Source organism: Juglans regia, chromosome 7 (assembly GCF_001411555.2).
Source record: "Juglans regia cultivar Chandler chromosome 7, Walnut 2.0, whole genome shotgun sequence".
Classification (NCBI taxonomy): domain Eukaryota; kingdom Viridiplantae; phylum Streptophyta; class Magnoliopsida; order Fagales; family Juglandaceae; genus Juglans; species Juglans regia.
This window is the reverse complement of record NC_049907.1, coordinates 4308588-4596023: the sequence shown is the minus strand read 5'-3', so window position 1 is coordinate 4596023 and position 287436 is coordinate 4308588. Positions and strand designations below refer to the sequence as shown.

The 287436-nt window shown below is 35.6% G+C and overlaps 14 protein-coding genes, 1 long non-coding RNA gene and 3 pseudogenes across 16 annotated transcripts; 7 read left to right on the top strand and 11 right to left on the bottom strand.

The window, feature by feature from the left end:
• Positions 1-18971: 18971 nt before the first annotated feature.
• LOC118348862 lies at positions 18972-19583 on the bottom strand. Its single transcript, XM_035691373.1, has one exon. The coding sequence runs from the start codon at positions 19581-19583 to the stop codon at positions 18972-18974; it is 612 nt and encodes a 203-aa protein (XP_035547266.1).
• A 5785-nt stretch (positions 19584-25368) lies between these two features.
• LOC109005513 (DNA-3-methyladenine glycosylase 1-like) lies at positions 25369-26948 on the bottom strand. Its single transcript, XM_018984486.2, has one exon. The coding sequence runs from the start codon at positions 26710-26712 to the stop codon at positions 25666-25668; it is 1047 nt and encodes a 348-aa protein (XP_018840031.1). The 5' UTR covers positions 26713-26948; the 3' UTR covers positions 25369-25665.
• Positions 26949-27095: 147 nt separating this feature from the next.
• On the top strand, positions 27096-32523 carry LOC109015099 (sugar transporter ERD6-like 6). Of its 2 annotated transcripts, XM_018997582.2 has the most exons (18): positions 27097-27651; positions 27761-27823; positions 27914-28003; positions 28124-28183; positions 28283-28348; positions 28431-28496; positions 28581-28656; positions 29013-29077; positions 29189-29281; positions 29361-29441; positions 29549-29633; positions 30103-30149; positions 30259-30321; positions 30416-30475; positions 30614-30679; positions 30768-30827; positions 31885-31999; positions 32091-32523. In XM_018997582.2, the coding sequence occupies exons 1-18, from the start codon at positions 27460-27462 to the stop codon at positions 32201-32203; spliced, it is 1461 nt and encodes a 486-aa protein (XP_018853127.1). In that variant the 5' UTR covers positions 27097-27459; the 3' UTR covers positions 32204-32523. The 2 variants fall into 2 exon arrangements, with proteins under 2 accessions (XP_018840030.1, XP_018853127.1); XM_018984485.2 differs by lacking the exon at positions 28124-28183 and having other exon boundaries at positions 27096-27651.
• Positions 32524-32607: 84 nt separating this feature from the next.
• LOC109005514 (epoxide hydrolase 3-like) lies at positions 32608-37247 on the bottom strand. Its single transcript, XM_018984487.2, has 4 exons — positions 36511-37247; positions 33495-33584; positions 33289-33356; positions 32608-32958 (listed from the first exon to the last, which is right to left on the bottom strand). The coding sequence occupies exons 1-4, from the start codon at positions 37159-37161 to the stop codon at positions 32811-32813; spliced, it is 957 nt and encodes a 318-aa protein (XP_018840032.1). The 5' UTR covers positions 37162-37247; the 3' UTR covers positions 32608-32810.
• A 12318-nt stretch (positions 37248-49565) lies between these two features.
• On the bottom strand, positions 49566-51177 carry LOC109005511 (GATA transcription factor 18-like). Its single transcript, XM_018984483.2, has 2 exons — positions 50254-51177; positions 49566-50104 (listed from the first exon to the last, which is right to left on the bottom strand). The coding sequence occupies exons 1-2, from the start codon at positions 50692-50694 to the stop codon at positions 49799-49801; spliced, it is 747 nt and encodes a 248-aa protein (XP_018840028.1). The 5' UTR covers positions 50695-51177; the 3' UTR covers positions 49566-49798.
• Positions 51178-59821: 8644 nt separating this feature from the next.
• LOC109005517 (ADP-ribosylation factor-like protein 2) lies at positions 59822-62594 on the top strand. Its single transcript, XM_018984492.2, has 5 exons — positions 59822-60066; positions 60175-60285; positions 60936-61098; positions 61589-61669; positions 62266-62594. The coding sequence occupies exons 1-5, from the start codon at positions 60002-60004 to the stop codon at positions 62401-62403; spliced, it is 558 nt and encodes a 185-aa protein (XP_018840037.1). The 5' UTR covers positions 59822-60001; the 3' UTR covers positions 62404-62594.
• A 900-nt stretch (positions 62595-63494) lies between these two features.
• On the bottom strand, positions 63495-64076 carry LOC109005521 (60S ribosomal protein L6, mitochondrial-like). The gene has a single exon (XM_018984496.2). The coding sequence runs from the start codon at positions 64057-64059 to the stop codon at positions 63748-63750; it is 312 nt and encodes a 103-aa protein (XP_018840041.1). The 5' UTR covers positions 64060-64076; the 3' UTR covers positions 63495-63747.
• Positions 64077-65079: 1003 nt separating this feature from the next.
• LOC109005518 lies at positions 65080-70993 on the bottom strand (annotated as a pseudogene).
• A 2022-nt stretch (positions 70994-73015) lies between these two features.
• On the bottom strand, positions 73016-76366 carry LOC109005519 (probable LRR receptor-like serine/threonine-protein kinase At3g47570). The gene is made up of 2 exons (XM_018984494.2): positions 75271-76366; positions 73016-73389 (listed from the first exon to the last, which is right to left on the bottom strand). The coding sequence occupies exons 1-2, from the start codon at positions 76364-76366 to the stop codon at positions 73016-73018; spliced, it is 1470 nt and encodes a 489-aa protein (XP_018840039.2).
• A 579-nt stretch (positions 76367-76945) lies between these two features.
• On the bottom strand, positions 76946-89484 carry LOC118348861 (LRR receptor-like serine/threonine-protein kinase EFR). The gene is made up of 2 exons (XM_035691372.1): positions 89248-89484; positions 76946-78157 (listed from the first exon to the last, which is right to left on the bottom strand). Exons 1-2 carry the CDS (start codon positions 89482-89484, stop codon positions 76946-76948), a joined length of 1449 nt encoding a protein of 482 aa, XP_035547265.1.
• Positions 89485-99900: 10416 nt separating this feature from the next.
• LOC108980279 lies at positions 99901-244852 on the bottom strand (annotated as a pseudogene).
• LOC118349109 lies at positions 220107-220225 on the top strand (annotated as a pseudogene).
• A 2498-nt stretch (positions 244853-247350) lies between the features above and the next one.
• LOC108980275 lies at positions 247351-248190 on the top strand. Its single transcript, XR_001994358.1, has 2 exons — positions 247351-247664; positions 248081-248190. It is a non-coding gene; the product is annotated as an uncharacterized LOC108980275 (long non-coding RNA).
• A 548-nt stretch (positions 248191-248738) lies between these two features.
• On the bottom strand, positions 248739-253176 carry LOC108980271 (receptor kinase-like protein Xa21). Its single transcript, XM_018951131.2, has 2 exons — positions 250185-253176; positions 248739-249212 (listed from the first exon to the last, which is right to left on the bottom strand). Exons 1-2 carry the CDS (start codon positions 253120-253122, stop codon positions 248872-248874), a joined length of 3279 nt encoding a protein of 1092 aa, XP_018806676.1. The 5' UTR covers positions 253123-253176; the 3' UTR covers positions 248739-248871.
• A 16363-nt stretch (positions 253177-269539) lies between these two features.
• On the top strand, positions 269540-272458 carry LOC118348860 (putative pentatricopeptide repeat-containing protein At1g74580). The gene is made up of 2 exons (XM_035691370.1): positions 269540-269728; positions 271835-272458. The coding sequence occupies exons 1-2, from the start codon at positions 269540-269542 to the stop codon at positions 272456-272458; spliced, it is 813 nt and encodes a 270-aa protein (XP_035547263.1).
• Positions 272459-272852: 394 nt separating this feature from the next.
• On the bottom strand, positions 272853-273913 carry LOC118348859 (glutathione S-transferase T3-like). Its single transcript, XM_035691369.1, has 2 exons — positions 273476-273913; positions 272853-273398 (listed from the first exon to the last, which is right to left on the bottom strand). The coding sequence occupies exons 1-2, from the start codon at positions 273911-273913 to the stop codon at positions 272853-272855; spliced, it is 984 nt and encodes a 327-aa protein (XP_035547262.1).
• A 5666-nt stretch (positions 273914-279579) lies between these two features.
• LOC118348858 lies at positions 279580-280518 on the top strand. The gene has a single exon (XM_035691368.1). The coding sequence runs from the start codon at positions 279580-279582 to the stop codon at positions 280516-280518; it is 939 nt and encodes a 312-aa protein (XP_035547261.1).
• Positions 280519-282288: 1770 nt separating this feature from the next.
• On the top strand, positions 282289-286761 carry LOC109005515 (probable LRR receptor-like serine/threonine-protein kinase At3g47570). The gene is made up of 2 exons (XM_018984488.2): positions 282289-285263; positions 286267-286761. Exons 1-2 carry the CDS (start codon positions 282302-282304, stop codon positions 286605-286607), a joined length of 3303 nt encoding a protein of 1100 aa, XP_018840033.1. The 5' UTR covers positions 282289-282301; the 3' UTR covers positions 286608-286761.
• The last annotated feature ends 675 nt before the right edge of the window (positions 286762-287436 follow it).

Sequence of the window (287436 nt, the reverse complement as noted above, 5' to 3'; positions counted from 1 at the left end):
TGATGTTCTTCTTACAGTAGTCTATCTCATTAATCGAATGCCATCTCGTGTCTTGAACTCTATGGCACGGAAGTTCTGTTACCTTCATTGTCTTCTTCCTTGTTTGTTGTGCCTCCAAGAGTGTTTGGTTGTGTTTGTTTTGTTCATGCTCATGCTCATGGGCTTTCTCATGGTAAATTATATCCTTGATCTCTCAAATATGTCTTCTTAGGATATTCTCCAACTCAGAAAAGTTATAAGTGATATCATCCACCATTGCGAAACAGGTTTGTCACTATGGATGTCACTTTCTTTGAAACTTAACCCTATTTTACTTCCCCTCATACTTCTCTTTAGGGGGAGAATGAGAGTGAAGAAGAGAAGTCATCTGTGGATCCATTAGTGACATTTATCCAGGCTGAACTAGAAAACCAACAACAAATTTTACCCTGTGAAAACCAACAGCAAGAGCCAGAGCCAGAGCCAGAGCCAGAGCCAAAGCCAGAGCCAAAGCCATATATTGATAAGCTGGGTGAGCCACCAGGTGCAGAACTGAGAGTCTACTCACGATGCTAGAATAGTAAGACTGACATCTCATCTACATGCCAGTCATCCAACCCAGAATTAGGTAATTCTTTGTCTATCCCAGACTCTTGAACTCCTATTGTTCATGATATAGACTTACCTATTGCACAACGTAAATGGGTTAGATCTTGTACCCAACACCCACTCTCTAACTTTGTCTTTTACCAAAACTTGTCACCTTCATATCATACTTTTATTTCTAATTTGTCGTCTGTGTCCATTCCAAAAAATCTATAGGATGCACTTAGTGACCCAAATTGAAGAAAGGCAATGCCAGAAGAGATGAGAGCCCTTGTTAAGAATGACACTTGGGATTTGGTTCTTTTACATAAGGAAAAAAAAAGTTGTGGGATGTAAGTGGGTTTTTTTACCAAAACTCAAGCCTGATGGATCTATTGATAGACTAAAGGGAAGACTAGTAGCAAAATGATTCACACAAATCTATAGGATAGACTACGAAGAGACATTTTTACCTGTGGCAAAGATGAATTCAGTTTAGATTTTGCTCTTTTTGGTAGCAAATGAGGCTTGGCCACTTTATCAACTTGATGTGAAGAATGTGTTTCTTCATGGAGACTTGGAAGATGAAGTGTATATGGAACTTCCCCCGGGCCTTAAGTTTCCTGAGGCCAAGGGTAAAGTTTGCAAACTAAGAAGAGCTCTATATGGATCGAAGCAGTCTCCAAGAGTATGGTTTGAAAGATTTTCCCAAGCTATGCAAAAATATGGCTATAAGTAGAGTCAAGCAGATCACACATTATTCATCAAGCATACACCATCAGGTAAGATGACTGTACTTATTGTGTATGTTGATGATATTGTGATAATTGAAAATAATGATGAAGAAACTGAAGAAATACTTGGCTAGTGAGTTTGAGATAAAAGACCTTGGAAATCTGAAGTATTTCTTAGGCATTGAAGTTGCACGATCTCAGCATGAGATTTTTATCTCCCAAAGAAAGTATGTCCTTGATCTCCTTGAGGAAACTAGAATGCTTGGATGCAAGGCAGTGGATAATCCAGTAGAACCGAATGCTAAGTTGGGAGAATATGTTGAAGGAAATATGGTAGACAGGGGCATATATCAAAGATTGGTTGATTGGTTAATTTATCTATCCTACACCTCTCCCGATATTGTCTATGCAGTTAGTATGGTGAGTCAATTTATGCATTCACCACGTGAGTCTCACATGAACGCAGTCTATCGAATTCTTAAGTATCTAAAGTCATCGCCAAGAAAAGGCTTGCTGTTTTCTAAGCATAATCACTTCAAGATAGAAGCAAATATAGATGCAGATTGAGTTGGATCAATGGAGGATAGAAGGTCTACTTTAGTTTATTGTTCCTTTGTGGGAGGAAATTTGGTGACATGGCGTAGCAAAAAACAATCAGTGGTTACTAGATCGAGTGCTGAAGCTGAATTTTGAGTTATGGCACATGGAGTATGTGAGTTACTATGGTTGAAGTTATTGTTAAAAGAGTTGGAGGATGACACTACAGAGCCTATGAGGTTGTGCTGTGACAACAAAGCAGCAATCAACATTGCACATAACTCAGTGCAAATAGAACCAAGCATATTGAAATTGATAGGCATTTCATCAAGGAGAAGTTGCGTGCATGACTAATTCGTACCCGTCATATGAAAACAGAGGATCAATTGGCCGACATCTTAACAAAATGAGTTACTAGCAACATGTTTCAAACAACTATTAACAAGCTGGGCATGAGAGATATTTTTGCATCAGCTTGAGGGGGAGTGTTGAGAGTTGTTTATTCCCTTAGTTGTACTATAACATTTACTGTAACATTTACTGTACCACTTATTTAATGTATTTGTCCTCCATGGTATAAATAAGAAGCTGAAGGGAAGGAAATATTATTCTGTGGAAAATCATTTTTCTATTCTATTTTCAACTACATATGTAGATGTATAATCCAATGCTAGTGCTCTCACGAGAGTCTGCAGTAGTCTTCTTAAATAAGAACCCTAGACCGGTATGCCATTTAGCCACTAGTTTAAAAAGAGAGACTGACTTCCATTTGATCTCATTTGGTTAGGCAATTCAGATGAGATGAGATGAAATATTTTGTTGAAAGTTGAATAAAATATTATTATAATATAATTTTTATTTTGAAATTGAAAAAAGTTGAAATGTTTATTATCTCTTGTGTGCAAGTTTGAAAAAGTTTTAATGATTATATAAAATGAAATGAGATAGTTTAGTTTTGTGTAACCAAACTAGCCTTAATCTGTTGCATCTCCTCTGCTTCATTATTATATGTTTGCGTCTAAATAATTGAGGGCTCAAACAATATCTCAGAATATTAATAGTAGTGAATTAAATATTTTATGAATATGAATAAAATAAAATAAATAATTTATGAATAATAGTGAAGAAGTTTAAAAATGTCTTAGAACAATTGTGTTCCCAAACACATCCTAAATTGTCGCCTTAATTTTTTTTTAAAAAAATAGTGATTTTATATAATATTAGAAGTACTAAGTGCTCGTGAGTTTAAATTTTGACTCTATATTTTATCTTATTTGAATAAATATTAACATGTTGGGCTTATTTATTGAAGAGGTTAGCTAGGAGGTTGGAGAGTATTAAAAAATATAAATGATTAAATCTACAAATTTCTGTCCATTTAAACTTCTGGAAAATATAGTGATTTCACAGGTTGAATATTCAATAAGTTGATAGATAAAATGAAAAATATTTGAAAAGAAAAAAATTGAAGAGTATGACTATTTTACAAAAAAAAAAAAAAATGCTATATATAATATTCCTTAATATAAAATTGTGGAAAAAGTTATCTTTCTATCACTACTCAAAATTATTGAGGTTTGCGGACTTTATACTTCAAATTAATTATTTGAACTAATGTATTGTATCAATCTTGATAACAGTTTAGACCTTTAATTTCTATATATGCTAGATCTACCCCTTGTTTTTCCTTACTTTTTCTTTTCCACTTCTATTACCAAATTGCAGCAAAAATACTTTTGTTAAGAAAAAGAAGTCTCATCCTACAAAAGTAATTTTCGTAGTACAGAATTCTAAAAAATAGAAATAACTTTTTTCAAATGAAAAAAATTCGTCTAAAAAAACTTCTCCTAACATATATAATATATAGATGAATAATAATTCTAATTCTGTTCTGCATCAAAACGTTGGTTTTATTAATGGTGGTGCCCTTTTTATAAACAGTACGTTGAAGCTATTTTTAGTAATAGGTGATCATACCATTTTTAATGATATTCGTGGTTAACTAAAATAAAAACATAAAATAGTACAGGAAAAATCCTAAGAAGTTGGGAAACGTCTTAATTTGTTGTTTTCACAAACTATCTCATCTCATTATTATAATTTTTCTAAACTTTCATGTATAAAATATAATAAATAATTTAATTTTTTTCATATCTCAAAATAAAAATTATATTAAAAAATTATCTATTAATAATACTTTATTCGACTTTTAATTTTCATCTCATCAATCTCATCTCATGATCTGTGTAAACAAACAAGGATTGTACTAAGAGGTATTATTAATATTGGAGCCCACTAAATCTTAATCTTCTTAATTAATTAAGTTCTTAATTAGCAGGAATGGAGGGAAATTCTTCTGTTTGCTCTAATCTAAAAAGGAGGAGTAATGTTCATCATTATAATATATATGTGGTATCACAACTTAATTTTGCATAATTAAAATAATTAACATCTTACCAACGAATTAGACTACTCAAGCTGCAATATCTAAGATTAAATTAAGCATGTGTTGCAGTAGTTGCATGCACGTTTTGCCTCTTTCTTCTTACATTAAAGAGTTTATTAATTTGTATAGCAAATAAAGAAACAAGATGCAGTCTACGAAGGCATGCATACATTATTATTTGTTTATTAAAGAATAATTACGATCATCGACTGAGTTCTAAGTACTTATATATATTATATAAATCTCCTGAACTGATCTTTCCAAATGAATTATTAATATTATCTTAAGCCACCACCATATATATATATATATGCTATGTTTTGTGTGTGTGGTTATAGGCAACAATTTCCGATTAATTAATTAAACCATTAAATCATAGGAACAAAGACCAGTCTTAAATTAAACTAATATGAGATTGACAAATTACTTTCCCAACCAATGCATGCACCAGTAGTAATATAATATCAGGGATTCTTGAGACGTGGCGAAAGCCCAGCCAAAGAACACTGCATGCGGCTTTTATCTTCATCATCATCTGCTTTCTCTTTCATATATTTTTGTTCAAGATTGTAGTATTACAGTTGAGATGTTTTCATGATATATATATAAATATATATATATATATATATGATACATTAAATTTATTTTATAATAAAAATAATTTTATAATTTAAACATTATATTAAATTATATTAAATTATATATTTAAGTTTTACACATTCTCTTTGATTAAATCATTTATTTATCTTTTTTCCCTTCCTCCAATCCTTTACAGCCATTACTGTCGATCATGACTGGCGATCCTTCTGTAGTGCATGCGCACAAGAAGTCAAGCTAGGGTTTCGTGGAGTACCCGTGTCGTTCAGTCGTGGTGTGAGAGCTAGCTAGGTATCTCTAGCTAGCTATCTTTCATTTTGACCTAAGACTTTAATTCTAAAGAATTGAGAGTACTTTGGCTAATTATATATATATATATATTCAATAAAATAATTAATTAGATGGGTGTAAAATTTAAATAAAGGAACAAATCTCATTAATTTGTTTACTTTTAATTACCATTATATTGAATGGTTTTTTCGTTAAATGCAAGTTCATTAATTAAATATTCTATTGTTAATATATATATATAAGCCATAATGAACAAGTTGGCTTTGTCCAGTTTGAACATGGAGACTACTTGTGGTATTTTGAGCAAGTTTTCTTCCCCCAAAGCCAGACCAGTGGAGTAGGTTTCAAAATTATACAGACAATGACTGTTGAATAAAAAAACAAATGCTGAGCATATGGACAAATCGAACTGGTGCTCTCATGTGACTGGGACCCTATATTTAAGTCTTCATTTACAAGGCATTTTCCCCCCCACTTTTTGGTAAAGGTAATAACCACAAGTTCAAGTTAAAAGATAAAGATGCCCGTCTGCTCATTTTTGTTTTTAGAAAAAATAAAAATTGATAGATGCCCGTCTGGTTCATCTTTTCACTGCTGTAGAACATAAAGCTAGCGCTTGATCTTTCTTCTTGATTATTTTGAGCCGTTCGTTTTTCTATCACAAGGAATCTTAATTTTAAAAAAAAAATCGAAAGGAATTATGTATAACATCAAACAAGCTAAGAGGCAGCACGTCGAGTGTCACATCTTTGAAATTTTCTCCCAATTGTACTACTTAATTTGATCGCTTGTCAATTTTATTTTTTATTCAGTGATTAAGAAAATAATTTTAAGTATATTAAGATATTTTTTTTAAATATTTAAATATAGAAAAAAATATAAAAAAAACTAAAAAATGAAGAAGCGATAACTTGAACGGATTACTCTGTTGTCCGATATTTTTATTATTATTATTATTATTATTATTATGATTATTATATTTAAGTAAAATATCAGGAAAAAGAAAATATAAGGGAGAGAGGTCTAGTACTGTAAGAATAGTAGTCCTGATCAGGGCCTCAGCCTATTGCAATGCTTACTAAAGATGTACGCAATGGGTGAGAGATTTGGCGAGGATATGGTTTTTATAGCTTGTCATGGTTACCACGTACCAAAGTAAGGCATCTGCCGAGTTTACGAAACTTCAATCATTGGACGAGTTCTTTTCTTTTATTTTTCCTCTCTGCAAATGAGAGGATAGCTAGTTAGATGATGTTTGGATTCTTTGTGATCAGGATCTTCTGCATGCATGAGATCAAGAGGAATGATGCATGGATGGCTACGGTCGATTAACAATAATTGATAATATCCCTCAAAAATCAAAATCATCCAACAGTACCTTAGATCTCTTTAAAATAATCTGTGAAAACTGAAAGCAGAGCTTTGTGGAGCCCTCTAATGGAAGAGATCTAAGATAGGATGTCATGCAATCCGGCCAAGCGTGAAAGATATTAATTGCCCGGGTGATTTCGATAGAAGATCGGAGCAATTGCAACAACATCTTGGTGTGATTAAATGGACATGTCAAAGATGATTTTGTAGACCAAGCGTGTGAGCTGCTGAGAGGCCGATGTGCTTACCGGGGTGTCTTGGTCAGTGAAGTGTATTGGGATTCGAACTTGGGATAGGGACAAAGCTTTTGATACGATTTGAACTGTGAGACGAGATGAAAAAATTTTAAATAAAAATTTTAAATTAAATAAATATTATTTTTTCATATTATTATTGTATATTTTAGAATTTAAAAATATTGAATTATTTATTATATTTTATGTAAAAATTTAAAAAAATCGTAATGATAAAATAAAATAAAATATTTTCACTATCTAAACAGAATATTTGTAAACCAAAGTGTCTTTGGGATTCGAATTTCCAGGACGCCTCATATCCCATGGTGTTTGAGTCGAAAATGGAATGACATGATCTAGACTCGTTCTAGCAGCTTGTAGCTAGTGATATGTTATAACATAGAACATGTTGACTCATTTGTGGGGAACGATTGGAAGATGGTACGAGATTCTTGGAGGAGTTTGGAAGTTTTACTTTTATTCGTATGTGTGTATAATGAAAATATACATTATAAGAAAACTGTTTATCTACGACTATTTATTTCTAGCGAAATAATTATCAATTAAAATAAATTTATTTTTATCACAAATAGTAATTTTCTTTTAAAAAAAAAAATGATCACAAATACTTTTTTTTCTTGTAGGGTGGATGGTCTCAACCAAAATCTCATACCATCACTATGGAAACCTTGGTAAAAAAAAAGAAGGAAAAAAAATGATAAACAAAAATAAATGAATACTTCCAAAATATTAATAGTGTTCAAATACCAACGGATAAATTCACAAAATCAAAGCACAAACTCAAAGCCTCCCCTATTCTACACCCAACAACTACAACAAAATCACCAGTAGAAGATCAACTCAAGCATCCAAATGGAAATTCCATTACATGCAATGGCTAGCACTTTTCTTTATGATCCAATGTGTATAGCTCAGCTATAGGAATTTCCTTGTATAGAATATGTTCGCCAACGACAATGTACACCTTGTAATATTATACCACAATCTATAAATACTAATAATGACTCTAAGTACTCTCACGATCATTGAGAACTTTTATCAAACATTTTTAGTCCCACTTTCTCATGGTACCAAAGCCCGTGTGAGATAAGAGAGTCTTCCTCCCATGGCCATCATAGCCCTAAACGTTTGTACTTTCGTTACCTTGTACCTCAATAATGACAATTACCCACTCTGGCTTGAGCAAATATTGGCCTTGGCTGAGAGCCAAGATCTTGTGAAACACCTCTTGATTGAATCCTTGGCACCTCTAGAATTTGAAACCACCATCAATGGTGCCTTTAGTTTTGGTAAATTGGAACCCTCCACAACCTTCCTCCAGTGGCATAAATCGGATAAATTGCTACGAGGATGGATCATTGGGACTCTTTTGGAAGAAGCCCATGGACTTGTTGTAAGATTAAATTTAACCCACCAAGTCTGTGTTGCATTGAAGGTAGCATAAGCCCACGACTCTCAAGAGTGAGAGTTTAATCTCACCCTGTACTTGAGAAAGGAACTCACCACACCACTAGCCAATCACTTACAAATGTTCAAGGGGCTGTGTGATAGCTTGGCTTCCATTGGACGCCCTATGTAGGACAAGATGAAGGTGTTTTCATTGATGAACAACCTCAGCATCAAATACGAGCCCTTCACCCTGTCGATGCTCAAGCCACCCATGTTGTCCTACGCCGAGCTCATCCCTATCCTCCAAGGGTTTGAAATTCGAACCTCCCTTCATATTCCTCTTCTAACTCATCTTTTGCTTTGTATGGACACAGACATTCAGCTCCAGCGTCCAAGGACTATTGTGGCAACAACCAGTCCCAGCCACGGTCCTTTTTCTCAAGAGGGCGTGGATTTCACCCTACTAGCCACTTGGCCACGACCAAACACCCAAGGCCCTTTAATACCCGTGAGCCTAATGATCGGCCTAATTCCACAACTAAGACCCGTGATCCATCACATGCTGATACTTGTCAGATTTGTGGCAAGAAAGGTCACATGGCACTTAAGTGTTGGAATAAATTTAATCATGCGTATCAACTTGATGATAATCCTCAAGCACGAGTTGCTCTGATACTTGAGAATTTGTCTCATGATACTAAATGGACTGTAGACACTAGAGCATCTGCCCATATGACAGGTAATCCAGGTATGTTGGAAACTCTTTGTCAATATTTTGGACATGATGTTGTCATTATAGGCGATGGTAGTTCTCATGCTCTTACACATGTTGTGACACATATATTGATAATGGCACCACTAGAGTTAAATTACGCGATGTTCTTTTAGTACCTGCCCTGGCAAAAAAAAAAAAAAATTGTCTATTGGGCAACTTATTAATGAATATTTCTATAACTGTGAGTTTTATGGTATTGGTTTTGTTGTTAAGAAACGGGAGACTAATCGCGTCCTGATGACCAGACAACGAAAAGATAATCTTTACACCTTATCCCCTCCTTATGAAGCTCACTTCTCCACTTGTTTTCTCTGAAGAAGTGTTGCACTAGCGTTTGCTGTTTGGAACATCCTCAAGCCTCTTCTCTCCCAGCCCTTAAATCCAAAGGACTTATTCAGGTTCCTGATTCTAATAAAACACATTCTATTTGTGAAAGTTGTCAGTTAAGCAAAATTAGCAAACTTCATTTTTTACCCTCTTTTATTTTTTACCCTCTTTTAGTTTAACTCATGTTGTCTTTTATAAGGTTTATTGTGACTTATAGGGTCTTTTCCTTGTTATTTTTATTGGAAAATTTCATTATTATGCATGTTTAGTTGATGTTTTTTCTAAATACATGTGGTTTATTCTGCTCCAAAAAATATCTGATTTTTTCTCTGCCTTTTTACTTTTTGAAATATATGTTGAATGTCAATTCAATAAAAAAATAAAAACTTTCCAAACTGATGGGGTAGTGAATTTGACAACACTAAGTTTACTTCCCATTTACAACAAAAAGGTATTATTCACCACTTTTCCTATCTCCATCAATATTTTCATTTAAACTCCATTCTGACTGGAATGACCGGTATTTGCCTTGTTGGAATAGTAACCGGCACAGGTTAGTTGCATGTTCCGTTTTGAATAAAATTCCTACCATTTTGATTTGTATTGGTCCATTCCGACCAGATTTTAGTACTTTAGTCGAAATAGGTGTTTTGTACCGTAATCCTATGTGTAGCCTGATTATGATCCATCGATGTGGAACTCCACAACCTCGTCAAGGTTAATGAAGCCGTCACCATCCTTGTCGACCTCAGACATTGATAATCTTTGAGCTAATAGTACAATATCTTCCTGTCGTCATTCTTATCGAACCTGCTGAAGATCTTTTTAACCTCGTACATGGAGTGCGCCTAGAGATGAAGACCTAGACGCTAATAAAAACTAGAGGCATAGAAATAGAGAAAGGGAAATTTTGGGTATACGCAGATGGCAGCCTTGATCATTTGAAGGCTCATTTAGTTGTTAAAGGCTTTCACCAAAAGGATGGTATTAACTGTAATGAAAACTTTTTCCTGGTTATCAAACTGAGAAGCATCTTGATTGTTATCACTCTTGTCTTGATCAACCGATTGGATATTCACTAGTTGAACGTAAAAAATGATTTCCTCTCTGGTGATCTCCACAAATCTGTCTACATGGAACAACCTCTAAGTTTTATCCACCCTACTGACTCTTCTCATGTTTGTAAGTTAAATAAAGCTCTCTATGGTTTAAAATAAGTGCCAAGTGCGTGGTTTGATAAGTTCAGCAGATTTCTTCTTACTTATGCCTTTATTTGTAGTAATGTTGATTCCTATTTATCTATCATTCATCTTGTGGTTATCTTATGTTACTATTGTGCGTTGATGATATTTTACTCACTGGTTCCTCTACTGATTTTCTTCTTGAGTTTATTTTGACTCTTCAAAGTTAATTTTCCATAAAAGAGCTTGGCCCCCTCCAATATTTTCTAGGAATTCAAATCACCCTAACCCCTGATGGCCTTACCTTGTCTCAAACCACATATGCTCTCAACATTGTAAAATGTGCTCAAATGACTGACTATAAGCCCATGGGCACTCCCATGATGACCAAGACTGAGTGGTTTGGATTCAGAGATGAGTTAAAATGGGTTGAAATAGTTTGTGAATAGTAGAATAAAAGTTGAATTATTTATTATATTTTGTGTGAAAATTTGGGAAAGTTGTTTTGAAATTTGAAAAACTTGAATTGTTTATTATATTTTGTGTGGAAATTTCAAAAAGTTGTAATGATGAGATAAGATAAGTTGAGGTGGGTTTTGAATGCAAACAAGGCCTAAAGACCTTACCTCTAAGACACCTCTCATTATCGCAGTCTAGTTGGTGCTCTTCACTACCTTACTCTCATCTAACCTGACTTATCCTATAGTGTCAACTTTGTTTTCCAATTTATGCACTCTCCTACATACACTCATTTTAAAATGGTCAAATGTATTCTTAGATATATTAAAGGTACTGTTGATTTTGGTCTTCATTTTAGTTTCAATTCAATTCTTGATCTTTATGTCTTTTTAGATACAAATTGGGCTGGATGTTTATTTCTCGGTAGCAGCTACATTTCCTGGTCCACAAAAAAGCAACATTTTGTCTCCTGCTCGAGCTCTAAAGCTGAGCGCAGAGCCTTGGCTCAAACTATTGCTGAGCTCACTTGGGTCTCTTTTCTTTGTGACTGTGTCAAGCTACCAAACTCCCCGTTATCACTTTGCGATAATCTCAGTGCCCTTTACATGACAGTTAACCCTGTTTTTCATGCTTGCAGCAAACATATCGAGATTGATTAACACTATGTACGTGAACATGTAGGTCTTGTCCTACTTCATACCCGCCATGTCCCAACGTCTTTGCAACTTGTTGATCTTCTTACCAAACCAGTTTGTCGCCTTGCACTTTTTTATCTCTACAGTAAACTTGACCTCATACCTTGGCCTAGTTTGCAGGGACATATTAACTATATTCAAACACCAACGGATAAATTCAAAAAATCAGAACACTTACCAAATGAAGCCTCCCTTGCTATACACCTAACGACAACAACAAAATCACCGATAGAATATGTAACGCCCCAATGAAAGGCCCAAACCACATGGCCTATACTCTAAAAGGACTAGTCAATGATACAATTAGAGCCCTATTAGAACCTTATAAAGAGCAAGAACTTCTCCTTCCCAAACAATGTGGGATCTCATACACCACCTACCCTTATCCATATCATATGGGGTATCACAATCTACCCCTCTTAAATTCCCGACGTCCTCGTCGGGCCTGTCCATTGTAGGTGGCACGGCTCAAGTCCCACATTTCTGGTTGGGAAACCTAGCTCTGATACCATTTGTAACGTCCCAATGAAAGGCCCAAACCACATAGCCTATACTCTAAAAAGACTAGTCAATGATACAATTAGAGCCCCATTAAAACCTTATAAAGAGCAAGAACTTCTCATTGCCAAGCAATGTGGGATCCTATACACCACCTACCCTTATCCATATCATATGGGGTATCACAGAATATCAACTCAAGCATCCAAATGGAAACTCCATCACATGCAATGACTAGCACTTTCTTTTATGACCTGGTGTGTATATCTTAGCTATAGGAATTTCCTTGTATAGATTATTTTCTCCAAAGACAATATACACCTTGTAATATTGTATCCCACTCTATAAATACTAATAAGAGGACTCTCAGTACTCTCACGGTGACTGAGGACTTTCATTAAATATCTAATCTCACTTTCTTCACTAAAATGTCAAGAAAATGGTCGTTACTAAGATGATTGATTTAGTGGTTTAGAAGTTTATAGACCAACTTAATTTTCCTATAGCAGTTGGCTGGTACAACAATATCAAGAGTGGTTACATTATTGTAGATTATTTTAAGATGATCACGTGAGAATCTCACTTTCTTGGATAAAAGTGACTAAAAGAGTAAATTGACTTCGGTTCTAAAAAAGAGTCGTAGAAAGAAAAGATTTAGATTGACAAACTGATCAAAGTCTTTATCATGTCCAATAAGTATGAAAGATGATACCAACATCTAAAGCTCGCACATAAGGTTATATATGGGCGCTCAGATCTTGAAGATCTAAGATAAACGAAGCTAATAGAGCAATGTGTGTGACATTTGGAGGCTTGAAGATATGCAATGTCGACGCTAAATTGACACATGAGATTCACCCGCCATTAGAAATGATGTGAGAACTATATATATTTGAAGATCAACGTCCCTGAATATATAGTAATGCAGCGCATCCTATTTGAATATGTTTAGAAGGTGATAGATTAGTCATTTTGTATTGTATAAAGAGAAAACATGAAGGGTGGGGACACTACAAGAAAAAAAGGGGTTTTTGCCACAATATTTAATCACTGGAAAATGGCTAAAAATCGCTACAATTGACTTCTCCCAACGATTTTTCATTGCCCCCAAGTTGGTGAAAGATCAGTCTTAATTGAGAAATTGCCACGAGAAAAAAAAAAAAAAAAAAGAGCCGTAAATAATCTAATTTTGCGGCAATTTATTTCGCTGGAAAGTCCCAACGTTTCTTCCACAAGAGTGCTAACCATGGTTAATCGTCAACGGAAATACTTATTTGCAGCGGTTTGTACCCACGAGAAATAATTATATGCGGTGAAAGTTTATCACCTGGTAAAGACTAGGTTGCAAAAAATTATTTTCGGCGAGAAAAACTTGCCGAAAAAGGTCCCTAACAAGATTAAAAAAAATGCACTAAACATGATAAATAAAACTAGAATGGATTCATAAGAATTAAGCATAAATTATTATTTTTATAAGCACAATGTTAAATCCTTCACTTTAATATTTTTTTATAAGTAATAAAAAATTATATTCATAAGAATTTTTTGATAAGTAATAAGGTATACCAATGATGCAAAATAATTACAAACTGCAAAAAATTAAAAGTGATATGTTTACTAGAGGGTTTTATCAACACAATTATCATAGCCAACTATCATAGCCAATAAAAGAACGTGGATTTACAAACAAGTAAGAAAAAAAATATGACTCCAGCCCTGAAACTTGAACACTTTTCTCCAATAATTTATGTCCAAATTAAGCTTGGAAAGACAAATGGAGACTAAGAGAGAGAGAGAGAGACTCATTGGCATGCAAATGAGGCGAGAAGACAGACGGTGTGAGGAGGGACATTGATCTATGGATAAACTGATCTTAAAAGAACTCCTAGTAAAATAAAATATATAAGTCAATATAAAAGTAGAAAAAACATTGATTAGTGAGTAACCTTAACTTAAAAAAAATGCAAAATTGAAAATTATGATTCTTCAATATCACATAGGCTTAATTTACATGGCATACATGATTCTAATGTCACAAAGGTAATATCATATAGGCTTAATCAATAATGATATTTAAAGCACATGAGGCAAAACATCTATCTCACTAATGTTCATCAAAAGTTACAGGAGGCAAAACATCACATTCCAATATATTTGGGTGTGTATAAAATGTATACCTTACTTAACCTTCTTCACCATCAAGAAGAACAAGTGAAGAAAGGTTATACTAACATCACTGATGGCATCTTCAAAATATTGAGCTTCTACTACCACCAAGATATATATAAATATATATATATCATTCAATTCACCAAGAAAAACTAAAGTTCATAATTATGATGCAAGAGCAAGATTTCTTTTAAGATAGGAACAACTACAAAAAGAAATTCAACATCATTCTAACCACACTAACCGAGGTATCTCCAAGTCATTGGGAACCATATTTAAAATATAGAGAAGTATGAGACAAGTTTGGACGCTAACCAAGCTATCCTCTTCTTGTAATAGAACCCATAAACCCTAATTTTTAACCACCTAAAACTTCACCATGAAATAATAAAATGTTATTAGTAATACAATTTTTATATAGAATGCAAGGAAAATCATTATCTTTCACTATTTCTAACTACACTCACCAATTGAGCCAAGAAATACAAGCACAATAAAAAAAATAGTCAAACCCAATAGCATGTAAGAACAAGATGATGAAAGTTTTCATTACAAAATAAACAATAATGAATCAACTATACAACCACGCTACCTTATTAACTTTTTTTGTAATATAATTACTGCACGACCACACACCTACACTAGCTTGTTCTCCCCCCATGCACCTACACAAGAAGCTAAGATAGGTATGATATTATTTAATTGATGTAAAGCCAAAAATAATAGAAAGAACCCAAGAGATCCACCATGATTTTAATTTTTTCTTCAATCAATAGGTGACATGAGCAATGGGAGAAGAATTGCCATGCAATTAATACAACCTACATACCATAAAATATGTACAACTTCCTGTAAAAATCGAGAATAGCTTAAGGAAAACTCAAGTTATCATTTCTATAACAAGCATTGGTGAAGTGAATAATTGCAGAAAGTGGATTATCAAATAAAAAGTTAACAATTGACAGCTTATAAAATGAATTAGTAGTTTAACAACTAATTTGGAATCATCTCAAAATGTAGATATAGTCTGGAGAAGAATTTTATTTGGTGCAACATGTTTTAAGACTCCCATTCCCCTGTTATAAATGTCCACACTCTACAACACTATGACCCCATTACCTTCATAGACCACCAACCTCCAGTTGAAATACAAAACTATCTTATAACAATGTCTTCATATTTCTAGTTGTTAAGGGACAATGAAGAATATATATTCTCCACCACGATGAGAAAGCACATGAAAAAAGTGAGAGCCCAAACCAGAATGCATATTTCTAACATTGCAGTAGGACCCTCCCAACTCTTTATTTATAAAAATAATGTCAGTTAGTACAATAATGATAATCAAGATTAAAGAAGAAAGTGGATTCTCTGTCACCACTGCATAAGTGGCTTGAATCTAAGGCCCCTCCACATAGATATGAGTAAAAACACTATCAAGTGTATATGCTATTTGCTCTGCATATGGGTTATGTACCGAGTATGTAATATAGTTGCAATTGAACTAACAAAGGTGTAAGCCACTCAAAAGTACATAGAGAAAAGAAGCAAATTTTATCATTAAATAACAATACAAATTAGCACTTAATAAAAGAGGTAATGAGCCAACTAGAACATTTTTTTTTCTTTTTTTCATAGAAGAGCCAAGGTTCACCTGTCCATGAGTGACTCTGTCCCAAATTTTATTAATAAACCCCCACTTGTGGCTGAGAAAAATCGTGGTTACAGACCGGCACCTGGGGTTACAAGATAAGCAAGAAAGTTCCTAAACAAGGTGTCAAAATTACTGAAAGCCTCTAACCAAAAGAAAACTACATCAAGACAAGACATAGTAAAATACTAAGCAAGAAAACCATTCCTGTAAAAGAATCACAAATAACGTTAACTCAAAAACATAAAATCATAAAAACTTACCAATCCAACCAAAAAGCCACATAAAACCATAAAACCATTACTGACGCTAACAGAAACGCAAAGATGGCAAACCTAGTATATCCAAACGGATTAATCCTCGAAGCAACCTAGGCACATCCCTGAGAAATCTCCATTCAAAGTTCAATCCAGTTGCACCACTCCGTGCCAACCAATCAGCAATTTTATTTCCCTCCCTATAAATATGTCTAACTATGCACACCATAGAATCCATAAGTGCTAGAATCTCTTCCCAAAAATCTTCCAGGTACCACACCCCACACCTTTGCCTATTCCACCATGAGATAACTACTTGAGAATCTAATTAAATTTCCATAAAATTAATCCCCAGATCCTTACAGGCTTTGAGACCTTGCAGAACAGCTAACAATTCAGCTCTATTATTTGGACCATAACCAATATAAGAATTGAAGGCGTAAACTATATGGCCTCGATCATTTCTAATAATACCACCCACTCCTGAAGAACCTAGGTTACCAAGACTACTACTGTCTGTATTCAACTTAAACTATCCTTGAGCTGGCTTTTGCCAAGCAACTAACTTTAAAAACTTCCTATTAGGAACCAAAGCTGGAATATTCAATATCTGTAAAATCTACAAGTCATGTCTAGAACATTTACTAATCTTTTTCATATTTCGACTTACTAAACGCATCCAACTTCTAATAGAATGCCAGACCGAACTAATAGACTGAATACTACCCTCCATGCGTGCAGTACATCTTCTATGCCAAATGTGCCAAGTAATAATGAAAGGTAGAAGCCCCACTATGAGCCCCACTTGAGATATTGAGGACTCACGTCGAAACCAAATTATTACCGTCTCCCTCCAAGTAAGACCAAGAGGAAGACCAAAGGTAGCTCCATAATAATGCCATAATTCCTTTGCAAACTCACCTTCGAAAAGTACGTGATTTTGGTCTTCATACTTACCTTCGTCACAACAATCACAACTAGAAACTATCGGTATTCCAATGCGTCGAAGACGATCGTCTACGCTTAAAGCCATGTTCCATGCTTTCCACATCAACACCGAAATCTTAAGTGGGAGCAACTTATGCCACATCCAAGGATGCCACTCCATACTAGAACCTTGTATTCGAATGCAATCCCAAGCAGATTTAGTAGAAAAATTCCCACTTTCATGCTTCATCCAAATCAATACATCAGACCCTTCCTTACATACGGCCAAAGCCTCAATAATTTCCTCCAAATTATCCTGTCCCACTATCATACTCAACAGTTCCGCATCCCAACTATTGGACAACTTGCATTCTTTAACTTTAAGCACCAGATTACCCACTATCTGGAACTCATCAATTAACGGACCCCCATCTCTCCATTTATCATACCAAAATAAAATGTTCCCATCTCTAACTCTCCATTTTGCATTATTAAGGACACAATGAATACTTTTAACAATCATTTTTCAAAACCTCATTCCTTTTTTCCTATCAATGAGACACCAAGGAGCAGAGCCCACATATTTTCCTTTAAAGAACCTAGCCCACAGAGACTCTCCTTGAATTAAGTTCTATGCAAACTGCATATGCAATGCTTTTTGCATATCCTCCAAATTACGCAAACTCATTCCACCCTCCTCTATTAGCTTACAAATACTATCCCATGCCACCAACTTTTTCTTTGCTTTACCGTTCACCTCACCCCAAAAAAATGTGCTCATCATGCGATTTAACTCTTTAATAATTGATTGAGGGAACTACAACACCGCAAATATATGTAAAGCCATACTAGAAAGCACATGCCGAAGAAGAATCAACCGTCCTCCCGAAGAAAGGATTTTCATTTTCAAACCATTGATTTTGTTCCAGACTTTGTTAACCATCTCTTCCAGATGCTCATGCTTAAGACACCCCAAGACAATCGGAACCCCTAGATATTTAAAAGGAAACGAGTCTTCTGAGAACCCTGTTAGCCTTTTTAGAGCTCTCTTTCGAACTAACGAAATTTTTGGAGAATAAAATATTGCCGTCTTTTCTTTATTAATTTTCTGTCCTGACCAATCTTCATACTTATCAAACACCCATAACAGTTCCCTCACCGACTTCTTTCCTCCATTAAGAGAAATCACAATGTCATCAGCGTACATAAGAAGTGAAATATGAGGAGTGCCTCTAGCTTGGAAAAATTTTCCAATCTTTTTTGTCATAAAGCTATTTTTTAAAAGTCTAGATAGTACCTCCTAAAGAATAATAAAAAGATAAGGCGATAGGGGAGCAAAAAATTCCATTCCACCCGATCATATGCTTTTGCCATGTCAACTTTAATCATAATATTACCACCATGTGACGTTCTCTTCAATGAATGAACAATTTCCTGAATAAGACTAATATTTTCAAATATACTCCTCCTAGGTATAAAAGCTCATTGCTCAAAAGATACAAATTTGGAAAGAAAACCTGTCAGATGATTCACAATAATTTTCGAGAAAATTTTATAGAAGGCTGAGCAAAGGCTTATCGGCCTAAATTTATCAAACCCCGAAGGCACGTCTACCTTCAGAATAAGCACAATGAAGGAAGCCGAATAAAATTTCGGAAGGCTTTTAGATAGAAAAAATTCCGAAATAGCTTCCAAAACATCCATTTTTACCACCTCCCAGCAGCTCATAAAAAATCCCGCACCAAAACCATCCGACCCTGGAGAACTATTTATAAGAATAGACGAGTGAGCCTCTTTAACTTCATCCAACGAGGGGATACAACTAAGCCGGACATAATCCTCTTCTTCAATAACCGGTGAAATTAAGTTTGTTAAATCCGACAACTCTCTTTGCTGATTTGATCTTTGTAGGAACTAAATATTCAACGGCACCAAGATGAATTTCTTCTAGTGAATTGAACTCTAACCCATCCGTAGTTCTCAACTTATGAATTTTCCTATGCATTTTATTGGATAACCAAACATGAAAGAATTTTGAGTTCCGATCACTTTCCATTCTCCACTTAATTTTAGCCATCTGAGCCAATCTTATATCTTCCCTTCGCCTCCAAGTAGACAACTCAGTAGAGTACCTCACAAGCTCCCTTTCAACCTCATTATCCCAATTACTGTGCAGCAAGTGCTCAACCCCCTCAACCTTCTCTTCAAGAATAGCAATCTGAGTATTGGTCTGTCCAAACACCCTCTTGTTCCATTCACGTAAAGCCACCTTAAGCTTTTTAAGTTTACTAGCTAATTTCACGAGACCCGTACCTACCATTGGTTCAGACCACACCATCTGTACAAAGCTCATAAAATCAGGGTACTCAATCCACATTTGCTGAAACCTAAATGGAGAGGAACCATAAGTAAAAGGATCTTTCATGAATTCTATAAACATGGGACTATGATCCGACATTGACCTTGATAAATACGAACAACGGGTATTCGGAAATGCTATCAACAACTTTGCATCAAGAAGCACTCTATCCAACTTAGCCTAAGCTCTAGCTAGTCCATGCTGACCATTGCACCAGGAAAACTTTCTCCCCTGAGAATTCATTTCAATCAACCCGCCCTGGTGAATCCATCTATTAAATTCATCCATTGCAGCTCTTGTCCTTGGACTACCACCACACATTTCCACATCCGAGCGAATTATATTAAAATATCCAGCAAACAAACAAGGCTCCACACCCATTCTAGCCGAACTCAGCTTCTCCCAAAGCAGCTGCCTTTCACATCTATTACACCTAGCATAGATAAAATTTTCCAAAAAATGTGAAGACACGGGTCTATACATAAAGACAAATACTGTGTTCCCATTCGGACAAATACTGTGTTCCCATTCAGACCAACTGCATGTCCATTTCAGTTTTCCAAAATACCAAGATTTTCCCACCAAACTCCTCATTAGTAATTACCTTATCAAAATGAAACAGCCTCATATACATCTGAATTTTATCAACACGCTGAAACGGTTCCAGTAGCACTATCACCTTCTGTTTGTATTTATTCAGCAGACTCTTTAACTGTCCCTTAGAAGTACCTATTCCCCTTATATTCTAGACTAATATTGACCCTGTCACTGAGATAACTTTTTGGCACAAGTGATCACCATCTTGGAAATCCTAATTTTCTCAAATTGCCTCTTATGGTATTTTCTCTTCCCTACTTCTCCTCTGTTTCTGTGTGATATTCCTTATCCTGCAAAAAGACTTCTGCATGTAACTCTGGTTCCAGATCAGACATTGACCCCTCTTCCAAGAAAACCTCTTCCTCCTGCAATTTATCAACCTCCCTCTCCTCAGTACAAGGAACTACTTCCACCTCCCTCAAATTCGTGTCCAACTCCTTCGACTGAGAAGAACCTTCCAGTCTTACGTCAGTTCTCTCCACCTCCTTATTGTTTATTTCCTCCGCAGGAACCTCAATAATAGGAGACTCACCATGATTTTTTTCTGTTTCCAACTCCTCAATCCAAGGTGTGGAGGAATCACCTATTTTCAAATTTGTCTCAGAATCCTTATTTGCTTCCACTTCTTTTTCCGCAACAATTGGAAGATTTATAGTTTCCTTCGATTCTTCCACAACATGTTCTTCCACAATAGGTCCTTGTTGCCGAACCCATACCTTTCTTCCTGTATTCTTTTTCCTAGCACGACATGTTCTTGCATTATGCCCCTATATTTTGCACTTGGAACAGAACGTCGGCAGAGTTTCATAAATTATCTCTTGTTTGCGGCTAGACCTCAGTCCAGGAGTCCCAATCCAAAAATGAGGTAATGGCTCCTTTGCAGCATTCATCTCCACACAGATACGGGCACCGTCGGTACGAATGGCACAAAGAGTAGGATTATCACGTCTAATAAATCTACCTATTGGAGCAGTAAGAATTTTAAGAAAAGACTCATGATAATAGTTAGGAGGCAAACCTGACAAGACGATCCAAAACGGTACAATAGATGGCTCTTCTTCTTCCTTAAAATCTGGACTCCAGTGGAATGGACGATATGGAATCCCGTCAATATCATTAACTACGTGAAAGGGCCTTCATGCAGTCTTCTTCCGAAGTCATTCTTATAAACACGTTCTGAGGATGCATCATGTTAGAAACAATTGGAATACCATCAAGATTCCAGCGCTTTTGAATAAATGTTCGAATGGCATTCAAGGAAGGACGATTCCGAAGAAATTTCAAGACAATGGAAAATCTAAAAGGTTCTGCCGAGCGATGAATTTCCTCCTTAGAGAACTGAAAGAAAATTTCACCATCCTTGGATTTCGGCACACGGTGCGTCACCGACAATTCTGGAATAGGTTGAGGAACCACTGATACGAGATCCATGAACAGACGTCGACCTACGTTCTCAGTAGCTACCATACAACCTTAGGTAAAAAATAAAAACGAAGTCTCAAGAAGAACTTTCAAGAAGAAAGCAACGTTCTTGGAGTGATTGATTCATTCTTGGAGCAACGTTCTTGGAGCAGCGATTAGTTATAGAGTGAGCATTTTCTTCTAATGAGATGCAATGACTAAAAATTATCTTTCCTTTCTACCATATTCACACCTATTTCTTAACAACTCAATTCCTAGGAAGCTTTCCATAATTTTTTTCAAATCTGATCTGGATAAATTCCAGTACAAGAGCTTAGGAAAATGAAACATTTTCATCAATAAAAAAACATAAAATTTGAATATACAAATGGATTTCAAGTTTTCTCGCATAGATAAACTGTAATACGAGATAAATGGCATACCTTTTTCTTCTCAGAGCCTCGTTTGGTAGTAGATGAGCAAGGTTTGCTAGAGGTTGCAACCCTAGATCTTCTCCTAATCTTCCCAACAGCTGATGAACCCTGCATTTAATCACAAGATAAAAAATAAGACAAGCTTATATGATCAAAATCACAAAATATATAGGAAAACAAGGAGGCTTCCCCCTTCACACCCCTCGAACAAAAAAAAAAAACTTATTCAGTGATGAATGGAATCAGGTTAGGGCTTGGATTTTTTGGAAATGGGGAAGGTTAGGGCAAAGAGGAGATAACGAGAGAGAAAGAGGAACATAGAGGGAAGAAAAAGGTGGGCGGAGGGTTAGAAGCATTCGGGTTAGGGTTTGGGCTTTTTGGTAATGGGTTGTTTTTGTAGCGATTTTATTTTCGGTGATTTCTTATCGCCGCAAAATGTCTTTTTTCACGAAGATTTTTTTGGCCGATGGTAGGTTTCCATCCAAACAGTAAATATGTTTTTGTCACCGAAAATAAAAGTAGTTGCAAAAACTACTTTTTTCTTGTAGTGGGGGTTCGCTCCTCCCTACCCTACAAAGACAACCTAGAACAATGGTAGGGAATAACATATGTAAGGATTCCATGGGGTTTCTTTTTTTTCCCATAGATTTTTTCTTTTTCCACCAGAATAAAGACAAAGGATATCTAAAACTTGATAAAGGGCTGATCGAGGGTTGTCGGTCAAATCAGAAAGTGCACGCGTGTGCGTTTCATGGAATTGGTGGAGTCTGCACTATACATGGATGCTGGATGCAACTCAACTACGAATCTAGAGATCAGGACGCGAAAAGGCCACCCAATTGTGAATTTAGACTTCCAGCATCACTTTCCAGTTTTTTGGGTCGTCTCTTCCTAATTGTGTGGCATTCGAACTCTTTACAATGGCATTTCTTCATGACTTTCATCACTTTTATGCTCTATTTCTCCTCCATTTTTACAATTGTAAGTGCACAAGCGTTGTATAATTATTTTTAAAAAAATAAATAAATATAAGATTCATTTGAAAAAATTATAATTTTTTAATAATAAATCTCATTCTTTTTCAAAATGATTACACGATACTTACATACTCGAATAAAGCATTACTCCGATATTATTGTATGGATTGCAAGGTAGCATCACGTTTATATCATTAATTAAATCAGATTCTTTACGTAATGAGATCTTTATTAGGCTATGGAAAAACAGTACTTTGTCGAGTAGTTTGTCATGACATGTCATGTCATAGTTTATAGTCCTTAATTACGTGGGAACTAAATCATATTCATAGCACGTTTTCTGTGTGCATGGCTAAGTGTGTTGTGCGTGTGCTAATTCTCTCTTGAATATTTTAGGTAAGATTATGAGAAAATCATCCCCCTTTTCCTCTCTAATCAAATCAAGTGGAAGGACAAATGTTGAGTGAAAAGTTCATAAATATGTCAAATATGTACGTCGTTGCCCACTGGGCTTTAAACTTTTGTCCCTCTCCTCTCTCCCCTACTAAAAATAATTATACCAAATGTCTTTTCAAGACATTAAGTTCATTTTTAATAAAATAATTGTGATTTTATAGCTCTATTTTGTATAAATGCTTACATCTAAAATAAAATTGTTAAAAAGTTGTACAAATTGATCGTGGGAATACAATTGTTATTAGGTATTCTCGGATATTTTCAAATTATTTTACTGTTATTCACGAGCTATTTCATTATTATTCATACATATTTTGAGATATTATGTCTTTGTCATTTCCACTCATCTAAACCCAAAATCTTACCTTCTCATTTTTTCTCAATCATCTAAACTTGTTTGTTTGCTGTTCTTATAAGCAATACAATCTATTGATGCCTTTAAACTCGCATGTGCAACAGTGCCAGTGCCAGTGCCAGTGCCATCCATACAACTCCTAAACTGCTAATCGTTTACTCCGTCTCTCACCAATAAGCGTCGGAAACGATCTCTGTGTAAACCTCATGTCGAAAGAGAACTTCCATTGTGCCTGCCTATTCTTATGATCGAGAGATGGGCCAGGTCCAATGTTCACTTTCTCCTTACACCACCAACTACCATCCAACCATCTATACATTTTGTTATCCTCTCTCTCTCTCTCTCTCTCTCTCTCTCTGTTTCTTTTTTATTTCATCTCCACCTATATACTTGATGTTTAACGGCATATAATATACGAGTTGTGCGTGTGAATAATTGCTCAGGGAAAAAAAAATGGAAGAAATAGAGAGAGAAGAAAGCAAGTTGGGTATCTTGGGCCGATTTAGGCGATATACTGGGCCGAAACAAGTTTATGTTAATGTGGGTGGCTACGACCACATTGATGCACACTGTCCCAGATTCCCTGAAGTTTGAACTTTGAGCCACCAACAATTTCTGACCAAATTTAATACTTTCTAAAGGGCCAACAATCATTTCTCTTTATCTATAAAGCCTAATTCAACATATAAAGTACATGAGCAATCTAACACTGAATCCCACTTCCACTAAAGGGAGAGATTGAGAAACATTATTATTAGGAAAAAAAAGAAAAAGAAAAAAAAAGACAAATCTCTTTTGCTTAAGAACATTCAGTACAAGGATGAGTAGTTTTAGATCCTGTCATACCAGGTAGAAATTCATGAAAGATGCTATCTACAATGAGATGGATGACCAAGTCTATAATGCCAAAGTGTGAAACTAGAATTAGTTACAAAGGAAGAAACAGCAATTTTGACAGATGAAAGAAGTACAACTCGAGAATGTGTATTGGCTAATTGACTTCCCTTAAGATGAGTTCTTCAATGAAACAGTAATCAGATAAGAATATGAAACAGCATTGCATCGAAGATGTGAATTTACTAACTGGTAACAAATTGAAAGAAAAAGAAGGTACACACAGACTTCAAAATAAATGCTCTGTTTATATACAAAGAAACTGAGAGAGGAAAGGCAGGAAAGTCCAACTCACTCTTAACTCAGCTTGCTGACTACCTGCCAGCTAATTAGCTGATCAGCTGTACATCTTTGACTTCACAATAACTCAGCAAATGCTTACATAGCTCATGCATTTACAGGAGTGATTCAGTTCCTAATATATACAGCACTAAAGTTGTGTGATATTTGGTTGGAGGTTAAAGTAATAGATGAATATAAGTTAATGACTAACTAAAGTTTTGGCAGACCAAATAAAATTTGCATTAGATCCAATACGATTTAGAGGAAGAAGGGCAAAGAGTTTGATGTATGTGCATTACTGAGCGAGTAATCCAGAACTGACTCTACACAGAGCTTAGTGTACCAGAACAATACCTAGTTACGCAGGTTTATGATGCCCTACGGTGAGTTCTATTCCAGCAGAAACGTCAAAACCCAAACACTGAAAAATGCAGACTTCACCACACTCAGCCATGTGATCAGAGATAGCAATGAGGTGAATCCATGAGTAATTCACATGACACCAACCCATCTAGAATTAATAACAAAAAAGCCTAGTTAATGGATACAATTGGAACCTAACAGCACTACGAAGCCTCACCTATGAAAAATTAGAGTTCTGTTTTCAAACATGTACATTATTTTTTTCACCAACTTACATTCAGTAATAGAACATAACAGACATGAAGTGTATGAAATCAATTATTGCAATGCACAAGAGCTACTGATGAGATCCTTTAATTTTCTTGAGCTCTTCAAATCCTAACCTATGGCCACAGTAAATGAGTCTTTTGGACTTACTGCTGCTACTCCGGTGAAGTAGCATTCACCGTTAACGTTGCTGCCACCTTAGACGTAGCTTTTGCTCCTTTGGCTTCCATACACCTCCACATATACCACGAGCCAACAGACCTATAAGGCTTCCACTTCTCACAAATCTGCTCCATGTCCAGAGGCCGGGGCAATTCCTTTAGCCCATACAAAAGCTGCACGCCTTTCCTCACGCCGAGATCGCCGACCGGTAGAACATCCGGCCTCTGCAGCGAGAATATCATGAACATGTGCACTGACCAAGCCCCTATTCCCTTAACCAAGGTGAGCTTCGTTAGCAGGGACTCGTCGTCCATTTCGAGAATCGAGGAGTCCGATAAAAGCCCACTCTTGAACTTGTCCGCTAAGTCGTGGAGGTAGCTCGCTTTCCGCCCGGAGACTCCGACTTCTCGGAGCTGATTAGGGTTGAGACCGAGGACGGTTTCGGGGACAACCTCCACCTCGCCACCACAAAGCAAGACGAAGCGGTTGTAGATTGATTTGGCGGCGTTGGCCGCGAGTTGCTGGTATAGAATGCTTTTGGCCAGGGTCAAGAATGGAGGTCCGGGAGAATCAAAAGCCGGAGGCTGATACGAATCGATTGGGATCATAAGGAGTGGATCGGCTTTGCGCAAATGATTAAGAGCAGCATCAATTTCGCCTTCAAACGACAATGACTTCACGGTTATGGGCAAGAGGATAGGGAGTTGAGAAGGGTTTGCTTTGCTGGGTTTGGAGGAGTCAGAATCAAGGACCGGTGGCTGCGGGGGTATTCTGGAATTGGACGATAGTTTTCTCACTTTTCTGGGTCGAAATGGGATTTTGGAGGAGGATGAAATGTTTTCGAAAATGTCAACGGAGGTGGGTTCAGGGGAAGTTTGAGATTGGCGAAGCTGAGAAGAACTTGAAAGGATTTTGCTTCGCTTTTGCTTACCCATTGCGACAGAGAGAGGCTGATCGCTAGTTAGGGTTTTAGCAAGGGGAATCTGGGTCCGACTCCCTGCGGCGGTCAGGTTTCTAAGTTCTCTACCCCGAAGTTTCATAACTGTGTGGCGAGATCACAGGCAGAAGATTCAGATAAAATATATACAGCAAGCCCCATCAACAGCAGCCAGTTTTGACGCTGTTGAACCATTTTTCTATTAATTAAACAATGAACGTTTACTGGAATGGCCGAATAGGAGAAGAGAAGTTAGAACCAATCCGCCTAGTTTTGGACTGCGTGTGTGGAGTGCGCTCCAAGCAGGTACTAAAGGCACAAAGTCCAAGGTGCAAGTTGGAGACTTTCCAATATTATAAGGCGAGCCAATTTAACATCAACAACGAGCAAGCCAAGTATATTGACATGAATTGTTTTAATGGTTAGAGTTAAATTTTTCCAATAGAAATTAGTTCCTGTGTAGCTGGCATGGTAAAATCCCTCCCTGTTGCCATGGCTGCGGCAGTAAACAGAGCGAAATGTGGACAAGTCTTGCACCAAACTTACCAATCTGTGTAACTGTATGTCCAAGAGAGACACGTCTACACTCTTTGCCTTGACCTTCTGGCACACGGCCCTTCCTCTCGTAACCCACTCGGTCATCGTTCCATCATCATCAACTATACACACGTTCCCAACAAAATACAATAATTCCAGAACACGAGGTTCTCGGCGTTTGTGATCTCACTGATTTGTTTTGTCGTTTCTTTGAGTGCATTTCAAACGAGGGTATAGAGTTCAGGTTTTTGTCGGGCACTGGTAATCATCGAAGTGGAGACGGTGACTTGCCGAAAGTGTAGAAGACGAAGCAATGAGTTTCAGAGAAGAATCCGAGCCCGAGGACCTCAAGAAGCCGTTCCTCCAAACAGGGAGCTGGTACAGAATGGGTTCGAGGCAGTCCAGCATCATGGGCTCCTCGTCCCAGATCATTCGTGACGGTTCCATTTCCGTCATGCTCTGCGTCCTCATCGTTGCCCTCGGCCCCATCCAATTCGGCTTCACCGTAACTTCACTATTCCTTGTCTAATTGATCTCAATCATCGTTTCCCTTTACATGACTATTTGCTCATTCACATCTGGTGTTTTTTTTTTTAAATATTGTAACAATACAGTGTGGGTATTCTTCCCCTACGCAAGATGAAATAATCGAGGACCTGGGACTTTCAGTCTCGGAGGTGTGATTCTGCATCTAACTTTTCTATTATATATCTATGGTTTAATTTATTTTGTGCTTATGAGTAACATTATTTGTTTTTTGGAAACAGTTCTCTATATTTGGTTCTTTATCAAATGTTGGTGCCATGGTTGGGGCAATCGCGAGTGGTCAGATCGCAGAATACATTGGGCGTAAAGGGGTATTCTGGGTTTCATGGACTTTTATCTTTCTTTTAACTATTTTCAGCACTTGTTTAGCTGATTCGAAATTGTTCCAAATATGAATACCTGGATGCTGCTTTTTTTGTGCTGAATTGCAGTCACTTATGATTGCTGCGATTCCTAATATAATTGGATGGCTTGCAATATCATTTGCCAGAGTGAGGGACCCCTGATAATTGGCTGCTTTTCTTTGTTATGGCTTTCTTTACAAGCTTTTCGAATTGCCATTAGTTGTTTTCTTTTTCTTGCTTTTGTAGGATGCCTCGTTTTTGTACATGGGTAGGTTGTTGGAAGGATTTGGTGTCGGTATTATATCTTACACGGTAAAATCGAATCACAAAGTATCTCATTTCTCTAAAGCCTTGAGCCATCAATGGGTGTTAATTTTTTATGCTTTAAGTTTAGGTACCGGTATATATAGCTGAGATTGCACCTCAAAATATGAGGGGAACCCTTGGGTCTGTTAATCAGGTTGGTTGTATATTCTTGCTTCTTCACTCGGTAATTGTTAGCACTTTTCTCTATAAATAAGTTAATTAATTCCGCTCTTTATAGCTCTCAGTGACAATTGGACTAATGCTGGCTTATCTTTTTGGACTGTTTGTCAACTGGAGAGTGCTTGCAATTTTAGGTAAGCCCTTAGGATACCTTATATTTAGCTTTTCCTCGGGTTAATAGAAATATTGAATGTTATTTGTCCAATGAAATTCTTTCTAACCTTTTGAGAAACTAAAAATGCTGGGGAATTTTATTATTATCATGTGCAAAGAGCTTACCTTTTAAATAGGAAAATCACTATCAAACTCTTAAAGCACCAGTGTATCATCAGAAGTTCATACATGACAAAGTTTCTGGCTCAAATTTTACAGCCTCTATCATCTCTGAGATTAATTACCAATGTTATACTACCTATCAGAAATTACCTTTGTTATACTACCTTGATCAATGCATGGATTTATGTAAGGGATCATATCCAAATCATTGCAGGAATTTTGCCATGTACAATATTGATACCTGGCTTGTTTTTCGTGCCAGAATCTCCCCGATGGTTGGTAAGAATCATGTGAAAATTTTGTAGCAATTGGATTTTGATATCATCTTAGCTTCGCTGATTTTCTCCTGTACATCTTCTTTCCCTTTTTCCTTTGGGGTGGGGATATTAGGCCAAAATGGGGATGACAGAAGATTTTGAAACCTCATTGCAAGTTTTACGAGGTTTTGATACCGACATTTCAGTTGAAGTGAACGAAATCAAGGTATTAATTTTTCTACCATTCAAGTTCTTGACTCTCTTCTTGACATATTCATTGTGTATTGCCGGTGTAATTTCAACAGAGATCTGTAGCATCAGCAGGCAAAAGAGCTACAGTCCGGTTTGCAGATCTCAAGAGAAAGAGATACTGGTTTCCTCTAACGGTAGACTGGTTGGATTTGAAATTGTTAATTCAACTTTTTTAATGTGGTTTTCTATACCCTTGAAACTTTAGAATGCTCTTCTGATAGGTTTCTACCATATGCTGCAGATAGGAATCGGATTACTTGTGCTCCAGCAACTCAGTGGTATCAATGGTGTTTTATTCTATTCAAGTAACATCTTTGAAAAAGCCGGTTAGACCAACATCTCTTTTGGGATTTCAGCTGCTTCTGTATGATTAATTAATCTGATTGATTCCTATCTTCATGAGAAGGATGTTTTTTCTTTTACATGATAGGACATTTCTTTTCGTATGATATATTTCTGAGATAGATCTGATGTTGTACTCTCCAATAAGCATTTTCTATGTGAGGAACGATTTCTCATTCATTAGAGGGTGGTTATAATTGTCTTCATACTTCCTTCTGTGGCATGGACATTTAGAACGTAAGAGAATTACCTGTGTTAAGGTCTCAAGTTTACATACCCAATGTTCTTTTCACACTGGCACACTTAACCAAACCGGATGCATTCTTAGTAGATCAATGGTGGGAATTTTTTCTGGGGGTTTTTCTTATTATAGTCATGGTTACAATATTGAATGTCGTTTGCATTCTTTTATTTCATTTTGATGGCTTAATTAGCTGCCATGAATATAAACAGGGATCTCGGCGAGTAATGTTGCAACTTTTGGAGTTGGAGTTATTCAGGTAAATCATGACCCAATATAGACAAATTGACTCTGCTTCCCGTAGATTTCCAAACATCACAAAAAAATATATGATTGGAGTTTTTAAAATGGACTGTTATTTTCAATAGGTTACGGCTACTGGGGTTACTACTTGGTTGGCGGACAGAGCTGGCCGCAGGCTGCTGCTTATTGTATGTAGGAACGAAATTTGTTATATATGTTATATATGTTATTGTGTACACACCATGAAGACACATTGAACAAAATCTGAAATCAATTGCACAGGTGTCATCGTCTGGAATGACCCTTAGCCTCCTCGTTGTTGCAATTGCATTTTATCTGGAGGTAGATAATCTTTCTAACTGATATATGTAAAATCTTTACATTCCAATCCAGAGCTTATGAATCAAGCATGTTAATTCCCATCATGTTCAAATAGTGCCTTGATGCTATCTTTTCCCTCTTGTTCTCAATTAATACCAGGACATTGTATCAGAAGATTCCAAATTCTATAGCATGTTTGCTATACTGTCACTCATTGGCCTTGTGGTATGGTATATGATGTACATTTTATGCATGGTTTGTACCATATTGTTTTGAAGGATTTCTCAAGTCTGACGAACTTTTTTCCATCCAGGCTTTTGTGATTTCATTCTCTCTGGGACTTGGACCTATTCCTTGGCTGATAATGTCTGAGGTATGCCTCAGTAACTCTATTATATTATGTTGAGAAAATTTTCTTTTCATGTCTGGTCTCTTTCAGTTGGTTACACTTTCACTTGAGCTGGTGATAACTACTAGTCATGTCGGGTCTACTCAAGGCAAAAAAATGACAAAAGTAGGTTCAACAGTTTGGTTAAAAATTCTGACAAGTAACTTCATGACACCATTAAATTGATAAGGAATACTTCCTACTCAGTGTGGAGCTCAAAATTTTTCTCCACCCATGATTATTGCTTTATGTAGAGGTAAAGAAAGCTGGAAACGGAGGGGGACAATGAGCCTTGGGGATCATACTGGGACCATCGTTTTAGCTTTAGCTTGATTAGAAATGTTCTGTATATGTTGGCAGTCAGATACTATGCAAGTTTGATTTAGATTTTATGTTTGTTGATCATTGGCTAATAAATTAAGGGTATGGGTTTGGGAGTGGGACTAAGGCTTTGTTTGGTTGGGTAAGATACCGGAAAAGAACATTGCAGCACTCTCTTAAAGGTCAATGATTCAAAGATCTCCCTTGAGTTATCAGAAATTTCATGTACCTTTCTTGTCAGAGTCAGGTACCTGGAATGATGTAATTCCAGGACAGGGGTTATAATTCTGCAATTGCAAAAGCTTCATTTTTGTACTAGGTTCAAGGGATGGTGAGTCTAGATGATATTCGTCTATTTGAAGAACTTTTGTATTCAGTGATATAGAGGGTGGACAACTGTGAATGAAGCCGAGAGTGTCCCTTTTTAATAGCCAATCTATCTTGGACATCCATGTAGTTTCAGAAGTATTAGGGAGATCCTTATATTTTTGGCCTGGTTAGATTCTCCCTAATTAGCCTATGGATTATTCCACTACAATATTTCAATTTTTCTGCTTTCATATGAGAAAGAACTAAAAAGATTCAAATACGTGTCCAAGAGTTAAGTGGTTGATTGAGTGAGATGATATTAGAAGTTTTCCCGTTTCTCTATTCATGAATCTTTAATAGTAGAAAGCTTTATTTTGATTTTTCTTTGGCATATCCAAATTGCACATTTCAGATACTTCCTGTGAATATCAAAGGCCTTGCTGGCAGCATAGCAACAACGGCAAATTGGCTGACATCATTTGTGATTACAATGACTGCAAACTTGCTGTTGAGTTGGAACAGTGGAGGTATACGTCTGGCTCTCTGTGTGTGGGTGTATTTGCTGCATGTGCACGCGTCTGTTGTGGTCTAACTGACATAGTTCCTTTATTCCAACAGCTACCTTCACAATTTATACCATGGTTGCTGCTTTTACTGTTATCTTTGTGTCACTTTGGGTTCCAGAAACTAAAGGCAGAGCTCTGGAAGAGATTCAGCAGTCATTTAGATGAATTTACTTCCTAAAGCATATATTCATCTTAATCTGGCTTTGAAGTGGATATAATGCCGGAGTCATCGCATGTAGGTTGGGTTACATGGATATTCCTTATTTTATTCTTTTGCAAAACTGCAAGAATTTGAGTTGATCGGATGCCTCCCTAGCAGCTCCATAAACTCCCTGTGTATAACATAGGGGGTGCGAGTCTTCCATCATATTTGCTTTGTGTTAGAGCAATCACAATGGTTTATTCATTTTGCATTTGTTTGTAAAATGGCCAGCAATGGTTTGAAAAATGCTCTAAAAAATTAAATGCAAAATACATTCATGCTATATTGGTTGTCTACATCTGGATATACATGTATGTAATAATTTTTTGTTGCGTCTTTCTCTTTAGTTATGTTTCTTGCAATTACAATATTTTTTGAAAAAGATAAATTAAAATATATTTAAATGATAGAAAAAAGAATAGATAAGTTGATATATAGAGTAGACTTCAATTCCATGAAACAATCTTGGACACACCAATTAGAGGATAGAACTATAGTTCTTCATTCTACATAACATTGCATAGTGCTTCATGAGTACAGATATTATGAGCCCATAATGCACAGACAGAATCATTTCTGGGGATTCTCTGTTGTTTTGTCTGCATGGAAGGAAGCAAGGAACCGCTTCAGATACCTATTGTAAACACAAGGTCGCTCCAGGTGAACCAAGTGACCTGCCTTCTTTATGACCTGAAATGATGCATTTTCTCCCAGTTGCCTGTGATCACATTGTCCAAAATCACTTAGTACAAAATTACTTCTTTTTGCAAATTAACTTACCAACATGTGTACTACTAAACTTCTGTATTGTTCTAGAGAAATCATATAAATAATTAAATTTATTTTTTATTTATTAATTTAAACTTTTAGAACAAGTGGTGATCTAGTGTGTGTATATATATATATATATGTATATGATGCTATTAATTAATATTTTTTTAACCATTATCCTCTATCGTGGCATCAAATGACTGGCAGATAAGTGAAAGGATGATGAGTTACAATTCATCTAAATATATCATTCATAGACAGGCATGATCAGACATACTCTTTCATGTTTTGGGCAATCTCCATGTCGAAAATCCGATCAAACTCACCCCATAAGAGATGTATCATCTGCAAAAATAGAAATAAAAGAAAGTGGTACCACAAAAGCTTATCCTTTCTGGAAATAAACAGTAAACTGGCATAATGTAATCTAGAAGGGAATAGAATAATAGACAACTGGAGTGAGTAATAGAAGGAATAATATACCTGTGGGAAATGGGGAACCGTGGCATCCTTGTTGCAGATTAGTAAAGCTTCTAGCAGTTCACCTCTCTCCTTCCTGTTGTTGAACATTACCTATAATTTCTCCAAGAATCAATCATCCACAATAATTATGAAAAATGCTAACTTTCCATACAAAAATATTATTTCTATTTTTTTTGTTTGGAGACAAAAGATGAGTGCCTTCACTAAAATTAATTAAAAAATCCAAGTCCTATATTTTTTTTTAAAAAAAAATTGTTATTATGACTTTCAAATTAAAGATTAAAAAATTAGGTTATGTTTGGTTGTCAAAGTGAACTCAACTTATATCAAACTAATCATTTATGGGACTTGCTACTTTTCAACTTTCCACAAAAAATTATATTCATCTCAACTGGCATAAATAATAACCTTCTTTCTAAAAAGGTAACTAAATAAACGGAATATATATGCTATTCCACAAAATAAAATAAAATAAATTAGTAATCCTTTTGATCATCACCTTATTCAGCCAACCAAACGCAGCTTTCACATTTCTTTGCTAGTATTTTGTGACGTGATCTACATCTACCACATATGTGACATGGAGTGATCGACACATGAAGTACCGATTATCCTCCTTTTTAAGGAATCTCTATCTATGAAGTGTATCACACCAATAATCCAAGAGATCAACTGCTCCTTTTTTTTTTTTGGCCATTTTTAAAGCTGTAGTAATGAAGGAGTGACTTTCTTCACTAACCTTAATGACGTGCTTAAACGCCACGTCAATCAAGAGCTAAAGTTGAATTTGGGATCAACACCATCTAAGTTTCGTAGGGTATGTAATCGACCGAGTTGAAAACTTCAATCGATCCTTGTTTTCAAACTCAACGGTCAGGTCAAAGTTCATTATTTTTAGGTTGCCTAAAATTTTAATTAAGGTCAGTTTGAAAGTTGAATTAAGTTAACATAAATTGAATTATTTATGAATAATAGTGAGTTGATATGGTAGAGTGAGTTTTGTAAAGCTTACCTAAAATGAGTTTAGATGTGTTTGAATATTAAGATAAATTTAAATGTATTTATGAAAAGTTAAAAAATATTATGAATCTTACGTATAAATATATGCTGAGTTGATAAAAGTTGTGAATATTATGTTTAAAAAGATTTTGAATTGAGATGAATTTATTAATTTAAGAATTAAATATTTGGATGTTAGATTCAACTTAAATTTAGACAGAACTGAGTAATTTAGTCGGCCTCGTTTGTTTTTAAAAAATATCTCATCTCATCTAATTATTATAATTTTCTTAATTTTTAATACAAAATAAAATAAATAATATAAAATTTTCAAATCCCAAATTTTTAAAGTATATTTGAGTTTTCTTCCAATGGGTTCGTTACATCGTGACTTGCATTGCATGGACAGTGGACACACATGGTTAGGTACGAAAAAAAGACTCTCCGCCACGCTGTTTGGGACGTACGTTCCCAAGACTTACGACACTGGTTAGGTGTATTAGTTGGGCGATTTTCAGGCTTTTTTTTTTTTTTTTCAGAAAGAGTAACGATAGTTACAAGTTTCATAAATTTTTTTTATGAATTTTATTAATAAAGAATAATTTTTTTTATATTTTTTTTAAATAAAATTTATTTTTTTATAAAAACTTATATGAACTTGTCTATTTAAAACTTATTCAAATCATTTCTCTTTCAAAACATATCATTTAACATATATTAATTGTATTTCAAATCAAATTGGATACTGATTAATTTAGTTTTTGAGCCTATATATCCTTGAAATTTAACACAAATAAAATCATTAATAGAGAACGTATTTACAACTCAAATAAAATGAAAATTATGTAAAAGTGTTATAAATTAAAATAGAATCCATTCACGCATGAATCAATTTAGAAGTAGGAACATTTACCTTCGGGTTTGGAAGAAAACCGATCAAACCGTAAAAAAAATAAGGACTTTCTGGTATTTTATGATAATTCTACCATTAATAGATTCGGCCAATGGAGATCATTGGAATATATATGCAATCCAATATTTCACGTGGAATCCAAAAATAGAATGATGATGATATGCTTTTTTGCGTGAAAAAGATTTAGAGGATGCTTGGGAATACGAGATAAGAATTTTTATGAATAATAATAAGATGATTTGTAAATAGTAATGAAATAATTTGAGTTAAGTATTTATTAGATTACAAAAAAGAAAATTTCTATTCAGCATCAAATTATATATATTTTTTATCAGTGATATATGTACAACTTTTTATACAATCATATTTTAAAATGGAGATATTTATATAAAGTAATGTTACTTTTATAAATTATTTTATAAAAATACTTCTGATTTAAAATATAGTTATATAAAATGTTGTAAAAGTGACTGTATATATATCATTTTTTTTTTTACAACTTTTCAAAATGTAAATAGCTGATAATTAGTAGAATTTTTCATAAGCATATATACCCGCAGAAATTAGTTAAAGATCAGAACGTAAACTACGTATATGCATAACACTAACCAAGTCAAATTCAACTGTATTTAATTAGTAACGATCAAAACAAAAAACTTCGTACGATATCAAAATTCATTTGGAAATATTAGAAAACACAAATAAAAAAAAAGTCCCATACCCTAATGTAAACCTATTTTTTAATAGATATTTTATAAAAATAAACAGATTATGGTTAAACATAGAGTTTTTCAAAAACTTACCAACTTTATGACTATGCATGGCTTTTAATTTTGTTGGGGCCAAATTTATTTATTTTTCAATTATATATACATTAAATACATGATATAAAAGTATTTTTTTTTCAGTTTTATATATACATTTAAATAATGAAAAAATAAAAAAAAAATAACCAGGGGACTGCCCGCCTCTGGTTCGAACCCAACTGTTTCGTCAAGTTCCATTAATTCAGCCACGCAAAACTACGCGTGATTGCCATATGATGAAGATATTGCAATGAAAAATGTAAAGGAAAAGTGATATAGCATGAGTATTGGCGCAAACCTCAAGGAAGTCTTTGTGAAGCCGATCCGGAAACCACAGCTTTTTGTGAGCAGCAACGGAGAGAAGCGCTTTCATACCTTTGACCGAGGTAGGCAACAGGAGCTCCGACGAAGAAGAAAATCCCATGCTTTTCAGCATTGTTTCATTGATGGTATCGGTCATTGCCACGACCGAGCCAGACGCCACCACGGCCTGAACCAGGTCAGGGTGCCGTTCAGCCATTTTGAACGCCACCATCCCACCATAACTGAACCCAACCAAGGTGCATCTCTCCACCCCGAGCTTCCTCAGCCCTGTAGCCAAGCACTCGGCTTGGAAATCCGGGGAACGGTCGGTTTTATCGGTGATAGAGCCGCCAAAGAAGAGGAGGTCGGGCACGTAAACGGAGTATTTCTTAGTGAGAGCTCCTACCTGGAATTGCCAAGTCACGATACCCTCGGCGGCGAAACCGTGTATCAGCACCACCACGGGCTTGCTAGGTTTAGCCGGGGGCTCAGGATTTTGGCCTTTTTTGGGAGTCTTGAGGGTCTCCACTGGAACCCAGAAGTTCATGGCAGTTCCTGTCTCAATCTCCAACGTGTAGGGTTTAACCCCTGCCATCTTCATTAATCCATGCAGCAACGGCCTCTGTGCTGAAACAAGATTCACCATTGATGTCTAGGTTTCTCTTTCCTTGTCTTGCTTTCAGCTTCCTCAGTTCTCAATCTGTCTTCTTTGGTGCAGCAATCAACGAATCTAAGTAAGATGTCATTTAAGTAAGAAGAATATAGGAATTGAAACACAAAAGGATAAAAAAAAAATAATAAAAAAGAAAATAATTTACCACAAAACAATTATATAAAAATAAACTCATAAACTAATATGAGTTAATGTGATATATCAAATAGTAAAATTATTTTTATCATAAAGTAAATTTAATAGATTCTATAAAATAAAGTCAGTTTATGATTTTTTTTTTTGTGTAAAATGAAGGTAAGGCACAGGGACCAAATAATTGGTTCAAATGTTCATTTTCATTAATTTATTTTGTTTTCCTTCATTCTGGGATGCTATAAGGTCAACAAAGGTTAGCTTTGAATTTATGGAAGTTTATTTATTTATAAATAAATATTTCTTTATAAACTGAGCTGATGGAAATAATCTTGTCCCAAGTTTAAAATTATAATTTTGATCGACCCCTGCTTGCATATATTCTCTACGAGTATTATATTTATACCAAAATCAATACTGGAATTAATGGACCTGCAGCTGGCCGAGGGCATGCATGACGGCCACATGGTAACTGCATGGCCTAAAGGCATTAATTAATGGAGTATATATATATATGTCACGTTCATTAAATAAGAGAGAAAATTAAGTAGGTAAAAGCAGGCTTCTGCAATCTTTCAGTTAATACGGATAGCCACTTATATATATACGTAGACTGCAAGGTATATAATTAATCAATCTGATGATCGGGGTACGTAAGCCATGTTCCATGTCCTATATAAACCACGCACAGTGGTATATATTATTTGTGTCTAGCTATCGTACTACCATGTATACGTATAAACTATCATATAAGAATTTTAAGAATTATTTATTAAATTATTCTATTCTCGAACTGGTGACACTATATATTTAGTATATGATCACTTAAATGGTAAGATTTGATTTGTAAAATTTAAAATTTATCTTTTAAATTAAATTATGTTATATAAACATTTTACTAAGTGTGCTATAAAAATCCGCTTGAAAATATGTATATTGAAGGATTAATAAATGACGTACGATATTGTAGAAGTGGGGTTAATATTAGGTAAGTGAAAGTGAAAGCCAGCACATGAATATAATACGTATGATGTTAATTAGGTGGAGGCTGATTATAGGGTTGCTTGCACGAAAGACACTTTTAACTTTAGGGTTTTTATTTGTTTACTCAAAGTCACATGATTGATCATATATGGTTATGCATATATAGCTTATTCTTGTTGTCATGATCTATAAATGGATGGATGTCCAGAGGTTAGGTTTGGCTTTGATCAACTGCCCATGCCAGCTTCTTACTAATTAATATTTGATCAACCACATCCTACCTACGTCTTTGTGTCAGCTTTGTGGTTTAAAATGACGTGCATATCATATGGAGCCAGCATCATTGCTAGCAACTTGGGGCCGGGATGCATATAATATTTGATTAGACAAGTATAAGATCTTGCCAAACGTGAACTCATAAGATCTTCGAGAAAACTGTAAGAATTTGATCATGAGGATTGAGTAGACGTTGCCTGACCATCCCGGCCAGCAGCGCTCCATAACTTCGTAATTCCCTGTGTATATTAATGTACGGGGTGCGTTTTTCTTCTTAAAAAAGCAGCCTTATTCCTACCGACGAAAAGAACCTTTAGAAGTTCCGTGCTAGCTATAGCTAGTCATGTGTTGTTATGTGATCTAGCTACCATGTGACATGTATTACTCGACACATGATCGTGACAAAGTGCTGATGATCCTCAGTCTTAAAGAAACCTGGCCTCTATCTACGAACTGTATCACACTAATAATCGAAGAGAACATAAAATATGTATATGCATAACATGAGTACTATAACACATGCAATTATCAAATTCCAAGATTTGGGAAGTGTAAATATAAAATCAATCAACATTTAAGATGTCTGAATCCAATTGTATTTATTTAATAATGATCAGAACAAACCAACTTAATAGGATCAAAATTCATTTGAAGATTTTAAGAAACACATGAAATAAACAAACATGCCCGGCCAATACCATACACTGACCTTTTTTTTATACATGGTTTATAAAAAAAAATTCAAAAACTTTACCACCAATATATATATGGCTATTAATTTTGATGGGTCAGATTTAATTTTTTTTTTAATTGTATATATTAAATATGTAATATATGAATGATAAGTCGAATAATTAATCTTTTAGTTTAGAAATAGTAAAATAAAAAATGTAGTGTGGTGTGATGTAGAGATGATGAGTAGAAAGAATTATATATTATATATAACATTTAGATTTGTGAACACCATTCCTTAATAGGTGAGCCCAACCAAGGTGCACCTCTCAACCCCATAGCCAAGCACTCGGCTTGGAAAGCTGAAGAACGATCGGTCTTATCGATGATGGGGCCATCGAAGAAGAGGAGGGATGTTAGATTTGTGGAGCCTAGTTTATTGGTGTGTCAGTCCGATTTGATGACCTGACTCGACAAAAATGTGTTATAGGTTTTTGGTGGATTTTCAAGGAGGCTTGGGCCGATAAGTTTTGGCACTATTTGCACTCAAAAAAAGCGCTAGGCAAAAAGTTCAGTTGACGTTCGCTGACAGATGGCTTGTTCGAAGCTCAAGCAGAGAATTCGCTCGAGTCTCGCTCAATAGGTAGTTCAAGCGAACATCGGGCAGAGATCTTGCTCAAGGTGCGCTCGACATTCCACTTGAGTAAATAATACAGAAAAGTGAAAATTAGGGTTTCTGTTGTGTAACACTATAAATATATATTTGATGAACAGTTTAGTACACCATGAGTGGTTTGAATAGTGAGATTTCTCTCCAAAGTTTATTTGTGATTTCTTAGTATAATAAAACCATCTGCAATTCTATGGATGTAGGCACATTGTCGAACCACGTTAATTTGTGTTGTGTGATTAATCTGATTGTGTTTGGATTGATTTGCTTTGTTTGTCATTCTTTTCACAACATCCTTCACATAAATGGGGTATTTCTGAGTGAGAGCTCCCGCTTGGAATTTGTAACGATGGTGGAGGAACCTTAGGAAAGAAGCTCTGTTGAAGGAAGGGGCTGGAAGTAAGGATGAAGAATTGAGTGCACGTGTGTGAAGTAAGTGTTTGAAGTGAAGTGCAGATGGGTGTGAACGAAAGTGAAGTGTTGAACTGAAGGGGAGTTTTAAGTCAATGGGCGTTATTGAGTCAGTATTCGTTGAGTTAATTTGTAAGGGCTGAACCCATAGTCAATTGTTAAGAGTCCTAGTTGATTAATAGAGTCTTGGGCCATGTGGGCCATTATCCATCATTTTCTAGTTTTATCTTATTTCCTGTTATCAGTCCATTAGTCTAATCTTTATTTGAGCCAGCAGTAGGCCCATGACCTTTTTCAATTTCTGAGTATATGCACGAAATGGTAAATATTGTAAAGCATTTGAAAAGTAATCAAAACCCTAATTTTCCCTTTTCTCTCTATTCTCTTCTCATTTTCTCTATATCTGAAAAAGTAATCAAAAACTGAAAAAGTCTACTTATGCTAGGTTTTCTCATATGGACATCAACTTGGCAACTCTCAAGACACAAAATGAGATAATACAACAATTAGCCATCCTTACGGTAGAAATGTAGAAAAGAAATACAAATAGCAACCATAATAGTGAGGCTTCTGACGGGGGCCCACCAAGGGATGAATCAAGATCCCTATAGTTGCAATAGTAGCAGCATCAGACCTATTCTTAGCCACCATTTCAGCAATCGCAAAAAATCCATCCACATCAACAGCAGCAGCACCTGCACAACATGCACATGGGTGATATTCAACTAAGAACAGTGAGGCTTGACTTTCTACTTTTCAATGGAGATGACCCTGCAAGTTGGATTTACAAGGCTAATCACTTTTTTTTTTTTTTTTTATAACACTGCTCCACAACAAAGGGTACGATTGACCTCTTTTCACATGGAAGGTAGGACATTAATTTGGTTCCAAGATATGAAGGACAGTGGCCAAATTCTAAACTGGGATGCCTTTACGAAGGCTTTGCTTATTAGGTTCAATCCAAATGCTTATGACGACCCCACAGAAGCGCTCACTAGGTTGAGACAGTCAGGTACTGTGGAAGATTACCAAGCCAAGTTTGAAACACTATCAAACATTACATGGGTTGTCTGATGCCCACAAACTTAGTTATGTTTTTAGTGGGTTAAGGGACGAGATTCGCTTAACAATGAGAATGTTTAATCCCACCAATCTTATCTCTGCCTTCAGTTTAGCAAAGATTCAAGAAGAAAAATTAAACATCTCCAAAAAACACCCAAGATCCAACCTAACCTACTCACCAAATCCAGGAATTTTAAAAAATCCACACCAACTAGCCGAGAGTTTCAAACCCAAACCAAACTTTACCATACACAAAATAAACCAAACCCAAAGGAAAGAGAGGTGGACAAAATGCCTATGTTATCATTGTGATGGCAAATGGGTACCGAGACATAAATGTCAAAACCCCAAGCTTTACATATTGGAGGATGTAGTATGGAACAGTGAAAGTAGTGGACAGTTTGAAGAAGATCCATGTGAAACTAAAGAAGAGCCCATTCAACCCTTAGACTTGTGTACTGCTCAACCCAATCCAGACATTTCATTGCATGCCATAACTAGAACCCACAACACTAGGACAATGAGAGTGAAGGGGAGAATTGGCACTCAGTGGGTGACTATACTTATTGATATGGGCTCCACCCATAATTTCTTGGACCCCACCATACTCAAAAGAACCAACTTACAGTTAAAAGACAAGAACGTGGTAAAAGTGAGAGTTGCTAATGGGGAAATTATCCTTAGTGAAAGGAGCTGCAGTGGAGTGAAGGTGGTAATCCAGGGAACTGTTTTTTCCTTAGAATTACAAGTGTTGGTGCTAGCTGGATCTGATAGGGTGCTTGGGATTAAGAGGCTGCGGGTGTTAGAGAATGTGTTCTGGGATTTTGAGAAGTTTACTATGCAATTTTCTTGTGGGGATCAAGAGGTTAAATTACATGGTTTGACAATGGCTAAGATGATTGAGGAAGGAACTCTAAACAAGTTGAATAAACTTGAAAGCAACAGGATAATCTTGCAATTATTGGAAGAAGAGCACCCCACTTGGTGACAAGCTAGAAATGAGATTCTAACCATAATACAAAAATTTTTACAACAGTTTGATGATGTATTTTCTGAACCTAAAAGGCTCCCACCTCCCCGTACCCATGACCACGCTATCAACCTATTACCCGAGTCCAAATCTATCTCTATACGACTTTATTGTTGTTTCTATTACCAAAAGGATGAGATTGAAAAATTTTTCCAAGAACTGCTGAAAATATGGGTAATTAAACAAAGCCAAAGTCCCTACTCTTCCCCGGTGTTGTTAGTTAGAAAGACGGATGGGACGTGATGGCTATGTGTTGATTACATGGGCTTGAACAGTGTCACTATTAAAGATAAATTCCATATTCTGATGGTAGAGGAATTAATGAATGAGTTACAAGGTTCAATCATTTTCTCAAAGCCGGATTTGAGGTCCGGTTATCACTAAATCCTGGTTAAATCCAAGGATGTGTCAAAAACTGCTTTTAAGACTCATGAGGGACATTATGAGTTCCTAGTAATGTCATTTGGGCTTACCAAAGCTCCATCTACCTTCCAAAGTCTCATGAAGGAGGGAGCATGTCGGTCACCTTAGAGTCACTTTGGAGACTCTAAAACAGCACCAGTTGTTTGCAAAAAAATCCAAGTCATGCTTTGGGTGTAAGGAGGTAGCCTATTTAGGCCATGTAATTTCAGAAACGAGGGTCAAAGCGAATCCTGACAAGCTAAAGGCCATGGTTGTGTGGCCCTTACCAAAATTCCTAAAAGCCATGAGGGGCTTTTTGGGGCTAACGAGCTACTACCGTAGATTTATATGGGGTTATGGAAGAATTGCATCCCTTTTGACCAGAATGCTTAAAAACGATGGATTTCAATGGACTGAAGAGTCTAAAGTAGCCTTTGACAAGTTTAAAGAGGTTGTTATCCAACCTCTGGTATTGGCATTACCCGACTTCACTCTACCTTTTATAATTGAGTGTGATGTATTGGGAACAGCAATGGGGGCTATTTTAATGCAAAGGGGGCAGTCAATTGCATTTTTCACCTAAGCTTTAAAGGGAAGAGCACTTTCAATGTCAACCTACTAGAATGAATTGTTTGCTCTTGTTTCAGTAGTCCTAAAATGGCGGCCCTACTTGTTGGGAAGAACCTTTGTAGTCAAGAAGGACTAGCAAAGTCTGAAGCACTTGTTGGACCAAAACGTGGGTATTGTCATGCAACAAAGATGGATTATTGTTGAGTACAAGAGAGGGGATGAAAACTGGGTTGCGAATGCCCTATCAAGGAAGGACAAGTGTGAAGAAGGGACGTTGATGCTAATCCCTTTTCCTATTGTAGAGTGGGTAGATGAGTTGAAAAAGGCATATGAGACTGACGAGCACTTGAAGACCATCCTACAAAGCTGTTTATAGGGAAAGTTGGGCCCCAGTTATGCAGCCAAGGAAGGGTTGCTGTTATACAAGAACGGACTCTACATCCTTAATCATGTAGAGTTTAAAAATAGGTTGTTTGAGCTATTTCACAGCAGCGGGGGGTATCCAAGGATGAGAATGAACCTTTAGTGGCCAAGAATGAAGCGAGACCTCAAATTGTTTGTTAAGGAGTGTGACTTATGCCAAAGAGTCAAGGCCAATAATTGTTTGCCAAATGGCTTGCTATAACCATTACCCATTCCCTCTCAACCATGGACACACATATCCATAGATTTTATTGAGGGCTTACCCAACTCCCAAGGCTACAATAGCTTGAGGGTGGTAGTGGACCGTTTGACTAAGTATGGCCACTTTGTACCCTTGAAACACCCCTATACAGCTAAAACAGTGGTTGATTCTTTTACGAAAAACATTTTTAAGCTACACAATCTGCCCCAATCGATTGTGTCCGACAGGGATACTACTTTTACAAGTTAATTTTGGCAAGAAATTTTGAAGTTGCAAGGGGTCCAGATGAACATGAGCACCTCATACCATCCTCAAACTGATGGTCAATCGAGGCTGTAAACAAGACAGTGGAAAATTACTTGCGGTGCTTTATGGGAGATCGACCTAAGGATTGGTCAGTGTGGATCCCACTGGTTGAGTGGTGGTACAACTCCACTCAACATTTGTCTACCAAAGTTACACCCTATGAAGCTCTCTATGGGTACCCCCCCACCCCATATACTAGACTACATCCCCGGCACCTCAAACACGGAAACAATGGATCACACACTATGAAGCAGATATCAGATATTCAATATTCTTAAACAAAACTTGCAACATGCAAAAAATAGAATGAAAAAGTATGCAGATCTCAATAGAATAGAACAACAATTTGAGGAGGGGGATTGGGTATACCTAAGGTTGCAGCCGTACCGTCAATCCTCAGTGGCCCATCGATGGAACCTCAAATTGGCTCCCACGTATTTCGGGCCATACAAGGTGTTGAAGAAGGTAGGAGTCATGGCCTATACATTGGATTTGCCAACAACATCAAGAATTCATCCCACATTTCATGTATCCCAATTAAAGAAGAAAATAGGATCAAAAGCAGTGGCCATACTGTCGCTGCCTCCTGTTGATGACCATGGAATTCTCCGCCCATAACAAGAGGAAGTGCTCCGTAGAAGGATGGTTAAGGTGGGAAATAGGGCACGGGTGGAATTATTGGTGAAGTGGCACGGCCAAGACAACACCGATGCTACTTGGGAGGGATATTCGAAGCTTAAGGAGACGTTTCCACACCTTGAGGGCAAGGATTTTTAAAAGAGGAAGGTTATGTAACAGGGGTGGCCGAACCCTAGGGGAGAAGCTTTGTTGAAGGAAAGGGTTGGAAGTGAGGATGAAGAAACCGAGTGCACGTGTGTGAAGTAAGTGTTTGAAGTGAAGTGCAGATGGGTGGGAACGAAAGTGAAGTGTTGAACTAAATGGGAGTTTCAAGTCAATGGACTGGGTTATTGAGTCAGCATTCGTTGGATTAATTTGTAAGGGCTAAGCCCAGAGTTAATTGTTGAGAGTCCTAGTTGATTTGTAGAGTCTTGTGTCGTGTGGGCCATTATCCATCATTTTTCAGTTTTATTTGATTTCCTGTTATTAGTCCATTAGTCTAGTCTTTATTTGAGTCCAGCAGTTGGCCCATGACCTTTTTCCATTTCTAAGTTTATGCACAAAATGGAAAATATTGTAAAGTATCTGAAACCCTAATTTTCCTTTTTCTCTCTAGTCTCTTCTCTTCCCCTATATATCTGGAAGTGCTTCCCTCTAAGTGAGCTAGTTTTCTGTGTAAATCCCAATATGTGTGTTATAGAATTGCCAAGTCACGATGCTTTTGGTGGTGAAACTGTGCATCAGGACCACCATGGGCTTGCTAGGTTAGTCAGGGCTTTGGATTTAGGCCTTTTTTGGGTGCCTTGAAGGTCTCCAATGGAACCTAGAAGTTCGTGAAAATTCTTGGTTCGATCTCCAACGTGTAGGGTTTAACCCCTGCAATCTTTATTAATCCATGCAGGAATGGCCTTTGCGGTGAATCTTATCGATGTCTAGCTTTCTCTTTTTGTCTTGCATTCTTCCTCTGTTCCCTTTCTCTCTTTTTTAGTTGAGCAATCAACGAATCTAAGAAAGTTATGTCATTAAAGTACAAGAAGAGTAAAGAAGGTGAAACACAAAAGAATAAGACAAATTAAATAAAAAAAAGAACGAAAGGTTTAATTTGGCTCTGCAGGGAGCTAGGTTATTATAATTATAATTTTGATTTCATTTTTGTTTGCCTTTTCGTAGCAATTCTATAATGTTGTAAGGTTTAATATGTTATGAATATAAGATAAATAATTAAATTATATCTTTAAAATTTTGAGATAAATAATGATTTAATATAATAATAGTGATTTAAACTCAACAGTATATATAACTTTTATGAGTAGAGGAACTAATCTTGTCCCAAGTTTAAAATTTTCTTGACCCAATCTGACCAATGAGTATTTATACTAAGAAAAATTCTACTCATCATCTCTACATCACACATGATTTTTTTTCTCTTATTAAATGTGTGGTGTATAGAGAGATGATGAGTAGAAGAATTCCTTTAGTTTAGTAAGAATATAAAACGACTAATTCTATTTATCATTCCTCACATACCATAAGTATGTGGTGTATGGATGATAAGTAGAACAATTCAATTAGTTTAACAATAATAAAATAAAATAAAAAATAATTTTAAAATATGTAAATTGTGTGGTGTGGGATGATGAGTAACATCACTCATTAAAAAAAATCAAATGTACGTGATGTGTAGTGTATGAATTATAAGTAGAATGACTCTATACCAATTGTCAAAATTATTCTCATTAGCTACTATTTACCACTCTACATCATATGAAAAACATCTTCACATTTTATAAAAAAATTATAAGTGTGAGATATATGACAGAATAATGACAGATTTATGCATTAAATAAGAGAGAGAGGAAAACGAAAATTAAAGTGTGAGATGGGGTTTTGGTCCAGCACTTTGATCTCAAATCATAAATAATTAAGATCATATCTATTACCCTTGATATGGATTCAGTGGTCGATCGGGTGAGAGGCAGGTTGATGACCAATCTGTCTTCCGTACGTACGTTGGCTCAATTGAGGTAATTTGTAGGTCAAAAATTGAAATGGTTGGGCTTGACTCAGGTGAGATGTTTTCTTCTCTTTTGGATTATTCTCTACTCAGCTGATCATGGCCCATGGGCTCTGCTACCCCACTGTCCTCTAAACTTTTTCAGGTATCTCTCTCTCTCTCTCTCTCTCTCTCTCTCTCTCTCTCTCTCTCTCCAATTAGATTGTGTTTCAAGCGAAATGAACTAGAATAATGTTATTAGTTATCTTATATTTTGTTATTTTAATATAATCATGACATGTTTTAACTAAACTTACAGGCTCGACACTTAAATAGACAAATATTTAAAATGTGTAACTTTTATAGATATGATTAGGGTTAAGCAAAAATCTAAAAACTCGACTCTGCACTGACTCCGCTCTGATAAGTCAGAGTCGGAGTCGGAAATAGCGATATACTGACTCTAACTCTGACTCTGATTATCCAACTCCAACTCCGACTCCAATTTTGATATTGTTCATATTTTATAAAAATAGATGTATTTTTGATATATTAATCATATATATTATATAATTATAATTTATATAGTTAGTTAAATTCAATAATATACTAGTATGAGTAAATTATTATAAAATAATATACTTATACTATAATATAAATTGACTAATAATAGTTTAGTATATGTAAACACTATACTATCAACTATTACTATCATCTAACACTAATGTATAATAACAATTAATGTATAAACACTAATATATAATAACATGTAATACTAATTATATAATAACTAATGTTTAATAATATTTAACACTAGCTAATGTATTATGTATAAACACAAATATATAAATTTATAATAGTATATAATACTAATGTATAATAACTAAAGTATAATAACTTGTGCTAGTAATGTATAATACGAATGTGTAATAACATGTATACATTAGTATCAATATGTAATAACATGTAATACTAATGAATAAACATTAATATATAATAACATATAATACGAATGTATAATAATATTAATTTGTACAATGATTTATTTTTTTTATTTTTGGTTATATTTTAATAAAATTGAAATTTGAAAAAATATTTTTTTAAAAAATTGAAATCTGGAAACCCAATCTAATAAGTGAGAGCATAAAAATATCAAGTTGAAATTTCAAATGAGTTAAGAAAAAAAGTCCAATAAAAAAACTCAAATCTAACTCCGACTTAGACTTGATTGAAGTTGGAGTCGGAGGTAGATGGGCACTCCAACTCCGACATTGTCAGTGCTCTTAGATGGTGATTGAAAATAACAAAATATAAAATTATGAAACAAGACATTTATAATTATATTTTAAATGGAGGAAATTACTCATAATTTGCACACGTGATTCAGAAAATTTTCACGGTTGTTGCTGATTAAACACAGAACCCAAGTCATGATATATGGAGCTTAATTCCTTGGAAGGCTAGCTTTTCATATAACACCAAACATATATGAAGTGGCAATGCATGATCGATCTATGTCCTCCAGATCAAGGCTACATATGCAGCTGAATTAATGCACTAACAATTAAGAATTTCATGAATACTTTATTAATGCAAAGAGGATAGAAATTAAACCTTTCATATCAAGCGAAGTACATGCCAAAGTACTATACAGATAGCTTAGATCATATGAATTAATATCCAATTCCATAGTACTTTGATAATTAACATGAGTAGGTTCAAAATTGTAAACCACTGTACGTATCTAAACACAATCATGCTAGCTAGCTGTTTATCCTAAATAATGTATGTACGTGCTTATAAACATGACAGTTCTTAAACTGCCAAACATGAAAAAATGATCTAAGTCCGTAGTTTCATTTTGATCGATTATCACCCAAATAATATATAATGTCAAATTACAGAATATCTGTTAATATATACATGTTAGAATTAATAGTACTAGCTAGTCAGAGCATGATATAATGCTAGAGAATTAAGCTAGAAATTAATTATTTCCACATCTAAAACATATGTATATACAACAGTCAAGGAGAATTGCTAAGAGGTCCCAACATCATGTAACTATATATATATATATATATATATATATATATATTATATATATATATAGAGTACTGAACCAGTTGGACGGTAAGCTTTGACGCTACACCTAAAAGACAAACAGATTTCATTTTCCGGGACCGCACAGTGTCCCCTTCAGAAAGAACACAGCACACAGTGATCGAACATGGGCATTGGACCATCAATATTTGCAACCCAGAATTAAATGTAGAGCACAATCGCCATCTCGCTCAGTTATGAAATCGAGGGAAAGAGATATATGATTAATGCAGTACAAATGTAGGAAGCTACAGATTCATGTAAGCTAAACTTGCAGTTCAGATTTAATTAGTACCAATTATAGGGTTTGTCGGTTTCTTCTTCTTCTTTCTTTTTCCTCGATCGGCAATAGGGTCTGTGTCGTTATCAAACACCAAAATGATCATGGCGATCAGCATATTTATATATATATATATATATATATATATATATATATGATCATCGTGATCAGGTAGTCAGGAAAGTACTAAACCAACAAAAGGTAGCCAGGTATATAGTTTTGAAACTGGGAGAGAGAAAGACGTTATAGAAAGAAACTTAAAGATCAAAAGCAAACAAAGAACATAGAATAAGCCCGTTCTCACTTCATCTATCTAAGAGGGAGAAAAGGAAGCAGCAACCAAGAGATTAAAAAGAAAAGGGAAAAAAAGAATTTGACAAATCTATAAACCATCGCCATCAACATCTTCAACACCATGATCATCGTGATACGTTATGGGTAATAAGAAAGTTGCAGGGTCTTCGCCGTTAATTTATTCATCTAGTGAAGTCATGGACGAGAGTACTCGGCCGATCGGTGACATTGAGATGCCAAGAAAGGAAGGGAATGCCGGTATCGGAATCCCTGTCATTGTCTTCAATGAAAGGGAACTCGTTGCCAATGGCAGCTGGGGCAAAGCACGGCATTTTCTGGGTCTGTGAATGGGCATACCATGAATTGTTGTGGTGGCCGAGGATGTGATTTGGCTCCATTAGTCCTGGGGAACCACCATTGCTGGTGGCCGCAGCAGTGGCTCTCCTCTCTTCCTTCTTGAATCGAATCCCACAAGCATTGCATAGCGACTGCAATTCACAAACAGATATTCCTCAAAAATCAATAAAGTGAAAATTTGAAAATATTGTAAAACCAGTAGACAAAAGTCAAGTAGATGAGCATAATGAAAAAGATTTTTTGTCACAAACAAGAAACAAAGCGATCATGATAAGAGCACCTTTGGGCCTCTTGGACCATTCCTCCAAAGGGGTGTGGAAGTGGTGTCACAGTTAGCACAACGGCGAGCGAGGAGAGAATCATTGACCGAGTTGCTGCTGCTAGCATTACTGCCTCCACGGGAAGTCTTGTAAGTTTGAGGTGCTGATGAAGGTGAATGTTTGTTCTGTAACACGTCCCAGCAAGAGTACTTGGACACTGAGGAACCAGAGCGCCGTCGCTTTTCCTCATCTTCGGTTAGACGAGTAGATGGGGTTCCTAAAGAGAGGGTGCAATCCACTGAAGCAGACGACGAAGTGAAGGAATACATTTCGGAATTCTCATCAGGAATATGGTCGGGCATGGAGAATAGCATGGAGAAGGAATTGCTTTGGCTGTGAAACAGACCACAAGAACAAGGCCCCACCATGTTCCCTTGAGCATCGCTGCAGCGGTGCATCATTTCTTTCTTTTCTTTATCTCAGTATCTGTTAATGGCAAAGGGGACCGATCTTCTTCTCTCTCAAATCCAAAACTATGTAAAGAAATGAAGATCAAATAGATCTTTTAGAACGCAAGCAAAGGTACAAAGAGAAGGGTTGTGAAGAGGAGGAGGAGGCCGTAGAGAAGGGAATGGCAATCACAATGGGGATCGAGACCGAGTTTATAGTAGGAGTTTGAGGAAAGAGTAGTACGAACCAAAAGAGTTACTGTTGATATAGGTAGATGTAATAATATTAAGTTTGAAAAAAACTTAAGATGCGAAAGAGGTTGAATGGTACGAGAGGGGATGAGAAGTGATGATCAGGAAGGGGAGTTGTCCGGTAGCTTTATAAGCTAGCAATAATAAAATGGCGAAATACGAGTCAGCAGCTGCAGTCCAGGGTTGTCGTGAAATGCGAATAGAGGGATATACACACAAGTATACACAAGTATAGAGAGAGAGAGAAGTGTGTGTGTGAGATATAATAAGCCAGAGAGAGAGAGAGATCAGAGGGACCCAATTTGCATGTGTTGTGGAGAGAGAGTGTTAGAGATAGAAAGCGGGGAGTACTACTGAGTTATCTAGTCAGTGGTGATCAGTCAGTGTGGTAGTGGTGGTCGTAGGCATATATATGCAGGCAGCAGATGTATATGAACAAGTGTATGTAAAAATCTAATCTTTAGATCTGTGACAGTGTTTTGTAACTGGCACAAGTTTATCACTTGTTGCGATTCAATTCAATTTATACCCGAGAGGCTCTGTGATCGTTTATATACAAAGATAGAGATGTATTGAAGAGCTCGTAACAATGCTTGTATGAGAGAGAGAGAGGTGATTGGATAGTCAAAAGAGCCCACGTGACTAGGGAGGGAGAGGGAACAGTCTTCCATGGATCTGCCTTCTCCGATCACGAGGACTAATGAGAGTCTCAAACCCAATACATCAAAACCTCTGTCCGTATCCGTATCTCTGCCTCTCTCTCTCTCTCTCTCTCTCTCTCTCTGTTCTGTCACTGCCACCCTCCCAAGGAAAATGGAATAGTCCTCTCCCTCACCCCACCCAGATGTCACATTTGCCCCTGCCCACAGTATATTTGTTCTCATTTTTTTAGTATACTAATTGGAATAATACACAAGGAGATTGTGTTCGTACATAGAGAAGTGGGTCACAAAGACCAGAGAGAGAGAGTTAAAGATGATCCCTTCAATTAGATTACGAGACATAAAATGCAAGGAAATACAACTGTAAACATTTTGGGACTAAAATCCGGGGATCATCTGCATCCACATTTCTATTCCTAATTGGACAAATAAAGTAAAAGAGCGAAGGGGAAAAAAAAAATGGCTGTAGTAAAGTGGTCATTTTGACGCTCTTTTGGACGCTTGTGGAATGGCAATAATTTCATGTGAAAGGCTGAACAACTGAAGTATTTTCTTTCTTTTTATTTTTTTTAAATAAACAGAACGATGGCCACTTATTTATAAAACAGTGTTGAGTACAACCAACAACTCCGTAAGTTGTTATAGGGCGTCAAATCGGTCAAAATCCCAAACAAAAGAACAACAACAGCCAGTTTTGAGCTTACCACAAGCAGTAGCCGTACCGTGGGAATCACGTGAAACCGAGCAAAGCCAATTTGGTCATGATCATCATAATCCCACCCCAATTCCCGATTCCAATACCCCCCATCACAACAAGTTATTCTAGCTTTTTGTGGGTAGTCGCAGCAGTAATAGTGGAAAATCCGAAGATTTTGATCAGAGAGAATTGAAACAAAAAAGATTAGAGAGATAGATAGATAGAGAGAGAAAAAGCATAAAAGGTATCCCAAATGTGATACTCTGCAATCATCAAAGCAACATCTGTTTCTTCCTCTTGGCTTAGCGTGAGAGTGGGAGATCTCTTGGGTCAAAGATACAAACTCAAAAGAGAAAATGGTCAAAAATTTCGTGAACAAAAAAAAAATACAAAAATATTAGCTAAAACCAAAACTAAAAACAGTAAAGAAATTATAAAAAGACGACGACCCCACATTCATCATGGCCAAGTCCGAACAAACTTCTCTGGAATATCGACCCCATTCGATCAAAAGATTCAAAAAAACATCCTGGAAGAGATCAGAGGAGAGAGGAGAGAGGAGAGAATCAGATCGTCTAGAGATTGGTGAGCCATGTACAGTTCGACAAACGGGAACGACCGCCTACCGCTTTCCAAAAGATGCCCCTCCATTTCGCTTTGTAAACAACGAACTAAGCATAAACTACTACGAGTAACCCAAGACACTTGAGAGAATACTTTTATATATAGCCATTTTTCATAATTCACATGCATTTGCTCGCATCCCTACGCGACCTCATTCCACGTTAGTCTAAGTTCCCTTCTTCTCGTTTCGCTCATGCATGGCTGTGTTCGACACGTACACGTACGTACGCTCCTCGATCTCTCGGCCTATATACGCTCTGATGCCAATAAAAATCTCAGTACTTAATGAGAATCTCTGTTTGTACTCTTTTTAATGAAACTCTGGGATTTGATCATGATCATCCGAAGCAACAAGAAGTAATTAAGGTTCTCCGCCTCTTCGATCACGCTCCACTATGGATTTGGACGCACGTTGATTTAGATGGCACTACTTAATCATGATGTTATGTGGCTCGTTGGATTTGGTGGGACCCGTTTGGTTTTGGTAATTCCTAATCCTTCCAACTTTTCCAAGGTATAAGCTGATCGTATCTGCTGCCTAAAGCAGACGAAAACCAATAAATAAACAAAAATAATAATTATGTTATCGCTAATCAAAGCGCCACGTGGGCTTCGTGGGGGGGATATTTTCCTTGCATGCATGCATGCATGCAAATGTGTTTAAATTACTAGAGCCGTAGAGGTATAAACCATATAAAATAATTATTAATATTATTCTTATAATTAATGAGCTTTGGAAGACATAAAAACTACATTCCTCAAAAGCAACGAGATACAACTGGAATGTTTGTCTCTCTAGATCCCTCTCTCATGCATATGTTGTTTTTTCTCTTTTATATTTGGCTAGGTGGTCTGGGATTGGTCTAGTGATCTTGTTGTTGACTGAGATTTGGGGAAAGTAATACTATTTAAGTGCTGTAGAGAAAAGAAAAAGGCGAAAAATGAGAGAGAGCTGGCTAGCTAGCTGTGGACCAGCATTTAGAAAAGGGGTTGTAGGAGAAGAAGCCTCTAATACATAAGCCGCCCTATATATAATATGAAAGATAAGTTCCTGTCAGTGTGATGACCAAAGAAACACTGTACCCCCTAATTGTCTCCTCTAAGGAGGTCTAGCCACTTTAGACCTATAGCCAATGGAAATAACCCCTCTCTCTCTCTCTCTTCTCCCTACTTTTTCATATGGTCAGGAGCTTTGTTTAAATGTTACTGAGTTTAATGTTCTGTGTTTTTTTTTTTAATTATTAAAAAAAAAAAAAAACAAAGTTGTCTGTCCCTTTTTTCATCACCAATCTTCCTTATTTGGCGGGCATACATGTAAGAAACGATACAGTGGAATAGGTACGTGGATATACAATATTGATGATGATCTGGAGTTCAAATATATAGAACGAGGCTCAATAATTACTTTGTGTCAGAACGTATATATATAAATGTACCTTATTACTATTACATGCAGGATCGTATAAATATATATATGTGTGTGTTGATCTCCTCGAGCATGCATTTATGGCACGGCCTATTCGATCGGCCAATATCAGCCAGCTTGCTTTTTCTCTAGTACTACTAATTATTGGCTGAATAGCTAGGAATTGCTTTGGCTCAGCTACTGATGATCTTTAGCCACAATTCCCATGTGCATGCATCTTCTCAAAAGCTACGTCCACGGATATATATTCTATATACCCATCATTTTGTTTCAGCATCTCGAGCATCCATCCATCCATTCATCTTTTTGATTTGGTGGTTTTGGTCTGCAGATCAATTGCGCAGTGATCGATATTGATCAAGGATGTGATATGTGAAACAATTTGATCAAATGAAAGGAAGAAGTAGATTTATACGAAGATCAGTCGTCCTACACCCTATAGACTATCGAGAGTGTAGTTTGACAAATTGTTAATTCGAGAATGTTAAACGTCTTTTTTTTTTATACATTTTTTTATATTTTTAAAAAAATTTACAACATCATTAAATAAAATATTTTTTTAGTCACTAAATAAAAAAAATTATCATAACCTATCATTGAGAGAAGTAGTATTATTTTTTATATGAATGAGTCAAAAAAATATAGACGTTATGTACTTTTGCAAAAAGGCACATAGTACAATGATTTTTATATACAACTTTATTCTAAGAAACAATATTTGAAATGGATTTATCAACAACAAACAATCTAGATGATGATGAATGACCTAACGGCCTATTATGTCAAAGATTATAATTTGAATCAGATACAGAGTTGACACTTAGTAAGAAATTCAAAAAAATTCCTCATTTAATCTCATACGAAACCTGATAATGTATTGACACTGCCGATACTCCAAAAACATGTGTAGCACCACAACTATAGTTTCTATATGCTCCACATGTGCAGTTAGGTATTTAATTGCAATTCAACAATTCATCTAGAAACATTTGAATTTTCAATAGTAAATACTCATTAAGTTTTGATCTTGAGTTAGAGAAGAAAGCTTTTTATGCAATTTTAAGATTGATCTTGGCTCATTTCCTTGGCAGAATTGTTTTCGTAAATCTTCCCATATCTCTTTTGTTGTTTTTGCATAAATGATGGTTTCTCCAATGTCTTTAAATACCAAATTCAAGATCCACGAAAGCACCATGCTATTACAAGGTTCCCACACAACATATTAGGGGTGAAAACCGACATATGCGGTTCAGTTTCGATCCAAAACCAAAACCAAACTGACTAGTTTCATATATGTTTAAAACCGACTGATTAAGTGGGAGAAAACCGACATGCTTGGTTTCGGTGTGATTCTAGTCTGTTCATCGATGTCCCGTCGGTGGCGCAATCATTGGCAGACCCACATTGAAATGTTTTTTGAAATTTCAAAATCCCCCTGCATTTCATTTATAATTCTATAAGTATAGAGAATGCCCACTCCCCACCGCCAAAAAGAAAATTTATAATCACCATATGCTCTCTATAATTTTTTAAAATTGCAATATACCTAGAAATGCATCTCTCCAATTTTTTCTTATAGTACCAAAATTTTGTATAATTTCTATATATTTTCTATTTTCAAGGATGTGGCTTCACTAAGATTCATTTAAACTAAGTTTAGAATAAATAATAAATTTATTAATATGGATCTCAAAATTTTTTTGTAATACAATATTATGCTTATTAATATGGAATCCAAAGTGAAAATACAAGAAAAATCATTTCAAATTGATGATCTATATGAAAAATAGTTGATAGATTTTATCCTCTAGACTTCATTGAGTAAGAAAAAATTTATTTAAGATATCAATTATATTATTATATGTTTAAGGTGACACGAAAATATCTAAATTAAACTTAATAAACTAGATTACACACTAGAATGAAATATTGTCACTTGATAGATTTTATGAAAAAAATAAATTCTACATATTTCATAACAAAAGTAATAATGAATGAATATTATTCCATGAAATATCATCATCATAAATCTGCAACGTATATTAAGTTGTGTTTTAGAGTTTTATTTTTACACGTATGTAGCAAATTATCGAGATTTAATTTTATATACAGTTATGTTTTCTGAATTTTTAATATCTTTTTTATTTTATATAAATGTATCACACGATAGAAAATTTGCCCCCCTCAAAAAAATTATTGGTTCTGCCACTAGGCACGGTGAGAGAGAAAACTGAGAGAATAAAGGTTGAGATGAGAGAGAAAGAGAGAGACATTGGTGGCGTGACATGTGTGTTGCGATGAGAGAGAGAGAGAGATGGGAGGTGCGATGAGAGAGATAGAGAAAGATTGGTGGCACTGTGTGAGAAAGGAGAGAGATTTGTGACAGATGGCGCTGTGTGAGAGATGAGAGAGAGAGTCTGAGAGAAATGAAGAATCGAGAGAAGAAGAGTGAAGGGAGGGGGTATTAAACCCTAAATTCAAACGACGGCGTCGTTTGATTTCAAATTTTCTTTTCTTAAACAGTATGTGTAAAATGACACTGTTTAACTTAAGTGAAACGATATCGTTTTACCTAATATATATATATATATATATATTGTATCAACTGGTTGGGCTGTTTCAACCTAGTTCAAGCTGGGACTGAATCGATCGATATTGGTTTCATCAATTTCCTACTGCAAGTCGATCAGTTCTCTGTTGGTTTTGGCCAGTTCTAGACTTTGGCGGCTGGTTCACATCGATGATGGCCGATTTCATCGATTTCTGTACAGCCCTACAACATATAGGCAGTCTGTATCAATTGACTGAACAATTGCTCCATTGATGAACCTCATCTTATTTTTGGCCTTCAAAACCATCTCCATCGATCTACACCAGCTGTGATAGTTGTCTCCTATAAGCACCTTAGATACTAGCATGGGAATCCCCATTTTGTAAATGGTATGTACTTGAATCTTCAACCTTTAATGAGACAGAGGCCATCGAAGCCATTTAACAACAGACAAAATCGAAACCCTAAGGTATCCGCTATGATACCATAAAAAAATTGAGCAAATCTTGGAAAGACTTAAAAGAGGGAATATGTAATTCTTTTATTCAAACTTAACTTTACAAAGAGAGAGTGTACAATATTTATACAGAAAGAGTAATTAAAGTGAAAATAAAAATAAAGTTAGTAACTAAAATTAGTAACTAAGTAATTACTAACTAGTCCTCTACCAATTATAATGCCAACTCAGATTAATATTTGTGATAATGTGCGTGTATATATATATATATATATATATATATATATATATGTGCGTACCTACGCTTTTATTTTTGAACAAGAAGTTAATAAGTGCATCTTAGGGAACTGATTTCTCAAGGCTTATGGAAGGAAGACGATCAGAGAGGTAGAAAATTTATAAAAATACTCCTTTAATACATTGTTATGAAATGTATTGTATAAAAATATTGTGTAAATCATTTTTAAAAAATTAAAGCATGCACACCGACATGCCATGCAGTTTGTCCAAAAGCAACGCCAGGAGTAGTATAGTACAATAAATACAATCATTGGCTCGAATCTAGCTAGCTTTGCTAGTCTTCTCCTTCTAATATTATTGCCTTTTCTACGTACCGAACCCATGCTTTGTATCCCTTGCCCCCCATTCTTTTCTTGTGTCTTTGGATCTCTTTTGGACCTGACGATCTGAAGGCGATGGACTTCTTTTGTCTGATTTCTTTTAGTTCACGATGTGGGCATTGCAAATTGTGGATAATGTTTTCACAGAATTGATTGTATCGGTGTCATTTATGGTAACTTACAGTCCAAATTAATACCACGGTTAACCGTGGCGCCTACCCTCACGGCCACACACCATCCCCACCTAGGTGGGGTATCAATTTTTGGGCCAAAAACCCCCGACCCCTCCTGACTCATCCACATTAGAGGTGACAATATATAACATAATTCGTTAATTCAATACGAATACGATACAAAATTAGTAAGTTTGAATTTGATATAAATGAGTTCGATTGGGCCAAAACAAATTGACCCGTTAAGACACAATTAATAAATGGTCAACCTACTTAACCCAAAATCAATCTACAATAACCCATTTAAATTTTATTTCAAAATTATAATTTTATTATTATTGGGTTGTAATATTGGTATTTTTCAATATGTTTATATTTTTATTGTTGGGATTGTAATTCTGAACATATGCTCATATTTATTATTGTTAAGTTTACAATATTGATTTTATTATTAGTTAAAATCTGAAAAATATTGATATTTTTTGTTAATAGATAGCCTAATTGTTCATCATTTTTTTTTTGTGTTTGATTTTTTAATTAAAAACATCGTGGTGCATAATTGAAATTGCAATTAAAACACAAAGCCACGCAATAGGGAAAGTGAATCAATTGAGAATTGAGAAATTTTAAGTAGTAATTGATCGCTAAAATAAAAAGGTTGAGGGAGTTATTTGAAAAAAAAAAAAATGCAAGTTGTGCTATGAGGTACGTTTTTCTATTTTCTTGACTTTCTTCAATTTTCTATTTTTATTTGGAATCGTATGATATACCTACAACTCTTTTATAATTAATTTCACAATCAATTAATGCAAGCACCACCTTATGAAAAATTAATTTTAATTTTTGTTTACGAATTTTTTTATCCTGATTAACAATAGTGGTAGTTTTGCGAATATTCATGGGTCCCTTAATTTTCTTTCTCCCTTAAAGAGGAAATAAGATAATTACATGGTACATTATATTTATGTGTACCATAGAACTTTTTCTAATAACTTAAACATTCTATTATCATTTCTAATTGGCTGATTCATTAATGCAACCAATAGAAGATTATAAATGGATCGACTTTTTATTTTTTATTACTGGAGATTGGGAATAGATAGACTTATAAAAATATCATTTATTTAAAATAAAGTAATAAAAAATTGTAAGATTGTTTTAAGTATATAATTTTTTAAGAGAAATTTGCTGTTATGAAACCCATTTAGTTACATGTTTTATGGGCTTGCAGCCCATTCAGTAACTATAATAATAGGTGCAGGAAATGATACTGGGCCTAATAATTTTAATGCCTTTGGGATCTTCCCCCGCCTCCCAGAAGGGGTAACTGATCTAAATTTTAATATTAGTCTCTATATATTAAAAATTGATTGGTATTCTTGGGTAAGGATAATCCATATAGTAAAATTATACGTTGATATATTTCAATGATTTTATATTTGAATTAATAACATAAGTAATGATAATTACAAATTTAGAATTTAAAAATCTGCACAGGTCTTGATAATATAATTACATATATTATAATTAGAGAATTATTACAAATATAAAAAGATTACATAAAAATAAATATATAAATTAATATGATTTTATGATATTCGTTAGATATATTTTATAATAAAAATAACTGTTTGGTTGCGCGGATTAAATGCTTCTTGGCCTGGGGCTGGATGGTGCGATTAAAAGTATTGCAGAAGACTGGCTGGGTCAGGTGGATTTGTGAGATAGTAATATTCTCGGATCTAAACATTTCTCTTTATTTTTTTTTTAAGGAAAGAACGAAAGGAATAGGGAGGTCTCACTGAATCTGGTTTCGCCGGTTTGCTTGATTTGGAGTTGGAGAGCGAGGCCGAAAACATGGGGCTTCTCAGTATAATTCGAAAAATCAAGAGGAAAGAGAAAGAAATGCGTATACTCATGGTGTATGTAAACCACCAATCTCTCTTTCTGACTTTTTTTTTTCCGTCTGTTCTCTCTCTCCCTCTCTGACATACATACACATACACCAAATGTTGAACTCTCCTTCGCAGTGGGCTTGATAATTCCGGTAAGACTACGATTGTGTTGAAGATCAATGGCGAGGATACCAGCGTAATCAGTCCCACACTGGGCTTCAACATCAAGACCCTCACTTACCAAAAGTAAGCCTTTCAAACTGATAAAATTCAGTATATGTATCCGTCTTTCTGCTTATAAATTTTGCCAATGGGGCAATCTATCATACAGGTAGTGGGCATTTCAATATAATGCTTTCTCTGCTGCCCTTCGTTGCTCATAAATCTCTGCAATATACGGAAATGAATTTTAAGAGGGGTTTTATATGATTTTTTTTGTGCATAATGGTGTGGTCATGTCTGAATACCTCGGAAAAGATATGTAATAACAGCAATATTTCTTTAAATTCATGGAAGAGTTAACAAGTTGAGGGATTTATTTTAGAATAATGATAGTATGTTATCTCATTTTGACTGCTAATGTATTTAATTTATTTTTTAATTACTTTTTAAGGACTGACTATTACTGTATTGATATTTTTTTTTAATTTTTTAAAAATGTTTAAAGATGTTAAAAAAAATGTAAAAGGGAAAAAAATAAAAAAGAAGATTTTTGCCTAGGCGGCATGTCCAGCGGTCACTGCTGAGTGGCAGCCTAGCATCACTCTTTATTTTATTGACAGCTGTTCTTGGCCCTTGGTGCTTACTGCTTCATTTGATTAAAACTTGATTCGAGGGGAATTTGGAAATTTTTTGTTTTATTACAATTGAAGTTCCACTTAATATGACTTTGGCAGGTATACTCTTAACATTTGGGATGTTGGCGGCCAAAAAACCATAAGATCTTACTGGAGGAACTACTTCGAGGAAACTGATGGTTTAGTATGGGTGGTTGACAGTTCGGATCTTAGACGGTTAGATGACTGCAAAATGGAACTGGACAATCTTTTGAAAGAAGAGGTTCAAAACCCATATCGATTTTTCTCTGTACTTGTGTGAAATGCAAGTCAGTCACTAGGAGCTGTCACTTATCCATCTTCCATGCTTTTGTTCATTGGCTTGCTCCTCATTTGTTAGTTTTTTTCATCAATCTATCATTAGATTGAATAAAAGAACCGTGTTTCTCTCTTTCTTTCCATCCACTTACTTGGCCACTCAATCTTACTTTTGAGTATGTATGCTCGTGTCTTAATTTGATTGGTTGAACTAGAAGAATGTGCCGCCAAATTTGTTCATGGAAACTCCAAAATTCTCTTCTGTAAATTTTTATTTTCAGTTACATATACTTGAAGGCCCAAGTACACTTTAAAACATTGATTCATAACAATTATTTTGGAATGCTTCATGAAAATTGAAAGTCTTACAAGAATAATGTGGGTTTCTCTGCCCCCCTGGTGTCCCCGTTCCGTTTCAAGTTGTAGTAAAATGCTAACTTGTATACATCTGACAGAGGCTTTCAGGATCATCTTTACTGATACTAGCGAATAAGCAAGATATAAAAGGTGCCCTTACCCCAGAGGAAATTGCTAAGGTAAGGCTGCTAGCTTAAAAAAGGTTCTTGTTCGTGTTATTGAAAAATGGTCCTTGTTAGAATTCAAATGAAGTGTTGGAGACTTGATTTATTTTTTATTTTTTGGTATTCTGTGTTTTGTTGTGTTAGAGCTATGAATTGTCTCCTACTTTGGCACAGGCTTCTGTAGAGATGCTATATCATGGTGAAACTTGTTTTGTAATATCAGTTTCTGTCTTGAAAGATTGACGTGTCAAAATATTGCATGCACTCAGTTTTTCACTCTTTTTAATCGACATCTGACATCTGAGCATGGACTTCATGTATAAATACTTCTATTCTGGACATCTTTATGTCGGTCATGAATTCGAGTCTGTATCAGTTTTCAATATTATCGATCCCCGCCTGTGGTGCATTATACGGTATATAGCTTGTATCAATGCTTTTGTGATCGTTCTTTCAACAGAATGGTATTTGTATCACTCTTTTTCATGTAGAGGTTATTGTTCTATTCAAACGAATGGCATTTATCCAAACATATTTGATTAGTTTATTTTTTCTACGATATTGCTAACGTCTAATATCTTGAAATGGTTATGTTATAATTACTTACACAGGTACTGAACTTGGAAGCCATGGACAAAACCCGGCACTGGAACATTGTGGGATGCAGTGCATACACTGGTGAGGGGCTGCTTGACGGATTTGATTGGTTGGTCCAGGACATAGCCTCTCGAATCTATGTGCTTGACTGATGCCTACGGCAGCTACAATGGACTTGCTTTTAGCAGATTTTCTGTTTAATGAGAGCTTTGTGTATCTGTGTGATGCACTCGTTACCAGAGTCTCCAAACTAGCATTTGGGTTTTTTGAGGGAACATTTGTCAGATCTTCAATTTATAATTGAAAGCCTGCATTTTCCGATGCTTTAGCATCTTTGGTCTCATCTTCAAAATATAGCACACTTTTTGCATTTGTCTCCATTTAAATATGATCTATTTACTCTATATATAATAATAAAATATTATTAATTTAATATTTTTTTTATTTAATTTATTTTTATCATATTTTATAGTTCTATCAATTAAATATTAATAATAATTATATTCTAATTAAATTAATATTAAAAAAATCATATTTTCAAAAGTTATTTAATGCTAATAACAAAAAATATTTAATTAAACTCATCTAAATTTCTTAATTACAAACCAAATAGTATTTTTACTTGGAGTGAGAAACTAGTATTTTAATGTTTAATGAACCAATAATAGTCTTCTATTTTTGGCAAAGCACTGTAGTTGAAATCTAAATTATTTTAGATATATCCAATCTAATGTGAAGTCTTTTTGGCATAAATTATCCAAATTTTGACTATCCTTCTCATTTGGACAAGCCAATGAGGATGCTCTTAGGCACAGTACCAGACCTTTAAACACATGCAAGGGCTAGACTTACTCTGTTTGGATACAGAGTTGATCTCAACTCATCTAATCATTATAAATTTTTTAAATTTTCACATAAAATATAATAAACAATTCAACATTTTCAAATCTCAAAATAATAATAATATTAAATAATATTCTAATAATATTTTATTCAACTTTCATCCCATCTCAACTCATCTCATTTCAAGTCATTATCCAAACCTCACCTTAGAGATTAAAGCTCGTAGATTGCAAATAAATGAATTTCACTTGCACGGGTAAGGGGAGAAAACATCTATAAATTACCGATTTCTCTAGCCTGGAGAGGTTAAAGAGGGTTTGGCTATACCTGCTCATCCAGTTAAAAAAGAGATGTTGGTTCTATACTCTAGATGACAAAAAGATCAAAGATTAGTCTTGCTTTTCTTCGAGAACACTTGCACCGAAACTCATGGAACAATTTAGTATCTTATTATGGTAAAAATCCCAAACTGATTCAGATAAAATTGGATCAGCTATTACATAACTCTCACTACCAGTTTAAAAAGCACCATGCTGCAAGAATTGTCTGATTTGGGGACACAGGCAAACTCATCTTGACAAAACGAGGCTTGGAATGTCCATCCATGAGTTCATCTAAAACATTCTCCAATATATAACTTATCCTGATTGCAATCATTTTGATTTCTTTCCTTGCTTCTTCTTGATTACTTCATCAACATACATAATACCCTTGCCCTTGTACACCTCGGGCGGCTTACAGCTGCAAACGGCAGCAGCAAACTGGTGTACTTTCTGTTTATCAATTCCAGTGCAACAAACTACATTGTTCTTGAAGCAGAAAACATGGACAGCCGGAGGGACAGTTAGTTCAACCTCATGACTGTATCCCAATTTGAGAAACAAGAGGCGTCCTTCAGCTTCAGCTCTAGCTTTGTACCCAACACCAACAATCTTAAGAAAGCGAAAAAATTTGGCTTCCACCATGAATAAACTGATTAATGATCACCTGAATTCTTCACGAGATAAACAAGTGGTGCCAGCAAAAAAGTTTAAACAGAAATAAAAAACCACAGGAACCACAAAATGTAAATTTGAAGTATCGCAGCAGAAACAAAAACAATAAGAAAATACTACAATCACATAAATAACACTAAGATTTAAGTGGTTCGACTTAATGTGAGCCTACGTTCACTGGCGAGGTCGATCGGAATGAATTCACTACCAACGAAGGTGGAGTACAAGAGATCAACAACATAATCCTCACAATCCTAAAGTCCCAATACAATTAATGAATTCTCAGGACCGTTAGCAAAAGGATTCTAACTCTTTCTTTAATATACGACTGCTTTACCCAAAAGTAATATACAAATGAATAACATGTATATATATATAGTTAAATGGCATAGAGCCCTAAAAAAAATATTCGCTCTTGCGAAAGTTGAGCAGCACTAGAGCGAACATTAGGGTTAGTGTCCCGCTCAACATACAATTAGGGTTAGTGTCCCGCTCAAGCTATATGTTGAGTGGGTGTTGAGCAAAGTCTCGGGTTGACATCCCGCTCGAGCTGACTGTTGAGTGAGTGTCGAGTGAATCCAGTTCGAGCTGAATGTCGAGCGGGTGTTGAGCGAACTCATGGGTTAAGACGTCGCTCGAGCAATCAAATTGAAGAGGTATTTTATCAACATGATTCAAGTCACTTCTCAACAGATATAGTCATACATTTTTTTTTTAATGAGTAAGATTAGATAGTCATACATTTCCTGAAGTTAGGCTTAGCCCATAGCCTTGTGAACAGGAAACATAAGACATACTGTGGGTTCAAGTTGAAAGTTCAACTGATTTGGAAAAGAAAAAACAAAGTTGAAAGTTCAACTATAAGTTTAGATTAAAAATTGATGACCAAACAATCTGTAGTTTTGTATCAGAACAGGGTTTGAAGACCACTTTGAAATGCTGGTAGAAAACATTACAGATTCAGCTCCATCCCACGAGGGGTTTTGACAGAGAATCTATGGCCACTACAACTATAGGGCTTCGAGTATGCATTTTTCTGTGAGAGCTTTAGGAAGTCCCATAACGGTATCAGTTTTCCCCACCTGCCAAATATCAAACCAGAGCTTATGTCACAGGAATTGGAGGAAGACAACAACTCCTAGCAAGTGACAAGAAAAATTAATTAATGTATAGTAGCTTTCGCATGTTATAATCGACTCAAGAAGAAATGCAAAGCAGTTTCAGCCCCCTTGATAGACCAAACAAAACCATAATATGGTCCAAATCAACAACATTGGTTAAGAGTTAACATGCCAATGCTTGATAGAGAGAGTGTGGCAGAAGCTCCGTTTGTTAGAACACCAGAAATATAAAGTAGAATTTTAGAACTCTTTGATGAGCATAAGGAAGAAGGTTTTAACTGGGGATGTGGATCACCAGTCAGGTGAGTTCTTTCGAGTGGCTTAAGTGCCAGAAAGACTTGAATACTCTGGGTGCCATCCACAATAGTGTGGTGCCTAAAACTAGCTCCTCCAAAGTGTGGGCATGTGTGTATGTGAGAGACTAATAGAGAGAGAGAGAGACACAGGAAGCTCTGCTGACCATTGCTTCCACAAAAGGCAATGTCATTGGATGTTCCAGCATCAAACCTCTAGCAACATTGAGTGTAAATCCCTTGTTGATCTGAGCGCAGCTCATTCGTCAACAAAGAAGTCAAGGAAGAAGTTAATAAACGGTATTTGCAAAGAAAGATTCCTGGCAAAAAATATCAAATAGCAAAGAGAATATGGATCTTAAGAATTTTACCAGGCTATCAATGACCTCATCAGGTATGCTATAAAAATAAACCTATATCACCATGCAGAAAAATATTAATTCCCAAAGCTAATTTACAAGGTTACTTCTAAAGGGAAGTGAAAAGACATGCTAACATTTAGATCTCCATATGCCAAACATTAACGGAATTTATTACAATAACAAAACCCCAGGTGAATCTGATCGAAATTGAGTAAAGAAAAGGAGATATGATGTAAAACAGCAGCAAATACTCTTTTCATACGTAGATAAATACATTTTTAACATGTCCTGAGATTAGGTGGGCTTAAAATCATGTAATATTCACTCGTCAGGAAGAGCAAATCCAAATAAAAGTGCCAGAAACCATTACCTCGGCTCTATCCCATCCACCTCTTCTTTTTCCAGTCTTAAGAATGGTTACAAGAACAGATCCTACCACCTCTGCTTGACCGCCAGAATATCCTGCAACCCACAGGGATGTGACCATCAATCAAATCCAGCTCAACTTTTGAATGAGAAATGGTAAGAGTGAAGCGCATTAAGAAAACCTTTGATAAATTCCCGCGCTTCTTCCTTGCTGGATGGTTTTTCTCTGATTATCCCTTCATATACCACCACCTCAAAATCAATTGGATGGAGCAGTAAGAAATAACCTTGAATGATCTCTACATGCCAAAAATACTGAAGTGAAAGAGGCTCTATAAATAGTAGGGGGCATCTTCATAATCATAAAAAGCGAAGGATGTAAATGCTGTGAGGAACAAGATGAATATGCCAGCCCAAAACCCAGTAGGTTGTGTGTAAATGCGATAAAAATATGTTCAAAGTGTCAATCTTGCATGGGATCAAGGAAAAATCCATTGCCTGGATTATTATACATTCTTGTAACTTGGAAGCCTTTACTCGATGGACTTGGAGAAGATTGTCCACCAGATAAACTTTATATGGTGATTATAACCCCTTAAAGTTTTAATTGTTTTTGAAAACAAATGGGCAGTTAGAAGTAGGATTTATGATTAAAACTTATCAAGAAGATTATGGATGAAAAACCAATAAAATTTGGCAAGACAAACTGCATGAACAAGACAGGGAGAATAGGCTTGAGACATGCTCACTGCAAGTTCAATTGCATTGCAACTCAAGTATGTAGGTGTCAAAGACCTGGTCCCCATTCGACTCTTAAAAGGAGGTAGATTCATCAATTACTAGAGCTGTCACTTATGGGCAATCCAGGCCCAGAAAAATAAGAAAACCAGTTGCTCAGGTATTACCTGAGAGAGAGTAGAAGGATCTAGTTTATGCTAAAATCAGTTAAATTATCAAAAGGTAGTAGCTAAAGGGGAATCAAGGCATACTCTATCTGCAGTTATCAACAGTGTTGAATGAGCCTCCACATCAAATTGAGCGGTACTTTTGAGCCTGGATACAATGGCATCTGCCTAAGAAGAAAATCAGAATAAGAAGGTTCAATGAAAATTATCATCATCCAAGTATATAACAGAAATAATGTGCCCAAAATCATAGAAAGATGGGGAACAAATGACTTTCCCATGATAAGTTACGGGGGCTATCAGAAAAAGCGCTAGACAGAAAATTCCCTAGACACTCGCTCGACAGGATGCTGCTCGAGTAAAGCGTATAGAGAGAGTTTGCTCGACACGTGCTCGACACGTGCTCAACACTTCGCTCGAGCAAAGCTCAGACAGAGAGTTTGCTCGAAGAGCGCATAATACGCCGCTCGAGCGAATAATGCATAAAAGTAAAAACTAGTGTTCTTGTCGTGTGACACTCTAAATATGTACTTAATGAGAGTTGTGAACAATAAATCGCCAACAGATAAAATATATGCACACAGATGCATAAAATTAAAATTGAGCTCCAATTCCTAGAGGTTCAACAGAGCTAACAATTAAATATACCTTCACTTCAACTAGAGCCATTACCAAATCTGCTGGCTTTTCCCTCCTAATAACTTTCTCATCTATGCCTGCACTCTAATTCACAAGCCCAGTTAATCTTGTGAAGCTCTGTTAAATCAACTCAATTTATCGATTACTTAACTGAATGGAAGGAAGAATAAATTAAGAGACAGGATCAAAACGTAGGAAACTGGTTTGTACCATGCTCATTGCTCAAGTTTACAAGATATGGAAGAATAAATTTATTCAGTTCATTAAATATTCTAACAGGCTCCATCCCAGATAAAGAAAGCTTTTTTTTTCAATAATATGACCATACCTTTATAGTGAACTCATATCCCATCTCCGTTAAAATTTGTCAGCGAGCCATCGAATATGAACCCAAAATTATCTTATAACCCACTAACCCCCGGCCCTCAACAAAAGAAAAAGAAAAAAAAGTAACAGCCTTTAGTCTCTGGCTAATCCGACCATTTTGAAATCAGGAAAACGTTAGCGTAAAGAATAATAATCATCGTAACAAAAGAGTTTGTCGTATCTTTATAGAAGCTACGAATAGACAATATTGTACGACACTTATGCGGAATGTTGTACGGTGCAAGAAATGTACCGTAAATGCGGAACTGTTGGTAAACATCTTCTTGTATCTTCTTTTCTTTCACGCTCCTCTTCAAGAGATGGGGCTTTTGACTTTTGAGTACTCCAAGACTTGGCCGTAGAGAGTGGAAAGGAGCTTCCTTTTTCTTTTGTCCTAGTAGTTTGTACACTTGTCAATTAAACGCTGCTAGAAGGAATGTTTCTATATAAATATTGGGCTTGGGCCTCGAATTGGGCCTTGCCTGTGTTGCGGTGATCTTGACAATTCTCAAAATGAAGGAAAAACGTAATTTATTTGGGAAAAAGAAAGAGATACCAAGTGAGTTTTAAAAAACTGAAAGAGAATAAATACACTAAAACAATGCCATATATTCCCTGAACGTTTTAGTGTTCAGTGTATAGTAGTTAGAGGTGTAAATTTAAATCGAAAAATTGGTAAATCGGTTCGGACCGAACCGAACTGGATTGATTGATCTGGTTTTGAATCGGTCCAATTTGGAACTGGTTCCTATTTTATGAAAACCGGCCAAATCTGGTCCAGTTTCGGTTTTGTAGTTTTCGGGACCGGACCGGACCGGACAGAACCGGACCTGGTTGGAAAAAATATATATAAATTAATTTTATATATTATACAAAATATTTATATATATAATATATAATTATATATTAAATTTATATATATAATATATATAATTATATATCATATATGAAATAATTTCATATTATAATTTATAAATTATAACATAAAATGTTAATCTTAAATATGAACATTTATAATTTGTTAGATCATATGTTATTAATATAATTTAGATAAGATAATGTTGTTATAATTTATCAAATAAAAGTTTAATTTTAAAGATGAAAATTTAATTGATCATATGCTTTAAACATAATATATATATTAAATTATTAATAATATTTTATCATAAGAAGTAACAATTTATTATATTTTTTTTTTACATTTAAAAAAAATCGGAAAACCGGACCGGACTGGACTGGAAACCGGTAAAACCGGAGGTATCGGTTTAGAGGGTAATCGGGGCGTAATCAGTTTTGAAAAATACAAAATTAGTAGATATCGGTTCGGTTCTAGATTTTGTCCAAAACCGAACCGAACCGAACCGGACCGGTTACACCCCTAATAGTAGCTGCACAAAAATGGCTTTTTTGTCTCTCCAGAAGCAAAAGAACCCAGAGGCAGACATCACTAAAATCAAACAATCCCTTATGAGTTTAAGGCCCCATTTGGAACTTAGATAAATTCAGTTCAATATAATTTTAAATCGATTCTAATATCAAAATACTTAACTCTCAACTTACTAAACTCATTTTATTTCAAAATCTCTTTACACGTGGAACTCTCAACATTTTTTAACTTCTCGTAAATACATCTAAAACTCATCTTAATATCCAAATACATGTAAACTCATTTTAGGTGGACCTCACAAACTCACTCCACCATCTCAATTCACTACTATTCACATAGAACTTAACTCATCTCAATTTAGTTCAATATCCAAATGGAGCTTAAACCTTTTCAGTCTTACACTTGAGCATTGGTCAAGCCAAAAATATGGTTCATTTTTTTTTTTTTGTTAAATCTACTGCATTGAATTAGCTAAAGCCACTACTCATGTGAGACAATGAGCTACAATAAATTAGTAGCAAAAGTTATACTTGACGAGTTAATGTTCATCAGACAAAAGCTTATTTTATTGTAAAATAATATCCAAAACTTTTTTTCCTTGAATTTTTTTCGCTGTTATTCATTATTTTATTATTAATTTTCACATATTTTTTATTACTATTTAATATTTTATCAATATTTTTTTATTACCATTCACAGAATATTTAAGAACACCTACTACCCAAACGCAACCACGTGAACATGTGAGATGTCAACCCTATTGTGCTTCAAGGTACTCTTCATATACCAGAATAGAGTAAATTAAGAACCGGAGAATTTTATTGGTTTTTCCTCAAAACGTTATGGAGCCTAAAATTAGTTATAATCATCTTGATTTATTTTATATTGCAGAAAATAGGGTAGAAAAGAATTCGTCCAAGAAAAAAAAATATAGTATGGAAAAGAATACGAGAAGTCATTTTTTAGCCACTATTTTGTTACTACAGATTATATATTCGGTATTCTTTATTTGGGATGAAGGAGGCGCTTGGTTTTACACTTTCATGGTTGTTGTTATAAATGTTTTTAAAAATATTATTATTAAAAAAATAATATTATATTATTATTTTACAAATTCAATATAGGTTATATCTTGAATGGTTTTAGTTTCCGGTAATACATATATTTTTAGCTAAATTTTGGAGTTAATAATAAAGTGTCACAAACTACATAATTAAGTTGCTAAAGTGAATGATTGTTTAACAAAAATATGAATGAAGCACTTAATTATATAGTAAGTTTTAGTTCTTGTATCAATATTAAATTTTGATATTTTACACTTAAAAGGAGTTGTATTGCAGTTAGTTCACACCAAAATTAATATCTCAAAATTTTACTTGAAATTACCCAACTGACACATCAACTCCAAAGAAGGCTCTGGAAACTTACGCAGAACAATAGTGGCTTGAGGGGCAGACGAGGACATGCGGATAGTGGCTTCAAACCATGGCAAGAGATGCAGCACGCGGGATGAACCTAGGCTTGATCAAGCGGCTCAAGAAGATGCACTGCAGAGGCTGGATCGTGGCCTCACTGCGAGCAGCTCGCACAGGCAGACCCACTCACGCGAGCAGGAGCTGGAGACGCGAACTGCAGGACCTGGAACGAGCACACTGCAGAGGGAAACAAAGGGGCAAGACGCGTAAGTGGAGACGTGAAACGCGGAAACTGATGCTGGGCTGAGAAGCAAAACGCACGAGGTGGAATGTAAAACGCAGGGAGAGAGAGGCAAAACGCAGAGTATAAAAAGAAAAGAAATTTTCGTGCATCGTCTCTTTTTTTTTTTTTTTATAATCTTCGTCTGGTTTTTTTTCTTTGCTTCTAGGCTTCAACAAAATTTTGGGTTACATTATTTTTTTTTATTCTGCAATTTTCGTTTAGAGCAGTAGTTAAAGATGTTTGAATTTAATCTTCTTGGGCATTTTGTTAATCTAGATCTGATAGGCTAGATTTTTAGTTTGAGATTCAATGAGTAACCCATAATTATTTGGGGTTGGATTTTCTTTGATATTGAGTGCTTTTGATGATTAACTTGATGGATTATATTTCAATTTGTATCTAGAAAAGATTGGAGTTCTTTGTTCTTGGTTTAGATCAGTTGTAGACGTAAAGGCACAATTGATACTTGAACAAGTAACATGACTTTGATGGTTTTCTTTTACTATTTTATGGTTGTCATATAATTTGTCAAGTAGTTTTATTAGAATAAAAATTGTGGTTCATTGTTATATTATCCGATCATGATTTCTAGGAATGAGAGAATGGTTGAGAGAAGATGAAAAGAGAAGTAAATCCATCACCAAATTAGTGGGTGAAAATTGCATCCCAAGTGTTTGTTTTATTGCTTCTTACAAGTTTAAGTCAACTTCTATACATTTCCTTTAAATCTCTTGATTCTTAGTAATTTTAGAAAAATACATTCAATTTTATTTTCAGCTTTACTCGTGCTTGAACTTCCCAACAATTTCACTTTTAATTCATTCCACACTCCCTTAGTAAATAGCCCCATTTAGGTGTCAATATAGTTATTGGTTAACTTTTGAAAATTATTTTTCATTTCTTATTTTTTTTGTTCATTGCTAGATCATTTAGTTTACTGTTTTCTTATCATTTTAAAATTTTTTGTCACCACAAACGGTAATATGTTGTCTTGCGAATATGAAAAATTTGCTAAATTCTCATTGTCCCTATGAATTCGATCTTAGGATTTACCCTGGTATTACTTTGACAGCTTCTACGCTTGAAAGTCGAAATTAAAAGCTTATCAACTAACTTTGATGAAATCAATGCCAATGGCCCAAAGGTAGATGAATTTTGTAGTGTGGGTGTAGATGCATTAGATTTTGAAAAATTGAGAATCTCATCCCTACGTGTATGTTGGATGCAGAGATATCTTCTTAGCCAAACTGAATCTGGAATAGGTAATGGTTTTACTTTTTTCTCTTCAAATTGTGCATGTAACAACACAATCCCTAACAATCTCCCAATAAAAGTACTTTGATAGACTTTGATACTCTGACTAAAAAGACCATTTTCTCATTCTTCTCAAGTCGGTGTTCTCTCTCTCTCTCTCTCTCTCTCTCTCTATTTTTCGTTCTGTCACTTGGAAATAAGAAATTGATCAATAGTCATTATTCTCATTCAATTTGGATTCCTTTCCTCTCTTATTTTCTCTCGAACTCTTTTCGAATTCAATTCCTTTTCTATGTTTGGTTCTTTGAGAATTTTGGAATTAAGCAAGAAGTAGAAGCTGGTAGCATAAAGATTACCACTTTCAAATTTCAACCCATCTGAGGACAGTACTCCTGGTTAAAGAAGTTTCACAGGCAAATGAATGTTGGTAATTAAGAGTAACAGAAACATAATTTAAAGACACAAACATGTTACATACCACTCATAAGTACTTCACGATATTAAAAAGACATAAAACATGCGAAACAAATTAAGGTTAAATATCATGTCTAGTAACCCTGTTCATGTTCTCAAAAAAAGTTGACTTGATTTTATTAAGCTTGACCAACACGTCTTTGATATCCATTCTTGCATCTGATAATTCTTCAGAACACCTCAAGCCTAAGTCCAAGATTGACGAAAGAATACTTTGCAAGGCAATGGTGTCTCTTTCATCTTCTATTCTTAGTAAACCTTCGTCCACAACTTCCATCATTCTATTTGAAATGGATTCATTTACCAATTGTCTCAAAGTAAAGTCTCCAATGAACATGTCGTCGGTGGGTTTCTTCCTCGTGATCATCTCCAACAATGTTATGCCATAGCTGTAGACATCGGTTTTGATGGATACCTTCCCTTCAAATCCATATTCTAAAAATACTCACAAATTGTCAACAAGGCATTTTAGAAGTTAGCAACCTGTGTCGTAATTAAGTAATAATTCACATGTGCCATCCAAAAACAAAGAGTATAAGCAAGCTCTTTTTCAGTGTATATATACTCATATGCGTATAAATAAATACATATATATATATTTATATATATCTTACGGAAGGCAAACCAAACCAGAACTGCAATATGAAATAGCCATTTTGGTGGCCCCAATAAATAATGGGATTGGACCAATTAATTGTTGCTTCAATAATATTTCCCTAATTATATATATATATATATATATATATATATACACATTTAATATATATCCAAAAAAGAGAATCGTAATTGTTGCTTCAAGAACTATTTCTTTTTTTTTTTTTTTTATGTAAAAGGTACGTGTTGGAAAGAGTTTGCTTTCAAATTGAATAAAAATTTAAGTCATTGTGAGTTGGGTTATGTAGTTGAGAGGAGATGAGATGAGATGTTTTATTGAAAGTTGAATAAAATATTATTATAATATTATTTTTATTTTAAAATTTAAAAAATTACTTGAATTATTTATTATATTTTATGCTATAGTTTGAGAAAATTATAATAATTATATGAGATGAGATGAGATGAGATAATTTAATTTTATATAACCAAACTAGCCTTTATGAATCCCACCACGATTTTTTGAAGGTCTCAAGCATTATATTTTTCGTAAATGCATATTTTTTATGCATGAGAGAACAATTTGTGACATGTTAAGCATAAAAGCTAAGCCGTTTGTTCAACTTATGGTAATTTTGCTCATATAAGTTTATATTGTAAAAAACTAAGTAGTGTATATTCACTATAAGAAAAACGGGTTTTTGTGACTAATTTATTGCAATCAAAAGACTATTCGCAACTAATTTTAATTATAAATAATCATTTCGCTGAAATTAACTAGTCACAAATAAACAGTTTTCTTCTAGTGATTGTCCATAATTTCTCAAGTAAGCAATTTTTGTATCATTAAATTAACTTTTGGTCTATACTAATTTTTTTCTATAGTATTTAATTTTAAGAAAATTATAATTTAATATTATATTATATTATTTTTCTTTTAAAATTTATAGTTAGTTGAATGAAATATATTTAAAGAAAATCTCACGTTTGACTGGATAGCACGCTACACAGTATGTAATTCATGATATGCTACTTAAAACTTTTTAATCTAGTTTATTGTTATATATTATTTAGAAGATCCAAGTTTATCCTCTGCATATAATTTATTTATAATTCATATATAACTCGTTATCAATGTTTAGTCTCTTTTGTTTAATTGCAACATATAAAAAGCTTAAATGTTAAATTTCCAAAATTATTGGAAGCATGAAATTTCAAAATTTATATATTTTTCTTTCTTATATTTCTACTCACTTTATTTCTTTTATTGCATTACCTTTTTAATGGTATTCCTAAAAGTTTTCAATTGAACCATTTATTCTATCATAAAAATATTCGGGCCCTCCAAACTTATAATCCTAACTTCGTTCCTAGCTTCACCTTCTTAATCTTTTCATCATCTTGTCCTTCAAGAGTTAGTGGGTTGACCATTAGAGTGCAAGTGAGTTTATTAAAAGTGTTATTGATCAAGTTCTAATAGATCAAATGAGGTCGTTTGTGAGAGAATCTATAGAAGAATTACAGAGTTCGAGTACTGGGTAAATCACAAGAATTATAATTAATTTGGTGGTTGATCAGTTTGAAATGTTTTATCGACTAAAAGACTAGCTAAAATGAGGAAATTTGCCAAGCAAGTTGTTACCAAAAATTTGTAAGGTCAACATCATGTTATTTATCCTTTTGATAATTAAAAAAGCAAGATAAATTCATGTATGTACGCACCTGGTGCAATGTAGCCAATGGTACCAAGTGTTTTGGTGTGTGTTGCATCTTTATTTTTGAATAAAATCTTTGCAATGCCAAAATCGCCCACATGTGCAACCATGCTCTCATCCAAAAGGATATTTGTAGGCTTCAAATCACAATGCAATATAGATTCCAATTGATCGTTGTGGAGATAGTCTAAGGCTGACGCAACATCAACCAAAATATTTATTCTTTGTAGAAGATCCAAGCAGTAGTTATGAGAGTATAACCATTTTTCAAGGTTGCCATTCGACATGTATTCCATCACCAAAGCTCTAAACTCGGGATTAGTGCATGTAGTTATGACCTTAACAAGATTTCTATGTCGAATTGTACGTAACACCTTGCATTCTGTATCAAAACTTTTAAAAGCACTTGACAATTGCAAATTTAGAACTTTTACTGCAACAATTGTCCTGTCAAAAAGTATTCCTTTGTACACAGAGCCAAAACCTCCAACTCCAAGCAAGTTGCTTTCACAAAAGTTGTTTGTCCCTTGGCAAAGTTCTTGATATGATATCATTCTATGTTCCAATGCAGGAAATGCATTAAGTGAAGTCGGTATCTCCATGTTACTTTTCCGAAGTCTTCTCAACAAATAAACCAACATTACCACAGTAAAAATTGACGCAATCACAGGAAGAATACACTTGATCAAAATATTTTTCATCTTTGATTGTTGGTAGGTAGGAATCATTGGACAAGGTGGAACTCCAAAAATTGGATTCCCACAAAGTCCACTATTTCCTGAAAATGATTTCGCCGTGAAGTTCACAAAAGGACCACCGGATGGAATCTCTCCTACTAGCTTGTTGAAAGATAAATTCAAGTTTTTGAGATATAGAAGTGCCTCAAGGGATATAGGAATTGCACCAGAAAGATTGTTGTAAGAAAGATTTAAGGTATCTAACCCTTTTAAGTGCCCAAAAGATTGCGGAATGCCTCCTTGAAGGGAGTTGTTTGACAAGTCAAGATAACTGAGACTTTCAAATGCTCCAATGATGCTTGGAATTTCTCCGACAATTTCATTTCTTGACAAATCTATATATTCGAGAGTGTCCAATTTTGTCATGTTTGAAGACAAATGTCCACCAAGGAAATTTGATGACAGATCCAAGAACAATAGAGTTTCGAGGCCCCATATATTTAATGGTATTGATGATTCAAGTCTATTGAAACTCAGGTTTAGCTTTAGTAGAAGACTGAGATTTGAAATGCAATTTGGGATTACTCCAGAGATTCTATTGATTGAGAGATCTAGCTCTCCCAAATTCCTTAATTGGCATATCTCATGTGGAATCAATCCTTCAATACTGTTATTGTAAAGATGCAATCTTTGTAATCTTTCTAAACCACCAATTGTGAAAGGGATATTTCCAGTCAAATTGTTACCTCCCAAATGAAGCCATATCAAGCCTTTCAAAAAACTCATTCCCATAGGAATATGACCCCTTATTTGGCAATTTTCTGCAACAAAGATTTGAATAGAAGTCGAAAAGTTTTGAATGGAATCTGGAATTGTTATATCCAATGGATTATAACTTAAGGATAAAAGTGTCAAAAATCTACAATTGGATAAAGCTGAAATGAAATTGGGCTCTTGATCTGTAGCCTCTCGGCCTATTAGCTGATTTTCACCCAAAGAAAGTTGTTAGAGGTAGTTCAAGTTTCCAAGACTTTTGGGAATTGGTCCGGAGAATAAGTTTTCGTCAAAGTCTACTGTGATGAGCTTGGAACAATTCGACAGATAGGATGGGATATGACCACTAAGTTTGTTATTGCCAAGTGCGATTATTTCAAGATTAGGGCAAGATTGCCCCGAATCTAGTGATGGAAGATATCCAGATAGGGAATTTTGCTCGAAGGAGATAAGTTGTAAAGAAGAAAGGTTGAAGACTTTTTGAGGTATTGCCCCTTTGAAGTTATTCATTCCCAAATACAAAACAGTTAACTTCTGAAGTTGCCACAAATCAGTCGGAATGCTTCCTTGGATGTGGTTATCCTCAATTCCGAATACTTGCAACCTTGACAGATTACATATGGTAGAAGGTATGATACCAGTGAAACTGTTACCTCCAAGATATAGGCCTTCAAGTTTTTGTAAACTGCCAATTAGAGCTTTCGAAATACTCCCCTCAAATGTATTATATGCCAAAGATAAAATTACAAGCTCCCCACAATTATTAAATTGTGAATGGAGCTGACCGCCAAATTTGTTATCTGTGAAATAAAGTGTCCTAAGATTAGGACAGTGACTACAAAGATTATTCGGAAGAGCTCCCAAGATGTGATTAAACGAAACAGCAAAATCGTTTAGAGATGATATGTTAAAGATGATTGGAAGAAGTGGACCACTGAGACTATTACGCTGCAAATTCAAGAACTCCAATGTTGACAAATTGCCAAGTGACGATGGAATTGCACCAATAAGATGGTTCGAATCAAAACTTACTTCGCGAAGCTTTTGACAATTTTGAATAGTAGGAGGGATGCTTCCTTCCAATTGGTTGGAAGGCAAGTAGAGCATTCTCAAGCGATGTAGACGACTGATCTCATGCGGAATAAAACCATAGAAACTGTTGTTAGAAAGATCAAGTGAGACTAGAAAGGAGAGGTTACCAATATGAGGAGAAATGGTGCCATGGAGACCCATGTAGGAAAGGTCCAAAGCGGTGACTCTTTGCCTACGTCGACTGCAGGAGACCCCAATCCAATTGCAGATCGAGTTTGGTGCGTTACTGGACCAGTTAGTTGCCAAGAGGGTTTCATTTGGACCAGAATTGATTCGAGATTTAAAGGCAATGAGGGCAGATTGGTCTGTAAAATTGCTAAAAGATTGGATCAATTGAAACGTGTATGAGTGCTGCACAAACAGAAAACCCAATAGCAATAGAGGGAACAGATTTCCTATGAGCACCATGAGTGCAGGAGAGAGAATTAGAGGGCAAGAGAGAGAATTAGGAGAATGTTTATGAAGAAGCATTGAAGATGATAACAGGCCGGTGTTAAGCTACTAATATAAAGGAAGTGAAGTCAACCATTAAGGCTCGTGGAAGTGAATATGGGTCCGGCTATTAATTACCAGTCATTTATCGTTAATTATTTGGTTGGTCCGTCAATGTCGTTATTTAATCCTTTCTTTTAAAATGCGGAACTAAAAACGTTAATTATTCTCCTTTCGTAATGCACAAACCTCGCAATTACATTGAAAAACCTTGTTAAAATTATTTTCTTTTTACCATTTTCTAATTAGAGAGGTGATATATTTATAAAAGAATTTTATAAAAATAAATTTAGAAATTAATATGTCTTGATATAAAAAGAATTTTACAATTCCATGTACTATGACTTAATTAGCCACATCAATTCCGGCCAACTGTTACTTTTAGAATGAAAAGAAAAACAGAGAGCAGTTCACACAAAGGAGATGGAGAATATCATGAATATTCCTCTGATAAGAAAAAGGTGTATTACACTGTACAGTGATCGTCTAAATATCTAAACTTATTCGTAACAAACTAAATGCCATCTACCACAAATGGTAATTTTCTAATAATAGAAAATATCTACTGAAAATTAATGAAATAATAATCAAAGAATAAGAATATATGAAATGTACATAATTAACCCTTCTCATACTTGTGACCTGATGCTAAACGAAATGTGTCTGTTGTGATAATTAAACGACCTGCAGCTGGAGTATTTCCATTGTGTAATACCAACAGGTAGTATTTTCATATGCATAAACATCAATTCACACGGGGTTAGTTCAATATCGGGAAAATGATAGACATAGAATTTTTTTTATATAATTCTATTTTAAATTAAGAATTATTTTTATAAAAATAATATGAATTTATATAAATATGTTTATTTTAAAACATAATTAAAATAAAATTATTAAAAAAAAGTTATCCATGAATTATTACTCATATCCTTATCACTAGATCCAAAAATTTTGCTAAATCAAATCAGGGGATCATTAATTAATTTAGAATTTGAGGCAGGCCTCGTTTTCATTCTAAATCTATTTCAATTCAAATTCATCTTATTTGTTTTATTATAATTTTTTTAAATTTTTATATAAAATATAATAAATAATTTAACTTTTTCAAATTTTAAAATAATTTTTTTTTTAAAATTTTTACATAAAATATAATAAATAATTTAACTTTTATTTTATTATTCACAAATCATTTTAATCTATCTTAACTTATCTTCAAATCTAAACCATTCGGATGGGGCTTTTATACGTGCTTAGCACGAGAAAACATTTAATCAGCAGCTCTACTTGCTTTTCTTCAACAAATGTGTGGTGTAAAATTACTAAATCGAAGATTAGAAAAACTCTTATCTCAAAATTTTGTTAAAAGTCATTCAAATGACACCACAGCTACAGCGCCAAAGACTATATAATGAGATTTTTGGTGATCGATTCCATTTTTAATAAAATAAATTTATTTATCATTTATTTCCTCAACATCATATGAGCTAAAAACTATAAATAAGATTTTTGGTGATCGATTCCATTTTTAATAGAGTAAATTTATTATCTATTTTCTCATTATTATATGATGTGCATTAGATGATAAGTTCACAAATAAAATATAATAAATAATCTCTAATAATCTAATACTACATCATAAAATGATGGAACGATGATAAGAATTAAAATGATGAATAAAATTACTCTTTTTAATATTATCGTGTTATGTATGACGGTTGGTTAGACGCGGCATGTAATTTGAGACATGAGATGAGATTTAAAATTTTCATCGTATCTTATCATTACAACTTTCATAATTTCCCATACAAAATATTATAGACAATTTAATTTTTTAAAATCTCAATCCAATTTTTTCAAATCTCAAAACAATAATAATATTAAAAAATAATATTTTAAATTTTTATCTAAAACAAAAAAATTCTCATTTCCCACCACAAACCTGCCCATATCACTCGAAAAAGAAAATTAGACGAAGCCTCAACATCATCCAGACCAGCATCCGCGAATCACGGCTTAGTCTTTGCACTACTTGAATATGTGTGGAAATAATAATTGGTCGGATACAACGACCAATGGTCATAAGTGATTCATAATAATTTGTCATATTTAACGTTTCCTGAACATACAACTTAGGTTAGATTATTTAGAATCTTTAAACGAAACTTAAGATCTAATTTGGTGATTGTTAAGGTATAATTTAAGTAATTAATTATATCGATAAAGTGGTGATTTAATACAGTAAAATACAAAGTTTGAATTTTGGTTGTACCCGTTATTTATTTATAGTAGTCTACTTCGAGAGGTGTTAAAATATAATATTTAAATAATTAAGTTTATCTTTAACAATCATGAAGACAACGTTATATCAACGTGGATCGAATGCATGGAGATAAGAAGTATATATGTAAGGTTGTTTTAAAATCTGCTAGTCCTGACTATTTTTATTTCAACGAATTTTTATACAATTATATTTAATAAAAAATATTTTTATAACATAAATACACTCCTTTTAAAAATATAAGTTGTGTGTCATTGCATTTTCTATTTAGCCAGGGAAGAATTAACGGTTAAAGGTGAGTACTTCTTCGGTCACCTTCACGTCCGGCCAACGTGTAGTCTGTTTTAACTTTTCATCTACGAAAGTATTTATACGTCCTTAGAACATTAGTATTGGATTGGTCATCATATTCTTCAAATTTTAACTAATATGTAATTTTTTTACTTTTAGCTAATCATTCAAAACTTAAAATCTACATTGAATTAGTCATCACACTCTCTATAATAATAAAATATTATTATTTTTTATTATTTATATTTTTATATAATTTATTTTCATAATCTTCAATAACCTTCAACAATCATATTCATTTTCATTTTCACAATCTAACAATCTACAATATAATAATCTCATATATATATAGATGGTAAAATCTCATATGAATAAAAATCTCATATATATAATATAATAATTTAAAAAAATACTTTTAAATTTGTTATAGTTCTTTCATATTTAAACAGAAGAATGGATTTACTGTAACTTATATTTTGGATGAAAACAATTTAGCTAATTCAATGTGGAGCAAATATGAATGATATTTGTTAAATTTGAAGATGAAAAGACATTTGGCTAATCCAATACTAATGCTCTTAGCACAAGAAAAAATTTAATCAGCAGCTCTACATTCTTTTCTTCGACAAGTGTGTGGTGTAAGAGTATTGATATTGGACTTATTAAATGAGTATCATCTTTAAAATTTGATGAATTTATGTTTAAAATCACTGCATTAGTTTCAGCATAAACTAAAATCTTTAAGTTTGAGTTATAGTACATTTAAGTTTATCTCTAAATTTAAAGACTAGTTATTTACACTCTATAACCATTATTTTATTTACTTAATTATTGTTTTCCATTTTTGAATCACAATATATTTAAGCTGCAGGGAAACAATAATTTAAGTATCAAATTAAATTATAGTTAGTGTAATTGTAAAATATGAGAAAAATAAATTAAAATATTATTATTAAAAAAATAATATTATATTATTATTTTGACTAATCTAGTAGTTAATTCAATGTGGGATCATAGCTAGAGAGATTTTGGAATTATAAAAATATCTTTTATCAAATTTTAGAGATAATTTTGATGAAACCAAATATCAATGCTCTGAAACGAAGAATTTTAAAATTTTGTTGAAAGTCATTCAAAATTAATTTCAAATTATGACTCTATGGTTATCACTACAAGAAAATTGTTTATTTGTGACCATTTAATTCTAGCGAAATGATTATTTACAGTTAAAATAAGTTTGTTTTGGTCACAAATAATCTTTTTGTTACAATTAAATAGCTACAAAAGTTCATTTTTCTTGTAATGTACGGAGCCACTATAAATGAGATTTTTGGCGATCGATTCCATTTTAATATCATCGTGTTATGTGCGGCAATTGGTTAGACGCCAAGTCACTCGAAAAAGCAAATTAGGGGATTAGAATTTGGTTTATATTTGAAAGTCTGATCAACGCTGAAAATTAAAGAATACTGACAGAGTCAAATTAGGAGGAAGCTGTAAAGAATCAAGATACAATACAATAGGAAGCTGCTTGAAATCAAGCCTCAACATCCTCCAGACCAGCATCGGTGAATCATGGCTTGCGTCTATCTAGAGCACTCCCAGTGGATCATTGATCCTATATTTTAAAATATATCATTAAAATCTATTTTTTCTATTTTATATATTAACTTTTACAATATACCATACATTAACTTATCTATTTTTTTTTCATATTATTTAAATATATACTTTTTAATATTTTTTTATTTATTTCAAATATTTTTTCGAACTACCAATGATATCCTCATATTTTTTAATATTTACAATATCTTCCCATATACAATGTCATATAAGTATATTCTATTTTAAATTAATCCAAATTTATAAGCTAAACTAAAATATAAATTAATTCAAAAAATAAAAAGAAGAGATTATATAATAAAAATAATCTCAAAGTATATTATTAGAATAACCATTCTTGATAATTGTAAAAGAATATTTTTTAAAAAATTGAGTCAAAGTCTGGCAAATAACTTTTCTTTAATTTATGCCAAACCTCTTATACATATTTATGAACATTGAAGCTTCAATATGAAGTATGAACATTGGAGATGAGAGGGCCAGACAAAAAATCAGTCTGATACTGCAGAAGGTTGAGAGAGGCGTGCTGGAGATTGAGCTTGAGTGTGTTCCTCTTACTCAAATAACTTTCCTACAGTTTTACATAATGGAACATGACTAAAATTCGAATATGGAATGGAAAAAAGCTCTCATGCTCTGCAATGCTTTTGTCAATGTCTTGTACCATGCACTCGGGAGACTGGGTATCAACTTTCAGTTTCTACAACTTTATGAAAACATTAATTCAGAAAACCATCGTAGCTTGAGAAAAAATGATAAATACCCAAAGATCTAGTACTAAAGCTTTGCTATGAATACAAGTCATAATTCATCATACTCTTCATTTGTTCAGTTGCTATTGTGAGGTTTGATTTGTAGTTAGTATTATTGTTTTTACAAAATGAAATAGATAGTATCAGTAAACCCAAAGCCATCAACGACTTAAATCATTCCATACTTGGTTTGTTGGTTAGTCCAACATTTTAACAAACATAACTTGTGCGGGCGACAATGCCCAATAAGGCACCCAATAGAACTCAAGCTGCCATATCCAACCATCGAAAAGGCTGAACATTCAGCTCAATACCAACTTCATTCACATCTATACACCCTCCACCAACCCCATTCAATTCATTTCATATATATATATATATGATGAAAAGCTGGGAGACAGCAAGAAGAATCTCCTAGTTTTGAAAATTTCTATATGGTAAATAATACAGCAGGCTAAATTGAAAAGAAGCAAAATAAAACACCAAATTTCAGAAAATAAATGAAGCCCAAAAAACACCAAGTTTAAGAAATTCACCCCAAATAAGAATATGCAGGGACCCTTCGATGGATGGCACTTTTAGAGCTTTTACAACATACGAATGGTCAGCATTTACAACATATAAATTGGTTCAACAAATAATAAGAGATTATATAGAGTAAGTCAACCATTTTTGTTAAGACAACCATTTAACTTCAATAAATTTCACTAAGCCAACATTTTTGTTAAGACATTTTGCTGTCTCATCTATATTCTATTCATTTCTCTTAAATAGCATACAACCGAGTAGAAGACTCAAAAGTAATACATAATTAATGATAACTAGAGTTGGTTTTCAACCATCGAAAAGGCTGAACATTCAGCCCAATACCAACTTCATTAACCTTTATACACCCTCTCCACCAACCCCATTCAATTTGAATATACATATATATAGTTATTATATAAGTGGGAATCGGCGAGCTACAGTGCGCCATAGAGCACAATAATTTCACATTCTGTTTTTTACTTTTCTGTGTGTGTTTATTTTGCCTTTTTTAGCTTTCCATTTCAGCCCTTTGTTTCCGTGTATGGAAGACTTTTTTGTCTTTTCCTAGGGTAGATATTTAGGTGGGTTTGTTTGGACGGGTGCTTTTCATTTTTACGTTTTCTCCATTTAGTCTTCTCTCTCTCTTTCTCTCACCTTCTCCTTCTCTGCCGTGGGTTTGTTTGGACGCTTGGGGGGCTTTTATTTTGGCTTCGTCCATTGTATTTGGTCTTCTCTCTTTCTTTCTCTAGGTTTTGTCTTCTCCTTCTTTGTCGTTCTCTCCGTATGGTTCTTTGTGTGGGTTTGTTTGAGACCTTTTGCTTGCTCTCTGTGTGGGTTTGTTTGTTTCAGTGAGGATGTTATTGGGGATTCACAATTGATGTTTTTTTGCTGGTTTGGGTTCAAAGTTGAGGTTTTTATTTTTATTTTTGGTTTTGGAAGAGTTTGAAGGGTTTCAGATTTTTTTGGGTGTGTCTTGTGTGTTTTTTTGGGCGTTTTTGGTGGTGCATTTTGGTTGATTTGAAAGTGTTTGGAACGTTTGCCTTGCTTTTCATTTTGCATTTTCGTTTTCTGCATATGGATCTTGGTGCCGTGTGGGTTTGTTTGTGATGTTTGGGTTTTTTTTTTCATTTTGCCTTTTTGGTGATGCTTGTCGAAGAACAAGGGTTTTGTTTCGAAATTTTTGGTTTTTTACGGGTTGAAAGTTGTGGTTTTTTGTAGGTTCAAATTTGCGGTTTTGTTTTGGTAGGATGTTGTTGTGGGTTCAAAGTTGAGATTTTTTTGGTGGTTTGGGTTCAAAGTTGAATGGTTTCATATTTTTTTTTTGTGTATCTTGTGTGTTTTTTTGGGGTTTTCGGTGGTGCATTTTGATCAGTTTGAATGTGTTTGGAACGTTTACCTTGATTTTCATTTTGCATTTCCATTTTCTACGTATGGCTCTTAGTGCTGTGTTGGTTTGTTTGGGACATTTGAGTTTTTTTTTTTTCATTTTGCCCTTTCGGTGGTGCTTGTCGAAGAGTAAGGGTTTTTTCCGAAAGTTGCTATTTTTTATGGGTTGAAAGTTGTGATTTTTTGTGGGTTGAAAGTTACAGTTTTATTTCTGTGAGGATGTTGCTGCGGGTTCAAAGTTGAGGTTTTTTTGCTGGTTTTGGAAGAGTTTGAAGTTTTTTGCTTTGATCCCATGATCAATGATGCACTTCATTTGGTTTGTTTTAGTTTTAGTAAATTTACATTTTTTGTTATTTTCGGTTTAATTCCATGGTCGATGATGCACTTTCTTTTGGTAACAAGTAGTATATAGAATGCGGATTACCTTTCCATATTCTTCTTATATTTTATCCGACATATTATGTGGTGGTGGTTGAATGTTGTTTGCGGATTTGCTGGATTTGCTTATGGGTCTGAGTATTGATTCCGTGGTCGATGATGTACCTTTTTTTTGCTGGATTTGGCAAGGCCGCATCATATGTAGTGACACCCTGATCCCACAGCTCTTTCAACTTTGCAATCAGGTGTTATAGATATACATCTAATTCGTTCCCTGGTGACCTTGGCCTTGGTATCAATAGAGTCATCATAAAATACGGATCCTTCATACACTTCCAAGGTGGCAAGTTATAGGATATTAATATGACAGACCAGTTGCTATGATGAGAAGTGCTCATATTGTCAAATGGATTAAAACCATTTTTTGCTAAACCAAGACATATATTGTGAGGTTCTTCGATAAACTATGGATACTCGACATCAAATTTCTTCCATTGTAAGGAATCAATAGATGTGAGAGGAACTTTTCATTTTGGACTCTTTCTGTGTGATGCCAAGACATATAGTTCATAGTCAATTTGGACGTAAACAATATTTGAAGTCGAGGAATTAACGAAAAATGTCTTAACACTTTTTGGGATACATTACGCCTATCGGATGTCCATTTTGACTCATGACACACTAGACATGAATCAAATTCTACATATTTCTGCCAGAAGAGAACAAAATCATTTTTACAAGCGTAGATGATATTATAATCAAATCCTAGCCCTTACTTCAATTGCTTCGCTTCATAAAAATTACGTTGTACTACATTATTGTGAGGGAGAGCCTCTTTAAATAATTATAGCAATATGTAGATGACATTTGCAGAAATACGACAAATTGACTTAATATGAAGCAGGCTCACCTTGAAAGACAACTTGATATGAAGGGGGCACCCCTTGTACAACTCTTGTTTTGCATCCTCCCCAAGTCTTCCAAAGTTTCTCCACGACCCTCAAATAATTGTGTAGATGTTCATTCTCCATCTCAAATACTACCAAATTATAAGAACTAAGATTTTTGCAATTCTTGCACGAATATCTTATAAATCCTTTACTGGCAACACTCATGTGAGCAAACTCTATAAAAACCTTCACTCCTTGTGCATACTCCTTATAGTCTCACCAAAGTCTATCTCCCAACGGCATCCAACTCTTCTCCGTTGTATTTCTGTTACTCATCGACTGTCTATCAAAAAAACCTAATTCATGGGATAAACATTTACAAGAGCCTTTTCACATTTACTGCTTTTATTTTGATAAGGTAGTTGGTCCTATCCCATTCGAGAAACTATCATCAATATCACATATATATTCAGTTTAAACACTAATGTAAATAAAAATTTTGTTAGCATTTTCCTATAATTCTTCAACTTGCTAGTCATGATAAGTCATCGACCCTATTCATGGGTTGAAAAACTTACGGACCACATACCAGAAGAATGTAGGGAAACACTTAACCAAAATTTTAATTAATTAACACAAGAGTTTAAACTGAATATATCTGCCATATAAATGATAGAATCACAAATTGTCCAATTTGGACAATTCAAGAGTTGTACCTAAACATCTAATTGGACACAAACATTCTTTAAGAGATATTTGGCCACAACTCTCGAATGGGTCTAATGTTCAATTACATATAAAAATAACTCTGAAATCCATCTAACTCCTAACTAGTAAACTATGCTACTAGTAAACCAACTCCTACAATTATTACATTTGAAATCAAATCACATTCCAAATCATCAATATTATTCTTATTTTATAAGTACATATTTTTATTTAAATATTAATAATTCTTATGTTTAGTATATTTTAAGTTTTAATTTAAATTTAAGTATTATGTATTTTTTTTAATTCTTATGTTTCTTCTTTTTTAAGTAATAATTATAATTTAGTTTCACTAAATTTTTATTATAAATTCTAGTTTTAATTTAATTGGGAGATCATTAATATGTTTCTTCTTTTTTAAGTATTAATTATAATTTATCTCTACTTATTTTTTAATTATACCATACAGCTTTTAACCTAATTATCTTTTAAGTACTAATTCTAATTTAAGTATTAATAAATCTTATGATTTTTATATTTTAATTATTAATTATAATTTAAATTTACTTATTTTTTAATTATACCTTATAGCTTTTAACCTAATTATCTTTTAAGTATTAATTCTAATTTAAGTATTAATAAATCTTATGTTTATTATTTTTTAAGTATTAATTATAATTATAATTTACTTATTTTTTAATTATACCTTATAGCTTTTAATAAATTATCTTTTAAGTATTAAATTTGAGTTTAAGTATTACAACATAAGAGTGCAACCGTTCATTACATAAGATTGTCATAGATTGTTTTCTTGGTTGCGGTCTTGATAGGTTTTTCCATGGGTCATTTTTGTTACCACAGTATTCCTTCATCGTAAGTGAGGGCATAATTAATAAACTTGGGAGGGGGTCACTATTGGACATGTGACTACCTATTATTATTATTATTTTTTTAAATAGGAGTACAATAGTTCGAACACTTCAAATCCTGTTCGAACAGGATAACGCCTTCGCTGGAAATCATTGCGTTTGAATGGTTGCAACCCAGATTCCAAACACGAAATAGAGACAAAACACAATCTTAGATAATACATTCATGGGATAAACACTATCCCATAAGATGCATATTTCACAAACATTGTAAAAACATAAATATATTTTCATATTTGTTCAAAAACACAAATATATTCCCACATCCAAATACAAATATATTTACATGTTTCTCACATCCAAATACAAATATATAATTCTAACCTTAATCTTTTGTTAAAAAACAGAAAGGAAAAGAACTAATTAAATTGAAGAGAACATAAATTTGAATTTTTTAATAAAAAAATTCTTGGTAATAGAATATCAAAGCAAAAGAACTTAGCAAATTGAAGAGAAAGAAAGAGTTGATGTTAGAATGGTCCCTCCCTTTCTCACGCTCATGATCTCTATATCTTAAAAATAAAATTTTTCAAATGTCCAGCACGCTTGTACTTCTGGACGTCTTATTTCTTATTTTCTCGTTCGAACGGAATTTACTAACCGTTTGAACCTGAAAACAGGGAAGCGAGAAACATTTCCTGCCTGGATCAATTCATCTCACACCCATTCGAACGTCAATTATATACATTCGAACTGATAATTGAAAGTGTAATATAGCGCAAATTGATCCCACCACTGCTTATCAATGGCACCAACATATTTTATAAGTTCAAACGCTATAAATTTCCATTCGCACGTAATTAAACCATTTGAACAATAATAATAGGTCATTCGAACGTACAGTATATATATATATATCTAATTATATTTTATATCTAATTTTATAACTATATATATAAAAGTATAGGTATATATAAGTATAATATTTATGTTTTTTTTTAAATGAACCTTTGTATTCATTATTGTAATCAAACAAGATCACTCATTACAAGTTCTCTCTTTCCCAATAATATTCCTAATACAATTTGGTATCTCTTTTATCCAATCAAATCTGTGTCTAAATGTAAAGCTTCCTTAGCTAAAGTGTGTGCTACCTCATTTGCATTTCTGTACACAAACTCAATACTCTAGTCTTTCCACAAGAACAATAAATTCTTAGTTGCTTCAACATTCTCCCATATACCAATCTATCTTTTTCCTGGCTATTCACTGCCTTGACTATCAGTTGAGCATCTCCTTCAAAGATCACTCTTTCCATCTTCAAATCCCTGCATATTTCCTTTGCCTTCCACAAAGCATAGCTTTCAGCAACTTCTGGGTGATCGACATTACTCTGTTGGCCTTCAGCTGCAACCAAAGGTTCCCCCTCTTCATCTCTGATTATAACTCCTATCCCTATCTTCCTTCTTTTTAGGTCCATTGTTGCATCCCAATTGACCTTGACATAGTTCTCTCTTGGACTCTTCCATACTTGATTCCTTCTCTCTGAGTTGTTGCCTTGTCTTTTTAAGTTTTTCTGTTGAGCCATTTGAAACTCATGAAAACCTTCCTTTGCTGTTCTTAGCACTTGACTAGGGCTTTTGAAAGATCCTTTAAAACAGTATTCATTTCTTCTCAGCCATAAACACCTCATTACAGTAGCTATCTCACCCAACTCAGTTTTATCCACCTTTCCCAATAGCTTTTTCCACAGTGACAACAAATCTCCTTCATTTTTTCTCCACTTTTGAACTACATTGCTGAAACCATATCAAACATCACTTGCAGCTGGGCATTGCCATAAAACATGCATAACAGTTTCCTCCTCCTGTTTGCAAATGGGACAAATTGATTCATCAGTAATTTTCCTGAGTAGCAGATTCCTTCTAATGGCTAGTGTCTCATTCCTGCTCTCCACATGAAAAGTTTGACCTTTCCTGGAACCTTCAGATCCCATATACTTCCCCATCTTTTGTCCACTTCACTTTCACCTGAAGCTTCACCTAATAAAGCCCTTTTTCTATCAAACTCTAACAAGTAAGCACTCTTCACTAAGAATTGTCCATTTTCATCATAACTCCAAATCAGCTTATCCTCCACATTCATTTTACCTAAAGGAATACTGCAAATTAATTCAGCTCCTTCCTTGTCAAAAATACTTTCAATTAACTGCTCATTTCACTCTCCACAACCCTTCATAAGATCACAAACTTTTGCCTCATGGTCCTAAACTGAAATTGGAGATTGAATACTGAAAGTAACAGGAGTAGGTAGCCATTTTTGCCCCCAGATCTTGATATCCTTTTCATCACCCACCCTCCTTCTCAGTCCCTCTCTCAACAAGTCCACTACATTCCAAACACTTCTCCAAATATGGGAAGGACTATGACCCAGTTTCACTTCTAGAAATGAGGAATATCTGAAATACTTCTCTCTAAAAATCTTGGCAACCATGCTACTTGGGTTTTGGATAAACCTCCACCTATGTTTGGAAAGTAAGGCCAAATTAAAGCAGTCGAGATCCCTAAAGCCAAGATCCCCTCTATCTTTCTGTTTCCCATGTTCTCCCAGCTGCACCAATGTATACTGCTAGTTTTCTGATTTTTGCCCCACCAAAACTTAGCATGCATCATATTAAGCTCATTACACAGAATTTTAGGATGTTTAAAAACACTCATTGTATAGGTTGGAATGGCTTGAAGTACTGCCTTAAATCAGAATTTCTTTCCCAGCTGTAGGCAAAAAAGTGTTTTTCCAATTGTTGATTTTCTTCCGAACCCTCTCCTTAATGCTTCTAAACGTATTATACTTAGACCTTCCCACAATTGGAGGTAACCCTAAGTACTTTTCATAGCTTCCTCTCATCACTGCCCCTCAATTCCTTAATCCTCCCTTTGACTTCCTCTCTCGAGTTTGAGCTAAAAAACACTGTTGTTTTGTCTTTATTGAGAAACTGTCCAAAGGCCCTTTCATATCTCAGTAATAGATTTTGAATTATAACCCATTCCTCCTCCCTTGCCCTTCCAAACAAAAGGCAGTCATCAGCAAACAACAAGTGATTCACTCAAGTTCCTCCCCTAGCCACTGTCACTCCCCTTATTTCTCCTTTGACATCTGAGCTATTAATAAGAGAACTTAAGCCTTCAGCACAGAGGATGAATAGATAAGGAGACAATGGGTCTCCTTGTCTCAAGCCTCTTTGAGGCAAAATTCTTTTTCCTAGTTTCCCATTGATAAGTGCTGGATAGCTCATTGTTTTGACACATTTCATAACTGACTTACTAAAAAATGAGTAGCACAAAGGCTATCCCAAGTGCAGGAGGATGTCGTATAATAATTAGAAATAAATTCCTAGATCGTCTTCTCAGGAAAAGTTACTTAAAATCAAATTCGTTTAAAATGGTGAAAATATTCACAAAGAAAAAATAAAAATAATGGTATGTGCAATGGATGGAAAGGGTGCAACAAGAATGAAAAGGGCATTAGTCATGGACTAGATTCATATTTTTTGGATTTTTGAGCATTGAAATGAAATGTAAAAAAAAATTAACAATCGTAATTAATCTGAAAATTAAACAATAAAACAGAAATTATTTAAGTTATAATTAAGTTTTAATCGATCTAAAATGCAATGGAACTAAGAGATTAATAAAACTAATCTAAGAATTAAACTAGATTAGAAAGTAATTGATAAAATCAGAATTGAAAATTGAAAAGCCTCAAAATCAAGATTCTAGGGTTCATCCTTGTATTCAAATCATAAATTCTCAAAATTAATCCATAGCAATTGTAATCACTGTTCAATGAAAGCTTTAAAGAAGCTAGAAAAATAAATAACATGAAGTAAATAAACAGCAAATAAAGTGCCCAAAAATCTAAGCCAAATATCTCAAAAATATTCCATAAATTTTAAATTGAAATTAAATAAAAAGTAGGGAATGAAAAGAGCAAGCCCAATAAATAGAGATGGAGTTGGTAGGCAATGGAGGAGGCAGCTGGAGCGGCAATTGGACCCTGGAAGAGTTCTTCAAATGTGCGGCGCTGCTTCTGCCAAAGTTCCCAATTTCATGCTAATGATATGCTTAAATAGGGTATGAAGAAACCCTAATGTCCTCGTATTCCCGCACACAAAATCGCTTAAATTTTATGACTCAACTTGGCAGCCACGTACGTGCTTCAGGAGTTCGAATTTGAAAATTCTTATTAGAGACAACTTTGTAGCCCTGTAAGATAGCTTTGCAACGCATTAAGAATTATATCAATCCGATATTTGAATGGAAAGTTATGATTAAAATACTAAAGTCTGTCTATTCTGTCTCCTAACGCATTTTGGACTCTGATCCGAATTACTCTCAAACCCCATCATTATCCTTATTTGAAGAGCCCTACACTCGTTGAAATTAGAAATAAAATAATAGTAATTAGAAATAAAATAAAATAAAAATAATAGAATATCAAAAATATGTTGTGCATATGAATGAACATTGTTCAATTAAATCACAAGTTATAAAATTAAGCATAAATCATGCTATTAACCAATTTAAATCACAACTCGGATTTATTCATCTTAATCATTTTTCCATCTAAAACCAATAATAATGTAATGAAATAAATAAAATATATTGGTTCTAAATGTATAAAATATGCAATAATTCAACTTAATCAATAACCAAATCAATCCACTTCTTACACAGTCCCAGCTTCATCATCACTTCCTCCAAGTACACCCATTCAATTATATCATAAGCCTGTGACATGTCAAGTTTGATGGTCATACTCCCAATTCTACCCTTCTTCCTAGCCTTCATAGTGTGCAATACCTCATAGGCCACCATTATGTTATCTATGATCAACCTCCCTGGAATAAAGGCACTTTGATTGGGGGAGACCAAGCTCTTCAACACTTTTTTAAGCCTATTAGCTAGGACTTTTGACATAATCTTATGGGTCTAAAGTCACTAGCTAATCTAGGCTCTTTCACTTTAGGGAAGAGAGCAATATAAGTGTAGTTAGCAACATGGTTTAGGGAATTACCATGAAGCCAAGTCAGAATAGTTTTGCACACATCATCTCCAACAATATGCCAATGTTTTTGGTAAAAACATGTTCCAAATCCATCTGGGCCTGGTGATTTCAAAGGTGCCATATGGTTTAAAACTTCCTCAACTTCAGCTCTTGTGAACACCCTCATCAATGTTTCACTCATCTCAGATGACACTCGTGGTTCCATGTCCTTCAAGCATTCTACAATATCTGACTTAGAAGGTCCTGAGGAAGTAAACAACTTCTAAAAATAAGAGTTAAAAGCCCCCTCCACTTCAGTTGGATTCGACATTCTTCTATCCTCCTCATCAAACAACACTTATTGAATTCTTCCTCCTCCTTTGATTAGCACAACTGTGAAAAAACTTTGTATTTCTATTCCCCAACTGGTACCAATTTAGCTTTGCTCTTTGTCTCCATTTTAAATCCTAGCTCTTTCTCAAGCAACCCCCCAATCTCTCTTTGTAACCTTTTGATCTCTTCTATGTTGTGTCTACCCTCATTTTCTTGTAAAAATTACAATTTCTCAGTTTTTTCTCTGATAGACTTCCTCTTTTCCCCACCTAACTTTGTACTCCATCTCAGTAAGGCTCCTTTAGCATCTTCCAGCAAACAATTTATACTTTTAGTAGAATCACCATCTGCTTGACCACTGAGCCATACCCTCTTAATCACCTCCTCACACTCCTCCTCGAGAGCCCATTCTGCTTCATATCTAAACATCCTCTTCACCTTCCATTCTTGAATTGTTGACTGGTTCATATTAAGTAGAATGGGTCTATGATGAGAGCTTCTATCTACTAAAATTTCAACCCTCCCTTCCTTGAAAATCTCCTTCCAAGCTGAATTCATCATGGCTCTATCCAACCTTTCTTTGGTAAAGGTCTCATCCTCATGCTTATTGCTCCATGTGAATTTATCCCCTCTCCAACCTAAATCAAACAAACCACCTCCTTCCAGCACTTCTCTAAATCTTGCCATTTGTTTCTCTGGTCTTTGTCTTCCTCCCCATTTTTCATCTTGGATCAATATTTCGTTGAAATCCCCCACCACACACCAACCACAACTACTAGTTGGTTTCAATGACTCTAATAGCTGCCAAGATTCTTCCCTCTTATGGGTCTCAGGTTGCCCATAAAAGCCTGTTAATAACCATTTGTCCGTATTTCCACCCTAATTTGTAATCCAAGCACTAATGTGTCTTTGGGAATAGTTCGTAATCTCTACATTCATTGAATGGTCCCATAGAAGCATTAAGCCCCCCTTTCTCCCCACGGGTTCAACAACAAAGTAGCCTCCACAATGCAATCTTCTTTTGATCCTATCACTCTCAAAGCCTCCCTTTCTCCCCACTTCTCAATTTGGTCATCATAATAAACACAACATTGGGCCTCTTGTCCTTCACCATGTGGCAAAGGTCTTGAGTTGTCCGAGGGTTCCCAAGCCCTCGACAGTTCCAACTTAAGGTTTTCATGATGATTGGTGGGGCTGCTTAGTAGCCTCCACCTGTAAAGACATCTTTTCAAACACCTCTCCATGTCTGTTAGCTCTAACTTTTTTACAAGACTTCACCACCTTCTCTTCTTCAACTTCCTCTCTCAAAATTCTTTTTGTCAAAACACCCCTCTCTGTCAAGTTACTTACCTTTCCCTTCTCTCTAGCCCTTCTCTTCCTGGCCCCTTTCATAAACCTCCCACTGTGTAGTACCTTCACACCCCCTCCTCCTGCACCTCTCTTCCCACCCCAACAATACTCTCTTCTTCACCCCCACCTCTTGTAACAACCCTCCTTTCTCCCCCTTGCACTTATACTCCCCCCTATTTCTTTCCTTCCCTTTATCACCTCATCATGTCTTTCAGGCTCTTGTACTATTGCCCCTCCCTCTACTATTTCTCCCTATTTTTCTAGTAACACTTGCCTCATTGGGGTTGTTTGACTGTTCTCCCCCCTTCTCCCCTTATAATATCTACATGTTTCTTAATGAATCTGGAATAACTCCTCTCTCCCTCTCTCTTTTTTCCTCTAATAACTGTTCTCATCCAAACACCAAATTGATCCTCGCCCTTTCCCATTCCTGAGCAACATTGTTCCCCATGTAGTATACACCCACATCTGAAGCATATATGAGGTAACTTCTCATACTTAAAATGGGTCCAGTAGCTCTTACCTTTTACAGTGATAGATCTCCCTCTCGCCAAAGGCTTCTCCAGTTCTATTTCTATTAACACCCTCAAATATGGCCCCCAACCACAGCCATCCTCTTGAGTATCCATTTCCTTGACTCTGCCAATGGTACCCCTATAATCTCTCCTCTTTCCTTATTCATGCATGCTAGTGGCAACTCATGTATCTGTATCCATAAACATTCCTTCCTAAAGTTCATTTTCGATGGTGGAGTGAAACCATCAAACAACCTTATTACAAACGTTTGGTTGTCAAAAAACCAAGGTCTCCCCTCCAATACACGTTGCTTGTCTTTATGGTTTGCAAACACCATTACAAAAATATTATCCCCCACCTCCTAAAATGTAGCTTGCTGACTAATCTTCCAGATCTTAGCCATTATTGATTCAACCAAAAACTTGTTTATGTTTCTTTCTGCCCAAACCTTCCTAACTAAACTAAGCTCTTCCTTTCCACTAAGAATTTCCGCACTTTCATCCCCGAAATCAATATTCAGGACTTCTTACTCCTATAATCTTAGCTTTTCCCATTTATTTTCCAGTTCATCCATCTGTTTCACCACCGAAACAACCTCCTCTCTGCCATGCTCTTCAGAGAAAAACACCTCCTTCCTTCCGTGCCAGAGTGCTTAGTGCGACATCCCCATCGTACCACCACCTTAAAAATTCTGTTAGAATCCTAGTAGACCCCACTTCACCTCATTTTTCTCTAGAGAGAAAAATGAGAGAATACTCATGTTGCCACAATATATTATAATATTTATGTTAAGAATATATAAGTTAATAAGTATAATATAAGTTAAGAATATATATATAAGTCTAAATATATAGTAGAAGATAAGGATATTGTAGTGCATTATAAATATATTATATAAGAGTATATTATATAAGTATATTAAATATATAAGTATATTATATATAAGTATACTATATAGTATTGGCATAAGTATATACTATATTTTATGATAGTTATAAATATACAAGTATACTATATATATAAGTATATATAAGTAGTATAAAAGTATTAGTATAAATATAGGTATATAATAATTAAATATAAGTATTATATAAGTAGTATAAGTATATATACTATATTATATAACAGATATAATAATAACTAACACAATATTTTTTTTTTGTTGAAACGATATTCGTAAGATGTTCGAACGGATAAAATATTTATGGAAACCATTCGAATGGCATAAATAGTTGATGAGATACTGTGATGCCTAATGAGATTGATGGCCTCGCTGATCATGAGATTCGCCAGTTGGTTGTGGGTCCAGATACTTCTTCCTATGATGGGAGCAAGAGCATCAAACAGGTGGACTTATCTAAAATTTTCAAGATCACAAACATTATAATAGCCAATAACATCGATCCACGACTGCACAAGACTGAGGTAAGCATGGACTGGACACAATTTATGTTACGGGTCGCTTGTAGGGTGCCTATTGACCTAGCGAGATATATATTCGCTAGGATAATTCAGAGGCACCCTATACTACAATACGTAGAGTTTTATTTTATTCAGTATACTTTTTTTTTTTTAATAAGAGCCGGTAGCCACACACATAGCAGCCCCGTCTCAATTTTATTCATAAATCACCCTCACGTATGGCGGAGGAATACCGTGGTTACATCAATACACTTGGGGGTTTACAAAGATAATCACTAGGAACTAACCCAAAACCAAGTGTCAAAACCAACCAAGAAAACCATAAAGCAACTTCTAACAAGCCTAAGGTAAGGAAAACCAGGACCAAAACCAAGAAAAAGCCCAACTCCTGCAAAAAAGAAATGCAAGCATAATAAAATTTAACCTCAGAGAAAGTAGGAAAAACGTACCAGGGACTACGAGATGCGCAAATATGGGAGGCCAATTTTGTCCATACGAAGAAGACCACGAAGCTGGCTGGTAAGAGCGTCATTAAAAGACCAATCACAATTTAAACCCTTAGCTCCCCGTTTAGCTAAATAGTCAGCCATCGCATTACCTTCACGAAAAACATGGGTCAAACGATACTCCAGACATCCCAAAAAACCCTGCAACTCCTCCCAGAAATCTTCTAAGTACCAAATGTTACAAGTTCTCTTAGTAACCCAGCTGACAATCAAAAGAGAATCCACTTCAATTTCAACCCTCTAAAAACCTAACTGATAGCACCTCCTGACCCCTTCCAGCAAGCTTCTCAGCTCAGCAAAATTATTAGACCCCTGACCCAAGAAGACCGAATAAGCTGCCTGCAGCCTACCAAAATTATCCCGAATAACCCCAGCCTACCAGAAATCTTCTAAGTACCAAAATTTTATTTAGTATACTTGGTTACTCCTTTTGATATATATAATACTTTTACTTATGAAAAAGATTTTATGACAGATATATTGCCTTTTGGAGTCATGCTCACACGATTTCTTTTAGCTAAAGGAGTCAGGACAGATGCATTTGAGCGTGTTCGGGAGCCGATTGGATTGATCAACTCGATGACCTTGTCTCGTAGCACCGGACACTCTAGATTTCATATTTGTGCACCTACTATAGTGGTGATCGACACTCAGGGAGGTGCATAAGGCGTGCTTGGCGAGGCATCTACATAGGGTGCATCACGTAGTGCTATTCGTGAGGAGATTGCAGATATCGTGTTTGCAGAGATGTGCGCACAGACATTAGAGATCATTGATACAGTTCGGGTCACCCTCACAGAGACTGAGTCTAAGCTAATGTCTCGAGGGACTGATATTGAGACATGCCTTGCTGGAGTCGAGGCAGTGCTACACTATTTGACCCAATAGTGTATATCTTTTATTTGCATTAAATGAGCTTTTTTGTATGAACAATCATGACTATTTGTATTTTGTATTAGTAGTTTAAATATTCAAATAGTCATACATTATATTCCCACCATACATTATATTTTTGGGATGCAATTAATGTATGGTTTTTATTTTTAGTGTTTGCTAGCTTGTTTATTGTTAATTATATATTTTTTTCATTTTACTTAACGTTCACGATGATATAAAAAATGACACTATATGTAATATTTATTTAACTAAAAATCTTATTTAACATAAAATAAATCACTAAAATATTTTTACATTAATTACATAAAATTAATTTATGAATTCGTAAATATTTTATGTTCCGTTCGAACAAGGTTAAAAAAAGTCCCCAAAATTTTAATTTAATTTCCCACCAAATGATCCGTTCGAATGCATAAATGTTGTGTTCGAATGCAATATGTGTAGTTCGAAGAATCTTGCAACCTTCCCGCCAAATTTTCATACCAAATTTTTTCCGTTTGAACAAGCCGATTGAGGTTCAAATGGATTTGAACTTTCTCTGGAAAAATAAATTACTTGCCCGCCAAGATTATTATTCGAACAAATTATAAACCTTTCGAACAAACATTAATTCTAGGTTCGAACGTGCTTGACTTTTTGAGATGACGTAATTCGTAATAGAAGATCTTGTACGAACAGATATTTAGCCGTTTGAACGTTTTCATAAAGTCATCCATTTTTTGAGACGTCTCCAATAATTACTTTTAGGGATGAAGTTTAGTTCATCTCTAAATAATTCATCCCAAAAACTAGAATTTGTTGTAGTGAATGTCATTTACATTGTTCTACAGGCGAGCTAGCCAGAATCTAAATGAATTTTTGGTGACTTTCACAACATGATTAGAGTAAAAGAACAAGATCATCAATACGTATATAAAATTGGTTCACCATATTTATTGATTATTTAATGTTCCTTGAGAGACTCACATGACTAACAATAATAAATATTGCAAAACTCACTCTATCCATATGTTTATTTATCTCTACTTTTAAGTAAAAATATACTAATATAAATCTCGAAGAATTAACGCCTTTTGAAATTTACTTGGCCTCAAAAAGTGATTTTTAGCCTCAACTTTTTGTTCGCCAGAAATAAAGGAATGGAAATGTTAAAACTTGAGTTTTGCAGCAAATTAGAATCACCACAAATAAAAATTGTCGCAAATGTATTTTTTGTGTCAATTGTATTGACATTTTGCTACAATTGTATTTGCAGTGTTGAATTTATGTCGGCAAAAGTGTTGTTTTTGCAGCGATTTAGCCACTCGCCGGAACTTGCAACATTAATTATTGATTTTTGCGACAAAATACTAGTCGCCGGAAATAATTTTTGCTGAAAAAAACCTTATTTCTTGTAGTGTTAATGCACTGTCACATGGCTTACTAAAAAAATTAAAAATAAAAACATAAAATAGCAGAGGGAATTTAGGATTTTCGTCCTCATCTTTTTGTGTTTCGAGCGCCATCTTATATTGAATATATATTTTAGAACTTTTTTTAATAAGCTATGTAGTGCCATATCAAATAGGCAAAATGAGTGGTACAAATTAAAAGGCATCATAGCATGATTCTTAATTATTAGGTTAGTCCGTCAACTTCAATGTTTAAACCTATTATTTGGGTTTTGATTTTGTATCCTACAAATATAATCTTCTTCTAAAATGCAGAACTAAATTTATCCATATTTTTTTAGTTTCAGAAATCCACTTACAAAAACGTTAATTATTCTCTTTTCTTGATGCACAAATTTCTAAAATGTGGTTTTTAGCCTCAACTTTTTGTTCGCTGGAAATAAAGGAATGGAAATGTTAAAACTTGAGTTTTTGTGGTAAAATTAGAATCACCACAAATAAAAATTGTCAACTATAAAATTAAATTAAAAATTGATGACCAAACAATCTGTAGTTTTGTATCAGAACAGGGTTTGAAGACCACTTTGAAATGCTGGTTGAAAGCGTTACAGATTCAACTCCATCCCACGAGGGGTTTTGACAGAGAATCTATGGCCACTACAACTATAGGGCTTCGAGTATGTCCCATAACAGTATCAGTTGTCCCCACCTGCCAAATATCAAAACCAGAGCTTATGTCACAGGAATTGGACATAATTTTAGAACACCAGCAAGTGACAAGAAAAATTATTTAATGTCTCGTAGCTTTTGCATGTTATAATCGGCTCAGGAAGAAATGCAAATCAGTTCAGTCCCCTTGATAGACCAAACAAAACCATATTATGGTCCAAATCAACAACATTGGTTAAGAGTTAACATGCCAATGCTTGATAGAGAGAGTGTGGCAGAAGCTCCGTTTGTTAGAACACCAGAAATATAAAGTAGAATTTTAGAACTCTTTGATGGAGCATAAGGAAGAAGGTTTTAACTGGGGATGTGGATCACCAGTCAGGCGAGTTCTTTGGAGTGGCTTAAGTGCTAGAAAGACTTGAATACTCTGGGTGCCATCCACAATAGTGTGGTGCCTAAAACTAGCTCCTCCAAAGTGTGGGCATGTGTGTATGTGAGAGACTAATAGAGAGAGAGAGAGAGAGAGAGAGAGAGAGAGAGAGAGAGAGATAGCTCTGCTGACCACTGCTTCCACAAAAGGCAATGTCATTGGATGTTCCAGCATCAAACCTCCCGCAACATTGAGTGTAAATCCCTCGTTGCTCTGAGGGCAGCTCGTTCGTCAACAAAGAAGTCAAGGAAGAAGTTAATAAACGGGATTTGAAAAGAAAGATTCCTGGCAAAAAATATCAAATAACAAAGAGAATATGGATCTTAAGAATTTTACCAGGCTATCAATGATCTCATTTGGAATGTTATAAAAATAAACCTATATCACCATGCAGAAAAATATTAATTTTCCAAAGCTAATTTACATGGTTACTTCTAAAGGGAAGTGAATAGACATGCTAAAATTTAGATCTCCATATGCAAAACATTAACGGAATTTTTTACAATAACAAAAACCCGGGTGAATCTGACAGAAACTAAGTAAAGAAAAGGAGATATGATGTAAAACAGCAGCAATACCCTTTTCATACGTAGATAAATACATTTTTAACATGTCCTGAGATTAGGTGGGCTTAAAATCATGTAATATTCACTCATCAGGAAGAGAACATCCAAATAAAAGTGCCAGAAACCATTACCTCGGCTCTGTCCCATCCACCTTTTCTTTTTCCCGTCTTAAGATTGGTTACAAGAACAGATCCTACCACCTCTGCTTGACTGCCAGAATATCCTGCAACCCACAGGGATGTGACCATCAAATCCAGCTCAACTTTTGAATGAGAAATGGTGAGAGTGAAGAGCATTAAGCAAACCTTTGATAATTCCCTTACTTCTTCCTTGCTGGATGGTTTTTCTCTGATTATCCCTTCATCACCACCACCTCAAAATCAATTAGATGGAGCAGTAAGAAATAACCTTGAATGATCTCTACATGCCAAAAATACAGAAGACAAAGAGGCTCTATAAATAGTAAGGGGCATCTTCATAATCATAAAAGGCAAAGGATGTATATGTTGTGAGGAATGAGATGAATATGCCAGCCCAAAACCCAGCAGGTTGTGTGTAGATTAGATATGAAAAAATAAGTTCAAAAGAAGTGTCAATCTTGCATGGGATCGAGGAAAAATCCATTGCCTGGATTATTATACATTCTTGTAACTTGGACGCCTTACTCGATGGATTTAGAGAAGATTGTCCACCAGATAAACTTTATAAGGTGATTATAACCCCTTAAAGTTTTAATTGTATTTGAAAAACAATGGGCAGTTAGAAGTAGGATGTATGATTAAAATCTATCAAGAAGATTATTGATGAAAAACCAATAAAATTTGGCAATTTAGACAAACTACATGAACAAGACGGAGAATAGGCTCGAAACATATCTTCTTCCCATACTCATCTTACAAAGCCATCTCATATAATAGGTGTGGTATCAAGTAGTTTATAAAGCATGCTCAGTGCAAGTTCAACTGCATTGCAACTCAAGTATGTAGGTATCAAAAGACCTGGTGCCCATTCGGCTCTTAAAAGGAGATAGATTCATCAATTACTAGAGCTGTCACTTATGGGCAATCAAGGCACAGAAAAATAAGAAAATCAGTTGTTCAGGTATTACCTGAGAGAAAGTAGAAGGATCTAGTTTATGCTAAAATCAGTTAAATTATCAAAAAGGTAGTAACTAAAGGGGAATCAAGGCATACTGTATCTGCAGTTATCAACAGTGTTGAATGAGCCTCCACCTCAAATTGAGCGGTACTTTTGAGCCAGGATACAATGGCATCTGCCTAAGAAGAAAATCATCATACAAGTATATAACACAAATAATGTACCCAAAATCTCAGAAAGATGGGGAACAAATGACGTTCCCATGATAATTTATGGGGGCTAAAAACTTTAATATATGTAAACGAAATTACAGGGAAAGGAGTTCAAATTATACAACCACAGGGTAACTACACACAGATGGATACAATTAACATTGAGCTCCAATTCCTAGGTTCAACAGCTAGAGAGAGCTAACAATTAAATATACCTTCGCTTCAGCTAGAGCCATTACCAAATCTACTGGCTTTTCCCTCCTAATAACTTTCTCATCTATGTCTGCACTCTAATTCACAAGCCCGGTTAATCTTGTGAAGCTCTGTTAAATCAACTCAATTTATCGATTACTTAACTGAATGGAAGGAAGAATAAATTAAGAGACAGGATTAAAACATAGGAAACTGCTTTGTACCATGCTCATTGCTCAAGTTTACAAGATGTGGAAGAATAAATTTATTCAGTTCATTAAATATTCTAACAGGCTCCATACCAGATAAAGAAAACTTTTTTTCACTAATATGACCATACCATTATTGTGAACTCATATCCCATCTCCCTTAAAATTTTTCGGCGAGCCATCGACGATGAACCCAAAATTATCTGTCATAAAACCAAGTGAAAAATAACATTTATAACCATTAACCCCCGGCCCGCAACAAAAGAAAAAAAGTAATAGCCTTTAATCTCTGGCTAATCCGACCATTTTGAAATCAGGAAAACGTTAGCGAAAAGAAGTATAATAATCGTAACAAAAGAGTTTGCTGTATCAGCAACGGTATTTTGAGGCGCAACAACAACAGTATTTTGCGCACTTTTTTTCCTCCCTTTCTTTTCCTATTGTCATGTAGGGAAGACAGAGACAATGAGGTTGGGAAAATGTTGTACGGTGCAAGAAATGTACCCTTATCTTGATTCCTCCCTTTCTTTTCCTATTTTTTTCATTTATCTTGATTCTTTCACGCTCCTCTTTTAGATGCAGCTTTTGGGTACTTGAGGCTATATGGGGCTCGTATAGCCTCAAATAAAAGGATAATTCTAGGATGCACAAAAAATGGGCATTCCAAACGTGTAAATGAGTTTTTTTTTTTTAAACATATTTAATTGTTAAGAAAAATATATATAAATTCACCAATAATCATTTTTTTAACAAAAAAAAAAAAAAAATATCAGCGGACACATTTACTAGACATATTTGAGAGTAGTACTATATTTTCCTTTTTCTAACTAGTAATTATGTTCCGATTTGAAATTTTTTGTTACTTTGGGAGAAAAGGTGGTGAGCTCCATCTATTTTCTAAGTATTCTCAAGTCAGATCCATCGATTTTGATGAATTGAGAATCTCATTCCTGTGATTTTAACAACACAATTCCTAACAATCTCCCAATAAAAGTACTTTGATAGATTTTGATTCTTTGATTAAAAGGACCATTTTCTCATTCTTCAAGTCGGTGCTCTCTCTCTCTCTCTCTCTCTCTCTCTCACTTGAAAATAAGAAATTGATCAATAGTCATTATTCTCATTCAGCTTGGATTCCTTTCCAATTCAGTTCCTTTTCTTTGTTTGGTTCTTTGAGAATTTTGGAATTAAACAAGAAGTAGAAGCTGGTAGAGTAAAGATTACCACTTTCAAGTTTCAACCCATCTGAGGATAGTTCTCCTGGTTAAAGAAGTTTCACAAGCAAATGAATGTTGGTAATTAAGAGTAACAGAAAAATAATTTAAAGACTCAAACATGTTACATACCAGTCATAAGTACTTCACGATATTAAAAAGACATAAAACGTGTGAAACAAATTAAGGTCAGGTATGTCTAGCAGCCTTGTTCTTGTTCTAAAAAAAAGTTGACTTGATTTTACTAAGCTTGACCAACACGTCTTTGATATCCATTCTTGTATCTGGTAATTCTTCAGAACACCTCAAGCCCAAGTCCAAGATTGATGAAAGAATACTTTGCAAGGCAATGGTGTCTCTGCCATCTTCTATTCTTAGTAAACCTTCATCCACAACTTCGATTATTCTATCAGGAATGGATGCATTTACCAACTGCCTCAAAGTAAAGTCTCCAACGAACATGTCGTCAGTGGGTTTCTTTCTCGTGATCATCTCCAACAATGTTATGCCAAAGCTGTAGACATCGGTTTTGATGGATATCTTCCCTTCAAATCCATATTCTAAAAATACTCACAAATTGTCAACAAGGCATTTTATAAATTAGCAACTTGAATCTTAATAAAATGCGTAATTAAGTAATAATTCACATGTGCCATCCCCAAAAACAAAGAGTATATATCCGAACTATAAGCAAGCTCTTGATCAATGTATATATACTCATATACGGATAAATAAATACAAATATATCTTACAAAAGGCAAACCAAACCAAAACTGCAATTTCAAGTCATTGTGAGTTTGGTTACGCAGTTGAGAGGAGATGATATGAGACGTTTTGTTGAAAGTTGAATAAAATATTGTTATAATATTATTTTTGTTTTGAAACTTGAAAAAGTACTTAAATTGTTTATTATATTTTGTATGAGAATTTGAAAAAGTTATAATGATTATATGACATGAGATACTCTAATTTTGTGTAACCAAACCAACTCTTATGAATCCCACCACGATTTTTTGAAGGTCGTCTCAAGCATTATTTTCATAAATGCATATTTTTTTTATGCATGAGAGAACAATTTGTGACATGTTAAGCATAAAAGCTAAGCCTTTTTTTCGAGATATGATAGTTTTGCTTATATAAGTTTATAATATCATGACCAGTCTCTTGTAAAAAACTAAGTGGTGTATATTGTCCATAATTTCTTAAGTGAGCCATTTTTGTATCATTAAATTAGCTTTTGGTCTCTACTAATTTTTTTTCTATAGTATTTAATTTGAAGAAAATTAAAATTTAACATTATGTCATTTTTCTTTTAAAATTTATAGTTAGTTGAATGAAATATATATATTTAATGAAAAAACTCACGTTTGTCTGAATAGCGAGCTACACAGTATGTAATTCATGATACACTACTTAAAAACTTTTTAATCTAGTTTATTGTTATATATTATTTAGAAAACCCAAGACTTAGTTTATTCTTTGCATATAATTATGTTTTATTTATAATTCATATATAACTCGTTACCAATGTTTAGTCTCTTTTGTTTAATTGCAACATATAAAAGCTTAAATGTTAAATTTCCAAAATTATTGGAAGCAGGAAATTTCAAAATTTATATATTTTTCTTTCTTATATTTCTACTCACTTTATTTTTTTTTTAATTGTATTATCTTTTTAATGGTATTCCTAAAAGTTTTCGATTGAACTATTTATTCTAACCTAAAAATATTCGGGCCCTCCAAACTTATAATCCTAACTTCGTCCCTAGCTTCACCTTCTTAATCTTTTCATCATCTTGTCCTTCAAGAGTTATTGAGTTCATTAGTGTGCAAGTGAGTTTATTAATAGTGTTATTGAAGTTCTAATAGATCAAATGAGGTCGTTCGTGAGAGAATCTATAGAAGAATTACAGGGTTCTATACCCATATTAATTTGTAAAAAGAGTTCGAGTACTGGGTAAATCACAAGAATTATAATTAATTTGGTGTTTGATCAGTTTGCAAATGTTTTATCGACTATAAGACTAGCTAAGATGAGGAAAATTGCCAAGCAAGTTGTTACCAAAAATTTGTAAGATTAGCATCATGTTATTTATCCTTTTGATAATTAAAAAAGCAGGGTAAATTCATGTACGTACGTACCTGGTGCGATGTAGCCAATGGTACCAAGAGTTTTGGTGTGTGTTGAGTCTTTGTTTTCGACTAAAATCTTTGCAATACCAAAATCACCCACATGTGCAACCATGCCTTCATCCAAAAGGATATTTGTAGGCTTCAAATCACAATGCAATATAGATTCCGATTGACCGTGGTGGAGATATTCTAAGGCTGACGCAACATCAACCAAAATATTTATTCTCTGTAGAAGATCCAAGCAGTAGTTATGAGAGTATAACCACTTTTCAAGGTTGCCGTTCGACATGTATTCCAGCACCAACGCTCTAAACTCGGGATTAGTGCATGTAGTTATGACCTTCACAAGATTTCTATGTCGAATTGTACGTAACACCTTGCATTCTGCATCAAAACTTTTGAAAGCACCCAACAATTCCAAACTTAGAACTTTTACTGCAACAATTGTTCTGTCAGAAAGTATTCCTTTGTACACAGAGCCAAAACCTCCGACTCCAAGCAAGTTGCTTTCACAAAAGTTGTTTGTCCCTTGGCAAAGCTCTTGGTATGATATCATTCTATGTTCCAATGCAGGAAATGCATTAAGTGATGTCGGTATCTCCATGTTACTTTTTCGAAGTCTTCTCAGCAAATAAACCAACATTACCGCGATTATAATTGATGCAATCATAGGAAGAATACATTTGATCAAAATATTTTTCATCTTTGATTGTTTGTAGGTAGGAATTGTTGGACAAGGTGGAACTCCAAAAATTAGATTCCCACAGAGTGCACTATTTCCTGACAATGATTCCGCCGTGAGATTCACAAAAGGACCACCGGATGGAATCTCTCCTACTAGCTTGTTGAAAGATAAATTCAAGTATTTGAGATATGGAAGTGCCTCAAGGGATTTCGGAATTACACCAGAAAGATTGTTGTAAGAAAGATCTAAGAGATCTAATCCTTTTAAGTTACCAAAAGATTGTGGAATGCCTCCTTGAAAGGAGTTGTTTGAAAAGTCAAGATACCTTAGGCTTTCAAATGCTCCAATGATGCTTGGAATCTCTCCGGCAATTTCATTTCTTGACAAATTCAGATATTCAAGAGTGTCCAATTTTTTCATGTTCGAAGGCAAATGTTCACCAAGGGAATTCAATGACAGATCCAATAAAAATAGATTTTCAAGGCTCCATATATTTAATGGTATTGATGATTCGAGTCTATTAGAACTCAAGTTTAGCTCTACTAGAAGACTGAGGTTTGAAATGCAATTTGGGATGAATCCAGAGATTCTGTTGTTTGCGAGATCCAACTCTCCCAAATTTCTTAATTGGCATAGCTCTTCTAGAATCAATCCTTCAATCTTGTTATTGTAAAGATGCAATCTTTGTAATCTTTCTAAACCACCAATTGTGAAAGGGATATTCCCAGTCAAATTGTTATCTCCCAAATCAAGCCAGTTCAAGCCTTTCAAAAAACCCATTCCCATAGGAATATGACCTCTTATTTGGCAATTGCCTGCAAGAAAGATTTGAAAGGAAGCCGAAAAGTTTTGAATGGAATCTGGAATTATTATATCTAATGGATTATAGGTTACGTCTAAATTTCTCAAAGATCTACAATTGGATAAAGATGAAATGAAATTGGTCTCTTGATCTGTTGCCTCCTGGCCTATTAGCTGATTTGCACCCAAAGAAAGATCCTCGAGGTACTTCAAGTTTCCAAGACTTTTGGGAATTGGTCCGGAGAATAAGTTCATAGAAAAGTCTACTGTGATGAGTTTGGAACAATTCGAAAGATAGGATGGGATATGACCACTAAGTTTGTTGTTACCAAGTACGATTATTTCAAGATTAGGGCAAGATTGCCCCGAATATAGTGATGGAAGATATCCAGATAGAGAATTTTCCTGCAAGACGATAAGTTGTAAAGAAGAAAGGTTGAAGACTTTTTGAGGTACTGACCCTTTGAAGTTATTCATTCCAAGAATCAAAGTAGTTAATTTCGGAAGATTCCACAAATCAGTCGGAATGCTTCCTTGGATATGGTTTTCCTCAATTCTGAGTTCTTGCAACCTCGACAAATTACATATGGTAGAAGGTATGATACCGGTGAAACTATTACCTCCAAGATATAGGATTTCTAGCTTTGCAGGTAAATTGCCAATTAGAGCTTTTGAAATACTCCCCTCAAATGTATTATATGCCAAAGATAAAACAGCAAGCTCCCCACAATTATTAAATTGTGAATGGAGCTTACCGCCAAATTTGTTATACGAGAAATAAAGTTCTCTAAGATTGGGACAGTGGCTACAAAGATCATTCGGAAGAGCTCCCAAGATGTGATTAGACGTAACAGCAAAAACGTTTAGAGAAGATGTGTTAAAGATGACTAAAGGAAGTGGACCAATGAGACTATTGTGCTCCAAATTCAAGAACTCCAACATTGACAAATTGCCAAGGGACGATGGAATTGCACCAATAAGACGGTTCGTATCAAAACTTACCACGCGGAGCTTTATACAATTATGGATAGTAGGAGGGATGCTTCCTTCCAATTGGTTGAATGCCAACAAGAGCTTTCTCAAGCGATGTAAACGACTAATCTCATGTGGAATAAAACCAAAGAAGTTGTTGAAAGAAAGATTAAGTTTGACTAGGAATGAGAGGTTACCAATATGAGGAGAAATATTGCCATGGAGACCCATGAAGGAAAGGTCCAAAGCGGTGACTCTTTGCCAACGTCGACTGCAAGAGACCCCAATCCAATTGCAGATCGAGTTTGGTGCGGTGGACCAGTTAGTAGCCAAGAGGATTTCATTTGGACTAGAACTGATTCGAGATTTAAAGGCAATGAGAGCAGATTGGTCTGTAAAATTGCTAAAAGATTGGATCAATTGAAACATGCATGAGTACTGCACAAACAGAAAACCCAATAGCAATAGAGGGAACAGATTTCCTATGAGCACCATTAGTGCAGGAGAGAGAATTAGAGTGCAGGATAGAGAATTAGGAGAATGTTTGTGAAGAAGCATGAAGTGAAGAAGCACTAATATAAAGGAAGTGAAGTCACCATTAAGGCTCATGGAAGTCAATATGGGTCCGGCTATTACCAGTCATTTGTCGTTAAATTTATCCATATTTCTTTTTCATTTTTGTGGACTCGAAATAAAAAATAAATAAACTTCGAGAATGAGCAAAAATAACAAAAATAACATCACTTAGGTTATATAAATGTCCATATTTTTAAAAAATAATAATAAATGGTTGTGGATATATCATTACAAAAAAGGATTGTGGATATATCATTCCACTCCGGCCAACAGGTAGTATTTTGGTCTGCGTAAACATCTATTGGGGAAATGATAGACATACAATTCTCTTTATAATTTTTTTATATAATTATATTTTAAATTAAGAGTATTTTTATAAAATAATTTATAAAAGTAATATCAATTTATATAAATGTATTCATTTTAAAATATAATTATAGAAAAAATTATCAAAAAAGGTTATACATATATTATTACTCATATCCTTATCACAAGATCCTAAAATTTTGCTAAAAGTCATTCAAATGACCTACTGACTACGGCAAAGACTAATGAAATTTTTGGTGATTCAAATGGCCCAAAACAGACGCAAGTCACTCGACCAATCAGGCATGGAAAGCATGGTAAGACGCTAAGTCACTCGGAAAAGCAAATTAGGGGATTAGAATTTGGATTAGATCATGACTGATGAGGCTTGAAGTGCATGTAATTTGAGATGGATCCATATCAGATTCTATTGTATATTTGAAAGTCTGATCAACGCTGTAAATTAAAGAATATTGACACAGAGTCAAAGGAGCAAGCTGCAAAGAATCGAGATACAGTACAATAGGAAGCTGCTTGAAATCAAGCCTCAACATCCACCAGACCAGCATCCGTGAATCACGGCGTGCGTCTATCTACTTTCTTTAGTCTTTGCACCTGAATATGGGTGGAAATAATACATTGTAATAGACTGGAAGTCAAGGAGCGATATTTAGTGGACCCGAAAATCTGTAATTTTCTTATATATATATATGGTCAACTTTCTTAGTCTTGATTTCTAATCAGCTTGTTTAATCCATGCACTTCTTCCAACAAGCTTTTGAGTATTCAAAAATATTTAAATTAATGCGCCACGTTTGTTTATTAACTAAACAAGATTATGGGCATTTTTATTTTAAATTTTAGATTATTTACGTGGTATTATTTTAAGATTTTTAATTGTTAATTCAATATATTTTCTTGTTATTAATTATTGTTTATTATTTAAATTACTCTTTATTTTAAATTAGTTTATTGTTGGATTTAATTATTTTATTTTTATTTAGTCACTATGTTTAAAATATTTTATTTAATTCGTTGTTTTGAAATTATTTTCATTAGATTAATTTTGTGATTCAAGTTGTGAGAACTGGATCTCATTTCTTTTCCTCACTTTTTCTTTTTCCCTTTTTCTTTTTCTCTTCTATTCCTTTTCTCTTTTCTTCTTCTTTCTTCTTCTTCCTTTTTCTTTCTTCCTCCCTTGCCTCCCCTGCGACCCTCTCCCCTTGTTTCCCTCTCTGTGCGTTTTCCCCCCAGCCCGCCATCATGCGCTGCCTGTTATCGTTACCGCTCCTCCCATTCTCTTCCCCACCAGCCAGCGACCACCCCCCTCTGTTTTCAGCCCCTCCCCCGTCGCCAATCTCCCCCACGAACGGCTTCAAGCCGCAGCTTCATTTAACTCCCGCGCTGCCGTGCCTCCACTGTTTGCCACCATCTTTTCACCACAACACTGGCGGCCACTGTGGCGCCGCCGACCCCTATAAAGAGAAAATACGGGAATCGAGACGCCGGGATGATGACAACACGGTCACACATCCCAACGAAAGTGCCAAGTATGTGTACAAGCAACGGTGTACAAATAAAATATCGCAGCGGATAGTCAACTAAGTACCAGAATTTAAATACAAACTAAACATCAGTAAAGTTTTAAAAACAGTTATACAATCATCCAAAAATAAAGTTAACACATGTCCCAAAAATACAAAAGGGTAAAATAAATAACAAGCTAGTGATCCCAGATCACTCCTCGGGCGGAGCCGTCTCCTCAGGCTCACCCTCCTCCTCCTCATCTGCATCAAAATCTGCGTTACCACAGAATGGTACCGCAGGTAAGTATAACCCAAAAATATCCTCAGGAATAAAAATGCATTAATGCCACCAACATGCATGCATATGAAGAAATATGCATTTTCCTCAAAATATCATTTTCCCCTAAAATGATTAATTTTCCAACACACGCCAAAATCCCATTTGGTCCAAAAATAATCCGTAAAACATTTTCCCAGAAAATGAATTACACAAAATCCAACACACGCTATTTTCCCAGAAAATATTCCATTTTTAATGTATGTACCATGATCTCCCCTATGGGTCATCCGCACACCCTGGCTTCGTAGCGATGCCCACTTTCGCGCCCAACAAGTTAGTGGGAAACATCCACTACACAACGAGCGATGCCCAGTTCCGCGCCCAGCGCATACATGGCCAGACATCCTCTAGTCCCCGCCAGCAGAAGGACCACGGAGTCGGCACGAATCTCTCGTCCGATCCCATTGTCGCCCAGCGACAATCCAGGGGACGTTACTCAGTTTATTCCGCTCCCGAGTAACCAGAGGAGCTCCACCGAGATAATGCCCCATCTCGGCTTGGGGTTCGTGATACACACGCACCCAACAAATCATTCACATGAAAACCCAGTTTTCATAAACACATGAACATGAATGCAATACACGAAAACCCAGTTTTCCTTTACAAACATGAACATGCATGAAATAATGAAATGCACATGAACCAACCAATCCAAAATCCATCAATAACCAATAACCAATAACCAATCCAATCCAATCCAATTAAACCAACAACTCCAATCACAAATCCATCCGACCCCCGTACTCCTGGGACTCAGTCCGGCATGCCAAAAAATACAGTGAAATGGGTTAGTGCAAAAATACATTAAATTCACAAGAATTCTTTGGAGAAATACTTACAGTGCTATATGATAATTTCCGGAGGATCACGAAGCTGAAAAAGGCGACTTCTGAGCAACACCACAGTGTAAAATACACTGTGGCCGTGGGTCACAAATACCAACTTTTCAACGGAGACCAACGGGGCCTAGAGAGGTCGGTGAAGCCAATGGTGGTGGTGGTTTGCCGTGGATGACGACGCAAATTGTGGTTTAAGGCCAAAAATGTACAAATCGGAAATGGACTTGGTGGGGCTTCACCGGTGACGGATCGGAGCCGGGGTTGGGTCCATTGGGTTGCCAAGAGGTCGGGGATGAAGTGGTAGGAAGATGGTGGCCAATGGTGGCGAGACGGCGGCGCGCGAAGGAGGTGAAGGCCGCGGCTTCAAGCCGTGCGTGGAGGCTAACGGTGGCTCGGATGGAAGTGAGGTTGGTAGGGTGAGGTCGCCGGTGGCAAGGGAACCGAATGGAGTGGGCGGTGTCGACCATGGCGGCTCGACGGCGGTGGGCTGGGGGAGTGGACGGACGCACGGGGAGAGAGAGAAAGAGAGATAGCTCGCGCACGGGGGGAAAGCAGCGGGAAAAGAAAGAAAAAGGAAAGAAAAAGAGAAAGAAAAGAAGAAAGAGAGGAAAGAGAAAAATAGAGGGAAAGAAATGAGGTCCAGTCCTCATAACTTGGGTCACGAAAATGATCCAACGGAAACGATTTCAAAACCACAAGTTAAATAAAATAATTTAAACGTAATGGTAAAGTCAAATTGAAATAATTAAATCACCCAGTAATTAATTTAAATATTAAAAGCAATTTAAATGCATAACAATAAATAAATATCAAGAAAGCACATAAAAAATAATTTTCACCAAATTAAAATCATAGAAATAAACTCACTAAAAATCCAACCAATTTTAAAATAAGAGTATAATTTTTTGAATAAATAAAAAAAATCCTTCAGTAAAAATACACTAAAATACGGGGTGTTACAGCCACCCAGTTACCTAACCAACCATTCCTCAGTCCCGATCCACCACCCTTGAAGCCCCTCAATCCCCATTTCTGATTTGGGTATTTTGGCCTCCAACTGCCGCCACACACGGCCAGCGATCACCACCACTAGCCTCAACAACACCTCCAAGCCCTTCCCTAGCCATCCCAAGTCTTCATTTGTCCCCGTTCAAAAGTTGGATTTTTGTGACCCACGACCCTTGTCCAATTTGCACTATTACGTTGTTGTGCTGCCACCTTTTGCACCTCCTTGATCATTCGAAAATAATACTTTAGCATTGTAAGTAATTTTTCAAAGAGTTTTTTGAGATTTAAATATATTTTTGCACTAACAAATCTTCTGCAGTCTAGTTGGTTGTGCCGAACATTGAGTCCGAGGAATATGGGGACCAATTGGATGTGAGGATGGATTGTTTATTTAATTGAATTATGCTTGCGTGCATTTATGTTGTGTTTGGCATCATAGCATTTATTGCATCATGTCATGCATACTCATGTGTTGTAAATGAAACTAGGTTTTTATGTGAGAGATGATTTTGGGTATGTTTGAAATGAATGGATTGAATGGTTTGAGAGAGAGGAAAAAAGGACTATAGGGATGGTGGTAAGTAGGGACGGTGGTAGAGTCCCGCCTGCGATTCCCGCCTACAGTGCGAGCTGTAAGGATGGTGGTAGAGTTCCGCTTGTGATTCCTGCCTATAGTGTTATGATAGGTACCTCTTGTGTGGAAAGAAACTGTAGAGATGGTGGCAAGCAAAGATGGTGGTAGAGTCCTGCTTATGAATCCCGCCTACGGTAAATGCGGTAGGGATGGTGGTAGAGTCTTGCTTATGATTCCCGCCTACAGTGTTAGATAAATGATTATGTTGGGCCGTTTTCCAGGAAAATGGCAATTTATGGTGTAATGGTTACGAGCACCATTTTCTTGAAAAATTATTGGTTTATGTTTGGGTCATTTTCCAGAAAATGGCAGATATTATTCATGGTGTGTTTTGGGTCAAATGAGATTTTTGACGTGCGTTGGAAAATAATCATTTTCAGGGAAAATGAGGGTTTTAGGTCACATTCATGTTTCGCCATCTGCACACATGTTTGTTGGATGCATTATTGTATTTTTATCTCTTGATTTGTTTGGGTGATTACTTACTGAGATTCACATCTCATGTGGTATTCCTTACCCTGCGGTACCGTTCTATGGTATCTCAATTTTGATGCAGATGGTGATATTGAGCCTGAAGATTTGGCTTTGCCAGAGGAGTGATTTGGGATCACTCTCTTGTGTTTGGGAATTGTTTCCCGTTTTGAATTAAGTATTTGGTACTATTATGTTTTTTATGAGATTTGTTTCATTTTTGTCTATGTATTTGGCTTTTTACTTTACTTTCAAGGATAACTGTATAATTTTTGGTAATACTTTTATTTTGGTAGTAATGTATTTAAAATTTTGGTACATAGTTGACTTAATTATTTTATCCGCTGCGTTTTTGTTGTACACTTTCTGCATGTACACACACTTAGCACTTATCGTTGGTATGCGTGACCCGTGTTGTCATCATCCCGACGTCATGAGTTTTGCGTTTCCGTACGTGGGAGTCAGGGCATCACAATGGAACTTATACAAATATCTTTTTGAAATTCATTCACTATCAGTTTTGCTAGACCATTCGCCATCATCCTCACTAGACACTTTAGTTGATTCATGTTTTTTCGATATTTCACCCTCAATTACTTTGGGTTGAACATCTTCTCTACGCAATGGGACCATGTCATATTGGCTTAGATCAACAAATAGATTAATATCTGATTTATTTTCTTGATAGGCTTCTTCATTTGCTGGACTATCAACTTCTCCATGTGGTTCGTCTGCCTCTGGAATGTAATCATATACATTTTTTGGTACAAATTTCTCCATTACCCACCATGGGTTCCTATATCCTGGATCATCTAAACAAAAACCTTGATTCCCTTGGCTAATGAGAACGAAAGGATCGTCCTCATACCATGTGCGAGATGTATTATTCATCGTTACGCACTCCCAACGTAGGATTTGAGACATTCCATTAATTACATTTAAACAACTAGACTATATATCCCCTCACGTCCTTATGGCTTCCTTCGACTACGACCGCACAATTTTGAGTCTTCCTATATCGTTTTGTGTCAGTTGTGTGAAATCTATATCCACGCACCAAACATCTTAAGTATTGGACGGCCCGCCTGGATGGACCACATGCCAGAGCATAATTTTTGGTGAGATTTCTTCTGAATTTTTACCATATTTCGATACAACCTACATCAATAAATATTATTATAGTTATATGAATGTTAGATAGAAAAAAATAGAGTTTAGTGGTATGAAGTTCGTATTATAAGATGGGGCTTTATAGTAATACCGTATGTTCAAACCACGAGGCGAGTTCCTTTTCGTGCATCTTTTCTACGTCAGTTATATCATTCGTGCGAAATAATTATATATGTTCGCTACACATGTTCATGTGAATTATTAATTTTTATTAAGTTATACTATATTGTTATACATGAACTTAAAGATAGTATTGATTTAGAGGATCATCATTAACCTCAAGTATTAATCATTCTCTACATAATTATTCAAGACATGTTATCAAACTCTTTCAAACTTTCGTCCACTGAGGTCATAGCCCCTTATGTGACTATGGGATGTACGCTTTGGGAAAATACGGTAAATGTCAATGAGACTCCCATTTGTTCACCTTCATAATTTCGATCTGGTCTTGTAAATCTAGTATCAACCCCATGGAAATACATTGAACAAAATGTATGCCACTCATTATCATTGTATGACTCTACAATTGGATCTTCCAGACAAGCTTTGTACCCCACAGATCGCTTAAGTTTTTCCAAAAATAGTTCAATAGGATACATCTATCTATACTGAACCAGGCCAGCGACTGAAGCCTTACAAGGTAGCTGCATAGCCAAATGAACCATTACATCAAAGAATGAAGGAGGGTACAAACTCCGATGCTTGTCATTTTCTCTTTCAAACTCTTGCATCTTTACGAAATCCATTTTCTGAAACATCCCCAACTGCACAATAATATCATTCCCAGACAACTCTGGCGATGATGAACTATGTGCAACCCTTCCATCAAATATCGTTCTATTTGAACGACATCTTGTGGTAAATATTGACGATGTCCCATGAAACATAATTTTGTACCATTTATCAACCACCGAGACTGTGTATCTTTATTGCAAATAGGAGAAGCTATTTTACCTTTTGTGCTCCACCAAGACAAGTGTCCATATGCTGGAAAATCATTTATTGTCCACAACACTGTAGCATGCATCTTGAACTCTCGTGATGAGGCTGCATCGTATATACTGACACCCTGATCCCACAATTCTTTCAACTCTGCAATCAATGGTTGCAGATATACATCTAATTCATTCCTTGGTGACCTTGGCCTCGGGATCAATAGAATCATCATAAAATATGGATCCTTCATACACTTTCAAGATGACAAGTTATAGGACATTAATATGGTAGGCCAGTTACTACGAGAATTGCTCATGTTGCCAAATTGATTAAAACCATTCGTTGCTAAACCAAGACATACATCGTGAGGTTCTTCGACAAATCATGGATACTCGACATCAAATTTCTTCCATTGTAAGGAATCAGCAGGAAGCGAGAGGAATTTTCATTTTGGATTCTTTCTGTGTGATGCCAAGACATATCTTTCGCAGTCAATTTGGACGTAAACAATCTTTGAAGTCGAGGAATCAATGAAAAATGTCTTAACACTTTTTGGGATACATTATGCTTATAGGATGTCCATCTTGACTCATGACACACTAACATGTATCAAATTCTACATATTGTTGCCAGAAGAAAACAAAATCATTTTTACAAGTGTGGATGATATTATAATCAAATCCTAGCCCTCGCTTCAATTGCTTCGCGTCATAAAAACTATGCGGTACTACATTATCCTGAGGGAGAGCCTCTTTAAATAATTCTAGCAATATGTCGATGGCCTTTGTTGAAATATGACAAATAGACTTAATATGGAGCAGCCTCATCGTGAAAGACAACTTGCTATGAAGGGTGCACCCTTGGTACAACTCTTGTTTTGCATCCTCCGACAGTCTTCCAAAGTTTCCATGGTCCTCAAATGATTGTGTAGATGTTCTTTCTCCATCTCTTGTCCCAAATATTCCTACACTCAGATCACCTAACATCTCAGTCATATCCTCTCCATTATCATCACTATCATCAGAAGCATCCATATTTATGTCGTTGATGTCGATGTCGTTATTTTCCTCCATTTGATTGGACTGGCTGCTAAATCTAACTCTTTTAGGAAATGATTCACCATGTATGACCCAAAGTGAGTATTGAGGATCGATTCCATTTACAAATAAATGCTTCTCCACTACTATCAAATTATAAGAACTAGGATTTTTGCAATTCTTGCATGAACATCTTTATAAATCCTTGACTGGCAACACTCATGCAAGCAAACTTTATAAAAACCTTCACCCCTTGTGCATACTCCTTATTGTCTCACCAAAGTCTATCTCCTAACAACATCCAACTTTTCTCCATTGTATTTCCATTACTCGTCGTCTGTCTATCAAAAAAATCTAATTCATGGGATAAACATTTACAAGAGTCTTTTCATATTTACTGTTTCTATTTTAATAAGGTAGTTAGTCCTATCCCATTCAGAGACTATCATCAATATCGCATATATACTCAGTTTAAACTCTAATGTTAGTAAAAATTTCGGTAGCATTTCTCTACAATTCTCCAAGTATGCTAGTCATGATAAGTCGTCAACCCTATTCATGGGTTGAGAAACTTACAGACCACATACCCGAAGAATGTAAGGAAACACTAAATCAAAATTTTAATTGATTAACACAAGAATTTAAACTGAATATATCTACCATATAGATTATAGAATCATAAACTGTCCACTTTGAACAATTCAAGAGTTGTACCCAAATATTTTTTAAGAGAATATTTGGCCACCACTCTCGAACGGGTCTAAGGTTCAATTGCATATAAAAATAACCCTAAAATTCATCTAACTCCTAACTAGTAAACCAACTCATACGATTATTACATTTGAAATCAAATCACATTCAAAATCACCAATATTATTCTTATTTTATAAGTACAAATTTTTATTTAAGTATTAATTATTCTTATGTTTAGTATATTTTAAGTTAGTTTAAGTTTTAATTTAAATTTAAGTATTACGTATTTTTTTAAATTCTTATGTTAATTATCTTTTAAATAATAATTACAATTTAATTTCAGTAAATTTTTATTATGCATTATAGTTTTAATTTAAGTGGGAGATCATTCATATGTTTCTTCTTTTTTTTTTTTGTATTAATTATAATTTATCTGTACTTATTTTTTAATTATACCATATAACTATTAACCTAATTATCTTTTTAAGTATTAATTCTAATTTAAGTATTAATAAATCTTATGTTTCTTATTTTTTAAGTATTAATTATAATTTAAATTTACTTATTTTTTAATTATACCTTATAGCTTTTAACCTAATTATCTTTCAAGTATTAATTCTAATTTAAGTATAAATAAATCTTATGTTTCTTATTTTTTATGTATTAGTTATAATTTAAATTTACTTATTTTTTAATTATACCATATAGCTTTTAATAAATTATCTTTTAAGTATTAAATTTGAATTTAAGTATTACAACATAAGAGTACAACCTTTCATTACATAAGATTGAAATTGATTATTTTCTTGGTTGCGGTCTTGATGGGTTTTCCCATGAGCCATTTTTGTTACCACTATATTTCTTCGCAATAAGTAAGGGTATTATTAATAAACATGGGAGGGGGTCACTATTAGACATGTGACTTCCTACTCTTCAAATTTTTTTTTTTTTTAAAATAGGAGTACAACTGTTTGAATACTTCAAATTCTGTTTGAACAGGATAACGCCTTCGCGGGAAATCATTGTGTTCGAATGGTTGCAACTCAGATTCCAAACACGAAACAGAGACAAAACACAATCTCAGATAATACAGTCATATGATAAATACAATCTCATAAGATGCAAATTTCACAAACATTGTAAAAACACAAATATATTTTCATATTTGTTCAAAAACACAAATATATTCACACATCCAAATACAAATATGTTTACATGTTTCTCACATCCAAATAAAAATATGTTTACATGTTTCTCACATCCAAATACAAATATATAATTCTAACCTTAATCTTTTGTTCAAAAACAGAAAGGAAAAGAATCAATTAAATTCAAGAGAACATAAATTTGAGCTTTTTAACCAAAAAATTCTATGGAAATAGATTATTAAAGCAAAAAAACTTAGCAAATTGAAGAGAAAGAAAGAGTTGAGGTTAGCATGGCCTCTCCCTTTCTCACGCTCTTTGTATCTCAAAAACAAAATTTGTCAAATGTCCAACAAGTTTGTGCTTCTGGACTTCTTATTTCTCATTTTCTCGTTCGAACGAAATTTACTAATCGTTCGAACTCGAAAATAGAGAAGCGATAAACATTTCCCGCATGGATCAATTTAGCTCACACTTGTTTGAACGTCAATTATATACATTCGAACTGATAATTGAAAGTGTAATATAGCGCAAATTGATCCCACCACAGCTTATCAATGGCACCAACATATCTTAGAGCATTAGCATTGGTCTATGCATATGTATATGCAAAGTCATATTTGTATAATATGGCCCTAAAATCTTCCACATTGGCTTATGCATATCTAAATATTTAGCTACTTATGAACAATGCTTATCCAAATTTGGATAACCACTATTCACCCTACAAATCATATTTTAATCATTATTTCTCTCTCCTCTCACTCTCTCTCTCACAATCCTTTCATTTTCTCCCTCCTTCAACAACACAACAAGCCTTCACTTGCACATTCATTTTATTATTATAATATATTATATATTTTTTTTCATTTTATTATATTTTTAATATATTATTATTAAAAAATTATATTTTTTATTATTACATTTGTATTATTAATGTCAAATATATGTAGTAGATGTTAATTGCAAAATATATATAAAAAAATTGATTTTAGCAAAAAAGTAATAATAATAAAATAATAATATTTTATTATTATTTTGTCTCAAATATGCATAAGCCAATGTGAGAATTTTGCTTGAATGGCAAAGTGGCTATGCAAAAGAGGTAATTTTGCATATGCATATGCATAAACCAATGCTAATGCTCTAAGTTCAAACGCAATAAATTTTCATTCACACGTAATTAAACAGTTCGAACAGTAATAACAGGCTGTTCGAACGTACAGTATATATATATAAATATATCTAATTTTATAACTATATATTTAAAAGTATAGGTCTATATAAGTATAATATTTATGTTAAGAATATATATAAGTTAATAAGTATAATATAGGTTAAGAATATATATTAGTCTAAATATATAGTAGAAGATAAGGATATTGTAGTGTATTATAAGTATATTATATAAGAGTATATTATATAAGTATATTAAATATATAAGTATATTATATATAAATATACTATATAGATTTAGCATAAGTATATACTATATATAAATATACAAGTATATTATATATATAGTAGTATATAATTATATAGTTGTATATATAAGTATAATTGTAGTATATAAGTATATATTAGTATAAGTATATAAACTATATTATATAACAAATATAGTAATAACAAACACAATATTTGTTTTTTTATTGGAACAGTATTCGTAAGATGTACGAATGGATAAAATATTTATGGAAACCATTAGAATGACATAACTATCTTGATGAGATACTGTGATGCCTGATGAGATCAATAGACTCGCTGATCATGAGGTTTGTTAGTTGGTTGTGGGTCCAGATGCTCATTCCTATGATGGGAGCAAGAGCATCAAATAGGTGGACTTATCTAAATTTTTCTAGATCACGAATATTATAATATCCAACAACATCGATCCGCGACTGCACAAGATTGAGGTGAGCATGGACCGGGCATGATTTATGTTACAGGTCACTCGTAGGGTTCCTATTGACCTAGCAAGATATATATTCGCTAAAATAATTTCAGAGGCCACCTATACTACGACAGGTAGAGTTTTATTTTATTCAGTATACTTGGTTACTCCTTTTAATATATATATATATATATATATATAATACTTTTACTTATGAAAAAGATTTTATGACATATATTGTCGTTTGGAGTCTTGCTCACACGATTTCTTTTAGTGAAAGGAGTCAAGACAGATGCACTTGAGCGTGTTCGGGAGTCGATTGGACCGATAAACTCGACAACCTTGTCTAGTAGCATTGGACACTCCAAATTTCATTTTGTGCACCCACTACAGAGGCGGTCGACACTCAGGTAGGTGCACAGGGCGTGTCTGGCGAGGCATCTACATAGAGTGCATCACGTAGTGCTACTCATGAGGAGATTGTAGATATCATGTGTGTAGAGATGGATGCATAGACATCAGAGATCATTGATGCAGTCCAGGTCGCTCTCGTAGATGCTAAGTCGAAGCTCGTGTCTTGAGTGACTGATATTGAGACTCGCCTTGCTAGAGTCATGGTAGTGCTACACGATCTGGCCCAATAGTGTATATCTTTTATTTGCATTAAATGAGCTTTTTTGTATTGACAATCATGACTATTTGTATTTTGTATCAATAATTTAAATATTCAAATAGTCATACATTATATTCCCACCATACATTATATTTTTAGGCTGCAATTAATGTATGGTTTTTAATTTTAGTGTTTGCTAGCTTGTTTATTGTTAATTATGTTTTTTTTTTTCATTTTACTTAATGTTCACAATAATATAAAAAATGACACTACAAGTAATATTTATTTAACTAAAAATCTTATTTTAGATAAAATAAATCACTAAAATATTTTTACATTAATTACATAAAATTAATTTATGAATTTGTAAATATTTTATGTTTCTTTTGAACAAGGTTTAAAAAAGAACCAAACAATTTTAATTTAATTTCCCACCAAATGATCCATTCAAATGCATAAATGTTGTGCTCGAACATGCATTCAAACGCAATATGTGTAGTTCAAACAATCTTGCAACCTTCTCGCCTAATTTTCCTACCAAATCTTTTCCGTTTGAACAAACCAATTGAGGTTCGAAAGGATTTGAACTTTCCCCGGCAAAATAAATTACTTCCTCATCAAGATTATAAACCATTTTAACAAACATTAATTCTAGGTTCGAACAAATTATAAACCATTTTAACAAACATTAATTCTAGGTTCGAACGGATTGTTTTTCATTCGAACGAGCTTGACTTTTTGAGACGACCTAATTCATCACAGAAGATCTAGTTTGAACGAATATTTAGCCGTTTGAATGTTTTTATAAAGTCATCCATTTTTTGAGACATCTCCAATAATTACTTTTAGGGACGGAATTTAGTTCGTCTCTAAATAATTTCATCCCGAAAACTAAAATTTGTTGTAGTGAATGTTGTTAATATTGTTCTACAGGCAAGCCAGCTAGAATCTGAATGAATTTTTGGTGACTTTCACAGCATGATTAGAGTAAAAGAACAAGATCATCATACATATATAAAATTGGTTCACCATATTTATTGATTATTTAATGTTCCTTGAGAGACTCACGTGACTAACAATAATAAATATTGCAAAACTCACTCGATCCATATGTTTATTTATCCCCACTTTTAAGTAAAAATATATTAATATAAATCTTGGAGAACCAACGCCTTTAGAAATTTACTTGGCCGCAAAAATGGGTCTTTAGCCTCAACTTTTTGTTCGTCGGAAATAAAGGAATAGAAATGTTAAAACTTGAGTTTTGCGGCAAAATTAGAATCACCACAAATAAAACTTGTTGCAAAATGTCTTTTTTGCATCAATTGTATTAACATTTTACAACAATTGTATTTGCGACGCTGAATTTATGCAAGGAAAAGTGCAGTTTTTGCGGCGATTCAGCCACTCGCCTGAAATGAAGCCTTGCAACAGTGATTATTGACTTGTTGCAACAAAATACTAGTCGCTGCAAAAAGTGAACTACGCATGAACATTTTGCGACAGTTCACTAGTGACTTGTATGACATTCCATAAATAGTGCCAGGGATCAAGGGGCAGTTCACTAGTGGATATAGAAATATTTATAAAAATTAATAATCATTACAATTTTTGAGTTCATGTATAATAATATAGTATAACTTAATAAAAATTAATAATTCACATGAACTTGCTTAGCAAACATATACAACTACTTCACGCGAATGGTGTAACTGATGTAGAAAAGACGCACGAAAAGGAACTCGACTCGTGGTTTGAACATACGGTATTACTGTAAAGCCCCTTCTCATAATACGAACTTCATACAACTAAACTCTACTTTTTTTCTATTTAACATTGATATAACTATAATAATATTTATTAATGAGGTTGTATCGAAATATGGTGAAAATTCAGAAGAAATCTCACTAGAACTTATGCTCTGGCATGTGGTCCATCCAGGCGGGCCATCCAATACTTAAGATGTTTGGTGTGTGGATATAGATTTCACACAACTGACACAAAACGATATAGGAAGACTCAAAATTGTGGGGTCATAGTCGAAGGAAGCCATAAGGACATGAGGGGATATATAGTCTAGTTGTTTAGATGTAATTAATGGAATGTCTCAAATCCTAGGTTGGGAGTGCGTAATGATGAATATTTTATGAGTGTCAATACATCTCGCACATGGTATGAGGATGATCCTTTCGTTCTCATTTGCCAAGGGAATCAAGTTTTTTGTTTAGATGATCCAGGAGACAGGACCCATGGTGGGTAGTGGAGAAATTTGTACCAAAAATGTATATGATTACATTCCAGATGCAAACGAACCACGTGAAGAAGTTGATAGTCCAGCAAATGAAGAAGCCTATCAAGAAAATGAATCAGACATTAATCTATTTGTTGATCTAAACCAATATGACATGGTCCCATTGCATAGAGAAGATGGTCAACCCAAAGTAATTGAGGGTGAAATGTCGGAAAAACATGAATCAACTAAAGTGTCTAGTGAGGATGAGGGCAACTGGTCCAGCAAAACTGATAGTGAATGAATTTCAAAAAGATATTTGTATAAATTCCATTGTGATGCCCCGACTCCCACGTACGGAAACGCGAAACTCATGACGACGAGATGATGACAACATGGGTCACGCATCCCAACGATAAGTGCTAAGTGTGCGTACATGCATAAAGTGTACAACAAAAACGCAACGGATAAAATAAATAAGTCAACTAAGTACCAAAATTTTAAATACATGACTACCAAAAATAAAAGTATTGCCAAAAATTATACAGTTATCCTTAAAAATAAAGTAAAAAGCCAAATACATAGACAAAAGGGAAACAAATCCCATAAAAAACATAATAGTACCAAATACATAATTCAAACATGAGCGAGTGATCCCAAATCATTCCTCTAGCGGAGCCAAATCTTCAGGCTCAACATCACCATCTGCATCAAAACTGAGATACCATAAAACGGTACCGAAAGGTAAGGAATACCACATGAGATGTGAATCTCAGTAAGTAATCACCCAAACAAACCAAGAGATAAAAATACAATAATGCATCCAATAAACATGTGTGCACATGACGAAACATGAATGTCACTCAAAACCCCAAATTTCCCCGAAAATGATTATTTTCCAACGCACGTCAAAAATCCCATTTGACCCAAAACACACCACGAATAATATCTGCCATTTTCCTAGAAAATGGTGCTCGTAAGCATTACATCATGAATTGCAATTTTCCTGGAAAATGGCCCAACAAAATCATTTATCTGACACTGTAGGCGGGAATCATAAGCAAAACTCTACCACCATCCCTACCGCATTCATCGTAGGTGAGAATCATAGGTGGGACTATCACCATCCCTATAACTCAAGCTGTAGGCAAGAATCGCAAGCAGGACTACCACCATCCCTACCGTGTGCACCGTAGTCGAGAATCACAAGCAGGACTCTATGACCATCCCAACTTACCATCATCCCTACAGTTCATTTCCACACAAAAGGTACCTATCATAACACTATAGGCAGGAATCACAGGTGGGACTCTACCACTATCTCTACAGCTTGCGCTGTAGGTAGGAATCGAAGGCGGGACTCTACCACTGTCCCTACTTACCACCATCCCTATAGTCCATTTTTCCTCTCCCTCAAACCGTTCAATCCATTCATTTCAAATATACACAAAATCATCTCTCACATGAAAACCTAGTTTTCATTCACAACACATGAGTATGCATGACATGATGCAATAAATGCACCATGGGATAGTGTCATTTTTTAATAACTGGGCTTTATAGTGTCATTTTTTATATTATTAATTTATAAGATGGAGCTTCACAGTTCACTATTTTTTCGGCGCAACAGCAATGGTATTTTGCAAATTCTTTTTTTTGCCTTTCTTTTCCTATTGTCACGTAGGGAAGACAGAGACAAAGAGGTTGGGAAAATCTTGTACGGTGCAAGAAATGTACCATAAATGTAGAACTCTTGGTAGACGTCTTCTTATATCTTCTTTCTTTCACGCTCCTCTTGTAGATTCTTTTGAGTACTCCAAGACTTGGCTATAGAGAAAGGAATGTTCGAGTACTCCAAGACTTTCCTTTTTCTTTTGTTTAGTTTGTACACTTGTCAATTAAACATTGCTAGAATGAATGTTTCTATATAAATATTGGGCTTGGGCCTCAAATTGGGCCTTGCCTATGTCGGGGCGATCAGGACAATTCTCAAAACGAAGGAAACACGTAATTTATTTGAGAAAAAGAAACAAATCCCAATTGAGTTTTAAAACACTGCCAACATTTTGTGCAAAAGAAATTGGCATTGCTGCCAGTAGCAGCATTCTAATGAAGAACATCCTAATCAATGCCATATATTTCCTGAATGTTTTACACACTCTGTAAAGGACTTGTCTCACTTTCTATCTACAGCCGTTCACCTACGTGATGACAAAAAGTTTCAGCGTGATACGCCTGGGAAAACTCCGATGCTTATGTCAGTGAGTGTAGCAAACAATTCAGAATTCAAAAGAGAGATCGATCCCTTACTATCAAGGGTTACCTGATATATATATATATATAGATTCTAACGTGATGCCTATCTAGTGCAGAGTTTATCGGTGTGGATTATTACCCAGTAACCGAACTGATCACGTATCTGCATGAAATCTTATCTTCCCGTGAAAGGTGGCATGTGGCGTGTGAGTGAATTTGCTAGGCCTTGGACTTTTTAATTCCGTTAAAAAAGAGCCTTTTATACTGTGCTTCTTTCATATTGGGCTTTTTTCACTTAATGGGCCCTCAACTAAAATAGGCATTCCAGCTACCTCTCTAATTTTCTTCACCCCATGGCGTAGGGAATTCATGCTTGATAAATCTAGTTGCCTTATAAGTGTCGTGATCCTCATTATGGGTCCCTCTTTGTTTTCAGCCCTAAATCTTTTAATGGCTTACTAGGGGCTTTTGGCATGTGCAAGGCACATGGCGCATAGGAAAGCAAATGGTTGTTGGGGCAAGCCCACCCCATCTATGAACCACTGAGTACCCGCTGGGCTTTCATATTCCTCTTCCTATGCCGTTTCACTTTTTTCAAAAATCCTGGAGCCCCCATGATTTTCCCACTAATGTGGCTAAAGGGGAGGGGGCTTTCGTGTGACGGTTACTTTTTAGCTTCAGTGTCAGGCCATGATGTCTATGGCTGCTGGAGTTCCATATTCACCCTTCTTTAAATACCCCTTCTTTATCTTTCTCATCCTTCTCTCTGCTCATTTTTCCTCTTTATGCCTTTCTTGCCCATGCTTCCTTTCTTTTTCTTGTTTCTTGTCCATTTTGTCTTCTTCGTCTTCTTGCTTCTTTTCCCTTCCAGTTTTCATGGATGAACATGGTGATAGCTCTATACAACCTTTTCAAGTCCCAGAGGGCCCGACCTTTGATGGGCATGGGTGGCGTTCAACCTTCCGAAAGAAGCATCTTCTCGAGATTTGGGAGGAATATCGCATCCCTAAGGAAGCGATGATGGAGGTTCCTCCATTGGGATGCTGTGATGATGAGAGTTTTGCCAGCAAGGTTAATCTGACCACGTCCCTGATGTCCCATGGGTCGAGACTTCCCTTCTGTCACCCTCTTCGTGACATCTTGGACTTACTTGATATAGCGCCTGCTCAACTCCATCCTTTTGAATTGAACGCTTATCTTTGTGCCTGCATTGTTTTCTGCATGGTCTTGGAGCCTCTTGGGGATCTTTACCCTGACCTACTGCATGGGTGTTTCTGGCTTTCTACAACGTGAGGCTAGCCACCAAGAGCAGTGTTGCCAGCTTTCGCAAGAAAGATAAAGGGCGAACTTTGGCTTGATTTGAAACTCGGTATTCTAATGCCAAAGCTTGGACAACCAAGGTTTTCTTTATCTCTAGCCAAGGCTGGGACTTTCCCGCCTAAGAAACACTTTTCCAAGATTTTCCAGTTAGGGCGATCTGGTGCCCTGTTCCTAACGAAAAGAGTTTGTGGGCAACCATGTTGCCATTGTCGCGTTAAGAGCTAGCCCGAATTGAGATTGTCCATTCTTTGGCTGAAGATCTTTGGACTAATTTTTTGCTGTCACCTAATTACATTGACCGATTTCTGGTGTCCCCCAATCGCTCCCACGTTCAAGGGCGTTCATTCATGATTACAGATATAATTTCTGCTCCTTTATGAAAACACTTTGAGCAAAATAAGGAGGATGGCCAATCCGAGCAAGGAAAGAAGGAGAAGAAAAAGAAAAGGTCTGAGAAGAAAGAAAGTGAAGAGAAGAGGGAAGTAGAAGCAAGAAGAAGAACGATGATAAAATTCAGAGAAAAAGAACTCGCTCCGAAGATTCCCCTCCCTTAACGCCTCCACAAAAGAAAACTCTGGCGCCCTCCATTGCCTATGGAGGCTTTGGCACCCTTAAAGGGCTCCTAGATTCAGACGCCTATGCAACCAACTACAGTTGTGCTCCCTGTGTCGCAGTTAGAGGATACTGCCGCACCCTCGGGGGGCTGTCAGGCTCATCCGCCCAACCCACCGGTTACTGCCGCACTTCCAGTACCTTGTGGTTCCTCTGTGCAGCCACGCTCTTCTAGCCCGCGAGATGCTGAAAGATTGGCTAGTATGGCCTTTTTTGATTCGGCTGCCGCTTTCCAGGTTGAGCCCCCTCAACTGGCACGCCCACTAGCAGCCAACCCTATATCTGAATTTCCAGTTGTTGAAGGTCGGGTGAGGGAGGGCAAGTTGGATACTGAGGTCGTGATTGTTCTTAACTTGGATGCTATCATAGGTGCAGGGGTTCGCCCACCCATGGCGAGCAGTCTCATTCCTTCCCCGGCTGGGGATGCTTGAGAAAATTTGGGCGTCAGGGCTGCTGATCAAGGCGTTGTTGGGCATACATCCTCTTACTATGAGGACATCCTAGTTGAGGCGAGGGCAAAGCAACGCGTCCCAGGGACCTCGCCAGTCACTGTCTCTAGGGGGAAGTACCCTTTAGTTGGTTGGTAGTGGCGAAGGCCTTTCTTTTCCTCCCCTTTGTACCCCATCCTTTGGTGGAGACACCGACTCCCTCTTTGAAGAGGAATGGGACAATTTTTTACAAGAAGATACTCACCTAATCGAGGTTGACTTGGCCTATGCCAAGTCCCCCCTTCCACCTATACGCCTCAGGGGTCTGCCAAAGAGGTTGGCAGATTCAATCCTAAGGCTTGCAAAGGCTTCCTCACTCGGGGTTGTTCCTAGCCCTAGGGAGATCATTGGTGGTGACGCTAGTGGCAGTGCCTCCTCTACTTCTACCAATGCCCAAGCTGAAACCATTGCTCAGATGGCTAACCATTTAAAAGACTGGTTTTTTGATGTACCAGTTTTTCTGATGTACCCTTTCTGATGCCCAAGCTCAAAGCTTGTTTTTCTTTTTGTTGTGCATCCACGCAGTTTCTTACTTGGATCATTTCACTTTCTTTTGTAGGGCATCAATGATCTGGCAGTGTGGATTGTGGCAGATTGTGCTCACCTAGAGGAGGAGATCAAGGAGCGACGAAAGTTGTGCTATGTCGCCAAGCGCGCTTCTAAGAAGTGGCAGGCTGATAGGGTTGAGCTGGATGCCCTGGTGGAGAGGAAGAAAGAGCTTGAAGTATTGCATGAGCAGTCGGAGGGTTACTGCCATTCGCTGTAAGGCGACTTGGAGATTTGTGTGGAAGAAGTCCTTCAGTTTCGTGAAGCTATTCGCCTTGCCCAAGAGGCAAAAGTCAGGGATGACTTTGCCCTAAAGCTCCTCCAGTCTGAAAGGGACTAGGCAAGGTCCCAACTTTCTAAGGCTAAAAAAGGCTTTGAAGCCGAGTTGGCCCTCCTTAACTCTGACCTTCTCCCCCATAGCAAGGACTTAGACTAGTCCTGAGAAGAGTTGACTCGTTCGCAGAAGTACGGTCATGAGTTATGCCAGCAACTGGTGGCCTCCCTAGAGAAAGCCCGCGTTATTGCCCTTAATCTTTCTAAGGCGCAGGGGGCTTTGACAGAGACCCAAGAGTGCCATTCGGAGTATAAGGACGACCGTAGGGACTCAGATGAGAACCTTAGGAAGGCAAATTTTGTTCCCGTCGTTAAGGACAAGCAGCTGGCCCAGGAAAAAGACGAGCTTGCTAATGCCCAGGCTGAGATTGAATGCCTGCGTGGCCAGTTAGCTTGCGTCCCTACCACCAGGGATCGTGCCTTTGCTTATGGCTATGGTGCTGGCATCCTAAGGGTCAGGGCCCGCCTCATGATCGATCCTGCTATGGACCTTGCGGCCTTAGATCGTGGCTTATTCTCTCTCGAAGAAAACAACAGTTGTTAGGTCAACATGTTTGGGAGGGATGAGATGCCTGATGCTTTTATAGGCATACCTCCTCTACCGTCGCCTGATGATGCTCCTTAGTTTCTTGGCCCCTCTATTTTTTCCTTGGAATTTTTGTATTTTGCTCTTGCTGTACCTTCATTTTGTTTAATAATGGACTTTGGTTTGTTCTAAAACCTGTGATGATGTATGTCTGTTAATTTCCTTGCTATACGTCTTTGGTTTCAGGCTTTCTACTTTATTTGGGTTGCTTGCTCTTTTGTTGGCATGGTCTGATGACCTCCGCGCCCTTTTGCATGGCACCACAAGCTGCTAATACTTGCTTTTGGTGTTTAGGGGTGGAGTGGTCTAACGACCTCTGTTCCCTTCTGCATGGCACCACAAGTTGCTAAGGCTTGCATTTCGTGTTTAGGGGGCAGTGTGGTCTGATTACCTTCGCGCCCTTTTGCATGGCACCACAAGCTGCTAAGGCTTGCTTTTAGTGTTTAGGGGCGACGTAGTCTGATGACCTCTGGGCCCTTTTTCATGGCACCACAAGCTTTATCAAAAGCTGCTAAGGCTTGCTTTTGTGAGTAGTGACAGGTTAATGCAAATGCTCTCACAATTATGGATATAAATGTAATAATGTGAATTTGGAAAAAATGAAATTAACAGAAATGGAAATACTGTAAATGCTATTGATAAAGTTTCCTTAAGTGCTCTGCTTTCCATGGATGTGGCAATTCCTTGCCTTGGTTGTCTTTCAGTAGGTATGACCCAAGGTTATTGTTGGCTACCACCAGGTAAGGCCCTTCCCATCGAGGCCCTATTTTTCCTTCGTCTTGGGTAGTCACCCCGCTTTTCTTCAAGACTAGGTCTCCAACTTTAAAAGTCCCGGGCCTTACTCTCTTGTTGAAGTATTGCTTGGCTTTAGTTTTTTCTTGCAACATCTTGGCTTTCGCTATTTCCCTTACTTCCTCCAATAAGTCAAGGTACTGCTCCATCTTTTTATTGTTTTGGGCGACTGAGAAGTAACTCGTTCTGTAGCTTGGAAGCCTACTTTGATTGGGGCTACCGCCTCCCAACCATATGCCAATGTGAATGGGAATTCCCCCGTTGGAGTCTTTACCGATGTTCTATACACCCAAAGCACCCCTGACAGCTCCTCTGCCCATTCTCCCTTTTTCTCTGTGACCCTCTTCTTTAGGATCGAGAGTAAGGCCTTGTTTGTTGCTTCTGCTTGCCCGTTCGCTTGTGGGTGGCCTAGTGAGGAGTATTTCACCTTAATCTTCAACTATGTACACTATTCTATGAAATGGTCGGAGTTAAATTGATGCCCATAGTCTGTCATTATGCTCTGCGGGATCCCGAATCTGCAAACAATATTTTTCCGCAAGAACTTTGTCACGGTCTTGCTTGTTACGGACTCCAGCGGTTCTACCTCCGCCCACTTTGTGAAGTAATCCACGGCCACAGTCATGAATTTTACTTCGCCTCTTCTTGGTGGGAAAGGTCCAACCAGATTCATGCCCCATTGGGCAAAAGGCTAGGGTGCTGTCACAGATGTTAACTCGTTTAGAGGGGCATGTGGTATTGGGGCATACGCCTGACATTCGATGCACCTTCTACTGAGTTCTCAAGCATCCCTCAATGCGTTGGGCCAATAGTATCCTGCCCTTACCACCTTTCTGGCCAAAGTTCTTCCACCTGAATGGTTTCCACATATTCCTTTGTGTATTTCTGTCAGGACATACTGCGCCTCTTGCTTGGAAATGCATTGTAGTAGTGGGGCGGAGAAACCCCTTTTATAAAGGACTCCATCAATGAGCAAGAACCTTGCCGCCTTTCTTCTTATCCTCCTCGCCTCCTCCTTTGCTTTTAGTAGATTCCCTTCCTCTAGGTACTCAACCACCTTGCTTGCCCATTCTGGGATGTTGGAATCAGAGTGCCCACTTCTATCCCAATAGCTGGGACCTCGATGAATCTTTGTTCAACTTGCAATGGGAGAGGTGCCTTTTCCATTCCCGATGCTATTCTTGCCAACTTGTCTGCCACTTCGTTGTCCGCCATTGGTATCTGAGTTATATTGAAATACGAGAAGAGGTCACATGCTTCCCAGACTCGTTCTAAATATTTTTTCAATTTTCCCCCTTTGTCGCGTATAGGCCCAAACTTGATTCACAACTATCTGCGAATCTGACTTAGCTTCTATCTTGGTCGCCCCTATCCTGGCGGCTATAGAAAGTCCTTCCATGAGTGCTTCATATTCGACTTTGTTGTTTGTTACTTTGAATGCCAGTGTTGCCATGTAGTATTGCTCTTGGCCGTCGGGGTTCACCAAATGTATTCCCAGGCCTCTGCTCGCCCGGTAGGATGAGTCATCTGCGAAAAGTACCCATGTCTTTCCCACTGGGGCTACCGTGTCTTCTTGGGTGAAACCTGCGAACTCCGCCACAAAGTCTGCCATTGCTTGTCCCTTAACCGCCTTTGTTGGCACGTATTCAAAGTCAAACTCGCTTAGTTCTATCAACCATCCTATCCACCTTCCCGTGCTGTCTGGTTTCCTTAGGATTTTTGCTAACGGGGCTTCCATAAGAACTCTTATTGTGTGGGCTTGAAAGTATGGGCGAAGTTTCCTAGCCGCCGTTATCAAGGCAAAGGTTAGCATCTCAAGCCAAGGGTACCTTACTTCTGCTCCTCTGAGAGCCCGACTTATGTAGCACAAGGGATGCTAGGCAGTCCCCTCCTCTTTTATTAGGATGGCGGACACAACATATGGGGAAACTGCTGAGTTTGCACAAAGCACATCGCCTTTCTTTGGCTACCTTAGGCCAAGTGCTGCTTCAATTTGTCGAAAGCCTCATCACACTCTTCATTCTAGGGATGTATCTTGCGTAGTACTCGGAAAAAAGGGAGGCATTTGTCTGTTGACTGTGCTATGAATCTACCCGGGGCCGCCACTCTGCCTGCTAACCGCTGGGTTTCGTTCATATTTGTTGGCGACTTCATGTTGAGTATGGCTTCTATCTTCTCTGGAGAAGCCTCAATTCCTCTTTCAAACACGATGAATCCCAAGAACTTCCCCGACTCGACCCCAAAAGTACATTGTGCAGGGTTCAACCTCATCTTGTAATGCCGTAAAATCCTTAACGCCACTTTTTATCAACAGGTTGTTCACATAAACCTCCATAGACTTTCCAATCTGCATTTAAACATTCGATTGACCAGCCTTTGGTAGGTTACCCCTACATTCTTCAACCCAAATGGCATGACCTGGTAGCAATACAGCCCACAATCTATTATGAACGAAGTGTTCTTCTCATTTGATGCATGCATCTGTATTTGGTTATATCTTGAATTAAGCATCCATGAAGCTCAACATACAGTGCGCTGCCATTGCATCCACAATAACGACGATGCGTGGTAAAGGGAAACTATCTTTTGGGCAAGATTTATTTAAATTGGTGAAGTCTACGCACATTCTCCACTTTTCGTTCGCATTTTTTACCAAGACCCAGTTGGATAGCCATTTTGGATAATGAGCTTCCTTGATGAAACCAGCGGTGAGCAAACTCTCTACCTCTTCATTAATAGCAACGTACTTCTCTACACTGAACGACCTTCTTATTTGGCATACTACCTTGTACGCGGGATCCACGCCCAATTGGTGTTCAATGATGTCTTTATCTATTACAGGCATTTCCTCGTGGCTCCATGGAAAGACATCCCAATGTTCAATCAACAGCTAACTCAGTGCTTCTCTATCCGCTGGCGGAACTTGTGTCCCAATGTGTGTAGTAGTTCCAGGGCGGTCTAAATGTAGCGTCATGAGCTCCAACAGTTCGTTGACTTTGGCATGTTGCTAACTTTGTTCGTCCCTGACTTCCACATCCTTTTCTAAAGTCACCTCCAAAGATGGAGGAAGAGGGAGTGCTGGTGCCTCGTTTTGTTCTGCTATAACACAAACCTCACTTTGGTCCTGTCTTAATTCTAGCACATAGCACTCCCGTGCCAAAGCTTGCTCACCTCGTGACTCCCCCATCCTGTTATCGGTTGGTAACTTTATCTTGAGGTTGTAAGAAGAGGGAGCTTTCACTACCAAGAAATCAGTCATGGTGGTTGCCGTTCATGCTCCAGACCCGACAGTCACCGGAAGGGTGATAGCTCCAATGGGCTGGATCATGTCACTGGAGAAACCCTTCAATGGTGTCGGGGAGGGCCTTAGTTTACCAGTGTCGATATCCATTTTGACGAACGCCTCCCAAAATAATATATCAGCTAAACTTCCATTGTCGATTAGTACCTGCCTGGTCATATAGTTGGCCATCACAAGGGTGATCACCAAAGCATCATCGTGCGGGTACAGTACTCCTTCCCGATCCGCCTCCTCAAAAGATATTATCATCCGATCACCACCAAGCTTTTGCTGCTTGGGAGCTTTATCTGCCACATATACCTCTTCATATTTCACCTTTTGTGCATATGCCTTTCGGCTAGATGTGGATACGCCGCCTCTTGCAAAACCCCTTGCTATCGTCCTAATTTCTCCTATGGGCACCCTGTTCCTGTCGCCTCTTAGGGGCGCCCTCTTCCCATCGTTTTGGCGACTACTTGCTCGGTGCCGTTGCTCAGGGCTACTACTCCTCTTAATCTGGTGCCTTTTGGGTTTTGAACGTTTTGCAATCATTCGTTCCAATTCTCCCGCTCTTGCTAGCTCAATTACTCTCTTCTTCATAGTCATGTAGTCTTCGGTCCAGTGTGACCATGTTTGGTGATATTTGCAGTAGTGACTGCCTGACTTGAGCTGATGCCGTTCCTCTCTGTCTTTCTCGTCCTCCCGCACGTTCAAATTGTTATGCATCAGCCTAGGATAGTTTGTCCGCTTTTCTCGCTTCTTTTACTGTGGACTTGCCAGCTCCTCTGTTCGGCCTTGCTGTTCGCTTCACTCACTTAAGTCAGTGTGTGTAACAAACAATTCAGAATTCAAAAGAGAGATCGATCCCTTACTATCAAGGCTTACCCAGTATACATAGATTCCAACGTGATGCCTATTTGTTGCAGAGTTTATCGGTGTGGATCATTACCTAGTAACCGAACTCATCATGTATCTGTATGAAATCTCTATCTTCCAGTGAAAGGCGGCGTGTGGCGTGTGTGTGACTTTGCTGGGCCTTGGACTCTCTAATTCTCTTCGATTAACATAGAGCCTTTTATACTGGGCTTCTTTCGTATTGGGTTTTTTTTTCATAGAATGGGCCCTAAACTAAAATAGGCCCTCCACATTCAGTGCATAGTAGCTGCAGAAAAACGGCATTTTTGTCTCTCCAATCAAACAATCCGTTCAGAGTTTAAGAGTATTGGTATTAAAAATGTTTGTATTGAATTATTCAAATGCAAAATTATATTTCTTTTTTTCTAGCTATAGTAACAACCATCTCCAATCATACTTGACTCTTCACTGTTGAAAGGTCAAAACAATAATTTAATCAATAAAACTTGCGTCCAGTGGGATTTTATTTCATTCGAAAATTTCTCTTTCCCAACTTGCTGCTGGAAAATCCATCTTCACCATTTTCGCTCTTCCCCTCTTCCCTTTTCTCTTTCCCTCTTTTCTCCGTCCAGATTTCCACCTCCAAGCGAACGTTGTCTCTTGACCTCTTCATCTCTGCAAGCGAATTTCTTCTTTCTTCAAGAGCAAATCATGCTTCTGACTTCGATGGAAAGAAAATCCTACAAGACCAACTCCCTCATTCACACGAAAGAAACAATAGCAACTAATGAATAGAGATGAATGTTGAGTAACGTAAATACTATTCTGCTGTTGAAGTCTCCTAATTCATCACCCTTTATTTTCCACAAAGAAATTTAATTATAGATGCACGTTTCACTTGGGTCTTTGAGTTGGAATATTGATGTGTCTAAATTGGGTTGCTTAGTTCAGTTCGTCTTTCAGTCTTGCAATTTTTTTTTTATAACAATACATAAATTCGTATTATGTTTATTAATCTCAAAGAGATGTTGTGGATGGCTTAGAGCTGACTGTTGATCTATGAAAAAGGCGGCTTCGGAAACTTTCGTGTGCTCAACCCCATGATCTTTAGAAACCATTAGTCAAATTTTTTTGCTTATGATTTTAGTTTTTTGTTTTTTTAATAAGTATATTGTGGTAAAAGATTTGAGGAGAAAAAAATCATATCTTTTGTTGCTTGGGTAGAAAAAAAGGTGGAAGTTTTGTTTTAGAAGCTAAATCAAATCGTATGAAGCGTCGTTTATATAGAGAATTATGAGTTTTATGCTTACGGATGGTCGGTTTTTGGAAACAATGAAATTTTAGTGTAACGCCCCGGTCCCGCAAGGGTCGGAGAGTTACTTCCTAACACTTAAACTCACCTTTCAACAATATAAAAAAAAAAAAAATTCCAAATTCCCAATATCATATAGAAATTCGATTCAATCTAATTTAGTCAATACAACCAATTTTTCAAAATGACAAGTCATCATAACACAATAAAATTTCTTAATCAAAATCGACAATAGTCATAAAAACTTCATATGCTTTAACCATTATACTTAAATCATCTCACCCAATACCTCATAATCTTAATCTTCAACTGAACCATCAAAATATCTAAAAAATATTGTTGAGATAGGGGGTGAGTTATCAACAACTCAGTAAGCAGAGATCATATACTAGCATGTAAACATGAACATTTATAAAGTTTGGTATGCAGAACAAAACATTTACTTTCAGAATGCAAAACAACATATTTACTTTCAGAATGCATAAACAAAACTTGCTACAAAATATCAGAGCGAATATTTCAAAAAAACAAACTTGTTCCCGAAAAGAAAATCCTTTGGCATATCCAAACTGAAACATTATACTCATATCATCTCAAAACATCACATAGGGACAAATACCATGGTTTACCCCCGTGGTAGGGTTATAAACCACCATTATGACCGTGACTGGGCCATATACGATGTTTCACCCTCGTAGTAGGGTTATAGACCACCATTATACCCGTGGCTAGGCCGTATACCATATTTTACTCTCGTGGTAGGATTATAAACTACCATTATACTCGTGGTAGGACTGTATACCATGTTTCACCCCCGTGGTAGGGTTATAAACCACCATTATACCCATGGCTGAGCCTTAACAGAAATAGAACGGAACAACATAAAAAATAGATCACATTTAGATACAGAATTAAAACTTCATGCGAAGGTTTTCAGATGACACATAATATCAAAACAAAATACTTAATATCTTTAGATCATTTCACATGTTTGAAATAAACAGAATCAAAACATCTTCATTTATTCATAGCAAAAACTTTTAGATTTTCATATTTGCTCTTTTTGCATAATTCAAAAACTTAATCAACAAAATTAACTCATGTCTACACTAGTCATAACAGAAAATACTTTATCTTATAATGAATTTATGCATATGCAGAATAAACATCTGTGGTCGTTTTTAGATTTCTTTTCAAAAAACATACATGCTTATTTTCAAAGTCAACCTCATTTTATTTTTTTATGCAAATCTAGTATATGAATCCCGCTTACCTGGACTTCTTAGCTTTTCAACAATTTTCCTCAATAATGCCGAACAAGAATTACTTTTTACCTATAAAATAATCACGTAATTTTCATAAATTTCCCATCGAACATGTACAATAATTAAGTCTCAGATGCTAAAATAACCTATTTTAATTCCTCAAAACCTATAACCCTGAAATACCATCACTTCTCCAAATCCAACAATAACTACTTAAAATGCTCTGACTAAGCTATTAAATTCTAAGACATTTTCTAAAACTATAAAATAATATTAGTAATAAACTTAACTATGCCACAAAACTCAAATCTGGTTTAAAGATTCATTATAACAAAACTGATTAAAGAAGGAGGGCAAAGATTTCATTTAAAAACTTATACTACAAACCAATCCTATGGACAACAGGTTTATAAAAATAAAACATGTTCAATAAGCACCATTCAAGGGAATTTTGGGAAAGAAAAAGAAAACATAACCTGCATGGCTCTTTGAAAACAAAAACTGGGATTTACAAACACAGTGGCCATGTTTACTGAGGAGGAAGATGGGATGCAATGGCAGGGCTAGGCGGATGTCGCAGGTGGTCCACACAGCGACTAAGCACTGAGAGATGGAGATAGAGATAAAGATAGAGAGTGGTGAGCGAGAGTGAGTGAGTGGTGGGAGAGAGAGGGGGAGATCAGCACCGTGAGAGAGACAGATAGTAAGGGAAAGAGAGAAAGAGGGCCAAACTGACAATGGGCAACTGAAAGGGATGGAGATGCCATGTGATGGTGGCTCGCGACAACATGTGGTTCAGCGTTGTGCAAGGTAGGGGTGTACGGTGAAGCTTTTCCACGGTTAGGTTTACTCCAATAAGGATAGTCTTGCGGCTTTGAGTTGGTTACTGACGGTGGTTGGTGCAAGGCAGTGGGAAAACGTCTCACAGCTGAGCCACGTTGAACGGGTGGCAAGTGCTAGCAACTTGCATCGCTGGTGGCAGAGGTGTAGAGTACAAAACTTGCTCTGTTTTCTAGCTTAAAAATAGAGGCTTCCGAGTTATGGGTGTTGTAACGCCGTGATGTGTACGACATGCAGCGATGGAGTTTTCTTTTGGTAGTTTTCAGCTATTTGAGGAGCGGTGGTGAGAGATGGCAGCGATGAGGAGGATGTTGAGGTGGTTTACGATGGGAAAGAGGGTTACGAGAGGTGGAGTGGAACACGACCCTATGGTGGGGCTGGGTGCCATCAGTGGTGGTGTTAGGAGGTGCAATGGCCTACTGCAGATCCAAGCACTAGAGGCGAGCTAAAGGCTGTAGGTGGCCGTGCGTGGTCCAGGGGAAAGAAACTGAAAGGCTTGGGAGGATACTGTCGTGCCTGGTGGGGTCTTTGGTGGTTGTTGCTGGTGTGGATTTACGGAGGTAAGGGGTGGACGCACAGTGCATGGGTTTCTCTCGATCTCTATACATGTGTGTAGTGACCTGCGGTTTGGGTTGGCGTGGAGGGGGGTGGTTGCAGTACAAATCAACATGATCAGCTAGTGGGGAGGTCGTGTGACGTGGGTGGTTGTGAAACTGAAACCCAAGGTTTTATGAGGGACGAAAAAAAAAATACTTGCATGTTTTTTTTTTTGTTAAACGTGGACTTGAATTTCAAGGCTTGGGTATTACATTCTCCGCTGCTTATAAAAATTTCGTCCATGAAATTTGCTAGTATCCCGATCGGAACTTAGACCATCACATCCAATGCACACCTATTTTAATCCTTGATCATTCTTGTCGAACCTAAATAATTTAAACCCTTTTTCAAAAAGTTTCATCTGGTGCCTTAAATATCTCCTAATCCTTTTGGCGTACTCAATCATGCACCTAGTGTCGATTCTTCATACACCTCAAGATCCAATTCAAGCCTAAAATATAAATCTCAAAAATAGAATTACAAGCCTAATAATAATTCCCTTTAGACTTACATGCTCACGTACATTGTATCGATTATCATATACTTAAGTGTGCAATCCGATTATAAGTATAAACTTCTCCAATGGTTTGATTGAAAGCCTATTAAAATTTTTACCCAACTTCTTAACCTAACTTCATCTGAGATAGTAGATAAAACTATTAACTTGAAATGGGTAGCAATAAGAACTCTCCAAAGTCCGAGTCTGTAATCTCACACTTAATTCACGAAGAAACCCAACTTAGCTCGAGATCCCTAAACAATATCTCATTCTATAAATCCTCAAACTTAAAATCTATAGCCCCGATATTTAAAACCTATATGATCTCGCGTCGCAACTCAATGACCACCAAGTTTACTCTCAAATCATCGTCTTATAAAAGAAAAGAAAATCACGCTTCCGCTACGCACTCTGATGGCTTTGCAAAAAAATATCTAAAACTAGAATCCATAAATATCTCAACACAGAGTTTAATCCATTTCAATACCTACCAAGGTAACTTTTACCACACTTTGATAACGAAATAGATTTCTTACCTACCAAAACCATGCACACTCACTCATACTTTCCTCTCTCATTCTCAACTACAATCAAAAGCCATTAAGTACAAATTTATGTCTGATGACCACACACTAGTACTCATGACATCCTTACCATCCTTTTGTTTTGGAGTGATCCGAGAACGCAAAAATCCATATGCCAAATCAAACCCATGAGGTGGATAGGGTTGGGTAGTCATAACAGAATGATTGAAAACCAAAGATGAAGCGGTGAAGTTGGGACCTTCTCACAATTGGAGAATGAGAAACTAGTCAAATTATTGAAATCAAAATTTAGGCACAAAAGGTATGCCCGACTAAGTGACTATGGAAGGAATTGACTCGCACCTAGAATAGGAGGATCACACAATGTAGTTGGGTTCAAAAATTGATCAAATCATTGAAAAACTCTAACTGTTTCCAAAAGATACAAGAAAAAAAAATCTTTATAAAAAAAAAAATTTTCCAAAAGTACTATGATAAAAATGCTAACTTGAGTTGCCAACAAAAAATTTGTTAGGTTGGACCAAGAGACTTTCCCAAAAATGAATAAAAGAAGAATATTGGCAAAAATATAATATATATATATATATATAATAAAATAAAATAAAAGTGAAGTCCAAAATCTCAAATATTAGAGTCTACAAATGTCAAACCTGACTTCCGATCAAACTTATATACACCTTCAAAATCTAAACCATAAATCTTATCAAAATCATTTCTCAAAGTCCACAAAATAAGCCTACCGGATGTAAAATTCTAAGTCTCATGAAAATCATTTCTTAAATATTGATAAGTCTAAAACCTCAAATTTCATCTAGATCATTTTTAAAGTATGCAGAACCTTTAAAGCTCAGATTTCGTAAGCCACTTTCCATGAGTATGCAAACGTGGAAACCTTAAATATCCTTAAAATCATATCTTGGACCTACAAAATTTCTAAAACCTTAAATATCAATAGAATCATTTCTTGAAGCCAGCAAATGTCTACACCTCAAATATGAAAATTATTTCCTAAAGCCACAGATATCTATGACCTCACATGATATAGTCTACAGAAACTTAAACTTTAGATTTCACCAAACTCGTTATTATAGTATGCAGAATCTTAAACCTCAAAGTTACAAATTCAATTCCTAACATCTGCAAAATCTAAAACCTCAAATCCCAACAAAATCAATCATAAGGTTTTTTAGAAGCTCAAACTCAAATATCCACATGATCATCCTTATAGTCCTCAAGTTCCTATACTGGAATTTTTACATCCTATGAACCCATAGATATCTAAACCTCTAAGGTTTATAGTATGCAGAATCACTAACCTGATTCTGATACCAACTGTAACGCCCCGGTCCCGCAAGGGTCGAAGAGTTACTTCCTAACACTTAAACACACCATTCAACAATATATATATATATAAATAAATAAAAAAACCCCAAATTCCCAATATCACATAGAAAATTAGATTTAATCTAATTTCCTCAATATAACCAATTTTCCAAAATACTAAGTCATCATAAGACAATAAAATTTCTTAATAAAAATCGACAATACTCATAAAAACTTCCTATGCTTTAACCACTATACTTAAATCATCTCACCCAATGCCTCATAATCTTGATCCTCACCTGAACCATCAAAATATCTGAAAAATATTGTGGAGATAAGGGGTGAGTTATCAACAACTCAGTAAGTAGAGAACATATACTAGCATGTAAACATGAGCCTTTATAAAATTCGGTATGCAGAACAAAACATTTACTTTCAGAATGCAAAACAACATATTTACTTTCAGAATGTATAAACAAAACTTGGTACAAAATATTAGAGCTAAATTTTCAGAAAAACAAACTTGTTCCCAAAAAGAAAATCCTTTGGCATATCCAAACTGAAATATTATCTTCATATCATCTTATAGCGTCACATCGGGACAAATACCATGTTTAACCCCCGTGGTAGGGTTATAAACCATTATTATACCCGTAGCAGGGCCATATACCATGTTTCATCCCTGTGGTAGGGTTATAAACTACCATTACACCAGTGGCTGGGCCGTATACCATGTTTCACCCCGTTGTAGGGTTATAAACTACCATTATACTTGTGGCTGTGCTGTATTCCATGTTTCACCCCCGTGGTAGGGTTATAAACCACCATTATACTCGTGGCTGGGTCGTATACCATGTTTCACTCTCGTGGTAGGATTATAAACCAGCATTATATCCGTGGCTGGGCCGTATACCATGTTTCACCCCCAAACCACCATTATACCCGTGGCTAGGCCTTAACAGAAATAGAACGGAACATCATCGGAATCATATCACATTCATATACAGAATCAGAACTTCATGCCATGGTTTTCAGATGACACATCATATCAAAACAAAATGCATATGTTGTTTTTATCTTCATCGCTGGTTTTTTTTTATTTTATTTTATCATAAGGTGTATTTATATATATGCATATATAGACGTATATATATGTAAAGTTTTAACCTAGGTTGGGTACTTACCTTTTAACCTAATATATATATCTGGGAGGTTCCGTTTATGTTTTCGAGTGAGAGGTTTATTTTTGGTTTATGTTTAAATGGGTTTTGTTTTAAGTCTCATTAAACATTATATTTGTATTTTGATGGTATTGTTAATTAAGTAAACCTATTGTTCTTAAGAGATGAGTTTTTCATGACTATTTTATGGAAATTTTAGTAGTCAATGTATTCTTTTTATTTATAAAATGTTGTTGGTATTTTAGATATTTTTAAATATTAATTTTTATTGAGTTCTGTAATTATCTTAATACTTGTTCGATTAAATTTTTTTATTCGGTACAAATTCGATTAAGTGGATATTGATGGTTTTAGAAAGTGATGGTATTTCAGGGTTATAGGTTTTGAAGAATTAAAATAGGTTATTTTAGCATCTTAGGCTTAAATATTGAAATACATGTTCGATAGGAAATTTATGAAAAATTACGTGATTATTTTATAGGTAATGAGTAAGTCTTGTTCGGCATTATTGAGGAAAATTGCTAAAAAGTTAAGAAGTTCAGATAAGCGGGGTTCATATACTAGACTTGAATAAAAGAAAAGTTGTTTGTCATTGCTTTTTCTATATATTTAGCCATGGATGAATGGTTGAAGGTGACTTCTTAGGTCACCTTCCACTTCGGCCAACGCGTAGTCTGTTTTAACTTTTCATCTGCAAAAGTATCGATCCACATGGGGCTATTATACGTCCTTAGCACAAGAAAAAAATTTATTCAGCACCATATCACACACTTGCTTTTTCTCAGCACTATGACTGATGAGGCTTGAAGTGCATGCAATTTGAGATGGATCTAGATCAGATTCTACTGTATATTTGAGAGTCTGATCAACGCTGATCCAGCTGATCAATCGAGCTCCTTAATTGACATATATATCCTAATTTTGAAATCAATGCTTCCATCTTATAATTGTAACCATCAAGATAAGTATTTGTAATCTTTATCTCTCAAATCAAGCCTTTCAAAGAACTGGGCCATTGCCACAGGAATATTTATTAAAGCTTCTTCTAAATGCTTACATTATTTAATACAATCATGCGCTGTCCACTGCATTAACTTTTTCTTTATTTTCTTAATTTCCAAGTGTTAATTATTCCTCGTGCACCCAATCAATGCTGCCAAGGATGAAGCCACAAGATAAAGCCGCACCAAATATTGACACAGAGTCAAAGGAGCAAGCTGTAAAGATACACGGCTTACGTCTATCTACTTTCCTCCAGACCAGCATCCGTGAATCACGGCTTGCGTCTATCTAAAGTTATGATCAGACAGAGTACTGGAAGTCAAGGACCAATATTTGGTGGACCTGAAAATCTGTAATTTTCTTATATATGTATATATGGTCAACTTTCTTAGTCTTGATTTCTAATCTTGTTTAATCCATGCATGACTTCTTCCGACAAGCTTTTGAGTATTCAAAAACATTTAATTCATGCAGTTAAATTATACTTAATACTTAAAAAATAATAATCATAAGAATTATTATTATTTAAATTAAAATTAATAATTAAAAAATTATAATTAATACTTAAATTATAAATAATACTTAAAAAATACTAAACATAATAATAGTAAAAAACAATATTAAAAAAACTCTTAACCTATTTAATTAGAATAGTTAGAATGACAATAGTCTTAAAAAATATTTAATATTTAATATGAAAATAGTATAAAACAATAGTAAAAATACAAAATACTTAAAAATAAGAATACTAGTATAAAAACAAACTGCCGAAAAAATTATAATTAATACTTAAAAAATAAGGCCGCCTAGAAGAATCAATTGTAAAAATATATATTGATAATGAGTGGCATACATTCTGTTCCAAATACTTCCAAGCTGTTGACACGAGGTTTGATCTGCCGGAAAGAAACTTTGATGTTGACCAAACAAGACGACGAAATGGGTTTTCTGTGTTTTTTCAACAAATACGTCCACTTGGTGCAGTGTGTGATTATGATTTGTGTGGAAGAGAGTTTGAGAAAGTTCAGTGGCACATGCTAAACAATTGCCCTGAGATAGAGAGTCACTTGAAGTAAGTTCACATTATTCGTTAATTAATATTGTAATTTACTTTAGAAAATTATACGAATATAACTTTTTTGGTAATGTTTAATTTCAGTGATCATATTAAGTTGCTCAAAGAATTGAGCGTAAATGATATAGACCAGAAACATGAAGAGGAGTTCCCGAAATGGTTTGAACAACGGGTAATGACATTACATATGCGAATTTGCACTAAATTAAAAAATACATTGGACTGTTTATTTTTAGATGTTTATGTTTTATTTAATATGTAGGTTGTACAAATGTATGCGAGTAATCCAAATGATATATTGGATGAACTGTATGCACTAGCGCGTGGCCCCTTGAGACGCGCTGCTTGATATTCTGTATGTATTTCTCGAGAAAGTAGGTATCACACAATGGATCGAGAACACTATAGGAAGACACAAAATAGTGGTGTCCTAGTCGAATGAAGTCATGACGGAGACAACGTTGATTTCTATGGGGTTATTGTCGATATAATTGGAATGAGATATTTATGGGAGCTTGTGGTGTATCTATTTAAGTGTGATTGGTGGGATTTGAGCAATCCTTGAAGGGAAAAATGCCATGATGAATATTTTGTGAGTATTAATACATAAAAAAATAGTATGAAGATGATCTTTCCCAAGCATCTCTAGTGTTCTACTTAGAAGATCCTGAGTTAGGAAATCAATGACTAGTAGTACAAAAGTTTTCTCCAAGAAATATATATGACGTTATCCCATAGGCAGAGAGACAAGATGATGAAGAAGATGATCCCTCTACTCAAGAAGTATACCAAGATAGTCAACCTGTCCTTAACTTATTTTTGGATTTGAGCTAATATGATATGATCCCATTATATAGGGAAGATATTGAAGCTGAAATTGTTGATGCGACAGTTGAGCAAAATGTTAAGTCATCTAAAGTATCTAGAGATGATGAGAGCGAATCTACAAGTGAAACTGATACAGATGATTGACCGGTTTTGTGTTCATATTATACAGTATCTCGAAATTATGTCACCGAAGAGAAAGGAAGTTTGCATCCTATCTCCATCTGTTCCTAGCTCTTCGTCTGATTCACTACTAGAGACTGACTCTATAGAACAAGGTAAATATCTACTCTAATACTCATTTTTTTCAATTAAGATAATTGATAATTGATACAAGTTAAATAACTAAATAATTTATTGAGTTGACAGTACAATCTCGTTAAGGTCGGGATACTACTAGAGGCGTGACGTTGGAGAAATATCGTAAAGTGGGTAAGATTAAAGTTAACTTTCTTGACGAACATACCGGAGGCGAGGGACGACAAGTAGTTTCACGTGCATCGCATGTGGATGCTCTTACACGGACTTGAGTACCATTGGCTACGAGGGTATAAAATACCACAAGATGTGAAAGAGCTTATAAATAACACTATAAGAAAAACGAGCATTTGCGACAGATTATAATATGTGAAATAACATATATTATTAGCTTATAATAGGTTAGTATATAACATTAGTTGTTAATTACATTTTATTAAACTACTTAACAACACTAGACTAATGTATATTGTATCTATTTCTTACTAGTGCACTATGTATTAGTATAATTTATATACTAGTACAAAATGTTATTAGTATAACATATATTATTAGTTTATAATATGTTAGTACATAACATTAGTTGTTAATTAGACTTAATTAAATTAATTAACAATATTAGACTAATATATATAGTATATATAGTATACTAGTGCACTATGTACTAGAATAACTTATATAGTTGTACATAGCAATATTTTGAATACCGTACCGGACGCTGTACCGGTCAAGGCACTAGAACGAAATATTTCGGTACCGGTACCGTTCCAGGATAACGTTTCGGGATAACATTTCGGAATAGTCGATATATAAATAAATTATATTTCAAAATAATAGTCTATATATAAAAATATTATATATAAATACATATATATATATATAAATTATAAATAGTCTAGTCTGAATTGAGGGTTAAAAAATAAACTTATAGTTTGAAAAAAAAAAAAAAAAAACACTGGTCGAAATATTGGCCGGTACGGCCGGTACGAAAAATTTCGACCGTACCGGCCGGTACGGAACGAAATTCAAAACTATGGTACATAGTGTTATTAGTATAACATATATAATTAGCTTATAATATGCTGGACAACAAAGTTAGTTGTTAATTAGACTTAATTAAATTAATTAACAACATTAGACTAATATATATTGTATATATACTATACTAGTGCACTACGTACTAGTATAACTTATATAATACTACATAGTGTTATTAGTATAACATATATTATTAGCTTATAATATACTAGACAACAAAATTAGTTGTTTATTACACTTAATTAAACTAATTAACAACACTAGACTAATATATATACTATATATACAAGTGCATAGTGCCCTATGTACTAGTATAACTTATATACTAGTACATAGTGTTATTAGTATAACATATATTATTAGCTTATAATATGCTAGATAACAAAATTAGTTGTTAATTACACTTTATTAAATTAATTAATACCACTAGACTAATATATATAGTATATATACTAGTGCGTAGAGTATAAGTTTAGTGTATATATAATATATTATTTAGTATCAATTATAAAAAATTTATTGTAGAGACGTTCGAATGTACAAACATAATGTTCATATGTATCCGGCATTTAGAACAAGTGCTCGCACGTACTAAGATAACGTTTGCATATAACAAGAATTAAGTAATAAACATTCGGATGTTATAATTGAAATATTTGGATGTCTTTCTCTCTTATCAATTGACGTTCGCACGTGAACTATTAAATGTTCGAACGTTAAGTGTATAAAAGCTTAAGTCCGAACTCGAAACGGCACAACTCACATTTCTCTCTCACTTAATCCGTAGCCTCCGTCGCATACCACTGCTTGCATAGTTGCCGCCACCATTAAACTCTGTCGCAACCGTCACAAAAGAGGTAGGCTCCCTCTTTAATCTTTGGGTATTTTTTTTTAATATTTAATGGAGGTTTCGGTGGTTCCTGAAACCCATTGGTGGCTGGACCTTCATCTTCATTTTCTGGCCACCACAGATTGCCAATGGCCAAACGGCCACTGTAGAAAACTTTCTTGAAGTTTATACTTCATTTTTACGGTGGCATTTGGCCAATTTCATTGTGTTTGAAGTGTACGGGAATGACTGTGTCGACTCACCCATTTCTGTGTCGTAACGTTCGAACATTATGATATAACGTTTGAACGTTATATCTTCCAACTGAAGAAGACGACATACACATTGGCATGTTAATAATATAACATGCGAATGTTCTACAGTACGTGTAAACATATTTAGTATGCATGCGAATTTAAATTGTACATGCGAACGTACGTTTGTAATATTTGCACGTATGATCGTTCAAATTCTTGAGCGGCACATACGTGCAAACGTTATTTGTAATTCCTGCGAATGTAAAAGCTTTTAGTTGCTATAAACCAAATATATGTTCAAACGTTTTGGTTATGTACGTTCGCACGTATTATTAAATATGTTCAACAGCTTCCTCACGTACGAACGTGATATGTTTTGTACGTTTGAATGTGTATTTTAGCTGTTAGGTTTGAACGTTTGTCATCTTACGTTGGAATGCTTATAATTGATAATCTAACGTGCGAACGTAATAACCAAAACATACGCACATATAAGCTTATCCTCCGAACGTGATATTTTACATTCGAACTTGTAGCAGAAATAATTTAAATTACATTACATAATATGCATCATAATATTAATATTGCTCTTTTTTTTTCCTTCCTTTTAGGATATGGCTCATCTTCTGACAACTAGGAAAACGGGGCGGGAAGGATCAAGTGAGGACACATCTCGAATCGGGGCTTGAACAGTGATACATGAACGAGAAGTCATGATCAACCAGTTCCACGACCTCATATGGGAGCAAAAGAGTATTCGAGACGTGTTCCAGACAGAGGCTGGATGAGTATCTGCACATATACCCCTCAATGGTTCAGGAGTTTTATATACAGATGTGCTCCAAGCCTAAGGATGCATCCTCTCACACCGTGACAGTACGCGGTGTTCAATTCAATATCTCAGCGGATGTCATCGCAGAGCTTCTGGAGATCTGTCGAGTAGCTGAGATATCGACTGCAGGAGATGCTTAGCCTATGGATGGATCCCAAGTAGATGCAGATGTAGGCACTTTTGCATCATCTACTAGCCCAGTTGACTAGTCGGAGGCTTGGGGATATTGGTGAGGAGGATGACGACGGAGATGAAAATTTCTACATCCTCACTGGGAGTGACCGAGACTGGATCAATTGGAAGAACTCCTTCAGCCAGGTACAACTCCTCCCTTTTTTCGCAATGGTGCATCTTATTGTTGTGACAAATGTGGATCCTGTGGGACATAATGCCACATTTAGCCAGAAACGCACATAGTTCCTTATACGAGTGACACGTGAAGACTCCATCGACTTGCCACTTCGTATTTTTTAGAGGATCCATTACGTAACAAGCATCATCTCCATGAACAACCTCCCATATGGAGTCCTCATTACCAAGCTATTACTGGCTCGGAGTGTGTAACCTAAGGTGGAGGAGTGGAATACAGACCAGATGAACCCCATCGATATTACCACACACCATCTGAGCATTGGACAGGGGAAGGGGCATGCTTGATGTCAACCTAGCCCTGTACCAGATCTTGTTCCTCCAACCTAGGCCTAGCCTAGTGTTGAGAGTACTAGTCAGCCGCCGACGAGTACATCTACGGGGAATGCGCGGCCTCCTTAGGTTGATGCGGTGATCTCAGACCTTACTGCGCATATCGACTGACTGATTGACTGTCGCCCAGATTTCCTATCGTGTCGATGTTCTAAATGAGAAGGTCACGATATTGATTGAGAAGTTCTGTATAGCAACAAGATTTGTGAACAACACGTTGATCTGAGTGTTGTTTACAAAATTTTATCATATTTTGTACTTTATTTTTATTATATGTAATTAACAGTCTTATTTAATATATCTACTGTTTTTGAATTTCAATTCTTAATCTTTTTTAATGTTAGCTTATCCAACTTTAATATTAAATCACTGCACTTCAATTCTCAATTTTTTTTTTAATTTGAAATATCCAACTTTAATATTAAATCAATTAACGTTCAAACGTGAATCACTAACGTTCGAACGTTGGCGCTAAATATTTTTATGTTTTCACGTAAATAGCCTCCACGTTCGCATGTATAGGAAATGTTCAAATGTTAATATGTATACGTTCGAACGTAATGCAATTTCGCAGTTGCCTTCAGTGACGGTTTCGTCACAAAAAACCATTTTTTGTATTATTATTTCACAGTTGCCTTGACTTCCAGTCTATTACAATGTATTATTTCTACACATATTCAAGTGCTAAGACTAAGATATTAGTTGACCATATATATATATATATATGTATATGTGTATGTATGCTATACTAGGAAAGTAGATAGACGCAAGCCATGATTCACGGATGCTGGTCTGGAGGATGTTGAGGTTTGATTTCAAGGAAAATTCTAAATGCCTGAAACGCACCGTTTGGAATAAGTGATGAATCCTGTATTGCATTTGACAGATTTCTAAAGTGAATAGCCAAGTGACTAAACGGTGCATTTTTTTATTTCCCCCTCTTCTTCTCCATCTGCTCGAGACAAACGCACGAAGCCAGTGAAGGGACAACGAAAAACACATCATTCTCAATGCAGAGAGATGCTCGAAAGGTTATTTAATCAACTTCTTCTCCATCTGGTCTTGATTCAATCTTGAGTATTCCTTTTTTCCTTTACCGGTTGAGCCACTTACATGCATGATATTTCTCTATTAAAAATGTAACTGGTTGCATTTGATTAATCAAAAAACTATAGAATAATATAAGTTGTTTAGCAATAAACATGAATCTTTTCTAGTTTACCTAATCCAAATCAAGAAACGATTAGCTTGAGAAAAGTGGAAGGGGCATTGCTGCTATTTTGAAGTTTAGTGGAAGAGCTTCAGAAGATATTGTCAAAAGAGAAGAGAGATGGGTTCGTTCCAGGGGAGAGAGGTGCTGGGGAGAGGGGAGAGAAATGATTCAATAAAGTAGACCACACTATAAAATGCATAAGTCTCGTATATATTAAGATTTTATTGGTTGGTGTAAAGTAAGGAATATCATCTGACCGGTTTGTATGTTTTCTCTTAGATTTTTTACTTTTTCCTTTTTTTTTAAAATATAAATGGGTTTGTGCGTACAGGCATAAACCGTGCCTGTATGTAGCAGTACCCTGATTTCAAGCAGCTTCCTATTGTACTGTATCTTGATTCTTTACAACTTGCTTCTAATTTGACTTTGTGTCAATATTCTTTAATTTATAGTGTTGATCAGACTTTCAAATATACAGTAGAATCTGATTTTGATCCATCTCAAATTACATGCATTAATTCAAGCCTCATCAGTCATGATCTAATCCAAATTGTAATCCCCTAATTTGCTTTTTCGAGTGACTTAAGGCCCTGTTTGCATTTGGAAAGCATTTCATCCTATCTCATATCATCATTACAACTTTTTTAAATTTTCACACAAAATATAATAAACAATTAAACTTTTTCAAATCCCAAAACAATAATAATATTCTAATAATATTTTATTCTATTATTCACAAACCATCTCATCTCATCACTAAATCCAAACGGGGTCTTAGCGTCTAATCAATTTTCGCACATAACACGATAATATTAAAATGGAGTCGATCACCAAAAATCTCATTTATAGTCTTTGGTGCCGTAGCCATTGGGTTATTTGAATGACTTTCAACAAAATTTTGTGATATGAGATCTTCTATTCTTAGATTTAGCAATCTTAGAGCATTGGCATTTAGTTTCATCAAATTTATCTCTAAAATCTGATGAAAAATACATGTTTTCATAAATCCAAAACCTCCCTAACCATGACCCCACATTGAATTAACCAGAGGATTAGTCAAAATAATAATATAATATCATTATTTTATTAATAATATTTTAAATTTAATTCTTTAACATTTTATCGGATTTTTACCTATTTTGGAAAATTTAGTTCTGCATTTTAGAAGAAAGGATTATTTTGCAGGATACAAAATCCAAACCCAAATTGTAGGTTTAAACATCAACATTGACGGACCAACCTATTAATTAAGAATAATGCTATGATGCCTTTTAATTTATACCACTCATTTTACCTATTTAATATGGCGCCACGTAACTTATTAAAAAAAATTAAAAATATATTCAATATAAAATGGTGCCCAAAACACAAAAAGATGAAGACGAAAATCCTAAATTCCCTCTACTATTTTATGTTTGTATTTTTAATTTTTTTAGTAAGCCACGTACCAACAGTGCATTGTGGTGCCACATTATAAAAGAGTAAAGTGAGTTGTATAAATTAGGGGGCATAATAACATTATTCAATAATGGAAGACAAATGAGCATTTATGACAGATTATTTGTGACGATAATGACTATTTAAGACGAAAACATACTCATTTTAGCATGAAATAATTCTTTTCGCAGGAAATACCTGGTAAAAAATAAGTAGTTTGTGCTAATAACTGGACCTATATTGACTTGCATGAACAATGGTTGACTTCACTTCCCATATGTTAGTAGCTTAACACCCGTTATTGTCCTGATCACTACTGTCATCATTTCACGCTTCCACATTATAATTAACATTCTCCTAATTCTCTCTCCTGCACTCATGGAGCTGATAGGAAATCCATTCCCTCTATTGTTATTGGGGTTTCTGTTTGGCCTTGCTGCAAATTGTTGGTGAGAATTTATTAGCTTTTCGCATTTGATTTTCTATAAGTTTAGACGTACTAGCAATATAATCATATATATATGATTTGCATATTTTCGATGACCAACGCCTTAGGAAGGAAAAGAGAAAAAGGTAAAGCAAAAAGGTGGAATCAATCACATATAGCATATGGTTTACCGGTAACGTGCCTAAGACTGTTCATCCTTTTTTTCTGGCCTAGTCCAGAACCCGAATAACTAGATTCCGGGTACGGGTTCCAACCCGGGACATACCCGGCCCGGTACCCGGATGATTAAAACCAGTTTTATCCGGCCCGGGTACTGGATTTTAAATCCGGTACCCGGATTTAAACCTGGTACCCGAGTTTTTTTTTTTAAACCTACGTATAATTGATCACTCCTTCAGATCTCTCTCTCTCTCACTATCTGCAACTTGCGCCGATGTCCTCTCTCACTCTCATGCCGAAACCCTAGCCTTATCTGCCTTCATCGCCTTCATTGCTTCGTCGTCTCCGTCGCTCTCTCTCTCTCTCTCTCTCTCTCTCTCTCTCTCTCGCGTCGTCCGGGTCCCATTCCGTGACCAGGTGAGGGAAATTTTAGTATTTTCTGTCATGGGTTTGAGTTTTGGACAGTTAAGTGCTGAAACCCTAACCTTCCTCTGCCGAGTGCCGAAACCCTAATACTGTTAGATCTACTCTTAGATCTAAGACGTGGCTTTGAGTTGTTTTTGCTTTTTTGTTCTAGATCTACTCGATTTGATCCCATAATTTGCATTATATTTTCTATTTATTAGTAGATCTTAGAATTCTTGATGTGCTCTAATATCTGGGTCGTTTTTCTATTTTGGGTTGTTTTTTGACTTGTGGAGATCTGGTATATGACTTTGATGTTCTTAGAAAATCAGTTTCTTGCATTATTTCGTGGAGATATGCTTTTCAAACAAAAGAACATAGTTTAAGAACATAATAATATGGGTTTTTTTTAGGGTTTTTAGTGCTAGTATTTTTTTGGTTGAATAAAGTATCTCCTTCACATGGGTGCTTGTTCTGTTTTTTGAATTTACAAGTGTTGAATTGATATTTGGATCTTATGCTGGGTTTGCCACACTTTTGGTTCTTGATTGCCATTAGAACCATCATATGTTTGATAAAACTCTATAATGACCAGTGCTTCTCGTACTTGACTTTCTTGCCTTCTTGTTATTTGGGTTAATTTGTTATGATGTTCATGGAGTGCTACCATCAATGCTATTATCAAACTCTATAATGACCAGTGCTTAACATACTTCTTCCAATATGATCTTATTCTATACTCAAGTTAGCTTATACTAAAAATCTTAGATTACTTATCCCAAAAAAAAAAGTGATAATGTAATTATGGTGCTGTTGCTAATTTAAAAATAACTGGTAACATGCCTAAAATCAATATCACTTATACTAACTAAAAACCAGTTGGTTGTCATGAAGCTCCCAATTAAATGTCACCATGCATTGAGCAGGTGATTTTTGAGGTATGCATGCATGTCTAGGCCGATTGATTTACTACAAACAGGGGTCTGTTTGGTTCTATCCCTCCATGAGTCATTAATTAGTTGATTGCTTGCTCATTCTAGAAGGATTAATTATACATCATCCCTAATTTCTCGCATACACACAATAATATTGTGGAATATTATGAATAATTTTGGACTATATATTTTTTCTCTAACATAAAGTTATGAACAAGTCAACAACAAAGCTGACTATGAGATAGCATATTTTTGTTTGTGATTTTTTTTTTTTTGCTCCAAGGTAAACACATGAAAGCAGAAGATTTCATATTGCTTAAGCCTTTTGCTTTGTTTTGCTCTCTGGGAGTCTTTTCAGAGTGGATTGAGATGGAGTTTGTGGGATGTTGTAGGGTTACAAGCTATTTATGTAACTGATTTTCATGTCTTTTGCTTTATATATATATATATATATATATATTAATGTGCAAGGGGATGCCGTGGCATGCCTTTGGTTTCTAGAAGCTCGACATGTTTTGGAATTATAATAGAAGCTCGACTAGCAAGGGGAGCAGTGAAGGAGATTTGGCACCAAGTATTCCAGAAGCTCGTCCTGATTAAACTGATGATGATCAATTATGGCTTGTAATTTTGTGTTTTGTAATATAACGTATAAAATATCAAATAATGTAATATGTAGTAGTGAGTTGCATTATATGTTGCATGCATTTTATATGATAAATATTGAATTTCTTTTTTTTTTAGATGGATTTAGTTAAAAAGATAATTAGTTGTTTTACATATAAACAATATGTTTTTCAAAATTTTTTCTTGAAAAAATTGTAATAGAATATAGGTTTCTAGACTTATCCGGGTACAGCCCGGAACCCGAATTTTCGGGTTGTAAAAATCCAGATACATTTGGGTTCCAACCCGGGTCATAACTCGGTATACCCGATCCGAAACTCGGATGAACAGCATGAAACGTGCCTATATTCATGGAGTTGTAGAGAATTTTATTTAAATGGAAATTAAAGATACAGTGCGGCCATACATGAAGGGTTTAATACAATATATATATAGTAAACCCTAATTACTTGGTTGGATCATATTAATAAACCCTAGTCAATGAGTCGGGTTGGACCAAGAGCCAAAACGGATAAAAAAAAAAATTATCGACCCAAGCCTTCGCTTTATGGCCCAAGTCTTACTAAAAATCTATCAAAATATCGTAACGCAACCTTATCGGATTTGGTCATGATCAAACCGAACTGTACACAAACAGAACCAATTAAGCTCGATACAAAGAAGCCCAATAAAACGATCGATGGCATGTATATATAAGTTCTATAACCAGGTCTCTACTCCCATGAATCACCCCTACCCCTTTTCCTATCTGATTCCTTAACATCAAGTACAACCTAGAACAACAAAATTTACAGGGAAAAAAAATAGTCAACTGGATTACATTAACTATAGGATAATATCATCAATCAGTGCGGCAATACAAAAGGGTCTAATACAATATATATATATATATATATATATATATATACACACACACACACACACACACACACACACACACATACAAGGGTCAATATATATATATATATATGTTAGAAAGCACAACGGAAAAATACCTCAAGCTCAGTTTATAAAATTGCTCCACAAGTTTCTCCAGACTGACAAATCCCAAGCTTCTCCTTTTAGTGGTGAAATGTACTACGTAGTATAAAACTAGAGTAATACTTGACAAATCTACAACCTAAATATTTTATCAAGAGAGAACAAAAAGAGAGATAGCTTTTGTGTATATCAGATTATCCAAAAAATCAATTGAGGGGGGCTATATATAGCCCACCCCACACGGCTGACCTTAAAGGCTAGTCTTCAATTGTCATTTAAATGGCAGTAATGCATGGCCTTTACACACAGGAGAAACCATACGTTACAAACAAAAGTCATGCGTTACACACAGGAGAGGAGGGGGTCAGCCCCACGTGGGCGCCCCTTTATTCAACATCTCCCACTCGCACACAGTGGGCATGACCCCAGGTCTGCATCTCTATAATGTTCTCAATTTTGTTCATAAAAGTAAATAGGTCGTGCGACCACCAAGCACATCTGTAGAAATGTTGGAGTACATACATCAAATCTCTCCTAGAGAAGACCAGCATAGTAGCATCCCTAAAGTGTTTGGTCATGTCCTAGACTCATTCGATCGCATCAAGATCAAGCATTTTCAAACCCTCTAGAGTTCAAAAAAAAAAAAAGCTCAGAACAATGCTTGACTAGCACCAAATCATTTCAATATATTCACAACCTTAGCCGCTACCAAGATGTAGCATCATGACATCAGCAAACATTATCGAAGATACGATATTGAAGAGTCTTCATTTTGAACTCATATCACTCAATTTTGGTCGAACAGCTTTCCCACCAATGCCTCTTTATACCGTATCAATCATGACCATAGACAGCATGCCAAAGTAGCAGACGTCACAATCTCCATCTCGTGACATAGTCAAAAGTAAATGATATTTTAAAAATGAGACTCACACAATGAAAAAGAGGGGAACCTTTTACTCACTTACTCATATGGTCGAATAAGCACATATAGTATGAAACACATGCTACGATGGATTTCTCTTTCTCAAAAAGCATATGTCTATATCAACACCGTATAGATATTAGTCTAGCCACTCCTTAAGCGTCTAACCCGAGTTCCTCTATTTGCACGCCTCCAAGGCGTCAAAGAGAACCTCGCATCTCGCAAACCACAGATTACATGGATGGTGGGGGTAACCCATGCATAGTCTTCTCAATAGACCTCATCTTAGCTCCCACTAAGGCGACATATCTTTGTATCAACCAGCTTATCCCTTTGGAAAAGTACCTAGAGACACAATGTCTCATCTCTACTCACTACTCAAGCGCTAGAGGCGATTGCTCGTGTGAGTGAGCCGAAGTCTGTTGACATATCTTGTGTGTATATTAGAAAAACAATATAATAAAGACAAGAATTGAATCATATTGTATTAATATCCCAAACGAAAAGTTACATCTCAATGTCATTTGAAATACAAATTATTTTTACAGTTTACGCAGTCCTAGATTCCTAACAAATTTGGTGGTTGAGTCTTCAAGTACTCAAAAGGAAATTGACTAGGACAAAAGAAAAATGAAAAGATATGTCAACAGGTTTAGATCGGCTCATTCCAGTCTTTTGGGATGAAACTTTTCGTCCCAAAAGACCTTATTTGTTGTAGTGGCTCTTGCTTGAATGTTTGTTGGGAAAGTTAGCTTTGATTTATGATATTAGATTATGTGAATGTTTTCTCTTCTTATTTTATAAAGTGATGCATCATCGTTTGAAGGGAAATTCTTCTTATAAAAAAAATGATATTGATGCCTATCTCACTATATAACAGTTATAGTAGGATGAAGAATTTTTGCTCCAACTTTAAGGATTAGAGTAAAAGAACAAGATCATCAATACATATACAAAATAGGTTCACCATATTTATTGCTTATTTAATGTTCCTTGAGAGACTCACATGACTAACAATAATAAATACTGCAAAACTCACTAGATCCATATGTTTATTTATCCCCACTTTTAAGTAAAAAATCCTAATATAAATCTCGAAGAATCAACGCCTTTAGAAATTTACATGCTCTCATGCATCACCAGACTAAGTTCGTAACATTCATCATTTGTTGGATTCATTTAAGACTCAAGTGATAGAAGGTCTGGTTTGATATGATTACCTATTTTGATCTACGTTACATATTGATCCTTATCAAAGGCTTCAATTCCCTTTGTTTACTCTTGGAAAATTTGTGACGTCAACAACACGAGAATGTACGGAATATAAATTTTCAAAAACTAATTTCTTTCTTGACTTGGAAAAACCAAATTGCTTCTAATTACTGACTTTTGAGAATAACTTCACACACAGGTTGCTGAGAAATAGGAAAACACTATAAATGCAAATCATTTGTTGAAATGCCTCAATGGGTGTATTCTATTTCTGAGCTTAGTTACAGAGTATATTTTCCATTACATTAGCACTCAGTGCTCATATGGTATTTATAGACAGAGCTCAACAATTCCAACATGTGTACATAATATTTCTAGAAGCTTTAGCAGTGTACGTCCGTAGCTGTATGAGGACCTTCACGGGTTTTTGCCTTTCTGTTATGAGGTAGTCTGTTGAGCATTCTGTTGTGAGCTGTTGTGCGAGTTGCTGTGCTGAGGTGCAGAGGGAACGGCATTCGGTTGTGCTAGTTGCTGTGCTGAGCTGTGTGAGAGTGCAGAGCATTCTGTTGCGCCAATATCCCCCCGCGATGCAAGCGGTACATCAAGAATAGTAAGGCTTGATCGTAAAAGAGAGAAACGAGATTAGGAAAGCGGCTTTGTAAGGATATCCGCCAGTTGATCTTTGCTTTGGACAGCAAGTGTTTTGGCAGCAACTCGATCGCGGACAAAGTGATAGTCCAAATCAACATGTTTAATTCGTGAGTGCATAACAGGATTAACAGATAGATAAGTAGCACCAAGATTATCGCAAAATAAAGTAGGAATATCAGAAATAACAATTCCTAATTCAGTTAATAAAGATTGTAACCAAAGTATTTCACAAGCCGTAATTGCTACGGACTTGTATTCGGCCTTAGTTGAGGACCTGGCAACAGTAAGTTGTTTCTTTGAACCCCAAGAAATTAAATGTGAGCCAAAAAATATGCAAAAACCTCCAGTAGATTTACGATCATCAGGGCAACCAGCCCAATCCGCATCCGAAAAGGTAGTTATTTTAAAAGAGGAAATAGGGGACAAGTGCAGACCAAAGGTAGAGGTGAGACGAAGATAACGGAGAATACGTTTAACAGCTTGCCAGTGAATGAGACGAGGACAGTGCATAAATTGACAAACTCTGTTAACAGCGAATGAGATGTCTGGTCTAGTAAAGGAAAGGTATTGAAGGCTTCCAACAACACTGCGATAAAGTTGTGGATCCTCAAAAGAGGGTCCATCAACAGCAGTGAGCCGCGTGGATGAAGCCATTGAAGTGGACACGGTTTTGGACTGATGCATGTTTGTTCGAGAAAGAAGATTAGCAATATAACGATGCTGAGAAAGAAATAAACCAGAGGAATTTCTAGATACTTGAATACCCAAAAAATAATGTAGTACACCAAGATCTTTAACAGGAAAAGATTGACGCAAAGCAAGGATAAAATCAGTGATCAAAGAAGTAGTAGAGGCTGTTACAACAATATCATCAACATAGACTAATACGTAAATGGAATCAGATGAATGTGAGAGTATAAACAGGGAAGAATCAGAAGCAGAAGCATGAAACCCTAGATCTAACAAACGTGAACTCAACTTAGCAAACCAAGCCCGTGGGGCTTGTTTCAAACCATGAGGATAGTCAGGATTTACAAACCCAGTCGGCTGATGCATGAAAACATCTTCTTCGAGGTCCCCATGTAAGAATGCGTTCTGCACATCCAGTTGATGAAGAGGCCATTTCCGAGTAACTGCAAGAGAAAGAATTAGACGAATGGTAACCGGCTTAACAACGGGACTAAATGTTTCAGAGTAGTCAAAACCGACTTGCTGGTGGAACCCTTTCGCAACTAACCGAGCTTTTCGGCGTTCAAGGGTTCCATCGGCATGTCGTTTGGTTTTAAGCACCCATTTAGAACCAAGAATGTTGATATTGGAGGAAGGAGGGACTAAATCCCAAGTGTGATTGCGTAAGAGAGCTTCAAATTCGGAGGCCATAGCATCACGCCAAACCGAATATTGTGAAGCCACTGTGTAGGATGTGGGTTCCTCAGGAATGGGTTTAGATTCAGTGAGAGAAGCCAAGAATTTTGGAAGAGGCCAAGACAAGGTGCCATCCGTGCGGTGAAGAGGACGGGAATGATGGGTCTTTGAACGAGTTAGCATTGGATGCGTGTTAACGGGATTTGATGAGGGAGATGTGGTTGGAGTTGATGAGACCGACGCAGGAGGTAGAGAAACTTGAGGGGAAATCGTTGCAGGAGAGGAAGACACAGAAGGGGAAGTAGGGTTTGGGGAAGACGGCAAATGAGATAAGGTAGTGTTGGATCGGGTCGGCGAAGTAGGGTTTGAATGGGCCGAAGGTATGGGAGAGGAATGGACCGAGGGAGAGATAAGGGAATGGGCTGAAGATGATCGTGGGCTAAGAGAGGAGGAATTAGGAAGAGAATGGGTATTAGAGTTAAAGGGATCGGGTGAAGAAGGAGGCCCAAAAGGATGATTATGAGTATGGGTGGATGGAGAAGAAATAGTAGAGGAGTTTAGAGGAGAAATAGAATCTGAGAAAGGAAAGGAGTTTTCATCAAAACGGACATCGCGTGAGACATAGATTCTACCCGTAGGGATGTGTAAACAATTATAACCCTTATGATTTAAACTATATCCGAGAAAAACACAAAGTTGAGAACGCATGTCCATTTTACGACGATTGAAGGGACGAAGATTGGGCCAACACGCACACCCAAAAACACGTAAAAATTTATAATCAGGTTGTTGCTTGAATAAGGTTTGAAAAGGGGAGATATTTTTTAAAATTGGAGTAGGCATCCTATTTATTAGAAAGGTAGCAGTTTGAAAAGCCTCAGCCCAATATTTAGAGGGAGCCGAGGACTGAGGTAGAAGAGATAGCCCAGTTTCAACAATGTGACGATGACGACGTTCTACACTTCCATTTTGTGCATGAGAATAAGGGCACGTAATGCGATGAGAAATGCCAAAATTAAGAAGAATAGATGAAAGAGGGCGAAATTCACCACCCCAATCTATTTGTACAACAATAATATTTTTAGAGAAAGTATTTTGTACAAACTTAATAAAGGCTAAGAAAAGTTGAGACACTTCAGATTTAGCATGTAAAGGAAAATACCAAATATATTTTGTAAAATCATCAACAATGGAAAAATAAAATTTGAAACCATTAGAGGACAGCACAGGCGCGGGTCCCCAAACATCTAAAAATAAAAGTTGAAAAGCATGAGAAGATCTAGAAGGGGAAGGTGGATGAGCGAGAGTGTGAGATTTTGCTTGAAGACAAGCATTACAAAGAGGAGAATAAGACATAGCTATAGTGGGTAGATTATGTTGACGAATAGTAAACGAAGTGATACGAGAAGAAGGGTGGCCCAGACGGGAGTGCCAAATTTGAGGAGTTGTTCTTTCACCAATGAGAGCATGATGTTGAATCGTGCCAGTAGACTTGGAAATGAACTCATCATGTGGTGGAAGCACGTACAAGCCGTTCTTAACGGGGCCCTGAAGAAGTACTTCCCGGGAATGCAAATCCTTCACAAGAAAACCAGAAGAATTAAATTCAAAGAAAACAGAGTTATCAAGACAAAATTGTCTAACAGATAATAAATTTCTAGAAATAGAAGGAACATGAATTAAATGACGAAGAAGAAATTTGCCAGTGGGTGTTGGAAGAAGGCCAGTGCCAGTATTCTGTATGGGAAGAGAAGATCCATCACCAATAGAGACTTGATCAGGTCCAGCATACGGTGTTGACTCTAAATTTAAATTAGAGAAATCAGATGTAAAATGATTCATAGCAGCCGAATCAGGGAACCATAAATTGGAAGAAGTGGAAGGATTAGGCACAGAAGTATAGTGAGCTGTGAGGGATGGAGGTGGTGATGGTTGGTAATTATGAGTGAAACGATGGTAGCATTGAGAAGCAGAGTGCCCAACCCGATTGCAAATCTGACAGACGGGTTTGGAGGAAGAATAAGAGGAAAAGAAATTTGGAGGACCCAAAGGTGTGTTGCGGGTAGTACCTCTGCCACGACCACGACCACGGCCGCGATTTTGATTGGAAGAATTTGACGATGGACGAAAATGAGTAGAGTTAGCAGAGAATGACGCAGAGGACATAGTGGTTTGGGTCTAATGTGTAAGGCGAGATTCATGATTCAAGAGATAACTGTAAACTTGAGAAGAGGACAGCGGTTCGGGTCGAGTAGTGATGGAGGAGACAACAGACTCATAATCGGGACTTAAACCAGTGAGAACGTAGATGATAAACTCATGTGACGAGAGAGGATGACCAGCGGAAGACAAAGACGAGGCCAACGATTTTGCTTTATGAAAATAGGTGGAAACACTGTCGGAGCCTTTTTTGAGAGTAGCCAATTGATATCTTGTTTGCATAAGGTGAGCAGTAGATTGAGCCGAGTAAAGATTATTAAGAGTAGACCATATTTCGTGAGAAGTGGGACAATCAACAATTTGAGCAAGAATGGTGTCAGTGAGGGAGGAATAGAGAGCCGAAATAATCATCTGGTCCTGTAGGAGCCAAGAGTTATGGGCTGGGTTGGGTTTGTCATCAATGGTGGAAGGGGAAGGAGGAAAAGAACCATCAACGTAGCCATAGATTTGATGGCTTTTGAGGAAAGCAAGTAGTTGTGCTTTCCAAAGAGGAAAGTTATCATGTGAGAGTTTGACTGTAAGGAGATGAGCAGCGGTGTTGGTGAGGGAAGGAGTTGGAGGTGGGGGAGCCATTGAAGGATCGTAAATGGACAGAGGTCCTATTTGGCTCTGGATACCATGCTGAGAAATAGGAAAACACTATGAATGCAAATCATTTGTTGAAATGCCTCAATGGGCGTATTCTATTTCTGAGCTTAGTTACAGAGTATATTTTCCATTACATTAGCACTCAGTGCTCATATGGTATTTATAGACAGAGCTCAACAATTCCAACATGTGTACAGAATATTTCTAGAAGCTTCAGCAGTGTACGTCCGTAGCTGTATGAGGACCTTCACGGGTTTTTGCCTTTCTGTTATGAGGTAGTCTGTTGAGCATTCTGTTGTGAGCTGTTGTGCGAGCTGCTGTGCTGAGGTGCAGAGGGAACGGCATTCGGTTGTGCTAGCTGCTGTGCTGAGCTGTGTGAGAGTGCAGAGCATTCTGTTGTGCCAATACAGGTGTATCCATTATTCTCCAAATAACAGCAACCAACAGTAACATGGCACGTAGGATATACATCTTTCCAACGGTGGGATACATTGTAGAGGAAAAAAAAACAACCAAGGGTCTGTCGAAACAGCAACTCACCCCCCTCTCTCTCTCTCAACTTCCCTCTCCTTCCCACATTTAGAACCCTAGCCCTCTCTCTCTCTCTCTCTCTCTCTCTCTCTCTCTCTCTCTAGGTTCGCTGTTCAGAAGAAAGATGAGTTCCTTATTTAGAGTTTGTCTTCAATTTACAGTTCATTGAATCAGGATGAGGAAGGCAAAGATTTCAGGTTTTATTTTGACGTTAAGCATTTAAAAGATGCAGCATTTGTGTTGGGCCATGGCCAATTTTGGTTAGATTGGAATTAATAAATGGTAGAAGAAAGATGGGTTGGTAGATTGGAGTAATTGCCTACAAAAGAAAGATGGATTGTTTTCCCTCCTCTTCTTAAACTCATCTCAGATTTATCCATTGGACAACTTCTTTATGGATTAGCGAGGACAGGACAGATACAAGAAAACAAAAATTTGTATTTGGACCCAGCACAGGACAGATACAAGATCAGTTCCTCTTTGGACAGATCAGATTGGAGTAATCGCCTACAAAAGAGTTGTATTTATATACCATGTGATTTGCAGAAGTTGCAGGGTATGGTGCGATGGTCTAGGTTGTGCCAGACTAGGTTTGCCGAAAGGGTTGCTCCTCCACCGGCGTACGACGTGCGGCTAGGTCTCCGATAAGTCTCTATGGTGCGGCTAGGTTCATCCCTTTCCGTAGTTCACTTGTTTCTATGGTGCGGCCAGGTTCATGCTGAGACCATGTGCTCAGCTTACGTGTCATTTTACTATTGGTCTCCGATAAGTCTCTCTTATAGGATATACTGGTCCAAAGAGGAACTGATGGCTTTTTAGCAAGTTTAAGATTAGCCAGGAAATGTATATGGACAGCAAGTTGCAAGCAGTGGATTACAAGTCATGTCAAACTATTAAACATTAATTGAAATGTTCATAGAGGATAGAATCATCGGGACTCAAGCCTATGATAACCAAACTAGTCATCTAAAAAAATAAATTGTCTCAAATTGATTGAGAAAATGCTCATGTGACGGACTCTAATTAATACCGATCTGATAAATAAGCCTAAGTTTCTCGGTGTAGAAGAGGAGAAAGTGGAACAGGGAAAATGATTCATTTTCGGGGATTGTAACCACTGTAATGGACCTGACCCTCAAAGAATCAAATATGTCGCTAGCTGAAGATTTGACCGCATGCTAGCTAGTAGGGTACAAATTCCTAATCGTTGCAAATAAACGATGCACAAATGAGAAAAAATGACATTTTGAACAGGAAACAGAAGACATACTGTGTGTTCAAGTTTAAAGTTCAAATATCAAAACCAGAGCTTATGGAGGGTGGCAACAACTCCTAGCAAGTGACAAGAAAAATTATTTAATGTATCGTAGCTTTCGCATGTTATAATCGGCTCAGGAAGAAATGCAAATCAGTTCAGCCCCCTTGATAGACCAAACAAGGAAGAAGTTATAATCGGCTGAGGGCAGCTCGTTCGTCAACAAAGAAGTCAAGGAAGAAGTTAATAAACAGTATTTGCAAAGAAATATTCCTGGCAAAAAATATCAAATAGCAAAGAGAATATGGATCTTAAGAATTTTACCAGGCTATCAATGACCTCATCTGGTATACTATAAAAATAAACCTATATCACCATGCAGAAAAATATTAATTTCCAAAGCTAATTTACAAGGTTACTTATAAAGGGAAGCGAATAGACATGCTAAAATTTAGATCTCCATATGCAAAACATTAACGGAATTTATTACAATAACCAAAACCCAGGTTAATCTAACTGAAACTGAGTAAAAAAAAGAAGAAAAGATGTAAAACAGCAGCAATACCCCTTTCATACATAGATAAATACATTTTTAACATGTCCTGAGATTAGGTGGGCTTAAAATCATGTAATATTCAGTCATCAGGAAGGGCAAATCCAAATAAAAGTGCCAGAAACCATTACCTCAGCTCTGTCCCATCCACCTTTTCTTTTTCCAGTCTTAAGATTGGTTACAAGAACAGATCCTACCACCTCTGCTTGACCACCAGAATATCCTGCAACCCACAGGGATGTGACCATCAAATCTAGCTCAACTTTTGAATGAGAAATGGTGAGAGTGAAGCGCATTAAGAAAACCTTTGATAAATTCCCGCGCTTCGTCCTCGTTGGATGGTTTTTCTCTGATTATCCCTTCATACACCACCACCTCAAAATCAATTGGATGGAGCAGCAAGATATAACCTTGAATGATCTCTACATGCCAAAATACTGAAGCGAAAAAGGCTCTATAAATAGTAAGGGGCATCTTCATAATCATAAAAAGCAAAGGATGTATATGCTGTGAGGAACGAGATGAATATGCCAGCCCAAAACCCAGCAGGTTGTGTGTAGATTAGATATGAAAAAATATGTTCAAATGACGTGTCAATCTTGCATGGGATCAAGGAAAAATCCATTGCATGGATTATTATAGATTCTTGTAACTTGGAAGCCTTTACTCGATGGACTTGGAGAAGATTATCCACCAGATAAACTTTATAAGGTGATTATAACCCCTTAAAGTTTTAATTGTTTTTTGAAAAAAATGGGCAGTTAGAAGTAGGATTTATGATTAAAACTTATCAAGAAGATTATGGATGAAAAACCAATAAAATTTGGCAATTTAGACAAACTGCATGAACTAGACAGGGAGAATAGGCTGGAAACATGCTCAATACAAGTTCAACTGCATTGCAACTCAAGTATGTAGGTGTCAAAGACCTGGTCCCCATTCGGCTCTTAAAATGAGGTAGATTCATCAATTACTAGAGCTATCACTTATGGGCAATCAAGGCCCAGAAAAATAAGAAAACCAGTTGTTCAGGTATTACCTGAGAGAAAGTAGAAGGATCTAGTTTATGCTAGAATCAGTTAAATTATGAAAATGAAGTAACTAAAAGGGAATCAAGGCATACTGTATCTACAGTTATCAACAGTGTTGAATGAGCCTCCACATCTAATTGAGTGCCGAGCTGTACTTTTGAGCCTAGATACTGTTGGAAATATTTTCAAAATAATATATTATATTTATTATTAATAATTTTTTGGAGATTTATTTTTGAAAGTTATGAATTATTTTGAAAACAGAGATTAAAGAAAGTTTGTAAGCTATTGCTTATGGTTATAATAATTTGGGTCCATTGTTGTGGTCATAGTCATCAAATGGCTCAGCAGTATTGATTATCACTATCTACCTTGAAGGTAGAGGTTCGAACCACACAAAGAGGAGTTTTAATTATTTGTACAAAAGATGAGCCCCTACCACAGGCCTGGGCGTGTGCATCCCAGCCAGCACGAGGGTGCACAACCCAGTCAGCCCAAGGCACAGTAGTGCGCTAGCCCATGTGCGTTCTGCACTTGGGACTCGAACCTGGGCAAACCAGATGTTGGGAAGCAACGTGACCATTGGACTAGGTCCAACCGTTATGTCATTGGGTAATAGGCATAATATATACATCTGTTCGGATCAGATTACAGAAAAATGAAAAGTTATAACTTTTCATTCACATCCTTTGGTTATCTATAAATAGATCCATTGGCCTACGAATTTAATAGAGAATACAGAATGAAAGAAGGCAATTTTGAAATTCTCTCTCTCCCAAAAGTTTTCATTTCTTCAAAACTTTTTATTAGGATCTGTTCATTCTGTAGAAAACATATTTCTAATCTCTTGGTTGAATAGCAAAATCTAATGGTATTCGGGGTCTAATTTCGTGTGTGCATAACGCAGTTAGACAAATAGACTTGTTCTGGGCTTCATTATATCTTGGAAGCAAATTCACTTGTAACCCGTGTGCATACCGTTATTGGTGGGGACGAATATTGTCTTAAGGAAAGTGATATTATAACGTGCCTTGAATGAAAATTTTCTCTCACTATTTATTATTTTGCAGCCCCCTTGCACCAATAGATACAATGGCATTTGCCTAAGAGGAAAATCAGAGTAAGAAGGTTCAACGAAAACATCATACAAGTATATAACAGAAAAAATGTGCCCAAAACTACAGAAAGATGGGGAACAAATGACATTCCCATGACAAGTTATGGAGGCTACCAGAAAAAGTGCCAGACAAAAAATTTGCTAGACACTTGCTCGACAGGATGCTTAGTGAAGCTTGTACAGAGAGTTCGCTCGATGCGTGCTTGACACTCCTCTCGAGTGAAGCTCAGACAAAGAGTTTGCTCGGACAGAGAGTTTGCTTGATGAGCGCTTAATACGCTGCTTGAGTGAATAATGCATGAAAGTAAAAACTAGGGTTTTCGCCCCAAAGTGTATTTTGTGATTTTCCAGTATAATAAAATCTTCTACACCTCTGTAGATGTAGGCACGTTGCTGGACCACATTAATTTTGTGTCATGTGATTGTTTGCTTTTACTTTGTTTGTTATTGTTGGTTTCATAACACCTTCAGCTGCTAGAGTTAATGTTTTAGTGGAGGATGAGGTGTACTACCCACGGCCCAGCCCACCATAGAATAAACCCCTACCATAATTCATTCTAATTTTTTTTTTGAAGTCTTTTATCCTTACTTTCAAGTTGCTCCCAAACCTAAATGCTGATTAAGCTGCTTCAAGGGGCACATCCCTCCGAATCCCCTAGATACATTCCTGCCTCTAAAGCTCGATGAATTGCAATGGTGAGTATTCTATTTTCATATCAGTTTGAGGCAAGATCTGAAACATAATTCACATTCCATTCACAGAAATCACAACAGATAAAAATGACCTGGGTTCTGTCTCACGGGATTTTATCATAACATATATGCATACAGATGCATACAATTAACATTGAGATCCAATTCCTAGAGGTTCAACAGCTAGAGAGACCTAACAATTAAATCTACCTTTGCTTCAGCTAGAGCCATTACCAAATCTGCCGCCTTTTCCCTCCTAATAACTTTCTCATCTATGTCTGCACTCTAATTCACAAGCCCGGTTAATCTTGTGAAGCTCTGTTAAATCAACTCTAAAAAAATAGTGGTTCTACCAATCACTACACCTAGAGGGGGTGAATAGGTGTAATACAATTTTGACGGTCTTTTCAAAAATAAAGACAAATAAACAGTTAATCAAATAACACAAATAATCAACACAATGATTTTGGTCACGAAGTGGAAACTCATTTGAAGATCGTCTTCAAATTAAACCACTCCAGGTGTAAGATACCACCTAAAATCCATTGTAAAAAATTTTTATTACAACCAATTTAGAGACACTCACAAAACCTTTGTAGTAGCTAAACTTGGCTTGCAACATCACAAGTGACCCACTCTATCTCTACAGTAGCTCCGGACACTTCCAGCCAATCAAAACATCCACTTCAATGGACTTTGAATAAGATTTGATTTTGAGTGTGATGTGGTGGAGATGTGTTTGTCCAAGAGAGATTCACTTAGTGGGGAGAAATTTCTCTCTATGGCTCTTGAAGCAATTAGGATTTTTGCTTTGGTTCTCCACACCAAAGAACAGAACAAGCTGTTCTATTTATAATTCCAACAGATCACGACGCTCAAAATCTTGAATTTTAAGATGTCTTGAACATTGGCTCTAGCGAGGTGTCGAGCGCACGTTGTCTTTTAGAAACAGCTCGAGTAACCTGTCGAGCGCACATCGAGTGAACCTCTCTGGATGGGTTCTGCTAGAGCGCTGAGTCAAGCGCACATCCAGCGAACCTCTCTAAAAGGTTCCACTCGAGCGCTGAGTCGAGCGCACATCGAGCAAACCACTCTGGATGGGTTCTGCTCGAGCGCCACGTTGAGCGCACATCGAGCTAACCTCTCTGTATGGGTTTCGCTTGAGCGCTGAGTCGAGCACACATTGAGCGAACCTCTCTGGAAGGTTCCGCTCGAGCGCCAGTCAAGTGCCAAATGAGCCGTGTTGAGCACACTTCAATCTTTTCCATATTACACCACTTCAACACTTGTTACAACTCAATTTTACACAAGTTTTCGCAAGAATATGCCAATCAACTAATTTTTCCCTCAACAATCTCCCCCTTGGAATTTCTGTGACAAAACCTCTAACCTATACATAAGACCTAATCCTGACACACCCCAAACAAGATTCCCATGATTCAGGTATAGTCTTGAACACATTGAGATATTTCTACAAACACTTAGCGAACAATTAAACGTACCAACAAAAATATGCAAGAAATAATCTTATAAGAATAAAAAAATGTCTGTGGCACAGTTTTTATAAAAGACTTTTCATTAAGAAAATAATCAGACATTTTCAAATTAGACAAACAATAGCAGCACAAGCAGCATGTAATTAAAAACAAAAGCTGCTCCTCCACAAAACAATGTGTTACTAACAGAAACAAAAACTACTCCCCCTAAATTTATACTACTCCCCCTTTTTGTCAAAACAAGCCAAGGGTCTCAATTATCACCATCACTCTGGTTGCCACCACCATCATCTTCATCGAGGCACTGCTCTATATTGTTGAAGCATTGAGTCACAAGCTGCTGCAGGCTCTCAACTTTAACATCAAGGCTATCAAACCGGGCTTCAAGGCGAGCAAGGTACTCATGGACCTGGTGCCAATGTGGATTGTGTCGAGCTATGAGTCTGTGTGCTGGATGGCCGAGAGCTCGATGGCTGAGAAGAGGGTGCTAGAGGATGCTTAACATTCAGAGGGTGAGGGGTAATGTGAGCACGGCTAAACTGCATGGTCCTACGACCAATAGGAGCCTTAAGATGGACTCTAGGCTCATGTGGAAGAAACGCTACTGACTGAGGGAGGGTTAACCGAGTGATGGGGCAGGCAAATGGAAAATCAGTCCGTGTTTTAGGAGAATTAAAAGCCTCAAGCAAAACCCAGCACAGATGACTCCCCAGATCCATGGAGACATTGTTAATCAGTGTATACAAAAGAGTAGTGTGGTCAAGACCCACATCACTCTGATGACCAGTAGGATACAGATTGGTAAGGACAATCCTATTTGAGAATTAGATATTCAAGTGGAAATCTTACCGTTAGAAGGGATGACTTACCATCCCAACTAGTAGGTGTACCATATAGACATTGAGCAATGACTGGCGGACTAGGAGGAGATGTCTGTGTATAGGGATACACAGGATTTGACACACGCGGGGCATTTAGCAAGTTCGCCAATATGTCTAGAGTCACCTGGAAGACAATATTCCAGAGACTAACATTGAAAGAGCCATCATCAAAGATGGCATAAATATTGGAGTAAACCTCCCAAACCAACTCCACAGAAGGAGTGGGATGGCCAGTGGTCAAAGCCAGCCACTGGCGAGACTAAAAAATATGAGGAATAAAAGTCTCAGTAAGCTCACTGAGGGTAACTTCATGCTCGAGAATCAGAGAACGGTTAGAGAAGTTGTGAATATAAAGTTCTATTGCACAAGGATTGTGGAAATGTGCTTGAGCGAGGGCAGGAGGATTTTGGCATGAACGAACTCGTCAAGACATGACTCTGGCTGTGGATAGAATCAGTGACTGCTAGAAAAGGCTATAGGTAATGTGAAGATTCGATGTATGCATGTCTAATATGCCCAATGCATGATTCAACACACAAATACACATGCTCAATTCAAAAACCAATGTATACTTTGCCAAAATTAGGTTTTAAAACAAACCATTTCAAAAATGCACAATGCACAATGCAGATGCCCAACAACACATATTAACAACCCATTTCAATACCCAACAAACACAATGCCAAGGTTGGGTTTTAAACTCAATGGAAGTCCCAAGCCTCAATGCCAAATACTATCCCAACACTAGGATAGAGATGTAATGAACATGAGAACAATGCTATGCCAATGCATGATGAAAATGAGAACCCAAACATTATTGAGGCATTTCACCAAGCACGTGGAGTGCATCCAAGCAAAAACCAGGTTCAAAACTCCTTGGGAGTTCCAAGAACTTCCTAAATACAAGAGTGAGAGAATCATTCTCTACACCCAAATCATTTTCTCCATTTCAAAAACCAAAACAAAATGCCCAAATGCAACAACCCGAAATGGGAAAATAAACAAACCCTAATGCCGAAATTATAAAAATAAACACAAATGAGATAGGCTTATCGTGATTAGGCAGGGATTTCTTAAGAGAAATCTAGTGAAGACCACACGGAGAGAAAATAGGATAGTAACGCACGAAGAGGGAAGAGAAAACGACGCAGGAAGAAAAAGAAATGAGGGAAAAAAAAACTGCGAGGGCTTTTTAAAACGTTTTCGCTCGGGCGAAGTTTAAGTTTCGCTCGAGCGAAAGCCCAAGATTTTCACTTCCTACTTAAAATTTTCAGTGTGATCCAACTATTAATGAAGTCCATTTTCAAACCATAAACACATATCAAATATAGAAAAGCATCATATCCCCGTAAAACATGCAGGTAATAAAAACAAAGTACCACAAGTAATAAAGACAGGCGTGTTAATAAGGTCCATGCTCAATCAAGAAATTTCAACCGAAAAATGTGAGCGAGGTTGGGCTGTGCAAGAAACCATCAGTGTTTGGGAAGCTCTTCCAATATGCAGAAAGTCAAACCTAATGCTGCTAGAACCTGGATGCTTCTGTTTGATTACTCGTATCAATATCAAGATACCTATTTTCCCTTTTTCTTTTTCTTTCTTTCTTCTTCCCTTTTTTTTTTCCCACAACATCATTCTTTTTCTTTTCAATGATATACAAGATTTTTGCACAAGGGAACAATAATGAGGTTGTCTAGCCCGTCGTCAATTCTGTGTGCAGGTTGAGTTTCCTAACACTTTTGATTGCTTCCCCAAAACTCACAGTGGTGAAACGTCGACTGACCAAGCAGGGAGTGAAGTGTGCGATGCTAGTCACAAATTACAAAAGATACCCATGTTCCAAACCTTTGTAAACCATAGGTATATGATACAATTCTCAAAAGGCACATGCACCAAGATTTTTAGAATTAATAGCACCAACAACTTATAACACAACCATGGAGTGCATGTAAAGGCAGTAATAATAATAAAATATGAAATATGAAAACGAATAACCACAAAACAACAAAAATAAATGCATGTAAAACATGCAGTGCATGTTATTCATGTTTCAGCCTTCAGGTCAATGCACAAATACCAATAGCCTTTCTAAGTAATTCAAACCGAAGCCCATCTAAGGGTTTAGTAAAAAGGTTGGCTAGTCGGTGTTTGGTGGGAATGTATTCAAGAGTCACAACATGTGTTTCTACCAGCTCTCTAATAAGATGATGTCTAATGTCAATGTGCTTGGTCCTAGAGTGTTGAACATGATTTTTTGAAATGTTTATGGCACTGGTATTGTCACAATAAATGCTCATCACACCTTGAGTAACGCCATGGTCACATAGCATTTGCTTCATCCACAACAATTGCGTGCAATAGTTGCCTGCAGCAATATATTCAGCCTCAGCCATGGACAGCGATATGAAGTTTTGCTTCTTGCTCATCCAGGCATCAATGTTTGTGCAGACATAGAAACATTCACCAGAAGTGCTTTTCCTATCATCTGCATTACTTGCCCAATCAGCATTTGAATAGCCTGCAAGCTTAGTATTAGAGTCTCTAGAATACCAGATCCCATAATTGACTGTCTCATTCACATAGCGAAGTATCCGTTTGACAGCTACCAAATGTGATTTCTTGGGATTGGCTTGAAATCTAGCACAAACCCTAACACTAAAAGCAATGTCTGGTCTACTAGCATTGAGATACAGTAGACTCCCAATTATGCTCCTATTCAAGGATTGCTCAACGTTCTTGCCTAACCCATCAGTGCTAAGCTTAACACTCGTGCTCATGGGGGTTCTAGCATGGCTTTTCCCATCTAATCCAAATTTTTTGATTAATTCCTTTGCATATTTGGATTGAGATATAAACAACCCATTATCTAACTGTTTCACCTTGAGTCCTAAGAAAAAGGTTAGCTCACCTACCATGCTCATTTCAAATTTATTTTTAATTTCTTCAGCAAATTCAAGAGCCAGGGCTTCAATAGATGATCCAAATACAATGTCATCCACATAGATTTGAGCAACTATTATGTATTCTCCAACTTTTCTGATGAATAGTGTCCTGTCAACACTTCCTCTCAGAAATTTATGATCTTCTAGATTCGAAGTTAGCCTCTCATACCAAGCTCTAGGAGCTTGTTTCAAACCATATAAGGCTTTCTTCAACCTATAGATATGATTAGGATATTTTGGATCATTGAAGCCTTTTGGTTGTTCGACATACACTTCTTCTTGGAGGTTCCCATTCAGAAAGACACTCTTGACATCCATTTGATACAGCTTATAACACATGTGGCATGCAATGCTTAATAATATCCGGATAGATTCAAGTCTGGCAACAAGAGCGAAGGTCTTGTCAAAGTCTATTACTTCCACCTGGGCATAACCTTGAGCAACTAATCTTACTTTATTTCTCACTATTGTACCATTCTCATCTGACTTATTCTTAAAGATCCACTTAGTGCCCACCACATTGGAATTTTTTGGTGTTGGCACCAAATACCACACATTGTTCCTCAAAATTTGGTTTATTTCTTCATGCATAGCATTCAACCAATTCTCATCATTTAAGGCCTTTTCGACTCTTTTTGTTTCAATTTGTTAGATGTAACTTGAGTGAGCCAATTGATTTATCACTTTCCTCCTCAGCCTCATCCCTTCATCTATGTTTCCTATGATGTTATCCTGAGGATGATTTAACTTTACTCTTGAAGAAAGCTCCTTCTGGTTATTCACATTTTCATTTGAAGAGGTCTATAAGTTCTCATTTAGTGCACCAAAATCTTCTTGTCCAGTTTCACTTGGTGGGTGAGTTGGCTCTTCCTTGTTCAATTCCTCTTCAGGAGCATCATTCACCACCACATTTATGGAGTCCATGACGGTTTGGGTGCGTAGATTGTAGCTCCTATAAGCACAACTGTTTCTGGAATATCCAAGAAATATTCCCTCATCACTCTTAGGGTCAAACTTAGCTAAGTTTTCCCCATCTCTCAAAATGTAGCATTTATTTCCGAACACCCGAAAGTATTTCACATTAGGTTTCTTTCCTTTCCACATCTCATATGGTGTTTTGGAAGTCCTTGGTTGTGGATAGACTCTATTCACAATATGATATGTTGTGTTCACAGCTTCTCCCCAGAAGTGAGTAGGTACATTTTTACTGTGTATCATGACTCGTCCCATTTGTTGAATAACTCTGTTCTTCCTTTCGACCACTCCATTTTGTTGTGGAGTGATAGGGGCAGAAAATTCTTGACTGATACCTTCTTCATCACAGAAACTCTCAAGATTTGAATTTTCAAACTCTCTTCCATGATCACTCATAATTCTGACTATTGCTTTCTTTTGCTCATTCTGAAGTTTCTTGCACAAAGTTCTAATCACATTAGGAGTTTCACATTTTTCTCTCAGAAATTCTACCCAGGATTATCTGGTGAAATCGTCTGCTATTACCAGTATGTATTTCTTTCCCCCCAGGCTCTCAGTTCTAGAGGGTCCCATAAGATCAATGTGCAACGACTCTAATGGTTGTTCGGTCAGGATAGCTGTTGTGTTCTTGTGAGCTGTTCTAACTTGTTTTCCCAATTGACATGACCCACACACAAGGGTTACCCAGCTCAGGCAATCCCACCACCATCTCTTTCTTGGCAATCTTAGACAGATTTTTGTGATTCACATGTCCAAGTCTTTAATGCCAAAGGTCAGTAGCTTCACTCTTAGCACTATTGCAATTGTACTGAGGTCTAGGAGTGATGCCATAACAATTATCAGATGTCCTTGTTCCCTGCATCATGCAATTTTCATTATTATCTGAAACAATACACATATCTTTTGAAAAAATAGACTTCTGCACCATTATCACACATTTGGCTTATACTGAGGAGATTTGCTTTTAATCCATCAACAAACAGGACTTCTCTCAAGACAGGCAGTCTAGGTATTTCAATTTCCCTTCCTATTATATTAGCTTTTCCACCATCTCCAAATGTTACTATTCCACACTTGTACTCTTCAACTGTTTTAAATAGGCTTTTATCAGCTGACATGTGGCGAGAACATCCACTATCAAGGTACCACATATAGGTGTCTCTAGTCTTTAGAGCAATGTGTGCCACATGGCATGTGTGTCTTTCTCCAGTTCTAACCCACATGTTTCTAACTTTTGGAGAGCTACCCTTTTTGCTAGTTGACAGTTGGTCTATCTTGACATTGAGCATCTCATTTTGTCTAGTTAAGGCCCTGACTTGACTTCAAAGATTCAAATGTCCTCTTCTTGATTCGCTATTTCCATTAATGGGATTCCTCCTAAGCTGATAGCAGTTTGGTCGAATGTGACCAACCTTACCACAAGTATGGCACACGTAGTTCTTTTTATGATCTCTTTGTCCCTTGAAAGATGAGGCATACTTAGGAGCAGTTATGGGATTTTTACCCATTTTTGGAGAGTACATACTTCTACTTTGAGAGTGTGTATGATCATACATGGTGTATCTCTGTACTTTAAAACAATCTGCTACAACATGGCTAGTCTTACCAAAGTGGTGACAAACAGGGCTTGTATTTCGAACTCTTGACTTTTCGTGAGACTGAACACCCATTTTTACATGTGAGGATTTCTTACCCTTGTCAGATGGGTTAGCATTCCCATTTGTGGTTGATTCACGAACAAACATAGTTTTCCTCCTATTTTTATAGGAGACTTTTGAGGTAGTGGCTGCATCAGATTTCTTTGCATCACATCCTAGCCCGCTCTAGTCACCAGTAGGCTTTCCTGATCTCATTATTTCTTCCAACTTTTCTTTCCCAGTAGACAAAAATTTCAGTTTATCCTTCAACAAAATAATCTCACTTTCTTGATTTTTTAATTCCTCTTCCAGAGAAACATTCCTCATTTTCAACTGATCAACTAGACCAATGGCTTCATTTAATTTGCCTTGAAGCCCTTCATTTTCTCGTTTACTAAAGTCTATCTCCTCAATGTGCGCTTTGTTGTGTTTTCCCAATTTAACACATTCATTGTACAACTTCTCGTAGACTTCTTGCAATTGATCTTTATACCCAGATTCATTTCCAGATATGCTCCCATCATCAGACATTGGTTCACTACATTGACTTTTGCTACTAACAGAGGTAGTGAACGCCATGTAGTTGAGACTTCTTTTTGGTGAAGAGTTATCTGATGATTCACTCGACTCTGACTCACTCTCACTTAGAGATGCAATCTTAGCTCTTTCTTTTGCCTTTTTGTAATTTGCACATTCCAGACTAATGTGTCTAAATCCATGACATTTATGACACTGCACCCTTGATTGTACCTTGTCTTTATTTGTTCTAGTGTACTTCTCAGTGCTTCTCTCCTTGTTCCCTGAGCTTGAGCCTCTGTTATATCTTTCAAACTTTTTCTTCTCTAGCCTCTGGTTCTTGTTGTTTCTAGCGACAAACATTTTCCTAAACTTCTTAGCATAAAATACTATTTCTCTGTCACTCATAGCCGACTCATCGGATGACTCTGACTCCTCTCTAATGGTATTGAGGGCTATGGACTTGTATTTCTTGTCCACAGGAAGAATATGTTCATATGTTTGTAGATAGCCCACCAACTCTTCAATTCTCATATTGTCCAAATCTTTGCTTTTTTCAATAGCAGTAACTTTAGGATGAAAGCTCTCAAGAAGAGATCTGAAGACTTTTCTCGCAATTCTGTTCTCAGGAATTTTGTCCCCTAAATTAAAACGAGAATTGACAACATCATTTAGTTTGGCATAGAAAGCATTAAATGTTTCATCATCCTTCATTCTAAGTTCTTCAAAACTCGTATACAACATTTGAAACTTAAAATTCTTTATAACCTTGGTACCTTCATGAGTAACCTCAAGAATGCCCCAAGCTTCTTTGCATTTCTCACACATGGAGATTCGCTTGAACTCCTCCTGGGACACAACCACGAAAATCGCATTCAGGCCTTTGTTATTCCAACCACACTCATTTATTTCATCCCTAGAGTAATTACCCACACTTTTGGGGGTTTGAACTCCTTCAACGATGGTAACTGGTTCTCTCCATCCTTTTGTTATGGAAACCCACACTCGTTCATCCACAGATTTTAAAAAAGCTCTCATTCGAACTTTCCAATAAGCATAGTTGTTTCCATAAAAAAATGGTGGCGATGTGAGAGATTGAGACTTATCCATTTGAACCACTACAGCAAGATCATACTCAGGAATTTAATCCTAGTGGAGTGAACCCGCTCTGATACCAACTAAAAAAATAGTGGTTCTACCAATCACTACACCTAGAGGGAGGGTGAATAAGTGTAATACAATTTTGATGGTCTTTTAAAAAATAAGACAAACAAACAGTTAATCAAATAACACAAATAATTAACACAATGATTTTGGTTACGAAGTGGAAACTCATTTGAAGAATGTCTTCAAATTCTAAAACCACTCCAGGTGTAAGGCACCACCTAAAATCCACTATAGAAAAAGTTTGTTACAACCAATTTAGAGACACTCACAAAACCTTTGTAGTAGCTAAACTTGGCTTGCAACATCACAAGTGACCCACTCTATCTCTACAAGCACGTAGTGCCGGAACTCCGACCTTTCTATAGCTTCCCACGAGAACCTCTCGATTTCTGCACTAACAGCAGCTCCGGACTCTTCCAGCCAACCAAAACGTCCACTTTAATGGACTTTGAATAAGATTTGATCTTGAGTGTAGTGTGGTGGAGATGTGTTTGTCCAAGAGAGATTCACTTAGTGGGGAAAAGTTTCTCTCTATGGCTCTTGAAGCAATTAGGGTTTTTGCTCTGGTTCTCCACACCAAAGAACAAAACAAGCTGTTCTATTTATAGTTCCAACAGATCATGGCGCTCAAAACCCTGAATTTTAAGATGTCTTGAACATTGGCTTAAGCGAGGTGTCGAGCGCAAGTCGAGCGCATGTTGTCTTTCAGAAATAGCTTGAGTGACCTGTTGAGTGCACATCGAGCGAACCTATCTGGATGAGTTCAGCTCAAGCGCCACGTCGAGTGCACATCGAGCGAACATTTCTGGATGGATTTTGCTCGAGTGCTGAGTCTAGCGCACTTTATTAACTTATGTAGGTATGCCTGTTTGTACAACATTCGTTTCATTAACCTAAAAGTGTCGTACAATATTGACCAGAGATGTGTACTCTATAGAAGCTACATAAGTTAATGAAACGAATAGTCAATATTGTACGACACTTTTGCGGCACAACAGCAACGGTATTTTGCGCACTCTTTTTCTCCCTTTCTTTTCCTATTGTCATGTAGGGAAGACAGAGACTAAAGAGATTGGAAAAATCTTGTACGGTGCAAGAAATGTACCGTAAATGCAGAACTGTTCGTATACATCTTATATCTTCTTTCTTTCGCGCTCCTCTTGTAGATGAGGCTTTTCAGGACTCCAGGACTTGGCCGTAGAGAGAGGAAAGGCGCTTCCAAGGAGCTTTCCTTTTTCTTTTGCCCAGTAGCTTGTACACTTGTCAATTAAACGTTGCTGGAAAGAATGTTTCTATATAAATATTGGGCTTGGGCCTTGAATTGGGCCTTGCTTGTGTCGGGGCGATCTTGACAATTCTCAAAATGAAGGAAAAAAGTAATTTATTTGAGAAATAAAGAGATGCCAATTGAGTTTTAAAAAACTGCCAAGACGTTGTGCAAAAGAAATTGGCGTTGGCTCATGCCGGTGGCAGCATTCTAATGAATAACATCCTAAAACAATCATATATTTCCTAAATGTTTTACATGTTCAGTGCACAGTAGTTGGACAAAAATGGCATTTTTGTCTCTCTAGAAGCAAAAGAAGCCAGAGGCAGACATTGCCAAAATCAAACAATCCCTTTAGAGTTTAAGCCCTTTCAGTCCTACACTTGGAGCACTAGTCAAGCCAATTTATTTATTTTGTTAAATTTGCTGCATTGGATTAGCTAAATAATATCCAACAACAAGGAACTCTTTTTCCCTCGGAATTTCTCTTTCTTTGGCCCGAGCTTCCTGTTTCTCCCCCTTCTTATGTCTGTCACGCTAAGCTTCCCTCTTCACCATTTTGTCTCCATTCCTGTGTCTAGAAATTTGTGCTTCCATTTCCTTGCTGATTCCCGTGTTCAGCTGGTTTCCCCTTGTCTCTGTGCACTTCTTGTTTTTCGTACTCACCTCTCTAGAACACATCCATAGCATAGACCAGAAAATTTCGGGCTTAAATTCTTGTACCTTGCTGTCCAGACACTTAGGGAGTCCGGCCATAAACATGTTTACTAAACCTAGCCCTGTGAGTGTGTATTTCTAAATTTGGTCACTTGGAAATAAGAAATTGCTCAATCGTCAATATTCTCATTCAATTTGGATTCCTTTTCTCTACTATCTTCTCTGAAACTCTTTTCGAATTCAATTCCTTTTCGTGGGTTGGTTCTATGAGAATTTTAGAATTAAACAAGAAGAAGGTAGTGTAAAGATTACCACTTTCAAGTTCAACCCATATGAGGACGGTTCTCCTGGTTAAAGAAGTTTCACAAGCAAATGAATGTTGGTAATTAAGAGTAGCAGAAACATAATTTAAACAAAAGAATGTTGGTTGTGCGCCTTTTGGCCGAGATTTACGTAGAGAAATAAAGGAAATGAGCTCAATAAAAAGTGTATGGTGATGGAAGAAGAGTAGAGTCTCAAATCAATTTTTTAAGCATGAATGTTGACATAAACATGTTACACACCACTCATAAGTACTTCACGATATTAAAAAGACATAAAACATGCGAAACAAATTAATTAAGGTCAAGTATGCCTAGTAACCGGCCCGATCCTATTCTCAAAAAAAGTTGACTTAATTTTATTAAGCTTGACCAACACGTCTTTGATATCCATTCTTGTATCTGGTAATTCTTCAGAACACCTCAAGCCTAGGTCCAAGATTGACGAAAGAATACTTTGTAAGGCAATGGTGTCTCTTCCATCTTCTATTCTTAGTAAACCTTCATCCACAACTTCCATCATTCTATCTGGAATGGATGTGTTTACCAATTGTCTCAAAGTAAAGTCTCCAACAAACATGTCATCGGTGGGTTTCTTCCTCGTGATCATCTCCAACAATGTTATGCCATAGCTGTAGACATCGGTTTTGATGGATACCTTCCCATCAAATCCATATTCTGAAAATACTCGCAAATTGTCAAGAAGGCATTTAAGTTAGCAACTTGTGTCTTAATAAAATGACGCAATTAATTAATAATTCACATGTGCCATCCAAACACAAGATAGTATTTTTAAATAATGGGATTGGACCAATTAATTGTTGACTTCAATAATATTTCCCTAAATGTTTCCCCTTCTACTATAGATAGTATTTTGTAGTCTTTGTGATCAGGTCCCTTTCCCCTTCCTTTTAATATATATTTTTAATATATTATCCAAAAAAGAGAATCGTAAATGCATCTACAATCCTAAAATTGAAACTCATTACTATAATATGCATATAACAATTTACTTTGGTACCGTTTGAGTTTGCAAATGTTTTATGGCATCTTAAATTGCTTGTAAGATTTCTTTTCTCCAGTGGATTTATAAGCAGTGATTGAGCACCTACAATAGTTTTCTATTTTTCCTATTAAAAAGAAAATTCTTCAAAATAACCAAAATCCGTGTTCATTATTTTACTTGCTTTCATAGATCTTGGTTTAATATTTATGGTTTCTTTGTTACTTTGATGTTCTATATTTTTAAATTCACTGTTCTTTTATTAAAAGGGAATTATGGTCAAACAGTCTCTGTAATATGGGATACTTAGATTTATCGCCTTGTGTATTTTCTTTGAGAAATAATTCTCGTTGGTATTTGTTATTAGAAATAGAGAACACATAACTTAATCATAGAAAGCCACATATAGACTTTAATTTTTTTTTTTAAATTTTAGTTTGATTTTTTAAAAATAGGAAATTAAATTTTTATAAGAAAAAAATATCTTATATTTAAAAAAAAAAAAAAGTTGAGAAGATCTTGAACGCCACCTTTGTGGTTGTGATATGGCCAGAATTTAGATGTCACATGGCAGCCAAAGTGAGCCGCCGGTCACTGATTGGGCGATATGCTTTTTGTTAATGTTAATGATGGATGGAAAAATTAACAGAGCATCCTCCTTCTAATTCAAAAAAAAAAAAAAAAAAACACATAGAGCTAAACCTGAGTTCTTCATACCATACTAGGTGGTGTTTGACCAAAACTACCTTGTGAAAACATATATTCACCTTGTTAGATTTGTAGGACTCAAGTCGTATGAATTTTTTAGTTCATATGAGTTTATATATGGGCTATAAGACTAGCTAAGATGAGAAAAGTTGTCATGCATGTTGTTACGAAAAATTTGTAAGATCAGCAAACTATTATTTATCCTTTTGATAATTAAACAATTAGGGTAAACTCATGTACATACGTACCTGGTGCGATGTAACCAATGGTACCAAGAGTTTTGGTGTGTGTTGCGTCTTTGTTTTCGACTAAAATCTTTGCAATGCCAAAATCGCCCACATGTGCAACCATGCCCTCATCCAAAAGGATATTTGTAGGCTTCAAATCACAATGCAATATAGATTCTGATTGACCATGGTGGAGATAGTCTAAGGCTGACGCAACATCAACCAAAATATTTATTCTCTGTAAAAGATCCAAGCAGTAGTTATGAGAGTATAACCATTTTTCAAGGTTGCCGTTCGGCATGTATTCCAGCACCAACGCTCTAAACTCAGGATTAGTGCATGTTGTTATGACCTTAACAAGATTTCTATGTCGAATTGTACGTAACACCTTGCATTCTGCATCAAAACTTTTGAAAGCACCCGGCAATTGCAAACTTAGAACTTTTATTGCAACAATTGTCCTGTCAAAAAGTATTCCTTTGTACACAGAGCCAAAACCTCCAACTCCAAGCAAGTTGCTTTCACAAAAGTTGTTTGTCCCTTCACAAAGCTCTTGATATGATATCATTCTATGTTCCAATGCAGGCAATGCATTAAGTGAAGTTGGTATCTCCATGTTACTTTTCTGAAGCCTTCTCAACAAATAAACCAACATTATCAAGGTTATGATTGACGCAATCACTGGAAGAATACATTTGATCAAAATACTTTTCATCTTTGATTGTTGGTTGGTAGGAATCGTTGGACAAGGTGGAACTCCAGAAATTTGATTCCCACAAAGTGCACTATTTCCTGAAAATGATTCTGCCGTGAAATTCACAAAAGGACCACCGGGCGGAATCTCTCCTACTAGCTTATTGAAAGATAAATTCAAGTATTTGAGAAATGGAAGTGCCTCAAGGGATTTAGGAATTACACCAGAAAGATTGTTGTAAGAAAGATTTAAGAGATTTAACCCTTTTAAGTTACCAAAAGATTGTGGAATGCATCCTTGAAAGGAGTTGTTTGAAAAGTCAAGATAATTGAGGCTTTCAAATGCTCCAATGATACTTGGAATCTCTCTAGTAATTTCATTTCTTGACAAATCCAGATATTCTAGAGTGTCCAATTTTGTCATGTTCGAAGACAAATGTCCACCAAGGAAATTTGATGACAGATCCAGGAACAATAGATTTTTGAGGCCCCATAAATTTAATGGTATTGATGATTCGAGTCTATTAGAACTCAAGTATAGCTCTACTAGAAGACTGAGGTTTGAAATGCAATTTGGAATGACTCCAGAGACTCTATTGATTGAGAGATCTAGCTCTCCCAAATTCCTTAATTGGCATATCTCTTGTGGAATCAATCCTTCAATCATGTTATTGGAAAGATACAATCTTTGTAATCTTTCCAAGCCACCGAATGTGAAGGGGATATTTCCAGTCAAATTGTTACCTTCCAAATCAAGCCAGATTAAGCCTTTCAAAAAACCCATTCCCATAGGAATTTGACCCCTTATTTGGCAATTGACTGCAAGAAAGATTTGAAAGGAAGCCGAAAAGTTTTGGATGGAATCTGGAATTGTTATATCCAATGGATTAGAGCTTAAGTATAAACTTGTCAAAAATCTACAATTCGATAAAGATGAAATGAAATTGGTCTCTTGATCTGTAGCCTCACGGCCTATTAGCCGGTTTTCATTCAAAAAAAGTTGTTGGAGGTACTTCAAGTTTCCAAGACTTTTGGGAATTGGTCCGGAAAATAAGTTTCCTGGAAGTGTTAGTACGATGAGCTTGGAACAATTTGAAAGATAGGATGGGATATGACCACTGAGTTTGTTGAAACCAAGTAAGATTATTTCAAGATTAGGGCAAGATTGCCTCAAATCTAATGATGGAAGATATCCAGATAGGGAATTTTCCTCAAATCCGATAACTTGTAAAGTAGAAAGGTTGAAGACTTTCTGAGGTACTGACCCTTTGAAGTTATTCGCTCCCAAATACAAAATAGTTAACTTCTGAAGATGCCACAAATCAGTCGGAATGCTTCCTTGGATGTGGTTATCCTCAATTCCAAATTCTTGCAACCTCGACAAATTACATATGGTAGAAGGTATGATACCAGTGAAACTGTTAACTCCAAGATATAGGACTTCAAGCTTTGCAGGTAAATTGCCAATTAGAGCTTTTGAAATATTGCCATCAAATTTATTGAATGACAAAGATAAAAGTACAAGGTCCCCACAATTATTAAATTGCGAATGGAGTTGACCGCCAAATTTGTTATCCGATAAATAAAGTCCTCTAAGATTGGGACAGTGGCTACAAAGATCATTCGGAAGAGCTCCCAAGATGCGATTAGACGAAACAGCAAGAACGTGTAGAGAAGATATGTTAAAGATGACTAAAGGAAGTGGACCAGTGAGACTATTGTATTGCAAATCCAAGACCTTTAATGTGGATAGGTTGCCGAAGGACGATGGAATTGTACCAATAAGATGGTTCATACCAAAACTTACCTTGAGAAGCTTTCGACAATTCTGAATAGTAGGAGGGATGCTTCCTTCCAATTGGTTGGAATCCAACAAGAGTATTTTCAAGTGATGTAGATGACCGATCTCTTGCGGAATAAAACCAAAGAAGCTATTGTTAGAAAGATCAAGTGAGACTAGGAAGGATAGGTTACCAATATGAGGAGAAATTGTGCCATGAAGACCCATGTAAGAAAGGTTCAAAGCAGTGACTCTTTGCCTACGTCGACTGCATGAGACCCCAATCCAATTGCAGATCAAGTTTGGTGCGGTGGACCAGCTAGTAGCCAAGAGGGTTTCATTTGGACTAGAACTGATTCTGGATTTAAAGGCAATGAGAGCAGATTGGTCTGTAAAATTGCTAAAACATTGGATCAATTGAAACATACATGAGTGCTGCACAAACAGAAAACCCAATAGCAATAGCTGGAATGGATTTCCTATGAGCACCATGAGTGCAGGATAGAGAATTAGGAGAACGTTTATGCAGAAGCGTGAAATGATGACAGTAGTGAGGAATCAGGATAATAACGGCCCGGTGTTAAGCCACTAATAGTCTAATTCAAGGCAGTGAAGTCAACCATTGCTCATGGAAGTCAATATGGGTGGCTGTCAGCAGTCATTTGTCGTTTAATTAATAATAGGTTGGCCCGTCAATGTCGTTATTTAATCCTTTGTTTTAAAATGCGGAACTAAATTTTCCAAAATATTAAAAGTTCGGCAAAATGTTAATGAATTAAATTTATCTATATTTCTTTTTCATTTTTGTGGACTCAAAAAAAAGAAATAAACTTCGAGAATGAGCGAATTTGATTTCAGAAATACTCAGACAAAAACGTTAATAATTATTCTCCTTTCTTAATGCACTAATCTAGCAATTACACTTGAAAACTTTGTTAAAATTATTTTCTTTTTACCATTTTCTAATTAGAGCTAGAAGTGATATATTTATAAAAGAATTTTATAAAAATAAACTTAGATATTGATATGTTTTGATATAAAAATAATTTTTCAATTTAATATATTACTATTTATATAGTCACATCAATTTATAATTTTATTTTTATAAATAATTGGTCGGATACGTGCATTTTGGCCTCAGCCGAATGGTCATATGTAAGTCGTTCATCATCGTCTGGGTAATTAGACCCTATATATGGTCATAAGTGATTCATAATTTCTCATGTTTCATGTCTCCTGATTGAGGATATGTTTAGATGTTAAGTTGAGTTGAATTATTTATAAATAAAAGTGAGTTTAGATGGTAGAATAAATTTTGTGAGGTCCATGACCTAAGATGAGTTATGCGTTTGGATTCCAAATCTATCTTAACTCATCTCAACTCATCTTATTTAATCATTACAACTTTATCAAATTTCAATACAAAATATAATAAACAATTCAACTTTTTCAAATTCTAAAATAATAATCACATTAAAAAATAATATTATAATAATATTTTATTTAATTTTCATCTTTCACCTTACCTCAACTCAACTCAATTTATTTAACATCCAAACACAGTCTAAATATGTTTGGATGTAAAGATAAGTTTAGATATATTTATGAGAAGTTGAAAAAAGTTGTGGATCCCACATGTAAAAAAGTGTTGAATTGAAAACGGTTGTAGGTCTCACTTGTAAAGAAGTTTTGAGTTGAGATGAATTTAGTAATTTAAGAGTTAGATATTTAGATGTTAGACTTGACTTAAAATTAGATTAAATTAAATTAAATTCAGATGAGTTTAACAACTAAACAGGACCTTCATCTGGTGATTGTTAAGGTATAAATCAAGTTTCTTGCTGTATATGATCTTCCTGATTTAGCACTAGTACTAGTACTACTTGTAGAAGATAATAATTTACAAAAATAACATCACTTAAGTTATATAAATGTCCATATTTAAAAAAATAATAATAATAAATGATCGTGGATATATCATTACAAAAAACGATGGTGGATATATCATTCCACTCCGGCCAACAGTATTTTCGTCTGCATAAACATCCATCCACACGGGGCTAGTTCAATATTGGAGAAATGATAGATACAATTCTTTTTATAATTTTTTATATAATTATATTTTAAAATTAATATATTTATATAAATTGATATTACTTTTATAAAAATATCATTTTATATAAAAATATTATTTTATAAAAATATATTATTTTATATTTTATAAAAATATAAGAACATATTATTTTATAAAAATACTCTTAATTCATATAAATATATTCATTTTAAAATATAATTATATAAAAAATTATCAAAAAAGGTTATACATATACTATTACTCGTATCGTTATCACTAGATCCTAAAATTTTGCTAAGATCTCGTTTGTTTTCAAAAAATATATGATCTGATCTAATTATTATAATTTTTTAAAATTTTAATATAAAATAAAATAGATAATTCAATTTTTTTAAATTTTAAAATAAAAATAATATTAAAAAATATATTTTAATAATATTTTAATTTATTTTTTAATTTTAATTTTAATTCATTTCATCTTATCTAATCTAAAATCTAAACAACTGATAAAAGTCTTTCAAATGACCTACAGGCTAAACAATCATTTTGGTGTAAATCGAAAAGAACTGAGACTCTGAACTTCTCTCGTCTCTCCCGAACCCGCCGCCTCCCTCAGCGCCTCGAACCCGTCTTTCTCGAGGGGGTGGGAGCTTCGGCTCCTTCCCCCTCGCCCCAACTCTCCCTCTTCCGTCCGCTCTGTGCACACAGCAGCTCCGTTTTTGTATTTTTTGTTTTGTAGGCTTAATAAGGGGGAACACCGGATCTGGTCTTTCCGGCGACAATAGATCAGAACGCGCCTCCCCTTGATGTTGCCCAGCCGCCGATCTTCAAGTCTACCGAAGGCGATGCCATCCGGAGTGGCGAGTTGCTCGCACGCGTGGCCAACAAACTCGTAGGCGTTCGGCGAGTGGCCTTCTCGCGACGCCGAGAGGCCCTCTACCGTCGCGACGCGCGGCGCCGCTGGGGTCTGTGAGCCCGGAACTTCCAAGATCGGTCGACGGTTTTCTCCCAGGGTGGCGCGTGTTCTGCACGCGCCTCCGCAGCCGTTCGGAGCTTTTCTTCTGCTGTTGGTTTTAGTTGTGTTTCAATGTTTTTTCTTGTGTTCTGTTTTATATATAAAAAAAAAATCATAAATTTAGTCCCCGCGGACCGTGGTCCGAACTGGTGGTATGTCCCCATCTCCGCTTTGGCGGTGTATGGGATTGGTGTACCCTACCTCGCGTAGTCGGGGTATGGGGTTTGTTTACTCTGTCGGGGACAGAGATGTGTACGACGAATCTCTTGGACCTCGGTCTTTAGAGTTTTGTTGTCTGGGCTAGACCATGTCAGCCACGAAAGTGTGCTGAGGTGCTATTAACGTTTGTAACTGACTTTTTAAGTCAAAGTTGTATGTCCATTTTATTAATGGAATGAGATCCTTTATCAAAAAAAAAAAAAAAAAAAGACCTACGGGCTACGGCAAAGTCTAATGAAATTTTTGGTGATTCAAATGGCCCAAGACAGACGCAAGTCAATCGACCAATCAAATAAAAGTCTTTCAAATGACCTACGGGCTACGGCAAAGACTAATGAAATTTTTGGTGATTCAAATGGCCCAAGACAGACGCAAGTCAATCGACCAATCAAATTAGGGGATCATTAATTAATTTAGAATTTGGAGCCGTTTGACGTTGACTGAGGCTTAAGTGCAATATGGGATGGGCCGGGGCTTTTATACGTCCTTAACTCAAGAAAATATTTACTCAGCATCACCTACTTGCTTTTCTTCAATAAGTATGTGGTGTAATGATGCCGGACGTGGATACAACCAACGTGGCAGTTACTTTCTATAATTTTGGAACATTTACGTGTTTGGCGTGAAGAAGGAATTCCAACCATGCACCACGACAATTGAGAGATACGGCATCAACTTGCCTTTGGAATTATTTCCGTTTTTACGATGATTTACTTTGGTTTATTGTTTCTTTTACACCGTCCACGGGGTGGTCGTGATTTTATGCATCGGCAACAGGACCAAGCACATGACGATTCTTCTAGTGATGAAGAATTGGAAGGCTTCGTCCGTGGGAACCAAGATGGTAGGAGAGCTCCATACAATAGCCACAATTTTAGAATTTAATTGACTTAACCTTGTTTCAATGGTCATCTTCATGTTGAGAGCTTTCTCGACTGGATACTTGAGGTGGAGAACTTCTTTGACTATATGCAAATTCCTGAAGCACAACAAGTGAAACTGGTTGCTTATAAACTGTGTGGTGGTGCCTTGGCTTGGTGGGAACAAATGCAGAACAATAGGAGGAGACAAGGCAAACAGCCAGTGCGCGTATGGCCTAAGATGAAATGCCTGATGAGGGCTAGATTTCTTCCTCCGGATTACAAGCAAATTCTCTACCAACAATACCAAAATTGCAAACAAGGGGCAAGGACTGTAAATGACTACACGGAAGAGTTTTATTGGCTAAATGCTCGCAATATTATTTCGGAGACGGAGGGACAACAAATTGCAAGATATATGGGGGGTTTACGTGTGGCCATCCAGGACAAGGTTTGTTTGCACACTCTGTGGTCTCTTTGGGAAGCAGTCAATTTAGCTATGAAGATTGAAATGCAATTGGCCAGGCCACCACCGGGATGCCGAACCAAGTACCATAATTAAAGCCTGCCATCCAACAACAATCCAGTGACTCATGGCCACCACCATGCAACAGGTTGCAAAGAGGAGAGAGCAGTACGCAAAACACAAAAGCTCCAGTACATAAAGAAGGGGGAAGCAATAATCCTTACACTCGACCTATGATGGGGAAGTGCTTTCGGTGCAACCAACTGGGGCATCGATCCAATGAGTGCCCCACACGCCGTTCAGTCCATGTAATAGAAGATGGTGAAAAGGACCCAAAAGAGGGGGAAAGCAGTGAAGAAGACAAAGTAGAGGAATTTGTTGAAGGAGACTAAGGAGAACCAATAAGCTGTGTCGTCCAGCAAGTCCTACTAGCCTCGAAAATAGAAAAAAAATTATCGACATTATATGTTTTAGACACGCTGCACTATTTAAAACAAAGTATGCAACATAATTATTGACAGTGGAAGTTGCGAAAATATAGTATCAAGAGCCCTTGTTAATGCACTGGAATCAAAGATGGACACACATCTGCGTCCTTATAAGATCAGCTCGATCCGAAAACATGCAGAAGCCAGGATTAGTAGTGTTTGCCTTGTGCCTTTCTCCATCGGGAAATACTATCAAGATGAGGCCATGTGCGATGTGGTTGACATGGATGCCTGTCATATTCTACTTGGGAGGCCTTGGCAGTTCGACGTGGATGCCATCTACAAGGGACGTGGCAACATTTACTCATTTTGGTGGTGTGACCGGAAGATAGTGTTGATGTCTATGGGGGACAAAGGTCCCAACTCCTTGTAGGTTGAGGAAAAAACTACTCTGTTTTACCGTAAGCGAGAACCACTTCCTTGAAGAGGCCAAAGAGTTGGGAGAAATATGGACATTGGTAGTAAAAGGAGAAGAGGTTATTGAGTCCCCCAACATACCCCTACTGATACAGTATCTACTGACTGAATTCGAAGGCCTTGCACCACTTGAATTACTCGAGGGATTGCCACCAATGCAGGATGTCCAACATCATGTTGACTTGGTTCCTAGGGCAAGTTTGCCGAATCTGTCGCACTACAGGATGAGCCCCAATGAACACAATATCTTACAAGGACAAGTGGAAGACCTCCTTCTCAAGGGACTGATACGAGAGAGCATGAGCCCTTGCGCGGTGCCCTCATTGATCACACCAAAGAAAGATGAGAGTTGGCGGATGTGTGTGGACAGTCGCACCATCAACAAAATAACGGTAAAATACTAGTCCTTCATTCCTCGATTAACTAATTTGTTGGACATGCTTGCAGGGTCCAATATTTTCTCAAAAATTGATTTATGAAGCAGGTATCATCAAATATGCATTCGGTCGGACGATGAGTGGAAAACGACTTTCAAAACCAAAGAAGGCTTGTATGAGGGGCTGGTAATGCCGTTTGGCCTCTCTAATGTGCCAAGCACTTTCATGCGCGTCATGCACCAAGTCCTCAAGCCCTTTATTGAAAAATTTGTGGTGGTCTATTTTGACGACATTCTCATTTACAAGTGATCATTTGAGTCATCTCAGAGAAGTTTTATCGGCATTTTTCCATCACAAGTTGTTTATTAACTTGAAAAAATGAACCTTTTTGAGTAGCAGGTTGCTGTTTCTGGCTTTGTGGTGAGTGCCGAAGGAATATACGTCGATGAAGAGAAGGTGTGTGCGATACGTGATTGGCCGAACCCCACCACTGTCACCCAAGTTCGCAACTTCCATGGCTTAGCAACTTTTTATCACAGGTTTATACGAAATTTCAGTTCCTTGGCAGCCCCCATTATTGAATGTATGAAGAAATGGCATTTTTTGTGTGGAAAAGAGCTAGATGATAGCTTCAGCATTATCAAGGAAAAGCTGTCAACTGCACCAGTGCTTGCCTTCCCAAGTTTTGACAATATTTTTGAAGTTGAGTTCGATGCCTCTATAGTCGGCATAGGCGCTGTCTTGTTCCAAGAGGGGCGTCCTGTGGAGTTCTTCAGTGAAAAATTAAATGAGGCTAGGAGCAAGTGAACCACCTATGAGCTAGAATTCTACGCAGTTATAAGGTCTTTGAAGCACTAGGAGCACTACCTGATTCAGTGTGAATTCGTTCTCTACAGCGATCACCACGCACTGAAGTTCATCAATACCCAGAACAACTTGAACCGTATGCATGCAAGGTGGATTGGTTTTATGCAAAAATTCACCATGGTGCTCAAACATAAATCTGGACAGCAAAACAAAGTAGATGATGCTTTCAGTTGACGTGCATCCGCACTCATAACCATGAAGACCGAGATCACTAGGTTTGAGCAACTCAAAGAAATGTATCCTGAAGATGAAGACTTTGCTGGAATTTGGAAGCAGTGTACGTTGGGGCACCCACAAGCAGACTTTCATATACAAGAGGGATACCACTTTTGTGGGAATAAACTTTTTCTTCCTTGGACATCGTTGCACGAATATGTTCTACGTGAATTGCATGGGGGAGGATTAGGAGACCATGTGGATCGCGATAAGACGATTTCTCTAGTGATCGAGCAGTAACACAAAATTGAAGAATAGAAGAATTCTTATCACAAAATTTTGTTAAAATATAATAAATAGTCTTCAAGCATCTAATGCTACATCATAGAATGATGAGAATTGAAATGATGAATAAAATTACTCTTTCTAATCACATCACGACAGTTGGTTAGACGCGGCAGGTAATTTGGGGCATGAGAGAGATATAAAATTCTCATTTTATCTCATCTCATCTCATCATTACATTTTTTACAAACTCTCACACAAAATATCATAAATAATTCAAATTTTTCAAATATTAATTCAACTTTTTCAAATCTCAAAACAATAATAATATTAAAAAATTAATATTTTACATTTTTATCTAAAACCAAAATTTGTCATGTCCCTTCCCAAACCTGCCCATGTCACTTGAAAAAAGAAAATTACCCAACATCCTCCATACCAGCATCTGTGAATCACGACTTAGTCTTTGCACTTGAATATGTGTGGAAATAATAATTAGTCGGATACGACCTATATATGGGCATAAGTGATTCATAATTTGTCATTGTTAGAAATACTAGATCAGAATGCACAGCGAAGGTGATATTATCTCACAGGAAATATCTAGGATCTCGTGTGGTTCTTCAATAGATTCTTCGTCGTCATCGTTGTTCATTTGGAATCTTCTGTATTGATGGTGGAGTCTAATACGTGGCAATACCAGAGCAACACTCACATATTCCACAGCCTAAATGCCGGAACTAGAGAGAATCATTTGAGAGAGAGATTTCTTATTTTGTGATGTTAGTGTCATCCAAAGGGGAGAGAGGCTATGTAAATAGCCCCTCTAAGTGTAACCCCCGGCTGGCCCTTAATGGCCAGTCATCAAGTCTCATGAATTGGTTTAAGAACCACTTCATAACCACCAAGAGAAGGTGAAGGGGTGCCCACTATGGGTGCCCCTTTCTTACATCTTCCACTCACACATAGTGGGCAAGACCTCAGGTCTGCATCCCTCAATACGTTCTCAATCTTCATACTGGCAAATAGGTCATGCGACCATCGAGCACAAGTGTAAAAGAAAAATGGGAGCACTATATCAGATCTTTCCTAGAAAAAACTAGCATAGCAACATCCCTTAAAGTGTCTCGTTATGCCCTGACTCATTTGGTCACATCAGACTAAGCATCCCTAATCCCTCTTGAGTCCAAATAACTCAGAGCAATGTTCAATCTCCATAAAACATGATGTACTCATAGCTATATTGCAACTCCCAAGAAGCAACATAACTTGCTGGCAATGAGTATACACCATTATCAATGTGTTACCAAATAGTCTTCCCTTCGCGCTCATGTCATTTAGTTTTAGTCTAGTCGTTTTCCCAGCAATGCCACTTTAGACCGCATCATTTATGGCCATAGATAACATGCCAAACTAGTAGACACTAAAACATTAATCTCGTGACATAGTCAAAGGTCTTTTAAGGGCATAAATAAATTCAGGTCATCAATTATAACCTATAGGACTCATACGGTGAGGAAGCAGGGAACCATTCACTCACCTCTACTATTGGTCGCAAAAGCATATGTAGTATGAAATACATGTTATGGTGGAGTTCTCTTTCCAAAGAAAGAGCATATATCTAATCTCAATTCACCATACAGATTTTAGTCTAGTCACTATCTCAGCGCCTAACCCGAGTCCCTCCATTTGCTCGCTATCCAAAGCTCCAAAGAAGATCTCGCATCTGGCTAAACCACAAGTTACATGGATTGTGGGTAACCATGCACGGTCCTTAGACCTCATCTTAGCTCCCACTAAGGTGACATATCTTTTGTGTCTTACAACTTATCCCTCTCTAGACAAGTACCGAGTGACACATTGTCTCATTTTTGCTCACTACCTCTTTGTAGCCCCAAAGACGATCACTCATGTGAGTGAGCCGATCTAAGCCTGTTAATATACATTTTTCACCATAACTCCTAAATTTATGGTGAATGTGTGTGCTTACCAAAGCATGCTTCTAATCACGCCACATGATCATAGAATACATCAGTATCATGTGCACGACGAGCAATACCATGAGGTACAGAGAAATCACATGGTCAACAACAAATTATTAAATCACAACTCTCAAGTGGTGTTTAATGACCATTTTTCTCCTTGCGCATTCTAATGTCTAGTAACTTTCCAAAGCATGCTCCTATTAAGAGACTCAACTTTTACATGTAAAAGTCCTTTGCACAACCGTGAAGTCAGCGATGACTCATCGAGAATCTCATTTAGTTCAGACTCACAATATAAGCTTTAGATTCTAGTCAGCAAGTCTAACTGTGATTTTTAAGAATCTACAAGGTAACCAAAAATGTTATTCAGCAAACTTAATTTGCGACTTCAAAGTTTCATATAAATCTCTTACACTCAACAAAAGCATGTGAGATAACCATTATTTATTTTTCATTAAGGGTAAAGCAATTAGGGCCTTTGCCCCCAAAGACAATCATAATAGTCCAATCATTACTTTTAATGACAATCGCATCACAAACTCACTTAACAAAGTAAGCCATATTTACCCTCTAACAAAAACTTAACCTCTAACTCCCATGAGCAAACCATAATGGAAACACCAAACAGTATAGGCAAAACTAGATTCTTTAGTATTTTCCATCTCATTAATTGTCTATGGATTTTGAACAAGAGCTCCTAGAAACTGTTTTTCTCATAAACAGTCACACAAGACATGAAGCTTGAGCTACTTTTCACAAACCCATGTCCATCACCTCATAGTATGGAAAACCTCTTATTAGGCGACAATTAATTATCTAAGATAACCAGTTCGCAATATCTCTTATGATGACACTTTTCTAATATTGTCAACAGCGTTCAAAGAACCTCATTTTATTCAAGAGGTCATTTAAAAAAAATGACTAGGTACATTGGGTATCTTTGAATAGATGGTTTGTTTAGGCCGCATGTAAACAACACCAGCAGCATTCATTCGCTTTCTGTACCAAAATAGTACTAGCAACAATCATGCGCTCAAAGTACTTCATGCCTAAACATCACAAAAGCTAACCATCTAATTCTCCTACGAGAATCAGCTATTTAACACCTTCAAGAAAAGTTTCAATAAATATGCGATCAATAGCTATCTAAATGCAACTTAATTAGTGCCAAGAGATGGATCTATACCTCTATCAACTCCACTTTTCCTTTGCCAATTAGATCAACAACCCCAGATTGGATCATATAAGTGAAGCGAATTTAAGATTCTATGTTGGGATTCCTACTATGTGAATTCAATACCTTTAGCGGAGCCATATTACAAATATTCTCTTGTAATCTCTAAACGACGAGAGAATATTAATATAAAGCTACCACGCTATTTATGAGGATCCTTATATTCTATAACTTTTTGGGAGTCACTATCACTAATGGTACACATTAACTCAAAGGTATACTCTTACTACTTGTTGAATTACTCTCATTATTTTCGGCGATCTTATATAAAAAGAACTTTGAAAAAATTAAGGTTAAGGTAATGTGGAATGAAATGTAATGAAAACGTTCTTTCCAAAAATAAGTGTTACAAAAATCCACAATTCCCCACCCTCGCTGAAAATATGAGTAATTTTCTTGACTCAACCAAAAAATGATCAAACTTAGATCATCTCGACTTTTAATAGATTCATGTTTGCACAAAATAGTTACTCAACCTTTCTCAAAAGTGAATGAACTCGATCTAAAGACGACAAATCAGAATTAAGGCTGCAACCCATATTACATCAACCCAAGTGTGATGTAATAATTGCTTTGTACCATAAATCATTTATAACACCATTCTCAACAAGTCAATAAACTGCGAGATAATTGTTTTCATCATATAACTCATACGATTACGATTTCAAAAAAAATTTAACTGAAAAATATATTTTCATAAAAAAAAAATTTAGATCGCATTTATATGGTGAAACAACATATTTATTATCAAAGTCCTTAGTGTGCATATATAGGAGCTTTCACATAGAAAATATTCATATTGTCTTTTCTCTTTGACTCCACTAAACCAGTGAGAGGGATCTCAATAGCAAGAAAAATTTCAATTTCTCAATCTTTACACCCATCATCTATACTACTGAGTCAATGAGTGACCATCCAACTTCTAAACCTTTAGGAATTCTTACTAACACCACTACTTTCAATAAGTCTTAAATCAAATTAAGTATAGACTTTACTAATATTGCATTAAAAAAAGCGCTAATAAAAATATCGTTTTGTGCAACAAGTGTAGTATGTGTTGTTTTAGCTGCTAACTAGCGATATTTCCTTATTTCTTGCATACTCAATATTTTTCATATTCTCCAATCCACTATAGGAGAGAAAAAGAAAAAACTTTGCGAGAAATTATCTTAACCTAAAACTTATCTTGCATCAGTGCAACCACGAGCAAAATTTTTAGTTTAGGTTTAGATAAGTCATACCTAATTATTCAGACTTTTGCCACGGTTGCCATGCAAACCTCCAAGGTGCTTGGTATTACTCTCAAGAGGTGCTCCAAAGTTTATATATCTGCAAGAACCAATCTGTTCTCGCTAGAGAGAAATAAAACTTGAGCAAGATTACAAGTGCTAATACCACATAAAGGTGCACTAATAAAATCTTTAAAAAAATGAATGTGCCAATCAAGAATGTCCTCAACACGCTTGCACACTCAGATTTTAATATCCTTACTCGCCAGACATACTAGCAAGTTTTAGAGAGTATGTTCTTATCTGTGAGTAATCTAAATTACTTTAAGATTATAATGCTCAACCTCAAAATATAGGAGCAATTAATCTTTGCATTACAAAAACAACATGCAATTTCTTCTATTACCTACAAGATTCTTAAAAGAAAAATAGTGATTTAGCTCTATATGATAGTTGATCCCATCAACTTCTATAAAAATTGTAGTGCATGCATCCCACGCGCACTTCCAATTTTATTCTAAACATTTTAGAGGTTTTACAATAATGATGGTCTAAGACTATCTGACACTCAAAATAATTTTCATTCGTTTCCAACTACTGCTCATGGAGGAGATTAATATGACAGCTAAGTCGCATACATAATCTCTAGGCTTTATTCTTGGTTATCTCAAAGTTACTAAACTATGCGCATCTCATTGCACACACATCTATGAAATTTTCCGCGTTAATCTAAGTTAGAAGAAAAATAATTAATACACGTCGCAAGATCAAAAAATCGCTAAGCTTCCTAAAAATCTCTTGCGCCTCAATATCTAATTATTAATTTCTAACTTAATTTTTGCGTAAATTTATATCGTATAGGAGATTAATTCCAAATCAATCTCAACCATACTCCCACTAGGATAAGTAATCTACCGAGTTAGTCTCATGTAAAAATAATTTCTTCTTAGATCGAAGAAATCAATTTAAACCAATCATAAGTATGGACTAATCAAACTCGGGCTACTTAATCCTCTATTTTATCACATTTTTAAAAACTGAAGACTAATTCTTAAAAAAATAGTCTTACAATACAAGTGATAAAATAAGCTCATACAATTACATGTAATCACAATACATGTACAAAAATGATCACATCACATTTGATCCAAATAATTACTATTCACCAAAAAATAATAATCTAGGCAATTTATAACTTAAAATAAAATGCCTATAAATGCGATAAAACATGACATCATAATATTATGGCAGGCATGTATTCAATAAACACATGCAAAAATAAATATTTCAGAAAAAATAAATATTTTATGCCACAATTACATGATGAATTACTAAATAGAATCAACACAATTTACTAATAATAAGCTCTAGCCTAAATGGTTGAGCTTATTGTCTTTGTGTGTGAGGTCATGGGTTCAAAACACCACCCAAGCATTTTGTAAAAAAAAAAAAACTTATGCCACTGAATTTTGGACAGCCAATGGGCCGCACCCACATGGGCGCCCAGTTGCTGTGCAAGCATGTGCCTGCTGTGCTCACAGCCCAAATCGCTTAGTGGCCTCCATTTTTTTTTTAAATTAAAATAGATGGGTTTAGTAGAAAACAAATTTACAGGATCGGACCCAAAACTTGATTTAAAAAAATTGGCTCAAATCCATTTTGCAGCCCACATGTATATATCAACCCAAAAAAAATTGCAACAAGGCCATAGCCCAAGCCCGTCCATCACAAAACAAAGCAAACTTGATCTTCCCTTGTTTAAAAGCACTGTTCATTATCTTCCTCACTCAGCCAACGGTTACAGAACAATGCAATGTAAAAAAAAAAACAAATTGAAACAGCAGCTTGTAACTGCCGCCTGTTGAAGTGGGTGTCCATTAACCAAGACTCCGAAGGTCCTAGCAGAAGCGCCAAGCCATGGCAGCGCCGCCTCCATACAGTGGGTTGCACTGTGTACAGCGCTGCACCATGCAGCGTCACAGCTGTGTGCGATGCGCTGTGCAGGCTTTTTCCGCCGCTCACTGGTGTGCATAGCACCTCGCTGCACCTAGTGTGCGCTGGGCACAGTGCAGGTGGGCAGCACCACCACGGTGCTGCATAGGCTACGCTTCAAAAGTAACAGTTGCAGTGCGATGCACCAGACAATACACTCAACTGTCGCCACCCTCTCAGCCAACGTCTGCTGCTGACTGCATAGCAGGCAGCTTTACTGCCGTGTTTTGGAGAGCCCTGCTCCTCTGCGCGCAGCAGAGTTCGCAGCACCACCATGGTGTGTGCTACCGTGCGCGCAGCAGAGGACAGCACCTCTATGGAGAAGCGTGCGCCTCCATGGTGCGCACGACCCTGCGCCAAACACGGCGCAACGTTCAGCATGGGTAAGCACTGCACCAACAGTGTACCCACGACGTTGCTTGTGACGCAGCACCTGCTGCGGTGATGCTTGTCGCCCAGCACTGCTGGTTGCACAGCACCATTTTGGGCGCGCAAGGCTCTGTGCTTGGGTGCCGGATGCTACGCCGCATGTCGTTGTGGACAATACAGACCTAGCTGCGGCCTATTCTGTGGCTCTCACATGGTGCCGTTGGTTTCAACAGCCATTGCATGTGCAGCAGCGCTACCACTGCAATGAACAATCTCGGCAGCTCGTGATTACAAAACATTGGAATAAAAAATCACATCATAGAAAAAATATTCCTTAAAAGAAATCAGGACGATAAAGTATAAATCGGGAGCAATCATGGCTCTCTGATAGCACTGTTAGAAATACTAGATCAGAAAATGCACAACAAAAGTGATATTACCTTACAGGAAATATCTAGGATCTAGTGTGGTTGTTCCCCAGATTCTTCGTCGTCATCGTTCATTCGGAATCTTCGGTATTGATGGTAGAGTGTGTTACGTGATAATACCAGAGCAACACTTACATATTCTATAGCCTAAATGCCGAGATTAGAGAGAATCATTTGAGAGAGAGATTTCTTATTTTGTGATGTCAGTGTCATCCAAATGGAAGAGAGGCTATGTAAATAGCCTCTCTAAGTATAACCCCCGGCTGGCCCTTAATGGCCAGTCATCAAGTCTCATGAAGTGGTTTAAGAACCACTTCAAAACCACCAAGAGAAGGTGAATAGGTGCCCACTATGGGTGCCCATTTCTTACAGTCATATTTAACGTTTCCTGAACATACAACTTATGTTAGATTATATAGAATCTTTAAACTAATTTAAGATTTAATTTGGTGATTGTGAAGGTATAATTTAAGTAATTAATTATACCGATAAAGTGGTGATTTAATCCAGTAAAAATACAAAGTTTGAATCTTGGTTGTACCCGTTATTCAATTTAACTAAATATTCATATGTTAATGACTTATTTATTTATAGTAGTCTAATTCGAGAAGTGTTAAAATATAATATTTAAATAATTAAGTTTATCTTTAACAATCATGAAGACAACGTTCTATCAACGTGGATCGAATGCATGGAGATAAGAAGTATATATGCAAGGTTGTTTTAAAATCTGCAAGTCCTGACTATTTTTATTTCAACGAATTTTTATACAATTATATTTAATAAAAAATATTTTTATAACATAAATATAATCCTTTTAAAAATATAAGTTGTGTGTCATTGCTTTTTCTATTTATTTAGCCAGGGATGAATTAATGGTTGAAGGTGAGTACTTCTTCGGTCACCTTCACGTCCGGCCAACGCGTAGTTTGTTTGAACTTTTCATCTCTTTTTTTTTTTTTTTTTGAATAGTCAAGCTTTCATCATTAATTTAGCAAGTGTTGGATACAAAGAGGGACTCCCTCCATAGTTATGCTCTCCTGAGAGAGTTTTAGTGCATCCTTAGCTAAATAATGAGCAATACAATTAGAGTTTCTAGATATAAACTGAGCCGATCCATACTCCAAGTTCTGAAGTTCAGCCTTGATGTCTTGGATAATCAGCCCTGCCGAGCTCCAGTCCTTCGTCTCTTAGTTGATGTCATTAACCATATTGAGAGCATCCCTTTCTAATAGTACTCTTGAAATGCCTAACTGTTTACATAAGAGGACTGCTCTTAGTGCAGCCATTGCTTCTGCAAGTTTGGCATCAGGAAATATACTCCTTGATGATCTCAGAGTCGCTGTTACCCTTCCTTCCCAGTTTCTGATCACTCCCCCACCCCCATTCTGCTATGTACTCTGTCTACTGAGGCATCCCAGTTTGCTTTGTAGATATTCAGTGGAGGAGGACTCCAGGAATCAGTACCATTAGGCCTTCCAGGAACCAAACTGACTTGCTCACTGTAATTGGCTTCTTTAAAGTCCTTAGTCAGTTGAAGAGCTGCTTGAGCTATCCGAGATGGGTTCTCAAACTTTCCTTCAAACAAAAAAACATTCCTTCTCCTCCACACATGATAAGCTGTGCAGGCAAACAGCTCGACTTCCTCCTCACTAAGGATTGCTATTACATGTTCCGCTACTTCTTTGAATGAGTTGAACCCAACCTTCATTTTTTGAAGTCCTCTAGAACTGACAGACCATACATCCATCACTGCAGAACATGGCCATAATGCATGCATAACAGATTCTGGCTCCTGTCTACAGATGGGGCATGAAGGGTCTTCCTTAATTTTCCTCCTCTTGAGATTGAGGTTAGTTGGTAAAGACTCGTGAGTAGCTCTCCATAGAAACATCCTAACAGCTCTTGAGGTCTTCAGCTTCCATATTTTGGGCCACACTTCCTTCTGGTTGGGTTTAGCAGAACTTTGCCCCTTTGGATACTGCTCCATTGTGCCCAACAGATGGTATGCGCTCTTAACAGTAAACATGCCATCTTTGGAGCACCTCCAAATGAGCTTATCTGGGAGGTATCTTGCAGATATTACTGATGTCTTCTTTTGTGCATATGCTCCTCAAAACCGACAGGTTCCAAGTTTTGGAATGCTCATCAATCAAATTACTAACTTTCCAGTGTGCATGCCTTTGATCTAAAGGGGTCTGCACTTTGAATGTGGTTGGTTGAGGGATCCATTTGTCTCTCCATAAGCTAACCCCTTCCCCATTACCAATTCTCCATATCAATCCTTCCTCTAATACCTTCCTGGCTTCCAAAAAGCTCCTCCAGAGAAATGAAGCATTGCTGCCCAGTTTTGCATGTAGGAAATCAGTCCTGAAGAAGTATTTAGCTTTCATTACCTTAGCTGCTAGAGATTGTGACTGTTGTATTAGTCTCCATCCCTGCTTGGCCAGTAAAGCAAGGTTGAAATGTTTAAAATCTCTGTAACCTAATCCACCTTCTGCCTTGTTCTTTCCAAGTAGTTTCCATGGTAACCACTGAGTCTTGGTTTTGTTTTCTCGACTGCCCCACCAAAACGTTTGCATAAGCTTGTTAATGGCATTGAGAATAGTGTTTGGCAGCTTGAAAATGCTCATGCAATATGTAGGTATTGCTTGGACTATTGATTTTAATAACACTTCCTTTCCAGCCTTTGAAATGAATTTAACTTTCCAATTCTGCATACGGTTCCTTATAGAGTCCAGAACTGGTCTAAATGAGGCTAGCTTGTTCCTTCCAGCACATGTGGGTAAGCCAAGGTACTTCTCAAACAGTTTAGCTTCCACAATCTTAGAAACCGAGATAATAGCCTATTTTGTCTCAAGTGTTGTATTCTTGCTGAAGAACATTGCTGATTTCTCATGGTTGAGTCTTTGTCTAGAGGCCTCCTCATAAGTTTTGAGAATTTTAGACATTCTACTCCACTCAAGTGCATTTGCTTTGCAAAAAAAAGTAAGCTATCATCTGCGAAGAAAAGATGATTAACCTTCAACGATCCTCTTGCAAATGGAAAACCAGTTATGTAACCCTTTCTCTCAGCTTCATCCAACATCTTTTCAAGAACTTCAGTGCAAAGTATGAAAAGGTAAGGGGAGAGAGGGTCCCCTTGCCTTAATCCTCTAAAAAGCATAACCAAATTTGTCCACCTCTTATCAAAACCCATCTTTGAGAGCACTGCCTCCAAGAAAGACCACTCTAATCTATCGTAAGCTTTGCTCATGTCTAGTTTCATAGCCATGTACCCCTCCTTCTTATGCTTCATTCTATGTTTCATTGAGTGCATTGCTTCATATGCCACGATGATGTTATCAGAGATCAACCTTCCTGGTACAAATGCACTTTGGGATGGAGATATCAACTTGGATAGAAAAGGCTTAATTCTATTGGCTAGTACTTTAGAGAACATTTTATAAATCACATTACATAGACTTATTGGTCTATATTTAGTCACCAAGTTGGGCCTTCTCTTTTTTGGGATCAGCACTATAAATGTTTCATTAATTTCCTGAATACCCCTCTTGGATTTAAAGATCTCTTTTACAACCTCGACCACACCATCACCAACTGCTTCCCAGCGATCTTGATGGAATCCAGCAGAGAATCCGTCAGGTCCTGGAGAGTTCATTCGATCCATTTCAAATAAAGCACCTTTTACCTCTTCATATGAACATGCCTTTGTTAACTGGAGGTTCATCTCGGGTGTCACTACCAAGTCTAGATCAGCCAGGGCCTCCATGATACCACTCAGGTTAGAGGACTCAAACAACTTTTGATAATACCTTTGAAATATATCCCTGACTTCTGACTTATTACTCACTTGCTCCCCTCTTTCATTTGTAATCTGGTGAATATTGTTATTCTTCTTTCTTTGAGATGCACACTTATGGAAGTAGCTTCTATTTTTGTCTCCCTCCTTAAGCCACAATTGTTTTGCCCTCTGCCTCCACTTGAGTTCCTCTTCAGCTAGAAGCTGATTAACTTCCCTTTGATATCCCTTGTTGGTGTCATTAAAATCTCCTTGGTTTATTCTTTGCAACTCTTGAATCATCTCATTTCTCTATTTAATTAGGTGTTTCTGCTTACCATTCATGTCTTTTGACCAAGTTCTCAATAACTGCTTGCATCTGTCCAGACCAGCTAGGAAGTTCCTTGTTGATTGGTCCCCTCTGCATGAAACCCTCCATGAATTTTTTATTAGTTCTTTGCACTCCTGTTTATTTGACCAGTAATCTTCATACCTAAATAACCTTGTCCTTCTATTAACTCCAGCTTCCTCATTATCACAGGTTATCAATAAAGGAGAGTGATCTGAATTGAGGGCAAGTAACACTGAGACCTCACTATTGCTGAATTGTAATGGCCATTCCCCGTTTCCCATAGCTCTATCCAGTCTTTCTTTGGTAAAATCTCTCCCCTCCCTATTGTTACTCCAAGTATACTTAGACCCTGTGTATCCAAGATCACTCAAGTCGCATTCATCAATAGCTAATCTGAAACACTCCATTTCAGAATAAGATCTAGTGACTACCTCATACTTCTCATCATTGCTCAAGATCTCATTGAAGTCTCCCATACATAACCAAGCCATTGGAGGCTCGGGTTTAAGCATTTTAAGGAGACTCCAACTAGCCTTCCTTTTGTCTGTGGCAGGGTTACCATAGAACCCAGAGAGTCTCCAGGGTTGACTACTTGTAATACCCAGGCTCTAGGCCCAGCCCGTTTGAAGTCAGCCCGAATGCATGGAGCTAGCCCACGAGCACCTGTTGTGAGGCGAACGACGTCGTTTTGGGAGGCATTAATTTTCCCTTTTTTCTCCTGCACTGTTTCTCTTCTCCGTTGGGTTCCCCTGCTCTGCATTCCGCATTTCACTCAACCGTGCGCACCAACCCACGACCCCAGCAGTTGATTTTCATCTCCTTTCACGCTCAAGGTTCGGTTTCGCTCACTTTTACAGACTTCTCAATCGGGTCCTCTCATTATTTTTTTCTTCTTCCCCATCTCTTCACCGTGCGCTCGACTCAAGGGTTTGAACTTCAAATTGTGTTTCCACTGCAGATTTGTTTGGTTTCTTGAACAGAGATTGGTAACTTCATGTTCGGCATTCCTCTCCTTCATTTTATTTTATTTTATTTCTTCTCCTTCCTTCTTCTTCCGGTTTTACTCGTGCGGGTTTCTCTTCTATTTTCGGTTTTTGGCTCTGTTTTGATCACACGCACACACTCAACTTCTCAAACCTTCCTTGTGTAGGTCGCATTCTCTTTCACAAGAGATTGCTGTGAATTTCTTTTTGGGGCGTGGATTGCAGTGAATTACAGTGGCTCATTGGAAGTGGTTTGAAGTTTTGTGTTTTATTTTGGGGTAAGTTTCCCGAAGCTTTTGGTGGTTTTGAATGATAGAGTTGGACTGTGAAGTTGTAATAGAGTTACTGATTTGATGGTGGTTGAGTATGATGGAATTCTTGATGTTGAGGAGTATGGTTTTGGATGGATTTGTGAGATTGTTTTGGACTATTATTTGAGACTATTTAGTGTAAATTGATGGGTGTTTTGAGTTAGTTGTTTTGAATTTTTTTTGCAAGTCTTAAATTGTTGAATGAATAAAATATTGATGCAGACACTGAAATTATTTTATTCGAAGGTTGGAAGTGAAGTTTGATTTGGGTTATGTTTTAATTATTGGAGTTGCAGTTGTTGGTTTTGGAAATAATTTATAGTTGGTTTGGTGTTAATAGAAGGTGGTGGCTGTTTTGGGTTTTAAATGTGAATGGTTTGAACAGAGAGTTGTTCGGGTTTAATTGTTAGATAGTTATGGAGCTGTGAAGGGACTGTTTTGATTTATTACTCAATAAATAGCAGTCTACTAGATTGGTTATTAAATGTTGGATATATGTTCTTTTTGTTTAGGTGGTGTTACTATTAGAGTTCCGGCTCAAGGTGTTGATAATACGAAGAAGTCAGGTAAGCGGGGTTCATATACTAGTTTTGCATAAAAGAAATAAAATGAGGTTGACCTTGAAAAATAAGCATGTTTGTTTTGAAAATAAATTATCTAAAAACAACCTCAGATGTTTATTCTGCATATGCATAAATTCAATATAAGAGAAAGTGTTTTCCGTCATGACTGGTGTAGACATGAGCTAGTTTGTGCACTTTGTTTCTGAACCATGTAAAAGAGCGAATATGAAAATCTAGAAGTTTTGTTATGAACAAATGAGAATATTTTGTTTATGTTTATCTCGAACATGTGAAATGATCTGAAACTTTTCAGTATTTTGTTTTGAAATGATGTGTCATCTGAAAACCTTGGCATGAAGTTCTGATTCTGTATGTGATTGTAATCGGATTTTCGATAAAATCTATTCTGTTTCTGTTAAGGCCCAGCCACGGGTATAATAGTGGTTTATAACCCTACCACAGGGGTGAAACATGGAATATGGCCCAGCCACGGGTATAATGGTGGTTTATAACCCTACCACGGGGGTTAAACATGGTATTGTCCCGATGTGATACTAAACGATGATATGATTATATTTTTTCAGTTTGGAAATGCCAACAGATTTTCTTTTTGGAATAAGTTTATTTTTTTTCTGGAAACTTCGCTCTGATGCTTTTGTACAAAGTTTTGTTTCTGCATTCTGAAAGTAAATGTTTTGTTCTGCTTATCAAATGTTATAAATGCTCATGTTTACATGCTAATATATGCTCTCTGCTTGCTGAGTTGTTGGTAACTCACCCCGTTAATCTTCATAATATTTCAGATGACATCGATAGTTCAGCTGAGGATCAGTATTAGAGTCTATGGAAAAGATTAGCAGTGAATTGTTGTTGGGTATCTCATGATATTAGTGTTGATGTTGGAGGTTAATTATTTTTCTTAAGTTTGCTTCAATGGATTTAGACGGTTTATGGAGACTTATGTTAATGTTATATTATTTCTAGTTATTATTTGAGACATGAAGAAGAGTAGATTTTATTTGGGTTATTGGATTGAATATTGGATAAATGAGTCTATGTGGTTTATTTAATTGAAATATTTACGTTTGATTTGAGGTTTGGGAAAATATATATTCTTGAATTTGGAAGTACTCTAGCCTTGTTAGAGTTGATTATCAGGTTATATGAGTTAGCTCTCTGGACCTACGGGGACGGGGCGTTACACTACTACTCTCAGGAAAGATTGTCAAAGATATATGGCTATTTGAATAAGAAAGTAGTTGAGCATTTACCTCAGTTTTCCAAAGCATTGCAAGTCCTCCACTTTTGCCTATGCTGTCAACTACAAAACTTTGCTCGATTCCTAGCTTGTTCCTCACCTTCTCCACTTTACATCTGTTACCTTTAGTTTCTGACAAAAATATAACAGATGGGGTTCTTTCCTTCACCAATAGATAAAGTTCGTTAACTGTCCGAGGGTTCCCAAGCCTTCGGCAGTTCCAGCTTAGCAGTTTCATGGGGATTGGCAGTGCTGCATAGCAGCCACTGCCTTAAGCACACACTCTTCCCCTTCCTCAACTTGTATCTGTTTACTTCTTTTGCCAGCCACCAACCTTCCATTGTCTGTTTGACCCTTTCTTTTCCTTGCTTTACTAGGCTTATCCAGCTCCATGTCACACGCATTGTTCTGTAATTCATTGCTGACTAACCTTGCACATGCTTTCCTCTTCCACTTGCCTGTCTGGGCTTTGACCCTTTGGGAAATTACATTAGTGACCTGAGCAGAAGGATCTCCCTCTTCAGGGGACTGCACGTGGTCCTCCCTTGACTTCTCAATAGTCTTTATCGTAGAACTAGGTCTCTGGTCCCCTTTTTCTATCACGGTTACTTCCTTTCAAGCTTCTACTGTTACACTTGCTCCTCCCTCTTCACAGGATATGTCAGCTTTACTCTGAGCGCCATACCTACCACCCTAGTTTCCCGCCTCTTGTTCCTTCTCAGTTCCCACCATTACACTCTCCTCTCTTCCCTTTGGTACAACTTTTTCCTGATGTGCCTCTCTATCTCCCTTTCTCTGGTCCTGACCCTCCACCCTACCCTGACCTGTTTCCCTTCTGGATTGAGAAACCTCAGAAAATGAGGTTTTTGGACTGGTTCTTAGCCATGCACCGTACTGTTGGTTGAAGCCTTCCAAACTAGCTTTTCCTCTATCAAGTTTGTCGCACATTCCAGTGACATGCTTAATCTTCTCACAATGATAACAAAAGTTTGGTAACCTTTCGTACTTGAAAGGAATCCAGTGCTTTGAGTTCCCGAGAGTTAAAAATCTCCCTCTTGCCAAAGGTTTTGTGAGGTCCATCATTACCCTTAACCTTAGGAAGCTACCCCAGCATATCCCACTACTGTCCGTATCCACCATGAGAACCTCCCCCATTGACTTGCCCAGATTAAAGCCAGTGTTAGCATTCATCCCAGCAAAAGGAAGGTCATGACATTGCACCCAAAAAGGTTCATACTGGAATTGCATTTCCTTCCAAGACTCGTGGCCTTCACAATCCTGCAAGCAAATTACATTTTTGTCAAAAGACCACGGGCGTCCCTGCATGATTCTCTTTTTATCAGCTTTTTCTTTCAACTCCACCAGGAACTTATTTCTCCCTACTTCTTTGAAGACAACCTTTCCTTCTATTTGCCACACTCGTGCCATAGTGTTTCTAAGAGCACCTCTATTTACTTCCTTATCTGTAATCACCATCATCATGAAACAATGTTTACTCTTTTCCTCTGATATGATCACTTCTTCACTGCTAACCACCACCTCCTGTTGTTCTTCTTTCGTCAGCTTCAGGCCCTCGCATAACTTTGACAAATCACTATCCATTTCTTATCCTACACAGACAAAAGTCTAGGAGGACCAGTCTTTAGGTTTACAAAGAAACTTAGAGAGAAAACCTTACACTCAGAGAGAGAGAAGGACCAATATGATATTATCCTTGAACTTTTCATCTCTAAAAGTATTTATACGTCCTTAGCACAAGAAAAAAAATTTAATCAGCAGCTCTACATTTTTTTTTCTACAAGTGTGTGGTGTAAGAGATTGGCATTGGACTTATCAAATGAGTGTCATCTTTAAAATTTGATAAATTTGCATTTAAAATCACTGCATTTGTTTAAAATCGCTGCATTGGTTTCAGTATACACTAAAATCTTTAACCTTGAGTTACAGTACATTTAAATTTATCTCTAAATTTAAAGACTAACTATTTACACTCTATAACTATTAGTTTATTTACTTAATTATTGTTTTCCATTTTTGAGTCACAATATATTTAAGCTGCAGGGAAATAATAATTTAAATATTAAATTAAATTATTAATTAATATATAGTTAGTGTAATTGTAAAATATGAAAAAAATAAATTAAAAAATTATTATTAAAAAATTATTATATTATTATTTTGACTCATCTAATTGTTAACTCGGGATGATGGCTAGAAAGATTTTAGATTTATAAAAATATTTTAGTCTTTGCACTTGAATATGTATGGAAATAATACATTGTAATAGACTGGACGTCAAAGACCAATATTTGGTGGACCCGAAAATCTGTAATTTTCTTATATATATATACATATCCTCCTAATACTTAAAAGCATGTATAAGATCTACAGTAATGAATAGTTGTTAATAATCATCTCCTTCCAGCGATATGTCCAAACCACCCTTTTACGCTTATAGAAAGAGGACTGATACAACAACCAGTAGTTCACAGTTCATTTACAACTTCATCATAAAATAATATTATTTTGAGATTCAAATCCAACAAATTAAAAAACAAAAGTAAAAAAGAAGAATTTTGAAAACCAATATTTTATTAGATAGCTGTCAAGTAATTGCGAAATAGTGGTTAGTTTATAATTTCTCATGATATATATATATACTAGCGGTTGGGTAATGTGCGAGGCACATTTGCCCGGTTGAAAAATAATTTATTTTGTAAAATATAAATATATTTTGGGTTAAAAAACAAACGTAATCATAAGTAAAATAAGTATTATATAGAGAGTTTTTTATGAACTCAATTTCTGCACCGAACAAGTGAAAAGAGATGTGGAGAATTTTTGTGATAGTAATAGTACTTCACTGCATAAATCGAAACAATCCAACCGAAAAAAAAAATGAGAAGTGGTAAAATGAAGGGTTGGATTTAAATTTTAAAAATTTTAATGTACCAGCAGCAGCCTCGTCCTTCAAAAAACAACACACGTAAACATCATACCCTTAGATATGATTTGGATCAATGTATTAATAGTAGTGACATAGTTTATAAATAGTAATATATAAAATTATTTGGATTAATATGTTTTATTTGATTTTAGAAAATGAGAGAAAAAAAGTTAAAATAAAAATATTATAAAAGTTAAAATATTATTGGAATATAATTTTTTAATGTAGTTTTTGGTTTAAAATTTAAAAAATTTATATTTAAGAAAATTGTAATGATTAGATTAACAAATTAAAAAATATTTTATATTTAAATAATATTTTAAAAAATATATAAAAGTTTCTAAAAACCTAAGAATCTATTAATCTCTTCCTCGAACTCAATAATTTTATTTGGAAGAGATAGATTGTCAATTCCCTCCTGACCCAATGATGTTGTAAATTTTTTATTTTTTTAAAAATGTTTATGATGATTAAAAAAATACATAAAAAAAAGAAAAGAAAAATAAAAAAATGAAATACACATTCACGACATATTTTCAGGTTACTTTTTTATTAATTGTAGCAGTTCTCTTTAGTTAATTAAGAATATTATCATATTTAAATTATGTTAAAACTCTAATTATTTATATAGTTATACTTTTTTAAAAATATTTAACAAAATTTCATTATTTATTTAATGATGAAATATTAGTATTTTATAAATGGCTTGGTTGTTTTGAAATTAGTGGTACTTGTGTAAAATCTTGTATGGCGTAAGATTTTCTAATTAATAAAAAAAATCATGTTTGCCACATCTGTCAAATTGAAGAAAAAAATAAAGTGTAATTTCAAATATTAAAATAGTCTAATGTATAAGAATAAAATTATTATTTATTTATATTCATCATTTATTATGAAATTTAAATTATATTAAAAATTCAAATTAATTAGATAGTTTTTTTCTTTTAAAAATGTACAGTAAAATTTTATCATTTATTTAATGATAAAAAATTAGTATTTTATAAATTAAAGTTGATTTTTAGTGTATTATATAATAAACAGCAACAGGATATGCGAAAAAAACATGCGAAGAAAAAAAAAAGCTTCTTTATTGATCATTTAAAACTCAAAAATTAATATTTTTTCTATTTTTTCTTTCTTCCTCTCTCTCATTCCTTACGCACGATTGTGGTATTACGTTGCACATTGGCATTCACACGGACCAAAAAAAAAAACTTTACTGTTCATCATACTGTCGATGAACAGTAATAAGATATGAAAAAAAACAAAAAAAAGCGGCTGATTTAGATTTACTGTTCACGATGAACAGTAATAAACAGTAACGGTTATAGGCGCTTTTTAATCAGGATTTTACTCTTCTTCGTTGAGTTAGAAACATCTTAACATTGATCTATTTTCGTAGTGCGACAGTTAAAATATCTAGCCTCTTTATACAAGAGATGGAATGCAACGTCTCTTGCTTTTCCACCATCTGCATAACAACTTTCAGACTCAACTGGAGGAAGAAAAAAAAAAATCCGTGCTGTTTGAAATTTCTTCTCGCCGTTGGTATGCAATTCTCTTCTGATTTCAGCTCTAACTTCTGCATCTTGTTTTTCTTTTTCCGTTTCTTGCATGGTTTTTTTCTTTCTACACCTCAACAACGTAAATCTATTTCTTCTTCGTTTTCGATTTTTCCCGTGCGGTTGCTTCTTCGTTTTAGTTTTATTCTTCAATCTCTGTTTTGTTTTTTCGATTTATTTTCGCATCTCTATTTTTTTTTCTTCTTCATTTTTTTCTTATTCGAAGACAAAGAGGGGGAGAGAAGTGCCGTGAAAAATGGGTTTCTGGGTGCAAATCGCAGTGTGCGACGGAGAGGGAAAGGGAACTTCGTGGTGGCTGGGTTCGCCAGAGGTTGTCGTCGGTGTCAATTGGTGGAGGTGCGGTGGCCTGGGTGGCTGCCTATGGCCGCAGAACTGCACACAAATGGGTCAAACCCATTTCGGTTCGGTTTCCGCGGGGGAGAGGGAGGGCTGCGCGTGGGGGACTTCGATGGTGGCTGGGTCAGTCGTCGGCTTGAGGGGAACTCATCGATGGTGGTCGTGAGGTTCGGTAGCCGTGTACGGCGGCGTAATATGAGATAAATGGGAGAAACCCATTTCGGTTCTGTTTCAGCGGGGGAGAGCAACGGCTGCGCGTGGGGGACATTGGTGGTGCCAGGGTTGCTCGTCGGCGTGAGGGGAACAAGCCGGTAGTGGCGGTGATGATGGCCGGGGCTCGGCGGCGCCGGGCTGCGCTGGAGGAGAACCGGTCGTGCGGAAGAATCACGTACAAGAGAGAGCAAAATTAAGAAAAAAAAAATTTTTTCCTACAAAATTACTATAAAATCACTTAAAAATATATATATATCTTCCTATATTTTGCAATTTCTCATCTCGAAAAGATTAAATAGTAGTAAATTCCTTTTTTTTTATTATTATTTTTTTTTACAACTTTGCTTTTGTCCTTACTATAATATTACATTGTTGAATTTTTTACTTAGGTTGAGCTCCGTGACGTTGAAAGTGGAAACAAAATATCTCAACGACTAACTACTTATGAGAGTGTTGAAAGTATGGATCCTTTAACTTTTTAGTTTTGTATTGTGAATTAATAATTCAAAATTATCAACTATCATTGTTGGAATATTAATGGTTGATGCTTGAAGATCATACACATATCTTACTTGTTTTAAATAATCTAATCTGCTTCTCTGATTTTAAGATCTTTTAAATCAATTATTTAATGTTAACACTTGAAGAGATAGTGGATAGTTGAATACTAGCTCAATAATTGTTTTCCATGGACTTTGAGCTGTTTTTAACTCATAAAATATTTAAATATGAATTCTAAAAGAGGATCTACCACATTTATCTTCTCAAAATAAAACAAAAAATAAAAAAACCATCTCATCTCACATTTACATCCAAACATATGCTAAGATAAATCATATAAATGCAAGATGATATTTGTTATAACTTATATTCAACCCACATGTATATACATGTGATACCACATCTAAAATTATAATTTCGAATTAATCTAAAAATAATACTATATTTTAATTAATGAAATACCATTGCTTAAAACATTCACTAATGATATTTTATTTAATTAGTTCCACCAGTCTTAGTTGATTTTACACTATAATTTTGCTTCTTTTATAATTCCAAAATAAACAAAATAAGTTTGCCATTTGAAAAATGACATCAATACTTATAGTGTTACCCATATAATTATACGTAACCAATTATTGAAATGTTGAAAATTTTAAAAATTAAAATTTGAATTAAAGAATTTGATAAAATAGAGTACATACTCAATAAAAATAATATTGTGCATAAAGTTGTACTCTAAAAGATGCTTGAAAAAAAAAATTTGTGAATAATAGTAAGAAAGTTTGTAAATAGTAGAGAAGTAGTTTTGGATTAAGTAATTATTGGATTTTAAGAAATGAGACATAACAGTTGAATAAAAAATATTATAAAATTAAAATATTTTTAATTTAAAAGAACACAATTTCCAATCAGATTAAGTTTTGCGATGACAATAAATAAAGCACAAGGAGTTACATAAATTTAAAAGCATTTGATCTTCGATATTCAAATAGGGAGTTACACAAATTTTCTTTTTTATACCCTAAATTCAACAAATATTACAAATTACTGTTAGAACATTTTTAAAACAGATCTAAGATCGTATGGTTTTCTTGTTTAGTTGTTAATTTTAATATGTTAATGGATCTGGTTTTGATATTTCATTTATTTAGTCAATTAGAAATATAAAATTCTATACTCATAATAATATCTTTTACATAAGCCAGTACTCTTTCAAATTATAAACTGGCCCATTTTATAAATTAATAATATTATTATTAGATGTAAACACTACATTTATATTTGTTCACCATACTTTATTTATTCTATATTAACATGCTTCTAAATCTTTCATAACCATGCTTAGATTCCAAATTTATTTAATGCAGGAACATTTACCTTATATCCAAAATATTGCAAAATTATGTTCAACCAAAAAATGGATTATACAATTGGGTGCAGATTTAGATCAACTCTAAAAACAACGTCACAAAAACTTCAATGTTCTCTCCATAAATACTATGAATGAGGAGAACACACCACTTTGAATCCATAGCCTGCAAACTTTACTTTCAGTAACGAAAGAAACAATTATGTAATTTTTAGTCGTTTCAGAAACAAACTCTAATATAAATTCGAAACATAAACATTTACTTTCCAAACTTGCTTAAATGTATAGTTTGTTTAAATTTATTGCTATCTGATTAGTAATTTCTAATTAGAATTAGTTATATTATCTTCATAGACCTTATCTTTAAATTCTCTTCCTCTACACTAGATATTTATATTTTAGAATAATCTAATGCAGGGCAAACGTGCCTCGCACGTAACTTCACTGCTAGTATATATATATATATACACACTAATCAGCTTGTTTAATCCATGCACTTCTTCCAACAAGCTTTTGAGTATTCAAAAATATTTAAATTAATGCGTCATAGTTTTTTATTAGCTAAAGTATGATCATCAGTAGTACTTCTGGATCTACCTGACTTGCAATTATCCACTGCAAGCAATTACTGGCCTATTGTTTATGCTTTCACCTAATGACTAGCTATTTAAAATTTTCGTAAATCACTATAAGAGATTGGATTTTTGAAATAATAACAAAAAAAAAAAAAAAATCTCATGAGATGAAAAAATTTCATCTCTATTTCATCTCAAAAAGTCTATCTCAAAAGATTTTTGTAGACAAAAATTTTCGTCTCATAAAATCATTTTTAAGGACAAAATTGGGCAGAACCAGTCGAAATTGTTTGAACGGGATTTTATTTTTAGATGAACCAATTTCATCTCAATAAGTTGTTCGAATAAAATAATGTTCAGTTCGAACCAACACTTACCATTCGAACTAAAAGATATTTTCATTCGAACAAATGACCATATTTGAACCTGTTCGAACGGACGAAATGTTTGAACATATTTTATGGGTTCGAACAAATAAAATTTTCAAATAACTTGTGTTCAAACATAAATTATGTCCGTTCAAATCGACTGTTTATTTTTAAAATTCTTTTAGTTTAAATGAAGTTTTGCTTATAAATGTTGTTCGAACAAATATTTTATTGTTCGAACGAACGTACGGACTGTATTTCTCAGTTGTTGTTCGAATGCGTTAAGTTTTGTTCAAACAGGTTTATTCTTGTTCGAATGGATTTATAAATGATAATTAACCATTCAAACAGGTTATTTACTGTTCGTACGGTATTAATCATATAGAACATAATTTAATTAAAAATCTCATACACACAAATTTTAATTCAAACATCACAATTGTTCAAATATTTTGGAAGATCATAATAGAAAGACAAGTAATGAAAAAATAAATTTTAAGATTGTGGTGGTGACATAGTGTTTTGGGACATCAAGATTGACTGGAACTGTTTAAACATTTTTTGGTTATTCAACTGCAACCTCTCTTCTAATCTCACCTCAAAATCTACTGCTTGATCTAATTGGGTTAGCAATTATCTTTCCTTGGACCTCAATCGTTCTATCTCAAAGTGTTGTTTCCTCCAATTTCTTAGTTTTGTCGTCATTCGATCTGGCTTGAGAAGAGGATGATGATGTTGATAATGGCATCAAGCAATGTCCTAACCCCTGAAATATCCAGAACGTGATCCAAGAACTTAAGAAAAGATCTGAGTATCATCAACAGATGATTCATCAGATGGATCCGCATAAGTTTCCTTAAGAGAAATCATCTTGTCCTATAAAAACAAAAACAATAAAGTTAGCAACAGTAACAAAAATATTATTAGACAATGGAATTAAAGAAATTTAAACTTACATAATTTGCCTCTGCTTCGCGATTGGTTCAAATACCATCACGATTTTTATGTGATTTAGCATACAATTGGGTCAGATCATAGTCAGCAGGACCTTCTTCTTTCTGCAAAAAGAAAATCTATATTAGAACTTAAATCATAAAAGTGTATTATATGTTAATATTTAACGGGGATTAAAATAACTTACCATTTTGTTAGACAAACGATGAAAAGATCGAGAATCTGCATGATGGTGTATCATTAAATTTGATCTATTTGCTTTGTTCACAGTACTCCATTACTAAAAAAAATATTATGTCTATATGTTTAATACATTTATCATATACTACTAAAAAGAGATAATAGCGAAATTACCTGATAAACAGGATCTTCAAATATATCACAAACCTTCTCTTATTCGGAATGGTGGCATTGCATGGAATGGATTTTGGCGCGCCTATGTTGCAGTACTAAACTTCTGATAGTGTGCATGGTATCGACCTTTGTACCTCCGGAATGCATTCGACGTCAATTCCTTAACTGTTTGTCGATCCTCTCGTCGGCCAAAATTAAGTTCAAACTCGTCCTTTCAAAAATTATAAACAATTAGTATAAATACACAGTAACTTTAAATTAACATGTTATACTTAGTTTCTTGGGATGTAGCTTATTACCAGACAACGATTTTTTATGTGGTCTTTCATGTTTTGGGAAACTTTAGCCCAGAAGGATGTAACTATCGGTGCATATATGCGAGTAAGCGTACCAATATATATAAGTATAATATTTATACTTGCGTGCGAGTAGTATAGGTATATGTAAGTATAATATTTATGTGAAGAATACATAAGTTAATAAGTATAATATAAGTTAAGAGTATATATAGTAGTATATAATTATATAGTTGTATATATAAGTATATATATAAGTAGTATAAGCATATATACTATATTATATAACAAATACAAAAATAACTAATGCAATATTTTTTTTTTCTCGTTGGAACGGTATTCGTAAGACGTTCGAATGGATAAAATATTTATGGAAACCATTCAAACGGCATAACTATCTTGATGAGATACTATGATGTCTGATGAGATCGATGACCTCGCTAATCATGAGGTTCGTCAGTTGGTTGTGGGTCCATATGCTCATTCCTATGAAAGGAGCAAGAGCATCAAACAGGTGGACTTATCTAGTTTTTTCAAGATTACGAACATTATAATAGCCAACAACATTAAACAGTGACTACACAAGACTGAGGTGAGCATGGACCGGGCACGATTTATGTTATGGGTCGCTCGTGGGGTGCCTATCGACCTAGTGAGATATATATTCACTAGGATAATTTCAGAGGCCACCTATACTACTACAGGTAGAGTTTTATTTTATTTAGTATATTTGGTTATTCCTTTTGATATATATATATATTACTTTTACTTATCAAAAATATTTTATGACAGACATATAGCCATTTGGAGTCCTGCTCACACCATTACTTTTAGCGAAAGGAGTCAGGACAGATGCTTTTGAGCGTGTTCAGGAGTCGATTGTACCGATCAACTTGATGACCTTGTCTCGTAGCACCGGACATTCCAGATTTCGTATTTGTTCACCTACTACAGAGGCGGTCGACACTCAGGGAGGTGCACAGGGCGTGTCTAATGAGGCATCTACACATAGTGCATCACGTATTGCTACTCGTGAGGAGATTGCAGATATCGTGTATGCAGAGATACACGCATAGACATCAGAGATCATTGATGCAGTCTGGGTCACCCTCGCAGAGACTGAGTTGAAGCTCATGTCTCGAGTGACTAATATTGAGACACGTCTTGCTGGAGTTGAGGCAGTGCTACACAATTTGGCCCAGTAGTGCATATCTTTTATTTGCATTAAATGAGCTTTTTTGTATGGACAATCATGACTATTTTTATTTTGTATCATTAATTTAAATATTCAAATAGTCATACATTATATTCCCGCCATACATTATATTTTTGGGATGCAATTAATTTATGGTTTTTATTTGTAGTGTTTGAAAGCTTGTTTATTGTTAATTATGTTTTTTTATTTTTCATTTTACTTAATGTTCACGATAATATAAAAAATGGCACTATAAGTAATATTTATTTAACTAAAAATCTTATTTAACATAAAATAAATGACTAAAATATTTTTACATTAATTACATAAAATTTATTTATGAATTCGTAAATATTTTATATTCCGTTCGAATAAGGTTTAAAAAAATTCCAGCCAATTTTAATTTAATTTCCCACCAAATGATTCGTTCGAATGCATAAATGTTGTGTTCGAACGCAATATGTGTAGTTCGAACAATCTTGCGACCTTCCTACCAAATTTTCCCACCAAATCTTTCCCGTTTGAACAAACCAGTTGAGGTTCGAACGTATTTGAGCTTTCTCCTGCAAAATAAATTACTTCCCCGCCAAGATTACCATTCAAACAAATTATAAATCATTCAAACAAACATTAATTCTATGTTCGAACGGATTTTTTGCCATTCGAATGAGTTTGAATTTTTAGAACGACCTAATTCATCAAAGAAGATATAGTTTGAATGGATATTTAGCCGTTCGAACATTTTTTTAAAGTCATCCATTTTTTGAGACATCTCCAATAATTACTTTTAGGGACGAAATTTAGTTCGTCCCTAAAACTAAAATTTGTTGTAGTGAAAGTCATTAACATTGTTCTACAGGCGAGCTAGCTAGAATCTAAATGAATTTTTGGTGACTTTCACAACATGATTAGAGTAAAAGAACAAGATCATCAAAACATATATAAAATTGGTTCACCATATTTATTGATTATTTAATGTTCCTTGTGAGACTCACATGACTAACAATAATAAATATGCAAAACTCACTCTATCCATATGTTTATTTATCCCCACTTTTAAGTAAAAATATATAAATATAAATCTCGAAGAAGCAACACCTTTAGAAGTTTACGTGCTCTCATGCATCACCATATCGACTAAGTTCGTAACATTCATCATTTGTTGGATTCTTTCAAGACTTAAGTGATCAGAAGGTTTGGTTTGAGGGCACTGGCAATGGACTAGCCATTGCCAAGTCCAACTCTAATTTGCATCAGAGTTTGGGATAAAATCCCTGGCATTGGACTCAGCAAAGGCATAATTTTCTAATTTATGCTACAGTAATTTTAAGTCTCTCGCCATTGTTGGCGAGCTCCTGTAGTAAGATCAAATGAATATTTTATCACTATCCACCCAACTGCCCCTCTCTTTTTCCCTCGTTTTCCATTTCCCTCGTCTCTCATCTCTCGTCTTTCCCTCTTTCTCTCGCAATTTTTTTTTCTGCCTCGCCCCTCTTCTCTCCCTCGCTCCGTAGTTCGTCTTTCCCTCTTCTCTCAGTCCACCATTTTTTTTTCTGAAACCTTTCTTCCTCTTCTCTCCCTCGCTCGTCTCTCCCTCTTCTCTCAGTTCACGATTTTTTTTTCTGAAACCCTTCTTCCTCTTCTCTCCCTCGCTCCGTCGCTTGTCTCTCCCTCTTCTCTCCGTCCACCATTTTTCTTTTCTGAAACCCTTCTCCCTCTTCTCTCCCTCGCTCTGTCCCTCTTCTCTCTTTCTCAATCGATTTTATCTTCGTTCCTGGGTCGATCTTCACGGTTGTGCAATTTCGTCTCTCTCTATCGGCTTGGCTCAACAACGCAGCAACACTCTCTCTCGGTTTGGGTTGGTAAAACTATTGAAACTTTATTTGGGTAAGCTTTGTATTGATTAATTTGAGTATGAATTTGTGAATTTATGAAATGGGTATGAATTTGTTTGGGTAAGCTAGTTATACACAGTTGCTGATTTTTCTGAAGTTTGTGCAATTAGTGTTGTTGATTTTTCTGAAGTTTGTGTTGCTGATTTTTCTGAGGTTGTTTATTATCGCGTCCAGCCAGCCAACACCCCATGAGCTTGTATTTTTTTTTTCGGTTCTTTTTTTTTTTTTCTGTTTGCTATACAATACTTGGTTTTGTATTGTTTTTGTTTTAATTAAGGGTTTTGATTTGGACCTATTGGCTCAAGTTTAATTAGCAATTAGGAAGTCACATGAAGTGAGAGATTGCCTTATCAAGACAGAGATTGACTGTAGGACTTTCGGTGTTAATATATGAAACACAGCTTACCCAAGAGTGAAAAAGATAAGACACATGAAGTGAGATTTTACTACATTTACTACACCTTTGGTTTTATCCAGACATTCATGGAAATTGGATCTCTATATTTAACTTGAGATTTATTCTTGCCAGTCTAATCCTTCTTAGAAATATTATGACGTCAAAACACTCCATGTCTTAGACTAAATGCAATCATCTATTTTTAAGTGAAATTAAAATAGATAATGGTTTTTGAGAACTTGGGTCATGTTATTACTTGGGTGCAGTCATCTTGGGTCATATAATGGTTTTTGAGAACTTGGGTCATATTATTAGACTAAATGCAGTCATCTTCTCTTAACAAAAGGCTAATGTCCAATTCAAGTTACTTGGGTGCTCTCATATTATTAATCCTGATTGAGGGTTAGAACTTTCTTGGAACTTCATATGAAACCGATAATGGTTTTTGAGAACTTGGGTCATTCTGTGTCTGAAAGGCCAATTTGAGCAGCCACATTCAATGTTGCCTTGTTCTCCCTGGCACCTGCTGTTCCAAAAACCACCTGATGCATGGGTAAAAATGCCAACAATGAGCAAAAACATATCAAAAGTCCCAACAAAAGTCAACTTAGACCTCCACTCCTGAGCCTTTTGCAGTTAGATGAACCAGAAACTGCCAAAACTAGCAAACCAATGTCATATGCAATCATATCAAAGATTCATAATAGCCAACAAACTTAAGAAAAAACTGACACCATAAGGATAATATAGGTTTAAGAACTTATAAAAATTTTGATTGTAATGGCCTTTAGAATATACAAACAGGATTATTGGAAGTTAATGTATGTCTTTTAAATCTATTTTAAAAAATAGAACCTCCATAAAGCTTTAAATAGAACTTACCCACAATATCCAATAAACAATCACATAACATATCAAGCCAACAATTATTATATAGTCAAGTGCTTATGTAATTTTTGCTCTTAATTTAAGTTACTTGGGTGCTCTCATATTATTAATCCTGGGGAACCAACTAGCTTTGCTCTCATATTATTGTTTTTGTATATTGAAGCAATCTCCCACTTTGCTATGCAATAAAATTTAACCCAAGTTATGTTATTTTTCTGTAAATAACATAAGATACATATCTCATGCTCATGAATATATATGTGGATGTGTATGATCCCAATGCTTACATGCAGTAAATATATTTTTTTGTTTGCTATACAGTACTTGGTTTTCTATCACTTTGCTGTTATTGTTTTCTCTCTCCTTTCATGTAAGCATGCTTTTGGGTGTATTTATGTGTCTATGTAGTAGTATATGTTTGTGGGTAATGGCTTGGACGCTACATATAACGTTTGTGGCTATCCCGATTGATGGTTTCTTTCAATGCCATTTGATTCCGGAAAACACCACATATATTATTGATTATCATCGTTAAGACACTTTTCTGTCTCCACAACCAAAAACAGAGTTTTCTTTGCTGTTCTTTGCAAAACAGATGAGCAATAAAATGTGTTTACTGTTCTTCTTTGCAAAACAGAACAAGAGGCTTATTTTTGTTGCTGTTTTGCATTGTTCTGTAGTTGCTGTTTTTCTTTGCAAAACAGAACAAGAGGCTTATTTTTGTTGCTGTTTTGCATTGTTCTGTTTTGCAAAGTTGCTGTTTTTCTTTGCAAAACAGAACAAGAAGTTGATTTGTGTTTCTGTTTTTCTGCATCTTTTTCTACATATTTCTTTGCAAACCAGCTTATCCAACAAATTGATGATGTAATATTTGTTGTTTTGTGGGACTTTCAAATTTCTAAACTTTTCTAACTCCTTGAAAATGTAATATTTTTCAAGGATGGGCACATAAATTGATGATGATCCCTTCTTCACCACTCTATTACAAAGTGGAGGAGAGGGTTGTAATAGCACCCCAACGCAACATTCTAATGTTGTGCTCCAAGCAACATTCAATGACGGTGAAAAGAGGCAACCTCCAAAAAAAGTTCAAAGGGGTACATCTTTCCCTGCAGAGGAGGATAATCTCCTCGTCTCAGCTTGGCTCAACATTAGTATCGATGCAATAAAGGGTACTGATCAAAAGTCCACTCAAATGTGAGAAAGAATTTCAGAATTTTATCATGAATATAAAAAACAGAACAATGTGAACCGTTCTGTAGTTTCTTTGATGAATCGGTGGTCCTCGATTCAGAAATGCACAAATAAGTTTTGTGCATTTTTAGCACAAGTAGAGTCATTGCATCCGAGTGGTGCAACAGAGCAAGATAAGGTATGTAACATTTTCCTTTAATTTTCACAAACATGTAGGATTGATTTATGAACTAACAATATTCCTATGTATTTGTAGATTGAGAAGGCAAAAATTATATATAAAGAGATAGAGAAGAGTAACTTCACAATGGAGCACTGTTGGTGTCTTCTGAGACACCAACAGAAATGGCAACAACACATCTCCACCCTTGGGACGAGGAGAAGGCCACAAAGTGAAGCTGCTCTTGACACAGTGGAGGAGAACATAGAGGTCTTTGCTAAGAGACCTCTAGGCAAAAAAATTGAGAAAGAAAGGGAGAGGAAGCGGAAGTCGATGGAAGGCAAAGAGTCTAAGATCAGCATTTCCTTAACTAAAATGACCGAGGATAGAGCCACGACCATGGAAGAGCGGAGAAATGCTCAACTCAAGGCAGACAAAAAAAGTGAGAAAATATTTGAACTAAAGAAGAAGAAGTTTGAACTAGAGAAGAAGAAATTTGAAGGCAAAATGATGATGCTAGATCTACGTGGCATGAATGCCATGCAACAAGAATATTTCCATAATATTCAACTAGCAATTTTTGAGGATTCGAAGTCCCATTCCGGAGGTAGATCTAACTCTCCTTCGACACCTTACTATGTAGATATCTAACTTGTAATATTTATAGAACTAATTTTTTTGAGAATTAGTGGCTGCCTAGCCACATGTGGGCTGGATAAATATGTGGCTGGGTAGCAACTAAATTTGTGGACTGTGGATATTATCTTTGTTGGTAATTTGTGGACAGTTTTGGTAACTTTTATGTGGCTGGAATCAAGTTGTCAGGTTGTTTGTAGCTTCTTTTGACTTGTGCCAGCAATGTGGACTTGAATTAGAAAATAAGAAGGGAAGCTGATATGTGGTTTACTTGTGGATAAAGTGCTTGCAAGTAATCGAGATGTTTTTCTTCCAATAGATTGATTAGTTGAACTAGACTTATTTGACGTATATAGGTTAGTTAGTATTGAAATTATTGTATATTGATAGCAATTGTTCTTGCTTGTTTTTTGTTTAATCGAGTCATCAGGAGTACATGTTCATGCTAATTGAGTTGTTGACCTTGCGGCAAATTCGATGTCTAATATTATGGATATGGATATGAGACTGTGTTGGTGGACTATTTATGGGACTGTGTTGCTAAATTTTGAATGCTTTTGTTCATCAGGTCTCTCTCTCTCTCTCTCTCAATTTTGATGTCCGCATGATTCATTGTGAGATTTGATTACACTTGCAATTTTATTGGAAGTGATATTATAATGGATGTGGTTAAAAAAATTCGGTTAATATTAGTATGAAATGTTAATATTAGGTTGAGGAAATAAATAGTTGGGAAACAATAATTTTAAGTAAAATGTAAATTATTAATTAATATATGAAGTGTATTTGTAAAATATAAAAAAAAATGTAAAATATTATTAAAATATATAATATAATATTATTAATTTGACTTTAAGATGGCTAGTCCAATGTAAATTTACCTAGCCAAAAGTTAAAGTTATAGTCAAAACTTGTACTTTTAGCTAAAATTTGGACTTGGCAGCCATTGCCAATGCTCTGATATGATTACTTATTTTGATCTACGTTACATATTGATCCTTATCTACGTCAAAAGGCTTCAATTCCCTCTGTTTACTCCTAAAATATATGTGATGTCAACAACATGAGAATTTAGTGAATATAAAATCTTCAAAAACTAATTTCTTCTTGCCTTAGCAAAACCAAATTGCTTTTAATTAAGGACTTTTTAATACGTTTAAGATTAGCCAAGAAAGGCATATAGACAGCAAAGTTGCAAACAGTGTACAAGTCATGTCAAACTATTAAACATTAATTGAAATGTTCAGAGAGGATAGAATCAAGGGGATTCAAGCCTATGATAACCAAACTAGTCATCTAAAATAATAAATTGTCTCAAATTGATTGAGAAAATGCTCATGCGGACTCTTAATACCAATCGGATAAACAAGCCTAAGTTTCTCGGTGTAGAAGAGGAGAAAGTGGAACAGGAAAATGATTCATTTTCGGGGATTGTAAGTGTAACGCTCCGTTCCTGAAGGTCCAGGGAGTTAACTCATGTTACATGATAATCAATTCCAGCACTGCTAATATACTTCCAAAAGCTCTAAATCAAACGTAAACACTTCAAATTTAATTAATCACACATACTCATATATCAAATCCTCAATACAGTAACCCAAAAAAATATCAACTTCTCTAAATGTCGCTTAAACTCACATTTCAACAATATAATTAACAAAATTCACTAATACTCATCGAAACTTTCTATTCTTAACCCACTATTCTTAAGTCATCTCACCCAATTGTTTCATAGTCTTGAACCTTAGCTGCAAAATCTAAAATCATCTGAAAATATTGTGAAGATAAAGGGGTGAGTTATCAACAACTCATTAAGCAGAGAACATATACTAGTATGCAAACATGAGCGTTTACAGATTTCAGAATACTGAACAAAATACTTTTTATTTTCAGAATGCAGAGTAAGAACATGTTATCAAAAATATCAGAGCAAAAGTTTAAAAATATTCTTATTCAAAATTTCCTTGGCACAGCAAAACTGAAACATTATATTAAAACAGAATTCCATGTTTAACCCCCGTGGTAGGGTTGTGCATTCTGCGGAAAGCCAAACAGAACATAAATCACCATGAATATCAAAGAAATTGCACTCAGAACAGAAAACCATTATTATATCCCATGGTAGAGCCATAGGTCACTATTGTATCCTGTGACAAGGCCAGATGTCACTATTGTATCCCGTGACAGGGCCAGAGGTCACCATTGTATCCCGTGACATGGCCACATATCAGAGCAAAATAGAATCAAATCAAAATCAGAGTCAGAGTTAGAACAAAATCAGAACGTCATGCCAAAGGTTTTTCAGATTCCAAATCATTCCAAGACAAAGCACTAAACAAATTCAGATAATTTCACATTTTCTAAAAACAGATTCAGAATATCTTCACATTACATGCAAAAATTATCAATTTTCATATTCGTTCATATATTTCTAAGTTTAATAATAGAATGCCTAAAAACAAGCTCATGTCTACACCAGTCATGCCAGAAAAATACCTTAATCTTATACAGAATTTCATGCATATGCAGAACACATATTTGAGGTTGTTTTCAAATTTCTTTTCAAAACAAACATGCATATTTTCAAAATCAATCTCGTTTCATTTTCTTTTTATGCAAAGTTTAGCATATGAATCTCACTTACCTGGACTTCTTATCTTTCCAGAATTTTTCTAAAAAATGTCGAGTCGACTTTAAATCGTCACCTATAAAAATAATCACGTAGTTTTCGTAAGTTTCTAATCAATCACGTATCTTGATATTTAAGCCTAAGCTTCTAAAATAACCTATCTTAATTCCTCAAAACCTAAAACCCTCACAATCCCAAAATATATCATCACTTTCTAAAATCATCAATATCTACCATAACTAACGTCAAATTCAAAACACCAATATTTAAACCCAAAACAACCAACAAATCTCAGCATAAACCAATAACACTAACAACTCCATCATCCAATCCAACCGACCCCCTTACTCCTCGGACTCAGTCCAGTAGAACCAACCAATTCACTGTAAATGAGTTAGCGCAAAAATACATTTAAATTTCAAAGTTCTTTGAGAAAATACTTACAATGCTATAATATAATTTTTGAAGGATCACGGAAATGCTAGAAGTGATAGCACAACAACGAAATAGTATATTTTGGACAATGGCTGTGGGTTTCAAAAATCAAAATTTTTAAAAGGGGACAAACGAAGACTTGAGATTATTAGGAAAGGACTTAGGGGTGTTGGTGAAACTAATGGTGGCGATAGTTGGCTGTGGGTGGCGGCGTGGGTGGCGGTTGGAGGCCAAAAAGCTCAAATCGGAAATGAGGATGGACGGGCTTCACTGGTGGTGGATCGGAACTGAGGATGGGTGGGTTAGGGAGCTGGGGGGGTCCCCGGTGATGTGGTGAAGAGATGGTGACCAATGGTGGCGTCATGGCGGTGCGCGAGCTCAAAGGGTGCTGCGGCTTGAAGCCGTGCGTGGAGGCTCACATCGGCGCGAGAGGGGCTAAAAACGGAGGGGTGAGGTCACCGGCTGGTGGGGAGCAGAATGGGAGGGGCGGTGACTGCAACGGGTAGTGCACGTCGGCGTTGTGGGATGAAGAGAAAATGGACGGAAAGATAGGGGAGGGGTGTCGCGCGCGGGAGGAAGAAGCAGGGGAAAAATGAAGGAGAAAAAGAAAGGGAAGGAAAAGAAAAATAGGGAAAAAGAAAAAGAGAAAGGAAAAAATGAGGTCCAATCCTCACAACTTGGGTCACAAAATTGATCCAACGAAAATTATTTCAAAACAATAAGTTAAATAAAATAATTTAAACGTAGTGACTAACTAAATAATAATAATAATAATAATAATAAACCAACAACACAATAATTTTAAAGCACACACAAACAAACTAATTTAAATTAAAGAGCAATTTAAATGCAAAACAATAATTAATATTAAGAAAGTATGTCAAAATAATTTCATAACTTAAAACAAATCATAAAAATAAACCAATGAGAACTCTAATAATTTTAAAACAAGAGAACCAATATTTAAATTAATTAAAACATTCCTTCAATTAAAATACACTAAAAAATACGGGGTATCACATCCTCCCCCCTTAAATAAAATTTCATCCTCGAAATTTGTCAAGTCAAACATTAATGCCAAAGCAGTATACAAAATACAACTCAGAACACATTTGAGAGAAACATACCTTCACCGACGCCCAACAACATGGATACTGCTCTCACATGTCTACTCCTATAGGCGATTTCCATCATACTCGCACGAGTCTCCAAGTGGAACATCACGTCTAGTACTCCTAGGGCGGTCATGTAATCCGAAATCTCTATTTCCACAAGAACCTTAATACAACACCCAATAAATTCCAATAATTATTATTTTCACACCATAAACTGTGCTAACCTCAATCGACTCCTTTGCTTTATCTTTCAAATGTTCATTGTATTCTACCTTTGGTAACCTAAAAGCCACTTCCAAAGTTAACCGTCAATAAACAAAATTTGCACATCCAAATGATTAATCTCCAATTATTAGTGTCTCCTCAAAATTTCAAGTCACCACGTATTCCTCAAAATGGGCATAAATTTGAAGCCCCCAACTAACACAAAATAACACGCTTAAGCTGCACAGTCTTATAATTTGCCACTTAAAATTATGCCCTCATAAATTAACACCTACCAAAACCACTTCTTCCAAGCCAAATTGGAACAAGGATCTGTACCCTCCAACTCCATACACTGACAGCTATTATGCATCGATCTAGTGCATCCTTAGTCAGAACAAATACTCCCCCAACATACAAGTGATCCATCCTACCATTCCATCATCCGGACCTATTCCCTAAAAATCAATAAGAATCATTTCCTAAATCTGCACCATCTATTATCCTTAAACTTAATATGGATCAATCCTAAAACCTGCCACTATAACCTCGAACTAATAACAATCATTATCCAAACTAGATCAATACATTCAATCCCCAAAGAAATAATCCCCTTGAAAATTACTATATCAATAACTCAACTCTAATCAACACCATTTTAATGGTCACAGACTAATCAGTCTCCAAAATAAATCAAGCTAGCACACCAAGCCTATAGAATTAAAAAGTGAAATCTTCTTACAAATCAGTCCTTCAAATCTGCAATTTTAAAATCTTAAAATATAAGAATCATTTTCCAGAATCTATAAGATCGATGAACGTATATCCAATAAATAAACAATCGACTCCCGAAGCTTTCAAAATCTAAAACATTAAATGATAACAAATTATTTCCTACAATCTACAAAACCTTAAACCTTTGGTGAAATTCTCGTAAATCTATCCTTAAAGTTTGTTGAACTTAGAACCCCTTATTCTAAAGCCTCATGTCATATTTTCACGAAATCTAAAACCTCAATTATCCTACTCTCCAAAGAGATCACCCCGACCATGCCGTTCCTTTCAAACCTCGATTTTATAAAAGCAAACCAAGTCGATAAAAGTTCAAGCCTACTACACTAAATATTTATACCTAACAATGGCATTCTCAATCATACATCTTCCTGCCATAACTTAACCCTTAACTCACTTTTCAACTTCAGACAAAATGAACAAAATAAAATAAAACAAAATAAAATAAAATAAAATAAATTTAATAAATAAAATAACATAATTTCAATCCAAATAAAATAAAATCAAATAAAATGAAATAAATTCAATTTAAATAAAAAATAATTTCAAATTAAACCTCTAAACTTTTCTGGTACCGCACCTACTGGACATATGGTTTTACCCATTCTTAGTCATATCTTTAACCAACTCATATAGTCTTTCCTACCATCTATAATTGTAAACCCGACATCGCTCTAAATCCTGTACATCCTTAGAATCTAAACCACAAAAATCTAAACCTTAAATCTTATAAAGATTATCTCTTATAGTCCACAAAGTATGCTTGTCGGATCTAAAATCCCTAAACCTCAAAATCTCAAAACTCAATCATAAAGTCTGCAAAACTTAAAACCTTAAATATCCACATAATCAGCTCTTATTCTTTACAAATCTACACCTCAAATCTAAAGTTTCTTCCTAAACCCACGGATATCTAAAACTCAAATGTTTATTGTCTGCAGAATCTCAAACCTTAACTCTGATACCAACTGTAACACCCTGTCCCCGAGGGTCCGGAGAGTTAACTCATGTTATCTAATAATCAACTCTAACACTGCTAATATACTTCCAAAAGCTCCAAATCAGACGTAAACACTTCAAATTTAATTAACCACACATACTCATATATCAAATCCTCAATACAGTAACCCAAAAAAAATACCAACTTCTTTACATGTCACTTAAACTCACATTTCAATAATATAATTAACAAAATTCACTAATACTCATCGAAAACTTTCTATTCTTAACCCACTATTCTTAAGTCATCTTACCCAACTGCTTCATAGTCTTGATCCTCAGCTGAAAAATCTAAAATCATCTAAAAATATTTGAAGATAAATGGGGTAAGTTATCAATAACTCAGTAAGCAGAGAACATATACTATTATGCAAACATGAGCATTTACAGATTTCAGAATGTGGAACAAAACGCTTTTTATTTTCAGAATATAGAGTCAGAAGATGTTATAAAAAATATCAAAGCGAAAGTTCAAAAATATTCTTATTCAAAATTTTCTTGGCATAGCATAACTGAAACATTATATCAAAACATGATTCCATGTTTAACCCCTTGGTAGGGTTATGCATTCTGCGGAAAGCCAAGCAGAATATAAATCACTATGAATATTTTCAAAACAAACATGCGTATTTTCAAAATCAATCTCGTTTATTTTCTTTTTATACAAAGTCTAGCATAGGAATCCAGCTTACCTGGACTTCTTAGCTTTTTAGAATTTTAATAAAAAATGTATAGTCGACTATAAATCGTCACCTATAAAATAATCATGTAGTTTCTGTAAGTTTCCCATCAATCACGTATTTTGATATTTAAACCTAAACTTCTAAAATAACCTATTTTAATTCCTCAAAGCTTAAAACCCTCACAATCACAAAATATATCATCACTTTCTAAAATCATCAATATCCACCATAACCAAGGTCAAACTCAAAACACCAATATTTAAACCCGAAACAACCAACAAATCTCAGCATAAACCAATCACACAAACAATTCCATCATCCAATCCAATCGACCCCCTTACTCTTCAGATTCAGTCCGGCATAATCAACCAATTCACAGTAAATGAGTTAGCGTAAAAATACATTTAAATCTCAAAATTCTTTGGGAAAAAACTTACAACGCTATAATATACTTTTCGAAGGATCACGAAGATGCTAGAAGTGGAGCACAGCAACGAAACAGTGTATTTTTGACAATGGTCGTGGGTCTCAAAAATCAAACTTTTTGAAAGGGGACAAACGAAGACTTGAGATTACTTGGGAAGGACTTAGGGGTGTTGGTGAAACTAATGGTGGCGATAGTTGGCTGTGGGTGGCAGCGTAGGCAGCGGTTGGAGGCCAAAAAGCTTAAATCGGAAATGGGGATGGATGGGTTTCACTGGTGGCGGATCAAAACTGAGGATGGGTGGGTTAGGGAGCTGGGGGTCACTGGGGATGTGGTGAAGAGATGGTGACCAATGGTGGCGCGACAGCTCAAAGGGTGCCGCGACTTGAAGCCGTGCGTGGAGGCTCACAGCGGCTCGAGAGGGGGCTGAAAATGAAAGGGTGAGGTCAATGGCCGGTGGAGAGAAGAATGGGAGGGGCGGTGATGGCAACAGGCAACACACGTCGGTGCTGTGGGCTAAAGAGAAAATGGACGGAAAGATAGGGGAAGGGTGTCGCGCGCGGGAGGAAGAAGCAGGGGAAAAATGAAGGAGAAAAAGAAAGATAAGAAGGAAAAGAAAAATAGGGAAAAAGAAAAGGGAAAAGAAAAAATTAGGGAAAGAAATGAGATTCAATCCTCACAACTTGGGTCATAAAATTGATCTAACGAAAATAATTTCAAAACAATAAGTTAAATAAAATAATTTAAACATAGTGACTAACTAAAAAATAAAAATAATAATAATAAACCAACAACACAATAATTTTAAAGCACACACAAACAAACTAATTTAAATTAAAGAGTAATTTAAATGCAAAACAATAATTAATATTAAGAAAACATATTAAAATAATTTCACAACTTAAAAAAAGTCATAAAAATAAACCAATGAAAACTCCAATAATTATAAAACAAGAGAATTAATATTTAAATTAATCAAAATAATCTTTCAATTAAAATATACTAAAAAATACGGAGTATCACAGTAAGCTACTGTAATGGAACTGACCCACAAAGAATTAGATATGTTGCTAGCTGAGAAGATATGCGTGCAAGCTAGCTAGTAGGGTACAAATTCCTAATCGTTGCAAATAAAGGATGCACAAATGAGAAGAATGACATTTGGGGCCAAAATTTATTCCGCCGAAAATGATGCCTTGCAACAGTAATTATTGACTTGTTGCAACAAAATACTAGTCGCCAGAAATAATTTTGGCCACCAAAAGCCTTATTTCTTGTAATGTTAACACACTGTTACATGGCTTACTAAAAAATTTAAAAATACATGCATAAAATGGTAGAGAGAATTTAAGATTTTCGTCTTCATCTTTTTGTATTTCGAGCGCTATCTTATATTGAATATATATTTTTAAACTTTTTAAATAAGCTATGTAGTGCCATATCAAATAGGCAAAATGAGTAGTACAAATTAAAAGCATCATAGCATTATTCTTAATTATTAGGTTAGTCCGTCAATGTCGATGTTTTTAACCTATTATTTGGGTTTTTATTTTGTATTCCTACAAAAATAATCCGTTCTTCTAAAATAAAGAACTAAATTTATCCATATTTCTTTTAAGATAAAGAGCATATTTAGTTTCAGAAATCCACTTACAAAAACGTTAATTATTCTCTTTTCTCGTTGCACAAATTTCGTTACATTGAAAAGCCTTGTTAAATGTTTTTCTTTTTATCATTTTCTAATTAGATCTTACAAAAATAAATTTAGAATTTAATATGACTCAATGTAAATGGAAACTTTACCTTAAAATTGAGATCATTATGGAAACCAAAGTGAACTGCCCCTCGATCCCTGGCTCCTCCTATGCGTGTGGTGCCACGCGTTTCATGATCCCATGGATGATATAGTCATACATATTTTTTTTGATGAGTAAGATTAGATAGTCATACATTTTCTGAAGTTGGGCTTAGCCCAGAGCCTTGTGAACACGAAACAGAAGACATACTGTGCGTTCAAGTTGAAAGTTCAACTATAACTTTAGATTAAAAATTGATGACCAAACAATCTGTAGTTTTGTATCAGAACAGGGTTTGAAGACCACTTTGAAATGCTGGTTGAATCTATGGCCACTACATCTATAGGGCTTCGAGTATGCATTTTTCTGTGAGAGCTTTAGGAAGTCCCATAACGGTATCAGTTGTCCCCACCTGCCAAATATCAAACCTGAGCTTATGTCACAGGAATTGGAGGAAGGCAACAACTCCTAGCAAGTGACAAGAAAAATTATTTAATGTATCGTAGCTTTCGCATGTTATAATAGGCTCAGGAAGAAATGCAAATCACTTCAGCCCCCTTGATAGACCAAACAAAACCATAATATGGTTCAAATCAACAACATTGGTTAAGAGTTAACATGCCAATGCCTTACAGAGAGAGTGTGGCAGAAACTCCGTTTGTTAGAACACCAGAAATATAAAGCAGAATTTTAGAAATCATTGATGGAGAATAAGGAAGAAGGTTTTGACTGGGGATGTGGATCACTAGTTAGGCGAGTTCTTTGGAGTGGCTTCAGTGTCAGAAAGACTTGAATAGTCTGGGTGCCATCCACAATAGTGTGGTGCCTAAAACTAGCTCCTCCAAAGTGTGGGCATGTGTGTATGTGAGAGACTAATAGAGAGAGAGAGAGAGAGAGAGAGAGAGAGAGAGAGACAGGAAGCTCTGCTGACCACTGCTTCCACAAAAGGCAATGTCATTGGATGTTCCAGCATCAAACCTCCAGCAACATTGAGTGTAAATCCCTCGTTGATCTGAGGGCAGCTCGTTCGTCAACGAAGAAGTCAAGGAAGAAGTTAATAAACAGTATTTGAAAAGAAAGATTCCTGGCAAAAAATATCAAATAGCAAAGAGAATATGGATCTTAAGAATTTTACCAGGCTATCAATGACCTCATCTGGTATGTTATAAAAATAAATGTATATCACCATGCAGAAAAATATTAATTTTCCAAAGCTAATTTACATGGTTACTTCTAAAGGGAAGTGAATGGACATGCTAAAATTTAGATCTCCATATGCAAAACATTATCGGAATTTATTACAATAACAAAGACCCAGGTGGATCCGACAGAAACAGAGTAAAAGGAGATATGATGTTAAACAGCAGCAATACCCCTTTCATATGTAGATAAATACATTTTTAACATGTCCTGAGATTAGGTGGGCTTAAAATCATGTAATATTCACTCATCAGAAAGAGCACATACAAATAAAAGTGCCAAAAACCATTACCTCGACTCTGTCCCATCCACCTCTTCTTTTTCCAGTCTTAAGATTGGTTACAAGAACAGATCCTTCAACCTCTGCTTCACCGCCAGAATATCCTGCAACCCACAGGGATGTGACCATCAAATCCAGCTCAAATTTTGAATGAGAAATGGTGAGAGTGAAGCGCATTAAGCAAACCTTTGAGAAACTCCCGCGCTTCTTCCTTGCTGGATGGTTTTTCTCTGATTATCCCTTCATACACCACCACCTCAAAATCAATTAGATGGAGCAGTAAGAAATAACCTTGAATGATCTCTACATGCCAAAACCCAGCAGGTTGTATGTGCTGAAGTCCATGCCAAGCCCGAGCAGTCCACAGATTTCCCCAACAGTATGTAGATTAGATATGAAAAAATGTGTTCAAAAGGAAGTGTCAATCTTGCATGGGATCGAGGACAAACCCATTGCTTTAAATGAATTGGTAAGAAACTATTAATTGGGGATTAGGCTAGTGTTAGGTAATCACATGAATTAGTTTTCATTCTCAAACTAGTAGAAGTGAATTTTCTCTGCATTGTTTGTGCAGTGTGCTTTATATTTTTCTCTCTTTGTTCTTTTAACATTTAAAAGAAAATGGGGACAGTGGGAGAGATGTGAGGAAACACTTCTTGTTAACAAATGCCACAATTTATAAAGTTGATTTCAAAGAACAGAGTTTTTTAGTGTACAAGAGCTAAACCGATAACCTCCCAAGTCCTAACAGAGTTTATACAGTTGATTTCAAAGAACAGAGTTCATTTCCTCTGCTATCTTCTCTGAAACTCTTTTCGAATTCAATTCCTTTTCTTTGTTTGGTTCATTGAGAATTTTAGAATTAAACAAGAAGTAGAAGGTAGCATAAAGATTACCGCTTTCAAGTTTCAACCCATCTGAAGACAGTTCTCCTGGTTAAAGAAGTTTCACAAGCAAATGAATGTTGGTAATTAAGAGTAACAGAAGAATGCTTGTTGTGCACCTTCTGGCCAGGATTTACATAGGGTAATAATTAAGGAAATGAGCTCAATAAAAAGTGTACGGAGATGGAAGAAGAGTAGAGTCTCAAATCATTTTTTTAAGCCTGAATATTGACACAAACATGTTACACACCTCTCATAAGTACTTCATGATATTAAAAAGACATAAAACATGCGAAACAAATTAAGGTCAAGTATGTCTAGTAACCCTGTTCCTGTTCTCAAAGAAAGTCGACTTGATTTTATTAAGCTTGACAAGCACGTCTTTGATATCCATTCTTGTATTTGGTAATTCTTCAGAACACCTCAAGCCTAAGTCAAAGATTGATGAAAGAATACTTTGTAAGGCAATGGTGTCTCTTCCATCTTCTATTCTTAGTAAACCTTCATCCACAACTTCCATCATTCTATCAAGAATGGATGCATTTACCAACTGCCTCAAAGTAAAGTCTCCTGCAAACATGTCGTCGGTGGGTTTCTTCCTCGCGATCATCTCCAACAATGTTATGCCATAGCTGTAGACATCAGTTTTGATGGATACCTTCCCTTCAAATCCATATTCTAAAAATACTCAAATTGTCAAGAAGGCATTTAAGTTAGCAACTTGTGTCTTAATAAAATGATGTAATTAAGTAATAATTCACGTGTCTTGATCAGTGTATATATACTACTCATATGCGTATAAGTAAATACATATAAATCTTACAGAAGGCAAACCAAAACATAACATCCTGGCTTATTAAGTAAATAATGGGATTGGACCAATTAATTCTTGACTTTATATATATAGATATATCATCCAAAACAGAGAATCGTAAATTAATGCATCTACAATCATAAAAGTGAAACTCACTACTATATATATGATGCATATAACAAGATTTACTTTAATGCAAGTATTTCTTTTTGAGTTTTTTTATAAAAGTTACGAATTGGCATATTTGAATAACAATACTTTGAAACGAGTTTGCTTTCAAATTGAATAAAAATTTCAAGTCATTGTGAGTTTGGTTATGCAGTTCAGATGAGATGGGATGAGATTATATATTTTATTAAGAGTTGAATAAAATATTGTTATAATATTATTTTTATTTTGAAATTTAAAAAATTTGAATTGTTTGTTATATTTTGTATTAGAATTTGAAAAAATTATAATAATTATATAAAATGAGATGAGATAATTTAATTTTGTATAACCAAACCAGCCCTTATCAATTCGGCCCCCACGATTTTTTGAAGGTCTCAGGCATTATTTTCATAAATGCATATTAATTTTTTATGGATGAGAGAACACTTTCTCACATGTTAAGCATTGAAAGCTAAGCCGTTTTCTCAACTTACGATAATTTTGCTCATATAAGTTTATAATATCATGAGTCATGACCAGTCTCTTGTAAAAAACTAAGTGGTGTATATTGTCCATAATTAATTCTTAAGTGAGCCATTTTTGTATCATTAAATTAGCTTTTGGTCTCTAGTAATTTTTTTCAAAATATTTAATTTGAAGAAAATTATAATTTAATATTATATTATTTTTCTTTTAAAATTTATAGTTAGTTGAATGAAATATATTTAATGAAAAAACTCACGTTTGACTGGGTAGCTACGCAGTATGTAATTCATATGCTACTTAAAAACTTTTAATCTAGTTTATTGTTATATATTATTTAGAAAACCCAAGACAAAGTTTATCCTTTGCATATAATTATCATTTATTTATAATTCGTATATAACTCGTTACCTTGTTTAAGTCTCTTTTGTTTAATTGCAACATATGAAAAGCTTAAATGCACGTTAAATTTCCAAAATTATTGGAAGCATGAAATTTTAAAAATTTATTTATTTTTCTTTCTTATACTTCTACTCACTTTATTTCTTTTATTGTATTACTTTTTTAATGGTATTTCTAAAAGTTTTCAATTGAACCATTTATTCTAACCTAACTTATAATTCTAATTTCATCCCTAACTTCACCTATTTTAATCTTTTCATCATCTTGTCCGTCAAGAGTTAGTGAGTTCATTAGTGTGCAAGTGAGTATATTAATAATGTTATTGAAGTTCTAATAGATCAAATGAGGTCGTTCGTGAGAGAAACCATAGAAGAATTACAGAGTTCTATAACTATATCAATTTGTAGATAGAGATCGAGTACTGGGTAAATCATAGAGTTCAATTTGGTGTTTGAGTTTGCAAATGTTTTATGACATCTTAAATTGCTTGTAAGATTTCTATTCTCCAGGGGATTTATAAGCAGTGATTGAGCACCTACAATAGTTAATCATGACATATAGACTTTAATTTTTTTAAATAAAAAACTTTAGTTTGATTGTTTTACAAAAGGAAATTAAATTTTTGTAAGTAAAAAATATCTTATATTTAAAAAAATGTTAAGAAAATCTTGAAGGCCACTTTTATGGTTGTGAGATGGCCAGAATTGAGCCACCGATCACATGGAAACCAAAGCGAGCCGCTAGTCACTGATTGGGCGATATGCTTTTTGTAATATTAATTATGGATGGAAAAATTGACAGAGCATCCTCTTTCTAATATAAAAGCATCCCACATGGGTTTATTTCTAAAAAAATTGCAACAGAGCTAAACCTGAGTTCTTCATATCATACTAGGTGGTGTTTGACCAAAACTACCTTATAAAAAAATATATTCACCTTGTCAGATTTGTTTGGGATTCATGTCATATGTTCATCTTCATATGAGTTTATCGACTATAAGACTAGCTAAGATGCGGAAAATTGCTAAGCAAGTTGTTACAAAAAATTTGTAATCAGCATCCTATTATTTATCCTTTTGATAATTAAAAAAGCATGGTAAATTCATGTGGCTATGTACCTGGTGCGATGTAGCCAATGGTACCAAGAGTTTTGGTGTGTGTTGTATCTTTGTTTTCGACTAAAATCTTTGCAATGCCAAAATCGCCCACATGTGCAACCATGCCCTCATCCAAAAGGATATTTGTAGGCTTCAAATCACAATGCAATATAGATTCTGATTGACCGTGGTGGAGATAGTCTAAGGCTGACGCAACATCAACCAAAATATTTATTCTCTGTAGAAGATCCAAGCAGTAGTTATGAGAGTATAACCATTTTTCAAGGTTGCCGTTTGACATGTATTCCAGCACCAACGCTCTAAACTCGGGATTAGTGCATGTAGTTATGACCTTGACAAGATTTCTATGTCGAATTGTACGTAACACCTTGCATTCTACATCAAAACTTTTGAAAGCACCCGACAATTGCAAACTTAGAACTTTTATTGCAACAATTGTCCTATCAAAAAGTATTCCTTTGTACACAGAGCCAAAACCTCCAACTCCAAGCAAGTTGCTTTCACAAAAATTGTTTGTCCCTTGGCAAAGCTCTTGATATGATATCATTCTATGTTCCAATGCAAGAAATGCATTAAGTGAAGTCGGTATCTCCATGTTACTTTTTCGAAGTCTTCTCAGCAAATAAACCAACATTACCACAATTATAATTGACACAATCACAGGAAGAATACATTTGATCAAAATACTTTTCATCTTTGATTGTTGGTAGGTAGGAATCATTGGATAAGGTGGAACTCCCAAAATTGGATTCCCACAAAGTGCACTATTTCCTGAAAATGATTCCGCCGTGAAGTTCACAAAATGACCACCAGATGGAATCTCTCCTACTAGCTTGTTGAAAGATAAATTCAAGTATTTGAGATATGGAAGTGCCTCAAGGGATTTAGGAATTGCACCAGAAAGATTGTTGTAAGAAAGATCTAAGAGATCTAACCCTTTTAAGTTACCAAAAGATTGCGGAATGCCTCCTTGAAAGGAGTTGTTTGAAAAGTCAAGATGACTAAGGCTTTCAAATGCTCCAATGATACTTGGAATTTCTCCAGTAATTTCATTTCTTGACAAATCCAGATATTCGAGAGTGTCCAATTTTGTCATGTTCGAAGACAAATGTCCGCCAAGGGAATTCGATGACAAATTCAGGAACAACAGATTTTCGAGGCCCCATAAATTTAATGGTATTGATGATTCGAGTCTATTAGAATTCAAATATAGACTTATTAGAAGACTGAGGTTTGAAATGCAATTTGGGATGACTCCAGAGATTCTATTGTTTGAGAGATCCAACTCTCCCAAATTCCTTAATTGGCATATCTCTTCTCGAATCAATCCTTCAATCATGTTATTGTAAAGATGCAATCTTTGTAATCTTTCTAAACCACCGAATGTGAAGGGGATATTTCCAGTCAAATTGCTACCTCCCAAACCAAGCCAGATCAAGCCTTTCAAAAAACCCATTCCCATAGGAATATGACCCCTAATTTGGCAACTCTCTGCATGAAATGTTTGAAAGGAAGCCGAAAAGTTTTGAATGGAATCTGGAATTATTATATCCATTGGATTAGAGCTTAATTCTAAAACTTTCAAAAATCTACAATTGGATAAAGATGAAATGAAATTGGGCTCTTGATCTGTAGCCTCCTGGTCTATTAGCTGATTTACACCCAAAGAAAGATGTTGGAGGTACTTTAAGTTTCCAAGACTTTTAGGAAGTGGTCCGGAGAACAAGTTTTCAGCAAAGTCTACTGTGATGAGCTTGGAACAATTCGAAAGATAGGATGGGATATGACCACTGAGTTTGTTGCCACCAAGTATAATTTCTTCAAGATTAGGGCAAGAATATTGCCCTGAATCTAGTGATGGAAGATATCCAGAGAGGAAATTTTCCTGGAAGTCGATAAGTTGTAAAGAAGAAAGGTTGAAGACTTTTTGAGGTACTGACCCTTTGAAGTTATTCGTTCCAAAAATCAAAGTAGTTAATTTTGGAAGATGCCACAAATCAGTTGAAATGCTTCCTTGGATGTGGTTATCCTCAATTTTGAATTCTTGCAACCTCGACAAATTACATATGGTAGAAGGTATGATACCAGTGAAACTGTTACCTCCAAGATATAGGCCTTCAAGGTTTTGTAAATTTCCAATTAGAGCTTTTGAAATACTCCCCTCAAATGTATTATATGCCAAAGATAAAACTGCAAGCTCCCCACAATTATTAAATTGCGAATGGAGCTGACCGCCAAATTTGTTATACGAGAAATAAAGTCCTCTAAGATTGGGACAGTAGCTACAAAGATCATTCGGAAGAGCTCCCAAGATGTGATTAGACGTAACACCAAAGCTGTTTAGAGAAGATAGGTTAAAGATGACTAAAGGAAGTGGACCATTGAGCCTATTGTAGTCCAAATTCAAGAACTCCAACGTTGACAAATTGCGAGGGACGATGGAATTGCACCAATAAGACGGTTCTTGTTAAAATATACCTTGCGAAGCTTTCGACAATTATGAATAGTTGGAGGGATGTTTCCTTCCAATTGGTTGGATGCCAACAAGAGTATTCTCAAGCGATGTAGACGACTGATCTCATGCGGAATAAAACTATAGAAGCTGTTGTTAGAAAGATGAAGTGAGACTAGGAAGGAGAGGTTACCAATATAAGGAGAAATGGTGCCATGGAGACCCATGTTTGAAAGGTCCAAAGCGGTGACTCTTTGCCTACGTCGACTGCAGGAGACCCCAATCCAATTGCAGATCGAGTTTGGTGCAGACCAGTTGGTAGCCAAGAGGGTTTCATTTGGACTAGAGCTAATTCGAGATTTGAAGGCAAGGAGAGCAGATTGGTCAGTAAAATTGCTTAAAGATTGGATCAACTGAAACATGCATGAGTACTGCACAAACAGAAAACTCAATAGCAATAGAGGGAACATATTTCCTATGAGCACCATGAGTGCTGGAGAGAGAATTAGAGTGCAGGAGAGAGAATTAGGAGAATGTTTATGAAGATGCATGAAATGAAGTAGTGAAGATGATAACCTTATTAAAATTATTTTCATTTTTCCATTTTCTAATTAGAGAAGTGATATATTTATAAAATAATTTTTTAAAAATAAACTTAGAAATTGATATGACTCGATATAAAATGTCGGTATTACTATAAAAAGAATTTTACAATTTGATATACTACGGCAGCCACATCAATTTATAATTTTATTTTTATAAAATCTTTTTAGATTGGGCATTCCTTGTAAAGCATTAATCATGATAATTAGTCGGATAGGTACACAGTGGGATGAAGATTTTTTGCTCCAACTTAAAGGATTAGAGAAAAAGAACAAGATGATCAATACCGCGTATATAAAATAGGTTCACCATAGATATATACCGCGTATTAATTATTTAATGTTCTAGTTTAATTGAGAGACTCACACTAGCTAACAATAATAAATACTGCAAAACTCACTCGATCCATGTTTATTTATCCCCACTCTAAGAAGAACCAACTCCTTCATAAATTTATGTTACCAAAAACAAAAACAGTATTGAGATTTGAAATAATTTACAAAAGCAATGTAACTTTATATAAATACCCTCGTTTTAAAATATGTAACTTTGCCTTTTTATAATTTACTGAATTATGAGTAGGTAAAGGTGACTTGTTAGGCCACATTCCACTCCGGTCAACATGTAGTCTGTTTTCATGTGCAAAAGAATCGATCCACATGGGGCTAATTATGAAAAATGATAGGCTTACTATTATCCTATTACTTATTTACTATGTTTTTTGTATTTAATATATTTATTTTAATTTTTTATTTTACTTAATGGTTAAAAAAGTGAATATTAGTAAAATTATATATTTTTTAATTTTTTTCTTAATGATTAAGGATGTGAATAAAATACTTAAAAGAAAATTATAAAAGAAAATTATAAAAAATAAATAAATACACTATAAGTAGTAAATGAATAGTAAAATAATAGTAACCCTATCACTACTGACTAGTTATATATTGTTATTATAATGAAAAGTTTTATTTATCATTTTCACACACCACACATTATATCTATTTTTATTTTTATTTTTATTTTTATTTTTTTCTCTTATCAAATGTGTGATGTATAAATAATGAGTAGAAAAATTCAATTAGTTTAAGAAAAATAAAATTAAATAAAATTAAAAATAAAAATAAAAATAAATATAATGTGTAGAATGTGAAGATGATAAATAATAAAACTTGAAATGTTTAGTAATTGACTCCATTAATGTTAATATTCTTGTACGCCGAAGCGTGTGATGTGCGCCCGTGGGTATATCATTTTCGTTGTTAATATTCTCGTACGCGTGTAATGTGCGCCGCCCCGCGTGGTGATTGACTCCAAAACACAGTCAAGTCACTCGAGAAAGCAAATTAGTGGATTAGAATTTTGGAGCCGTATGACGTGGTACTCGGAGTCATTAGCTAGTGGAGTCATGCACGCTTTTAAACGCCGTACGCGTGTGATGTGCGCCCGTGGTGATTGACTCCATTGACTCCAAAACACACTCAAAAAGCAAATTAGTGGATTAGAATTTTGAGATTAATTTGATATCCTTAAGCATCTCTTTTGCCAAATTGTGCATTGTGTATTATTTCTGGACTTTTTTATAATTTTATTATTTTTATTTTGAATAACCCCATGAAATATGTGTACTTGTGTTTTCTCTTGACATGTGAAATGAAGACTGGTACCTTTTCTAACCATACTTTCTCTACATTTAACTTTATAGCTACCTTAGCCAAGTTGCGAGCAACTACATTTGTTTTTCTATTTGTACACTGCACTGTCCAATTGGACCAAGCAATTAAAAATAACTTTGAATCTTCAATGATGCTTCCATGGTAGGATAGATCTTCATTTGAATTATTTACTGCTTTTACAATGTTCTGAGCATCCCCTTCAAATGTCACTTTGTTGAGACTCAAGTCACTGCATAGCTCCATGGCCTTTCTTAGTGCAAAGCACTCTGCTGTATCTGTCTACTCCACATTGCTTCTTAATCCACTATAAGCTGCTATAACTTCCCCCTTCTCATCTCTAATTATGACTCCTATCCCTATTTTCCTTTATTTGATATCGCAAGCTGCATCCCAGTTAGCTTTGAAACCATTTTCTCCTGGTGGTGTCCATTTCTCACTACAAGAAATACTGTATTTTCCCAGGAAGCAACTTCATGACAAAAAGCGGCTTTTTTGTGGGAAAAATCCTATTCCCACAAAATTTTGTTGTGGGAAGCTTGTGGCGTATAATTCACTTCAAAAAGTATTATAACCCACGAAAGATTTAATTCGTGACCAATACCTATGTTTTCCCACGACACATCTCACAGCAAGAGCCGATGAAGCTTGTCGCAAAAGCATGTCCATTTTCGTTTATGCTCGTGGGAATAGAAGCAATTATCACGAGAGGTATTGGTGGGTATTAGTATTACCCACTAGAACATTTGGTGGACATTTTGTGACATTTGTATTGTATTATCAGTGCTGAATTTATGTTGGGAAAAGTGCGGTTTTTGTGGCGATTCAGCCACTCGCCAGAAATGAAGCCTTCCAACAGTAATTAAAATTGATGACCAAACAATCTGTAGTTTTGTATCAGAACAGGGTTTGAAGACCACTTTGAAATGCTGGTTGAATCTATGGCCACTACATCTATAGGGCTTCGAGTATGCATTTTTCTGTGAGAGCTTTAGGAAGTCCCATAACGGTATCAGTTGTCCCCACCTGCCAAATATCAAACCAGAGCTTATGTCACAGGAATTGGAGGAAGGCAACAACTCCTAGCAAGTGACAAGAAAAATTATTTAATGTATTGTACCTTTCACATGTTATAATCGACTCAGGAAGAAATGCAAATCAGTTCAGCCCCCTTGATAGACCAAACAAAACCATAATATGGTCCAAATTAACAACAATGGTTAAGAGTTAACATGCCAATGCCTGATAGAGAGAGTGTGGCAGAAACTCTGTTTGTTAGAACACCAGAAATATAAAGCAGAATTTTAGAACTCATTGATGAAGCATAAGGAAGAAGGTTTTAACTGGGGATGTGGATCACTACCCAGGCGAGTTCTTTGGAGTGGCTCAAGTGTCAGAAATACTTGAATAGTCTGGGTGCCATGCACAATAGTGTGGTGCCTAAAACTAGCTCCTCCAAAGTGTGGGCATGTGTGTATGTGAGATACTTATAGAGAGAGAGAGACAGGAAGCTCTGCTGACCACTGCTTCCACAAAAGGCAATGTCATTGGATGTTCCAGCATCAAACCTCCAGCAACATTGAGTGTAAATCCCTCGTTGATCTGAAGGCAGCTTGTTCGTCAACAAAGAAGTCAAGGAAGAAGTTAATAAACAATATTTGTAAAGAAAGATTCCTGGCAAAAAATATCAAATAGCAAAGAGAATATGGATCTTAAGAATTTTACCAGGCTATCAATGACCTCATCTGGTATGTTATAAAAATAAACTATATCACCATGCAGAAAAATATTAATTTTCCAAAGCTAATTTACATGGTTACTTCTAAAGGGAAGTGAATAGACATGCTAAATTTAGATCTCCATATGCAAAACATTAACGGAATTTTTTACAATAACAAAAACCCAGGTGAATCCGACAGAAACTGAGTAAAGAAAAGGAGATATGAGGTAAAACAGCAGCAATAACCTTTTCATACGTAGATAAATACATTTTTAACATTTCCTGAGATTAGGTGGGCTTAAAATCGTGTAATATTCACTCATCAGGAAGAGCATATCCGACTAAAAGTGCCAGAAACCATTACCTCGGCTCTGTCCCATCCACCTTTTCTTTTTCCTGTCTTAAGATTGGTTACAAGAACAGATCCTACCACCTCTGCTTGACCATCAGAATATCCTGCAACCCACAGGGATGTGACCATCAAATCCAGCTCAACTTTTGAATGAGAAATGGTGAGAGTGAAGAGCATTAAGCAAACCTTGGATAAACTCCCGTGCTTCTTACTTGCTGGATGGTTTTTCTCTGATTATCCCTTCATACACCACCACCTCAAAATCAATTAGATGGAGCAGTAAGAAATAACCTTGAATGATCTCTACATGCCAAAAATACAGAAGCCAAAGAGGCTCTATAAATAGTAAGGGGCATCTTCATAAACATAAACGGCAAATGATGTATATGTTGTGAGGAACGAGATGATTATGCCAGCCATAAACCCAGCAGGTTGTGTGTAGATTAGATATGAAAAAATATGTTCAAAAGAAGTGTCAATCTTGCATGGGATCGAGGAAAAATCCATTGCCTGGATTATTATAGATTCTTGTAACTTGGACGCCTTTTCTCGATGGTTTTAGAGAAGATTGTCCACCAGATAAACTTTATAAGGTGATTATAACCCCTTAAAGTTTTAATTGTTTTTGAAAAACAATGGGCAGTTAGAAGTAGGATTTATGATTAAAACTTATCAAGAAGATTATTGATGAAAAACCAATAAAATTTGGCAATTTAGACAAACTGCATGAACAAGACAGGGAGAATCGGCTCGGAACATATCTTTTTCCCATACTCATCTTACAGAGCCATCTCATATAATACGTGTGGTATCAAGTAATTTATAAAGCATGCTCAGCGCAAGTTCAACTGCATTGCAACTCAAGTATGTAGGTATCAAAAGACCTGGTCCCCATTCGGCTCTTAAAAGGATATAGATTCATCAATTACTACAGCTGTCACTTATGGGCAATCAAGGCACAGAAAAATAAGAAAACCAGTTGTTCAGGTATTACCTGAGAGAAAGTAGAAGGATCTAGTTTATGCTAAAATCAGTTAAATTATCAAAAAGGTAGTAACTAAAGGGGAATCAAGGCATACGGTATCTGCAGTTATCAACAATGTTGAATGAGCGTCCACCTCAAATTGAGCGGTACTTTTGAGCCTGGATACAATGGCATCTACCTAAGAAGAAAATCATCATACAAGTATATAACACAAATAATGTACCCAAAATCACAGAAAGATGGGGAACAAATGACGTTACCATGATAATTTATGGGGGCTGAAAACTTTAATATATGTAAACGAAATTACAGGGAAAGGAGTTCAAATTATACAACCACAGGGTAACTACACACAGATGCATACAATTAACATTGAGCTCCAATTCCTAGAGGTTCAACAGCTAGAGAGAGCTAACAATTAAATATACCTTCGCTTCAGCTAGAGCCATTACCAAATCCGCTGGCTTTTCCCTCCTAAGAACTTTCTCATCTATGTCTGCACTCTAATTCACAAGACCGGTTAATCTTGTGAAGCTCTGTTAAATCAACTCAATTTATCGATTACTTAACTGAATGGAAGGAATAATAAATTAATAGACAGGATCAAAACATAGGAAACTGCTTTGTAACCATGCTCAAGTTTACAATATATGGAAGAATAAATTTATTCAGTTCATTAAATATTCTAACAGGCTCCATCCCAGATAAAGAAAGATTTTTTTCACTAATATTATTATAGATTGATATAATTCAAAGTGTATTATCAATCTATAATAAATATGACCATACCATTATAGTGAACTCATATCCCATCTCCGTTAAAATTTGTCGGCGAGCCATCGACGATGAACCCAAAATTATCTTCTTTTATCTTCTTTCTTTCACGCTCCTCTCGTAGATGAGGATTTGAGTACTCCAAGACTTGGCCGTAGAAACTAGAGAAGAGGGAAGGAGCTTTCCTCTTTCTTTTGTCCTAGTAGTTTGTACACTTGTCAATTAAACGTAACAAGAAAGAATGTTTCTATATAAATATTGGGCTTGGGCCTTGAATTGGGCCTTACCTGTGTCGGGGCGATATGGACAATTCTCAAAATGAAGGAAAAAAGTAATTTATTTGAGAAAAAGAAAGAGATCCCCAATTGAGTTTTAAAAAACAGGAAAAAAAAAAAAACTGCCAACACGTTGTGTAAAAGAAATTGGCATTGTCTCATGCCGGTAGCAGCATTCTAATGAAGAAGATCCTAAAACAATGCCATATATTTCCTGAATGTTTTATACGTTCAGTGCACAGTAGCTGCACAAAAATGGCGTTTTTGTCTCTCCAAAATCAAAAGAATCCAGAGGCAGACATCGCCAAAATCAAACAATCCCTTCAGAGTTTAAGCCCTTCCAGTCCTACAGTTAGAGCACCGGTCAAGTCAAAAATATGGTTCACTTTTTTTGCTAAATCTGCTGCATTGGATTAGCTAAAGCCACTACTCATGTGAGACTATGAGCTAAGGAGGACGGCTGATTTTGTTGCGCCATGTACTTTTGAGTATGACTATTCATTTCCTCTCGATTCTTAAGGTGTCGTCGGTTACTACTCAACAGATAAATTCCATTTTATCTAGTTTCTTTTGGGGAGATGTCAATGGTATTCACAGGATGAAATGGAGAGCTTGGCCGAAACTGTGTAAACCGATGAAAGAGGGAGGTTTGGGGCTGAGGGACCTCTTTGAAATTCAACGCTCGTTGCATATGACGTTTGCTTGGAGAATTATGCTGATGAAAATTTTGTGGATTCATTTCTTCCGTGCTAAATATTTGAAGTCCAAACATCTTGTTCTAGCCTCTTCAAATTCATCGAGATCTAGATTTTGGAAATCAATTCTATCGGTTTTACCTGAAGTCATGGAGAACATGCACGTTTTGGTGAGAGGTGGAAATGCATCGTTTTGGTTTGATAGATGGCTTCCCTCAGGTCCTCTTTCAGTTCAAGTGGATGACATTCAAAATAATTTGTTGCAAATAAAAGATTGTTGGTCCAACAATACATGGGATTATGATCGGTTGGTGGATATGGGGGGAGCAGAAATGACAGCTGAGATTGTTCAAAATATTTCGATGGGAAAAGCAGGGTCAGATGTTTTTATTTGGAAACCTTCCATGGATGGTGCCTTCTCTTTGGCTAGTGCTTGGGAAGTGGTTCGGCTGAGAGGGGAACCATTACAATGGCATGAGTGGATAAGGAATAAATTGCTTTCGAAAAAAGTGTCTTTGTGTGTTTGTAAAGCTAGATTTCGAGCTCTAGTGGTGGATGACAGGGTGCAAAGCAGGGGTGTTTCAATGGAGTCGTGCTGTGATTGTTGCACTGCTAATAACCTAGAAACCATTGACCATGTATTGAGTGGGGGTGAGTTTGCACTCCGTGTATGGGAAAAAGCCAGTTCCGAACTGGGAATTCCTTACTTGCGTTTGACATCCTGGTGGGCGAGAATGTCGGCTTGAAAAGAGGTCCACTTTCAGAGGAACGTTGATTGGTCTAATCCCTTGTTTGATAACTTGGAGGTTATGGACAAGAAGGTGCAGGGTGCATATGGAAGGGGTGCATGATTCAGTTGAGAATGTTTGGTGGTTGGTGAAATACTGGACTCATATGATTGCAGGTGACCTTACGACATCAGGTCCTCTGTCCTCGCATGATGGGCAAATCCTTTGCAACCTGAGTGTGCCTCAACTAGTCCAAATGTTCCGTCGACATCGTTTGGTTGCTTGGAAGAGACCCCCTGCTAGCTGGGTCAAATTAAATTGTTATGGGAGTTGTCGTGAGAACTCGGGGAGCAGCATAGGTGGGGGAGTGATACAAGATAATTTAGACAGGGTCCTGGCTTTCTTCGCTCATTTTTGTTTTGGTACCAATAATGAAGTTGAGTTAAGAGCCATTTGAGAAGGTGTAGTTTTGTGTAAAACACTTAATTTTTTCAATGTGATCATTGAGATGACTCTAAATTACTAGTGGATTGGCTCATCCAGGGCCGATGTTCGATATGGTATTTGTGGGATTTTTGGGATGACTTACTCAAAGAGCTACATGGTGTTAATTACATGGTGGGTCATCAGTTTCAAGAAGGGAACCAAGCGGCGGATTTTCTTGTAAGACAAGGTGAGGAAGGGAGGTCCATTTGTTATGTAGGTGATAGGATTTGCCAAGATTATTGAGGGGGATTGTTCGGATTGATAAGGCGGGACTGAATAGTTTTAGGCCATAAATCTCTAGTGGTTTTTTAATGTTGATGGTTTTGTTTTAGGCTATTGGTTTGTTATGTAATATTGGTTTTCCTCCACTTTAAGCTACGGCTCTTAATACATTGAGGGAATTTTTCCCTATTTAAAAAAAAAAAATAGAAGTAGAAGTTATATTTGACGAGTTAATGTTCATCAACCAAAACCGTATTTTATTGCAAAATATTATCCAAAAACTCTTTCCGTCGAAATATCTCTTTCTTTGGCCCAAGCTACTCTGTTTCTTCCCCCTTTTCTCTTTGTCACGCTAAGCTTCCCTCTTCACCATTTTGTCTCCAATCCGGTGTCCAGAAATGTGTGCTTCCGTTTCCTTGCTGGTTCCCGTGTTCTGTTGGTTTCCTCTTGTCTCCGTGTGCTTCTTGTTTTTCATACTCGCCTCTCTTGAACACATCCACAACACAAATCAAAAATTTCCGGCTTAAAGTCTTGTACCTTGCTATCCAGACACCCAGGGAGTCCGGCCATGAACACGTTTACTGAACCTAGCCCTGTGAGTGTGTATTTCTAAATTTGGTCATTTGGATTTCTTTAAATACTTCTAAAAATTTAGAGTTTGAAGTAAGATCTTGAATCCATGGAGAATGAGTAACAATGATTGTTTGAATAGAAGTTAAAAATGCAGTTCCTAGCTTAAGATATAAACATGTGAGATGTCAACCCTATTGTGCTGCAAGGTACTCTTTATATATCAGAATAGAGTAAAGAGCTGGAAATTTTCTTGGTTTTTCCTCAAAACATACTGGAGCCTGATATAAGTTGTAATCATGTTGATTTATTTTATATTGCAGAACATAGGGTAGAAAAGAATTAATCCAAGAAAAAAAATATATAGTTTGGAAAAGAATACGATAAGTCATTTTTTAGCCACTATTTTGCTACTACTGATTATTCGGTATTCTTTCTTAGGGATGAAGGCCGAGGCGCTTTGTTTTGCACCTTCATGGTTTTTGTTATAAATGTTTTCAAAAATATTATTATTGAAAAATAATTTTATATTATCATTTTGGTTAATCCAACTTGGGGTTATATCTTGAAGAGTTTTAGTTTTGTGTAAAATGTGTACTTTTAGCTAAATCTTAGTGATGATTTTGATGAACCAATGCCAATGCTCTTAAGGTAGATGGATTTTGTTAGTGTGGGTGTGGATGCATTAGATTTTGACAAATTGAGAATCTCATCTCTGCGTATATGCTGGATGCACATATATCTTCTTAGCCAAACAGGATCTGGAATAGGTAATGGTTCTACCTTTTTCTCTGCAAATTGTGCATATAACAACACAATCCCTAACAATCTCCCAATAAAAGAACTTTGACAGACTTTGATTCTTTGAATAAAAGGACCATTTCTCATTCTTCTCAAGTCGGTCTTCTCTGTCTCTATTTTTTGCTCTGTCACTTGGACATAAGAAATTGATCAATAGTCAATATTCTCATTCAATTTGGTTGTGAAACAAAAGAATGTTGGTTGTACATACACCTTTTGGCCGGGATTTACGTAGGGTAATAAAGGAAATGAGCTCAATGAAAAGTGTAAGGAGATGGAAGAAGAGTAGAGTCTCAAGCCATTACTTTAAGCATAAATGTTGATAGAAACATGTTACATACATACCACTCATAATTACTTCATTAGATTAAAAAGACATAAACATGCGAAACAAATTAAGGTCAAGTATGTCTAGTGACCTTATTCCTGTTCTAAAAGAAAGTCGACTTGATTTTATTAAGCTTGACAAACACGTCTTTGATATCCATTCTTGTATCTGGTAATTCTTCAGAACACCTCAAGCCTAAGTCCAAGATTGACAAAAGAATATTTTGCAAGGCAATGGTGTCTCTTCCATCTTCTATTCTTAGTAAACCTTCATCCACAACTTCCATCATTCTATCAGGAATGGATGCATTTACCAACTGCCTCAAAGTAAAGTCTCCAACGAACATGTCGTCGGTGGGTTTCTTCCTCGTGATCATCTCCAACAATGTTATGCCATAGCTGTAGACATCTGTTTTGATGGATACCTTCCCTTCAAATCCATATTCTAAAAATACTCACAAATTGTCAAGAAGGCATTTAAGTTAGCAGCTTGTGTCTTAATAAAATGACGTAATTAATTAATAATTCACATGTGCCATCCAAAAACAAAGATAGTATTTTTAAATAGTGGGATTAGACCAATTAATTGTTTACATCAATAATATTTCCCTAATTGTTTCCCCTTCTACTATAGATAGTATTTTGTAGTCTTTGTGATATATATTTTAATATATTATCCTAAAAAGAGAATCGTAAATGCATCTACAATCCTAAAATTGAAACTCGATCATCATTACTATATGATGCATATAACACAATTTACTTTGGTACCGTTTGAGTTTGCAAATGTTTTATGACATGCATCTTAAATTTCTTGTAAGATTTCTATTCTCCAGTGGATTTATAAGCAGTGATTGAGCACCTACAATAGTTTTCTATTTTTCCTTTTAAAAAGAAAATTCTTCAAAATAACCAAAATCCGTGTTCATTATTTTACTTGCTTTCGTAGATCTTGGTTTAATATTTATGGTTTCTTTGATACTCTGATGTTCTATATTTTTAAATTCACTGTTCTTTTATTAAAAGGGAATTATGGTCAAACAGTCTCTGTGATATGGGATACTTAGATTTATCGCCTTGGTATTTGTTTATTAGAAATAGGGAACACATAACTTAAGCACCCCACATGGGTTTATTTCTAAAAAAAATTGCACATAGGGCTAAACCTGAATTCTTCATAGCATACTCGGTGGTGTTTGACCAAAACTACCTTATGAAAACATATATTGTTAGATTTGTTGGACTCAAGTCGTATGAATTTGTTAGGTTCCTATTCGTATGAGCTTATGGACTATAAGACTAGCTAAGATGAGGAAAGTTGTCACGCATGTTGTTACAAAAAAATTGTAAGATTAGCAAACTATTATTTAGCCTTTTGATAATTAAACAATTAGGGTAAACTCGTGTACGTACGTACCTGGTGCAATGTAGCCAATGGTACCAAGAGTTTTGGTGTGTGTTGCGTCTTTATTTTTGACTAAAATCTTTGCAATGCCAAAATCGCTCACATGTGCAATCATGAACTCATCCAAAAGGATATTTGTAGGCTTCAAATCACAATGCAATATAGATTCTGATTGACCGTGGTGGAGATAGTCTAAGGCTGACGCAACATCAACCAAAATATTTATTCTCTGTAGAAGATCCAAGCAGTAGTTATGAGAGTATAACCATTTTTCAAGGTTGCCGTTCGACATGTATTCCAGCACCAATGCTCTAAACTCGGGATTAGTGCATGTAGTTATGACTTTAATAAGATTTCTATGTCGAATTGTACGTAACACCTTGCATTCTGCATCAAAACTTTTGAAAGCACCCGACAATTGCAAACTTAAAACTTTTATTGCAACAATTGTCCTGTCAAAAAGTATTCCTTTGTACACAGAGCCAAAACCTCCAACTCCAAGCAAGTTGCTTTCACAAAAGTTGTTTGTCCCTTGGCAAAGCTCTTGATATGATATCATTCTATGTTCCAATGCAGGCAATGCATTAAGTGAAGTCGGTATGTTACTTTTCTGAAGCCTTCTTAGCAAATAAACCAGCATTATCAAGGTTATGATTGTCGCAATCACAGGAAGAATACATTTGATCAAAATACTTTTCATCTTTGATTGTTGGTATGTAGGAATCGTTGGACAAGGTGGAACTCCAAAAATTTGATTCCCACAAAGTGCACTATTTTCTGAAAATGATTCTGCCGTGAAATTTACAAAAGGACCAACAGACGGAATCTCTCCTACTAGCTTGTTGAAAGATAAATTCAAGTATTTGAGAAATGGAAGTACCTCAAGGGATTTAGGAATTGCACCAGAAAGATTGTTGTAAGAAAGATCTAAGAGATCTAACCCTTTTAAGTTACCAAAAGATTGCGGAATGCCTCCTTGAAAGGAGTTGTTTGAAAAGTCAAGATACCTCAGGCTTTCAAATGCTCCAATGATGCTTGGAATTTCTCCGGAAATTTCATTTCTTGACAAATTCAAATATTCGAGAGTGTCCAATTTTCTCATGTTTGAAGACAAATGTTCACCAAGGGTATTCGATGACAGATCCAAGAACAATAGATTTTCGAGGCTCCATATATTTAATGGTATTGATGATTCGAGTCTATTAGAACTCAAGTTTAGCTGTACTAGTAGACTGAGGTTTGAAATGCAATTTGGGATGACTCCAGAGATTTTGTTGATTGAGAGATCCAGCTCTCCCAAATTTCTTAATTGGCATATCTCTTGTGGAATCAATCCTTCAATCCTGTTATTGTAAAGATGCAATCTTTGTAATCTTTCTAATCCACCAAATGTGAAAGGGATATTCCCAGTAAGATTGTTATCTCTCAAATCAAGCCAGATTAAGCCTTTCAAAAAACCCATTCCCATGGGAATATGACCCCTTATTTGACAATTGTTTGCAAGAAAGATTTGAAAGGAAGTCGAAAAGTTTTGAATGGAGTCTGGAATTTTTATATCCAATGGATTGTAGCCTACATCTAAATATCTAAAAGATCTACAATTGGATAAAGATGAAATGAAATTGGTCTCTTGATCTGTAGCCTCAAGGCCTATTAGCTGATTTGCATTCAAAAAAAGTTGTTGGAGGTACTTCAAGTTTCCAAGACTTTTGGGAATTGGTCCGGAGAATAAGTTTATAGAAAAGTCTACTGTGATGAGCTTGGAACAATTCGAAAGATAGGATGGAATATGACCACTGAGTTTGTTTTTAGCAAGTGCGAGTATTTCAAGATTAGGGCAAGATTGCCCTGAATCTAGTGATGGAAGATATCCAGATAGGGAATTTGCCTGGAAGGAGATAAGTTTTAAAGAAGAGAGGTTGAAGACTTTTTGAGGTACTACCCCTTTGAAGTTATTCGCTCCCAAATACAAAGTAGTTAACTTCTGAAGTTGCCACAAATCAGTCGGAATGCTTCCTTGGATGTGGTTATGCTCAATTCCGAATTCTTGCAACCTCGACAAATTACATATGGTAGAAGGTATGATACCAGTGAAACTGTTACTTCCAAGATATAGGATTTCAAGCTTTGCAGGTAAATTGCCAATTAGAGCTTTTGAAATACTCCCATCAAATGTATTGGATGACAAAGATAAAATTGAAAGCTCCCCACAATTATTAAATTGCGAATGAAGTTGACCGCCAAATTTGTTATACGAGAAATGAAGTCCTCTAAGATTGGGACAGTGGCTACAAAGATTATTCGGAAGAGCTCCCAAGATGTAATTAGATGTAACAGAAAATATGTTTAGAGAAGATATGTTGAAGATGACTAAAGGAAGTGGACCAGTGAGACTATTGTGCCCCAAATTCAAGAACTCTAAAGTTGACAAATTGCTGAGGGACGATGGAATTACACCAATAAGACGGTTCGTATCAAAACTTACCACGCGAAGCTTTCTACAATTATGAATAGTAGGAGGGATGCTTCCTTCCAATTGGTTGAAATACAACAAGAGTATTCTCAAGCGAGGCAGACAACTGATCTCATGCGGAATAAAACCAAAGAAGCTGTTGTTAGAAAGATCAAGTGAGACTAGGAATGAGAGGTTACCAATATGAGGAGAAATTGTGCCATGGAGACCCATGTTGGAAAGGTCCAAAGCAGTGACTCTTTGCCTACGTCGACTGCAGGAGACCCCAATCCAATTGCAGATCGAGTTTGGTGCGGTGGACCAGTTAGTGGCCAAGAGGGTTTCATTTGGACTAGAACTGATTCGAGATTGAAAGGCAATGAGAGCAGATTGGTCAGTAAAATTGCTAAAAGATTGGATCAATTGAAACATGCATGAGTACTGCACAAACAGAAAACCCAATAGCATTAGAGGAAACAGATTTCCTATGAGCACCATGAGTGCAGGAGATAGAACGAGGAGAATGTTTATGAAGAAGCGTGAAATGATGACAGTAGTGAAGATGAAAACAGGCCGGTGTTAAGCTACTAATAGTCTAATACAAGGGAAGTGAAGTCAATCATTGCTCATGAAGTCAATATGGGTGGCTATTAGCAGTCATCTGTCGTTAAATTAAGATTAGGTTGGCCCGTCAATGTCGTTATTTAATCATTTCTTTTAAGGGAAATGCTTATTGAACCGATAGTTTACCAATGGTTTGACCGATGATTTTGTTTTTAATTTTGTTTTTAGATTTTTTTTTTAATTTTTTTATTTTTTTTTTTTACTTAATAATTAAGAAAGTAAATATTATTTAATTTAGATATTTTTTATAAAAAAAAGTATTTAAAAATGCAAAAAAAAAATACTTCAAAGAAATGGGAAAAAAAAAAAAAAACTTTGAAAATACACTGCATCGGTTCACCATCGATTGGGACCATCGGTCCCAGTAGAACCATCCTTCTTTTAAACTACGAAACTAACTTTTCCAAAATATTAAAAATTCGACAGTGTTAGGTGAGTTTGGTTCTTAATTCATCTCAATTTATTATTATAATTTTTTCAAATCTCAATATAAAATATAATACATAATTCAACTTTTTCAAATTCTAAAATAATAATAATATTAAAAAATAATATTCTAATAATATTTTATCATTTCAAATTAACTCAACTCAGTTCAACATCTAAACAACATTTTAAATGAATTAAATTTATCCGTATTTATTTTTCATTTTTGTGGACTCATAAAAAATAAAATTTGTTAATTTAGAGATAAGCTTGTACACTAGAAACAAATGAAATGAAAGCAGCAAACAACTGCCCCGATGTTGCCATTTCGGTGGTTTCTTCCCTTAGAACAGGTCAAGGCAACAATTATCATAATTGATTAATGACAGGATTTCGAAAGGCGTTTTTCTTTTTTCTGCCATTCTTTGGATTTGAGTTTTTTTAAAGTACAATTCTTTTTATAATTATGTTTTAAATTAAGAATATTTATGTAAAGTGATGTTAATTTTATAAAAATATTCTTAATTTAAAATATAATTATATAAAAATTTATAAAAATAATTATATTTCTATCATTTTTCTATTTGAAAACGAAATTTTCGAAATGGGGTCATGAGTCCAGTGTTTTCTCCACTAGAAAAAAGTGAAATCAACAATTGCATGTCATAATTAACGAGCAGCGAAAAGGTGTCACTACAACAGAATGTGTATTTTGTGACAGAGGAAACTGTCACAAAAAAATGGCAAACCGTCACTAAACATATTTGGTGACGGTTTGAAACCGTCACCATGACCGTCACGTAAAGAAAACATTTGGTGACGGTTTACTGTTCAACCGTCACAAAAAATATTTTTAGTGACGGTTGGAAGTGTTCCGTTCGGTACAACGTTCGAACGTTCCTTTTTTGTGACGGTTATGAACTGTCACAGAAAATCACGTTCGGACGTACAATTAAACGTTCGGACGTTATACCCGACCCGATTGGCGTTCGAATGAGAGAAGTTGACGTTTGTTGTATATCGTTCGAACGTATCATATTTACGTTCGCATGTTAATGCGTCCGAACGTTAATTACAATAAACGTTCGAATATTTGTTCGAACGTAAACGTAAATGTTCAAACGTAGCGCGTTTAATGTTCGGACGTTATTTCGAATGTAAACGAAGGAGCGTCCGAATGCAAGTTCTTTGGTCGAACGTTAGTCGGTTTAACGTTCGAACGATTCAATTGTATTTACGTTCGAACGTTTGGTACAGTGTGAACCAACGTTCGAACGATTTTTATTTACATTCGAACGTACAGATCAGAAATACTAATTTCATAAAATTTAAAAACAAAATACCAATAGTATCATATTACATACCCAATTAAGAAGTAACAATGTCTTATAAAAGTACAAAATTAGATATTAAAACTAGTCAGAAATATTGATAAAATTTATTTCTTCTTTTTCCCTCGCCCACGGGGATTCTGTTGCAACGACATAACACGCTCCATTTGCACCATCATCTCTCGTTGCACTTGCTCTTGCACTTCACTGCGTATTCTTTCCTCCTGGTCTCTCTGTTGGTCCTGCAAACGCGTCTCTAAATGAGACTGTCGTTCTAAGAGAGACTCTAACTCTTGCTGTCTCGACCTCATATACTCATTCTCACGCCGTGCAGCTTCTAAATCTGCTGTAAGATTATTAATTTGTGAAGCCGATGAGGTTGAGGAGGATGAACATTTATGCTTGATAGATCGTCCCAAACCTCTTGCCATACTAGACTGCGGCCCGAGCACTTGGGTGAATATGTCTATGTCACTAGGAGAGGATTCCGCAGAAGTCGACTGCATCTCCAACATTTTGTTCTGCAATTTAAAAGGTAATGATCGTAAATAATTAGTAACGTATTAAAAGAAATAGAAATAAGAAATAAACTATTAAAATGTTCTATAAAAAATTTATTTAACAAAATTAACACTGCTTACATAATTATCTGCAGCGACAGGATCCATCCACTCACTATGCTCATTAGTGTGAGCAGCAGCATAGACATGAACGAGGGAAAAGTTTTCAGGATCATCACGTTTCTAACAAAGCGACAATATTAGCAATTTTAAAAAGATAATGTTAGTACTTATCAGAAAGAATATCAGGAAAATAAATAAATTCTATAATTTTTTAATTACCATTTTTTCAGCAAGACGGTGGAATGACCTTGAACCGGCACGATGGTGGACAGTCAGAACGGATCTATTCTGTGCATTTGTAGAACTCAAGTGCTACAAAATATATTAAAAATGTTAATTGTAATATGTATACATATAATGTATAAAACGAATATGAATGTAAATAATTTAAAGATATAAATGTAAAATACCTGATAATCTGGAGATGCGAAAAGATCACAACACTTTCTCCAATCATCTAACTTCATCTGCTGAAAAGGAGACTGCGCAGCCTCTTCCAACGTCTCAAACTTCTTGAAGTGGTCATGACATCGTCCTTTGTGACGTCGGAATAGTGTAGCCATCAACTCATTCACGGTTCTCAAATCCTCGCTACGGCTAAAGTCGAGGTCGAATTCATCCTAACAAGGGAATCAGGTAAAAAATATAATAGATTAATCTAAGTGAAAAAAATGTACTGAAAAGTAAACTCACCAGCACACGACTTCGAATGTGCTCCTTAATCTCATTCGGAACATCTCGCCATGAGCGCACATAAAATGGAGCATAAGCTCGAACTACTGTGCCAATATAGGAGGAAAGCGCTGCTGCACTATCATCCACTCCTCCAGTGGAATTATCAGGAATTGTGACCTTCAGTTTACCGTGCCTTCTATTTTTTTCAAGAGAGATTCCACGTGTATAGCCACGACCGCGACGTGCAGATGCATCAACTACATGATAATAATAGATATACTATAATTATAATTATATAGTTATTGAGAAAAAATTATTAACTATATATATAATTATTCCTTACTGGTAGGTGTCGACTGGCTGTTGTTCTCTTCTGTGTTAGCTTGATCTTCAGGAACGGATTCCTCGAGTGGGGAGTCCTCAATGGATTCAGGACTTGGACTTGGCGGAGGCACATTTCTTCGTTGTCGTTTTGGCGGCATTCTTTAAAATAATTAATTATATCAAAGAAAATTAATTAGAAGAAATTATGAAAATTTAAGATATTTTATAGTCACCTATATAAATAAAATATTTAGTACTTTTACTCTTCAGATGAATTTTCCATAGTTGTTTCAGAATCTCCATCAATAACATCTTCATCATCATTATCCACCTCATGCCCGGATTCTGATTCGTATTCATCTTCTGACTCGTCTTCTTCATCTTCCTCCAAACTGACTTGAATTGAATGATCATTTAATACAGACGGGTCGAGATGTACGGGTGGGACATCATCTCTACACAAGGGGAGCAACTCGAGTGCACCGAGGTCAACAAACAAGTTAATACCCTCTCCATCATACAACAATATCTCCATGTTGTTTAAATTAACAATGTCACCTTCAAGTAGTGTTATATTGTTAAACTAAAGAGGGATGGAAGATTATGTGACCCTACGTTTCGTGTCTTGTACACAACGAGAGAGAATAATCTTGAAGAAATGTTTAAATTTTAGTCTAATTACTTAACCGTCACAAACTGTCCGACCTTGACAACTCTCAAGGCCGAAGAGACTATGACAGTCAAGCAATTAAATTGAAATTTCAACATTTCTTCAAGATTATATTCCCTCGTTGTGTACAAGATCATTATTCTTAAAGTATAATTTTAATTGTTATACTTAATTTCAAAGGTTATACTATAATTTTAATTATTATAATTCTTAAAGAGTTACTTTTATGCTTGTTATTACTTATATATTAATTATTATTATAAATATTTAATTATCGTACTTAAATTTCAAAGGTTATACAATAATTTTAATTATTATAATTCTTAAAGAGTTACTTTTATGCTTGTTATTACTTATATATTAATTATTATTATAAATATTTAATTATCATACTTAAATTTCAAAGGTTATACAATAATTTTAATTATTATAATTCTTAAAGAGTTACTTTTATGCTTGTTATTACTTATATATTAATTATTATTATAAATATTTAATTATCATACTTAAATTTCAATGGTTATACAATAATTTTAATTATTATAATTCTTAAAGAGTTACTTTTATGCTTGTTATTACTTATATATTAATTATTATTATAAATATTTAATTATCATACTTAAATACTATTATCACAATATATCAAATCCATATCACAACATATAAAAGTGATAACTCACAATATATTCACAAAATAACATGCCACATGTATTAACATATTTCTAAACTTGAATAAGCAATAAACATGTATTAACAAAGCCTAATGACAATATATTTTTAATAATAAACACAATATTTCAAATTTATATCACAACATATTTAGAATAACTCACAAACTATTTACAAACTATACAAACAATAATCACAATATGATAAAAAGTAAGCATCAAATCACAACAACATATTGATAAAGTTTAGAAATATACCTAGCACTCACAATATCCTCTTACAAATCAAAATCTTCAAACTTCCCAAAACAAGCAATCCTTCAAAAAAATACAACACAAACTTATTAGAAATATTCTATAACAAAAACACATTCTATAAATATCATAAAATTTAAATAAAGACAAGAAATAAAAATATTATCTTACCAAAACTCACCTCTCTCTCACTCTCTAACTCAACTCTCTCTCACTCTAACTCTCTCTCTCTCTCTAACTCTCTCTCTCTCTAACTCTCTCTCTCTCTCTCTTTCTCTTTCTGTTGCGCGCACGGGAGAAAAGAAATAATGGGCATCCTCCCGTGCGCGTACTGATTAAGTTCTAAAATTATTAGTTTAAACGTTCGAACGTTAACTTTAAACGTCCGAACGTTAATTCTAAAATTATTCCCGCCCAGAACGTTCGGACGTTTAAAATACACGTTCGAACGTACCCTTCTTATGATATGACATGAAATCTAGCGGGAAAGTTCCCGCACTTTCCTCATATATGTTCGAATGTATCACAATTTCTCGTTCGAACGTTTGTAGATTTATAGATAAACGTTCGAACATACTACTTAAACTTCCGAACGTACATTTCATGAAAGTGTTACCATATTTGAGCGGGAAATCTCCCGCACTAATTTGACTAACGTTCGAACGTTGACGGATTTGATGTTCGAACGTATAGTATAAACGTCCTTACGTCTAAATAATCACACAGATATTAAACATCGAGCGGGAAAATTCCCGCCTCTTACTTTAACGTTCGAACGTTAACTTCAAACGTTCGAACGTAATATTCCTATTATACTTAACTTATAATATAATATATATACTACATTGTATAGTATTTTGTGCATAATATAATTTATATATTATGCACAAAATATGTGTTTTTCTAAATTACTTATATTTATACTAGTTAAATAATATATTTATACTATAATATTAAGACTAAATTTACTAATAATAGTTTAGTATATGACTATATGTAAATATCATACTACTAAAAATTTACAATATTACTACCATGTTGTTCTAAATTACTAATGTATAAATATAATAGCATGTAATACTAATGTATATATAATATACTATAAACACTAAGATGCATAATAACATCAACATGTAATATTGTAATACATATACTAATGGATAAACACTAATCTATAAATTTATAATAACATATAATACTAATGTATAATAACTAAAGTATTATTCATATCAATTTTATATAACAATATCTTGTATTAATTATATTTTTTGACCTAATAAATTCTCAACATATTCATTTTGATAAATATATTAGTAATTCTAATATACATTAGTATAATAATTAGATTTATGGCCTAATACTAATACTATTAGTAAACCACTTTAAGCCTATATATAAATTACTATATAAAGCACTATAGTATTAATTACTAATACTATATTACTATGTGATACTATTAACTATAGTGATATATTAGTATTAGACATTAGTATACTAATACTATCAGTGATATAGCTAGTGTAATATAATAATATTTATACTAATACTATTATATAGTTATACTAAATTAAAATCACTATAGCAAATATTAATATATAGTTATGCTAATCGCTATAACTAATACTAATACTAATATAGACTACAGTTATAACTTATAGTATTATAACTTATACTAATATATTATATAGTTATACTAAATCACTATAACTAATACTAATATAGTTATACTAATCACTATAATAGTGATATAGTATTAATATCACTATTAGTATAATACTATAATATATAGTATTAATAATAACTAATACTAATATAATTATTAGTATAACTAATATTTATATAATATATATATATCAAGTATAAGAGATTAGAGATTTAATATATATATATATATATCAAGTATATTAGTTTATTATTAATATTTCGGTGCTTTTTTTTTAATATTCATATATAATAATATATATCATTCATTTTTTTTATAAATTTTCATATATATATAATATATAAAATAGATTTATATTAGTTAGTATACTACTATACAATACGGCGTCGTTTCTATTGCAATAGGACTTTCTTTTTAATTTTTGAATGCATGTTATTATGTTACTTGTTTTATTTAGTTGTATTTCTTGTTATAATCAAAAGTTTAATTAATTCCCACAGGTAATGTTGAGAAAATTGAAATTTAAAAGCTCACAAATTTTTTTTAAAAAAAAAAAGTGGGTCAAATATGAAGTTAAAAAAGATAAAAAAAATAATAAAAAAATCCGACTCCGCTCCGACAAGTCGGAGTCGGAGTCGGAGCGGATTTTATATATTGCTAAACTTTATAAATATAAGAAGCACTCACAAAAAAACCAATAATCTAATTGTCAATAATATTATATAACATCCTAATATATAACTTAAACATTTATAATATAATATATTATATTGACAAACGTTCGAACGTAATAATAAGTACGTTCGAACGTTCTATGTATATAAGGCCAAAACCGAACGTCGAAACGCATTTCCCTGCCCGTATCCATCGTCTTCTCCGTTATTTGCCGCCACGCCGCCGTCACCGCCGCCGTCAACTCCGCCACAACCGTCACTAAAAGGTAGGCATTCATCTTTTATGCAAATAACATGTATTTTATTGAGATTTAGATTGACATTTGGATTGAGTTTGGTTTAAAACCGGATAAATATTACCGGATTTTCAACTTCATTTTCCGGCCACCACGACCAGTCATTGGCCGAATAGTCACCGTAGAAATGTTTCTTGAAGTGTATACTTCATTTACATGGTGACATTTCGGCATTTAGACCCTTGTAGAGAAATTTTCGAGATTTCAATAATGGCTGAGTCGACTCAGCCATTCTGCGTCGAAACGTTCGAACGTTTCACCAAGACATTCGAACGTACGACGTTTAAATTACCGAGCCGTTACGGCTTCCACGTTCGAACGTTAATCGTCTTACATTCGGACGTGAATATTATTAAACGACATACGTTCGAACGTTAATATTTACTTTCGCACGTAAATCACATACGGTCGGACGTTTAATTATAACATCCGAACGTAGTGATTTTCTACATTATTCATGCTTCGACGTTCGGACGTTCATATTTACGTTCACACGTAAAACAAATACGTTCGAACTTAAATTCGAACGTATTTGTTTACTGCTTATGTTCGAACGTACATCTGTACATTCGAACGTATTTGTTTTACGTTTGAACGTAAATTTATTTACATTATTTTACGTGCGAACGTATAAGTTAACGTCCGAACGTTTTTATCTTTAACGTTCGAACGTTAAAGATAAAACGTTCGAACGTTAATCCAGAGCATCTTAAAATTAATACAAAAAAATGCATTATTCTAAATAATTTTTTTTTCCTTTTCTATTTTCAGGATATGGCTCTTCCACTGCATACACGAAAACGAGGGAGGGAAGGAGCCACGTCGGACACTGCCCGTATCGGAGCTCGTACTGTTATGGTAGAGAGAGAGGTCTTAATTAATGAGTTCGACGAACTCTGTTGGCAGCAGACGAACCTAAGAGATGTTTTCCTCAGTAGAGGCTGGGGAAATATCTGCACATTGAGGGGGAAGGTATACCCCTCAATGGTTCAAGAATTCTATATGGGGATGTGTGACATGCCTCCGGATGCATCCTCTCACACCGTGACTGTACGCGGTGTTTCCATTGAGGTATCGGCAGATGTCATCGGCGAGCACATCGGGATTCATCGAGGTGCTCAGACATTTACACACTCAACACCCCGTGAGGATGTAGGCACTTCTGCATCATCTACTGGCCGGGGATGTGAGCCAGCATCAGCCGATGATGCAGGCCAGTCAGAGGCTGAGGATACTGGCGTCGAGGCTCGGGATGATGACCGAGACGAGATTTCTACATCCTCACCGGGAGGGATCGCATGCAGATCGAGCGGAAGAACGCCTTCAACCAGAACCATCTGCTGCATTTCTTCCGCATGTTGCACCTTATTGTTGCAACAAATGTTGATCCTGTGGCTCATAAAACCACATTTAGTCGGCTTCGGGCACAATTTTTGATACGAGTGGCACGTGGAGATCCTATAGATTTGCCACTGCACATTTTTGAGAGGATCCGTTACGAGGCGAGCATCGTCTCCACGGATAATCTCCCATATGGTGTCCTCATCAGCCGACTATTACTTGCACGGGGAGTGCCGACCCAGCCAGAGGAGCGGGTCAAAGATCAGATGAGCCCCCTCGACATGACCACGCATCGGCGTAGCATTGGACAGGCGAGGGGACGTCAGCCACCCCCTGTAGAGGATCTAGTTCCTCCGACGCAGCCTGAGCCAGGTCATGTCGGGAGTAGTAGTCAGCATACGCCGAGTACATCTGCAGGAGATGTGCGGCCTGCTTGGGTTGATGCGGTCATCTCACAGCTGACTGCGCATATTGATCATAAGATCGATCGATCGCTCGAGGCTATATCGGCGTCTGTTGCCGAACTCACCCATCGTGTAACTATCCTCAACGACAAGGTTGATACCTTGACTGAGGAAGTACGGAGTTCGACTTTTGCGGATAACGTTATCATCTGACTGTTGTTTACTACGTTCTATCAATTTTTGTATTTTATTTTTAATATTTGTAACGAAAAATATTATGGAATATTTTTATCGTTTTTTCATTTCAATTTTTAATCTTCTTTGATGTTATAGTTTTCAACTTTAATACTAAATCACTGCATTTCAAATATATATAAATCAATAATATATATTTATATATTACAAAGTGTGTATATATAAATATATACAATTCAATTTTTTAGACTTGTTCACAAATTATGCACAATAAAAATACATAATTTTTAAATTAAAGTCATTTAATTTAAATTTACAATGAACGTTCGAACGTTAGTAATTAACGTTCGCATGTTGGCGGAAAACATTTTACGTTCGAACGTAAAATTAATAACATTCGAACGGTTGCGCCAAAACATTTTACGTTCCAACGTAAACAGACATAACGTTCGAACGTATATGTGACGTTCGAACGCATATTTCCCATACGTTCGAATGTAAAAAAATCTCATTCTATCTTTAGTGACAGTTTCCAAAAACTGTCACAGAAAATGCCTTTTAGTGACGGTCTAGGGACTGTCACAATTTCCCAACCGTCACTAAAAAGCAATTGTGTTGTAGTGTGTGTACTTTGGCATTGTTTGGTTTAATATTTTTAGCAGCTGCGTCCACACTTGTAAAATGTGATTTTATGTGATTTGTTAGATCTATTTTATAATTAAAAATTTTATGTGATCATTCATTTGATCTATTTTATAATTAAAATAATTTTACAATTTGACGAATCAAATTAAACCGTCACACGGTTTTTAATATTACTTTTGTATAATCTCTTTGAGGCTAGACTATTTCTATAAAAAAAAAAAAAAAAAAAAAACATTATTACTGATCCGCATATAATTTCTAATCTTGTTAGATCCACTTCTTCCAACATGCTTTAGAGTATTCAAAATATATATCCAGTACTGCATGCGATTGGCCTGTTGTACGTCTATGTTTTCACCTGACGATTTAAACTTTCCCTAAAAGTCATTAAAATGTTCCACGCACGGGCTAGCTAGAATTTTTGGTGATTTTCACAACATTCTCCCGTTGTTGACGCCAGACATACGTTGAAGTTTTCTTTTCTTTTTTGAAACTAATCTCATTCGTCATTAAAGATAGCTTACAGCAAATTAGCCAAAGCTTACAAAAGCATAGTTTACAGCAATTTCACAAGTGGCATACGCTATAGCATTACATCATTTCCTTGATTACAAAAGTCAAAATGCAGGAAGGGCGCGATCTTCAATTGTCATCCTGATCTTCTACCCATTCAAGGGCATTGATTATAACAAGTTTTGAACACAATGGGGTATAGCATCAGTAGAGAGGATCCTTTCAGTTATGTTAAGAGCATCTCGGCTCAAAGCATGAGCTACTAAATTACAAGCTCTCTTAGTATGTCTAGCAGTCCAAGAAGTGAAGGAATTGAGAGTGGCCTTGGTGTCCCTAATCAGAGTGCCATCATAGGATTCAGAATCTGTATGGGCTTGAAGGTAGTTAACCACTTGCATAGAATCACCTTCCATGATAATATCCTGTTGTCTTAGAGATTTACAGAACAATGATGCTTGGAGAACTGCAAAAGCTGCAGCTAGGAGAGGGTCAGAGAACAGGTCTTGGTTCATCCTCATAGCAGCCTTGATCTATCCTTGCCAGTCTCGGATCATAGCTCCCACTCCAACCTTGCAATTGACTTTGTCTAAAGCAGCATTCCAATTAAGTTTTAGTGTACCTTGAGGAGGTGCTTCCCATAAAGGAGGTGTTGTCTGGGGCTATGGGGGTCGATTGTTAGGTTCCTAGATCAGAGTGAGCTCCTCAGCCATAAGCTGTACTTGTTGAATGAGGGAGTTTGGGTGTTGGAAGATCTGTTGGAATATGAACTCATTCCTTCTTTTCCATACTTTCCCTGCTGTAAATGTAAGGATTACCAAGTCTTCTTCCTCTTGTGAAACAAATAAAGAGTCCACCATGTTGCTAAAAATTTGAGGATGCAGATTTGATTTTTGAAGTTTTCTTACACTTTGACTCCAGACATCTTGGGCTGATGGACAAGACCAGAGGGCAAGTTCAACTATTTTTGAGTGGCATTTGCAGGTTGGACATAAGTCCTCTACTGTAATCCTTTGTTTGAAGAGCTTGGTTTTGGTAGGTAGGGCATTCAGATAGGCCCTCCTCCATAGGAAGGTTTTGGCAGCAGGAGGAATTGGAAGGAGCCATAGTTTAGTCCATGCTCTGTCAGTCCTCCTAGGTGCTGAGGATTGACCCAGGTGTTGGTTAGCCATTTGAGACTTTAAGTAATAGGCACTCTTGACTGTGAAGACACCCGAGATATAACACCTCCAAAACAACTTGTCAGGTTTGGGAAAAGGACTTAGAGGTATTCTCTTAATGATAGCAGCTTCATCCTTGTTAAAGATAACTTGAACCAGTGGTAAGTTCCACTGGTTAGTGTGCCTGTCGATGAGCATTTCAACTCTTGAGTCCTCAGGAAGAAATCTAATTGTGCTTTGGGGCTTGTAGGTGGTTTGTTGGTGAAGCCACTTGTCTTTCCAGATCCTTGCAAATAGTCCATCACCAATGCACCAGATGAGACCTTGCTCAAGTAGAGGAATAGCAGATACAAAACTTTGCCAAAGGAAAGAGGCATTATGGTCAGTTTTTGCAGAGAGTAGTGTGCCTCTTTTGAAGTGTTTTTCCTTAAAGACCCTGGTAGCAAGGGAAGTGGGAGAAGAAACAAGTCTCCAACATTGTTTTGCTAATAGAACACAGCTGAAATTCTCAAAATCCCTCAGGCCCAATCCTCCTGAACATTTTGACATGCTCATCTGCTTCCAAGCAACCCAATGAGTTTTCTATTCTTGAGGCTGCTAACCCCACCAGAAGGATCTTACCAGTTTGCTGAGTTCTTGCAGTAGATGCTTTGGTAGTTTAAAAATCCCCATGCTATAGGTTGGAATGGATTGAATGACTGCCTTGATTAGGATCTCCTTCCCTACTTGTGACAGAAATTTAGATTTCTAACTACTGATTTTTGTCTGAACCTTGTCCAGGACACGTTTGAAAATGACATCTTGATCTTCCCATAAGAGCTGGTAGACCCAGGTATTCCTCATAGGAGTTTGTCCCTCTAATGCCTACAATACTAGTGATAATGTCCCTTATTTCTCCTTTTGTGTTGCTGCTGAAAAAGATAGAGGTCTTGTCTTTGTTTAGCCTTTGCGCAGAAGCTGTTTCATAGAGTTCCAGTAGGTGATAAAAATGGCTCCATTCGAGTGAGTTGGCCTTGCAGAAAAGAAGTGAGTCATCTGCAAAGAAAAAATGATTAATGTGCAAGCAATTCCTTCTGATTGGAAGACCTGTGATGAAGCTTGAGGCTTCTACAGTTTTGAGTAGACATCTTATGCTTCAATACAGAGAATAAAAAGGTAAGGGAAAATGAGATCCCCTTGCCTTATACCTTGTGTGGGTCTAAAAGGAGGTTGAGGTACCCCATTGATGATAAGGGAATAGGAGACAGAGGATACACATTTCATAACAAGGTTAATCCAGGTTGCTGCAAACCCCATTTTCTTCAAAACAGATTCCAAAAAAAAACCATTCAATTTGATCATAGGCTTTGCTCATATCGAGTTTTAAAGCCATGTAACCATCCTTGCCTTTTAATCTAGACTTCATTGTGTGGAGGGATTCAAGTGCCACTATGACATTATCTATTATGAGTCCACCTGGAACAAAGGTTGTTTGTGTGGGGGGGATGATGTCTGGCAGCATGGGTTTTAGTCTGTTTGACAAAGATTTTCAAGGATCTCGTAGAGAACATTGTAGAGGCTAATTGGCCTGAAGTCAGTAACAAGAGATGGATTACACTTCTTGGGGATAAGGGCTATGAGTGTTTCATTAAAATTATTATCCCATTGGCCACCATTGAGTACTGCCAAGGCTGCCTTACAGACTCGAGGACCTACTATGTTCCAATATTCCTAAAAAAACAAAGTTGGGGAAACCATTAGGTCCAGGAGAGCCTAAAGGGTTCATGTTGTAGATGGCTTCCTTGATCTCCTCAGTAGTGAAGTCTCTGGATAGGGAGGCATTCATTCCCTCAATTATCGCTCGAAGATTTGGAGCTAGGCATTCCTCAATGTTGGTTGGGCAGGAGGTCGAGAATAGGTGCTCAAAAAACAGTTGGAAAGCATTGCAAATTGCTTGAGGGTTCTTTGTCTCGTGGCCTGAGTTGGTAATGATCCTGCTAATAGCATTGGTCTTCTTCCTTTGGTTGGCACACTTGTGAAAATAAGTTGTGTTTCGGTCCCCATCCTTTAACCTGGCCTGTTTTGCCTTCTATTTCCATTTTAAGTTCTCATCATTCAGCAAAGAATTGACCTCTTGCTTCACCCTTCTTATGTCTACAGTTAAGTTGCCTTCATTCTAAGTGTGTAGGTAATGTAGAAGCTCAGTCTTTTCCTTGAGTGTCTTCCCATTGTCCTTGTATTTAGTTCTACTCCAAGAGTGTAGGGTCTTTTGACAGGACTTGAGGCCTTGTAAAGTGCTTTGTAAGTAGTCAGTGTATCTAGCTGAGGAATCCCATGCATAATTGATGAGGTCTGCACATTCCTCCTACTTGGTCCAGGCAGACTCGAATCTAAAGATCTTTCCCTGAGGCTGAGTTGGTTGCTGAACTTTGGTTTGGAGACTAATTGTTCACACTCTATAACTATTATTTTATTTACTTAAATTATTATCTTTCAATTTTGAGCCACAATATATTTAAGTTGAGAAACAATAATTTAAGTATCAAATCAAATTGTTAGTTAACATATAGTTAGTGTAATTGTAAAATATGAAAAAAAATATTAAGTATTATTATTAAATTAATAATATTATATTATTATTTTGACTAATCCAATAGTTAATTCAATGTGGGGTCATGACTAGGGAGGTTTTGAATTTATGAAAATATTTTTCATCAAATTTTAGAGATAAATTTGATGAAATCAAATGTCAATACTTTAAGATTGCTAAAACGAAGAATTTAAGAACTCTTATCACAAAATTTTGTTGAAAGTCATTCAAAATTAATTTCAAATTTTGACCCCACGGCTACGGCGCCAAAGACTATAAATTAGATTTTTGGTGATTGACACCATTTTAATATTATCGTGTTATGTGCAGCAATTGGTTAGACGCTAAAAGTCACTCGAAAAAGAAAATTAGGGGATTAGAATTTGTTTTATATTTGAAAGTCTGATCAACGTCGTAAATTAAAGAATACTTACACAGAGTCAAAATAGGAGCAAGCTGTAAAGAATCAAGATACACTACAAATGAGATGTGGTTGAGATAAAGTGTGGTTGAGACTGAACAATTGGAAGAATAATTTCCTGTCTCCTGCTGGGAAAGAAATCCTCTTAAAGGCAGTGATTCAATCGATTCCTACTTACTGTATGAGTGTGTTTGCACTCCCAAAAAAACTTTGTAAGGAGATAGCAAATGAGATGGGAAAATTCAGGTGGAGCTTCAAAGGAAATGACAAAAAGATAAGGTGGATGAGCTGGGACAAAATGGGAGCTTCAAAAAAATGTGGTGGTCTTGGATTTAGGGAACTTGAGAGTTTCAAAAAAGCTCTTCTAGCAAAGCAGTGTTGGAGAGTTTTTAAAAATCCTGAATCTATTACAGCCAGGGTCTTACATGACAAGTATTTTAAATTTTCTGGTTTGTTGGAGGCAAAACTAGGCAGCAAACTTTCATTAATTTGGAGGAGTTTGTGGGGAGCTATGAACTTGTTAAAAGAGGGGCTTGTGTGGAGGGTTGGTAATGGGGAGAGTATAAAAATATGGGGTGATAGGTGGATTCCTCAACTATCCTCTTATAAAATACAATCCCCCATCAAGTACTTAAATGAGGTTGATAAGGTGGCAGTGCTCATTGATGGAGAAAAGGGTGAGTGGAAAGTGGAGTTGGTGAAAGAAGTGTTCAATGAGGTTGAGGCTGGGATTATATGTGGTTTACCTGTCAATAAAGTTGGTAGGCTAAATAAACAAATCTGGGCACCTTCTAAGAGTGGGGTTTTCAATGTGAAATCTACTTTCCATTTTGAAATGCAGAGGAGGAAAAGGTTGCTAGGGGAGTCCTCGAGGGTTTTTCTTGAAGATGAAGGATGGAATGGTATTTGGAGATTAAAAGTCCCGGGGGTTACAAAGATCTTCATTTGGAAAGTTTTAAATAATTGCCTTCCAACTAGAAGGAACTTGTTTAAAAGGAAAATACTTGAAAATCCTTGCTGCCCTATATGTAATCAGTATGAAGAAACTATTTGTCACGTTTTATGGAGTTGTGTTGCAGCAGTGGATGTTTGGGCAGAAAGCAGGAGTCCAGTCCATAAATGGCCATCTGAAGAAGTGGATTTTGGGTTTGTATGGAGGAAAATGTCACAATCTTTGAGCATGGAAGAATTGGAATTGACTGCTATAGTCTTGAGGAATATTTGGTTAAGGAGAAACAAATTTATATTTGAATCATGCTTTAATAGTCCTGCTAGTATTTTTAAGTAAGCTGAAATGACAAGGACTAAGTACATGGTAACAAATAGTACAAAATGCCCTGGAAGAAATTTTGCAAAAAGAAGGGAGGTGAGATGGAAAAAACCAAGGGAGAGGGTGACAAAAATAAATTGGGATGCTGCCTTTCTGAAAGATAGCAATAGGATGGGAATTGAGATTGTGTTTCGAGATCAAGAAAGGGATATTTTGTTATCTGCATGTATACCACAATCAAGTGTCATGACAGCAACTCAAGCAGAGGCTACTACTTTATGGAAAGCTGTGAAGATGTGTGATGAGCTGCAAATGGGTGAAGTTGAATTAGAAGGGGATGCTTTATGCATTGTTAAAGCTGTAAACAATAGAGAAGAAAACTGGGAGTGGGGAGGTTAGACAATTGAAGATATACGGGGTTTGTTACACAACAGACCTCAATGGCATGTTACTCATACATTTAGAGAGGCAAACAAAGCAGCTGATTTTTTAGCAAAATTTTCATTGAATGTAAGTGAAGAAGTAATATGGATGGAAGATGGCCCTGAGGGTCTATATAGTTTGATTCTACAGGACAAAACTGTAACTGATTCTTATTAATGAAATTCGGAGGTATGTTTTGATTAAAAAAAAAAAAAAAAGATACACTACAAATGGAAGCTGCTTGAAATCAAGCCTCAACATCCTCTTTGCCATGGAGACCCATGTAGGAAAGGTTCAAAGCGGTGACTCTTTGCCTATGTCGACTGCAAGAGACCCCAATCCAATTGCAGATCGAGTTTGGTGCAGTGGACCCAATTAGTAGCCAAGAGTGTTTCATTTGGACTAGAACTGATTCGAGATTTAAAGGCAATGAGAGCAGATTGGTCTGTAAAATTGCTAAAAGATTGGATCAATTGAAACGTGTATGAGTACTGCACAAACAGAAAACCCAATAGCAATAGAGGGAACAGATTTCCTATGAGCACCATGAGTGCAGGAGAGAGAATTAGAGGGCAAGAGAGAGAATTAGGAGAATGTTTATGAAGAAGCATGAAATGAAGCATTGAAGATGATAACAGGCCGGTGTTAAGCTACTAATATAAAGGAAGTGAAGTCAACCATTAAGGCTCATGGAAGTGAATATGGGTCCGGCTATTAATTACCAGTCATTTATCGTTAATTATTTGGTTGGTCCGTCAATGTCGTTATTTAATCCTTTCTTTTAAAATGCGGAACTAAAAACGTTAATTATTCTCCTTTCGTAATGCACAAACCTCGCAATTACATTGAAAAACCTTGTTAAAATTATTTTCTTTTTACCATTTTCTAATTAGAGAGGTGATATATTTATAAAAGAATTTTATAAAAATAAATTTAGAAATTAATGTCTTGATATAAAAAGAATTTTACAATTTGATGTACTATGACTTAATTAGCCACATCAATTCCGGCCAACTGTTACTTTTAGAATGAAAAGAAAAACAGAGAGCAGTTCACACAAAGGAGATGGAGAATATCATGAATATTCCTCTGATAAGAAAAAGGTGTATTACACTGTACAGTGATCGTCTAAATATCTAAACTTATTCGTAACAAACTAAATGCCATCTACCACAAATGGTAATTTTCTAATAATATAAAATATCTACTGAAAATTAATGAAATAATAATCAAAGAATAAGAATATATGAAATGTACATAATTAACCCTTCTCAGAGCATTGGCATTGGGTTCATCAAATTCATCTTCAAATTTTGATGAAAAGTACATGTTTTCTATATATCTAAAACCTCTTTATCTATAACTCCACATTGGATTAGCTATTGGATTCATCAAAATAATAATATAATATTATTTTTTCAAAAATATTATTTTTTATTTTTCTTTCATATTTTACAATTACACTAATCATATGTTAATTAATAATTTAATTTGATACTTAAATTATTATTTTTCAATTAATTTTTTTCCTCAACTTAATTATTCAATAAATACATTTTGACAACCATTATTATTTTAAAGCTTTTTATTGAAATATTGTTTTAAAGCTTTTTATTGCATGCTTTTTATTGGATATGCAAAATGACAAGAGAGACCACAAGTACTTTTATATAATATGCCAACAAAACTCTGCCTATCGATGCAAATTCAGATTCATGCCTATCCAACATCATCAAGTGAGAATGACACCATGTAGTAATATAGGCAGCCCAGATCATGAAGAGAGAATGACTTTGCTTGAATGATTACATCAAATACACAACTCAACAAAAGAGAGTCACAAATCCACAAAAACATAAACTAAATTTCATATTAAACTGCAGCTGTCCAACTTACAGTTTCCCTCAACAAAATGACTAACAAAATCCACAAAATCATAAATCTTCTTCATATTAAATTGCAGCTGTCCAACTTACACTTGCCCTCAACAAACTAACAACAAAATCCATAAAAACATAAACTAAATTTCATATTAAACTGCAGCTGTCCAACAAACTAACAACAAAATCCATAAAAACACAAATCCATGATGGTGATATAGACAGTGCCAATGCTGTATTTAATGAGGCATTGGATAAAGGATTGAAACCTAGTATTGTTCTCTACAATACCTTAGTCAAAGGGTTGTCTCAGCATGGACTAATTTTGCAGGCCTTGCAACTGATGAATGAGATGTCAGAAAATGGTTGCAAACCCAATATATGGACTTACAACTTAGTTATCAATGGGTTGTGCAAGATGGGTTGTGTCTTAGATGCCTTTAATCTTATGAATGATGCTATTGCTAAAGGCTACGTTCCTGACATATTTACCTTTAATACTTTGATTGATGGTTGCAGCAAACAGATGAAGCTGGATGATGCACTTGAGATAGTAAATAGAATGTGGAGTGAGGGTGTTACTCCTGATGTGATCACATATAATACTGTGTTGAACGGACTTTGCAAAGCTGCAAAGTCTAGAGATGTGATGGATACTTTCAATGCAATGATACAGAAAGGGTGTGTCCCTAACATAATTACATATAACATAGTTGTAGAGAGCCTGTGCAAAGCTCGAAAAGTAAGTGAAGCTTTCAAAATGAGTTTTGTTCCCTCAACAAAATGACTAACAAAATCCACAAAATCATAAATCTTCTTCATATTAAATTGTAGCTGTCCAACTTACACTTGCCCTCAACAAACTAACAACAAAATCCATAAAAACATAAACTAAATTTCATATTAAACTGCAGCTGTCCAACTTTCAGTTCCCCTCAACAAAATGACAACAAATCCACAAACACATAAACTAAATTTCATATTAAACTGCAGCTGTCCAGATCACAGTTCCCTTCCACAAAATCAGGTCACAAATCCACAGAAACCTTTCAAAAATATAGTCATCTATTTAAAACAAAACAAATTCAGATATCATAGTGGCTGCCCAGCCACATGTTTATCCAAAACATGTGGCTGCCCAGCCACTAAATGCTGGAAATTTTTTGCTTGACTGCCAACAGTTACACATCTCCATGAGGTGTGGATGGAGATGTGTCAAACAGATCTTCGTCATTCAAAGAGTTCTCATAAATCTTCTTCTGAATATTATGGAAATATGCTTGTTGCATGACAGTCATGTTAGAAAGATCCTTACTCATCATCTCCGCCTCAAACTTTCTCTTATCAAGTTCTAGTTGTGCAACTCTAAGTTGATCAGACTTCGTCACTTGTGCTCTCCTCTCGGCCATGAACAGTCGTCTATCATCGGTCATTTTTTCTAACGCACCGTTGAAGTCAGCATCACATGATTGTTGGGCCTTCCGCTTCCTCAAGTTATCTTTCTCAGCTTTTTTGCCTGGAGGCCTCTCAATGTTCTCCTCCACAACGTTGTCGACAACTTCACTTGATTGCTCATTAGCTGGACGTTTATCATGTGGTCTTCTCCTCGTATTCAATGAGATCATGTGTTGCTGCCATTTGGGTTGGTGTCTCAAAAGACACCAACAATGATCTAGTGTGAAGTTAGATTTCTCTATCTCTTTGTACATTATTTTTGCTTTTTCAATCTGAAAAAGTGAAGAAATATTGTCAGAAAAGAAATCTTAGATAAATAAATACATTATTAAAGGAAAATGGTACATACCTTATCTTGCTCGGTCGCACCACTTGGGTGCAATGATTCTACTTGCGCTAGAAATGCACAAAACTTGTTTGTGCATTTCTGGATCATGGACCAACGATTGATCAATGACCCTATCGAACGGTTCACAGTATTTGGTTTTTTATACTCGTGATAAAACTCAGAAATTCTGTCCCACATTTGAGTGGATTTTTGATCAGTACCCCGTATGGCATCAATACTAATGTTGAGCCAACCGGAGACAAGTACATTATCCTCCTCTACAGTGAAAGATGCACCTCTTTGAACTTTTTTTGCCGGAGGCCTCTTTTCACCGTGAAGGGGAGTTGTTTGGACCAAAACATTAGAATATTGCTCATATGTTGGAATGTCATTACAGCCTTCTCCTCCACTTTGTAAAAGAGTGGTGAAGAAGGGATCATCCTCAGATGGAGTGTCCATCCTTTAAGAATTGTAATATTTAACTTGTTAGACGAGGCACCACAAGAAAATAGAGACAATACATCACAATAAAATAGATACCAGGCATCACAAGAAAATAGATACAAGGCAGCACATTTGAAAAAAAATATATCAAACCAAACAATTAGCAATACAGAATACAATTAGCAGTATCCAAATAAATTCAGCAAACAATTAGCAGTGCTTGCAATATTCAGCAAAATTACTTTAGATACTGTGCTTGCAAGAGTTGCAGCAGAGAAAAGGATATCACTGATCAGGGGAGTTCCTACCAATTTATTATTTCCTCTTATTATTTCCTCCAAGAAGAGGTAAATGGGTAGAGAAAAGATGTTACAACATGTTGGTGAGCTTTCCATTTGTACACAAGCATAACATGATATCTGTCTCCCCAGTGTTTGCACATCTATAACTTGTTAACTCTAAAGAAGATTAAAAAATTTTGCTGACAAATACTACAGGCCAAATTTTGCTGACAGGCCAAAAAGAAGATTAATCTCTTGGAAGATTAAAAAATACTACAGGCCAAATTTTGCTGACAGCCGATTGCAAAAAGAAATGGTAATATTACTGGTAATATAGGCAAAAGGTGAGAGCTCAGGGCGGTGGCAATTTGGCCCCTGAAATTATGCCATAGAAATTATGCAGCCCCAAGTATCCCCTTAGATTCGTTCCTATCATTAACCCCTGAAATATATAATAATATAATTGATTGTAACACTGTAAGCATTTAAGGAGAGTTCCTATCCGTTTTTGTTGCCTAGTTGTTGCTGAGAGAACTGACCAAAGAAAATGAGAGGCATGCTTTGACCAAAACCTATACTATTGGTCTTGAGAAATACTTCCAAAATAGATTTGCAATAAAATGGATTAGAGTGCAACTTGAAAGTTAATTTAATCAAACTGATAAAGACACAAATTGAGGTGTATCATTACACTGAAGTCTTGTTTGTGAATTGACTGGATTGAGATGCTCATTGCTCAGAGTTTTTCTCTAAATGCATTCATCTTAACCTATTCTTGGTTTAGCTCAAAAAAAGTTTGCATAACGTGCCTCTGCTTGAAAATATCTTTCCAGAAAACTCATCACCCAACTAATATTTGTTACCTATAGACAGATATACAATTTACTAGCTCTGAAAGCTTCATTATCAATATTTGCATGACATTGAAGTCTAACTTAACCAAAAGACCTGATGTGCTTTGTGCACAATAGCTGTAGCTGCTTTAGAGGTGTATTGATTACTTTTCGGTTTTATTTTTATTCTTGCTAATTCATTATCATGGTCTGTTACTTATATGCTGAAACCGAGTTGAAATTACTGAGGTGTATTACTTATCATGGCCTGAAACCGAGTTGAAATTATTGATAAGGGCTCATAAGAAGCTATCTGCCATTGGGGCGTGGGAAAACAGCAAGAAAGCATCTATAGAGGCTGAGTTGAGAAGGATTTAAATCTGATATAAAATCACCTTAAGCTATTAGTATTAGTCGCATAAACATTCATTAAATCTCTTATTGGGACCGAGAGTTCAGATTTGCAAAAACCTCAATCCAAACAAACACACAGATTTGCATTTTCAGCCAAGCATTTAGCATTGAAAATCGAAAAACTATAATACCCAATAGTTAAACAACCAAACCCAGGAACCCTAACAATCAGATCATTCGTACCTTCGTTTTACGAGAACGAGAGAAAGAGAGAAATGGAGCCTGCGATTCGCGAGAACGAGAGAAATGGTGATTTGCTGGAGCTGGAGCCTGCGATTCGCGAGAATGAGAGAAAGAGAGAAATAGTGATTTGCGAAAATGAGAGAAACTGAGAGAGAAAGGGGTACTGTGATTTCCAGAGAACAAAAATGGGGAGAAAAGACGCGGGGAGGAAAAAGGAGAGAGAGGGGAAAAAAAAAAAGCGGTTGTGGGATTAAAAGACAATAAAAAATATATTTGCTTGATGAATAGTAACACTTCAAATTTGAAGAATACTATGAATTTACTGTAGCTCACAACTTCCCATCTCTTCCTTTGATGAATCCAATGCAGTTGAATTTTAATTAAATTCATCAAATTTTACATTTAGCTACACTTTTGATGAACCCAATGCCAATGCTCTCATACTTGTGACCTGATGCTCAAACGAAATGTGTCTGTTGTGATAATTAAACGACCTGCAGCTGGAGTATTTCCATTGTGTAATATCAACAGGTAGTATTTTCATAAAAAAATGATAGACACAGAATTTTTTTTTTTTATAATTTTTTTTATATAATTCTATTTTAAATTAAGAATTATTTTTATAAAAATAATATGAATTTATATAAATATGTTTATTTTAAAACATAATTAAAATAAAATTATTAAAAAAAAGTTATCCATGAATTATTACTCATATCCTTATCACTAGATCCAAAAATTTTGCTAAAAGTCATTCAAATGTCCTACGGGCTACGGCTCAGACTAATGAAATTTTTGGTGATTCAAATGGCTCAAAACAGACGAAAGTTACTAGACCAATCAAATCAGGGGATCATTAATTAATTTAGAATTTGAGGCAGGCCTCGTTTTCATTCTAAATCTATTTCAATTCAAATTCATCTTATTTTTTTTATTATAAACTTTTTAAATTTTTATATAAAATATAATAAATAATTTAACTTTTTTAAATTTTAAAATAATTTTTTTTAATTTTCACATAAAATATAATAAATAATTTAATTTTTATTTTATTATTCACAAATCATTTTAATCTATCTTAACTTATCTTCAAATCCAAACTATTCCTGCAATTTGGGATGAGGCTTTTATACGGCTTAGCACGAGAAAACATTTAATCAGCATCTCTACTTGCTTTTCTTCAACAAATGTGTGGTATAAAATTACTAAATCGAAGAATAGAAAAACTCTTATCTCAAAATTTTGTTAAAAGTCATTCAAATTACACCACGGCTACAGCGCCAAAGACTATATAATGAGATTTTTGGTGATCGATTCCATTTTTAATAAAATAAATTTATTTATCATTTATTTCCTCAACATCATATGAGCTAAAAACTATAAATAAGATTTTTGGTGAAGGATTCCAATTTTAATAGAGTAAATTTATTACCTATTTTCTCATTATTATATGATGTGCATTAGATGATAGGTTCACAAATAAAATATAATAAATAATCTCTAATCATCTAATACTACATCATAAAATGATGGAACGATGATAAGAATTAAAATGATGAATAAAATTACTCTTTTTAATATTATCGTGTTATGTATGACGGTTGGTTAGACGCGGCATGTAATTTGAGACATGAGATGAGATACAAAATTTTCATCGTATCTTATCATTACAACTTTCATAAATTTCCATACAAAATATCATAGACAATTTAATTTTTTAAAATCTTAATCCAATTTTTTCAAATCTCAAAACAATAATAATATTAAAAATAATATTTTAAATTTTTATCTAAAACAAAAAAATTCTCATTTCCCACCACAAACCTGCCCATATCACTCGAAAAAGAAAATTAGACGAAGCCTCAACATCATCCAGACCAGCATCCGTGAATCACGGCTTAGTCTTTGCACTACTTGAATATGTGTGGAAATAATAATTGGTCGGATACAACGACCAATGGTCATAAGTGATTCATAATAATTTGTCATATTTAACGTTTCCTGAACATACAACTTAGGTTAGATTATTTAGAATCTTTAAACGAAACTTAAGATCTAATTTGGTGATTGTTAAGGTATAATTTAAGTAATTAATTATATCGATAAAGTGGTGATTTAATACAGTAAAATACAAAGTTTGAATTTTGGTTGTACCCGTTATTTATTTATAGTAGTCTACTTCGAGAGGTGTTAAAATATAATATTTAAATAATTAAGTTTATCTTTAACAATCATGAAGACAACGTTATATCAACGTGGATCGAATGCATGGAGATAAGAAGTATATATGTAAGGTTGTTTTAAAATCTGCTAGTCCTGACTATTTTTAAGTATCAAATTAAATTATAGCTAGTGTAATTGTAAAATATGAGAAAAATAAATTAAAATATTATTATTAAAAAAATAATTTTATATTATTATTTTGACTAATCTAATAGTTAATTCAATATGAAATCATAGCTAGGGAGATTTTGAAATTATAAAAATATCTTTTATCAAATTTTAGAGATAAATTTGATAAAACCAAATATCAATGCTCTGAAACGAAGAATTTTAAAATTTTGTTGAAAGTCATTCAAAATTAATTTCAAATTATGACCCCACGGCTACGGAGCCAAAGACTATAAATGAGAATTTTGGTGATCGACTCCATTTTAATATCATCGTGTTATGTGCGGCAATTGGTTAGACGCCAAGTCACTCGAAAAAGCAAATTAGGGGATTAGAATTTGTTTATATTTGAAAGTCTGATCAACGCTGAAAATTAAAGAATACTGACACAGAGTCAAATTAGGAGGAAGCTGTAAAGAATCAAGATACGGTACAATAGGAAGCTGCTTGAAATCAAGCCTCAACATCCTCCAGACCAGCATCCGTGAATCACGGCTTGAGTCTATCTAGAGCACTCCCAGTAGAACATTCATCCAATCTTTTAAAATATATTATTAAAATATATTTTTTCTATTTTACATATTAACTTTTAAAATATAATATATATCAACTTATATATTTTTTCTTCATATTATTTAAATATTATATTTTTTAATCTTTAACTTTGAGTTATAGTACATTTAAATTTATCTCTAAATTTAAAGATTAACTATTCACATTCTATAATTATTATTTTATTTACTTAATTATTGTTTTTCATTTTTTAGTCACAATATATTTAAGTTACAATAAAATAATAATTTAAATATTAAATTAAATTATTAATTAATATATAATTAGTGTAATTGTAAAATATGAAAAAAATAATTATTTTAATTAATTAAATAGTTAACTCGAGATCATGACAAGAAAGATTTTGGATTTATAAAAATATTTTAGTCTTTGCACTTGAATATGTATGGAAATAATACATTGTAATAGACTGGACGTCAAAGACCAATATTTGGTGGACCCGAAAATCTGTAATTTTCTTTTATATATAATATATATATATATATATACATATATATATATATATACATACACACACTAATCAGCTTGTTTAATCCATGCACTTCTTCCAACAGCTTTTGAGTATTCAAAAATATTTAAATTAATGCGCCACAGTTTTTTATTAGCTAAAGTATGATCATCAGTTGTACTTCTGGATCTACCTGACTTGTAATTATATATCCATTGCATGCAATTACTGGCCTTTTGTTTATTTTTTCACCTACTGTCTAGCTATTTAAAATTAATGTCGTTTAACATTGTTCCTGACCAACTTATCGAGGGATAACAAGCAGTTTCGCTTATATCTCATGTGAATGCTTTTATACGAACTTTTATCTTTAACTATAAGGGTATAAAGTACTACAAAATATGAAAGAGTTTAAAAATAATACTATAAGAAAAATAAGTAATTGTGATGAATTATTTAGAACAATAATGATTATTTACGATGAAAATAAACTTATTTTATCAAAAAATAATATTTTTACAAGAAATAACATTGTCAGTACCAGGGGGCTGGAAGCATATGATTTGGAAGGCTTTGCATAATATCTTGCCCACTAAACTGAACCTCTATAAGAAAAAAGTTATTAATGATCCAAGGTGTCCAATCTGCTTGCAAGGAGAAGAATCTGTAGTCCATGTCTTGTGGACCTGTCCTGCTTCTTCAGATGTATGGGCAGAGAAGGGGAGCTCTTTTCAAAAATGGAACTCGAAAGGGGAGGATTTTGTGGAGCTATGGTTGAAAATGGTTGAGGGTCTACCTCAATCTGAGCTGGAAAGAGGAGTGGCTATTATGCATTCGATCTGGATCAGAAGAAACAAATGGGTGTTTGATAACTGCTTTTCTAGCCCTTTTAGTGTCATGAGAAAGGCTCAAGTCTGCTTAGATGAATTCCAAGAGGCACAAAGAGAGAGTATATCAGATGGGAGGAAGATGGGAAAATCTCAGCAGAGAAGACCTTGGCAAAAACCTGAAGAATTGAGTGTCAAAGTGAATTTTGATGCGGCTCTTGACCTAAACAAAAAACTTATGGGAGCAGGGGTGGTAATAAGGGACTGGAGAGGGGATGTCCTGGTATCCTTATGTGCTCAATTCAAGCATGTTTCTTCTCCTTTCATTGCAGAATGCAAAGCATTGGGTAGGGCGGTAGAGCTGTGTAAAGAGTTGGGTTTCTATAATGTTTGGTTTGAAGGGGACGCAAAGAGGGTGGTGGATGGGGTGAACAAGGAAGAGGAGGATGAATCATGGGAGGGTCAAGCGGTGGGGGATCTACAGAAGGAACTCAGAGGTTGCAGAGGTTGGAAACTGACTTTTACTCATAGAGAATGTAATGAAGTGGCACATTGCCTTGCTAAAATAGGACTGTCTATAGAGATGGAAAGGGTGTGGATGGAATGTGTCCCACCTGAGATTGTTCCGAAAGTTGTAAATGATAAACATTGTAACCAGTTGAATACTTAATGGAAAAGGAAACATACAGAGGTTTATTTCAAAAAAAAAATAATAAATTTATATTAATATTATTTAATATTTTAAATGATAATACGTATGCATATATTTTTTGAAGGATGACTTAGAGTCAAAGGAGCAATCAGTAAAGATACACGGCTTACGTCTATCTACTTTCCTCCAGACCAGCATCCGTGAATCACGGCTTACGTCTATCTATTATGTGGTCAACTTTCTTAGTCTTTGCACTTGAATATGTGTGGAAATAATACATTGTAATAATTTACCCCTAAAGTTATGATCAGACAAAGTACGTAATGGAAGTCAAGGACCAATATTTGGTGGACCCGAAAATCTGTAGTTTTCTTATTATATGTTAAAGCGTCGGTACCTTGTCCAGGCCCACCCGTGAATGGCATCTATTTGAAAATTTAAAAATGTTTAACAGATCTATAAAGTAGTATAATATTACTGTTTTTTTTTTGTATTTATTAAAAAAAATACAAACATAAATAATGTTAGAAATATTTTTAAAATAATATATATTATATTTATTATTAATAATATTTTAGATATTTTATTTTTAAAAATTGTGAATTATTTTAGAAAGAGAATTAAGGAAACTTTATAAGCCTTATAATATTTTGGATCCTTTCATAGAACACAAATTCATTGGCTTAGTGGTATTAATGCTTTGGCTAAGGGTTCGAGTCACCCCCACAAGATGGATTTTTAATAAGAGAGGCTAGAGGCCGGATGGGTGTTGAGGGGGAATTTACACGCTCCAATTAATTTGTGACAGCTGTGATTCTTAACAAATGAAAAATAGAAACAATTGTGGCTAACCATATCCCATATGCCCCTCTCTCTCTCTCTCTCTCTCTCATGTCTAACGTGGCAGGGCGACTTTTGCTCTCTGCTAGGGTTTAATTGCTTTCTTGAGACTACTTACATTCTAAAGTAGTCTACAAAAAAAAAACAGTAATATTATACTACTTTATAGATCTATTAAACATTTTTAAATTTTCAAATAGATGCCATTCACGGGTGGGCCTGGACAAGGTACCGTCAGTCCAGATAGGGCCTCCCAAAGAATGGCCAGTTGGTTGTTGTAGGCCACCCCTGGCTTGTTGTCGGCCACCCCATGACGGAAATTTTGCTTTGAAAAAAACTCACAACCAACAATGCCTAAGAACACACCGTTTCACTGCTAATTAATTATGACATTTGTTGATTTCACTTTTTCTAGTGGAGAAAACACTGGAATGACCCTATCTTGAAAATTTCGTTTTCGAAAAGAAAAATAATAGAAAAATAATTATTTTTATAATTTTTTATATAATTATATTTTAAATTAAGAGTATTTTTATAATAAAATTAACATCATTTTATATAAATATTATTATTTTAAAATATAATTATAAAAAGAATTGTACTTTCAAAAAACACAAATTGAAAGAATGGCAGGAAAAAACATGCCTTTCAAAAACCTGTCATTAATGAATTATGACAATTATTGCCTTGACCTGTTCTAAGGGAAGAAACCACCGAAATGGCAACATCGGGGCAGTTGTTTGTTGCTTTCATTTCATTTATTTCTAGTCTGCAAGCTTGACTTACAGTTTATCTGCGTAATTAATGTTTGGCATTGTAACACTTGGAAACGGAAAGAAAGAAAAAGTTAACGTAGCGTGTAAGTTCGCTTGACCACGTGTCCCGTTATTCACCTCATATACGTCTCCTTTTTCATAAACTACAACTAGATCCTCGACTTCTCCTAATTCAACTCTTCTGCATGCACCGATCGATCATGGCGCTAAAACATCAAAATTCATCCCTTCTTCTGCTATTGGGTTTTCTGTTTGTGCAGTACTCTTGCATGTTTCAATTGATCCAATCTTATAGCAATTTTACTGACCAATCTGCTCTCATTGCCTTTAAATCTCAAATCAATTCTAGTCCAAATGAAACCCTCTTGGCTACTAATTGGTCCACCGCACCAAACTCGATCTGCAATTGGATTGGGGTCTCTTGCAGTCGACATAGGCAAAGAGTCACCGCTTTGGACCTTTCCTACATGGGTCTCCATGGCACCATTTCTCCTCATATTGGTAACCTCTCATTCCTAGTCTCACTTGATCTTTCTGTCAACAACTTCTCTGGTTTTATTCCGCTTGAGATCAGTCGTCTACATCGCTTGAGAATACTCATGTTGGCATCCAACCAATTGGAAGGAAGCATCCCTCCAACTATTCAAAATTGTCGAAAGCTTCGCGTGGTAAGTTTTGATACAAACCGGCTTATCGGTGCAATTCCATCATCATTTGGCAATTTGTCAATGCTAGAGTTCTTGAATTTGCAGCGTAATAGTCTCACTGGTCCACTTCCTTTAGTCATCTTTAACATATCTTCTCTAAATGCATTTTCTGTTACGTCTAATCATATCTTGGGAGCTCTTCCGAATGATCTTTGTAGCCATTGTCCCAATCTTAGAAGACTTTATTTCTCGAATAACAAATTTGGCGGTCAACTCCATTCACAATTTAATAATTGTGGGGAGCTTTCAATTTTATCTTTGTCATACAATACATTTGATGGGAGTATTTCAAAAGCTCTAATTGGCAATTTACCTGCAAAGCTTGAAATCCTGTATCTTGGAGGTAACAATTTCACTGGTATCATACATTCTACCATATGTAATTTGTCGAGGTTGCAAGAATTCGGAATTGAGGATAACCACATCCAAGGAAGCATTCCGACTGATTTGTGGCATCTTCAGAAGTTAACTAATTTGTATTTGGGAAGGAATAACTTCAAAGGGGCAGTACCTCAAAAAGTCTTCAACCTTACTTCTTTAAAACGATTCGGCTTCGAGGGAAATTCCCTGTCTGGTTATCTTCCATCACTAGATTCGGGGCAATTTTGCCCTAATCTTGAAGTAATCGCACTTGGTCACAACAAACTCAGTGGTCATATCCCATCCTATCTTTCAAATTGTTCCAAGCTCACCGTATTAGCACTTCCAGAAAACTTATTCTCCGGACCAATTCCCAAAAGTCTTGGAAACTTGAAGTACCTCCAACAGCTTTTTTTGAGTGGAAATCAGCTAATAGGCCATGAGGCTACAGATCAAGAACCCAATTTCATTTCATCTTTATCGAATTGTAGATTTTTGACAAGTTTATCCTTAAGCTATAATCCATTGGATATAACAATTCCAGATTCCATTCAAAACTTTTCGGCTTCCTTACAGATCTTTCTTGCAGGCAATTGCCAAATAAAGGGTCATATTCCTATGGGAATGGGTTTTTTGAAAGGCTTGACTTGGCTTGATTTGGGAGGTAACAATTTGACTGGAAATATCCCTTTCACAATCGGTGGTTTAGAAAGATTACAAAGATTGCATCTTTACAATAACATGATTGAAGGATTGATTCTAGAAGAGATATGCCAATTAAGGAATTTGGGAGAATTGGATCTCTCAAATAACAGAATCTCTGGAGTCATCCCAAATTGCATTTCAAACCTCAGTCTACTAGTACAGCTATATTTGAGTTCCAATAGACTCGAATCATCAATACCATTAAATTTATGGGGCCTCGAAAATCTATTATTCTTGGATTTGTCATCGAATTTCCTTAGTGAACATTTGTCTTCGAACATGACAAAATTGGACACTCTTGAATATCTAGATTTGTCAAGAAATGAAATTGCCGGAGAGATTCCAAGTATCATTGGAGCATTTGAAATCCTCAGTCATCTTGACCTTTCAAACAACTCCTTTCAAGGAGGCATTCCGCAATCTTTTGGGAACCTTAAAGGGTTAGATCTCTTAGATCTTTCTTACAACAATCTTTCTGGTGCAATTCCTAAATCCTTTGAGGCACTTCCATATCTCAAATACTTGAATTTATCTTTTAACAAGCTAGTAGGAGAGATTCCATCCGGTGGTCCTTTTATGAACTTCACGGCGGAATCATTTTCAGGCAATAGTGCACTTTGTGGGAATCCAATTTTTGGAGTTCCACCTTGTCCAGCGATTCCTACCTACCAACAATCAAAGATGAAAAATATTTTGATCAAATGTATTCTTCCTGTGATTGTGTCAATTATAACCTTCATAATGTTGGTTTATTTGCTGAGAAGACGTCGGAAGAGTAACATGGAGATACCCACTCCACTTAATGCGTTGTCTGCATTGGAACATAGAATGATATCATATCAAGAGCTTTGCCAAGGGACAAACAACTTTTGTGAAAGCAACTTACTTGGAGTTGGAGGTTTTGGCTCTGTGTACAAAGGAATACTTTCTGACAGGACAATTGTTGCAGTAAAAGTTGTAAGTTTGCAATTATCGGGTGCTTTCAAAAGTTTTGATGCAGAATGCAAGGTGTTACGTACAATTCGGCATAGAAATCTTGTTAAGGTCATAACTACATGCACTAATCCCGAGTTTAGAGCGTTGGTGCTTGAATACATGTCGAACGACAGCCTTGAAAAATGGTTATACTCTCATAACTACTGCTTGGATCTTCTACAGAGAATAAATATTATGGTTGATGTTGCATCAGCCTTAGACTATCTCCACCATGGTCAATCAAAATCTATATTGCATTGTGATTTGAAGCCTACAAATATCCTTTTGGATGAGGACATGGTTGCACATGTGGGTGATTTTGGCATTGCAAAGATTTTAGTCGAAAACGAAGACGCAACACACACCAAAACTCTTGGTACCATTGGCTACATCGCACCTGGTACGTACGTACATGAATTTACCCAACTTTTTTAATTATCAAAAGGATAAATAATAGGATGTTGATCTTACAAATGTCTTGTAACAACTCTCTTGGCAATTTTCCTCTTCTTAGCTAGTCTTATAGTCGATAAACTCATATGAATATGAACTAACATATCCATATGACATGAATCCCAAACAAATCTAACAGGGTAAATATATGTTTTCATAAGATAGTTTTGGTCAAACACCACCTAGTATGCTATGAAGAACTCAAGTTTAGCTTTATGTGCGATTTTTTTTAGATATAAACCCATGTGGGATGCTTTTATTGGAAGGATGGATGCTCTATTAATTTTTCCATCCATCATTAAATTAACAAAAAGCATATATATCGCCCAATCAGTGACCGGTGGCTCACTTTGGCCGCCACGTGAGTGGCTCAATTTTGGCCATCTCACAACCACAAAGCTGGCCTTCAAGAGCTTGCATGACCCAACCTCTCATGAGACCATTAGCAAGATTTATATGCAAGTTGTGGGAGTTTGCAAACTCACAAATTCACAATGACTTGAGATTTTTATTCAATTTGAAAGCAAACTCCTTCCAAAGCAATTATAACTCAATTGGATTAAGTATTGTTATTCAAATATGCCAATACATAACTTTTACAAAAGACTAAAAATAAATACTTGCATTAAAGTAAATTGTTATACGCATCATATAGTAATGAGTTTCAAATTTAGGATTGTAGATGCATTTACGATTCTATTTTTTGGATGATATATTAAAATATGTTTCGAAAGGGAACTGACAAAGACTACAAAATACTCTCTATAGTAGAAGGGAAAAAATTAGGGAAGTATTATTGAAGTCAACAATTAATTGGTCCAGTCCCATTATTTAAAAATACTATTTTTGTTTTTAGATGGCACATGTGAATTATTACTTAATTACGCCATTTTATTAAGACACAAGTTGCTAAGTTAAATGCCTTCTTGACAATTTGTGAGTATTTTTAGAATATGGATTTGAAGGGAAGGTGTCCATCAAAACCGATGTCTACAGCTATGGCATAACATTGTTGGAGATGATCACGAGGAAGAAACCAACCGACCACATGTTCGTTGCAGACTTTTCTTTGAGGCAGTTGGTAAATGCATCCATTCCAGATAGAATGATGGAAGTTGTGGATGAAGGTTTACTAAGAATAGAAGATGGAAGAGACACCATTGCCTTGCAAAGTATTCTTTCATCAATCATGGACTTGGGCTTGAGGTGTTCTGAAGAATTACCAGATACAAGAATGGATATCAAAGACGTGTTGGTCCAGCTTAATAAAATCAAGTCAACGTTTTTTTAGAACAAGAACAGGGCTACTAGACATACTTGACCTTAATTTGTTTCACATGTTTTATGTCTTTTTAATATCGTGAAGTACTTATGAGTGGTATGTAACATGTTTGTGTCAAGATTCATGCTTAAAATAAATGATTTGAGGCTACACTCTTCTTCCATCTCCGTACAGTTTTCATTAAATCCCGACTAGAAGGTCTACAACGGCCAACATTCTTTTGTTTAAAATGTGTTTCTATTCCTCTTAATTACCAACATTCATTTGCTTGTGAAACTTCTTTAACCAGGAGAAACGCCCTGAAATGGGTTGAAATTTGAAAGTGATAATCTTTATGCTACCTTCTACTTCTTGTTTAATTCGAAAATTCTCAAAGAACCAAATTAAACAAAGAAAATGAATTGAATTTGAAAAGAGTTTTAGAAAAGATAGGAGAGGAAAGGAATCCAAATTGAATGAGACTATTGACTATTGATCAATTTCTTATTTCCAAGTGACAGAGTGAAAAACAGAGAGAGAGAGAGAGAGAGAGAGAGAGAGAGAGAGAACCGACTTGAGAAGAATGAGAAAATGGTCCTTTTATTCAAAGAATCAAAATCTATCAAAGTACTTTTATTGGGAGATTGTTAGGGATTATGTTGTTACATGCACAATTTGCACTGAAAAAAGTAGAACCGTTACCTGTTCCAAATCCTGTTTGGCTAAGAAGATATCTGCACATCTAGCATATACGCAGGGATGAGATTCTCAATTTGTCAAAATTGATGGATCTGACTTGAGAATACATAGAAAATAGATGGAGCTTTCTGTTCACTTTCGTAAACTAAACCTGGTACTA

What these genes read in the sequence shown, in the direction of transcription:
- LOC118348859 (XM_035691369.1), bottom strand. Translation starts at nt 273,913, where the DNA reads ATGGACACTCCATCTGAGGATGATCCCTTCTTCACCACTCTTTTACAA. An exon ending in GTGCGACCGAGCAAGATAAG is followed by an intron (nt 273,399 to 273,475) that starts GTATGTACCATT and finishes TCACTTTTTCAG; the next exon opens with ATTGAAAAAGCAAAAATAAT.
- LOC109005521 (XM_018984496.2), bottom strand. Translation starts at nt 64,059, where the DNA reads ATGGTGGAAGCCAAATTTTTTCGCTTTCTTAAGATTGTTGGTGTTGGG.
- LOC109005515 (XM_018984488.2), top strand. Translation starts at nt 282,302, where the DNA reads ATGCACCGATCGATCATGGCGCTAAAACATCAAAATTCATCCCTTCTT. An exon ending in CATTGGCTACATCGCACCTG is followed by an intron (nt 285,264 to 286,266) that starts GTACGTACGTAC and finishes GAGTATTTTTAG; the next exon opens with AATATGGATTTGAAGGGAAG.
- LOC109005513 (XM_018984486.2), bottom strand. Translation starts at nt 26,712, where the DNA reads ATGAAACTTCGGGGTAGAGAACTTAGAAACCTGACCGCCGCAGGGAGT.
- LOC118348858 (XM_035691368.1), top strand. Translation starts at nt 279,580, where the DNA reads ATGATTTGGAAGGCTTTGCATAATATCTTGCCCACTAAACTGAACCTC.
- LOC109005514 (XM_018984487.2), bottom strand. Translation starts at nt 37,161, where the DNA reads ATGGTGAATCTTGTTTCAGCACAGAGGCCGTTGCTGCATGGATTAATG. An exon ending in TTCACAAAGACTTCCTTGAG is followed by an intron (nt 33,585 to 36,510) that starts GTTTGCGCCAAT and finishes GAGAAATTATAG; the next exon opens with GTAATGTTCAACAACAGGAA. An exon ending in CGGTTCCCCATTTCCCACAG is followed by an intron (nt 33,357 to 33,494) that starts GTATATTATTCC and finishes CTATTTTTGCAG; the next exon opens with ATGATACATCTCTTATGGGG.
- LOC118348860 (XM_035691370.1), top strand. Translation starts at nt 269,540, where the DNA reads ATGGGAATTGAGATTGTGTTTCGAGATCAAGAAAGGGATATTTTGTTA. An exon ending in CTTTATGCATTGTTAAAGCT is followed by an intron (nt 269,729 to 271,834) that starts GTAAACAATAGA and finishes ATTAAACTGCAG; the next exon opens with CTGTCCAACAAACTAACAAC.
- LOC118348862 (XM_035691373.1), bottom strand. Translation starts at nt 19,583, where the DNA reads ATGTCGGATCATAGTCCCATGTTTATAGAATTCATGAAAGATCCTTTT.
- LOC109005519 (XM_018984494.2), bottom strand. Translation starts at nt 76,366, where the DNA reads ATGACAAAATTGGACACTCTCGAATATATAGATTTGTCAAGAAATGAA. An exon ending in CATTGGCTACATTGCACCAG is followed by an intron (nt 73,390 to 75,270) that starts GTGCGTACATAC and finishes GAGTATTTTTAG; the next exon opens with AATATGGATTTGAAGGGAAG.
- LOC109005517 (XM_018984492.2), top strand. Translation starts at nt 60,002, where the DNA reads ATGGGGCTTCTCAGTATAATTCGAAAAATCAAGAGGAAAGAGAAAGAA. An exon ending in GAAATGCGTATACTCATGGT is followed by an intron (nt 60,067 to 60,174) that starts GTATGTAAACCA and finishes TCTCCTTCGCAG; the next exon opens with TGGGCTTGATAATTCCGGTA. An exon ending in CCCCAGAGGAAATTGCTAAG is followed by an intron (nt 61,670 to 62,265) that starts GTAAGGCTGCTA and finishes TTACTTACACAG; the next exon opens with GTACTGAACTTGGAAGCCAT.
- LOC109005511 (XM_018984483.2), bottom strand. Translation starts at nt 50,694, where the DNA reads ATGATGCACCGCTGCAGCGATGCTCAAGGGAACATGGTGGGGCCTTGT. An exon ending in ATGGTCCAAGAGGCCCAAAG is followed by an intron (nt 50,105 to 50,253) that starts GTGCTCTTATCA and finishes TGTGAATTGCAG; the next exon opens with TCGCTATGCAATGCTTGTGG.
- LOC109015099 (XM_018997582.2), top strand. Translation starts at nt 27,460, where the DNA reads ATGAGTTTCAGAGAAGAATCCGAGCCCGAGGACCTCAAGAAGCCGTTC. An exon ending in GCCGCAGGCTGCTGCTTATT is followed by an intron (nt 30,322 to 30,415) that starts GTATGTAGGAAC and finishes TCAATTGCACAG; the next exon opens with GTGTCATCGTCTGGAATGAC. An exon ending in CTTGGCTGATAATGTCTGAG is followed by an intron (nt 30,828 to 31,884) that starts GTATGCCTCAGT and finishes TGCACATTTCAG; the next exon opens with ATACTTCCTGTGAATATCAA.
- LOC108980271 (XM_018951131.2), bottom strand. Translation starts at nt 253,122, where the DNA reads ATGGTGCTCATAGGAAATCTGTTTCCTCTAATGCTATTGGGTTTTCTG. An exon ending in CATTGGCTACATTGCACCAG is followed by an intron (nt 249,213 to 250,184) that starts GTACGTACGTAC and finishes GAGTATTTTTAG; the next exon opens with AATATGGATTTGAAGGGAAG.
- LOC118348861 (XM_035691372.1), bottom strand. Translation starts at nt 89,484, where the DNA reads ATGGACCTAAAAAGAAGGAAGATAGGGATAGGAGTTATAATCAGAGAT. An exon ending in GCCAGGAAAAAGATAGATTG is followed by an intron (nt 78,158 to 89,247) that starts GTATATGGGAGA and finishes CTGTTTGTGCAG; the next exon opens with CACTCATACACGTTTCAATT.